Source organism: Phalacrocorax carbo, chromosome 8 (assembly GCF_963921805.1).
Source record: "Phalacrocorax carbo chromosome 8, bPhaCar2.1, whole genome shotgun sequence".
NCBI lineage: Eukaryota > Metazoa > Chordata > Aves > Suliformes > Phalacrocoracidae > Phalacrocorax > Phalacrocorax carbo.
The window spans coordinates 42,457,573-42,744,099 of record NC_087520.1 but is presented as its reverse complement, the minus strand read 5'-3'; the positions used below and the strand labels follow the sequence as shown (position 1 = coordinate 42,744,099).

At 44.2% G+C, this 286,527-nt stretch overlaps 7 protein-coding genes and 2 long non-coding RNA genes across 27 annotated transcripts; 4 read left to right on the top strand and 5 right to left on the bottom strand.

The window, feature by feature from the left end:
• Positions 1 to 1,600: 1,600 nt before the first annotated feature.
• On the bottom strand, positions 1,601 to 14,602 carry LOC135314806 (uncharacterized). 2 transcript variants are annotated; one of them, XM_064459691.1, is made up of 12 exons: positions 14,421 to 14,577; positions 14,154 to 14,370; positions 11,969 to 12,103; positions 10,631 to 10,755; positions 10,265 to 10,333; positions 9,665 to 9,778; positions 8,753 to 8,868; positions 6,411 to 6,466; positions 4,872 to 4,924; positions 4,140 to 4,267; positions 3,461 to 3,617; positions 1,601 to 2,115 (listed from the first exon to the last, which is right to left on the bottom strand). In XM_064459691.1, the coding sequence occupies exons 2-12, from the start codon at positions 14,358 to 14,360 to the stop codon at positions 2,013 to 2,015; spliced, it is 1,263 nt and encodes a 420-aa protein (XP_064315761.1). In that variant the 5' UTR covers positions 14,361 to 14,370; positions 14,421 to 14,577; the 3' UTR covers positions 1,601 to 2,012. The 2 variants fall into 2 exon arrangements, with proteins under 2 accessions (XP_064315761.1, XP_064315760.1); XM_064459690.1 differs by lacking the exon at positions 1,601 to 2,115 and having other exon boundaries at positions 3,504 to 3,617; positions 3,983 to 4,267; positions 14,154 to 14,602.
• A 264-nt stretch (positions 14,603 to 14,866) lies between these two features.
• LOC135314807 (uncharacterized) lies at positions 14,867 to 19,530 on the top strand. Of its 6 annotated transcripts, none has more exons than XR_010374304.1 (3): positions 14,867 to 14,958; positions 15,483 to 18,484; positions 19,216 to 19,530. It is a non-coding gene; the product is annotated as an uncharacterized LOC135314807 (long non-coding RNA). The 6 variants fall into 6 exon arrangements; XR_010374306.1 differs by lacking the exon at positions 14,867 to 14,958 and having other exon boundaries at positions 15,229 to 15,613; positions 15,727 to 18,484; XR_010374303.1 differs by lacking the exon at positions 14,867 to 14,958 and having other exon boundaries at positions 15,230 to 15,613; positions 16,458 to 18,484.
• An 874-nt stretch (positions 19,531 to 20,404) lies between these two features.
• ZDHHC7 (zinc finger DHHC-type palmitoyltransferase 7) lies at positions 20,405 to 43,369 on the top strand. 2 transcript variants are annotated; one of them, XM_064459688.1, is made up of 8 exons: positions 20,405 to 20,600; positions 27,029 to 27,112; positions 29,801 to 30,123; positions 32,931 to 33,055; positions 38,091 to 38,187; positions 38,666 to 38,747; positions 39,956 to 40,086; positions 41,139 to 43,369. In XM_064459688.1, the coding sequence occupies exons 3-8, from the start codon at positions 29,818 to 29,820 to the stop codon at positions 41,313 to 41,315; spliced, it is 918 nt and encodes a 305-aa protein (XP_064315758.1). In that variant the 5' UTR covers positions 20,405 to 20,600; positions 27,029 to 27,112; positions 29,801 to 29,817; the 3' UTR covers positions 41,316 to 43,369. The 2 variants fall into 2 exon arrangements, with proteins under 2 accessions (XP_064315758.1, XP_064315759.1); XM_064459689.1 differs by lacking the exon at positions 20,405 to 20,600 and adding an exon at positions 21,173 to 21,192.
• A 2,135-nt stretch (positions 43,370 to 45,504) lies between these two features.
• Positions 45,505 to 70,992, bottom strand: LOC104049870 (hepatocyte nuclear factor 4-beta). Of its 2 annotated transcripts, none has more exons than XM_009510638.2 (10): positions 70,783 to 70,992; positions 64,081 to 64,252; positions 62,093 to 62,187; positions 54,330 to 54,436; positions 53,093 to 53,248; positions 52,467 to 52,554; positions 51,524 to 51,676; positions 49,242 to 49,478; positions 48,496 to 48,609; positions 45,505 to 47,471 (listed from the first exon to the last, which is right to left on the bottom strand). In XM_009510638.2, exons 1-10 carry the CDS (start codon positions 70,895 to 70,897, stop codon positions 47,335 to 47,337), a joined length of 1,374 nt encoding a protein of 457 aa, XP_009508933.1. In that variant the 5' UTR covers positions 70,898 to 70,992; the 3' UTR covers positions 45,505 to 47,334. The 2 variants fall into 2 exon arrangements, with proteins under 2 accessions (XP_009508933.1, XP_064315757.1); XM_064459687.1 differs by having other exon boundaries at positions 45,505 to 47,260; positions 70,783 to 70,991.
• LOC135314805 (uncharacterized) lies at positions 56,219 to 59,885 on the top strand. Of its 2 annotated transcripts, none has more exons than XR_010374300.1 (3): positions 56,219 to 56,340; positions 56,639 to 56,813; positions 57,827 to 59,885. It is a non-coding gene; the product is annotated as an uncharacterized LOC135314805 (long non-coding RNA). The 2 variants fall into 2 exon arrangements; XR_010374301.1 differs by lacking the exon at positions 57,827 to 59,885 and adding an exon at positions 57,380 to 57,714.
• A 68,963-nt stretch (positions 70,993 to 139,955) lies between the features above and the next one.
• CRISPLD2 (cysteine rich secretory protein LCCL domain containing 2) lies at positions 139,956 to 171,458 on the bottom strand. Of its 3 annotated transcripts, none has more exons than XM_064459685.1 (16): positions 171,411 to 171,458; positions 170,455 to 170,501; positions 166,122 to 166,441; positions 160,682 to 160,800; positions 158,532 to 158,664; positions 158,291 to 158,406; positions 156,173 to 156,273; positions 155,079 to 155,228; positions 154,154 to 154,214; positions 153,483 to 153,549; positions 152,362 to 152,492; positions 152,170 to 152,213; positions 150,973 to 151,045; positions 150,222 to 150,297; positions 145,375 to 145,508; positions 139,956 to 143,379 (listed from the first exon to the last, which is right to left on the bottom strand). In XM_064459685.1, exons 3-16 carry the CDS (start codon positions 166,362 to 166,364, stop codon positions 143,325 to 143,327), a joined length of 1,503 nt encoding a protein of 500 aa, XP_064315755.1. In that variant the 5' UTR covers positions 166,365 to 166,441; positions 170,455 to 170,501; positions 171,411 to 171,458; the 3' UTR covers positions 139,956 to 143,324. The 3 variants fall into 3 exon arrangements, with proteins under 3 accessions (XP_064315755.1, XP_064315754.1, XP_064315753.1); XM_064459684.1 differs by lacking the exon at positions 171,411 to 171,458 and adding an exon at positions 170,619 to 170,763; XM_064459683.1 differs by lacking the exon at positions 171,411 to 171,458 and having other exon boundaries at positions 170,455 to 170,763.
• A 7,113-nt stretch (positions 171,459 to 178,571) lies between these two features.
• USP10 (ubiquitin specific peptidase 10) lies at positions 178,572 to 235,242 on the bottom strand. 4 transcript variants are annotated; one of them, XM_064459679.1, is made up of 14 exons: positions 235,098 to 235,242; positions 214,124 to 214,192; positions 210,921 to 210,966; positions 205,115 to 206,140; positions 199,223 to 199,314; positions 197,555 to 197,664; positions 197,040 to 197,095; positions 195,518 to 195,621; positions 194,647 to 194,746; positions 193,156 to 193,336; positions 189,350 to 189,515; positions 184,143 to 184,287; positions 182,792 to 182,857; positions 178,572 to 179,668 (listed from the first exon to the last, which is right to left on the bottom strand). In XM_064459679.1, the coding sequence occupies exons 1-14, from the start codon at positions 235,116 to 235,118 to the stop codon at positions 179,481 to 179,483; spliced, it is 2,370 nt and encodes a 789-aa protein (XP_064315749.1). In that variant the 5' UTR covers positions 235,119 to 235,242; the 3' UTR covers positions 178,572 to 179,480. The 4 variants fall into 4 exon arrangements, with proteins under 4 accessions (XP_064315749.1, XP_064315750.1, XP_064315751.1 ...); XM_064459680.1 differs by lacking the exon at positions 235,098 to 235,242 and adding an exon at positions 221,055 to 221,078; XM_064459681.1 differs by lacking the exon at positions 182,792 to 182,857.
• A 5,454-nt stretch (positions 235,243 to 240,696) lies between these two features.
• On the bottom strand, positions 240,697 to 261,651 carry KLHL36 (kelch like family member 36). Of its 4 annotated transcripts, none has more exons than XM_064459672.1 (5): positions 261,062 to 261,651; positions 256,551 to 256,632; positions 251,599 to 252,672; positions 250,604 to 250,761; positions 240,697 to 244,146 (listed from the first exon to the last, which is right to left on the bottom strand). In XM_064459672.1, exons 2-5 carry the CDS (start codon positions 256,608 to 256,610, stop codon positions 243,591 to 243,593), a joined length of 1,848 nt encoding a protein of 615 aa, XP_064315742.1. In that variant the 5' UTR covers positions 256,611 to 256,632; positions 261,062 to 261,651; the 3' UTR covers positions 240,697 to 243,590. The 4 variants fall into 4 exon arrangements, with proteins under 4 accessions (XP_064315742.1, XP_064315744.1, XP_064315743.1 ...); XM_064459674.1 differs by having other exon boundaries at positions 256,551 to 256,629; XM_064459673.1 differs by lacking the exon at positions 261,062 to 261,651 and adding an exon at positions 256,912 to 257,626.
• COTL1 (coactosin like F-actin binding protein 1) lies at positions 261,285 to 283,199 on the top strand. 2 transcript variants are annotated; one of them, XM_064459676.1, is made up of 4 exons: positions 261,285 to 261,749; positions 261,990 to 262,120; positions 272,000 to 272,157; positions 281,821 to 283,199. In XM_064459676.1, exons 1-4 carry the CDS (start codon positions 261,673 to 261,675, stop codon positions 281,929 to 281,931), a joined length of 477 nt encoding a protein of 158 aa, XP_064315746.1. In that variant the 5' UTR covers positions 261,285 to 261,672; the 3' UTR covers positions 281,932 to 283,199. The 2 variants fall into 2 exon arrangements, with proteins under 2 accessions (XP_064315746.1, XP_064315748.1); XM_064459678.1 differs by having other exon boundaries at positions 261,297 to 261,749; positions 262,038 to 262,120.
• The last annotated feature ends 3,328 nt before the right edge of the window (positions 283,200 to 286,527 follow it).

Below are 286,527 nucleotides of genomic sequence, written 5' to 3'. Positions count from 1 at the left end.
CGACACCTTCCTTGATGGGATGGATTTTTAACTTTTGACCTGGACAGGGAATTGTTTACAGCAATTTCTCTATCATTCCAGAGTAATTATTAACAATTTTTCTCATTATTTGCATTCTCTGACACCTCCAAAGATTTTGCCTGATTATGTCCCTGTATCCCTTCTTCTAAATGTTAATGTTTTAGTCTTCAGGGAAAAAAATAAAAAAACAAAATGGAGATGACAAAAAATCCACAGAAAAAAGGAACAGAAGTTGCTGAGAACACAGCAAAACAAGCCACATTCTTAGTAGGAACAAAGTGTGATGTAGAACATAGCTATTTTTCTGACCTTTCTAAAATTACCTATTTGACTGATTTCTTATGTGTAAAACGAGGCATAAGGCCTTCCCTTCTGCCAAAGTACCATTGTCTCGAGTAATTTAGAAGCTCCCTGTTTCAGTGCATTGAGACTTCCAGCGCACAGACAGATTTAAGACATCCTTAAATTTGTGCAAGACTCACAAGAATGCGTTTCTTAATGCCACTGTAACTAAAGAAGTATTTATAGGAGAAGCCTGGCTAAAATCCAGAGCTCTGAATCAACAACTAGCCCAAAAGCAATGCAATTCTAAGTCTGCTTCGCACGTACGGCTGATGGTTCGGGGTGCAAGGAGGGGCACGGCCCTTGCACCACCAACCTGTGCGTTCGGTGGGGTACAGCTCACGGGCACAAACGCAGATCGGGGACAATGTTATAAACTGGGGAGTGTGACTCTCTCTACCCTACTACACAGCTGCAGAAGAGACGGCTGATAAAATCAGCCTGTTGCATTGTATCAGCCTGTTGCTTACATCATCCCAGGCTTAGTTCAGTAACGCATCCCAGATTTGAACACGCAGTCGTTGCCATAAGATATGTAGGCTGGATATTCTTACATTCATACACCCATTCTGCACATGATGCTGTTATAGTAATAGGTGTAAGGACTATCTCAGAAAGGAGAAAGTCTTTAAAGTCTATTAAAATCTCCTCCAGTGTCAACCCAGGCAGAGATTATAAACATATATATGCACCCAGATTTCACTACTTTCATAAATGGGGTGGAGGTAATATTATATCCTTACGATGCTCCCAGCAGCTGCACAGCATTGCTGCCTGGTACAAAGAATGAGGCATCTTTCCTTAACTTCTTCTGTCCAGATCCTCCTCGTAATGATTTTTTCTCGACACAGCACAAGTATGTTTAATTTTCAGTGCTTAATGGCAAGATGTGTCTAGGTAGGGAATACACTGTAGGTTACCTTGGGCCAGCAGCTATCGGTGACTAATATGGATGTTGTGATTAATATGGCATCTAAATTCAAGTGAATGATGAGAAATTCAGAACGTCTTCTAAATCGGACTACCAGACCCTGGCTTTCCTTCAGACAAGGGAAAAATATGTTTGTATCACTTATTTCATTGGCCATTAATGCTATTCCTAGAGGACACCTAGAGGACACGTGCTCTCCCCTACTTCCTCCAGTTGAGCTCTCATACAGTTACAGGCAAGACTACCAAATCAATATAGTTTCCTGTAATAGCTTTTTCCCGTGTTTTAATGACTATAACAACCAGATGGTTCAGAAAGAGAGCTTTTATTTCAAAAACAAATCCGAAAGAACAGAGGAACTGCTAAATTGGGTCAGGGATCCACATAGCCCAGCGTCCTGGTCTTCACGGTGGAGAGCGGCTGGCAGTTTAGGAAAAATACCGAAAGACAGCGTAGAGCGACCCCTCCTAGTGCACTCCTCCTGCAACCAGCTGTCCAGAGGTCTCCTTTAAATTGCCTCCAGACCACCATGATTAGTGACCACTAAGAGCTGCACAACTAAAATATACCTCAGTTCCCTCCAAATCCTTTTATACCCTCGACCTCTGCAGCATCCTGTGATGAGTTCCACACTCAAAACTCTGCATTTTGTGGGGAATAATGGGGTTTTTTTGAAAGCTGCCGCTTGCTAACGTCGCTGGGACAAGCCTGCAGATGCTCACGGGGGAGAGCCGTCAGTCGCAGGGCGCCAGGAGGAAAGGTCGGTCCCTTCGGCTTTTGAACCAAGCTGCAAATTCGGAACCAGCTGGGAGGCTTCGTCCCTGCAAGAAGAGCAGCGATGCGGAGTTGGCGCTGTGCGGCGAGGGGGAAGAACCAGACACCCACCCTTCAGTTTCTAACGTGGTTTTGATTTGGAAGCAGGTACGAGATGGGAGCCTACGGGGATTTTCTTAGCATTGCCACATTAATCCTTCCTGGGTGGATCTAGAAACGTCCAGGACTGTCCGGACTTGCAGAGGGTGCCTTGTTTGGCAGGAAAGTCTTTGGTGGAGACTTTCTGTGCTGGGTCATTTCCTCCACCATGCAGGTTTTGACAGCCAGTGACGGGAGGGGAGCAGGTACCTGGCAGCAGCTACAGGCCAAGGCTTTCAAGTTCAACCAGCGGGCGTTTGGGAATTTAGTGGCCTATTTTATGTACTTTAAATGTGTCTGGTTTTCAGAAGAACCTGCGCTCTCAGTCTTCTGAAAGTCATCTATGGCATTTCTTCTGACAGCCAAGAATTAGTGTCTATTTTTAAAAGCAAACTAAATGTAAACAACCAAACTTGCCTTTTTTTCATGAGAGGAAAGGGAAAAGGCTCCAGTAAAAGTCTGTCATGATCATGTTGTGGGAGAAACAGCACTTCACTGGGAAGCCCGTATTTTGTTGATCTAATCCTTTCCCCGAGAAGCGGCGTTCCTGTACTGAGTTTCTGAACATTTGTCTCTCCTGTGCTCTAGTCTGACAAATACTTGGGCGAGCAGATTTCGCTCTGTAAACAGTTGCCTGCTGTTTGGGGTAGAGGTCTCATTGTTTTTATAATGCGACAGACTGCCTAAATCATAGACTCATAGAATGCCCTGAGCTGGAAGGGACCCACGAGGACCATCGAGCCCAGCCCCCGTCCCTGCACAGGACACCCCAAATTCACACCGTGTCTCTGAGGGCCTTGTCCAAGTGCTTCTGGAACATCGCCAGGCTGGTGCCGTGATGCCTCCCTGGGGAGCCTGTTCCAGGGCTCCACCACCCTCTGGGGGAGGAGCCTTTTCCTAATACCCAGCCTAACCCTCCCCTGGCACAGTTTCCAGAATGGACCATCCACCAACTCATAAACCTATATGGACATCTGTATAAAAATCCTGCATAAACCTATGTAACAAACAACTGAACAAGTGCCTGTGGCTTGTCTGCAGGTACGAAGTGCTTGCACAATCATTGTTTTTCAAATAATATACATCATGTTTGTCAATTTAATAAACACATTAAGCATTAAATGAACAACATTTCTTTACATCAGATTAAAAAATCTGTAGATTTATACTTCAAATATCTATGGAGCCCTAGCCACACAGGCCAATATAGGAGGATGGAAATTCTTTACCTCTTTTTGCCCGTCATTGTTTTACCTGTAATAAAATTCAACCAAGCCCCAGCCTTGCGTTAACGCGTTCAGTCGGAAACCTGCAATGCACTCGTGGAAAACGCCTCTTCCAGTCAGGCCGTTATACACCATGGGGCAGGCCTGCTTATCCAGCGATGCAGAAACATCAAAGTACTTGCCACCTTTGGTAAGAGTAAACCGAGAAGAATGTCTCCCACCTTCAGTAGTAATTTATCTCAAAAAATCCCAAAATCTATTATTTTTGCATATGGTGTCTTCTTACACTTTTCTAAAGGGCAATAGTTTTCCTGTCTGCTTTGTACATTAAGTTTTGATCAAGCCGTATTTCAAGAGCGGCCGAATCCACCTCAAAACATATGTTTTGACACCCCAAAAGTGAAAAATCACATAACTTATCTGGATTAAAATAAGCAACACCCACCACAAATAGAAACTGTAACTCTCCCTCCGACAGAGCTGCCCGTGGCCCTGGCCCTGCAGCGGGCACACACCGTTACACCGACGACGCGCTACACGCATGACTTACGCGCAGAAGTAAATTTCTCAGGGTGTAAGATGATGCCTTTCGCTTTCAGGTTTTCTCCAAGGATCACATGGAATTTCACTGAATAGTCTTTCCTCCGCTAAATGAACTGCATGCCAAAACGCTGAAGGCAGATATAGGCGGGCGACGTTTAGCTTACCGGCAGTGAAACTGACTCCATATTCATCCTTGATAACACCGTCATCAGCCATCTCAGCCAGCGAGGCGTTGGACCACTCAATGCCAGCCTTCCTCCCATCGGGGAAAAAGACATAACCTACAGTGAGGCTGAAGGGGAAAGGAATGGAGCAGAATTAAAGTCCAACCAAAGCTCAAATGGACCAGCACATTGGCCTTGCAGGGAAGCTCAGCGCTGAGCATGGCTTTCATCCCCGGAGAGCAGCAGGAATCAAAAAGTAAAGGTTCTATTGTGGGATATTGCAAACGCTGAGCGGGGGAAGCCGTGCATCCAGGGAAGGCGACGAGGCTGGCAGGATGGACTGTGGTGGGCACGTGGGACAGGCAGGTCACAGGCACAGAGTGCCAGTCAGCAAAGCAGGGCTCCCTGCGTAATGCCCCGCCGCAGGCAGACACACCTTCTTAAATAGCTGGAAGTCCTCAATTTGTACCTTAAATCATCTAGGCGGCAAGACAGGCAGCTGCCTCACCCAAGCAGTAATTGAATGGGAAGGAAGCAATTGAAGGTAAAAGCTGACCTTGTGACTAACTGCAAATGGAAAATTGGGTGGAGGGAGTGGAGAGCAAGAGGGTGTGGATGGAAATTGGGCTACGCAAGTTCAAAGCAAGAATGTGCATAAAGGCATCCTGCAGAGCAACTTCTGCCACCTTTAAGACGTATATTTTAGCAGCGTAAATTCCCTTGGTTACTTACTTAGTTGTGGTGGCTGGCATATTAATAACTGTTAAATGTGCTGCAGTCCCATCCTGTAAGAGTGCAATAAAGAAAAAGCAGTCTAATTTGTGTGGACCCGTTTGTGCGGATCATACGCTGACTTGACCAAGAAACCACTGGCTATAACTCAGTTATGCAGTGTGCGATGACTTTATACTTTTTAATCTTCTCAACACATCTTCCATGAAAATCTGGCTGCAAATAAGAGTCCAAAAATATAAACCAGACACATGGAGGACAAATTAAGGATATTAAGGACAACAGAAAGTCCAGAGCAAGCAGACATAAGAGGAGGAGGGAAAGAATACATGCAGAGATGTCAGCTAGACATGTTCAAAACTGATGGGCCACCTATGAAGGTTGGCCCTGCTGTGACCAGACACCTCTTCTAACCTATATTATTCTATGCCTAAGAGCAGCATATGGGGAAAATGTTAAATAGGAAGGAACTGGAATCTCATGTTTTTATTCATTTCTCTTCCATCCTTGAGTCTGAATCCCTTCATGCTCCACTTGGGCTGCTCTGAGGCAAATATAAGCCTACACTGTGATGTTACATATGTACAGACAACTCAGGGTATGAGGACTCCAAACTTCAATCAGTGATAAACTTGAATTCCTTCTTAACAGTCAGTTGGCTTTTAATTAGGGGAGGAAAAGCCACAGCTATTTTGAATCCTGAATAACTATGAAGAAAAGGGAGAGGTTACTACCGGACTATACATATCACAGTGCAAAAGCAGAGTCTTATGAAAAGGAACACAGGCATATGTTAAATCTTGGCAGCTACTGGATCTGCACGTATGCAGGATTTTCCAGGGTGTGTTTTTGTGCTGCCCAGCTTTACCTGGGAAAAGAATTTTTATTCTGCGTTCAGTCTTAACTCCTGCAATGCTGCCTATAACAGAATTTAGATTTCTTTACACCTGTGTTGGCAAAGGAAACGCGTTTTCAGGAGCATCTGTTCGGGTTGCACGCCAGCTTGCAATGCCAGCATTCAGCACTTCCCCACGCTGTGCGCTCCCAGCAGCCACAGCACAGACACTCCTTTGGCGCAGCCACAAGGGCAAAGCAGAGATTAGAGCTGAGCCCTGACAGAAATATTTGCTGACTGCTGTCATGAAGGCTTAGGATGCCTTCAAACACCTCGGCCTCTCAATTAGTGTGAATGAGCACTGCATCAGCTCCTCAGAGCACTGGGTATCTGCGGCAGCTGAGAATCTGTCCTGTAAAGCAGCCTATCTATTTTAGTTCCTAAAAAAGGTGAAACAAACAGTTTCAAGTTACCAAAACAATTTTTGGTTCAACTAGTGTAGCAAAATCTCAGTTTTTACACACATGGCTCTGCTTTTGCGAGCTGCTTCCAACATTGATATGTGCTAATGATGGCAACAGTTAGCACTTCTGATTGCACCCTGTGGATGCTCCCCATGCCTTATTTCTGGATATTTAAATATGAGGTGTTCGGAACACCTCCATTTTCATGGTTAAGTAGCATATTGGCATGTTAATACCTACCTCAAAGCGTGCCAGAATCATGACATACCGGTAAATCTCAGACCAGTTCCTGATACCTGCAAAACAGAACAAAATCACCCAAATAAAGTTAACCATTGTGGGAAAAGATGAAATAATGGTACCTGACTTGACATTGAGTAAAGAAATTCTCCAGTAATTGATAACAGGCTAAACATGCCCCCAAAACAATAATGGGATTGTTCCTCTTTTTCCACCAGTTCAAGGCCTAATGGAAAGGGAAGCAGAGTAAAATGTCACGTCACGCTGACACCGGGTCTACATACTGGCCAAATCCAGGAAAACGTCACAAAACATTTTAACAGCTCCAAATGTGTCAATGCCTTTGCAGCAGCTTACGAGACACGAATGGACCAAATTCTCCCCATCACGAACCTCCGCACTCATCTGGCCCAGCTGTGAGCTTATACCCCATCTCTCCCTTAAATAGGAATATTGCTGCCTTGAGGAGCATCAGCCTTTAATGAGGTGGAGAGAGGAAGGTGGGATTTGTGGTTCAGGGAGGCTTCATGCCTACTTAGAATCATTTACGTTGGAAAAGACCTCTAGAATCATCAAGTCCAACCCCCAACCCAACACCCCCAGGCCTCCTAAACTGTGCCCTGAAGTGTCACATCTATATCTTTTTTGAACACCCCCAGGGATGGTGACTCCCCCACCTCTCTGGGCAGCCTGTGCCAGGGCCTGACCACTCTTGCAGTGAAGAGATTTTCCCTAATACCCAATCTAAACCTCCCCTGAGGCAGCTTGAAGCAGTTTCCTCTCATTCTATCACTAGTGACTCAGGAGAAGAGAGCTGAAGACACAGGAACAAAATATGAGTCAAAACTCAGGTCTACTCTGGTACCTTTGATGGATAACAAGGATAAAAGGAGCTCTTTGCTCAGACAGGCTCCCAGCACTTGGGTAGCTAAGGAAGTGTGGGTTGGATGAGTGGACAGTGAGGTGGACAGAGAAGTGGCTGAACAACAGAGCTCAGAGGGTCGTGATCAACAGGGCAGTCTCTGTTGGAGGCCTGTAACTAGCGGCATTCCCCAGGGGTCTGTGCTGGGTCCAGTCCTGTTTAATATCAATGACCTGGATGATGGGACAGAGCGTAACCTCAGCAAGTTTGCTGATGATCCCAAGCTGGGAGGAGCGGCTGATACACCAGAAGGCTGTGCTGCCATCCAGCGAGTCCTGGACAGGCTGGAGAGCTGGGCCCAGGGGAACCTCAGGGAATTCAGCAAGAGCCAGTGCAAGGTCCTGCCCCTGGGGAGGAACAACCCCCCGCACCAGCACAGGCTGGGGGGGACCTGCTGGTGAGCGGCTCTGCTGAGAGGCCCTGGGGGTGCTGGGGGGCAGCGAGGTGACCCTGAGCCAGCACCGGGCCCTTGGGGCCAAGGGGGCCAGCGGTGCCCTGGGGGGCATGGAAAGGAGCGTGGCCAGCAGGGCGAGGGAGGTTCTCCTCCCCCTCTGCTCTGCCCCAGTGAGGCCACAGCTGCGGGGCTGCGGCCAGTTCTGGGCCCCCCAGTGCAAGAAGGGCAGGGAGCTGCTGGAGCAAGGCCAGCGCAGAGCTGCCAAGGGGATCAGGGGCTGGAGCATCTCCCTTGGGAGGAAAGGCTGAGACCTGGGTCTGTTCAGCCTGGAGAGGAGAAGGCTGAGGGGGATCTCATCAGTGCTTATAAATACCTGAAGGGCGGGTGTCAGGAGGATGGGGCCGGGCTCTTTTCAGTGGTGCCCAACACCAGGCCAAGGGGCACCGGGCACAAGCTGGAACTCGGGAAGTTCCCCCTGAACATGAGGACAAACCCCTTCCCTGTGCGGGTGCCAGAGCAGGGGCACAGGCTGCCCAGAGAGGCTGTGGGGTCCCTTCCCTGGAGACATTCACCCCCCGCCTGGACGCGGTCCTGTGCCCCTGCTTTGGGGGTGCCTGCTCAGGCAGGGGGTGGGACGGGATGAGCTCCAGAGGGCCCTTCCAGCCCCTGCCATTCTGTGATCTGCGATTCTGTGAAAGGCAAACTCTTTGGTCCTCAGCCCCTCTGCCAGGGTCCCTCAGGTTTAGGGGCTGTAAGAGCAAGAGGGAGTGATCCCAGGACTGGGAGTGTCTTAGGAACAAGCTGTCACGTTTCTTCTTCATTTAGAAACTGTAACTGCAAGGCCTCGATTCAGGACATTATGACATGTGAAGCTTAGCCATAAGAAAGGTATTTCCTCTGAAATGCCTTAACTTCATTCCCAGTCATGGAATTAGTTATTTTTAAAGAATCTTTAGTCCCACTGCCCTCCCAGTACCATCTCTAGTGAAGGCAGCCAAGCATGTGGGTTGTTTCTGGTGCTGTTACCATAAGAGTGGCTCCGAACGCCTTTGAGGGAAAGTTCAGTTTTCTCATGATTTTCTATTTCAATTTCTCCAACAGACTGACCCCACTGCTCATGTCGGAAATGTTGTTCCCTTTGCCTGGGAGAAAGAAAAGAGTGAATCAGCACAAACAAAGTCAACAAGGCAAAATCAAGGCATCCCCAATGCCAACCTGACAGACTTACGTCCTGAAATGAACAGCTTTCAGAGCATCTAGATCATGGCTACGCTGGATTTTACACATTAGCAAACACCTATACATTTCCCAGTTATTGCTACATAAAGTCTACGAGACACCTGAGAATGAAACAGCAGCAAATTCCCACCCTGACAGACTATGAAAATGCCCTTTGTTTGAAAAAAAAGCTGTACTACCAAACAGATGCTGCTTAGAAGTCAGCAGGTATCACTATTGATATACATGTTTTCTGCCTGTATTAAACAACACGCTATTGATGCTCATATTTTGTTCCTGTAGTTTCAGCTCTTTAAAGCTTGTATAGTAATTAACAGACCCACTTTAGCCCTCCTTTTATATGATTATATCCTACCTTTGCTTAGATATACCTGCACCATTGGTTTTGGAAGAGGCCTAAATCAGGTTGTTAGCAATGAAAAAGAAATATTCCTAATGCTCAAGGTTTTACAGACCAAAACTGTGGGCACATCCCTCCACCCACATATCAGGAAGACCCCATCCATGTGCAGGATCCTCCTTAGAGGTTGCCAGATCTGGTGTGGTAGTGAAACCAGGAGACACCTGAGAGGAGCCATGTCCTTTATTAGCTCACTTCAAATTAATACCACCTTCTAAAATCACCTAAAACAACACATGACAGACCCTGAACAGATCTATAGAAAAATTACTGTTAACCCCTGAAGAAATTAATCTCACTTTTTGACCCTCTGGAAGAACTCGATGGTCCAAGGTTCCTGGGCAAAAGCGTGTGCAAATGTGCTGGGGTGACTGTCGACACTAAAGTTAAAGACTTCTGTGAAGTTCTCCCAACTAGGAAAAGAGGGGGAAACATAAAAGACATTATTAGCTTCTGGGTGATACGCGGCCAAGTTGTGCTCCTGCTACTCTGGCAGTCTTTGTATTTTACCATTACTGGATAATTCTGATTTTTGTAACTTTCAGTACGTTACTACTTTTCAAGGAAGCAAAGAAAAGGAAACTGGGAAGAGCAACAACAGCCTGCGAGAGTCAACGGATTACCTAGGAAGGGAAGCTGGCAGGGCAGAGCCGCAGAGAAAGCAAGCTGCTGTCTCTTGTGCAGCCTATTCAGAGGTACAAATGCAGCATTACTCCAGAAACACTGTGCTATTTTAACAGCAAGTGATCTTTTTATCAGACAAAGTCCATAAACGGAAAGCGAAAGCAGAGGCAGGGGCTTCTTGTGTTACTTCGTGCAAATGACCCTTTGAAAACAGTAACCACATCTCTAACCATGAACTCACTGTACAGCCCAAAGCAAAACCGAAATGCTCTTACTGGATAGAGAATTTAACGGGTACAAGTTCGCCTTCCTCCTCACTCCACTGCTGTCGGTAGGGTCCTTTTCTGTAAGGCAAAGCACTACAATTTTGTATCACTGCTAAAGAAACGTGTTTGGAAGTGGATGCAATAGGAGACACTGCAGAATGACACTATCGTGTGTTAAGGTAGAATAGTAACGCTGCATTACAACCCTACACTGGGTGCAGATATTACTAGCTGTATTTTCATTCCATAAAAATCAACACGTGCTATTGCTACCAAATAGCTTTTGGTTCAAGCCAGTTAAATATATTTCCAGACTGTGTTCAAAAAGCCTTGTTCTTAAGCGTAGACAAATGAAACTAGAGAGTGCTGCAATACCTGAGTAATCCGTCGAAGCTTATTCTCCAGCGTGCTTGGGGCTCTACGTACTCAACAGTGAGCCCTCCTCCACTCCAAATCTCTTCTGATTCATCACTCACCATCATGTTTGGATGTTGTGGGTGCTAAAAAGGTGTTTAAGGAAAACATCTTTTAAATTTCATTTTGGGGATGTAACGTGGGTGAATTCCTGCTCTGGTGGTCCCTCTGCAGAAGGAACATTTGGTTGAACTGACTTTTCAGTTCTACCTGCTTCTGTTAATCGGATTATTAGAGAAGGAAAATTGCATCTAAAGCACCTGAGTTTTAAGATAATACATCATTGCTTCAGATAATACAACTGAGTTACTTGTGTGAACGGAGGTCACTACAAGAGCTCAGCTCCTTACACCGGTGACTGTCAAGTTTACAGCCAAGCTCACGCAGGGCTTTGGGGGTAAATTTATTTTTAGGCTGAATTTGATGAACCTCTGAAATTATTTAAATTTCTAGTGCATGCAAACTCTTTGAAAAATATGTCTTATTGCCTACAGCTGCCAGCTTTCTAACACAGAGCTTATGCCTGTTGCTGTGGGGAAGGATCTAAGAAGCTCCTGAACTTGGCTACACGCAAAGTAGCACCATTATACTAAATATTACTAGAAAACCAAATAATTCACATCAGTCTTCTCTGTTCTGGTTTTCTGCAAATAGAACATCTCCTGCTTTTGCTGGTCGTGACTGCTTAGCAAAACAACTTTGTGAACATAAAGACAGTTGAGTGCAAAAGGATTTATGTCAGCTCTCTCCTCCTTTCCTACCTAGTCAGCTCTTAAGAAAAAAGAAAATCCACAGGCAAAATATATGGTTAATATCATCTTCCCTTCAGCAAGAATGAAGCAGATGTACATATAACTATCGAAAAGTTTTCCTTTCTCTTTGCAAAGAGGCAATTCCACAATGTTTTTTATAGCATTCACTCATTAAAAAAAGGGGGGAAAAAATCAAGAATAACCATATGGCATAACTTATTAACCACAGGCTCACACGATCAGAAAGACTGAATGCTCAAATCCTTCCTGGGAGACTGACTGAGACATTTTTCAGAAAAAAAATGCTACGTTTTGTGCACATTATGAGAAAAAAGGAATGAGTGTCAGACACCTACTGAAAAAATTAGACATAACCAGTGATCCGGCCTACCAGTTCTACCACTGTCTTCAACCACAGCAGTCTTCCTGTTAGGAAATTCAAGTAAGGAAGGTGCAGAGAACATTCATTCTGGCTTGGGATGCTAACACAGGTTCAAGGTAGGAGTTAAGCACTGCTCTTGAACGTCATCCCACCTCCACCACTTACTTCAAACTCTCCTATTCCATCCACCCTCAGGAAGAGCCACATCTCACAGACCCCATTAGGACGTTTGGCAAGACGAGTGATGACAAAGGTCTTGGTGGTCTCCGCAAAGCCGGTGAAGTAAACGGAATCAAGCGCCTAGGGAAAGGGAAAGGGGTTTCAGCTCCAGCTGGAGGCAGGAAAGGAGGAGAAGGTGAGTAATTCTTTGTTTTCCATAGGTTTCTTCTCAGGAAAGAAATTTTAGTTTCACTTTTAATCTTTAACAGCAGGCACCCCAGCAAACAGCCAGAGTTTTGCTAGCGGCACCAAAGCCTCATTCACAAGAGAGGACGGTCCACGTGCTCGGAGAACATTTAGTTAACCTGGCATACAACGCTCACATCATTCACTGCCACAAAAGTGTTTTCCCTTTCTTGTTTGCCCATTTCCTCGTCAGGGCAGACACAGAAAGCAGCGACGAGGCAGATGAGAGGCAGTTTTAGAGAGGAGGCGTAATTATTGCACGATAGCCACAGACAAGGTAAACTATTTTCCTGAATTAAGATGATTATTTTGCAACGAGAAGCTCCCTTGAGCAAAATCCTTATGAAATGTGTCCTCAAAAAGAGTGTCTGCAAGAAGAAATTTGAGCCACAGACATGCTGTTTCCCCACCTACCTCCAAATTACATGTAGAACAACTTATACTTAGGGGAAACATAGAATTAAAAAGGAAAAAGGAAGAGAAAGAAAGAAAGTCATAGGAAACCCAGCACTTCACTAACATGGTCAGCAGCTGGGCCGGTATAGGGCCAGTTAACGTCTCAAGTTTCAAAACCTGTTAGGCACCGAAGTCCACAACTTCAGATTCAGGCCTATCTTTTCACGTATTTATGCAGAACTCGCTCAAAGTGAAGCTTTAAAAGCTGGAGCGTGGAAATTAAGTTTACGTGTGCATTTTTTTTTTTTGGCACGGACAAAGTTCTGCTTTTGAAAAACTATTCACGTAAAATGCAAAAAAAACACCTAAAATCAGATTATTGTTGTCCTTGTGCACACGGATAAAGGAGGAGTCTGGAAATACACACAGAGCGAGCCTATTGGATGCCGACGCAAAAATTCAGAGACGTGATTTCTGGAAGTATTTTCCAGATCTGTTTTTAGACCTCCCTTGTAAGTGTTGTTTCAGTGCTGCTGCCTGAGGGAGCAGAGAGGAAATCACAGACCACCCTGGACGTCAGTTTGATTTGGAAGATGGTGTCACTTTTGCCCTATCAGATTTGGTCGAGATTGGCAAAACGCTTTAAAATGCTACAAGAGCAGCTTAATTAGCAGAAAGTAAAAGCTAGAGAAAACAGCTTTTTTTTTTTTTAAAGGCTAAGCAGAATCCTCAATGCATTTCTTAAATAACGTGACTTCAGGATTCCCAGAAGGCTCCAGGAAATGTTAGCAAGAAGTTGATTTTTCACAGAAATTACTTAGGATCCAAAATCTCAGCCAAATCTTGATTATACAAGATAAAACAGAGGGAAATCCTGTCTCAGCCTTTCTACCTCCCCCTCTCACCACAAAATACAGCAAACCCCACCCAAATCTCCCCGTCAGGCACAGTATTTTGGTACGTGAACACAGGTTGTAGATAGAGGGTTTATAATTTCTTAAGCAGACAAGTACACCTGGAAAACTAGACTCAGTTCACCAAGGGTGCGAAAATAAACGGCTTCTGTGTCCCATAGTGCATCTGCTTTTTCCCACCGATATCAGCTGGTCTGTTTGAGACAAACCTTTTCCCTGCAAGGGGCAGCCAAAGCGACATCCCCACCCTGCCTTCCCTGGGATGTGTTTGGGGGGGAAGAATGGGGGCCCCGAGGGGTCAGGCGGTGGGGGGGTGCCACGCACCAGCATGCAGGGGATGGGGGTTCCTGAGGGATGCGGGTCCCAGGGGGATGCAAGGTGCTGCCTTGCTGGGAGAGGTGCAGATCCCTGGAAGTGGTGGGGGTCCACGGGGGTCCAAGGGGAATGGGTGTTGTGGGGCCCAGGGGATGGGGGTTCCAGGGATTGGGGGGTGGGGGGAATGCGGTCCCAGGGGTGCCCGGGGGGCAGGGAGATGGGGGTGCCAAGGATGGGGGAGGCAGGGGTGCCAGGGAAGGGGGTGTCACGGAAGGGGGTCCCAGGATTTGGGGGTGCCGGGGCGGCGGCGGGACACTCACGTGGGGGTCGGGGCGGAGCGGGCGCGGCCGCCGTGGCTCGGCGGGAGCTCCGCCGGCCGCCCGCTGCCTCCAGGCGCCGAGGAAGAGCAGGAGGCAGCCCAGGGCCCAGCGCTTCAGCGGCGCCCAGGCGCCGGGGGGGGCCGCCCGCCGCCCCCCGAGCAGCGCCAGCAGCGCCGCCGCCCCCAGCAGCGCCAGCAGCCCCAGCATCGCGGCGGGGCGCGGGGCGGTGCGGAGCGGAGCAATGGGCGCGGGGCGGGGCGCGGGGCGGTGCGGAGCGGAGCAATGGGCGCGGAGCGGGGCGCGGGGCGGGGCGGAGCAATGGGCGCGGAGCAATGGGCGCGGGGCGGTGCGGAGCGGGGCAATGGGCGCGGAGCGGGGCGCGGAGCGGTGCGGAGCGGAGCAATGGGCGCGGGGCGGGGCGCGGAGCGGGGCGCGGAGCGGGGCGCGGGGCGGTGCGGAGCGCAGCAATGGGCGCGGGGCGGGGCGCGGGGCGGTGCGGAGCGCAGCAATGGGCGCGGGGCGGGGCGCGGAGCGGTGCGGAGCGCAGCAATGGGCGCGGAGCGGGGCGCGGGGCGGGGCGGAGCAATGGGCGCGGAGCGGGGCGGAGCGGGGCAATGGGCGCGGAGCGGGGCGCGGGGCGCGGTGCGGAGCGGAGCAATGGGCGCGGAGCAATGGGCGCGGGGCGCGGTGCGGAGCGGAGCGGAGCAATGGGCGCGGAGCGGGGCGGGGCGGAGCAATGGGCGCGGAGCAATGGGCGCGGGGCGGTGCGGAGCGGGGCAATGGGCGCGGAGCGGGGCGCGGGGCGGTGCGGAGCGGAGCAATGGGCGCGGAGCAATGGGCGCGGGGCGGTGCGGAGCGGAGCAATGGGCGCGGAGCGGGGCGGGGCGGAGCAATGGGCGCGGAGCAATGGGCGCGGGGCGGTGCGGAGCGGAGCAATGGGCGCGGAGCGGGGCGGGGCGGAGCAATGGGCGCGGAGCAATGGGCGCGGGGCGGTGCGGAGCGGAGCAATGGGCGCGGGGCGGTGCGGAGCGGGGCAATGGGCGCGGAGCGGTGCGGAGCAATGGGCGCGGGGCGGTGCGGAGCGGAGCAATGGGCGCGGGGCGGTGCGGAGCGGGGCAATGGGCGCGGAGCGGGGCGCGGGGCGCGGCGCTGGCTCCGGCCGCCGCCAAACCCCGCCTCGGGGCCGCTCAACCCGGTGGCCCGGCGGCGGTCATTTCCGTGAGGGGCTTGTCCCGGCTGTCGACGCGCTGAGGTCACTCTGGGAAGTTGCATTTGCACCTTTTATTTTTTTTTTTAATTTAATTTTATTTATTTATTTTTTCTCCCTAGAAACGGGATCTCAGCGCGCGTGTCGCCCAGCTGCGTGGAAGCGCTCAAAGGGAAGTTCGAGCGCTTCCCCTGAAGAGGCAGAGCCAAATCTCTAGGAAATCCTGCGGGTTAAGTGTTGTGGTGCGGGAGAGGTGGGTTTTGTGGTCTCCCGCCCCCCACCGGGGCTAGCGAGGGGTATGAGGGCAACACCAGCCGCTCTGCCCCGGGGATGAAGGTTGGGGATGTTCCCGGCTCTTTGATTCAGACCGCAGTTCCTACTCTGGATTTCTGTTTTATGAGGGTCTCAGCGTAAGTGGGTTCCCGCTGCCAGCTCCAGCCAAGAGGCAGGGAAAAGGCTTTGCAGCCCGCTTCATGCAAGGCACCAGAAAATCCCAGCGGGCATCCCTTCTGCGTCTCTTGGAGGCACCGTTTCTAGAAGCCATATTTTTGAAGGCTTTTGGCCAGCTGCACAATACATCTTTCTATTTCTTTTGCAATTAGCAAGCGTTCGGCCTCTTTTCCCTATGCTAGAATAAACCCAGCCTCTCAGGAGTGGTTACAGTGCAGCTGATCTCACTTTGGAGAAAGACGGGGCTCTTGGAACCCATGCTTTCTGTTATTTTCTGAGTGTTTTGACACCCTGTTAGCTCTACAGACTTCTCAGTGGACTTCCTGATCCTTGAAAAAGCATTTATTGTACATTTTTATGCCTCGTCTCAATTGTCCCTCAATTTGGTTATAATGCCACCTCTGCTGTGGTTTGTGCTTAACACATCAGTGCTTACGGTTCTTTCGATTTTCTTCTCCGAACGCAACTTGGTTTTAATAACCTCCTTGGCTCTGCTGCTTCTTTTTGCCCTTTATCTAGTCTTTTCTGACACTGATGTGCACTTACTCTGCCGCTATGATCACGTTTCTATCTACCCTTCAAAAGCCTTTAGTGTCTTAGATGTTCCTGTTACCTTCTTCTTCAAAAGCTTCCATATTTTTACACAGTTCCCCTGTTCTGAGAACGGGCACAACTGTTCTGTATTGCCTTATTGCGATGGACCACAAAAGTAGAGGGGCAGGAACTGAAAAGCAGAAGGCACCAGAGATGAAGACAATGAGGTGCAGGACTTTATTTCTGTACATCGCCATTGCTTCAGTTAATATTCAAGGGGTATGTCTTAAAGTTAACCACACAGACTAGGCAGAGAGCCAGAGAAATAATAAGGTTATTTTCTTGCTTCAGATCGTGTTGTGGAGGGACTGAAAACAGTCTAAGCATAGGAGGTGTGCCACGAAGTTATCACCCTGCCCCTGCAGCACGGGAGATAACGGTCCAGTACAGAGGAAGGCTGCAAAGGGAATGGATTATGAAAAGCAGCTTTTATTTTTAGTTAAAATTTAAACACAGTATTGACACAAAGCAATACTCAATGGGGAAAAATCTACCCAAACGACAAACCTTGGGGACTTTACAAACATGCACAGAATTGAACCCTCGGCAGCACCAGTCAGCTTGAGTCGTGCGGCCCTGTGGCAAACGACGTGTTCTTGTAAACTCTTCCTTTTTTCCTAATGCAGCCCATGAGCGGCTTTACTGCACTTTGCCAAAGGGTTGGAGTCCTTACACCGACCATTTGAACTTCAGTGTTTGCATTTCTGAGGGGACGATAAACGGGGCATGAATATTTCATACGTTCCCCTGATAGGTGAAATATTTTAAAACTCCCATAGTCAAAACAGCGCATCGGTTAAGGCATTGTGGCTGTCCCCATGGAATCTGTAACAGAGATAAGCTCCGTTCCTTCCTACGAGGACAGGAAGCATGGAAACAATTTGCTTCGTGCACCATTATGTTTCAACATTTCTTAGGTAATTTGTTTGAGGACTTGCAGTTATCTCTGGCAAACAATTTACCTTGGCAATATTGTTTTCTGTGGAAATGGGTTCCAAACCTGCAGGACTTGCAGAAGAACCAAAGTCCTGACATGCCTGGTAATGTTTTCAGCACGGCAAAACCAATGCGAGGCATATTAAAACAAGTCTAGGATGTGCTCCACGCGCTTAGCAAAAACGTGGGGAAGAAAATATTAAACTGATTTGTTTGTTTTGAAGTTCAGGAGGAAATGAGGAACCTGTGACTGATGCATGGCGCTGAACGTACGGAGAACAAAAGCCGAATTTCAATATCTCTGGTTAGCATAAATTTGCTAACTTGCTCTTAAGCATCTTCAATGTTGACCATCGAGCTTCTCATTGCGTAGTGAACACTTTAAACAGCACTGCCTCTTTTAAATCCAGCTGCCTGGCAAAGGAAGTTGGTATGTTAGGACTATATTCCATCAGAAAATATACTCCGACACCCTCAGAAATCAAGGGCCTGCAAAATTAAGTGTAGCTCTGCGGTCCAAACTGGTTCTCAAGATCTTTGAGTGCGGACTGTATTTGCTGTACAAAGCTCTCTGGTCTCTCTAGCAGCGTCTGAGCAGAAATCAAAGGCAAGAGAACAAAACCAAAAATGCATCACGGCCTCTCCTCCTCAGAGAGCTGCAAATGCAAATGGATTTTCAGAACAACACCCAGAAATAACGGCTAGGCTCACACTGGTAGTGTGAGACCCAGACATGCCTGAACTTCAAGAACATTCAGATCCAGGCGAGAAGTTCCTGGTTTCAGCCTATACTTGTTACATGTCATTATGTGTGATGTTTCTTTAAAAAATTGTCCAATAACTGCCTTGTCTATGCACCTTTTCTCCCTGCATTTGCACCTGGAGGAACGCCGTTCACCCATGTCACGTGGCCAGTATGACTAACGCTATTTTAGGCCGCCCCTGGGGCTGCAGAAATAAGTGATGCACCATCCACTGGGCAAACGCACTAGTTACGCTGCGGTGACAAGCCATTAAACATCAGTTCTCCCAAAATCGATTGCAAAACTTCCACTGAATTAGATGCTCTTTCTGATAAAGCATGCATGGGAACTGCTGAAGTATACAGCCTCCTGGGCGTGACAACATGCAGAGTCCTGTCTAGGTAATACTGTTAGAAAAAACCAAAACAAACAACACAGTACCTACGCTTTTTGTACTTCGGGGTAAGCGTGAGGTATTGGCGATCCTGCGATAAAAGCGCAAGGCAGGCAGTGTGTTTCAGTTTTCTCAAGGTTAAGCTCGCCATAATCAGCACTGCGCCCCACATAAGCATGTACCCAAGAAAAAAGCTTTTCTTCATTTCACTTTTATTCCTGGATGGGGTTGTTCAGCCTGGGGAAGAGAAGGCTGCGGGGAGATCTTATTGCAGCCTTTCAGTGCTTAAAGGGGTCTATAGGAAGGATGGGGGCGACCACTTGAGCAAGGCCTGTGTGACAGGACAAGGGGTGATGGTTTTAAACTAAAGGAGGGTAGATTTAGACTGGATATTAGGAAAAAAATTGTTTACAATGAGGGTGGTGAGACCCTGGCCCAGGTTGCCCAGAGAGGTGGGAGATGCCCCATCCCTGGAAACATCCAGGGTCAGGCTCTGAGCAACCTGGTCTGGTTGAAGATGTCCCTGCTCACTGCAGGGGGTCAGACTGGATGTCCTTTAAATGTCCCTTCCAACGCAAACCATTCTGTGATTCTACGGTTAAGGGAAAACATGGAGGGAGAAGGAAGTTTTGGAAAAAGATCAGCCTCTATGACTTTGTGTCTACGGATGTTTACATACTTTCATTTGAATAGCAGAGAGCTTGGCATGAGACCAGCATATTTCTTCTTTTCTTGTAGTGTGTGAAACCCAGCTGCCAGGAAATAGAATACTACGGACAAAAGCAAGCTGTTCTGAAGTCCCTAATATTTCAGCACAGAAGCAAAGGGAAACACAAAAAGTAAAGCAGAAACACACACAAACACTGGGCAGCTGCATTTCATTGCACTTATAGGCAGATACAACCCCTCATGCGCTTGCTGCCCGTGTCCCACTAGATGGTGTTCATGCTACAAGAAAAAACAGGATGCAGAAGCGTGCCCGAGCTGTCAGAATTGGTTTGTCACCCTTCAGCTTTTTTGTGTGTTTTAAATGTATCAACAGCTCTCACACTGCATGGTTTGCTATTTTGCGTGTCATTTTTAAAGCTACTGGGTATATATATTTCTTAACAGGCAGTAGGAAATTCTGAAGGATTGTCGTGATATTTCCATATAAAACAATTTGTCCGATGTAACTACCAATGTAAAAGCCTGGGTTCACCAAATTTAGGAAACAGCCACAGAAGAGGCTCTTGAATTAGTATCATAGAATTATTAAGGCTGGAAAAGACCTGTAGGATCATCAAACGCAGCCCCCAACCCAACACCCCCAGGTCTCCTAAACCATGCCCCGAGGCATCACATCTACATGGTTTTGAACACCCCCAGGGATGGTGACTCCCCCACCTCTCTGGGCAGCCTGTGCCAGTGCCCGACCACTCTTGCAGTAAAGACATTTTTTCCTAATATCCAATATAGGTGCCAAACCCCCTCCTGAGAGTCCCTGAAGTAACAAGGGACTGTAATGAAGTATCACCACAAAAACGTGGGTAGACATACAGCAAAACCCCTTCCCGGAAGAACTGAAGTAAACCCCACTGCATCTCTATCACCTCAGAAGCTTACAAATCCAAATTTAGCCTCAAATCGTGATTCTTTAAAAATCTGAGGGGGGAAACGCCCAGCTGGTGAGACGGGGGGGGGGGGGGGAGCGGTTACGGGACGAGGCGCGCCCCCGCCCCGGGCCCTCGAGCGCGCCGGTGCTCCGCGCGGTACACGGCCCCACGCATGCGCAGTGCCGGTCCGTCCCCCAGACGGGCGGCCGCCGCCAAGGGCGTCCCGCCCAGGCTGCGCATGCGCACAGCCGGCAGCGTGTGCCCGCCCCTTCGTGTGCGCCTGCGCAGCTCGCGCGGGGTCCAGCCCCGTCCGGCGCGGCGCCTGCGCGGTGCGAGGCGCCCGTCTTCCGCCTTGCCCTTCCCGCTTCCGGGAGTGCTCGGCTCGGCGGAGCGCCCGGCCGCGGGCACGGTGGCGGCGGCGGCGGCGGTCCAGCGGCGGGGGCTAGGGCTTGGCCCCGGCTCGCCCCACCGCGCCGCCGGCACGGCGCCAGTCGCAGCTCTGAGGGTAGCGGGGCTGCCGCTGCTGAGGTAAATCCACCCCCAGTCCCTCCCCGGGCCACCTTCCCCTCACGGAGCCGGTTCTCCTCAGGGAGCCTGACGCCGATTTCCCCTGGCCCGGCCGCCGCGGGCCTTCCTTGCGCTCGCCCTGGCCCTGGCAGGAGGCCCGGTGAAGCCCCGGCGAAGGACGAGCGGGGACCAGGCTCCTCTCCGGGGGCAGGTGGGGCTGAGGGCTGGGTGTCCCGTCGGTCTCCGTCCCTGCCGCTCTTCGGTGTCTGCTCTTAGTGGGGCTGTTCTAGGTCTTGGCTGTGCTCTTGCCTCTTTTCGGGTTATTTAAAAAAACCCCAACAAACTAGAAATCATCTGTCAGCAGCCATGGAAACAAGTGCACGGAAGCGTCCCTGTGCGCCGGCACGGTTGTGCTGCAGAGCCTGGGAGGCTGAAATGGGAGGGAGCAGCAACCATTTGACACACAACGCCTTTCAGTAATGTCCTAGCACTCGCTCTGGGGAGCTTTGCTGGTTTACGTGGTGCTAGTTTTCTGTATTTCCAGGGGGGGAAGAACAGCACTCGCAGGAAGTGGAGATGCAGATAGTTCACGCTCTGAAAAATAAGAGGACGGGTTCGTACAGCATGGCACGTATGCGACCGGTGCCGTCAAAAAAGGATTGGGAAATCGTTGGTCGTTTTCTATACTACATATACAGATGTAGAATGGTATTGGGATGCTGATTTACAGTGATGTAACTGTTCGCTTTGCTGAAGACATAATTAGGTTGAAGTCGCTGTGGCTGTTCGCATTAACAGACTTAAATTAGATCTTTTGAAGTGGATACTCTCAGACTTTGAAAATTTACAGATAAAATAGAGCTGTACTGATTCATTAGTAGATGAAACTGATGTAAAATTTTAGCGGTTTTAGATTGGATTTAAGTAGCTGAAAGCTCTTTGTGGCTGAAGGAAATTGTTAATACTTTTCAGCTCTAAAATGTCCTTGGTTTTGTTCTAAAGCAGTATATTTTGTATTGTATATATCTGATGGGTTTCTTTTTTTATGCCTTTTGTGAAGACATAACTTTTAAGGGAAGTAAATTGGTAGAATTCTGTAGCAGTTGAAAGGCTGAAGATGAAGACTATAGAGGAAATGTGAAGCTTTACATGTGTCTGATGTGAGGAACCATTGAAACAAAGGCTTTAACACTCCTTTAATCGATATTGAAAATTGCTGGTGAAAATAGCTCAGCTTTGATCTATGACATTACTTTTTGGAACCTGGAAGGAAGAATCCCATGTGGATACGGCTATAATAACTGACAGAAAAATGTTCCTGCCAGCCTGATATCACAGTGCAATCAGTAAATGTGATACCCAAGCTATCTTTAACTGACTGTGAGGATATAGCCTATATCAATGAACTTAAAATTTAGAATTAGAAACTTATACTTTAAAGTAGAACGTGATTCATCCAATTGCTGTTGGCAAGTGTGTAAAACTTTCCATTTCCACCTAACAATACGGATATTAGTTTAAGCATCTAGCTCTCTGGAGTCTAATCTGAATTTGAGTTTGTGGCCCTGTTCCAAAAGAGGTAAGGTGCAAAGCCCAGCCATAGGCTGTGTTCGTGTCCTTTTCCAAAGTAAAGGTTGTTCTTTAATCCAGGAGTGTTCTGGCCTTGCTGTTGTAGCTCAGCAAACGTTTCATGTAGCGGATAGTGTGTGTCTTTGCTGGGCACCAAAGTCTTGTGAAATGTATTTTCTTTGACTTCCACATCTGTGGGGGAGAAAAATCTGTTATTGAAAAGATACCTGGCTGAACATCTTGGATGTTATTTTTGTGCTTACGGAAAAGTGATTTGCTATCACAAATCTGTTGGGTTTATTGCTGATAGCAAAGTTCTGTCATACTTTTTATAAACAAGTGTTCTGAAGGCAAGCATTGGGTTTTTTCCTTTCATTTTGCATAAATTCTTTTACCCTGAATTCTCATTGCTTGGTTTTGAGGGTGTTTATAAAGATGATACCAGCATAAAGACATAAGTAATTTTGTCCAGCTTCCCAGTAAGATATCCATACTTAATGCTTAAGTACTACTTCTAAATACTCTCAGAAGAAGGATATATAGAAGAAACATATCTCCTTTTCAGAGCTGAAAAGAAACAATTCCAGTGTCTTCCAATGGCCTGGCACTTGCTGTTTAGTAAGAGGCTGGCATAGGAGCTTAAAACTTGACTGTGCTACATACGTACTTACTGAAGATCGTCTCTTGAATTTGTTACCTATTGTCTGTATGTAAAAAGCATCAAATGAGTTACATGTTTCCAATGTAAAGCTTCACTGTGTGCCTGTGGTAGAGCAGACATGGGTCAGTAAAAAGAAGGGCTACAAGGCATAAACAGGAAATTTATGAGATAAATGTGGTACAAAATATACTGTTAGAGCAGACGCAACAAGGATTTAGAGAGACGATGGGCTATGTCACTAAGGGTATGGGGTAGATTTGGGGATAAGTTAATAATAACGCTGTGGGATTATATCGTGGGTTGCCATCAGAAGCTGTTTCAGCTGCTGTTTTCCAGAGCTGCATGCACTGCGCTACATACGCCCCAGACTGTGATTACAAAGAGATGTGCTCAGTTTCAACAGATAGCAAAAGCTGAGTCTGTCAGGGCTAAATTGGGACTGTAGTTGAGGGACTGGTTCTTCTGAGTACCTGCTACTCTAGCAGCTCTTACACGTGTTCCAGTTGCTAAGAAAGTTCAGCCTTTAAGCCTTAGTACCTAGCAGAGTTTCCTTGTACAGAGCTAGGCTGCTGCTGGGGCTGAGCTGAAGGGTTTTCAGCACAATTACCGGTTGATGCAGTTATTGGAGTAGCTTAATTTGCTGTGAGGTTGTTTGCTAGACCAGTCACTGAGAAGAAGTTAAAATGAGCCACAGTTTACTTATTAAATCGCTTTGCCATTTGGATTGCCTGTATCTGTGATACAAAGCAGGTTATTCATGTAAATTAGGCGTGAATATGTCTAGACATTATCTGGTGGATATTTATCTGTCAGCAGTGAATGGTCCAAATTGCCCATGGAATGGGATGCAGTAGCAGGTTTGCCCACTTGGTTTTCTTAAAATTTTTGCAGTTACTGAAGTTAATGTTTACACTGTAACCTTTTAATGAGACTACAGTCCGATCATTTTGATTTGCCATTGATGCTGTGTTTTCTAGGTAGGGATTAAATCCATTTTATGTAAGTGCTGCAGGATTGTTATTCTAGGGTGCAATACCTGGTAGTGTCCCTATAACTATTGACTTATCAGTACGCCGTCAGAGATTTTGAAATAAAAGCATTCTCTTTACTGTAACTGAAATATACGGAATCTTAGGAACTGTCCATTGTATAGCTTGAATGAAAAAGGGACCAAAAAATACATAGGCTTTGACAGCTGATGGATTTTTAGACTGTACATAAACTCTTATCTGTATACCTGTTTAAAAAATATTTTTTAAAATTCTGTTTTTTCCTACAACAATGTTTTTTGTTTCAAAAAAAGAAAAAAGGCAGGGAAAGGAACTATGCTTAACCCTGAAGTGCCCTTTGTTATTATTTAATTGACAGCACAGGCGCCTCATGATACAATGGTTGTATTGTATCATTCATCTCCCGATGTCCTTGGTAACCTTCTTCCAGTAAACTTCGAGAAGGGAGATTTGCTGATGCAGTGGATCTTCTTTAGCCCCAGCAGAAAACTGAAAACATCTTAGGCACAGTCATTTTACAAGACCATCTTTCCAGTGATGATGAGTTTGTAATGTAACTTCTTCAAAGTATTTTTTTTATTCTGATAATATATCAGCATTTTGGGCCTACATTTCATTAACAACGAGGTGACGGTCAGATGAGACATTCTCAAGCTGCGAATTTCAAATAACACCTAAGAGTAGAACTGCATTGGATTAGGTTTAATATCATCAACTGTGCAAACGGATGCCATTTTACATGAAACAGAGAATAATTTAGTTTTACCTTCTAATGCTAAAGATTTTTAAACAGTCAAATTAAAAACCATTGCTGGGCATATTAGAGATTAAAGTGCATGCTTTGTCCTGGAGGCTCGTGCTTTAAGCATGCATCAAAGACTCAATGTAAATTTAGTTAGGACAGGCATTGAGCATCTCGCTGGGGGTGCTCTTCATAAAGTCTAAGTGCTTTTCAAACATTGATCCTCTTCCCTTTGAAGGGGACCAAGGTGGGGGATAATGGTGTAGGCAGCTGGCGAGGAGAACAACATACAGGAGCAGGGGAGATGGAAGGGGTGGGAGAAATCACATGAGAATGACTAAATCTATTACTTTTGCAAGAGCTGAACTGTGGTGGCACTTCCACGTACACCAGTAACTGATGAGGCTACAATAAACACTGAAATCTTGCACGAAATTGCATTTAGGATTAGGGAACTGACTGAACAAATCAAGTCCCTGTCTTGTGAATGAATTCTCTTTTAACAATTTCAAATGATTACCCTGACTTTAATATTTTACCTGCAGAGGTTTAGTGTGTCGTCTTCTATTGCTTGACATCTGCAACTCAGAGAATGGGTGGGTGACATTGCAAATGAATGTGATACACTCAGTCTGTCTTCTTGGGTGTTTCTACGTAGCTTCCACAAAATGCCATGTCAGTGACAACTTAATGATTGTGGATTTCACAATATTGTGAAAACTTGTTTAACAAAAGTATAAAAGCATATTTATAAAGAAAAACAGAAGGCAATCAGTAGCTTCATGCAGTTACATGTGCATAATAAGCATTTGCATTACCTTTTAGGCTTGCAATAGAATATATGAGGTGGTTTGAATAAGACAACAGGCTTCTCATTTTCAGGGGAAGTCTGCATTGGTGTAATTCCCCTAGAGCTGGGAAAATTTGCAGATTAAGAATTCCATCAGTAATGTTGTATTTGGAGTATTTTCTAGTAACAAGCCAGTTTCAGAAGCTTTCCTTTAGAAGTAAGTGGCTTCATATTTTTCTATAGCTGTTAAATATCAGAATCCTTACATTATTCTCAAAATATATGAATTTAAATTAACCTTCCAAATAAAAGGGAAGCTTCCATGTCACAAAGCTTATTTTAAATACTAGAAAATCAAACAACTGAAGAAATAAACCTAGGTACTTCTTTAGCCAACTTTAATCAGACATTAATTTGAAAATCCTACTCCAAGCTAGTCATTTTATTCTGTACTGTATAAAACAAAGCAAGAAAATCTTCCTTGATCACATACTGGGGGTTTAGTTGCCGGGCAGACGTTAGTGTTTGCAGCAGTAGGACTGGGTGAGAGGACAGCAGTGCCAGCCAATGTTGTGTAGAACAGGGGTCCCAACTCAGTTTGCCAGAAACCAGAGCAGCAGGGCTTTCTGTGCAGCGTGCATTGGTCGCTAACTTTTCCAGACAGAAATTCAGGCCCACACATCTTTGGTTCTCTTCCTCACATAGAAATCTAACTCAAGGATTTGTGCTGCAGTCCTGCTCCAAGTGCCGTGTGGTGATTTCCAAAAGCTCACTGCTAAAATTTTCAAGCTTTGAAGTACCTGATTTTCTAAATAAAATAAGTTTCTCCCCCTCCTCTTTCCTTATGAAAAAGGAAATCTACGCTTTTAAAGCTACAGATGCTTTCTCACTTTGCACAGTCTGCATTGGATTTGGGTATTACGTCCTTGTGAAAAAGGAAGGAATGTGATTCAAGATCATGGAATGTTTGTACTGTAAAATTAAACATGGTTAGAACGGCTTACGCTGGCATTTCAGTCCTTAGTGATTTGTATATCAGAAGTTGCACGGTAATTGTTTGCCTCTGTGGTGGAATTCTAGCAAGGAGAACTTTCTAAGTGCATATTCCCTTTGGATAGTTGTAGGCCATTTTCTTTTATATACAGATTCTGGAATGAGTAGCTTCTTTATTTTAAATTGGCCATGGCTTGGTCTAATAATTAGAGTTAAAGCAATTTTTTTTTGTCTTACCTTACAATTATAAAAATAGTGGTAGACATGCATGCTTGTTATTAATAACCTGCTACCAAAAACCTTGCTGTAAGCTCTGAAGAAGATCAAGTAAGATATATTATTTTTTGCATACTCTCTCTCTTACTCATATAGGAGTGGCAAACAGGAAGAAGTAGTAGGTCTTTGGATACATTAGTTTGTAATGCTAAAATCTGGATATCCAACACTCTTAAAAAACAAAGAACGAGACAGATAATGTTACTTGAAACACTGCTTAGAGTTCTTTAGTTTGTTATTTGACAGCTTAATCTAAAAGTTTTTTCCTCTCGATCAGAAGCTTGTTTCCTGTAAGTACATGCAGCGTATTTCAAAGTACAACTGTCTGTGTATTTTTTGTGCTTAACACTATTTTCCTGATGAAGCAAGGGTGCTTTACTAACCAGTTTGTTGATGATGTCTTTTCAGATTACATCACATATGACTATGTGAGTAGCCTAGGATAGCCCAAAGGAAGGACATGATGTTAGAATAACGCAAAACATTTGCGAGGTATGTGGGGTTTTTCCTATTGTGCTAAAAAACTTCTTGGTCATCTTTAATACAGGTAAAAAAATGAATACAGTAATTTTATGCCATTTCATTTGTATGCTAAAGGAGTTGCTTGCAGAACTGTTTATTTCTTCTTCTGAGGTATTGCACCTGAGCTGAAAGGAATTTCAAATTTGTGTTCTATAGGAAGTTTCAGGATTGGGAGGTTGGTTTTGGTTCATTGATTCCTCTCAAACACTTCGAAACATCTATGCAGCAGGAGGTCTTGAAGGAGCGGGGTTTCTAAACAGGCCTGGGTGGGCGGGGTGGGGGAGATGTTTGAAAAGATGTTCCAAATTACTTATGTATTGACTTTTTTAAACAAGAAGGAAAAATCGGGTGGGGAAGGGAAAAAGTAGTACTTTTGCCATTGTGAATTCGGTTGAAATTATTCTAAATTTGAGTTAACAAAACCAGAATTTGCCAGTGAAAAAATATTTTGACAGAATACTGACATGTGAATGCACTGTATTTGACTGCTCCTGACGTACAGTCACTTATCTCTTTGGAAGAAGTTTGGCTCTTTGGAGCATTTGTTGGTTATTTTGTGCGTGTGATAACTTTGCTTGGCTCTCAACTCTTCATACGCTTCAAGGCTTAGTTGAAAGTTTATTGTACATACTTTTTTGTGGGCTGGTTGTTTTTTTTTTGAGAGAGAAAAAGTTAGACAATAACATTTCTTAAAAGTTTTATATGCCCATTTTTGATTAAATAATAGCTGGTTTGCTTAGTTATCTTCATGTTCCAGCTGCGAATTATGTAGGCTTTATGAAACTTGACGTTTCTTTTAGAAGTCTTGTCCACAAGGTGTGGTTGATGTCCCAAAGTGCTGTTGGAATGAATTGGCTTGGATTGTAGTTTTAACTGTAAACATTTAGAAAGATTAGAATAACTTAAAGTGGCTGAAAAGAGAGCCTTATCTAGGTTAAGTTAAACTTGATTTGCTTTTAAGGGAGGTGACGATTATTCTTGTCTATGGTATTTTTCTGGTATGTGACTACCTTCATCCATGGCTTAGTATTTGCATTCTGGTAAGAGGGGAGACTTCAGTGTAAAAAAAACCAAACTAAAAAACTTTAACGGGTGATTAGAAAACACCGTGTAATTACTAGAAATTGTAATTTTGCATTGTTAGCGACTAAATCCAAGCACCAGAGCTGTATTTCAGTTTGTTTCACAACCAGAGAATGTAGCCCACACTTAACTGTGTCCTATAAGTATCTCAGCTAGCTATTTTAACTGTTGCTCTGGGATTTCTACACTGCAGTCTGCATGTACTTGTTTTCATTTCTAGTCTCTTGGATTATTCCTGCCTAGTTCTAGCATTAAGGCTTAAGAATCAGAAAGAGTTACTGGGCAGAATATGTTTATCTGATTCCTAGTAGATAGGACTGAGAGGTTTTATTAAAGGGTTCAGAAATACATAGCTTTATCTGCAAACGACCTCAGTTGTGAGTCTCTTACCTGGTAATGGTCACTTTGACCATTTTAAACTAACAAAGTGATCCTGTGTTCAGGGTCTCAAGATGTAAACGGATGCGCCGTAATTCCTACCAGTCATATATAGGCTACCATTAATAAGGGAGAAAAACAGACTTCTGTGTGACTATCATCAGTCAATATAATGCTTTCAGGTTTCACAGACATGGCTTTTAATAGCATGAATCAATATGAATTTTAGAACAGAGTATGCTTTTAAAGTAGCAGACTATTCTTGATGCATAATGTTTAAGCTTTAATTTGTCTCCTGTTTGTTGATGGCGCTTCAGTTCTGCCATTCTGTGTCTTCGCTTGTTAGAGAAGTCTGGAAAATAATTCTGGTTTCATGAAAACTATTAAGGTTTCAAGTCTTGTTTTTTTGTTCCACATTGGAACAGCAACAAAGCCCTAAAAGAGTTTTCATTAAATCAAATAAATTTGTGTTCTTTGAAAATCTGGTTCATGTAATCCATTGCCATGCTAATTTAACCACCACTGTTTGTTTCCCTTAAGTTTGGTCTGATCTGAGACTGCTTTGTAAGTTATCTGATATATCTGTGTAACAGGTTTGGGTTTATTTCAACACAATAGCACTTTTGTCCACAAATTTAGCTGCTTTCTAACTTGCTCTGTATTTTGTTGTGAACGATGTACTAGGACAGCTTTATTTCCATTCTGTTTTTTCTTTCTGCTCTTCCCTGGGTTGCTGGAGCAGTATGAAAAGTCAACAGTCTGGTGCCATAATTTGCTGTTTTCTGAGACACATGAGCTATAATGTAATGAAGACTTTGCCATTCTAGTTTGAGATAAAAAAGGTTGCATTTTTATAGCAAAAGGGGAAGAATGGTTTATGGGCACAGCAAGGTGAAAATGAAACCATTCTAAGATCCCTTTGTCAAGCATTGAAGTTACATGATTTAAAAAAAAAATTATGGGATTATAAAAGTCAGTAAATGGCTTACAAAGTTGTTGATGAAACTTTGTAAATTAGTATCTTTTGATTACAGAAATATTTCACACTTATGTTGTCATAGATTTGTTCAGGTTTTGATAAAAAAACCTCAGTAACCTATTTTGAACTTGGATATGTTTTATCTTACCGAAATAAAAAGCGAGTGCCACCTGTATTTCCATTTCCTCACACATAATAATGGTGTCTGCTTCCTGCAGGGCAAGGCCAGAAAATCATGCAGTCATCAGGGCACAGATTCCGTGATGTTGAGCACCACCCGCTTCTTGCTGAAAATGACAGCTACGATTCCTCTTCCTCAGAGGCCGACATGGCAGAGAGGGTTTGGTTCATCCGAGATGGCTGTGGTATGGTCTGTGCTATAATGACGTGGCTTCTGGTTGTCTATGCAGACTTCGTAGTGACTTTTGTCATGTTGCTGCCTTCCAAAGACTTTTGGTACTCTGTGATCAACGGTGTTCTCTTTAACTGCTTGGCAGTACTAGCTTTGTCATCGCATCTGAGAACTATGCTAACTGATCCAGTAAGTATGCGATCGCTCCTTGACATTGAGTTGTTCTCTCCTGTAGCTCGTCATCTGCAGAGAAATTTGGAGAAGTGGCCTCAGTCTCCTCCTGCAAGGAAAAGTAGTGTTAGATGCAGAACCCTCAAGCTGAAGGGATGGTATCTGTACTTATCCTGTTGTTCTGTTAATGAATCCATAAATAATTGTTGACCTCAGGAGCTGGCAGTATAAAATTAATTTATAAGGGAGAGGTAGGCTTATGAGATACAGTTTATTCCTTAAATATTAACCCAGTTTCTGAAGAAGCTAATAAAGCTTTAGTCACCTCTGTCCTAATTTGTCTTACTTTTTTTTGCCAGATATATTTCCAAAACTTCATAAGATGTTGTAGCTTCATCCTGTTGTATCATTTGACAGGGCACACGAGAGAACTTTTAGAGGTAGACATGCTGAAAAACCTCAGTCACGTATTGACATAAAGTAAGAACTACTACCTAACTCACGCATTATTGCGTTTAGGGGTTCAGGGTCAGTGGGAACGGAGATTTAAGCTCAACGCACGTTAGAGCGTAGGTATAAGAGGTCTTGAAAGTACTAATTTCTTAGGACTTTCACTCTGCAATTCAAGAGTCAGAGATGAAATTGTTTCTTTTGTACTAAAATCTATTATTCTGTTTAGGGAATAAATCTGGGGAGAGAGGGTTGAGGGGAAAACCATCTGCTTTCTGCAACTTTTTGAGACAGTAACAGTGTATGTAGAAGTTATGGGAGTGTTCAGAAAAACAGTAGGGTGTTGTAGTTCATGGTTTTCTACATCTTTGATTTACTTCTGAGCCCACACCCAGTGATGAAATGTTACGACTTCTACAGACTGCGACAGCTAAGAAAGTTAATGGTTTAAGGATAGATTGCTTAAAATTATGTCCTGGTAAAACTGTGTGTCTTGCTAGACCTGTGTTGTTCTTCATGGATAAAACATGATAGAAATTGAGATGAAATTCCTACCTTTTTCTCTCCACTCCTTTCCTGCTGACTCCCAGAATGGAGGATACGACTGTGTGATAGAAACTGAGATTGAAGGAAAAAAGCAATAAACTGCCTCAAATCATATGTGAATTAAATTTACTGTTATAACTATAAAAATAGATTTTTTTCATTGGAAGAAATTGGTGACCATCTGAGACTGTGAAAGATGTTTTTGAGATAGAGCATATTTTTATCAGCAACATGCTGAAAGAGTGGCCTGAAGTTATCATCCTCGGTGTACAGGTGAACATGAGATGTGTTTTGTTCCAGGTAAATTTATGCTTATAAGATAAATTTGTGCTTTAGGAGTTCCCTCTGAGATAATTCACCATTTTTACACCAAAGTATTAACTTCACTGAGAACATGCATATTGCAAAGAACACTTCGGCAATACAGCATGTGCGTTCAAGAAACTCTCTCAGTTCGTATGCCAGCAAAGGCCAGCTGGCTCAAGCTTGAAGCACCACTTAGCCAGAGATTTCAGCTGGGGCAGAACCTGGCCTGTGTCTCGGGCAGTGCAAACACAAGATTGTCATTCCAGGCAATAGGCAACAAAAACTTTCTGCCCAAGTAGAGGGATGTTTTGCAATTCAATCTGAAGTGCCTGCTAGTTTGGGAATTCTGTCCCAAAAACTGCCTTCTCATGTCTGTGTAAAGTGATGATGTTGCCAGTGGGCTTTTTTTTTTGTTGTTTTTTGAATGAGAAATAGAGTGTTGCAGATGATCCCAGCCAACCTGAAGAAGGTTATCCCTGTGTGAAGGAAGTGTTGGCCTGGAGGAGGCGGTATGGAAAGGCCGTTGTGCTTTCATTTCGCATCACGGTTTATTTCACGATCGCTTCCTGTCACAGATAAGCCTTTACCTCTCTAAATAAGCAAGGTGACAGTGGTACTTTCTGTTATTTTCTTCTTCCTAATCCAAAGTTAGATTCCGATCTCGTGAGGCTTTAGATTAATATTGTTACTGGAAGACATGATCCTGCCTACTATTTCTGTCCGTTCATCATCTTCCTTACTGTGTTGAAACAGCTGCTAACGCAGCTCTGTGGTGAACAGCTCAGAGGACTAATCACTAAAAAATAATTTCTTTTCCTGATGGCTTATTTTTCTTCTGGATCAGTTCCTTCAGCTGCTCACCGTGTAGCTACACAAACTTTCACAGTAGCAGAAGGCAGCAGAGGATATGAGATGTAGAATAAAGAAGCCAGTAGTGCTTGATGGTGACAGTGTCGAAGCTAAAAGCTTAAGTGTAAAGGAAAAAAAGAATGATTGTTCTCAAGAACTCGTGTACATGGGGCAGATGGCTAAATCGTGGATTCAGAGCATCAAAATAACATCTTTCAAGTAGTTGTTGCTGATTTAGCTTTTGTGGATGGCTTGGCCTAATAATCAAACATCACAACAATTAACATATGCTGCTCTAAGAAAGCACGTCTGTCTGAGTAGTGGTGCTCGTTCAGAGTAACTTCTCGGCAGATATTGACCTGTAGTGCTTGTATCTGCACGTAAAGATGTGTCTTCCCCTTCATGTTATGTATGCTGGTGACAGCAGATTGTATCAAAATTATGCTAATACTTGGCCATAGATGGGTCTTGCTGAAATGAAGCTGAATTTGTGGTCAAACAGAGGTAATTTATGCATTTGGAAATGATTCTGGCTTATGGCAGACTAGGTTTGAGTAAATGAACTTATTTCAGCAATTATCCTGAGATTACTGGTATGAAGTCTAGCAAATGTATTTTTAAACACTCTCATACCATCTAAGAAGCTTTCTCTCCTTTAATTGAAATGATTTCAGGGGGCTGTACCCAAAGGAAATGCCACTAAAGAATACATGGATAATTTGCAACTGAAACCAGGAGAAGTGATCTACAAATGTCCAAAGTGCTGTAGTATCAAACCTGAACGTGCACACCACTGCAGGTATGCCATAGTTTTCTTTAAAGCAGTTATGCATATTGAGTCTTGGAATAATGCTCCTGGTATTTATGCGTTGATTTTTTTCCCCCACAAATTTCTTTTGGTATCCAGTAAACTTTCAAATTCATACATTGCAGAGTATTTTATAAATATAATATACTGTGGCCAAAAATGAATGTGGATGAGGGGAAAGAAGCAAAAAACTCGAGGTTTTAAAAATATTCATACTCTGGTGTCTTAAATACTTTTTGATCTGTGAATGTTTTTTCCTGTGCATCATTCTAATTCTTGTGCCATACTGTTGATAATGCAGGGCAAAGGGAAGAACCTCCAGGAAATTTCTGATAGAAGCTGATTTAAGAAATGACTCCTGCAATCTTAAATGAAGAAAATACAGATTAATTTAAAACTATCGCTTTAATTTGTGTATTCGTCTCTTCGTAGTGCATCATTTGAAGCTATATGTGAATTGGCAGATTATTTTCCCAAAGTTGTAAGTGTAATTGGTTAAATGCACTTCTGCCTCTTGAAGATTTGTTTTAATAAGTACAGGAGTGGTTATAATTTGAACTTAACATGCTATGGAAGAGATAGTAGAAGTATCCATTATTATTTCTCTATCTTTTGAGTTTTCAGGCACGGTGGATATGCGTTTGTAATGTTTGTTGTGTGAGAGCTGAAAGCAGATACGCCTGCATAATTAAGACTTACATAAATATGTAAATGATCCTGGTGGCGCTCGCTAGGTGCGAGGAGTGATGTGTGTTGAATTGTGTGGCGTATTAGATTTAAGTCTCCGAGTTAGTGCCCGTCAAAAGAACAGAGTGAAGTCTTGTCAGGACTCTCAAATTACTCTGTAAATTTGTGGTTTCTAAATTAAATGTCTCCATGTATGTCACTTATCTGTGTGAAAGTTACGGCTGAGAAGCTATTTCCATTATAAATACTCTGCCTTGGCACTGAGATCTTGTTCTTCTCTCAGATGTGAGTGGGTTTTGGTATCTGGAGTGTGAAGGGGAAAGTTTCGTGTATAAATAGTCAAGTATAGAATTATCTTCAGTTAGTTTATCTGTGGTGTAGGTTGTCTTCAGCAGGGATGCAGGTACCAGGGCTGCCTTCATGTGCAATGAGTTTGGTTCTGGCTGCTTTATTAGCTCTACTAGAGTGTTAAATGAACACAGCTGTACCGATTGCTCAGTGGGCCTGGGAGTGGAAGCAGTGCAGCTGCTTTCCTGTGGCAGAATATAAGATGTTAATCTCTGGGGATCCAAAACAGCTTTGGGCAGTCGGTTCAGATATCCTGGCATTGTGTTCATGGGATGTGCTAAATGGACACCGGAGAGCCTCTGCTGAGTGAGTGTAGGTTGGATCTTGCTAATTTTCTCATCTCAGATTTAGGCTGGCTCCTACAGAGACTTTGCAGGTATCTTTGTAAAGTGTTTCCAACATCTTTGGTCCCGGTAGGATTTACTGATTTGGAAGTAGCCCCAAATGAAGGCATCTTATGTTGAACTCTACATACAAGTAAAGAAGCTGGAGTATTGGGAGAGCCTAGAGCTGCAGCTCTGTGCCCTCTGGAGTCTCCTGGGTACATCTGGGCCATCATCCTCAGCAAGCACTGTATTATCTTGGGCGGTCCAGTAGCATGTGGTCCAAGATAAGGTGTTATTGATTGGAAAAATTGTTTCTTTGTGGAAGAATAATAAAAATAAGCTAGGTAGAGACTTGGAATCCATTGTTTATAGTACGAATTTTGAGTGGCATTTATTGTTAAGGCAGGACAAGAATGGGTATTGTCCACAGCGAAGGAAATCTGTAATGCTTTCAGAGGGTTTGTTTTAACTAACCACTGGTTCAGGGACCTACCTTTGCACATCTCGTGAATTGTTTTGCTTTTCTACGTCTTGGTAAAATACGCTGTGGGATGTTCCACATAAGGGCAAAGGATGCGTTTTAATGCTTGCACGGTACGTAACTGGCTTCACAGGGCATCTGAAAGAGAAAGCCGGAGCCTTGAAACTGTATCTGCTACCCTTTTGTAAGCCTGCTGTCACGCTTTTCTCGGCAGTTGGGTATCTGCTTTAATTGCCTTTGTTTTTGTTACTAGTACGATACATTCTACTGGCAGCTGCTCTTAAATTCTTAAGTAAAACAAAGGATTTTTCTGTAATTTTTGGACTGTTGAATACATACTGCATAGACCAGCTACCAGAATCTGATTCTTTGCCATAGGTTTAGCACTGCAGAAGTGTACCAAATAGAAAAAAGGTTTGATTATGCTGCCAACATTTTTTTGGCTTACAAACCTCTTCCAAGGACATTAAAAGGATGGTCTAGTCCCAAGCAGTCAAAGTGGCAATTTGCTGATAGAAGAGACGTGAAAATGGAAATTGAAGTTGGTTCCTGTTGGGAAATAGTTACGCTCAAAGCCACAGTGCATGTTATGAGTAGTAAATTATTAACAGAAGAGGCTCTTATGATGTAGTTATGAAAATTGTTGTGCAACACTGCAGCAGAAGTTCTTTTGAGGAAGAAAAATATTTCATAATACTCATTAGTGGTGGGAAAGAAAACAAGAAACCTTTATTTGCAGCTAAATATCTAGCCTCAGTGAAATACATTAAACGGAGATTTTACTAAGCAGTTAACATTTTCAGCATACGAAGAGGCTTATCCTGAGCAAATACTGTTTCATTTTCACTGAAGGAGCACAGCTGTCATTGTTTCTAGCCTATTCTGAGTGCCTGCGTTTGTGTGTGGGGAGCTGTTACTCAAAATCAAGTCACTGAGACGTTTGCATCAGTCTTGCCGTGAATGTCTGTTATCCAGACCAATTTCTCTTAAGCCATTAGCTGTGTCTGAATGTTATCTTTGGCATTCAAAACTGTAACTGCACCTGCAGTTGCCTGAGTGCATTCAGCAGCAGTGCCAAGCTGGATCAGACCTTCCTTTGTCCACAGCTCCTTGTTCTCGCTACCATATTGCTCCTTCCTCTTGCGTAGGCGTGAGTGTTCCCGCACAGTGAAACGACCCAGGTTGCAGCTAATGGAGTGACTTTTCCAAACTCTTTCTGCGGGAACATCTGTGCTTGGACGAGAGAGAGAACAGGATACAAGTGACGGGGGTAGGAGGAAGGCAGGACCGCTGGTTTCAGCACTGCTGCGAGTTTGTTGGCTGGAAGTGTTGGTTGAATCGTGGTGTGCGATTAGAAACGAAGGCAGGGTTCCAGACATCTGATGTCTTGGAGAGCTCTGCGTGGGCTTGTGAGAAGTACTGAATGAGCAAAAGTATGTCCTGCCCACCTCACATCTTCCAGTGTTTGGATTGATTGAGTCTGGATATGATTTTACTCAGTACTTCACATTAATACTCTTTTTAGAGTGACACTATATATTCTGTGTTACGTTAGGAGGCTTGCATGGTTGTGGAGATTGGCGTTAGGTCACCTTCCCACAGAGCTCGGGAAATTAATGAGAGGCTGAACTTACAGGCAGCAGGCTGTGAAATGAAAACCTTTTGGAGAGCCTTCTGAATGCCTTCTCTTGAATGGTACCTCCTTCTTCTGCACCAGAGAATGGTTGCGGTGTTTAGTGATGGGATTGGGATTTTTATGTGTAACTGCCAGTAGTTGAAAAGTAATTTGCATCAGAAGATGAATCTCCTTTCTGGATGAATGTCCATTAAACAAGAGGCAGTGGGAGTCTAGGGGTTTGGGTATGGTAGCTCAGGGCAAAGGGAGCTTCAGAGGAGCCGCGAGAGATTTGGGGTTCTCTCATATAACCTGCACAGGAGGGTGTTCTGCCTCTGGCTGAATTACCTTGTAATCATGCGTATGAGATGACTTAAAAATTATTTTATGCCTTGGAGCATTGATTCTTCCCTGCCCTCACTCCCCACCCCTTTCTTCACTCTAGTGACAATTGTCTGGCTTTACTTCGTGGCTTGTCACTGCAGCACTCACAGATACCATAAATAAATAGGCATGCATTAAAACGAAAGGATTTTGAATAACAGTGCCTGCATTTTTTTAGGCTTATTTGGCTTTGTAACCGCTGAAATGAAAATGCTTAATATTTTGGATGTTCTGCAGGCAGATGTGGAACGTTTTGAATGTGTGGGCATCTTAAGCACAAAGCTAGGGAAATGAAATATCAGCATTATTTAAACTATTGATTTACAGAAGTAGTTCAACATATGTTGCAACTGTTGTGTTTCTCTTGTATAACTCTTCATGTTTGGCTGCAGGTGGACCGGAATTTAAGAGAAATGAGCCCTCTGGTGCTGTATGGCTTCACAGATGTAAAATGGACTTACTGAAATATTTGACTTTTCTTTCTGGAAAAAACCTTGACTCAAAACTGGGCAGAAACGAAGCAATTAATTGCAATACTAGCAAAGAACAGTAGTGTTTAAATAGTCATCAACAAAATACACAAAGAATGCGTGCTGTTTATGGTTTCAGTATTTTTGGTTTATGTTGAGGAAGCGAGGTGTGACTTTGTAACTTGTTCTTTAGCTGAGGTTTTGATTGCTTGTGTTTAGAATTGTATGGCCAGTTGAAAACTTGGAGATGTGAATTTCTTCCCCCCCCCCGCCATCCTGGATTTACAAACGCAATTGACAACTTGAAAGTCTGTAAACTTGAAATAATTACTTTGTCTAAAAAAGCTTCTCCAGGAGGGAAGGGCTTTTTTAATACTGAATCTAGAAAGAACTGAAGCATTGCTCATTCAGTGCCACAGGTGTCTAAAACAAGTTACTGTATTCGCCTGATGTGTTTGGCCACGCAGTGATTCTCATATTAATACTTTTTTTCTTACATGAGGAAGATCTTATCTACACAGTCAGTTTTGTAGCAACCAAAAGCTGAGTTATAAGTGAGCAAATAGTTTCTTTAAAGAAATGCAGATAAAATCACTGTTTGTAGTTTGTCAAAAAGGATTTCAGCACATCATCTTAGGACCACTGGATACCCTTGTTTCTACGTTAAAATATGAAGTATTTTTTGTCAACAGATGTCTCTTTTCCTTTCCTTTAGTATTTGCAAACGATGTATTCGAAAGATGGATCACCACTGCCCGTGGGTGAATAATTGTGTGGGGGAGAAAAATCAGAGATTTTTTGTTCTGTTTACGGTAAGTGAAAATCAGCAGCAGCTTGATCTCAGTATGAACCTACCTTGATTATAACAGTTTGGGTTGTGCTTATTAGTGACTGATGTCTTAACACAAAATATTTGTGCCCTTGTTTTTTGGTGGTTTTTTTTTCCCTTCTATGCACGATACTCTCCAAGCAGGAAGATATTTCTACTTATACTCATTTTAATCTATTTTGTAAAGTGCTGTTATTTTAAACTATCTTAATTTTGCTGTGTTTTTTATAGTAACAATTAGTGAAATGGCGCTGTGATTTAGGGAGCTAATCCTTAAACTTTCATTGTTGCCCACGTTTTTAGATTCAAGCTTAATTAGAATTTGTTTTTACATCACTGTATTGAATTAAAAATTGAAATAAGGAAGTCTGTTCGCTGTGCAGTGGTGAAGGCTGGCTGAGAGGAATGTCTGGTTTACTACCTGGCAGCAGTCAAAAGTAAGCGCTCTCTCTTATTTCCAGATGTATATAGCCCTAATTTCAGCTCATGCGCTCATACTATGTGGGTTTCAGTTTTTCTCCTGTGTCCGAGGGCAGTGGACTGGTAAGCAAACATTAACTTTCACTCTCATAATCTAGCAGGTATTAAGGGGAGGTCGTAGCGTTCCAGCTATTTCAGTGCCATGTATGAAATATTACAGGAGTTTGATCTTTTTGAAGTGAGGTCCTGGAAATGTTTCATACCTGTTTGCCCATTTGTATGTGTCTTTTCTACCCCCACCCCCTTAGTCATTCACTGTAAGAGCTGTGGCTGTCAAGGGCATTCTCACTCCCTTTCTGTTTAGTAAAAAATGAAAAAATCACCACCTCTAACAGGAAGGAAACGATAGCTGGTCCTCAGACCACCTCAGCACTATATTACCTGAGGCTGCCAGCTGGGCTTTGCATGCCACACCACAGTTCTGTGAACATCAGCTGAAACTTAAACAAATTTCTCCCTCATTCTGTTACTGAACCCAGCTCTGGGGCTGCTGTAGAAAATAAATTTCCTAAACTGTCCCAGTTGTTTGTTTAAGGCTCTGACTTGCATTTCTTAATGTTCCAGTGTGCCAGAGCTTGTTCTGATCGTGTGCTTTTCCTGGTTCCTGAAGCGAACATGGCTGTGTTTTGCTGAATATTCCATTAAATGGATGGAATCTTAGTCCTCTTTTTACTTGAAACATTCTGCTTCCTGTACACTATTCCATTTCTTCTTTGTTTAACTATAATGGAGTTAGTCGGTTGATCAGAGGATCTCCAGAGATGTGACTTTAAGTGTCAGTCAGAACCTGAATGCTTTGTGTGGTGAATTAAAAAAAAATAAAAATAAAGCAATCGCAGCAAAATGGAACATCTGGATTAACTAGCCAGCCAGAGCTGACAGCGGTCGCGGTTTTTATAGTGTTTGTCATGCGTGAAACTTCAAGCTGCTCTCATCTTTATATATGTGCAGTTATGAGTACTTAAATCGTCTCGTGGGCAAACGTTTATTTGATACCCTTGAAATATTGAGGCAGGATGGCAGTAATGCGCTACCATTTATAGGAAGCCAAAAGTGTTACTTCCTTAAAATTCTTCATTTCCTTGGGCAGCAAATGAAGCTGCTGCAGTGCTAGAAACTAGAAGTTTGTTATAATTGTGAAATGTTGTTTCAAGTGTCAGATATTCAGCTTTTATTGCTGTTTGTTGGAGAGCTGTTGTCTCAGTATGAACATGGTCTATAGATTATTTTTTTTAAAATTGTTTTATAACTACCTATTGTCGTTTTCACAGAATGCAGTGACTTTTCCCCACCTGTAACTGTGATCCTGATGATCTTCTTGTGCCTTGAGGGTTTTCTGTTTCTCACTTTCACTGCAGTCATGTTTGGCACCCAAATCCACTCAATATGCAATGATGAAACGGTAAAGACTTCTACTTGTGTGTGCTGTAACAATTACTTGAGGAAGATGTGATTAGATATTGTTTTATTTGCATGAGGGGAGGCTCTTACTTTGAAGAAAACCCCGAATCTGAAACAGCTCATCATTTTTATTTCCTACGGTTGGAAGGACCGAGGTGCTTCCATGGGGTTTGCTTTGAACAGAAGTTCTCGCATTATTTGCTTTTTCTGACATAAATTGTAGAATAAGGTTTTTCAGTTACAAAGATGGCACAGCTCTGATTTCAGTTTGGACTTGCACTTCTCAGATATCGCAAACTCATGATATACGTCCTGAGAAATGTCTGCTTTTCTCAGGTTTACACTTAAACTATCTTGTATCAACGCGTCATACTCCCCTCTACTTTGATACGCCTTATTAGAGTATAACCATAGTTTGGGCTTCTGGCTCCCTTGCCCTTAGATCTGCAGTGTTAAGCCTTGAGAGGATGTTTTGTGACGGATAATTGACGGGAAGCATAAGGAGTTTGAATCCTGGGGCTGTTCAGAGTTTTCTCATGTGAGGCCGTTTAAAAGTATACTTCTGTACTGAAACATTACCGTGAAAAAGAAGTGGTGTATGTCCAGCCGCCTTCAGTGGAAAGTACAAAAAACAATCGTCAGAATAATGCATTTGGGAGAGTACGCCTAGCTTCAGTAATTGCTTCTTGGAAGCCCTACTGTCTGGATTCATTAACTGAGTAAACAACTTCCCGTGCATATTGCTTGCAGATCTTCTGCTGTCACATGAGCTTTTCTGGTCATTTTGTCCCTTAGTTTGAGGGGGGAAGAGGTAGAGGCAGACCAACTTTCCTGTATACGTTTTATGTTCCAGGCCTCGTGCCCAGTACCCACAGGGCTAAATCAGCCATTCGTATTTCTCCCTTACTAAATAAATAACAGGAAGAAACTAACCAGCTCACTAGCTATAAATTAAAAGAATGCGAAATAGTCATCAGGTTTGATAATTGCTATTAGACTTCACTAAACTTCGGACTTAACAGCGCAGCACTGCATGTCTGTCTGTGTGTACAGGAGATTGAGAGACTGAAGAGTGAAAAGCCGACGTGGGAGCGAAGACTGCGTTGGGAAGGAATGAAATCTGTTTTTGGGGGTCAGCCGTCACTCCTGTGGATCAATCCTTTTGCAGGCTTTCAAATCAGGCGACTTCTACTGAGAGCAAAGAAAGGAGGACCTGAGTTTTCTGTTTGAGTCTAATTATGCTGGAACTTGCGAGAATACTATATAATATTTATTTGGGGCCAGAGAAGGCTGTCTACATATAATCTGTGACCAGGTGAAACTGATATCAGACATTTGCTTGTAGCAAGCAGAGTTTTATACGTTTATCGTCACAGACATCTCATTAACTTTCAGAGACGCGAACTGAATCTATTACGGTCTTCACAGCAAGATAACAAAGGAAAAGCACGTGGTCACACTAAAGAAGCCAAATGTCATGCTACTGTAATTTATTTTATGAGATTAATTATCCATTTTTGTTAAACCCTTTTTATTTGATAAATGTTTGGGGAATTACCTGTGTGTTTTTATAAAAAGTATATACTTAGGTGCAGTTGTCAATCATAAGGAGGAGCATTATAGTGAAAGTTGATCTCAAATGAGACCTAGCCTTCTAAATCCAGTTTTCAGGGAATAGTGGTTCTTTCAGTTTTACTTTATATTTCAGCTTGTCCTAACAAACAGAGCTGTACTCTTGTGTCCCACTTCAGGCACACATTCCTCATATGCAAGTGATTCAAAGGACTGGTGCGCGCACCAGCGCAACCCGTCAGAGGCACTGTTACACCCCTGCCAAATGTCTTCCCAGGCTCACAAAAGCATGTCTTGTGTTTTGGCAGTATTAATCTCATATGGCATTTAGGTAAGTTCTAAATCTTCAGTAAACAACACTTGCAACTGACGGCTGCGGGCCAGTGTCTGCCCTCAGATAGGCGTCTCCGGTTCGTAACACATTGCTTCTAGGGGAACGTAAGTGTAGGTGTTTGAGGAGCGTGTCTAGTCCTCCGTGCAGGGGTAAGTGGGACCAGTGACTGTATCCTCCTGCGTGAGATTAAAATGAATGTACTGCAGGTTGGGGTTAATTGACTGAAACCAGTTGTCTTTGTAAGGTCTTGCTCTGCCCCGTTTTTTGATTGTACTGACTTTTCATAGAAGGAAAGCTGTTAACGATCCCTTGAGCAAAGACAGAGAAATGAGGGAGGCTACCTTCTTCTCAAGTACAACAGGTCTTAAATGTAGAAGGATCTGCAATAGAAGGAATTATTTTGAATTTAGCCATTTTCCAACCAAAACTACATTCAAGAAATGAGAGCAATACAGATCTAGAACTGCTTTATGTGGGCCTGACAAACAGCAGTAGTGCTAAGAAATGTTTATAAATCTGCAAGTAATGAAATTCAGCTAAAAGTGGATTCTTTAAAAATTATATTTAGACTATTTTTTGTATTGTTAATCTGTTCTATAAATTACTGACGATATAAAGGATAAAGCAGGAGCCTTGATGCATAGCTTGAAATCGTGCCTAGAAAGTAAATAGCTCCCTGTTCTGGGACTTGCCTTAAAATTGTCCTGTTCTTGCTTTTGCTTTGCCAGTAGCACTGATGATCTGTCCCACCTCAAGCAGTTCAACGCGCTGAAGAATCTTGCGTTATAAAGTTTACGTGCTACAGAAGCTATACTTTCTTTTCCTCAGCGACCTGCTTCTCCATTTCTTTGTAACTGTTTGTGGCATCTCGATTCCAGCTTCATCAGGTTTGATACCATTGGGTGGGTGAAATTACTAAGGGATCCATTTATTACTTATGGCCCTGCGAACAAAACTGTGCAATACTAGGTAATACGTTCCCTTTGCTTGGGGGAGGTGGTGTGTGACGCCGGGCAATTTTGGGGTGGACGCATCCGATGAAATTGCGGTCAAATGAACAAAACTACGTCTCGTGTAACTGAGGGGAAAGTTGGAAGTTCCACAAGATCCTTGCTGCATATTCAGTTGCACATCGTAAAGAATTGGTGGGAGGGGGAAGAAAACGTGTCTGGCTTTGTCATGAGGCTCTTAATGTGTATATTGTTTAATAAAAATCTCCTGGTGAAAATCAGAAAATATCACTTCAAGCGGTTGAACCCTGTGACTTAGCAAGTGTGTGTGTGTGTGAAATCAGGTTTACTTGGCTTTTCAAACCCTTGTTACGTTGTAATTTTTTTAATGTTAAAAAAAATAAAGTAATGAAGTCTTAGTTGATTAACTTCTGCTCTATGTGTTGCTTTTCTTTGCACGTATACGTGCATATTTGCATATATTTAGATTACAGCCACTCAGGGTAATGGTCTCCCATCCTTCGGCTTGTAATTTATATGTACAGGTATGTCAGGTAACAGATGATGCTGCTCCAAATTAAAGACGCTGCTCTGCTTAGGGTTTTAAGCTTTGGTAACTGCTTAGCTGTCCCTAGGCATTTCCTTGTGTGCATCCTCTGTGTAACTGCCTCTCTCGTCGGTACCAGTTTGTCTAAGGCAAGTGGGAAAACACGGGGTGAATGCTTCCTATTTGAAAACTCACGGGGCACCTGGGGCTCTGCACCTGTGTCTAATACAGGCGTGGGCCCCCTGGTTTCTCTGACAGACGTTGACTTTTCCCGCTAGTTCAGTAGCTTCGGATACAAAGACAGCCAATTACGCAGCCTGGAAAGCGGCAGTTCGGAGCTGTCAGCAGAACGACCGACTCGACAAGGGTGAGGAGGGTCAAGGTTTGCAAAGGCAGTAGAGGGTGGAGAGACGGGAAGCCGTTTATTTCCCATTCGCAGCAATTCTAAAAAATGCTTTGGTGCCTTCCCTGGGTATAATATCACGCTTTTGTACGCTGCCCTTTCGGTGGAGAAAATAGCTCCAAGTACATTCATATAAATTTTGTGCCGCTGCTTCTTGTACTTCGGAGCGGGTTAATGATTTGACTGTATTTGTATGCCACCACAGTCGGGCTGCGCTGTGTTTACATATATTTTAGGGAAGAGCTTGTTTATTCTCCACATGGAACAGCCGTCTCTGCAGATGGATCCTGCTAATTTATCTCCTTTTTATTGTCTTAATTCCTAGTGGTAATGTCAGGTTTCACAAACCCTTTCTGAAGTCTTAGACGGCAGCAGTGAGAAGCGAGGGTTCGTTTATGGACTGCCTTATGCCTACCCTGTGCAGAAGTGTTGTGTTTCCATGATTACTCTCGCTTCTTTCTATTGGCACTGTGTTGATATGTGAATGTATTCAATGCTGTTGGAGAAAGAAGGTGGCAAAAGAGGTGGTGAAATACAGAAATTGGGCTGTAAAATGATCCTGAACCTGTTAATAACACTAAAATGAAATGCACCGGCATATACAGAGTTCTGTATATTCGAGAGTTCTGTATATTGAAGAGGAATAACGATTCCTCCGAAGAGAGTAACAGTTCAATTCGCGCCGTATATTTCGTGGTTGAACAGGGATTGGTGCTTCTTGATTGATAAGACAGTTACATTTTTTTTGCTTGTGTCACTTTTTTTTGTGTTCTGAATTTCTTCATGGAGAAATACTATCGTTCAGTTCCTGCAGTATTTCCTGACCGTATTGCAGTGGCGTGTACGAACTCGCACGTACGAAGTAGAGCTCTGGAAAACGGCCAGCGTGCATCCCAGCAGTCACGGCCTTAGTTTCTAAATAACGTAAGTGTAACTTTGCACCTCTGAAATCTCTCTGCAGTTTCTCTTCGTGCTGTAGTGCGGGATAAATTTAAAATAAGGCCTGGATTAAATGTTGATAAAGCCAAATATTATAATTAGCAAGGAGATGGAGAACTTAGAGAAAGAGGTAAGTCTCCATTACCTGAGATGCACGATTCACGTTGTCCTGACAGAGCAGGCGGCATCTTAGCAGACAACAGAAATACTTCTGAATGATGGCTTGGAACCTCTTTCGCTAACAAAATCATGATTCCGAAAAAATAGTCACTTCCGCGGTATGTTCACAGAAGAACTTTGGCTTAATTTAGACTGAGGTTTGACACAGGGAAGCCGGAAAGGGATTTTTGCTCTGAGTCTATTCTGGCCCTTAATCCAGGCCCCTTGTAAGGCAGTGAATTGATCTTGCTGTAAACCTTCACCCCACTAGCTGAACACTGCGGGGCGAGTCTGATAGCTGCTTGTTCCTGGACAGTTTTATGCTGTCAGGTTACACTTTAGCTTGTTGATTACATCAGTCTCCAGTGAAAGCTGGCCTTTGCAGCCATAGAGGATTCTTTTTTATGAAAAATAAATCCCTACAGTTAAAATCCCTCAGGTATTTGTGTAGGAGAAATCAATAGAGAAACTGGAGAACTTGGTTTTGAATTAAAGAAAAAGGTGAACTATCCATATGAAATACGAGAATATGGAATTTATTTCCCTCATAGATTTATTTTCTTACCATTAATGAGTATAAATGTACATTTAATTTCTGGAAAAGTATTGTAATCTACATGAGGGAGGAACTGGAAGCAATGTTGGGTAAGTGCAGTTGCATCTGTCTCGCGGCAGGAATGCTTGCGGTGGAACCTGGTTTCCACAAATAGCTGCTTGAAATCAAAGTTATCAGCATATAATGTCAGATCAAATTCATCACAGACGGTAGAAAAATAAAACATTGTGATCCTAGGTGAAATTCAACCCAGCCTTGGATGGTTTTCACATCTCTCTTGTGCTGTAGAATGGCAACTCTAAGATATCTCCCCAGCGAAAGAAAGGTAGCCGGGAGACAAAGTGCTCCCCTGTTGATGAAGGTTCGGGTGCCCTCCCCAGCTCCTCTGTCGGTCAGTAAGGTGGTATTTCCGTGGTGGTCTCTGCCCGGGGATCTCAAAGTGCTTCATGAGCGTTCGTGAAATAAGCCTCACAAAGCTGTCATCTCGTTTTTGCCAGGAAGAGGGATGCACCTGGGCTGGGAGATCTGCGCGATGTGTCAGGCCTGAGACTTGTCCGTCGCGCCCTTCAGTCCGGCCGCCCGTCACCCCCCAGGGGCTGCCCGAGGGCGGTCGTTGGGCTTTTACGCAGAGGAGCGTAAGTTTTGTAGCAGCCCAGCAGCCTGCTTTGTAATGAGGTTTGATTTATGCAGAATAAACGCCGTACCACAGGGGCGGCGCGTCAGGAGAAGTTTGAGGTTGTGTAGTCGTCTACTGGGGTCATTTAAAACACTTGTCACGTGGTTAGTGGTCGGTCACTTAGTGCTGATTAAGTTTTACATCAAGTGCAGCAGCAACAGGAGACCTGCCTCTCCCTTTTTTTGCTGATTTAGAGCTTTGAAGTTCAGGTTGCAGGCATCACAAGGATACATGAAACTACAGCAAAATCATACCTGTGTACTGGGGAAAAGGGGGGTTTGGGCATTTTTAAGGCTGTTGCTTCTTCCCAATACGTTTGCGGAAGATACAAAGCAGTGATTTGGTAAGTCAGCAGCTGCTTGAGCTTCCTGCCAGTCGTGGGTGTTACCTGAGCCAGCAGCCTCGGCCTGAGGCAGAGGTCCTTGCCGCCATCGTGGAGCTGCGTTAGGTGTGCACACAAAGTAGGGGATGTATCAAACAACTCACAGCTGGACTCTAGATATACTAAAAATTATGGAAAATAACGAAATGTTGGCATTCCTGATCACAATAACGGACCAGCATCAAATGTTGGCTGGTCTGTGTGGCACAAGAAACATCTGTGTGGAATAAGAAAGCGTTGGGGCTAGTAAGGGTTATGAAGATGTTCTTCCTAAAGCTTAACATGCGGCAGGAGAAGTGGGAGTGTAATTAGATTGTGAATGGGGATAGACCTTTCCGTACTGACATGCCGTACTCATCGATTACCAGGAGCTGTGTAAGGCATTTGGTTTTATGAAGATAGCGGCCGAAGGCTTTAAAAGGGTCGTGATCACACGGAGCTCGGTGATAACGAACGCAGTCAGAAGCTTTGCTCCAAAGAGCTTACAGTCCTGGTCCTGCTGAGAAGAGCATTAACCCCAGTCACTTGTGAAATAAGTGGTGGGAAGACCCGTGGTGAGGCTCCTGCTGCGGTCTGGTACCTGGTGCTTGACTCACGGATGGGAAAGAGCACGACCGCCAGATCCGGCTACAGGCAGGGCGCTGCTGTGCTTTGCCTCTGCAAAGAGAAAGGGTCCGTTTCACTTTCAGCATGGTTTCCACATTGCTCCCAGCTTCTCCTTCCACCTCTCCCTATAAAATCTCCTGCTTGGGTATCACTGCCTGAGGTAAGAGCTGCGGTACAGCATTGGGTCCTGTGCTAGAGCCTAGTTTATAGTCTTCACTGCCTGTGCTTGTAGAAGGAGATGGAAGGGATGTTTCAGGAGATGCTGTAGGAGAGAAAAGAAACAGAATTAACATGGACCTGGATGCTGTTCAGTAGAGCAGTGTCCAAATAAAACCAGCAAACCGTCCTATGAACCAAGGAGCAGGAGCTTGGGGGATGGGGCAGGGGGATCTATCCCAAATTCAGGCATGTTCAGGCGTATTCTTCCTTCCTGGATTGTGATGAGGCACAGGGTCGACTGAGAGGCACGGACCAGCTCTTCTCAGTGTTTTGCGCTTGGGAAATACCCCCAGCTGCTTTTTAATCCTTCCTCTCCTCGTCGGAGGAGAGCTCAACCTGCTGGCCGCTACACTTCATCTCTCTCATCTTCCTTACTGCAAGGTGGCTTAAAAAGAAAAAGAAAGCTAAAATACGTGATGCCAACATTTATATGGCCGAGAAATAGTGAAATATGATTGAAGAGGTAGATGATTCTAACTGGCAGGAGACTGTGCGTGCAAGACATTGTGATTATATGGCAGCGGTGGTTAAACTGCAACTCGTGTTCTACTATTATTATTTTTTTTTAATAGCATGGTCTGTTTGCTACTACAGTGGATAAATGCCTTAACAAATAGCCACTGCCTGGCAGCAGTGCCCAGAGTGGTTGAAGACAGTCTTGTATTCAGGTCATACTGTGTTCTGGTTGATGGCAACCAAGATGCTTTACTCGGGGAGGCTCTCGCCACTAATAACTGTGTGTGCTGCTTTGTGGGATTCCCCAGCGCTGCCTACGTTCGTAGAAACACACTGCCACCAATCTTGATTTACTTTTTTTAATCTTGTGATGTTAAGTAGCGTCTCAAAATCCCTCTGGATCATGCTATTACATGGAAGTCTAAGCTTTTCTTTTGGAAGCACATTTCCGGACTTCAGAGTTAAGAATTCAGCGATGGGGCCTGTGAGATCTGATTCAAGTGTAGAGCTTAATAACATAAATAAACCTAAAGGTCTTTTTTTCTTAACTGCTTCTTTTATCCAGTCCCCTTTGTTATGCTGACACAGAGAGTGTAGAAATGGACACGTACGGTTTGGAGCGGTGTGAATCACTGAGCTCATGTTGCTTGGGAGGACGTGTCCTGGCAGTGGTTCCAGGTTGAGGTTGGGAGGTCCTGACTGGTACTGGAGGTCAATGGTGGTTCCTGCAGTGGAAGTGGGAGAAGACATCATTCTTTGCATAGTTACTGAGAAGCCAGATGCTCTGGGCTGAGTCTTTTTTTTTTTTTTCCAGAGAACATGGGGGACCTCTGTGGGTGGGGTTTAATGTCCTGGCTCGTCTTTGCTTCCTGCCTGCCCCGCTGTCCTCTTTGCTCTCAGCCTTCTCACTGTCTAGGGCAACCTCCTGGGACAGCTGAGGTTTCAGCTAATAACTGACTGCATGGTTCATCTGTCTCTCTGTGTATCCCAATTACTGCTCTTATCAGGGTTTCCCACAGAGTTATAACTTTTCCATATTGCTAACAAAAAAAAACCAAAATTGCTTCAGTTTGGTAGATTGCCTAAAACTTGAGCTCCCGGCTGTTGTGAAGCACCACAAATTGTCCCTGGGTCAGATTTTCAGCAATGGGCTGGAAAGAAATGCCTTGGGGATTGAACTGGAGTGAGAAGCATCCATGTTCAAGCCGCAATTCAACCTGAGCCTTCACCTCTCTCCTCCCAAGACCAAGTTCTCTCTACCACACCTCCTCCAGAGAAGTTCTCTCTACCACACGTCTTCCCTATAATGCTTTTGAAATAAAACAACTTTGCTGTCCGTTCTTAGCAGGGTTCATACCTCCCAGCAGCATCTCCTGCAGCAAGCTGTCGATCCTGGCCACGCCAAAGAGCTTCACGAACTGGACTTGCTCTATCATCTGCCAGGTGATGCTCTGCAGCGGGGGCAGCAGGAGGAGGATGTCGCTGAACCGGCCTCGGGAGTCATACTGGCGATCGTTGATGTAGTCCTCCAGGTTGACTTGGACCTGGAAGCGCATGTTCTTCACCTTCCCGGGCTCGCTCAGGCCTTTGCAGTCTGGGAGGGGAAAAAAATGAGGTTAATTGCTGGCTTCTGTAACGAGAAAGCGTTGCCCTGGCAGTTGGGCTCTATAGAGGGAAAAAGATGAGATGCTGGTGATCCTCCGACAGTCACCTCTCAGAGTCTCCAAGCTTATCTGGCATTGCACAGCATTGGGCTGCCACTATTTCATATCTCATATGGAATAGGAAATCAGTAAGGGGAATTTGATGGGAAACTAACAAAATAAGAGCTCGCTTCAGATGGATATGTCTGGCTACTGCCATTAGTGAAGAGGAAGCATTTAGAAGTTGAACCATATTTGTCCTTCCAAGGAACTGGTCTGGAATTTCCCCTGAAAACTTATAGGACCCAAGGGAATGTCAGGGAGATGTGCCAGGGGAGGGTTAGGCTGGGCATTAGGGAAAGGTCCTTCCCCCCGAGGGTGGTGGAGCCCTGGCACAGACTCCCCAGGGAGGCATCACGGCACCAGCCTGGCGATATTCCAGAAGCACTTGGACAAGGCCCTCAGAGACACGGTGTGAATTTGGGGTGTCCTGTGCAGGGACGGGGGCTGGGCTCAGTGAGCCTTGCGGGTCCCTTCCAGCTCAGGGCATTCTGTGATTCTAAGAACTTTGAGTCCCAACTACTGCCACTAAATCCACGCAGGTTTAGTGCCTGTCTGTTGCAAATACACCACTGCAGCATCAGATTCTTGGCTTGATTTCCTGTCTTTGACCTGTGGTCAGTCCATTTTTCATGGCCCACTGGTCCAGTTTTGCTTAATCATCAATTAAATGTGCATTCTGGGTAGGCTGAAGTGCCGGGATTTACAGCTTTCCACTCCAGCCTCTCCTGCTACCTAAAACTGAGGTTTCTGGCTCATTGGGCTGTTATCTTCACCATCTACAAAGAATCCACAAGCACCACGTTTTAAAGATGGGCATGCCAAGAGATCAGACAAAGTGGTTAACAAGTTGTTGTATGTCAGTGTGTAACTCCATAGACACGCCTGCTTCTTAGCATGAATGAATTTCACTTCTGCAGAGCTTCACGCTTTTTCATTTTAGATGCAATTGCAGTGCCTCACTGTCACGATGATCTGAAGTTTCGCTGAGATACTGATCAGCTGAGAAGGTAATTTGTCAGACTGAATTTAATAACGTGAGCCTTACTGAGATCTGCAGCAGGCTCTTTGGCGAGCCAGAGTTCATGATGTATTTAAAACTCCTGTATCTTGATTTCAGATCAGTGAACACAGCAAAAATGTAAGATGCTCTAATTTCTCCATGCTAATAGATGACAAAGACAAAAGGGCATTGTTGTGGACTTGGGATCGTTCCCCCAGCTCTCCTCCAAGCTACAAGGCAATACACGCTGCAGGGACCCGAGCGTTGTACCGAGGGGGTTTGTGCGTGAGCTGTAGGCAGGGGGAAACGGGAGTGTTTGGGGGGAACCTGGGCTGAGACAGAAACCCCCATGTTTGTGGAAGGAGAATACAGCAAATGGTCAAAACAAGCTTATGTTTGCCCCTGTGTGTTTCCCTGTTCTCCATCCTGTATGGTTGGGCCCTGCCCTTGGGTGGTACCGACGGCCAGCGAGATCCATTAGCAGACACCCTTGATATTTCTGGGTACTCTGAACAGCCCAGCTCTCTGTGGTTTTTAATGCTGCTTTCTGAACGCTGATGGATGCTCTACACTGCTGCTCAGTTGACTCACTTCGCTTATGCATAATTCACTATAGGCCTATATGTCCTTAATAGTCATCATCTTCGTTTCAGACTGATGGGCTTTCCTGAAGCCAAGCTACAGAAGCAGCAAAACTCCCCTAAGGTCTGCAGTGTCTTGCACGTCGGTCTGACTGGAGTAATTTCTTGCTAAATACTTAAGTGTTCAGGAATAGGCCGCTTCTAACATGTCCTTACAGCACTACTAAGTATGGCTCATTACAGCAGAGGCAGGGGGAAATGTAGAGCTGCTTCCAGGGGGGGTTTCTGGTTATTGGAGAGCCCTCAACTCCTTTTCAAGCCCCATGCTTGGCAATCAGGAAAGGAAGCTTACCTGGATCAAAGAAGATGATGGCTTTAAGGCAAGCATACTCATTGTCATCAATCTGGATGTCCCGCAAGGGCTTCACCAACTCGTCCAAGATTCTGGTGGCCACGCGAGCAATTTCCAGTTCTGGGCAGTGCATTGGGATGATGAAGTCATTCCCTGACAGAGAAATTCGCTGTCAGATTTTTGTTCTAGCTCTGAGGACACCGTCTCACCCAGAAGTTTCCCCAAGGCATGTTGCCAGATGGTCCCCGTGCCCACGTGCGGTAGATTTCCAGCGTGCAGCTTCATACTTCAATTTGCGATTAAGAAGCAAGCCATGGATCTCGTTCTTTGGTCCTTAATTATCTTGTCTGCACATGTCGGTACACCCACACTCTACACAAAGCCTGCTCCGTGTTCTGCTCTGGTTTACCCCCGTTATACCTAGCATCTGTTTGCAAGTGGCGTCGCGTCTTTATTTTCGGTGTGTTATTTTTTCAAACAAAGTTCTCCCTCCCTCTTTTCTTTAACTTGTGGCTTTCAAGGTCAGGATTCTGATTTTTTCCAAGAATAATCCCACCTGTGTTTTTGGTGGCAGAGAGCTACATAAAAAGGAAATACCCATTTGCACTATAATTTTTAATGGACCTTTAAGCACCGGTACCCAAATACCTCATTGCCCGTGTCCTGGCAATTCCAGTTACAAAAACAAGGCGAAGCAGTTTGAGATGCCATGTACGTATTGGGGGTTTTCTCATGCACACTTTCAAAGGAAACTGTTGTAAAAGTCCCACTGAATTTGCTCGCTCCTTTTTATGCTTCTCCAGAGACCTCCTCAAGCACTTCGTCTCAAGCCAGGTGAGCAGACCGTGCCCGGGAGCGCAGAGAGGATTTCAGGCAGGCAGGGGACTTGGCAATGAGTCGGGTGTGCAAATTATAAAAGCAGGAGTGTATTTCACTACTTTACCTAATAGCAGAAAATCGGTGTATGGTATGGATCGCTTGGCTACCCCGAGGAGCAGGTGTTCCCCCGCGTGGGCTCTGAGCAAGGCAACCTGGAGATGGCACAGATGAAAAATAATATTACATTTGAAATGCAGCGACCAGAACAGTGAGCTGTTGCTGTTTAGATTAAGCCAAATTTGGTGTTTGTTTAGATAGCGCAGATCTACAGATAAAGTGCTATTAAGAGCTAGAAATTATTAGTATATCTTCACTTTTCAGCAGTGCTACATCCATGGCAAGCTAAATAAACAGTTGTTTTCAGCTGTAAGAGCAAAGAGGGCCTTGAGTAATTTGAGTTCTTAGGAAGTAAATGGCTTTTATATTCAACTATCAGGTATCAATAAAGGGAAAACAGTCTATTTTGACTGGGTCCTTGTGCAGACTGGAGTGACCGACTCTATTATATTTTGGGGGACTTTGGCTACTCGACTTATCGATCCGTTGTCCTTCATTATTCTTTCTCCCCTGCTAGTTTGCTGCTCTGCATAGGGTGATCTATACGTTAATGTCATTCTCCTGTTGAAAGGTATGGTTGGGAATTCCTGTCGAAGGCAAGGGGTTTGCAGGGAAGAGGCATTTGCATTTTACCTGGTCGTCAAGCGGAAGCTCACAAAATGCCGGGATGTATTTTGCCCATTCAACCAGCACCAGAAGCTGCTGTTTCATGGATTCGCACACGTCGTTGATGGTCGCAACCTTCTTCATAGCAATGTCCATGTTGTGCACGGGACTCAGCGATGAATACTGAAAGAGAAGCAGCCTGGTTGCATTGGGATAGATCCGTGCTGTTTTGTCATCCTCGACAGCAGCGATTCACTGATAACATGGGGACCCTTCACAGACGTTGACCTCATCGAGCCGTCGGCAAGACCTTTGCCGTTGTTGCTCGCGTATCTGCTCAGCGGCGTGTACTGCCCAATGTGCAGCCTCCACGAGGTGGTGCTCAGTCCCAACAGACACCCCTCCCTCCTCTGCCTCCTTTCCCACTCTCCAGGCTGGCTCGGGACAAAATCTGATTAATGTTCCTGTTCCTAGCAGTAGCCAGCAGCACCGGGTCCCAGCTTCCCACCAATCACCTAACCAACCAAATGCATGAAATGCATCCAGCCCTCCTCCCCCAGGGAGCTGTCTGGGACAAAAACCACCCCTTTCAGTCTCTAAAAATCTGGTGGAGAGAGGGAAATTTTTGAAAAGGAAGTGGGTGCATCGCTGCGTGTAATATGCAACATCTGGACAGTATGTTTCAGTGGAGAAAGGATATTTGCATAAGAATTTAAAGGATGGGCAGGGTGAAATTCATTGTGGTACATGAAATAAGAAAGCAATCAGCGTTAGTTGAAGCCCAGTGATTTTATTAGCCTTATTTTTCTCCCCTAAAATTGTTTCCCTGGTAAAGTTACAAGAAAAGATATAATCGACCATGACGGGAACATTACGTTCCACGCAGGACAGAGCGTGCAGCAAGGAGAGAGAAACTTCTGCGTGAAATTCAGTGAGATTTTAGGGATGCAGCAACAATTTAGGCTGGAGGCAGAGGGAACCTGGAGTCTGCAACATATCTCAGCCCTTGGAATTTCAGCTTTGAGTCTCACACACCAAAGGCTTCGTCTGCTCCTTTCTGGGCAGGTAGTCTTGATAATGCACCAAGGATTTTTACTGCCTGCTTTTGGATCTCTCTAATGCGTTTTCTTCCCTGTGGCTTTGTGCAAGAGCCATCCAAGGGCAGAAAAAGATGCAGCCCTGGTTGGTTTAGCGAGCTCGTAACCCGATATAGGATAGCTGAAGGCCACATACTCATGCGGAGGGCTGTCACCGCATGCCGTACCTGCTGCGCCATGGCCTCCGCCTGAGTGAGCACGCTGATGGAGAGGGAGCCGTTGTCCTCGTAGCTGCTCCTGCGAATGCTGATCCTGTCGCGCTCGTTCTGCACGGCTGAAACGAGAGTGAGGAGTGGTCGTGTTAGCAAGAAACTTCCCACGCAGCCGACGGCTGCTGTTACCTGTGGTCCCGAAACGGGCGTGGATGGAGCTTTAGTGCCCGCAAGACCCTCTGACCTTGCTGGATGATGGAGTAGGATTAAACAGGCACTGGGGAGAGGGAAAGACCACCAGTGAGGGAGAAGCACAGGAGCAACAGAGGGAGGGTAGATAAGGCCATTTGGCAGCCAGAGCAACCCCTGCGGGACTTTAGCTGGTCCCACTGGGTTTGATGCAGCTCAGGGGGAGCTTGGGGATTTGATGTCGAGCCTTTTCACTTGGCAATGCACCCACACTGCTGGAGTCCTGGCCTCCGACACCCTTTTTGCCGTCATATCCTCTAATTCCACCTCAAGGCTGCCTTGAAGTGTCCCCTGCCCCTGAGGCATCGCAGGTGGTGGTCCCCAGGGGACATCTCCACCACTTACGGGGAGCAGGAAGAGTCACCTCGTTACGGAAGCTCCAAAGAAAGCAAGCTGAAATTCACTGATCCCACCTTAAAACCATTCCCTCGGCCTTGCCCTTCACAGTGCTGATCTCAATGAGCCCGTAACCCGGACGGCAATGCCTGCACGCAGCTTTGGGAGCACACCAAGCTGGGGTTTGCCTCCAGCTCTGCTGGCACCCTGTGCAAATCACTGCCGCAGATCAGCTCAGGGTGTCCCGAGCTGTTAATAACAGTGATACAGTGCTCCTTGGACACGCCATAGTGACCGCCGCAGAGTGACGATCAGCCCTGGGCTTTTTGCAAACTAAAAGGTACAGCCGTGCCATGGTGAGATAGAAAGAAAAATACTCATTTATTGAGGTCTATTCCACTCTTTAAACCATCCTTTCCCCAGAAACACAAGCCACGTGTAGCCCCATGCTCTGTCAACCCTCCATGTCGAACATAAGGGATTTATTGCGTTTCAGTAGCTTTATTTTTGCAACACAGGCTCCAAGAACCGACTCACCTCCACTGCAGCCATCAAGTAAAACAGCAGCAGAGGAAAAAGCTGAATTTAGGCGTAAGGCAACCTTGTTTTCAGCATTAGTTTCTCCCCTGAGCCTTATTGCCTCCCTCTGGCAGTAAACAAGCCCACATGGGGCTGGAGGAAGGAGCCCGAATGCAGACTCAGCGTTTTCCTGCTAGGTCATATGTCTTGGCCATGTAAAGCTCGGGGAAGGCAATTAGCAGGTCCTTAAAGCAGAAGGAGCAGGAAGGTTTAGCATGTGGTGATAATGCAGCACATCCTTCCTCCTTCACACAGCAATTGCAGGCTCCTTTTGGTTCTATTTAGTTTTTATTTAAGGGGAATGACTCAGACGTAGCTGTCAAAGCACTGTTTCACTCTGTGCTTTAACCCCTTGGATGTGACACAGTGCGGTTTTGTCTCAAAAGCGGCCACTGGAGAAGATTTTTCCAGCAACGATTTTTTGCAGAGTCAGCAAAATCATTTTGCCGTCACTCTTCTGAGACTTTGCCTCGCCGCTGGGCCCTGCTTTAGAGCAAGCGTCATTCTTTGCACGGGGCACGTTTCTCTGAATTCAGGCAAAGAATGTGGGCACCGTTTCATGCACAGGGTGGGAAGGAGGGGGCTTTTTTGTCAGCTCCGCTCCAACCACTGACCTGTTTTCCTAACCAGCCTCTGATGAGGGGCCAAAAAAGTGAAAGGGCAACAGTGACAAAAATCAATATCTCCTGTTATCGGTGGGAGTGTAGTATTTATTTACCAGGATTTGGGGCTCAGCCTTGCTGTCAGTCAGGACCCGCTCGCTGCTGAGCTGGGTGTGCTTGGGGGGGCTCTGCTGGGGTCCGGCCACCAAAGCCATTTGCACCTTGGAGGCAGCCTCTCCCAAATGCCTGCAAGGGGCTGGGTGCGTACAGCGATTTGTAAAAGATGCATCACCCTTACATATTCCTGAAGCCTTTTCAGGCTATGGGTACTAAGTAGAAGCAATCGGACATCAATTTAGAGAGCAAACAAGTACAAGTACTGGGATGCACAGCGGGCCTACCCTAGACAGCAGCATACGTTACCCTACCCATGCGGGGGGTGATGGAAAAGGCTGTTCAGCTGGGGTCCCCCACCAGTCTGAAGCTGGAAGATGTGAAGGTGTGAAGATTAATCTTCACAACAGATTAACCCTTCCTGGCTTTTTTTTGGTACACCAGAAAGACAAGCAGCAGCATCCAGCACCGAGTAGAAACAAGCCCGCATAAATCCATGTCATCACTGATGTCCTTGGGAAGTCCCCACCCAACCTGCTGTGCCTGGTTTCCTATCAGATGTTCCCTCACGGAGATCTCTGGGTGTGTTGGGGCTCTTGTTGCCCACTGGCAAGAAAAGGTACGAATTTTGCCTTTCCAGCTGAGTTACGCATCTTATTTTGCGGAAATACCCAGGCAGAGCTGGCCCTAGTCCCTAGTCCCCGATGACAGACTCCTTTAAGAGCCCTCAGCCTGTTTTCTTCCCAGCTCCTTTTATGGCACATATTTCAGTGCTTCGCTCACACTCTGATAAGCTCAGTCTTCCAAGTGTAAGTGGATGGTACAGACCGACTTTCTCAAGGTGATTTGGGTGTTATCGCTGAAAGTACCCAAGATGTGATGGAATTAGATACAAAAGGGAGTTAATGTTTTACCTGCCACAAAAATTACTCTGTGGTAATTATATTGCTATATTTATTGTGCCTGTAAAAGGGAAGGGATAGGTCAGTCGTGGTGAGGCATCGGGGTGTGCTGGTGCTGAGGGTGCTCGGGCTCAGGTGTGATCTTGGCTTTGCAGTCAATAAAACTCACAAACTTGTAGGAAGGACTAAAATCCCGGTGCTGGATCCCACTCTCTCCCAGGGACTACTGTTCCCAGTATATGCCTGGCAAAAGCTTTGCTCACCCATTTCTTTTTTCCTCTAGCCCTGTCCTCTGCGCAGCGCTCCAGTTCCCAAAGCCAATAAACACTGGGAAGGGCCGCCGCAGCCTCGCACGAGGCACGTCCGTGGGAGCGAGCCCCCCCGACGCTGCCGGCCGGGGACAGCGTGTCCCCAAACCGCCATCTCCCCCAGGGAAAGGGGCGAGATGGTGCCTGTCTCTCCCTCTGGGGAACTGTCCAGAGCTACGACATGTCCTGAGTGTGGGAAGCAGATGGAAAACATATTCTCCATCTGATATAGAGGAGCTGTCGGAGGGGTTTTGCTATTCAGAGCAAGCCTGGCCCTTTTGCCACGGGCGCACCAGGGGTGCCGGCAGCCTGGCAGGCTGCAGAGCGCGCGTGGCAGGTCTTGAGCAAACAGCGGCGTGTTTGTGGGATTGCAACAAACCCGTGTTTCCCAAACAATTTGTCCTTGCTGCCTTGCCACATAGGTACAGAGCCTGTGATGAGGAACCTCCAGGGAGTCCAATACATACGGGCACGGGCATTGACTGGACGGGGAGAGCAGCACACCAGTAACTTTCCATCGTAACTGCAGAGGTTAAAGCCCTGCCTGCATGGCAGTTACCTTTTCCATTATTATTCCACTAAAAAACAACCCTGTTTAACACCAATGAAGTTGGAAATGTATTAATAAATGCCATAAAGAGAGAGCAGGAGGAGGGAGGTGCGAGTGCCCCACCACAGTGCCAGCGTTCCCCGGCGCTCACAGTGTTTCTGTCTCCAGATTTACCCCTTCTGCTGTCTGATTAATTTATATGCACAAATAATTCTTCTTCCCCAAGCTACCTCTGATTTTGTAGGTGTGGTATATTTTGTTTGCAAATAATTCCCAATGGTACTTGCACATTTACTCATTTTACGGGCTTCTGGCCTGATTTATGACTATCACAAAGTGGGGAAGATCCTTCAACTTGTTCATCCATTCTTGCAACAAGCTGCAGTCTCAGCCTTCTAAAAGCTGGCAGAAGAGATGTACAAACAGAGGGTATGAAACAAGATAGAGGTCCTGTGAAACAGTAAAAAACCCTGTCCTATAAACCTGTCCAATTTAACAAAAATAAACAAAAAATAGCCTCAAATCTTCCCACAGTGTTGTGGCTCTAAGTGATACAATAATTCTTTTTAGTTCTGCGTAAAACTAAAGGAGTTCATGTACATTCATAAATTACTTCAAAGGGGATGAGAGGTTAAATATTAACCCCTCTTTTTTTCGCCAGCAAACTGAGCCCTGACAGTGCAGTGCTGGCATTTCAAAAGGCTTCCAAGTTTTCAGATGCTCAACTCCATGCAAGTAGATGACCTGGCTCACTTCAAAAATCACACCCTGATAATTTAGTCAAGGTTAAACATGATCTCAGTGAGATACTAAAAATAGTATCTTGCTGTTTCCTTTGGATGTTTAAGTATCTGGTGCACTCCTCACTCGCTGATGCTGTGGTGACCAAAAACCTGTCCGGTAGCATCGTGCAAAACAATAGAAATTGAACCTTCTCCTGTGCAAGTAGAGAAAATCAGGGAGAACGGGCAGAAAATCCCCAAAACACCCAGACCACCCTGCAGTACAGTCCCAGCCTTAACAGAAAAGCAAGGATAAAGGAACGAACCTCCGGTAAAAATCTTATATCCTGATCATAGTGGCAGTTCGGGAGACGAGAAGGGGGTTGCGTTCAAGCAAGCCTTTTCCTCTCCCCTCATCCTGACGTTAATGTTTTTTTTACTTGTAATTATTGATACCAGAAATGTAATTGGGATAGGAGTGTTTCTGAATGAGCTAATTTCTAGGAAATCTGGGGACTGGACTTTCCACAAGGCTCAGGTCTTGGCCCTTTCTTGCTCTCGCTGGTGCCATCTCGATCTCGCTGGATTCCATCTCAATGCTCAAGCCTGGAGATGCTGGGCTCATGTGTGGGACCGTCCTGGTCCTTTCCGAAAGCAGGATCACATTCCCAGCGTACAAACACGACAATCTAACAGACCCTACTGATATTTTCTCAACAGCCTCTGCCCAGCTGCCCCAAGCCCATAGTGACCCTATAGCCCATGTTATATATATATATAGCACCGTGCTCCCGGGACCAGCAGTGCTGAGGCCCTCAGCCCTGCCCCAACGGACAGCCGGTGTAAAGCTCGGGTATTTGCATCATGTGGCTTTTTTTAAGGCAGAAATTTCCCTTCTACCAGGCCAGATAATACAGCGCCTCTCAACCTCTTATGCGCTGGAGTCATTTCCAATGGGGGAAAAAGAGAGAAAGAAATATCCAAGTGTGTCATGTCACATCTTACAACACAGGAATATTGGAAAAAAAAAAAAAAATCCCCCTGGATGCAAAATTCCAGTTTATCAGTTAGTTTTGCTGGGGAACAGCAAGTTTTCTGATATTGTGTACGCACCCATGGAGCAGTGGGGCAGTGGGGCGCTGGCAGTGGGGACTGTGGGAGGGTGCCACAACCCTGCTAACCCCACCCCAGGTGTATCGTCACAGACAGGCTGGGAAAAGGATTGTTTCCAGCTTCTTCCCCTCTACTGTGAATAAACAACGCTCTTACCACACCCTGGAAAGTCTGACTGCTGTTGTATGGGCTGGCTGAGAAGCGGTGCGCCAGAGAGGGAGCGTGTCAAACTCCTGCGTGCCAGTGCTGGGACAACAGGACGCCTCGACTGTGGATGTCACAGCTGTGGCCTCCCAACATGAATCAGCGCATGCCGCCGAAAAATTATGCGCCAACCTTTGTATCACCCCCACGCTGCTCTATCCCAGGACACACGTTCTCTTTTTCCCTAATGCTTCACAATACTGTTTAATATTAATCTAGAACCACCCTAAAGCAAATAACTCTGTTCTTTTTGTGCACACAATTGTGCAAGAAAATTTCTTTCACAGTCCTGCACACATGCTTTGAATATAGCTCTGGTCAGCTAAACTACTTTCTGCACAGCAGTTGCTCAAGGTGCTTTAAAAACCTCCCTTACCGAGCACATGAGCAGCTTGTGAGCACACAGCCTGACTCTGCACCCATAAAAACGTTTCAAAGAATGTGACTATGTGGAACCTGAGTCATCTTCCATTGGGCCGCAATCAATAATGAAGGCATGAGCCAAGTCTTTACAACTTTTACCATAAAACCAATAAAAATCATGCTTCGGCTCAAAGAATGGAGCTGATAACCAGATTTCAGCCTTACCAAGCTGTGGAGCTTGCGGCATTGGCAATTGGCTCCATCCCCATCTAGAACTGACCATATATGCTTCAGTTTGGTCTTGATTACTTTGAGGCTATTTTTTTCCCGTCTGCTGTATTTGCTCCATTTCTCCTAAATTAAACCAGCAGGCATTTTTGCTACAGCCATGACCTACACCAAATTGCAAGACACCCTCGTTCTCCAGGAAAACATATGGTCAGAAGGTTGGAAAGATTTTTTTTCATCACCGGTGAAATCTTATGAATTACCAGAAATCAGTGACAAATTTCCCCTTGGTTTCAGTGGGACCATGATTTCACCCATTGGGTAAGAGGCGTTTAGCTCGGTGGTATGGAAAGAAATTTTCAGTTTCCTTTCTAGCTCCCCCACTCTTTAGCTGCCGGTGGGTTGGAAAACAGCACAAATAAAGGTGAGGAGTGCTGACGCCGTCACCCAGCTACCTGTGCATCAGGGCGATGACCCATCTGCTGTGGGCTGGGCCCCCACTTTGCTAAGCACTCAGCGTACAAAGACGGTCTCTGCCCAGAAAGCTTGGAGTAAGTAAAATAGTATCATCCGTGCTCTCGCACTATGCAAACACCGAATGATCAGAGATCAGAAACGCTATGGTAGATCCCAAGCTTTCCCAGGGAAGCTGGCAGTAAGGAGTTAAGGCATAGGTTAACAGAAGTCGGTTTTCTCTTGCTTACCATTAGGCGCTGTAGCACTTAGTATTTCCTTCAGTGCATTGGAAGGGCACTTCCCAATGGTCACTGGTACCCAAATGCTCTACAGTGCTCCGCTTCCCTCTTAATACAGCCAATGTGAAGTGCAATAAAAGGCATCAGCCAATACTGGATTGGCCCTTCAGTACTGGTGCTAACTGTGCCTCCATGGTCGTGCTATGCCCACCACGAGGGCAGCGCTACCGAAGGGTTTGACTCTGACTCAGGTCCCAGCTCAGGGGGCACAGAGGCCATCTGCCTCTGGGAGCACTGCCTGTGTGCCCCGTGCCACAGAGGAGCCTCTCCCGCACCATAAGGCATCGCGTTCAGGCTGTACTTTGCCCTGAGGGGTGCACCAAGCCACATGAGCATCAGCCAAGTCAACTGCTAAATGCTACTCTGCAGTAGTCTGTTGGTCTTTGTGAGACTAAAGACAGCAGGTCCTCACTGAGACTGTCTCAGCTGGGATTAGGAGTCACACTAACAGGTACGTAGCAAGAGAATTTCTGTTGGGGAAAAAATTAGAGGCTCATTTAACCCTGAAGAAGCCCACCTCTTTCCCAGTATAAAAATATCCTAAAGAGAACAGCCTCCCAGTTACAGTACTCTAATTGAAATTCCCATCTGATAAGGTAGGAAATGGGGCTTTCAGATTCAAGAAACCTCTCACTGTGACACACGAGCATCATCTCCCTGGGCCAGGGCTGCTGCTGCTCTCCATCATGCTCTGCAGTGGGAGTAAGGCCAGAGCCAGCAGCAGGCAGTTTTGAGATGTCTCTTTGCACCTACCTTCTTTCTTCATGCCGGCTCTGAAGCACTTCTTGAGCCTGCAGTACCTGCACTGGTTCCTCTTGTCTTTGTCTATCACACACTGTCGGCTGAACCTGGGAGGAGATGGGACATAAAACCTGGAGCAACAAGCCTGGCGTCTGCACCCAGCTCACCTCGAGCAGCCCCAAATACAGACCTTGCTGAGCCACGCATTGCCTGAACTCAGTGAAGGACCAAAGGTTTGCAAGAAACGGATTGAATCAATGTTGGCTTGGCCCAGTTCCTCATCTTCCCCGCCACCGTCCCTGCCAGCTGGGAACGCAGCAACTTCAGACCACCCACCCTGCGAGGACTGCAATGGTTTTGGCCGTGGAAGTGTGACTGTGACTCAAGTCGTGCCGGTGCCTGGCAGCGTAGGAACTCCCTCTCCCACTTTCAGACAGTTATTGGGTGTTCGGCGTCGGGACTCATTTGATCCCGTCTGTTAACACTGTCCTGCTTTGTGTAGGATAATTACACTACGGACCACAAGCAATTTTGTGTCTTCAGCCTAGTTTTGAGGCACGTGGTCTCCTAATTCCTATTCATTTCAAGGGGGGTTTTAGGAACCTGTGTGCTGTTCAAGGGGTGGCCCACGTAGACTTGGCAGCTCTTGGCATGGTGGGTGAAGCGGTGGAAGAGGAATCTGCCACGCAGAGGGGAGTTGGCGTGGGTTGCTCTGGGACCATCATCAAGCTGTAAAAGCTGAGGCACTTTCCCAGACTGCTAAAAAGCCAAAGGTACAAAGGCCCAAAGAGTTTCCAAGGAATTCACGGCTGCGATAAACAACCGAGCTCCAAGTTGGGCTAAATACAGCACAGCTCACCAAATAAGGATTTGCAGACAAGCGAGCGTTTGCCATTTACTTGGCTTCGATGCTGTGGATCTTCCCCGAGCTGCCAAATATCACAGAGATTCATGGATTCCTGGGGAGGGGCAACAGCTCTGCTCCCAGGAGGCTGATAGCTGGAATTTCAAAGAAATCAGTAGTAGCTGTTGCCTCCTCCTGCAGGGATCCCTCGGTTCCTGGGGTGGGCACTGTGCGGGTGGACTCTGCTGTCACCCCGAGTGTCTTTCATGGCTGATGTGTCCTGGAGTGATAAGGTCCCCAGGAGCATTTTGAGCAAAGAGGGTGAGTCACGTTGCAAAAATTTGGAATGCCCTTAAAGGAGGAAAAGCTCTGGAACAGAAAGGAGACTTCCAGGTTTTAATTAGAGATGAAGCCTTGAGTGTATTTGGGGGTTTTTCCCCCTTCTTCCTGTGCTAAAATAAACACCGTTTTTCTAAGGTTAACCAAGATAGCTGCTATATAATTTATGGCCTCCTCCTGGTAAAAAAATTCTCTCAAATGTATACCTGTGAGCCAAAGTGGACATGAATCATTGCTGGTCCACTCTAGGTTCTCAGAATTATTATAAAATCATCAGTGATATGTCAGCGTACATAGTTTAATGTATTTCAAAACAGAAATGGAGAAGCTGTGGGGGAGGTGGAGGCTTTGGAGGTGACAAGTTCTTGGATGCTTGTTGCTTCTTACTGGGAAAATACAGAAAGGCTGTGTTAGAGATGAAATCTCTGGAGCTTTGGTCTTTTGCCACCTTGGCTTTCCCTTGCTGGGCTGTGACGAGGTCACGGTGTCACTCCACACCCAGAAGCTGTACCTACATGCTATACACACCAGTCAAACCTCAGGTCTATAAGTTTGTCTGTGGGGAAAGCAGTGACAGTGAACTCGCAAAATGGAATGCTCGGTGTCACAAAAGGTGTCAGGGCCCAAGACGAGATAGGACTTCGCTTACTCCTTAGCTCCCTGTCTTCCAGCCAGAAAATAAACTGCATTATTGCTGTTAGCATTCATGGCATGGTAATTCAGCATTTGGGATAGGGGCCCCTTTGTACAACCTGGTCTCTACCCTAGATTATTTATAGCGTCAATAAATTGTATCTGTTGCAGAAGAGGCAAGTACCTGCAGGAATAGACATGGTTCTTGCGGACGCTCCTCCTGAAGAAGCCTTTGCAGCCGTCGCAGCTGGACGCCCCATAGTGCTTGCCAGTTGCCCGGTCCCCGCAGATGGAGCAGAGGGAGCTGATGCCGTTGGTGAGCAGGTTGGTGTTTGTTGATTCGGCTGCGATGGCCTCTGCGGGCAGAGAACAGAGACCGTTAGACCCCTCTGTGATGGAAACCAGAATCAGCTGCAGCAGGTTGCTTTTTTTAAGCAAAGCACAGTCTGACCCAGCTGCACACGCACATGTGCACACGTAGTATGTGCCTCCAGGTTGATGGTCATGCTCTTCCCAACCTCAGCTGTGAGTAGCTCAGTTGCTTTGCTTCTGGTGTGGGTGTTTTCCTTTGCTTCAGTGAACAGAGGGGTTTCAAGCTGCGGAACCCAACATGCTCGTGCAAACTTAACAACTACCACTACTTTTCTTGACAGATGCAGAGAAACCTTACATGGATGTGAGACATACGCTTTTGAGGGATGGGGAGCCACCTCCCCAGTTAGACACCTGGAGAACATGGTTCAAAGCTGGTGCCCACAGAAGGCAGTAGAAAGACCATCATTAACTTGAATAAGCAAAAGCAGAGAGGAGACAGCAGAGACAGGAAGGATGAACTACTTCATGCACATGATGGAGCTGCTGGAGACAAAAGGTGCTCTTGAGAGCTCCTCTGCAGCTGGAAGACAGGGACAGCAGCTCCCACAGGGGTCACTTTAGTTCTAAGTCTGGTTCCTGCTCTGAATTGCCCTCTGAAGAGGCTCATTTCATTCCACTGGAAAGCAATGGAGGGGTGCAGGAAGATCGACCTTCTAAATTAGGGACCTAAAATTAGGTCATATGAATGCCCTCTGTCATGTCCTCTGTCTGCACCCACTCATTTGGGGCAGGAATAGCTCTGCCCCTGCCTGGCCTGTGTATACACTGCTGAAAACGCCCCTTTAAACTTTTCCCTTGGCCTTAACCACCAGACTCGCTGCCCTCTTAATCCTCCTAATTTGAGGCACAGCTTGGGGAAGAAAAAAAAAAAAAGAAAATAAAAAAAAAAGAAAATAAAAAAAGAGACACTTGAGAAGATGCAGATGACAGTGTTTACATCTCGCCAGGAGGAGGAATGTTTGTGGAGTCTGTCCTGACCTGGGCACTCGCTGCAGGATGGTTTTATGCATTTATCGCACCTTTGGGAGCATGTTCTTCGCACCAGGGGAGCCGATCTCCTGCTACGGTGACCTCGGCAAAGCCTCTGGGACAAGAGGCATCCTGCCTCGCAGAGAGACGGGCGGTGATGGGGAAAGCTCCGCTGCTGTTGTATTGAGCTATGACAAATCTTAGAGAAAATGACTCAAAGGGGAGGAATTGGGTCTGAGCTGGACAGCCTAGAGAAAGCCTTCTAATGCATAATACATAAAAATAGCTTTGGGTAATCCACACACAACGTGCATATATAAAGAGAGAGAGCGCGAGCTATTTTTGTATGTGACTACACATAAGAAATTTATAGTGAAAATATTTGCTATGCAATGAAAATTGTAATCAAAAGCCCCCCCCCCAAGCCAATAAAGATTTAGTATTTAAAAAACTGGAAAGTTTTTTAGCTAAGGCTAAGACTAAGACATTTTTAGCTAACACTTCACAAATGCAAAGGTCAGGCTTCCTTTCACCCCTGCAAAAAAACCCTTTTGATCTATATTTTACCTTCTAACATATGGATGAATAAATAAGTAGGTTGTAGCAAGATGGGAGCCACATGACAAGAAAGACGCACAGCATCAAAATCATTCTTAGGTCACAATGACAGGAATTGGGATTTACCTGTTCCCAAAATCCGTGTAAGATGCTCCCAGCTCCGACATTTGTCAGTAAGTTGCACTTGGGTCTTTTGGGAACATCGTCTGCGTCAGAGGTGCTTAATGGTAATTTACATTGATTTTTATATTTTTTTTTACATTAATTCTTTGTTTCATTTTGATTTATAACTCAGTGTTAAATGAGCTGAGAATAGAATATTCCAAGGGTAACTGTACTGCTAAACATTCGTGCATCTGTTGCTCCATCTATTTTTTTTAAAGGAACGTATGATCATAAACAAATGCGCTGAGTGTGCTGGATTCCATTTAAAAAGAATTGCGCAACAAAAATAAAGATAAGAAGGCCAATTTTCTCTTCGATCCGCTCATGCTTTCTCTACTGACTTCAGAGGAATTAAGCCGAGGTCCTACACTTTGGGTCTCCAACAGACCTTCATCTCAGCTGAGCCTGGGCTGCAAAAAGTTCCTGATTCTGGAAAGCATTTACTTACCAGAGAAGACTTTTTTCCCTCATGCGAGTAGGACATGTGAGGAGCTGCTTGCTGATATAAGGAAGAAATTAATAATCTGGCCTTAAACCAAGTATTACTGGAGGAAGGACCATCAGCACCGAGCATGCGAGGGCCCATGGAAGCTAGCAACCCAAATTTTGCCCTCACTTGCGCCCGTGAAAACACAGACAAGCCCACGGGCTACAGCTGAGTTGGGTGGCTCTTTGTTAGGGCAGATACATCGCTAAAAGTTCAGTCCCTGTTAGGTAGCCACGTGCCCTTTTCAGCTTGTTTGAACGTGAACAGAAATTTTAAAAAGCTAAGGAAAACCAAAGCCCTAAGCCAGTACGCACATGTTAATTACGATGATAAATTTTAATTACAAAATCCTGTCACCAGCTAATGATGAGTGCCAAATGAGAAATAGCTCAGAGAAGAACAAAGGCACAACTGATATTGCATGCATCAGAAGGCTTTTGATGCGGCTTTCAAACCTACCCAGTATTTGGGGAATGTCTGGGCTGATCGCTGCTAGGAAAGGCAGAGGAAAGCCAGGGTCCCTGCCAGCACAGTCGCCTGCCTGTGAAATCAGCTGAAAACTGTAGACCGATTACTTCAGCCCTGCCTGACACAAGGCGATAACCTACTCAGAGCTTCATTTAACGTGCTGTGCCTCTCCAGAAGGGTTGCTAACTGGAGCTCAGCACCGCACTGAGATGGGCTCGAGGGCTGCTAGGATGGATCTGGTCAGAGCCCAGCTGGCTGACAACAACTGAAGCGTGCTCACAACTACCCACACCACCCTGGAGAGAGATGCTCAGAGACGTGTATTGGTTATAGAGGCTCATCACTGAGGTATAATGGAGAGCTCCTAAGCCGTGCTGCAGGGCCTCTGAAATTTCTCGGAGAGATGCAACTGATGACGGTCTCCAAGAGGAGACCATAACTCATCTCAACCTTGTGTGGGTCCCAGGCTGAAGTGAAGACCTGTGATTGCGGCCAGACTCCTCACTAGGACCATCCAGGACATTTACTGGCAGAAAAATCTGCAGCTTCAACCATCTTTCTTAAATTACACATAAGCAGCATGCAGATTAGGAACTACAGCCTCCCTAATGCCGATGAGAGTATCCCAGTGGCTTCACCAGCTTTGGGGGCATCCAAGCTCACAACTGGAATGCATACAAGTTCCTGTTACCTACTGCCTCTGTATGTAAGTCATTACCTAACCAGGGTTGAAATGAAGATGACAAGTTTTACAGTAGTAAGAAATGACAGTGAGACTGGTCTCAGTGAAGGCGCTGCTGGGGAACGGCGTCTGGCTTCCATTCAGAGCTAGAGCTCTGCACAATACCTGACCACTGCAGACCTCTTTTCTGCTCTTCTTTTCAGTTATGTTAATGGCTACATCTTTTCTAGATGCGCACAGTATGAGAGAATTACTTTGCAATACTTTCCAGAATGGTTTTTGCTTTTACCTACCCAGAAATCCAAGCCAGTCTTGGTGCACATAATTTGCAGCTAAAAAAATCCCCAAGTTACGTGTGTTGAACGTAAAGAGAGCATAAATGCGGGTTTAGGGCATGCACACGCAGTCAGGCTTAGTGGCCAAAGCCAGCATTGCGAAACCTGTGCATACATACATAGGTCTGGATGGGGTCTGGCACTGAAGCCCTGGCCATGTGCAGGTCAGCTGCTTTCTACATCAGCTTTTAGCAAATAGAGGGAGAGTTTTTGAGATATAAAGCATAGGCTTGACCTAGTGTTCCCAAATCCTACAGTAACACCGATGAAGAGGCCAGCCAGAGAGGCCAGAGCTCCTTGCAAGCACGTGTGCAGTTTGAGGGATGATCGGGCACCGTGAAAATATCTTTGATGGCTTTTTCATGGCCTGAATTGGGTCCGACTGCAGCAGGGCTGGGAATGGTGTTTTTCCAGCATTGTGCCAAAGTCCCAAGCACCCGCGTGGTGTTTGAGTGCTGAGATGGGAAATGGAGCATCACCGTGGGAGAAAGTGTTCGCCGACACTCGGCTGAAGAATTACTACAATATTTCAATAATGCTTCATATTTTAAGTGAAATGACGACTCTGACAAGAGCATGAGGAAATGGGTATTTAACAGCACATAAAACCCAAGTGAGAATATGGCTTGTAATGGCAGCCAAGGTAAAGGAACCAAGTTTGCACAGAATGGGAAAATTTCTGCCGTTACAACACATGTAAGGGAAAGACAGGATTCGCATTGACTTTTGTTCATTTCCTTTGCTGTTCTTTCTATTTAAAACAAACAACTTCTTTACACTCCTCCTCCCCTCCCAAAATGGATTTTATTATTTATTTTGAATTAGTCTTAAAATACTTGGCAAATTATGGGCTGCTTAAAGGTGGAAAATTCAAAATATATATCTAGGCAAATTTCAAAACTATAGCAGCAGCTTCTTGAAGCAAAAAGCTCAGCACCAGAAGTGCTTCACATCGTTAATCAACCCAAAATGTCGATGAAAGGATATTCTGAAGGAGGAAACGGTTTTAAGGAAGCATGACGTTATTTGAAAATAATTTTCACTTCAAAAATTGTTCAGAATGTAAGAAAAAGTCCTGAGTCCATTGAAATAAATATTGTCCCCCTTCCCATTTGTGTATATAGAGGGCAAAACTGCCATTAGATTTAGTAGGGGAAATAATACAGAATAGTCTTGCACAGTGGGAAAGATATGGCTTAAAACAATGCAGTATATTTTTAAAAAAATACCTAAAATGAGATTATGCCTTGATTCTAACAACTTTGAAAATATTTCTGAAACTACAGAGTATCTGTGTGAACTGTTATTTTGGGTTACCTGTGGGAACTGAACTCAGCTGGTGAGCAATATATTTCCATGCATGGACTTTTCAGGTCTTTTTTGAAGTTATTTTTACAAACGGTAGAAGAGGACACTTACCCAAGACAAACAAGCTAATTTCAAAACAGCTAGTTCCTGAGAGAACCGGTTACTCATTAACAGCTAGACAAATAACGCAATACCGATCTAGGTAAACTTCAGAAAAAAACTCAACCTGTCAGTTCCACAGCATGAAACGACAGAGAGCCCCAAACAGGTTTTGGTAGTTAATTTGCAAAATTATCCTCAATTTTGAGGAAATTTGTACCACTCTGAAAATTTAAAAGTATCTTGTTGTTCAGCAGCAAGTGACAGAGAGAAACATCTGTGTTAAATAACATTTCTGGAGTAGGAAGTCAGATGGAAACCTTTCTGCAAAAATAAGAAATAAGATCCTGTGTATCTGGAGCTGGCAAAAAAAAATAATATTGAAAATCTTTTATTTAGGGACAGGCAGAGCTTTTCTTGAAGTCAACTTTAAAGTCAAGTTTCTTTGGGCATTTTAACTCTACTCGTCTCCTGACATTCCCCCATGTCCCACAGTTATAAGTCTAATCGTTTTATATTGTAGGCGATAGCCCTACTGAAACTCTGATTTCTTTTGATGAGACAGCTAATGAGCAAACGTGAAATCCTGAAAATCCCATCTCAATTTCACTAAGCATCTTAACAAATTAAATGAAATGCTGCCGAAAGTCTCCAAAGACATTGCTAATGGTGGAATCTCATTCAGTTACGCGGCTGGTTTCATGCTATATGACTGAAATGGCCTTTATTTTTCACACAGTGAACAGTTAATGCCACAGAATAGCGTTCGCTTCATGTCAGAGTACTTTTGACTACTCAAAACCTAAATATCACACAAGACACTTTATTTCTGTGAACAAAGCGGAAGTCTGCATATAAACACATCTTGCAGCCAAGGTCTTTGCGTGCTGTAAAAGGTTTTGAGCCATCTTGGTAGCCAGAAAAAAATATAAGGCAGGTAATGATTTGGATATTGCTTCTCCAACTAAGGTCCTAGGAACAAGTTAAAGTGGACACACGGTGTATTTTCTGTGTAACAGACCAATGCCATTTGAGGCGGCATTTTTTTCCAAGGATTAAATATGAACCTGAGTCACGTATGGGAATGAAACAGACATTTTAAAGAAGAAATACTGATAATAACTCCTCTCATAAGTCATACAGGGGGACAAAGCTACGGCGTGCCACGAAGAGCTCTGCCAAGATTTGCAGTACCTTGCGGGCCCTTCAGGACATGATGCTCAGCCACCGAGGAAAAGAATAACTCAAAATAGGACCCGCAAGTGAGGGGGCCCCATTTCAGCCCAAACGTAACTGCAGATGCAACAGAAGTTGACAGGTCAGCTGCTTAAATACCCTTTCCACCCTTTGCCCCACACCTCCTACCTGCCTTTCCTAGGTGCTCAGCTTCATAACAAAGATAGTGGAAGTTATTCAAGAGGAAGCGAACAGAAATCTCACCAGTGTTATTGGGGAGCACCCGAAGGTTGTCAAATTCCAGCATGGTATAAGAGGAGTCCAAGGAGTCAACATAATCTGGCATATCCATGTCCATGATGGACTGACAAAGCTTCATTATTACTTGTCAACAGCAAGGGAAGCGGCAAAAAACAGCCCTGCTGTCAATCACGGCCAAGGCTTCCTCTGCAAAGAGAGACACCCCAGCCCTTCCGATGACAAATCATTACCCAGCTCTGGCCACAGTCCCCTCCCCGTGCCAGGAGAGAAGGGGCGAAGCCATTCCCTCTTGCACACACAGTCCCCTCCCTTCCCAGGGTGCATCTGGGCCTGATAATATGATGTAGATAAGGCCTAGGCTCAAACGACTTGGATTGCATCTTTGGGTCAATACAGCCCGTTTTATGGCCGTTCCTGCGCAAACATTTTGAAAAGGGCTGCGGGGAGGCATTTGCGCACACGAGCTGCCCTTCCAGGGCAAAGGGGTGGTCGTGTCAAATAGTGCCCGTGCCGATGTCACCTTGCTCGGCTGCCAGCACCGGGGAAAAGACCAAATGATGTCACTCGAAGCTGGTGAAGACAATGAGCCCGTGTCACCAAGACCATCAAGACTGGTCAGCTTTGAGAACCAGAGGCATTGCCATGAGGCACCAACAGTGCTGCCCAGCGATCACACCTTGCGTTACTGCTGCAAGGGAAGAATGAGGCTTCGTGACAGCCACCGCATGGTTTCACCCTGCCCCGTAGGCAGGGGGGTGAATTCTCCCACCCACCGCCACCTGCATCTTCTCCCTCCTGACTGCAGGCAGCCCCAGTCTCCCAGAGCTCCCACTGAGAAAGAGCTCGGCTGTGGCTGCGAGTTGTTAGGGCAGAAGGTTTCAAGCAATGGCAAATGATGAAAATGGAAAAGGCTGGAAGTAACCAGGCAGAATCCCTTGCAGATGTGTGGTGTTGCATTTCACGCTGACCCACACCTCGCTTTTCTGGGAAAGGCCCGTATTATGGAAGTAAAATTCCAGTTTTCCCCACAGGACTGTGGTTTTTTGGGTTTTTGGTTTGTTCTTTTTTTTTTTAATTTACTGAATTCTGCACAGAAGTTCTTCCCCTGTTAAGACTCATGACCTGTACTGCAAAAGACTGGAAATAAAACACAGCCGTGCAAAGCAATACAGCTTGAAGTGTTAGGTGTACTCCTGGTTTCATCTTTCAGATGACTTCCCTGATATTACAGTTCCCTCTCCAGTGATGCTGTTTTGTGTCAGAGGGTCTTTCCTTTCCATGAGCTGTTCTGTGAGATCTAGTTCAACATCCTGTTGAATCTGGAGGAAAAGAAGAGTCTTGAGAAATAGTGAGATGTGTTGCCAGAAAAGGAGCCTTGGCCAAATGAAGAGGATTGCCAGACTGCCTGAACTCTCACTGAACCGAGGAGCAGGGCGGCCCCATGTATCCTACCGAACTCCAAATAGCAAGAAATATGCCAAAACGGAGGTTTGAAATATCTTACATATACTTATTTTGATTTTATCCCCATTTTACTTTTTTTTTTTTTTTTAATGTATTTTTCCATATCCTGGGGCCTTCCGGTGGACATTGCAATAGGTTAACTACAGATAAGCTTTTCCCCTATAATGATTGGGTGCAGGAACACCTAGCTTTATTTTCTTATCATTTCTGGGGCATAAAATAATTTCATGTGCCATAGATATTTTTTTTCCTTCTTTCCTTTTTTAAGAACACGTTGTAACTAGTGGTGCACAAATGACTCCTTGGTTAGATAAGACGTTATGTTTTTATCCTTGGACTATGACCCCAGGCTTTCAGTAATGCCAGCATCAGCTAAGTTAGCATCTGATTAGTCGTTCTTGCCTCTTACTCAATGTCAGTCCTGATTATGCCTATTAATATGGCACATTTTTTTGAACTGAACTATGGGCACGACCCTGCCTGATTCTCAGCCCTCTGCCGCTATTGCAGCTAAGAGTTCTCAGTTTTCTACAAATCCGGGGGGAGTTGTAGGGGTTTCTCACTGTTAAAATAGTCATATTGGCATTCACCGTGCGTGCTTTTGGGCAATTGTGACCCAGTGAGAAGACATTTGGGCACCTGCCTTGATATTGACAGGCATTGGCTTTAGAGATCCCTCAATGGTCTCGATTTCTCAGTCCAAAGTGAAGGTTAAGACTTATTTCCAAAGAAATCTGGGCAGTGAGGATGTGCTTAGACATTATTTCATCCTGGGAATGAGAAAAGGTTATAGAGTAAATTTCATAGTTCAGGACCAGATTTCAACATCCTATCCATATTGATAATCAGGACTGACTTGTTATGGAAGGTGGTGGTGGAGTGATACTACATGGCATTTCTATTTCAAACAGATGTCAGCACCCTGTTCCAAACCACTCCAGCACAAAAGCATCCCTGAAGAGTACCAGAACTTTGCTGAGGGCTGAACTGTTTTTTCTTTTTCCTTTTCCTGCTTTCTTACATCATTTTCTGAGTCACAGCTGCAATTCAACTGTGATTTATTCAAGGCTGGGTCTGAGTTTTATTAATGTCTGGAGAAATGTAGCTCACTTTGAGGTACCCTCACATCTGCTCAGCACTGTTCATTATCGCAATGAAGTGGACGCCTGTCCCAGCTGAGAACTAGAAAACCTCTAGCTGGTTTCTTCATTACCTTACAATGATTTAACCTGACAGAGTGGACCAGTTGGGAGCTAGGGAGAGATCTCTCTCTAGTTGACCTCAGGCAAACGTTAGACATACAAACCTGCTCCTGGAACCCCACTTGATGGGGGAAACAGGCAGGTGGGAGAGGGCTGGTGTTTGGCTCTCAGTGCTTTGGCATCACCCTGAAGGATAGCAAGCCTGCAGACCTTTGCTCTTCTCGCCAGCATCTCCCAGGCTGTCCAGAGGACATGCATCATCCTCAGTTGGTCTCTGGTAGAAACGTGATGAGCACACAAGAGGCACGTTGTGAACAGGAGAAATCTCAACTCCTTCACAGAGCAGGGCAACAGTAAGGAAAGATTTGAAGGTAGAGGGTTGTGGGGTTGATCAACACCTCTCCTCTGAAACACTCTTCCCGGGACTCGAGCTCCCCATGGGACACAGACATGGCAGCTCTTGAGGAAATATTTCAGCTACATCTTTGTGTGTCTGTGAGCTGTGTGCAGGGGCTCTGTCCTTCCCTGCAACGTACCAGTGTTGAGGAGAGCCTACCAGGTCAAACAAGGGCTACTACATTGAATGAATGATGCTCTGGGAGAAACTCCTAGCTTCTAGGGTGAGAGGAGACCTGGTGGGACCCAAGCCAGGCTCTGATCTTTCTCCACCGCTCATTTCTAACCTTTGCTCAGTACAGAGAAAAGACGGGGCTGCTCAGGTCCTTGAATAAGCCAAGTGCTGACCACTAGTAAAGGTAACTCCAATATGATTCAGAAACATTAACCACAGTAAGTAGATCTATGGGTTTGAAGATCTTTCACCAGAACAGATCAGCAAAGTAAAAAAACCACTTGCCTGTACCATATTGTTCCCTTTTCTCACCCAGAGGAGGAGGAGGAGGATGTGTGGGGAGCCTGTGCTCAGCACAGATGCCCTTGTTGCTGGGGCTGTGAGGCAGGAGCAGCCACCCAGATGTGGGCCACAGGAGAAACCCTATGGCAACAGCAGCAAATATTTCCCCCGGGGTTGCTACGTCCTGCACTCCAGTCTTAGCAAGCAGACTTACAAGCGCATAGGAGCTTCTATGTAAGAGCACTCACTCTGGGCTGCAGATTTGATGCTTGCATAGGTGAGTTGACCACAGTGCATTGCATGCAGAGATAACTGCATTTTTTTGCAAAGCAAGGGGATGGGACTGGCGGCATCTGTCCTTTCCTTAGGTGCTCAGGCACTGAATCACCTGCACAGGCATCTTAGGTGTATGGGTAACCAAAGGCAAAGCTGGACGCTATAACAGAGTCTTCCCAGGCTGCAAACTGATATCAATCCTCCTCCGTATGTATATAAGCTTCTTTTTAATATGTTTTCCATTTATTCCTTTTTTGACTCAGTGAGGCTGGGTATAGCTGGTGGGTGCAGGGCAAAAGGGAGAAGGGAGGAAATCCCAGAGTTATGCTCAATAAAAATAGTATGAATGTTCAAACATAGTGCTCTGGGAAGGAATCAACATGGTCCTCATATGTACTGCACAGAGAACAGGCTCTGATGAACACATGGTCCCAGTAAGACAACATGCTTATTCCTAGAAATAAAATTCACATGCCTTTGGGAATACTTGTTAGGCAAGATGAAGTGCAGAAAAGATAAGACCTCTCTGATTAATTAGGAGAGAACACAAAGTACCGCGAGCACGCCATCAGAAGCAACATTTCCTTGGCTAGGTAAGTGGTGGGAGAAGATGCTTGCAAGCTATGGCAGCTGCACATCCATCTCTGGATGGAAAGTAACTCTGTGCTGCAAATGGGGAGAGGTCTCTGAGGCAGTAAAACCTAACAAAAGACATGTTGCTATGCAAAACGGTGAGGCGGACTTGAGCTACTAACTGTATTTTTGGCACAGAATTTTTCTTCTTTTATTCTTAGAAGCACATTTAAAAGCCCTACCACTGTTTTGAAGATTTTCTTCATCTGAAATGCAGCAATAATCCCCGCAAGTTCAGAAAAGAGTATAATCAGTGAGCGTAAATCCACCACTGTTCAGGTGGTTCTCAGGTACCAGAAGCAACGGTAGCCATAAAATTACCTATCTGGGGAGACTGTCTAGATAAAAACAATAATTGAAAGACAGAAGCCAGTAAGGCCTTTTTTCTGGGCAACATATAATTAGAAACAGTATGCTCCTGAGATTATAAGCAGTGTGAAATCGTATCATTAGCATATAATTACAATGGTAGACGTGACAAATTTATGTAGACCAGATGTCTGTTAAATCATTTCCCTCCTTTCATGGGTGCAGTTTCTTACAGTATATGTCACTGGATGATGTTTGTGGTACAGTTCACAGCAAAATCTCTCTTTTCTTTTTCAGGTATTTCTTATTAAAATGAACATTGCGTTTCCACAGCGCTGTGACTTTCACAGTACAGTGAGGGGCTGCTTGTTCTTCCAGCTGTTATCTCCCGAAAGCATTCTGTCTGTGTATTCATAAAATAAAAATAGTTCAAGAACTTTCTTGGGTAGCCATCTTTCTGTTTTTCAAAAAAATGTCAGGCCAGTTAATTTGCTGTGTTTTAAACTCACTGTATGTTTAAAGAGCAGGACAGTCACGCAGGTGCCTACTAGGAGAGTCAATGTCATGGGAGCCTAAGCTGAAGGTCACAGGACTGATCATGGAAGATGCTGCCGAGCTTTAAGGCTGACATTCATCCTGTGGTGCCGGGCAACAGCCATATGGGCGACCATCAGGTCCAGCCTCGTGCACTCTCTGAACAGGTGGAAACCCAACAGAAGCTAATTACTCCATCAGTGAAATCAAAGCTGAACAATTCATTTCTTCGAGTGCTGTGAAAGAGGTATGTGAACAAGGAAGGGGAAATGAGATCTGGCTCCAGTCTTACCCCTTGATCACTTCTTGACAATCTCCAAAAGGCACCTCCACCCCCAGCTAATACCATTCCCATTAAAGCTAATGTCAACTGCAAAGAATCAACCCGTCACCCCAAAAAAAGAGTTAGCCAAAACCCTCAACACATCTTGGGCTTGGCTTGGTGGCAGTTTTGTGTTTCATTCCCTGCTGGAAACACATCCTTCAGTAGCTGTGCCTCAAAGACCTCCAGGTACGACAGAGATCCTTTAGAGTCCAAACCCACCAAATCTGGGGTTGTTTAGAGATACACCAAATTTCTGGAGTAGTCATGAGTCACACCGTGAGGTGCTGAACTAAATCTGGGTAAGGGAATAGGCTTTTCTCTGCAATGACTTGACAGCATCTCCAGCAGGGATGGCATTAACCATACAGCCTTCTTCAAGTCCCTGTGATGGACAATGACGTGATGGACATGTGATGACATCACTCATCGTACAGGGGGATGGAGAGGAGAAAAGCAAAAATCAGGACTTTTACCTCCCTTCTCTAGATAAAACGTATTTTCCTTTACTGCTGCCAAACACATTCATTTATCATTTACTCATTTTGTGTTCATATCAATGAGATTCAATCTTCCATAACAACCCTTTGGGGAAAATAGAAAGGTAAGAAAGCTCCAATCACTATGCTGAAAAAATTCCTTTAGGATGATTTAAAAAAAAAACCACCAAAAACCTTTTTCTACCAGGTTAGAATTGCAAATTCTGGCCTTTACAAATTGTCAAGCACAAATCACACAAAGACCCTATTGCCGGCAATGACTTCAGGTTGGTTAATTAATTAAATTTCCGGTTATTTTACTGACGTACTGACTGTTCAGCACAGATGAAACCTGAATTGCATTTGGGGAATAAATCTAAGATGTTTTACATTCTTCTGATGACCAAAGGTTGACCTGATGTCTTGTTCTTTCTGAGTTAATATAACTTTCATTCTTGGCTACAGTATGTTTTGCCAAGGCCCAGATTTCTGAAGAATTAAGTGCTCATTTAGGTTCCTAAAAACTAAACAGCCTGAATTTCAGATCTTTTGAGAAACAGGAGCTCCCACTGGGAAGAACAACTGGATTTGCAAAGATATCTTCATGTATCCGCAGGTTGTTTTTGAAATAAATCCCCTTTTTTGGACACCTGAGCAAAACCTCATTTCCCAGTCTACATGGGGTCTCCTGGAGTCTGATACCCTTGGCAAACCTCTCCCTTGCTGGCAAATGCCTCATAGCAAACACCTGATGCCTGCAAGCACCAGTTTGAATTTATTTTCTTGTTTTCCATAAGCAGGAGTAAGTTCTCAGAAAGAGGAAATGCCTGCAATATTTTTGTAGCAGCACATTTTTCCTCACATCAACAAATACCTCAATCACTGGGTATTCCTTGGGGATATTTCAGAGGACTTCTTGTTGCTTTTCCTTTCTTGAAAGGGATCAGCGATCAACACTTGAAATAACTATGAAAAACAGGGAACAAACTTCACTAAATACTTTTTGGGGAGAAGAATATTTGTTGGTTTCAAAATGATTTCTTGTTTGTAATTGAACTTTGAAAGTCACAGAAGGAGGAAGGGAAATTAAAATATTTAGTAATGAACAAAACGAAAAGTACCGGAAGGACAGAAATAAAACATTTTGGTTCTTATTTTTGTTTGCAAGCATCAGTCATGGTACCGGCTTCTGACTTAAATTTTAGACCCTTGGCAATTTGCTTTCTGATCAGTTCATGTGGCTGAGATTTCAAAAGTCATAATCAGCTTTATTTTACCTTCTATAACTAAGAGGAATGTTATGTCGCATGCAGCAAAACTGACAAATTAAGGGAACCACACATTGTGCCTGAAAAGATAAGAATTTCAGAATAGATTGTATCTGACAGCATCAACTCATGAAAGCATTAACACGTTTGTGAAACTCCAGCTCACTCAGCAAAATTAACATGTAACTTATTTCAGTGAACTTATTTTCGTGTCTCACAGGTGAGACTTTTCTCAGTGTTTCACTCTCTGGCAGAGAAATGCTCTATTTCCACCCATTTCCTACAAAGATGACATCCACTTCTGTCCACATGAGTCTTTCCTAGGCCGGGCTTACATGGGAAAATCCAGACTCAAATAATCTCAAGAGTTGGGGCCGAGCTCTGCTCTGTCTTAGACCAATCAACCCAAACTCCTCCAAACTGTCAACATATTCAACACCGAACAGCACGCAGAAAACACCCATTGGAGCATGCTATCCGGAGAGCCAAAACGTGTGAAGAAAACCAAAAGGAGAAGTACCCAAACTTCCAGTGCTTCCCTCATTCACTGTCATCATTGCCCCTGGGATGAGGTGTTCCCCCCACTCTAGTCCAGATTTATGGCAGTCAGAGAAACAGGGGTTGCAGCAGACTGCCTGCTCCACGTCACTGTCTACCGCACCGAGCAACTCAGTTCTCCTGATTTTCACCGTGCACTAAAGCTTCATGTCTGGATGGAAACATCAGTACCTCTGCAGCCACTAAGGAAGAAATGGTATGTCATAGAAATGCACCATGTAGGTTGGGAAACACCTTTAAGATCACTGAGTCCAACCATAAACCCAGCACTGCCAAGTCTACCGCTAAACCACGTCCCTAAGCACCACATCTACGTGTCTTCCAAATACCTCCAGGGAGGGCTCAACCACTTTCCTAGGCAGCCTGTTCCAATGCTTGATAACCCTTTCAGTGAAAAATTTTTTCCTAATATCCAATCTAAACCTCCCCTGGTGCAACTTGAAGCAGTTTTCTCTCATCCTATGTCCAGGGGGTGATTCATCCCAGACTAAGACAGGTCTCCAAGGGACAGGGATGAACTGCAAAGCCATGCCAGTCTCTCTAAACAGAGTGCATGGGGAGCATAGGTGATTTACACTCAGCCTGCAAATTTTTTTTTTGGAGGGTGAAGTCACATAAGATTAATTCCACCTGCCAACAGCAAAAATGACACACAGAGCATCAAGAATTAGGCTGGATTCCTTGGCCGTGGGTGACGTCAACCTCTGACTAAGGCAAATACCCCAGCTTGAACAGGGGCTGGCAGCGGGAGAGAAGAGAGGAGCCAGGGAGAGGGGAGCAACATTACCTCACCGGCTGCTGCTTGGAGTGGCCATGGCACCCATCTGGAGCACTCTGCTGCCTGTGGGCAAGTTTTTTTGGCTTTTCTTGCTGAAAACGGCATGCCATTAGTCAGGAGTAACCAACCTTGAGAAGAGTATTTGCTATGACTCCCGTCCCCCCTGCGAACGACATTCCTGCCCGTTCGAGCTTTTTCGGTTGCAGTGTTGACACTTCTTCAGATCTGTCATTAGCTCAGCTGAAGAGAAAACAGAAACGCTATTCAAGACCCAGATCTAATGTGGGAGGTTAGGAGTGCAAATTCTCACTTCGTACTGAAAGCACGATGAGTGTTTTATGTTGCTGTTGTTCTTTCTATTTTAGGGGCTGCCCTTATTATTTTATAAGCTCTTTGCTATCATATAAAGCACCCTTTTTAAGGTATTCTTCTATAAAAGTCATGCTCATGTATCTTAACAGATAATCTCTCACACTTCCAAAAATTAACCCAGGACTTAGATTTTGGCTTGTATCTTACAAGTTCCTAGTTGTGGGTGTAAAAGCATTTACCTTTTTTCCTTTATTTTCTTTCGTATTTTAAGATTTCTGTAGTGGAATCTAGATCCAGCTTTACCACCATGAGGATTCAAATTGCACCAAAATCCACCTTTACCGGTTGTAAGATTTTGATTTCACTCCCCTCTATATCTTCACATTATATTTTCAGCACATGAGATAAACATCAACAGATTTTGGCTCAGTTCCAGAGAAGCATCAAGAATGAGTTGACCTTTGGCTGTGATTATCTGAATCATCATGTGTTGCAGTAAACAGAGGAGCTGAAAGCAAGTTTCCTACCAGGGAAATCATGCAGCATTTTGTCGGGTAGTTTTGGTTTCTGTTCTTGTCCCCTAGATTTTCTAGCTTTGTCATTCTTCAGGGAAGTTAATAGTTCGTGACAAATGTGGAGTTCCTCCAAACTACTCCTTCCAGTGTTGTCTTCTAAGTAAACTAAGTGCAAATATAAAAAGCTTGGAAAGGATAGAAGACACAGCACTGAGAAAAAACCAAACAACAAAACAAACCAACAAACCAGGCCAAGTCCACTTTAGCTGCAATAATCCATGATACATTTGCACATCTGATCTTGCAGCTTTTGCACGTGCACAAAGGTCTTGTTGGAGCTTGGCACCAGGGTAAGAAGGAAAGACCTTCAACCAACTTGTGTGGAGTGCTCTGGAGAAAAACGTTCCATTTGCTCAAGGGACTGGCAAGCCAAAACAGGCACAAACCTAAAGAAATATTAAATATTTTTTTTAAGTGATGGATTATCTAAAATGGCTATCATATTGAAATTAATGAGGTTTGGGGGACTATATCTATAAGTCTTAATGGATAACATAAAAGGGATAACCTAAAAAGAAAAAAGAGATAATCAATAGGAAAAAGTAGTTTCATCTACAAAACTGAAGCACAGAAGCAGCCCCTATTTTATCCATTTTTAAAACAGGAGGTGAGAAAACCCAGTAGTTCCTAGGAATCACTGCCTCTCTCTGCTCCACAGCTACACATCCAGAAGAAGTCATTATAAACCATCCATCTCAGCTAGACATTGAAAGGTAGAAAATGAGTATCATCAGGAAATATTGAATCCAGCACTGTCATTCTGTAGCTTAGCCTATGGTTCCTTCACGAACCAAAGCTCTGAGTAACATCAATGGCACTCCATGCTCTGTGAACGCGGGAAAGAAGTGCTGGTGCTGGTTGGGGTGCCTATTTGTACCCTTACCGTATACTCCAGGGTATCTATCATCTCTAACAAGCTACCAGTCCTACATCCCATGGGGACTTTCCCTTTTTTCTTATTTCTTGCAGGCATATCTTTTAAAAATGCCTTAATAATCATGAAGAAATATGATATAACAGAGTGATGCAACAATGTCCGTAAAGCAAGAAGCTGTTGTTCATCAAAATAAATGAATACCAGATGCATCTTATTCAACTCCTGGAGTTTCAGGATGACTGCATTCATCTATAGGTGGGTATGTATGTTCTGCGTCCCTCATCCAAACTGAGACACTATTTTAAAAGTATTTGGGGCAAATTCAGACAGATTTTTTTCTTTCTAAAAGATAGTCCCACAAAAAAGTGGTAAGCAGACGTATTGACGTGTTGGAAAGATGCTTTTTATGACTTTAAATTGGAGAAATTATTGTAAACATCAAGCTATATTTTCCAAATAACATCCATTTTTGAACACTTCAGTCTCTTCTGGACTGCCTTACTCATAATTGCTGCTCTCCTAGACTAGTGGGTATAGTAAAAGAAAGTGACTGTTTACTGAGTGACAAATACAAACATATACAAAACTCCTGTTTTCACAGATGTTTTCAGGAAGCTATAATCCCTGATAAATCTTTGCAGACCACTAAGATGAATAATATTTGTGGATGCATTTTTGAGGCCACCAAACTGGAGAGGTATTTGTGGCTGCGGGCTTTACCACTCACATGGAAAAGTATGTTTTCCTTATATCCATCATATAGGCTGCATTTTTCACATCTGCCTTTAATTAGACCGATTTAATATCTTAAAGAGTACATGACATCAAATGAATCATTTAGAAATTGGAGTTAACCAGCACAGTCCTCTTTTCTTTTTTTTTCATTCTTGAGTAGCCACGGTGTCAAAATTCCCTCAAAGCGGAGTTTTTTAGCAAATCTTCTGAACCCAAATGTATAGTAGACATCACCGTCTCAGGGACACATCTGATATGCATTGTTATGCCATATATCAATTTACATAACCAGTATAATTGAACCAGTCCTTTTATTAGGGAGCAGCACTGAAATTGGGAGAGTTTTGCAGGTCATAAGCTGATCCACTTCAGTAAGACTATATGGCTTTGAAAAGTATTAGGATCTAGCCTAAATCCAATCCAAAGGGACACACGCCAGCTGGCAAGTTGCACAAAAATCTTCATTTTTATCAAAATGACCTTGTGGCTCTGAACCAAGTTTCTCCATCATCTACTTATCAGCCCCACGCCAATCCTCTGACAAGCAAGATCCTTCCTAACCTGGAGACTCGAGCCCGTTCAGAGGTACGTATTTACCTTAACGTGTCCAACAGCTTTGGGAGGCAGTTTGAGAGGAGAGCGACAAAGGAGGAAGCTCATCTCTGTTCTTCACAGGCCTATTTGGAAAGGGATTTTTAAAATTATTATTGCAATGAATATGACCACAACGATTTAGGCTGAATGAAATATGGAAGATCCCGCAGCACCCTCCGGCCAGTTCTCTGACTCAAAAACGATCTTTTGCAAGCTTCCAGATGCCAAAGGCATACTCAGCCTGAACCGCTGCATCATTATTTGCCTTCGCCCAAGAGTAACAGGGGGGCAAAAGCTTAATTCTCACAACAAACTTCAATTTCTGAACACCAACAATGTTTTGGAAAATGTCTCTGTCAATGCTGCAGTCCGTGCTGCTAAAGAGTGAAACAGAAAAAAAACCCCAATTTTTCTGCTTTCCCTTATCCCCAGTCCCCAGCTTTGGTCGTGCATTCACTCATTTCAGTGAAAATTTCCTAGAAAGCTCGGTGCTTGCTTACCTTGCTGGTCAGGGCAGCGACACTTCAGTTGTTGGTGGTTCTGCTTGTGCAACAGTCATCCCAGGGGGGAAAAGCCCACCAGCCTTGCAGAAGCAGTGTCACTGTTTTACGTGCTGTAAATCACGGGGAGAAAACGAAAGGGAAAAAAAAGGCAGTGGCGTTTACAACATATTTTGAAAGAGGAGGGAGAGAATATACACCACGTTATAGTACTAGGATTTTGTAGTGTTTTGAGAATTAGCAACTAGGTTGCATATATGTGTGTGTACTATGTGTTTATATATTGCATATAATATGTATAATATGTATAGATATTGTGTATAATATATATAATGTGTATATTATACACGTCTCTGAATATACACATGGGATATAAAAGTCATCTTTCCCAACCTCGCTTTACCTACTAGCTTATCTGATGGCCCAGAGCAGAAGGGACGGGGAAGGACCCCTCTTGCCTTGTCCTGGGTTTACTGCCTGGCCACCAAACTCAGCAACAAGCTGGCACACCCATCATTACATTTTCCATCTAACCTGCGTCGATCCTCCCTCTGAAGGTTACATAAAATTGTGAAAGAGTGAAGGAAAAATTTAACAGAGGAAAAAGTGATTAAAGACAAATTAAAGGTCTTTATCAGCTCTAATAATAATTACTTTCAGGCACCCATGCATAGGGAGAAGGTGGGGCGGCATCTGTGCTAACAGACGATCTGGGGGGGCACAGCTACAGTGCAGTACCAGATGACACACTTAAACTCCCAGTACTATGACTATTTTACCACTGCCATATGGAATAACCTCATCTCTGTCCTCCTGTTTGTTTGGTTTTTGTCCCCAGATATTCCAGTGGGGAAGAGGGAAGCCAGCCTTAAATCCTGGCGGAGCTCTCAAACCCAAGCTTCATTTCTGATTTGTTATGTTTAGAGCATAACACGGGTTTGTTATTCTGTGGTCCCTTGCTGAAATAGGTCAGTGTGGCCTCCCCAGTTAAAAGCTGCCTGCCAATTATGCTTTGCTCCAGGCCAAAATCCTGCATAAAAACACCAGTGAAGTATTAGCAAAGGGAAAAGGCTCTTTATTGCTCTTATTTGTATTACAGCAGCTCTTAGGGGATGGATGCTTCTGCACCAGGTGCCGTTCAGAAAGGCAGTAAGAAACAGTCCCTGCTGATAACAAAGTGGACAAGAGGTAGGAAGGAAAACTGAAGAGTGAAAACAGAGGCCAGACCTGCTCAGTCCCAGACGCACGTCTTTGCCACCGCATCATGCCGCTGCGTTGTGAGATGCACCTGAATTCGGAACTCGCAGCGCTGGAAAGAGTTTAACCATGCATCTAACCATCTTCATTTAAGGAGGCACCAGGGAGCTGATCACAGCACTGATTACTTTATGCAAAAGAAGGGAAACCATGGCAATTACTGAAAATTATTTAGCAATCTCTTACAAGCCAAGACACTGTCCGTGAACCTACATAGAGTGAAACACCATCATCATGGACTGAAATCAGCCCACTTTGGCCAGAACTTCATTGGTGTATATAGAAGGTACATATAAAAGTCTATAACTGTCACTCTAGGACCCTGTTTTCCCAATTTTATAAAACAGATCATTTCATCCTTCTCCAGGACATCTCCAGCACCTCTGCTTGCTTCCAGCTAGGACTTTCTAACTTACGTTGGCCCCCATGAATAACCAGCCTGACAGCAGTAAGCATCTTACACTCCATGGTTGCAACAGTCTGTTTATGCACATAGTTGTTTTGCCCATTGTTCTCCTCAGAAGAATATGCTAATTACATTCACTAATTACATTCAGTTTGTTTCCCCAGGAGAGCTGACAGAAACACATCCAAAAAGCATATTTCCCTAGGCAATAGCCTGCTTTAATAAGTTCTTATTGCACTGGAAATATTTGTATTTTAATCTGTAAAACAAAGTTAGACAAAAAGATTTCTAATATTGCTTAAGCACTTCATGCCAAGCAACAATTTAATTCTACTTTAAATTAAAGAAAGAGTGTGAGTCATTACTTTTTGTCATACTAAAGGGGGTTGGATACATTTCTTCACCGAATTGAGTTATTCCAGTTGCATCCTGGCATATCCAATAGGCGAGTTTAATTCAAAGTATTAAGAAACCAACCAACATTTGCTGTATGCACACTAGATGACACCCTGATATGCGTTGCTAAACCACACACTTCTGCTCAAATGCATTTAATCTTTTTACAGAAATTTACTCTAATCCCTGCTTGAAAAACAAACCCCAAACAAGAGCAGTAACGATCAGGGGCTTTCAGAGACACCGATGCTTACTCAGCCAAGACCACAAGTTGGGTAAATTAAATAATGACATCCACACCTTCAGGAATAATTTTTATGTCTGTGTGCTGTTGGCAATCAGATCCCTATACATCGCGATAATCTATAGACAGTGAGAGTCAGGCTGCTGGCTAGTCTTCCACCGGTGAGAGGCTACTAAAACTGGAGGGAAAAGCATTCTCTTTACTAAATGCATGTAAATCTATACCAGCTCTGTTGAAACCAGCTCACCTAATGCAGGGTTATTCTGTATTTTCCATAGTTTTGAACAGATCCCACACAATTAAATCCATTCAGAGCATAAATAAGTCATGTTTGAAATAATGCATGACACAGGCACAAAAGAGCATGCAACACGTAGCGTTTACACGTAATTTGCTACCAGTTTTCACTAGCAAAAGGGCCCTCATCGTCAGCCTCGGACACCCTGAAGCACTGCTGAGCACGGTCTCCTTTCCTGGCGCAAACAGAGACTTCACAACACATTGCACACCAGATATTAGTTTGACCTGGCTAATTTAACAGAATCCACTTAAAGCAACTTGATCAAACAGGAAAAGGTTGATCTGATGCTCAGACTTGCCTCTTACTCAAGATGGCAGCAGAGATATTATGAGTCACTTAGCAGAGCTGGTTCCTGGATTTATTTTCTGCACCTCTAATAGGGCTGTGCTCGAGTCATTGGAAACAGATTCATTTTGGATTGGAACAAGGCAGAATCTAATAGAAAATAAAACAAGAGAGTCAGGAGATGTTTCCGGATGTTACTTACTGTGCCCTGTTGCTCCTGGCCATCTCCACTTCTTTCCACAGAGGAACACATGATGTTTGCACAGCCTATTAGAGAAATGACTTGTCTCCAGGTTGCAATATCAGGGAGACAAACTGGAGGAGTATCCTGGAAAAGAAGAAATGGTTGATGTGAAACAGATGTTTTCCTTTAATTGCTTATTGCAGATGCAGCCCAGTAACTAATCCACCTGCTATATTCCTGTAGGGATAATACTCACCCCTCGATCCCAGCCAACTGCATTTATGTTTTCCGTGCCTCGTTATACCCATCTCCGCTTTGCCCAACAATACGCGCCAAAGTGCTGCACAAGTGCAAAGCTTTTATAAACAGCTACATCTTTCTGCACCCCTATGTAGAGTTAGGAAGCTTTTCCCAGTTCTCCTCATGTCATCATTCAAAAGTAAAGCCTCTCATGCATCTCCTCCCCTAAAGCATTGCACCCGGTGGACCTTTCGGTTCATAAAGCTTCCAAAAAAACTGGAAGGGTCCCTAATCACAGGTGAAGTAGCAGTAAATACAGGCATTTTCAGTGTGGTTACTTATATACATAGATTCATATGGCAAGTAGGGTTTTCCAGAGGATGTAGAGATATTAATTGAACTTAACAGCGTGTGTGAGAGCAGAGCTTACATGTCACAGCAGTAAATAGGGCACAGTTCATGTCTGAAATCCCTGTTTCTTCTAACACTTTCATCATAAGAACTGATCAGGAAGAGACAGTGAAGATTTCTGAACACCAAGGCTGATTTTTATTTTGTTCATATGTTGCTATTCCAAAACACATTTAGCACAGAGCAACGGCCAATGTTTACCTATCATTTTCCCCATCCGCTTCAACACTTGTACTCAATGATGCTGGTCAGTGAGGACAGAAGCACTTGGTAGGGAGTTCTGCTTGTGCTTAACAAGTAATTAACAGTTAAAACCAGCTAACTGAATCAAGAACAACACACAAACTTCAAGGGATCTCTGCCTGTCACCTACACTGAGCCACTCCTGGGAGCAGAAGCAGCTCTTGTCTCTGACACGACGGTGGCACTAGCTGTCCTACTCACTGCCAAGGAGATGTGGGTTTGGTGGAGTGGCTGGCAGGCAAGCGGCGGGAGCTGAGAAATTGTCATTGACTGGACTTGATAGGACTGGAAAAAGAACGTGACCTGAGGTACAAGCTTTGTTATGGTCCTCATTAACACAGCCTTCATCTTTTCTTCTTTTCAAGGGAGCTACTTATTTCTGTGCCTCAGGCGAGAGCCAGAGCCAGCTGGAGATAATTTAGTCCTACTTCACTAATGTCGATGTCTCTGGATTTAATATTGGCTTTTCTGGAATCCTACAATGACTCTTTAGCTTGGCGAGGTGTCTCAGGTAGTTATCCTGAGCATAATATTTTGTTAACCAACCAGCTGCAGATCTATTTCAAATACGAAACAGGAATCTGGTCATCCAGGACTAACAAACCTCCTCAAGCTCTTCCACTGCTTGATGTTCAGCAGCCCCCAGCTCTGGGGAACATCTTCAAAAGCCTTTCAGCGAGCAGCTTAACTAAAGCCTGCTGGAGAAACACACAAAAGCAAAACGAAGTCTTCAGAGAGAAAATCCAGTGGCTGGAGAGAAGGGTGGATGCTGCTGGGAACGGCAGAGAGGGAGCTGCAGAGAGCAGGGGCGTGTGTTGAGCTCTATCAACAGAGGTCACCATGGACTTTGCTCAGCAGAAGCAACATCCAGATTCAGCCGGCCCAAAACCCACTGCTGTCCCCATGCCTCATGTTCCCCAGCGTCCCTGGGGGCCTGTGAATACCTGATTCAAAGGTCCTAAGCAATGGCCTAAGGAGAAGCTGGGAGAGAGCCCAGATACAGCAAGTCTTAAGAAGAACAAACAATAAAAAGCCGAGGCACATCACGACAGCCTTTGTTCACACTGTCATGCCTGGGGACAGGCATGAAACCACGTGTCAAAATCCCTGCCAAACTAGAAAACCAGAGTGGGATTAAAAAATGTCCCGTGCAGAACAGCTCAGGTGATATTTTACCTGCACTCTTGCTCATTGGCACTATCCAGGGATGGTACCAGCCTTGTGTTGCCCGCTGTTATTCCTCACGTGCAGGGTAATTTGGTACAGAAGGACATCAGTGATGGAAAGGGGATACTAAGTGTATCCTCATCAGTGTTATCCAGACCATCCGTGTTATCAGAGGACCAGGACAAAGGAGGAGCATGCAGAGACATGGTGATTCAGAGCCCGTAGAAACCAAGCCCCTGTAAGCTTACAGTAGCTTTAGCTTCACCTAGCAGCATCTAGACTTCCCTCAAACGTGTCAGCAGAAGAGCAAAACCAAATTTAAAATATCTTTTTGATTTCATTTCAAGCAATTCGGCTCCAGTTTGGTGCTTGACTTACAGGTCTGGTGAGAAATGTTGCTGTGATATGTATCACAAATTGAGATTTTTTTATTCAAGCTCCTCAAAGTCTCATCTTTTATATCAGTAGCTGTTATTACAGCCACTTATGCAGGTAACTGCAGTCCCATTACTTGCCAGTGGTGTGGAAAAGCCCTGGACATAAGCCAGCAGTTTTGATGTCTGCAGTAACTGCACTCAACCTTCTCTTTCATGAGGAAAAATTAGCTACAAGACTTGAGGCAAAAGGAATAAAACCGATATGAAAACCTACCTAATCGAATTAAATAAAAGTAACCTTTCAGGCTACCTGTTCTGTGAATAACCTTATCTTCATACTTACTGACCATTTGACAGAAGTCTAAATTATCCCAAATTTTATCAGAATAAATCAACCAAACAAAAAAAATGCCTTCTAAAAAGGAAGACATTCTTAATAGCCATCTGGAATACATTATTCCTTTCCAAGTAGCATTGTTAATACTGAAAGTGTTGTAATAATATCCTTTTCTAATGTGGTTCTGCTGTGGCTCCATCCATAATAAAACTAGTCGATGCCAAAGAATCTACTTAGTATGACAAGATCCCCAAAACCTGGATTATTTGTGTAAGAGTCTACTTTGACATTCTGAGTTTCATGGTTCAATGAAATTTCTCATAATATTTTTTAAAAGACACCAAAGAATGAGCATCATCTAATCTGGAGAAACGCTTTTGCTGAGCCATACACCCTCCAAATTCTTCTAAATCCTAAACCCCACTAAGGACAAATGGAGACTGAAAATGAGGAAAACCTTCCCTGTTTCCTGTCTTTCAAAGCCTAAAATAACCATACATTTTTATTTTATTGAGTATTTGGCCAGCTCTGCAGTATGACTGCGTTCAAAGTTTACCTGGATACTACAGGAAAAAAATAACCATAATATAAGTTACTCTCTGAATTAATATCACTTAAAGCACAACACCTTTACACCAAGATACTCAGAAAAGTGTAATAATATTGAGGGCTCAAACAGAGGCAGCTGAAGCAAAACTACCCAGCAGAAAGAACTGAACACTCACCATTTTTAAGCTCAAGGAAATCATAGTGGCCTGCCAGGTTCCCAAATAAAGGTATTTCTACCACATTAATGACGGTCAGTGCTGGGAAGGTGTATTTTTTTCCTAAAAAACCACCTCCACTTCTGCCTCCATGCGGATGTTTATTTGTAGCAATGTCTCATTTCCCAGCACTGTTCCATCTCAATCCTTAAAGAAGTGATCAGGGCTGGAGAGGTGGGTACTGTGAAACCCACTTCCCTAGGAAATTCGGCTTATTATGATGAAAGCTCCATGGACTTTCTTGCAGCCAGGTTTTCACCTTATTTTTTCACTCTCCTTTTGCCCATGTGCCAACGCATTATCTGACCCTGGCCTACTTATATAATATCAGTTTATCTAGCTGGACACATTCACGATTATGCAAAAAATGGTTAGCCTTTGTAAAAGCTTTTCAGAGCTTTGTGATGAAAAAAAAAAGGAGGGATTGCAAAAAAAACCCAAACCCGATCATCATAACAGAGCCTGTTAGATGCTGGGGATTACCAGTTCCAGCTGTTCTATCAACCAAACACTTCCAAGCAATGTAGCCCACAGCAGCAAATCTCAATGAAAAGCTGCTCAAAAAAGGGAGTGAGAAGAGTCAGAGCCATTTCAGAACTTCTTTGAAGTCTTAGTGTTCACCATCGGTCTGCTCTTCCCCGAGGTCCCTCTGCTGTGCTTCATCCCAAATGCCATCCCCTTGCAGAGAATTAAAGAGCCCTGGGTGCAACTTCGCATTGTTGCTTGCCCACACTGAGAAACGAAGCCCATGATTTGCAAGAAGCCACAATACCAGCAAGAAAATTTTGTCCATGCGGTTGTTGGCAACTGCTGGGACAAAATATGGCTTGAAGTCATAACAGGACCTGGGGTCCCCTCCCTCCGCCCCTGCCACCCTTGCTGAGATCCAGCTGTGAGCCTTTCTTCTTGTTTTCTTTATTCTCTCTGTTGCCTGATAGTAGAGGTCCTGCCAATCTACAATTAGAAACAAGAGAGCTGCGGCTTTGTGCTTTGACTGCCCAGAGATAGGGCAGTAATTTATCTAGCCAACATGCCAAGGACTTGCCAACAACGTCAAAGCGAGTTTGTTATAAATGATTCTTCTTGGGGCATTTCCTTCACTTGCTGATGGAGGAAAAGCAAAGAAAAAAATGACAAAGAGCCCCGCTCCTTTTCTTTGGACAACTGTGATTTATTATAGGCCAACCGAGGAGGATTCCAAAAACATTACTCCTATAAGGGAAGGTAACTCAATCTCCAGCAAAAATAAACAGCCATGTTTAAATAAACCTTCTGAGAATTGTTACTGCTCTTTTCCCCAGAAGTTGAGGGAGCATTTCTTTCCTCTGATAATGTCCTACTCCACAAGATGCTGATAAGTGCCAGCTCTGAAGACCCAGGGACCTCCTCTGGTTTGAGTGGCCTGGTAAGTCATCAAAGGATAAAAGGCAGACAACAAAGGGGAAAACTAAAGTGTTATGAGCTGCAGTTCAAGTGTCTGACAGATGTTGGTTTGCTGCTTATGGGCACTGCCTTTCTGCACTGGAGCAGAGGTTCACCCAGCTCGGTGCCCAAGCTCCTACCCAGCTAATGGTGGGGTCGGGAAGGGAAGGTGTGCAAGGTCTTTCCCTGATACACCCTCCCAGAGGCCAGTGGTCAGTGGTTTAGGGATTTCCCACAGCTCTTCCATGAATCCTGGAGTCAATAAATCACACTAACATTGAGGCCACATACTCTGCTAGCATCTGAGGACTTCACGGCAGTGAATTATGTCCCTCAGGGAAGCCTTGGGAGAAAAGCTGAAGCCAATGAAATAGAAATACTAATACAAGTCTCTCATTTCACTGATGCAGAGGACTTAAGCCCACTTTCAAAGTGCACGTAACAGAGGTAACAGCAAGGTCTACACGATAACCTTCCTCACTCACTCAGGAAGCTGGGCACCTTCTTTTAACTCTCCCCACAACCAAGAGACAAGCATCTGTTTCTGCCCATTGGAGCATCACATAATTTTCTGGGCTCTGGGTTCTTCTGGGTGACACCATGTAAGAAGAAAACAAGCTTCACTAGGCCAGAAAAAGAGCATTAGCAAGAGCACAGCTGCAGAGTATCAGCTGGGGCGCTCACTGGGGAGATAGGTGTCCTCATGTCAGGCACCACTCCCACGACTCTGTTTCGTATTGCTCCTTAGTCAAAATTCACAAAAGGAAAGGAAATATCCACATTTTCTTTTCTCTGTGGAAGGTTAGTTCTTCAATCATGGCTGCAGAGACACACCTCACAGTCTGGTCTCCAGCTCCCTTGATATAAGCCTTTTCAAGGTATTGGGGTCCCCAGAGACTTTAGAGCTTTTAGCAATACTAAGACAACCAGTGTCAACCACCTTCCCGTGGCTCAGAGGACAGGATCTGGCTCCTCTGTATTGAGGCCTCCAGACCTTCTTCTCTCCCCTGTGAGAAAACGGGAGAGAGAAGGTTAAATGCCACCCTCTTTCCTCCTGTCCTGCTTTGGCACCATGGGGACAAATTGTTCAACACAACCAATACCAAATGGATTAATAAGAGTTTGAAAATCAACGCAGATGTTCAAGAGAAGTCAGCTCATGGGCATCCAGCCCAGTGGAGCTTACAGAGGAATGGCACCTACCTGTCAGTAAAGACTGCCCTCTGATACTTAGGTCATGCTTTTTCTTCTTATCATGCACACATAATGCCAGCCCCTGACCCCATGAGGTGTGGAGAGCCCCAGTGAATTGCCATGTTCCTCAACACCCCTTGAACACCCCACTGTGATTTATTGCCTTGACTGTGATCTGGTTTGCAAGGCACATCTTGTGACTCCTCTCTTACTGGCCTTGCGCTTTGCTTTGCTTGCTTTTCTCTGAACCGTTTTTTCATGAGTGTGAGCTATTAGGAAAACACACTGGAGTAATGTGAATCCCATTCCCCCTGCCGAGATAAGATGTAATTAATGATACAAGGCAAATTAGTCATATAGTTGCTTGGGATTATTATTGTTCTCTTAGATGCTATGAACTTGTTACCTAGACTCAGGGCAGATTTTTCCTTGTTAAGCTTACTGTGCTTTACACAGTTTATTCCTTCACAGTTCATCAGCAAGAGAAAGGTAATTACAGCAGCCCTTTTTACTGCACTTAAAAAACTAATAGGATAAAGGATTGGGGAGAAAAACAGCAGGTCCTCTCTTTATGGATTTCTGTGACGATGAAAATGTCGGCAAGAATAATTTTCTCATGAATTAATAGTGAGCTGAGCTCCTCTGGTCAGCTGAGAACCAGGCTAAAGATCAGAGGTGCCTCACACATAACTTCAGGCAAATCAGGCGGGGTTAAATCCCCTGACAAGCCGAGGCAGACGGGACATCCTATGGTGCAAAGCAGACCACTGCTGCCAAAGCTTCTTTTCCAGTCTGTGGAGACAGCAAGAGACCTTGGCCCAGGCTCCAAAATAGCTGGCATGGGAATCAGGGAGCTGCTGGCCAAGGGCAAATGCCGACAGAAGTATGCCATCGGCCACAGCTCTCATGGGGAATTGGGTGCTCCGGCTGCTGGCTCCCAGTCTCACTGTGACAATCTCCACGGTTGGATAAGTGCCCTGAGGCAGACGACTCAGCCGAATCACGGTCCTCACCTAAGCATTCACTGAGATCTGTTGTTAGAGGACTCACCTGTGAGGCATGAGACATCTCCCTCCTCCCTGGGCCAAGAATCACTTCCGTATCTGATGCTGTGTGCCGGATCCCGGGTGACAGCCCTTGTCTCTGCTTTGGCCGGCCAGTGCAGTCATGCTGACGGTCATCTTCTGGCTCAGCACACACCAAAGTCTTCACGACTGAGTTGGTGACTACAAAAGCTTTGGGAACACCCTCTCCTTGTAGCCAGATACATCTGGAGAAGAGAGGCCAAATGGAGGAGGACCCAAATGCTTCATGGAGGAGTGCCCACAGTCCAAGGATGGGGATGAGGAGAGATGGACATCTCTATTTCTGCTTCCACCTCTCTTGAGGGCAGCGGTAGTCAGTTTGCCCAGAGACGCCAGTGGGCAGGGTCCCAGAAGGGGATATCCTGATGGCTCAGGATCCTCATTGTGGAAATGGAGATGTCAGTGGACTTTCAGGGACTTTCTGACCAGGCAGCAGCCAAAGGGGGGAGATGAAGGATCTATACTTTGGACTGAGACATGCTGAGCTAAGCCACAATCAAGCAACTGTTTCCTTTTGTTGCTTCAGCCCTCAGTGCCTAAATCATCTGCTTATGAGATCTAGCTCACATTCCACACCCCTGCGAGGCAGAGAGGCAACACCTGAAACCCTCTGCAGTGCTCCTAAACCACACAGGCTGGATACAAAACCCTGCAGGAAAGCTCCATTTCAAAATATTTTGCAGTGAAAGTAAAATACTTCGGCATGAAAGTACAACGTGTTCTTCGAAGGACATTCTTGTAAGTACATGTTGCTGTGATATTTTTGTATCTTTTTCCAGATTGATTAAGAATGTGTTTATTTTTATTTTAAATAAAATCTGCAGAATGGTTAGAAAGGCCCCTTCTGAGTTATGCCCTCTTGCTTCGCAGTCTGGGCACCCTTGGTGGTTTCTAAGACCATTGTGAATTGTCTCATACTATCTAATGGAGCTTCAAAAAAACCCACTTGAAACGAACCCAGAAACCATCATCACAAACTGACAGAGTATTTTAAGAGTGCAACTCAAATATCTTTCAGAGATAGATAAATCACTGAGCTACAGGGCTTTTGTTTTTTTCACAGGATAGGTAGCTTTATTCCCCCAAAGACAGAACGCTAATGCTTTTGATCCCAGTTCTCTCTGGTAGTCTTTCAAGTTTCCGTCATTTGGCAACCTAGCAAGGATTAAGAGACTTCCTGAAGTCCTCCTCCTCTCTGAAAAGGAGCACATGGCTGGTGTACCCTTTTTTAGTTGTAATATTTGGGCATGCAATCAATTGAGATGTCTTACCTGTTTTCCTTTTGGTGTGACTTCTTATACTTTGCCTGCTGCACTAATCTGATCCAATACAGTGCTGATGGAACAGACCTGGAGCAGGGAGGACTTTAGCCTGGCAGTTAGTGTCCTCTCCCCATATCAGTTCCCTGCTCCTAAGCCCTTCTCTGTGAACACACAGCATGAAGCTCCTAACAGGGAGAACAAAACAGAAGAACAAAACCATACATCTACATGGTAACAGATTTATGGTTTTGATGGATTGGTTAAAACATGGAGCACATCCAGATTACTGTGAAGAGTTGGTGCCTCCTTAACAGTTCTGGTTCAGAAAGTATCACTTACCCTGGGCCTTTTTGGACATATCACCACGGAAAAAGTGGATGGAAATCCACTGATTAAAAAGCGTACCTCCGCAACACTGAAAGATACCAGCCAGCCATAAAATGGCTGTAAATCATTATTTCAGTCCTGATCACCCTAGTGGCCATGATACAGTTGTGACACTCTTACATCTCTGATCCTTGGCATCTTTTATGACTTTATCTCAGATGTTCCCAGTATCTGAATAATCAGCATGTTCTCCTATAACATCAGGAAATTGAAGCCATTTTGCTTGAAGAAACCAGCATTTCCCACCAGCCAGGCTTTGCAGCATCATGATAAAAGCACCCACCACAGGAAAGGCAGAGGTGTGGGTTTTGTCCCTCTGCCAATAAATGCTTCATACAAAGTATGTGAGTGCTTATTTGAGCAAAGGCTCAAATGGCATCTTCTTCCAAATGGGGGCCTTTACCTCTGCATTCCCACCTCCTCTAGCTCACCCTTTGGGGGTGCTCTGAGGTGGTCTACCAAGTAATCTCTACAGGTAAGACAGCCTTCTCTTATGATCCTATTACTAAGTTTAAATCTTCCAGCTCCTCAATACTGCCATATTTTAAGCAATTTTAAGGTCCCAGGCACAGGTATGTAGCTGTTTAAGAACATTTACTGGTGGAAAGATAGACTTCTTTGGCAGCTGAGCATGGGTTTTGAAGCTGCGAAGTTTAGTTAAGCCACTTCAGGAGTGGTAAGATAGGACTAAGTCTTCTGCCCCAGCCTAAAGGAACTTGGCTGACAGCCCCTGGGCAGCAGACAGAAAAACAGGGAGCTCAACATATCTCCCACACTTGGCTGAAGGCTTTGGTGCAAGGAAAGACAAACTCCCCATTGACCTCACTGAGCCTGTGCACTCTCCACATCATGAACAAGAGCATTAAAGTCTCAGAAAACTACAGACCTGTCTGCCCTTGAGGGGGTGATTTTTTTCTGTTTAGTTTGACTGCCCTAAAACTTGGGAGTGCAACTGCTGTTTCAAACTGGTAATTACTTGGCAACTAAATAAACTACGGCATTGTTGGACCCTGAAAAGCTAGACTACCATCTAAGCTTTCAATGTATAATTTATTCTTGCTTTCTGGAGAAAGCCCCCAAACTTGAAATAAAACAGAAGGGAGAGTCAGCACCAGGAGAAAGTGCAAGCTAAGTCTATTTTTTATTTTTTATTTTTAGCTGCTGCGTTATGGGCAAGAAGCCAAGAGCAAATTATTCAACAAACGTTAAACAATGTTACGCTTTTGGTGTCTCAATGAAATGGTTTTCAGATGGATAGATATAAAATAATCCCACATCAAACTATAATCAAGACATGCGACATGCTGGTTTTAACCATTTATGCCATGCCTGCTCTCAGGTATGGTCCGAGAGAGGCAGATACGGAGGAAGGTGGAAAGGAGGATAAGTCGTCTAGGCAAAATCCACTCCCAGTTCATCCAGTTCATTATTATCACCTGCACCTTGCCACTCGGTGATACTTTTTCAGGATACCTCAAGCAACATCCCCAAAAGGTTGCTACTGACAGAGGCATCCTCTTGTAAAGCCTGCCACCAAAAAGCTGTGAAACAAACAGGTTTTCCAGCAAGATCAGAAGCTGTGTTGGGCAGGAAGATGCTGCAGATGCGACCTGCTGTGCTGAAGATAAGACCTGAAGCTCAGGGAAGTAAACTGCACTTGGATGCAACCAACAGAGATTGACACTGCCATTGCTCCTCTTGTTGAAGGATCATCAGACAAGAGTATTCCCGGAGGTCACACCAGGTCTTTGGCCAATCCAAAACTCAGCTAACCAGGGTTTGACAGAGCAGCAACAGGGAGAGACAACATTGTTAACTGCAAGACCAAGCCTCTATTCATTTCATGATGAAAAAACAACAGACACTGTAAGCGCGTAGAAGGTCATGACTAACATTTTGTGAAGTTAAAAATCAGCTTTCATGGTCGCCATGAAAAAGGCACCAGTGGTCTTCTGTTTGTACTTTTACTGTAATTATATAAACAAGAAAGACTGGCTGGAAGTGTTAGGCTCCAGAACACTATGTTTAGAAACAAGAAAAAAATGACCCACCCATAAAACACTGCGGAGTCTCTTTTTTTTCTGGTAGGATTTTAAAACATATTGTGGACAATGAACATGGTTGATGGAATTGATGCATCTGCTTCTTGACCTGTTACACTGAAAGGCTACTTTAAAAAGATCTGAGTCTTTTTAATCCCTTTCATTCTTTCCCAATATTAACAAAGACCTATAAATTACAAATAACCGATTTTTCAGCTGAAGCGCAGAATATGAAAGGAACATATTCATCCAATGATATGTTGCAGGTCAGATCATTCGGGCAGGTTAAATGTCTCCAAAACCTTCCACTTCCAAAGTCAGATTTCTGTATTTGCGAAGGTTTTTTGTTCCTTTAGCCATGACCAATAAAATGACCTGGACCTGGACCTGCTGTTGTGGAGGAACTGATTCAGAAAAGGGATGTGAATTCCAGCAAATATGAATGGAAGAGGAAAATCCCCGTCCCTCCCATCTGCAGGAGTCGAAAGCCAAGCTCTGCCTATTCCAGATCATCCATTTCAACACTTCTAGGAAACAAGTTACCCATAAAGTTAGGCAGGACACTCAGATGCTCACTTCCATCCTGAAAAACAAACAATGACAAGAAGGAATGTCTTGCCTTGCCTTTCCTGAAATCTGAATCGCTGTTAACAGGCCCTGTCGAACAACAAAACCACAATCACATCACACATAGCATCTCTGGCTTCAGCAGAAGGAAGAAGCACAGGAAACCTGTGATTTCTGTCTCCAGAGAGGTGCCTACATCTAACCTTCTCCTGCCAGCCACGGGAGACACCATAATTCATGTTCTCTACCGCAGCCCTTTTAGGAGCAAAGGAGGATGCATCTCCAAAACTTCTGCCTTCCAGGAATGAAAACATGAAACGAGATTTATTCAGGAGTTTCTTCCAGGGATGGCAAAAAGAAGCAGAGTTGGAAAGGAGTGAGCATTCCCCATAGGTGAGGTCCCTTCTGCAAGGTCCAGCATAACACATGTCAGTGTTATCCTAGTAGCAGATCTTGCATTGAATATTTCCTTTTAGCAATGAAATTGAAGGCTCAGATCTGAGCTCTTACCTCCGTGCTAGCTTGAATGCCAGAATAAAAACTAAGCTCTATACCTGCTCTTTATTTTTTCAGATATGAATGTGAAATATGAACATTTGAAATTGCAACCAAAATGCTGACCTTGGTCTGTAGGTACCCTTTCCTCTTTCAGGTGTAAGAAAAAAAAAGTAATCTCCCTAAAAAATGTTCCATTGTCCTAACCGTGCTTAAAGATTATCTAGCAGACTACCTCCCTTCCCTTATTCTGGAATTTTGTCCTATGCCGCTGTTGAGCATGTCCTAGGGCCTGTCAAAGGTTGTTCTGCTCCAGCTGACATGGTCTCATTGCAGTTTCGTGGCTTGCGTGCTGCACAGGGGGTGTGCCCTCCTTGGTTAGTCCATGTCCTCCGGCTGGCGGGTCTCCACCCCGTGACATGAGATAGAGTTACCAGCGGGGACATCTTCTAGCCTGGGCATTTCTCTACCATGAATAACCAGGTAGTAGAGGTGCTTCTTTGAGTTAAGAAGCTTTTTGGAGCACAGGCTGCCTCTTCTTACTATGGCCAAAATGAGCCCAGGTCTCAGCAATCTTCTAACCACTATAGGCACGCAACGCAGTACATCCTTCATGATATTTAACCTCCTCCGTGGGACGGCAGGAGACAGGAACAGGAGGACCACAGTGGGTGTGCAGGAAGACCGAAAGTGACCTACAGCACTCCTGTTATGGGTGTTTATTACTTTCCCAATACGATAAAGCTGAGATCAGTCCCTTTCATGCCAGCACTACTGAACTGTTATTGTTTCCTGCATGTGGAGGTGGAAATGTCATATTTTAGCCCTGATTTGCTTTTTTCTTATTTTGTGGTTTCCATGTGCTAAAACTGACTAAGAGGAGTAATGCATCCTCTGTAATGGTGAGCAGCAGCTGCTTTCATGTGATCTCACAGCCCATTAAGCAATGCCAGGCTTGAAGGTGTTATTGGAGGAAGCATTTTTATTGCCAGGACTTCTCGTGTCTCGGGTTGAGGCACCAGAGCAGATTGTTACCACTGCTCAGAGCAACAGCAAAAACCTCCTCACAGCTATTTAGACCAAAACTGGCAGAGTTTCATGTTAAAATGGATTTGTGCACATTTATGATTTACATGGGATTTTATCACAGCATGCAAGTCTTGGTTTTCTGCCCTGGTGCAGAGAATTCAAACCCAAACACACATCTCTTCCTGTCTACTTCATCTTTCTGGAGCCAACATTGGCACAAACAACTCGCTTCCAGTACTTTCCTTACCAGACCAGCAACTTATACTCCTTTTTTTAAAACCAACTGGCTTTGGTTTTCATTACAGTAAGGGCTGATTTGCCTGGCACTCACCGCTCTTCACTTCACAAGGGCATGAGGCCAGCAACGACATACAGCAATAGCAAGATTCACCAAAAAAGGTCCGTGCAGAAACTAACTGCCTGTGATAAGATTTCAAACCTCAGCACCTAAGTTGTTCTCCTGTAATACATGGGAGTGGTTCAATGAATCTGAGAAATACCACGTAAAGGAGGGCTGGAAGACAAAGGCCCTGATGCAGTGAAAAAACTTGAGCAAGGGTGACATCATAATGACATTAGTAGCTATTATCATTTCATCAGTAATTTTACTAGGGAGATGCTTTCTACTTCTTGTCATGACAGACGCAAAAGGTAGGCTTAAATTTATCTGCTTTCAGATACAAACATCTCTAAAATGGCAAGACCTTCAAGGATGCAAGAGGTATCCTATTTACACATATTATGTGCCTAGAGAATGATCCACATCCATACCCTTACATAAGCAATTACACAGTATCTGGCCAGCCAAACACCAGCTAGCCTGATAGCAGCACACCTTTACTCTCCCTTATGAGCCTGGTGGAGCTACGGAAAGAATGAATTGGCCCAAATAATTTCACTCTTTCTTAACTGAGGCCATGTTTAATAAAAAAATTGTCATAAAACCTTCAGATTTCCTAAAACTTAAACCGTTCCCTGAACTGCTTGATATAGAAAAGATCAGATAAAAGAAGAAGAGTGTGTTAGTGTAAATCAAGATGCCAGTTAAACTTGCAGTGGGGACCAGCCTGCACAGCAACAATGGGAAAAAACCAAGGGCTCCACAGTGCAGCCACTGTTGTCCTGATATAAAGTGAAATCTTTTGATGGCGCGGAAAAACTTGAGCGACTAAAGACCTTTCTTGTAAACTTACGGCCCAGTTAGAGGAAATCCAGGGAGACGAGACAGCTCTTCTTGACAGAAAACCTAGGAACTAGTAAAATCGCAGCAGAAATTACCAGACTTTCAAAGTCATATCATGTAATTTAAAACATCTGTTCAGATACTGAGCAGGGGAAAATCTTCCATAAGAAATAGATCAGGAACTTCTTCTAATTCCCTGCTTTTTAGAAATCTCCAAGGAAGGGATTTTCCTATTATTCTTAGTTTTTAAAGTATGATATTCTCATAAAAAGCTAGAGTATTTTATCTAGGCACTTATTTTTCTCCAAATAATTATTTAAAAAAAAAAAAATTAAGGGAAGAAAGTGATAGACCTGATTTCTAGCTTTTTTAGTTCCTTTAGTCTTCCTGGGAAGATATTGCGGAGTGGTTTACATCCTCTTTAGCATCTTCTTCTAGAAAGACAAGAAAATAAATAAACAATCTGTCTTTCAGGGTTTCCTTTAAACAAAAACAGAAATAACTCCACTTTGCCCTCTACTTTTGCCAAAGTACTTCAGAAACACAAGGCTTCCTACAAACTGAGATGAAGTGCTAACGGCAGAAATAAATAGAAGTGTGTTTATTACACTGTAAACATAAATCAAACAACGATCCAGTGGTTGCTAAAGTGTCACTAGTGACGGGCGAGCCTGAGGCCAGCAGCAGCCTCCGTTGGCTGATGCCTAGCACGCAGTACGGCATGCGTGGCGCGACGCGAGGGCCTGGAGTCGTGACCCGCGTGGTGTTGCACGGTGTATCCTCGAGCTGGGGCACGAGCGTTTTGAGGGACACACAGGCAGGTCCTTACAGGAGGCTCCGGAAGGTGTCAGTGCGATCGATGCATCCCCCATCACTGCTCAAACTGGGCTTTCTGCCAGCACATAGCTGAGGTCTAACCGTTTAAACTACAGGAATTTCTCTCGGTCCAGCCAGCAGAACTCAAATGTTCCTTTTTTTTTTTTTTTTGTCTGGAATTTCTCAATAAAATCTTTGCAATGACAGAATGTCTATGGGAAAAAAAAGTTGTGCCTGTCCCTGCCAGGACCGAGCAGCTACCACGGTTGTGAGGGCATCTGCATCTTCTCACTCTCCTCTGTCTCTGTACATCCCCATTTGCGTCCCCTCCCGCTGCAGTGGGGACACATGCAATTCCTTTCCCCCTGGGCTGGAATTACCTATGGCAACTCTCCATCGCTTTCCAGAGCCAGCAGGTTTAGGAGTGTATGGATGCCATTCTTTCAGGAGCCAGAGGTCAGGGATACAAAAATCTAAGATCACTTTTAATCCAAGGAGTTTTAAATGAAAGTCTCACTTCTGCAGCTAGATAAATTAGAATTTCTTAGGGAACAGGACAGGTCATCACTATGATCCCTTTTGGAAGCCAGGCTAGAGACACAATGGCTGTTTGCTGAGGTGCAGCCTCTTCCCATCCTCTGCAGTTTCCCTGAAATAACTCCAGCCAAGCAGTAATTCATGGTTCTTGACTAAGCTATAGAAAAATCTCCTGGGAATCTAGGAGATAAATGGCCTTTGGTTTTCCATAAATAGAAGCGATGGAAACAGAGCATTTATGTTGCCTTAGGCACTGCCAGAAGGGTTTGCAGCTTCTCTGTAAATCTGTAGGATTATATTTCTCTGTGCCTAAAAACATATTTACACAGGGAACAACAAGCTCTGTGGAAATGGCGTCTTTTTATACTGACAAACCACTGGAAAATCAAGGCACAGTCCTTGATAGACTTTTGGACCACACCGAAAAATAGAACTTAGGAAAGCATGAAGAAGCTTGAATTGACATCAGGAACGGTGAAAACCTCTGGCTTTGTTAGCAAGTGTCTTTCAAAAGCAGCTCCTTGTAACTGTGTCCACCCTCCTGCAGCCCACCACTCAGGTCGCCTCCATTTGCCCCCTGTGGGAATCTGGTGCCGAAAGGAGAGATATTAGATCCGACCTAACTCTTCTCTTGTCATTTTTATCTTTCTGGGTAATACTCAGATTCTTCCAGCTAGGTAGGCTGTTGAAGCAAGGTTAGGTCTATTAAATACAGCCGCCCTTGTAGTTGTTTACATGGTGGGATTGCTATTGCATGAGTAACATCTTGCCCTTGTTGCTACAGCCTTACGCTCCCTTTTAAATCCACTGTTTGGATTATAGGCATAACGGGTGATTTCCTTGAATTGCAGCGTCCTTTCTGTACGCAGAGTAAGTATTGGGGTGTGATTAGTATTAGGTCTGGTAGACCATCTGAAGGTCAGTGCGTACAATGTGTAACAGCAGCAGTGCTCGCTTTTGATCCGGTGCTCACGGCGTTTCACAGGCCAGCCACACCAGATGAGCAAGCGCTGCGTGAAAACTGACCTGCGGCGACACCTGCCACCTCTGCAGGTGGTGACACGGAAAGGAGGACCCCGTGCAGGCAGCAGCAGACCTATGGTGCCATCTCCCTTGGTCCTTTCCCAGCAGTTGCAGTTCTGCAAAGGATACAAAAGGTAATAAATCGGGTCCTTCTAGTGCAGAAGCTAAAACAGAGAGCTCTAGGAGTAAAAAGTAAATAGCTGCAGTTTGTCGGTTCTCAGCACTGATTCATGCATACACCCTGGATGTACATCAAATCCTCCACTGGAAAAGCTGTGTTAGTCATTGTTTCCAGAAAAATAGATCTTGCAGCAGACACCACAATGTACCTCTTTCCTTCTGCAGTTACTCATGCCATCATTACTTACAGCCTTCATTGGCTTATTTGAAAAATTCAAACATGAGATTAATTATATCGGTCATTAATTACCCTGATCCTGGACAGAACTCCCATATACAAAGCAAAGGCTACAGAATCTCGTCTGATATGATTGAAGGGGGTCTGTGGCTTCTTTATGGGGTCACACATCTCTCCCCAAGGAAAGGGGTCAATCTGCCTCCATGAGAGGAAAAAAAATACTTGGCATGAGGACAGGAAACACTCCGGGTTTTCTTTTTATGTCACATCCCTCTCTCTGAGGACATTCCTCCTCTTCCAAGGGCAGGGCTGGCAGTGGTTTGCTTCCAGGTTTCGGCCATAATCCCTCTTTGAACAAGCTGCCATTGCCCTTCACCAGGACTATTCTTCCTGACACTGGTAACATTTATTTGTCATGGCTGAGGAAAAGAAGTGAGCTGAACCACACATATATCCATTTCTAAGAAAGGCTTTTAAAACTCTCCAAGATGCTTTCCTCTAAGTGTTCATATGTATTATCTGAACAGCTGCCAGACCACCAGCCATGAGGCACTATCAAGTGTAAAAACCTTTTGTTATTTCATATATTCCTCCAGTTGGAAATAATCAAATATTGCTAGCACTCTGTGGAAAAGCAGCCTTGAAACATTAGTGACGTATTAAGAAAGAAATAGGACTTTCATCACTTAGTAATAGACAAGATCATCTTTACATCTGTCATTTCTGCCACTTTTCCTGGAACACCATGGAAAAAACCAAATTCAAATTTATCTTAGCTGGACTAGGCCTCAACACCACCTTTGCTTCCCTTACTGCTGGACTTGACTAATAGTTTTTCTATAAATACAGGAAACAGAAAAGATGAGAAATGTAAAGATTTTCACAAATTCTAAATGTTGTGGATCATATGAGCCCTTGGACCTTGATAAACATGCACAGAGTTACTATTGCTATGACAAAAGCATTACCAGAACACCATCTCTGCAGGGAAGTAGACACTGCAAAGGCCATCATTTTATAAATACCTGCCTTTTTCTGTAATCCTTTATTTGCTTCCACTTGCATACGTTTTGCAGACATAGTTTACTGGTTCCTCTGCGTGCCTCAGCAGCTGCAGTCATAACAGCTCCCATTCTAGAGCCTCTGTTTTTGGCTAGCAAAGTGTGACAGACTCAGCAAAATCAGTAGCACAAAAGGCAGGTCTCTCATGAATATCGCATCCTTGTCCAGCGCAGGACATTGCCGATTCAAGACTGCATTTGCATTTTCAGCTCACGCATTTGCTGTGGAGAGACTTCTTGGGTGAGCCTCAATACATTTGGGCTTATAGTTGGTTCTAGCTGGTTGGGGAGTTGACCATTATTTTTTGCAAAGGAATAATGCCAAGAAAACATCTGATGGTGATGGGCAGCTGCATAACAGAGGGCTGAGGAACACAAGATTCTTCTGTCCTTAAGCCATCCCTTCTTTAAAAATGCAAAATATTAAAAGTCACGGTTTCTCTAAATGTGCTCTTCCATTGAGCAGAAAGTATCATCCGCTGCTTTCATTCTTGGTGATCTAATCCAGATTAAGTCAATGATATCAAAGACTGCCAAAATGTAGCCCCCTTCTTCAGCCTGAAGAATTTACAGCTTAAGCTATATTAGGCAAAAAAACCCCTCCAAGAAAATTAACAAGACAGATCAGGTATGCACCACTTCCTGGGGAGAAAATGAGAAGATTTCTAGAGATGGCATGAACAGCAGATTTGAAGACGAGGAGAACATACAAGGTATTACAGCTGTTAGGGAAATGAACTGAAAACTTTTCTTCCCGCTGTGGAGGAGGTTGGACCTTTATCGAAAAACACAGAAATGAAAACAAAGAGCCTTTTGTTTTCAAGCTATGTCAAAAGCACTTTCACTGGTTTTGACAACCTTTTGAGGGAAAGGTTTTGACAAATCCCATGCTCAGCCTAACGAAGAGGGACGAGAGAGCAAAGGAGAGCAGAGAGGCCAGGGTACAACAAAGCCATTGATGGGGGCAGCAGCGAGGAACTGCAGAGAGGCAGCACCGGGAGGAGTTAGCAATGAGGTCAATGAGACGGGTGACCCACAGCCTGTTTTTTCCAAAGATTATTTTTCTCTTTGGAGTTTGGAAATCATCTTAAATCCTCTCTTTTTTTTTTTTTTGCATTTTAACAGGTGAGTGGCCGAAGGGTCCCCACGGCATCTCTCCCAGCCACTCCAACAGCCTACGCAGCAAATAATCCTTTGATACAACAGCCCAAGCTCACACACACACAAAAATGCAGCATGCCACAGGAAAATGAAAAGCAGAAGAAGAATAGCTAAGTGCTTGCTTCCTTGAGACATGGAGATGTTAAGGTCTAAAACCCACCTTTGGGGGAAGCCAAGCAGGTTTCTCTTTGCTGCTGACAGCCCCATCACTAAAGCAACGTGGGGACTGCAGGGGACGCTACCTGTTCCTAGCTGCAGTGAGTCTCACGGGTTTGATGCAAGGTAGTGAGCGGATGGACAGGCAGCGTTTTGGCCTGTCCTGGCCTTCAGAAAGGCCAGGTTTAAAGAAATAAAGAACAGAAGATAGGCCATTTCTGGGGGTGGAGCGTGGATGTGAGATAAATCAGTGCTGCCTAAAGAAAAATCCTTAAGCTGCATTGTGTGTTGCTTTTTAGTTCATAAAAAAAAACCATGCTGCACATGAGGAATTTTTTCTTAGCTCTGCTTCAAGAATGGGCAGGCAACAGCTTTAAAGAAGTCTCTGTTGTTTTTATAGAAAGGAAATATTTTAACAAGCTGTTCTGTCTTTGAACGAGGGCTATTCCCTGCGTCCCTGGGCATCTGATACCCAGAGCAAAACTGAAGCATGTGGGACTGGAAAACAAGTAGACAAACAGCCGCCGCCTCCCTGCAGCATGCCAGCTGCAAACGGGAGCTGCTCAAATGGACTTTCTTCTTGTCAAACACAGTGTAAATCTCTGCTCCTGAAACAGCTCCCTGAAAACCGGCTGTTCCTAGCCCTGCCAGCCGGGCTCTGCAGCAAGATGGGCTGGAGGGTGGCTCTGTGGGAGCAGGGAGCATCACCACCACGGACCAGGGCTGCTGGCTTCAGGTGCATTGGGCATATGATTGCCAACCCATTTGCAATGTCCCTTCATTTCTGCTACCTCCCAGCACGCTCCCGGCTTGGAAAACAAGAACAGCCCCCAGCATAAACTAGGTGCCTTCCCATGCCAGGAACATTTTCCACCTCACTGACAACATCAGGTAAAATTCTGCTGGAGTCTAGGCAGTCTCCCTCCAGCACCATCTTCTGAAGGGCTGATGGACCCGTCGGGGGATTAATTATCCCAGCAGGTCTCAGCAATATGTCTGTCTCTCCCCTTGCATGAAGGATGGGAGGCGGATTATTCTGCTCCCAGGCTGTAACACATTCCCACTGGATGGCCTGCCCGGATGATCAGGGCATCATCCCTCCCTCCCTCTGGTTCAGCCACTCATTTCCTTGTGCTGTGGGTACAGCCGCCACCCTTGCAACACCCCAAAGAGGTGCTTATTTCCCTTGAGGGATTAACAGCCTAAATTTCCACACTCGAGGGCAAGCTGGCAAAAAAGCCACATCCTGCGTGAGTCAGGTGCAAGAGCGCATGTGAAAAGTACAGTGGCCTTGTGGTTACATCAAGCTGTGATGTGATATCCTGGGCAGATTCATCCTGCTTCTGCATGTCCCTTGTTTAATAATATGCCAAAGGGTAACCCTGTCCTAGCAGCCTTAGTCAGACCTTGTAAGCTCTTGAGGGTTTTGGCAATGAATATAAATATACTTGTGTTTAGTCAGAAATAAATACAAATAAACATGGTGTTTTGCTTACTGTTTCTGGCTTTAACACATGTAAGACTTGTGGGTGGTACAGCGTGGTGCAAGGATGGTGATGGGACCATCCTATGGGACCCGTCAAAGGCAAAGCTTCAGCCAGAACATTTGGGCAAAATCCGTACTTGTCTCCAAGCCACAGCATTTATTCAAAGCCCAGTGTAAAGGTATTTTTCTTTCCAACAGCCCACAATTTGTGCTAGGTTATCGTTGGCTACCCTGTATTTGTAGATATTTTCACATCTGTTAGCCTGTCAAGAGCAACATTGTTCTCTCTCTTCTCTGTTTCTGTAGGTGGGATTGTTTTGGAAGGGACACCTTGTAGGTTAAACAGGCTTCATCTTGCCCTTTAATCATGTAAAAATTCAGGTGGCCAACACAACAGAGATAGATAGATAGATAGATAGATAGATAGATAGATAGATAGATAGATAGATAGATAGATAGATAGATAGATAGATAGATAGATATAAAAGAAAGATCCAGTTCTAGTTTTGGAATTTCCAGGGATACCAGCCCTTGTTTATTACCACCTATCTGTAGAGTCAAAACACTCCTGTCAATTTTCACCATTTGACCAAAAGCAGTTCAAAAATGGCAAGAGCAAATGCACTTGGACTGCAACATGGCTTAATTTTAACCAGCAGGAGTTGCAGGGGAAAAAAAAAGAAAGAAAAAGAACTTGTTGACATGAAGCATGTGGGGTCACTCATCTAGCATTGTGTAAGAGCTATAAATCTGCCTGGAAATGAGGCATGAAATGCATCATAAAAAGTATATAATCAAAACTATAAGCTCTGTTTAAAATTTATAGTAGGTAACTTATGGAGATCATTACATGTCTGAACTTTAAATCAAATGCTCTTCAGCTGTTTATTTCTGCAAGCTTTTGTATAAAACTTTCTCGTATTTCCCTTTACTTGAAACAAGTCTAAGCATTAAAAAAGCCATACTGCTTTCTATAAACTCAGCAGTGTAACCTGAAAGACAACCCAAACCTGCCACAGAAAGTGAGTTATAGTAGAAAGTATCACTGGTTTAGACTTTGGGGAAAAAAGTCATTCAATAACGTAAAAGAGAATTCATTCTCTCCCACAATGATTTTGTTGACTCAACTAATGCATTTCTCCATTTTTCTTATTACTTTAAGATGTTCTTCTGACCTCCATACCCCCACTATAATTATCTTGTTGGCATTAGTTTCTCTCTCTTCCTCTCCCAAAAGTCTACTATTGTACTTCTGTGAACAGATGAAAACCAGATGGGGAGGACAGGGAGGAGATACCGAGGTTTGGGCTATCTACCTGAATTTTGCTGTGCCTGGTGAGTATGGGTAAGCATTATCAAAATTAAATCGTTAAATTACTCTCTAAAAGCTAATAGAAATCTTTCTTTCAGTTTCACTATTGTGCCAAGAGAGTGGGAGTCCTGATCCTTCCAAATTACATGGGGCCAGAGTTTTATCTCATTTAAACTTCTCTGCACCACAAACGAGCCAACAAATTGCCCAGCACAAGCATACAGGAGCTCTTGGTCTGCAATAATTTGTCAAGAAAAGGCCACAGCAAGCAATGCAGGAAAGATTCTCCTACTCATAGAAGAAACACAATATAAGAGCAATTTCTAAAACAAACCAAAGGCTCATCTTTTTCTGCCGACATCTCTTGTAGCTGGACTTCTTGATATTTGTCTAGTAATCCTTGAATGAGTAAGAAGAGAAGCACAGCCCTTTCACCCACTGCATGGAGAGGTTCGTGGCAGGTATATCTGTACAGTTATGAAACTTTCTTCTAAATGCTATTTGTAATCTGTCTGGGATGCGCTTTGCCTTTCCCTGTTGTTTGGCACTCTGGGAGAAAGCATTGTGCAATCTTTCATGCGCAGTTACAGTTCTGCCAGTTATAGTGGAAAAGTTTTAGCAAGGAAAAGTTCCAAACACACTCTTAAAAAATTAATTTCAGGATTTTGCTCAGGCTAGAAAAAGCTGATGTGCCCTAGATTTCAGTGCACCAAAGCAGACTCCTGACACCTTCATCCATTCTTCCTGTGACTGTTTCACCATGTGTTTCCTTGCAGTGGTTACCCTCTGTTTGCCTTCGCTCCCCAGAAGACTATGAGTGAAGTCTGGTTTTGGCTGAGTATGAGTATTTGTGTCAGCCCTGGTGTGGCCAGCAGGGGCCGGGCAGGGATGGGGCCCCTGTGCTCGGCCCTGGGGAGGCCCCACCTCAAGTGCTGGGCTCAGGTTTGGGCCCCTCGGGACAAGAAGGGCCTGGAGGGGCTGGAGCGTGTCCAGAGAAGGGCAGTGGGGCTGGGGCAGGGTCTGGAGCACAAGTGTGCTGGGGGGCGGCTGGGGGGGCTGGGGGGGTTTAGCCTGGAGAAGAGGGGGCTGAGGGGAGCCCTTCTCGCTCTCTGCAGCTGCCTGAGAGGGGCTGGAGTGAGGGGGGGGCTGGTCTCTGCTCCCAAGTCACCAGGGACAGGGCAAGAGGGAACGGCCTCAAGCTGCGTCAGGGGAGGTTTAGGTTGGATATTGGGAAAAATTTCTTCACCAAAAGGGTTGTCAAGTATTGGAACAGGCTGCCCAGGGAAGTGGTTGAGTCACCATCCCTGGAGATATTTAAAAGACATGTAGATGTGGTGCTTACAGACATGGTTTAGTGGTGGACTTGGCAGTGCTAGGTTAACAGTTGCATTTGGTGAGCTTAATGGTCTTTTCAAACTTAAATGTCTCTATGACTCTATGATTCTATTTTTTCACTTTGACAGCTGATTTGTAGCTTGCAGCCTGATGTTATCTTAGCAAAGAGCTTATGGCCCCATTACCATCGTATGGTAGTATCTTCCAAGCAAACAGAAACACTTTCTGTCATCTAGTCATCATGCCAGAGTCAGGTTTGCAAGCCAAAGAGCAATGCAGGAGCATAAAAACTGTGAGTAAGCTAATTCAGCAGCCGAAAATAAATACCCATTTGAGTTGGACACCCTAAAAGCTGCCAAAGCCTGACCTGTTATGAGCATGTGACGTATGAAATAACTTCTGCTGAGTATCCCAGATTCAGCCGGACCCTGCTGCCACTGCCGCCACTGCCAGTCCAGACGACATCTAGGATTAATGAGAGATCCAATAAGTAGAGCAGAAATTTGGAATTGATAGATGGGTAGTAAGTCTTTTGCAACCCCTGAGTAAAGAGGGGGTGTGTAGCTGTGGTGACTCAGGAACTCTGTGACCCCAGGAATCACAGGCTGGTGCCCAAGGTCTCTCCTGGACAAGGGGAAGAGGACCAGATGCTACCTTCATCCTTTGCTCAGCTGCACTGATGGGCTTCTCAGTCTGGATACAGAGGTAAGGACTTCTCAACCTTCATCCACCTCCAGCTACACATGGGAGAAACCGAAGCAGTTTCCCAGGGACCCTTCTTCCCACAGCAGTGGAAAAACCTGGACAGAGGAGAAACAAACAGCCCTGTGATGCCTTCCTTGGTAAAAAGGTTACCCTCAGTCAGGCCCTAGCAAGAAGCTGGCACGATCACCCAGAGCAATAAAAAGATTTGCTTGCAAAGCCCAGGAAATACTAGAATAAAATGAGTGTAAAACATGGAAGAAAAGCACAGGAGCACAGACAGAAGGCAGAGTCAGGGGAAAAAAACCCAGCTACCATATAGCCAAGTATATGGTCTATATTTCTTCTTTTACAGACGTATTATATTATTCGCTGCTATCTGCACGTCACACCCTATCTCTGGCTCTCCACAGATTTACACAATGGATTTTCTCCCCCTTGGTGACACAGTGTTTTGGCATTTGGACCAGCAGGGCAACAAATATTGATCTCTCTGGAGCGACTCTTGATTCCAGCACACAATGTCCTGTGCTGCAGTCCAAGGCTCCGGCTGTCTCTTCTGCTCCACTTTATCACTGATTCACTGATGTCTTGGCTGCAACATCTGCTTTTTTTTTCTTTTCCTTTTTGTACTTTTGCCTATTTCTTTCTTTTTTTTCATCAAGCTTTCCTCTAGAAATTTGTTGAAATGGATAACCACTCTGCCGTAGCGTCAGCTGGAATAGCGTTGGACATGGAACTGAGATTTATAGGAGCTGAATGCTCAGACAGTTGTTTGGGATGGAAAATATTCACCTTCAGAGTCTGACAGTTGATTTTAAGCAAACCTTTCTATCTAATCTATTTATATGAACCTTCTCACTGCAGCACCTTTACATGTAAATCTTGTAGATGCGTCCACCAACACATACCGCACGAGGAGCTGCAGAGGTTAGCAGCTAGAGTAAGGAGTTTGGCCTTGAACTCTCTGCTCTGCTGCCACCACTGTCCACATCCCCCCAGTGCCTCAGTTTCCCTGTAAGGTCCTTGAATGCGCTCTAGGCTGGATTTTGCCGGGTTCTACCACTTCTACAAGCATTTGATCTGCTCAGGGGGAAACCTAGCTAAAATGCGTGAGGTGCTTCAGCACTTTACATCCAGATTTTCAAACGGCTCGAGATCCAAAATATTTTTCAGGTGCCCCAATGAGAACAAAGCCTTTTCAGCCCAGCCCATCCTCACCCTTCACAGTCATAAAGCCCCAGTGGCTGAGGCACAGGGACTGTCTCTGGGCGCTTCATCTGCAGTGAACACAAGGGAGCAAACCCACTGGAGAAAAAAGGGGAGCAAGAGGCTTCCACTGTCATCAGTTCTCATGTCCTTTCCAGGTACTCTGGGACCTCTGGCATGTCAGTGTAGCCCCAGGTCCTGGGAACAAATTAGTTGACACTTACTGTTTTGATTTGTTTTTTTTTTTCTTTGCGAAGTATCTTCCTTGGCTTTAAAAGAAAAGCACGAAAGAAGGGAAACTAAGAGGTGCCCAGGGAGAAGACAGTATCTAGTAAGAACATAAAACTTATTAGATTTTAAAAATGCATTAGTTTTTAAACTTTTCATTTGGGGGCTGGTACTGCTCTTGTTACACTTAAAGGTAGAATCGACAGGCTCAGAAAATTCAGAGTAGAGGCAGAAGGATCAATGGCTTCAGCTCTTTTCTCCCAAAACAGTGTTGCAAAGCTTGGCTGCCTTTTTACTCCTTCTTTCTGAACCCAAAGCACCTGTGGTCACTTCAGCAAGTCTGAGCTGGGTCAGACAGGACATTCGCAGGGGAAGAGCCCTGCACCGGTCACAGAGGAGAAGAGTTTAAGCAAACAGAAGTCATTGCTTTGCTGCAAATGGGCAGGGCTGCAACCGTGTGTCGCAAGGGCTGGAGGGGCTGTCGCTTTTCTGCCCCCACTCCGCAGCGTGCAGGTCCTACTGCGTGATGCAGCGCACTGGGAGCAGGAGGGATCCTGGTTTTGGGTGAGGAATGCCTTGGGGAAGCTCACTGCAGGGCTTTGAAGGAAAGTCTCATGTTTGCAATTCCCTTTGCATGAAATAAAAAGCTTTAAGACTGACTCTGGCCTGAGCTTGACTCTTTGCCTGTGGAAAACATAACAGTATGTAATGTTCCTCATGCCAGTGGATAGCCCAATAACTATTTTAATTACTGTTTATGGTAACTGAATCGCAGTAGAGAATTCAATAGCACATTTTTAGGTTCTTAACTCATAGTCAATACATTCCTCCTCCGTATCCTGGGTAGGATGCTGTATTCAGGACTATACTGGTTCAGAGGTGCTTAAAGCAGTTCTGTCTAAGGGTAGTCATACCACACTTGCCCAGTCCCAAGCAAATTTTACCCAAGATTCTCCCAACCAATTTTGGTTAGTTTGAAGGGCTGATGGGACCAGAAGCACCTTGCAACTCGGAGCCTTTTTGACGAGCCCACAAAAAGCAACCACAGTGTTCTAACAACCAGTTGAAGATCAGCAGAAAAATTATTTTAGAAGGATCATGGAAAGCATGACAGCTTTATAAAACTAAGGCGATTACATAAAGCTCTGGTGGAGCTGGTGAAAAGGAGCTGTGAGGCAGAGCTACTGCACTGTCCTACTGCAATCAACAGTCAAAACGTGCACAGACATAGCCATGATTGACAGGTTGGTGATTGACATGCAGCAAACAAAGGACTAGGCATTAACCCCCCTCTCTTTTCCTACCACTCATGCTTCTGACTAGATTCACGCTTTCTGGTTTTAATATTGTCACCCCTCATTTTAATTTAATCAGAGCCAGCTTAGTGCAAACTGTCCACCTGTTCCCCTCAAACTGCAGTGAAGGTCCATTAATAACCAAAACACAGGACACATATAAGCTTTCCAGCCATGAAACGAAAGCCTAGGAAATACTTTGATACCGTTGTCCTGGGGAACACTGATTTTCATTTCTGTTCATTTCTCTAACATCTGGTACGCGTTGCTGGGGAATGATGCTCCATTCAGCCTTGGACGCCTTCCACCCTGTGGATCCAGTAACAGAGTCAAGACACCTGTACCTAAAACCAAAATCATCCAAGTCTGATCGGATATGCTGCCTGAGAGATATTATTCTTTTCAGATGAGAGGTAACTATTAGGCCCTGGCTATACTGGAAAGACAACATTGTATTTCTTGCAAGGACTGGGATATTCATTTCTGGCACAACTCAGAGTCAGGACATTTTTGCTCTCCTAAAACTCCCCCACCCTGAGTTTACAGTTGGTGGTATTAACTTTATTCCCCCACCAAAAAACACAAACTCCACTTCTGTTGCCTTGCCAGTATCGTCTGGCTCTACAGCCCCAACCCAGGGTTACAATGGTGAAGGAATGTGCTGCAATGCTGTGTCTTGCCAAGCCTGAGGTAGGGTTATTCTGGCCTCTCCAGGCCTTCAGAAATGGCCATACTTTGCTACCTACCCTGCTTTCCTGATGAAGGCAGCTCCGCAGCGGGCAGGAGGCCACAAGCCCCCTTAGATGTGCTGCCAAGAAGGGGATACATGCTGCGCCTCAGCTGCTGGGATGATAGCACTGATCTCTGGAGAAGGCAGGGTGGCACTGACAGATCAGTCTGTGCACTGGCACAGCTAAAAAAAAAAAAAAAAAGCGTATTTTTGAGGTTATTCTGGGAGTCACCCCGAGCTCTCTGCTCACCATAGCCCCAACAGTGGCTGTTGCTGTGATGTGAAGACTAAAGAAGAGAGACAGCAGTGACAGCTCAGGTCACAGAGTAGCCGTGATGGAGGAGCTTTGGCCACAGTCCTAGACAGGTGGGATCATGAGCTGATACTGCCAAAGCGGTATATTTTACTGATGCAATATTATCACAGCATAAATAATGGTGCAAATAGAAAACAGCTTCATTTATAATGGTCAAAAGCGACACTCAATCTCAGTCTGCCTCCAAATAAAACTTCTCGATGCCATTGCTCAGATATGCACTCTCCACCGCAGGCTTTGTCTAATGAGCAAGAGGGCAGACTCAGATAAATACCGGTTATGCCAAGCTCACAAAGCGTGGCTTTCCAGTCCGGGGGTTGGACCACCCGAGCCAAAAGGCAAAAATTGTCTCAGGTAGATCTGAATGCCTAGAGGCACTGAGCAAACAGCTCTGCAAGAGCCGAGCTCAGTAGACGGAGCTATTTATCATAGGCAGGGGCCAGAAACAAATGAATTGACCTGTAAAACCAAACACTTCTGCGGCTGTGATTGAAAGCATGCAGGATATTCCTGTTTCAGGATCCGACACAATGGCTGTGTCTAGCCGGACATGCCTTTAAGTGATTGAACTCAAGCTCTGTCTGGGCAAGGCGTCAAACTCCACAAATCGCTATCCAAGCCTCACACCTGATGGCACTTTGAGCCAGTCCAGACAATAATCTGGCGTTTACGTTCCACTTCTTCAACCCCCTCCATCCCCACCACCAGCTGCCAGCCAGCCTGCCTGCCGAAGTTCAGAGAGAGCAGGGGAGATCAAACGCAAGCGGACCGTTTCAAAAAGCAAAGAAGCCCTGTGAAAAATCAGGCTTCTGGCATCAGTGCGGATCTTAGACTGAGGAGGTGCGAAACCATGCGGCCGGCAAGCACCTCCAAGCACCGGCTGCTAGAACCACAGCACCACGGAGCGACGTGGGTTCAAAGGGGCCTCTGGTAAGACCAAGCCCCTGCTGAAAACAGGGTTAACTTCTAAATTGTATCAGGCCTTGTCCAGCCAAGCTTTGAAAAATCTCCAAAAATGGGGACTTCACAGCCTCTCTAAGATTTTGTTCCACCTCTCGTTGCTGACTTTTGTATGGACACAGCATCATCAGTTCCTGCTGGTTTTTATTCCCACTAGGCATTACATTACAAAGAAGCATCAGCCACTGTTCCTAGGGGGCAGAATTAACTAAAATTTGAAGTGAGGCCTTTACGGATGGACTCAAACTACTCAGAATTCAAGAATATGTTACTTTTGTCATGGGGATATTTTTTGGAGGTTCCTTCTCCAATGTTGCTGAAGTGCCAGGATTGCCATCGTCTTGGCGGTAATGCATAAAGTCTGCAAACGGGCTGAACTGTCGCTGCATTTAACCCAGGCTCAGGACTTCAAGATGAAGGGAGGAAAACACAATTTCCTTGTTGTCCCTTTCACCTCAGATATAAAGGAAAAACTGAAGTCTTGATTCAGAAAACAAAAATGTAAATAAAATCTGCACCTAAGCAAAAGTTGCTCCTGAGCAACCTGCTCTTGGTGACCGTGCTTTCAGCAGAGATTCCCTCCAACCTCAAATATTCTGCTTGATTTTAGTGGACCTTAAAGTAATTCCTCGTGTTGATTTGAATATAATTGTATTTAAATATGCATTTATGTGCATGCCTAAAACGCAGCATTAATGGGTAGCTTGTTGGTAAAGCCATGGACTAAAACCGAGAAATTTTTGACAATTTGATTTTATGTAACTGCGAGTCCGGTCTGGAAATGAACGCAGTTGCTTTGACATTTTTCTGCATGAGCTCCCCAACTCCTACGTTCCCCAGTGTGGCTGTACGGATTTCATGGGAGCAATGATGATTTACGCTCTCTGAGGCGCTGACCCCACTTTGTTACGCCCATACTCATATTGTCTCCTTATCAAGCCACATGCTGCCTTTACTTAATTTATTGCACTGACCTCTGAAACCGTGGAACTCCTCTGGATTCTTTCTAAAGCCTTCAGACAGATGACATTCAACAGGAAAACAAAAAGAGCCAAAGAGAAGGAAAAACACCCTTCTCTCAGAGGAAGAATAGCCTGTAATATTATATACGTGGCTTCCAATTTTTGGCAATAGCAAGCCCACAGCTTGCATATTCTAATGTCATTTTGACAGTAATTCTGCTGCCTGAGGTGCACTTCGAACGAGCCAGCCTTGGTGTCCTGACACAGGGAGTTTCCAGAGGAAAATATTGCCTGTTTTATCCTCAACAAAAGAAGGCCCTTAAAATGTATAACACCTTAAGTCTGGATATCAAGTGCTGGGAAGGGATGGAGGCTGAGGGAAGGGTAAGCTCAACATGGATATGGATTAAAAAAAGGACAGAGGACGGGGAAGCATAAATGCACATGCTGCACAGGCAGCGTTACTGCACTGGGGGGCATGATCTGCCCTGTTCTCTGCTCCAAATGTCCCACCAGTCCCACATTTAAGTAAATTGGAGACAAAAAATTGTGAACATTTCCAAAGCACAACTCCTTCTGCAGCTCAGCTCGTGCTAGAGAATGATTTAGTTAGAGAAGAGATGGGAAGTAGGTAGGTCGCAACCTGAAGTTGAAGTCTTCTCAGTCTTCTGAAAACTGTTAGAAGGACCACAAGGCAACCGCCTTCTCCTGAAGATAATCAAGTCCTATAACTATGACAAAAAAACTGGGAATAACGCTGGCAACAGAACAGACAGTCTCTTCCTGGGGACAAAAGCCAGAACACACTGATTTATGGCAAGAGGAGGGAATTTATATTTTTTTTTTAACCAAGACAATCTGAATCGTTGTAGAACTTGAAAATAAAGACCAGATCCCATGTCCTTGCTCAGTTTAATTGCAGTCACTTCAACGGGATTTTGTTTGAACAAGGTTGCCCGATGTTATGTCTACTCTGAAAAGAAAAAAAATGTGGTTTTTTTTCAGTTTGGTCAACCCCAATGAGCTAGCCCGGGTTAAAATAGAGGTAAAAAGACTACAAGAACACAAGAACATATGGACTGGTTCAGATCAAAGGTCCTTATAGGCTCAGGGAGGAACATATGAGCATGGGAAGCTGTGACTAATTCCGATACTATATTCAGCCCTTAGAAACCCACAGCTTTAGAAATGTTTGAAGTCAGAGGTCCCAAACGATGGACACGTATAAGAGCCTCTCATGGGCCCATGCTTTATGGCACAGCTCAGCCTTCACAATATCCCACAGACATGAGCTCCTCAGTCGGGTAATGGATGGTGGAACAAATTACTGTGTCTCAGTTGATTTAAACCTACTGTGTGGGCACCCCAGCTTCTTCAGTTATGAGTAACAGCCAAGAGGTGATTTAGGCTTCAGGTTGGGGTTGAATTCAAATTGCTGAACTGAGTGAGAGCCTATGCTGTTTTTCCTTCTTTCTTTAAACCTTATTTTCATTAGCGTTATAATAAATATGAGTTGGTTTACTGGATTTAAAAATATTTTTTCTGCTTGTGTATGTGTATAAACATACCTTAACTTGAAACAGAATCAGGATGTAGTTATGAAGCAAGCCAAGGATCCAAACATACTCTAGGCTTAAGGAAAGCCCATGCTCCAAGCTCCATTTTGTGCCTGAAATCAGGAAAACACCCCAGAAATATCTGAGATTGCTGAGAACAGTTTCCTAGTCTATGGTGTATTAGTCTACCTGGTGTTTATTTTAGCTGAGTCTACCTGACTGCAGCAAGGATGGATGGCTGATTTTATTTTTTTTTCCTAAGGCTTCAATCCAAGTAGCATACAAGCCCTCATTTTTCTTTCTTTGTTTTTTTTTTCTTTTCCTAATGTTTTTGGCAAATAATTTCCTTCTCTGGCTTCTTACACCATATTTTGTATATGAAGGCTAAGGACATGCCTGGCTACACGAAGGGGTCACCATCCGGGTTACAGATTAGGAAATAGTACAGTTTGTCAACATTTGGCCCTGACAACCTTTTAAAATATAAATACAGATGGTTTTATTTAAAAGAGAAAAAGTTCAGATTCTACTAAAGGTTGAAACTTGCTTTCTTTCCAATCTCATTTTTTTCCCTGAATGTTTGGTACATTGTGTTCCATTGTTATCAAGTTTAATTGCCTTTATATAATAAAATAGAAATTGAGAGTCCTTGGGTTTTGTGGTTTATTCCAGAAATCCCTAGCCCAAATTGAGTAGAATTCATATATATCAAGTATTTCTGGGAATATATTCCCACGTTAGGAAGGAAAGCAAGCCCAAGTAGAATAAAGAGGATAACTCATGTAACTGATACATCTGTGAACCAGATAATTAATTCCCTTCATTCAGTGTTTGACACTGAACTGCTGAGGCTGAACCGCTCTTTGCAGGAGCTCTGATCCTGTATAAGTTGCACAATACTCAAATGCAGCTCACATTTTAGCAGTTCTTGCTCAGGTAGAGATTTCTACCCCAGAAAATAGAAACTGAAGCCTTTACAGTCCAGCTCTGCAACATATCTCTCGGCAACAAAGTTCACAGGCTGGCAGTGGGGTCCCGAATTACCAAAGAAAATTGCACAATAAATTTTTCATAACAAGAACAAACTCTCCACCAAATGCCTATAATTCAGGCCAACATAATACATGTTGATAACTTAATATATGGCTTTCATCAAATGATGTGATCCAGAGCTTGAACTTCGAGAAATCTGTCTAACGTGCATCTCAGGACTGTCACCTTCAGTGACCTTTTGGATGCTACTTTAAAAATATCTTATCACGCAAACTTCATGCCCCAGGGCTAATAATCCAATAAACCTGCATCTTGTTATTGCTTCCTGTTTTGCTGAAGCTTTTCATCTCTCTCTCCCCTAACAAAAGCAAAGGGATTGATTTGCTATGTGAAGCATAGAGTAGACGATAGCCCTGGGCTGAATAAAGTAAAAATAGTGCTATTGCTCAAAAAAGGGGCACACTGAGAAATACACAGAAATACAAGAGGTCTGGGTTAAGACCACTGTTTCTATCAAGAGAGGTGAAAAAATCTGGCATTCCTTAGCAAAGAGCTAGATAAAGTTTACAGCAGGACACCAGCAAGCGTGGAGCAGAAACAAGGTTTTGGAGGTTTATTTCCCTGAGAATCTTACTGCGACTCTGCATGTCGTCTGTCTAAGCTAACACGGGTAAATATGGTGGAGACAAAACCCCTTGAACGTGAATGGGAAACTAATTTAAACTTCCTGCTCAATTTTATCAGTTCAGAGTCAGGTCTTTGGGCCAGACCCATGAATCTGTTCTAGGTAGTATTTGTGCTCAGGATGTGGATGAAGAAACAAAGAGTCAACTTGCAAAGGCTGAGGTTATATCACAGTAGGAAGGTTTGCAAGAGATTTACCAGCAGAGATTAAATTCCAAATTTTCTTGGAAAACTGGCAAAATGGGCCCAAATGATCAAATTCCATGAAGATGAGAGCAAAGGATTGCACTTAGAAAGGAGAAACCAAGTGTGAATGGGAACTGGTGGCAGGGGCCATACTTGGGTGTGAAGAACCCCGGGGTCAAGATGGAGCTGCAGACCGAATGAGTCGGTAGGACTCGAGTTGCTTGAGATAAAGCCAACCTCGTGCAGAGCTGCAGTAATGTGAGTGCTCCAGGGTTACTCCGTCCTGCTCTGTGCTGCCGGCTCTCAAACTCAACCATCACCTTCGTTCATGAATGGGGAAGGTGATGAGAATAAACTTGAAAGAAGACAGAAGAGAACAGCTGGGGGAAAATAAAAAGACTTTGGAAAATACAGTGTATGAACAAGAATTTAATTTGTCTAAACTAGAAAAGTAGCAACAGGAGATGAGCAATGTGTGTTCACAGCTAGGCACAAAAAGATCGTTATCAAGAAAACAGCAACCAGCAGCTCTCCAAGACTGCTGCGAGGAGCACACGAAGATACTGGTTTTATTTGCAAGAAAGAGTACTGAGGTTGGGCAGCACAAAACATTGCAGATCCTAAGGGTGGCCGGGGACAGGCTCAGTAGTGACAGATATCCTTCCTCAAGATATCCAACCTCAAGAGCAACATGGTCCATTTTGCCATGAGGACGCTGGTTTTTTCAAGGCAATGTTTGCACTGAGCCCATAACAACCGTGATACCTGTCCCCTGGGACCAGTAGCTGAAGGAGCAGTGAGTTACACGTTGAGTTTTCGGTCATGAGCATGCAATGTTGGTTACCGTTATGCAGGACGCATCGTCCAAACGCATCAAGCAGCACAAAGCATGAGCAACAATTCCTGGTCAGATTTTGATTAAAATGCAGTTTTGATTCTGCTTAGGATTTTGAGATATTCATCTTCAAGAAAATTAAAAGTGGATCAGAAGGGGGAAGAGACAGAACTTATAACCCTACAGCTCGGAGCCGGAACGTCAAAAGCAAAACCTTGTGTTTGTGTTTCCTGTTAATGCACGAAGAAACTTCAGGGTTTGCAATTCAGCTGTGACTGCGTGATCAAGTCTGGAAACAGCTATTTATTTTTAAAAAAGTATACAGGACTAGAAGCCCCACGTGGTGCAACAAACACTGAAAGGCAGCGCGACAGGGCTGCAGCACCCAGTGGGAACAGTGCGAGCAGCAGTGCTGGGTGGAGGAGCCAGGTCATTGTCCGAGCCAATAGTGAACATCGCCTTTTCCTTCACGCACTACCCTGCAGCGCATCTTGCTAATGCATTTCAGGAACACAGCGACACTAGGGTAATATTTGCACCCTTGCTAACTGAACGGAGTCAAAACATATCACCGAGGCAAGAGCTGAAACTCCCCTGCAGCCCCACTAGTGACCTCACCGACCTCCAACGCTTCCTTTGCACAAGCTGCAAATGTCACCCAAAAATGGTCATTTTTTTTTTACCCCCTGCTGTGCCTGCGCTTTGCAGAAGCAAAATTCTTGCAACACCTGCGCTCTTGCAGTGCCAGGCAAACCTCAGGGGACATACCAAGCTCCCAGCATAGGAAGAGCTCCTCTTTCCTAAATACGATGCAAATAATCAAGGTTTGACTATATGACGTTTGATCCCATTGGGCAATGTTTCCCGAAGCAATCTATCCCCCGATCCAGATGGGAGGTGTTGTAAAAGCTGACAGGGGTTGCAGCTAGCAAATTATACCGGAGATTTAAGAGATTGTAGAAAATATTCCCGAAGCTTTCAACGCCAAGTGCAGCTGCAGCACAGAAGGCAAACAGGAAGTTGGTCGCACTGATAGAGGAATGTAATAAAATTGAAAAGATTTGGTTATTATTGTATGAGGAAATGATAAGATCTTGTGCAGAGTATGGTTTGGTCAAGAAATGATACGGCAAATAAATTATAACAGTTCTTAAGGCATAAGACAGGAGAAACATTCAGGACAATGGGCTTATTCTCATTTCTAACAGCCTCTGGTCGATGGACCAGCTATAACGTTCAAGAGAACGATGTTTTGTGTCTGTTTGCTTTGTCCAGCTGCCAAATGTGAAAAAACACTTTCAAGTAAACTCTCAAAAATTTTTGCATCCTCTGTCAGCACAGCTCTGCAGCCACACACCCGGCCTCATCAATGCTGCCAGAGCCTGCTCCAGTGTCCAGCACCTCTACTCTGAGAAGACTCCATTGCAATGCTACCACAAATAGTCCCAAGGACAACCTCAAAAAATAAATAAAAGGAAGAAGCTGCCTCCTACCATAAGGTAACGCTCAGGGTCACCTCTGGTGATGTGACCTCAGACAACTCTGGTTTTCATTTGCAGATGTCGTGCAAGGGACTGTACTCCAAAGATCTCTGATGCAGAAAACCACGGCCAGCTTGGACTTCATCCTGAGCTACGTTTCACGCTTTGCCACATGTAACCCAAATATTTTGCAAACATTACTTCAGCAGCTCACCAATGAAAGGGAGAAAAAGAACAAAACAGAACAGTTACTAAATCAAGCAAATGACATACAGCTGATTAATGAAAGAGATGACTACTACACCGTTGGCCTTCTGTGAGGTCAAAACCAGAATGCATTTGTTGATATACCTTCAAAAATAGATGTAGCAGGAAGAACACATGCACTCACGTTCATAAAAATACAGCTTTAGATAGATATTATATTTGCTGGGACACCCACACATGATGATTTGTCAACCACGGCTCTGAAAAATTTTCATAGAAACACATACTTAAACCCATACATCCATAATAAAGGCGGGACAGCTGTTGGATTTGGTTACTGAGAGCGAGCAGTTATGATGGCACTTGGAGACAGCAAATCCCACTTTTTCAGATGGGATGACAGGACCTGGAGGGGCTTGTGGGATCCCTGCAAACCCCATATCTCCCTTGGTGCTTCTCACACAGCCAGCTACAATAACATAACCTCACTGGTGGCTGCCCTTAACAGCAGTTTAAACTGCCTTAACCTCCTTGCTAAGGAGCTGACCTCTTTAGGACAAGTCTTGAGGTGGCTTGTGAAAAATGAGAGATCCCATCTAAGGTTATGAGCTGTGCTGCTTCTCTGGTCTCTCAACCATCAGTAGAAGACCCTTGGGGTCCCTGGAGATGTCTGACTTTCTCCAGGGATGTAGAGGCAGCCCAGATGCTCAGCATAGGCCACTTGACTCTCATTAGGTACTAGAAGGTATGTATGACCTCGTGGATCCCCAGCCAGGCCACCAAGCCATAGCAAGGCCAGTTACAACGCTGCCCTGGAGTCTTTGGTAATAACTGCTTCTGCTCTTGAGTTTGCTTCAGGGAGGAGAGTAAGTCACCAGACTGTGCTCTTCTCACTGTTAATGGGCATTTTTATAAAAGGTTTGGTGGTTGAGCGAAACCCCTGGAGTTCGAGAAATTGTTTAAAACTTGGTGTCTACCAAAGCTTGAATGGGTGATGAATGCCAGATTTTAGATCCCTTATTTCACCGGGGAACACGTGACAATAATCCATGGAAACCAGTGGAAATTATCATATATATCATCTATTGTTGTCTAATGCTTAGTGGTGTTGTAATCTGGCCAAGCATAGGAGCAAGCTTCATCCTTCTCCATTTAACCTAAGCACAACTACCTCTTTTTCTTTCTCCTCTGTATTTCGGTACCTGTTCAGATGACAAAAATCGTAAAAGAAAAAGAAAAAAACAAGCCAAAACCAAACCCCAGAGGCATATGTAGAGACACAGGGTTTTCTCAAAACCTCAGTAGGTTTTTCTCTTACTTCTACTTGTTCTGAGTTTCACATATCAGCTCTGGTTCTTCTGGAGTATACCGTGATCGCTTTACACATTCTCACAGTAGCAGAGATTTTACACAAACAGCTTGTGTTTTCCAATATCTTCAAGAAAAGAACAAGGAGAAAACTATCTGTTTGTTGATTTTGAAAGCATCCCTTGTATTCTAGTTTTGCAAAAGACCAGGCCAAATTTCTGCCGGAGAAGAATTCAGCAAATGGGAGAGATTTGAAGGAAACTTGAAAGTGGTAGAACAGAGAAGGAAAATAAATTAAGACAAATTATTTTAGTCTATTTTTTTCACCTCTTAAGTCTTTTAATTGAGTATTACCTGACTGTAGACATAGACACAGGTAATTTTTGTTAAAGCATTTAGCTGTTTATCTTTTCTGCTCTGTATGCCGTGATATTTCTGGCCAGAAAAAGGCTATATATCAAATTCATAACTTTCTACTCATTTCTTAATAAAAATCAGCTAATTGCATCATCTCCTCTCCCTGCCAAATGGAGGCTGTCGTTTTATTTGGCCTACTCCAACTTGTTTTCTGTAGAAGTCATGATATTTCTGGATGTTTCTTCCTCATTTGAGAAAATAAACTTTGCAAAATGGAATAAGTCTTCCACAAACACAAGCTGATTTGGACCTGAAAAATGCTGTGTTCAGACTAGGACATTTCTACTGAGGCCAGTGGAATTATTACTCAGTGTTTGCCAGTGGTACATTAAAATAAAAAAAAAGTACATGTTTAAATTCTGTCTAAATCTCAACTTATACTACATTGGGCTTCAATGTAGTGCTTCAATACTTCCATGAAGAAGTTGAGCAAATCAAATGGAAATCTTTGCCGACTCAGTAGATCTTATCTTGCAGCCTCTCCAAATGAATTGGTGCAACCGCGATCATACTTTAGAACAGAACATCCAAATTTGGCTAAATGGCTTCTGAGATTACACAATCTGTTTACCTCTTCCACACAAAAAACACATGAAATATTTTGTGTTTTGTCTTTTACCCTTCCAACTAGCAGAAAACTCTGTGCCTTTCTGCATCTCAATGCTTCTGCAGAGAAGATAAGGTAATCTTAGAGGATGGGGTTTGCCTTGTACAGCCTTCAGCTATCCCTGAATGTTGCTGCTTGAAGGAGCACAAAGCACTGCTCAAAGACAGGGTCTCGCACAGGCCTTCAGAAGCACACACATATTACCTGGATGTGTAGCTTCTCCTCCTGGCTTTGCAGACCCTCAGCTCACTACCAGAAATAGAACCATTGCAACCCAGTGGTACACCTCCCTGTCAGTAACCATCAACCCTGACAAACATGTCTTTAGTTTGTCGTGCTTGATCTCTCTCATGTTGGCTTTTTTCCCTAATGACTGGCTCTAATGCCGACACCTACCTCACACGAAACATGGCCGGCATGGGGATTCAAGAGCCTTTAGAAACCTCTGAGGAAGTAAATGAAGTCAGGTTTGCGGGGAGGCATCATAGCTTCATTAGACCAAGTAAGACGAAGTGGACAAGTGGCAAACTCTAACACAGTGCTTCAGCTACAGCCACACAGGAATACTCTGCCTTCCTTACACCCCATCTCTGGTGGCTTTTTGGAGAAGGAGGAGTCTCTTGCAGTGTGTACATACAGTATCTCCAACTCCCTTTGTGATTAAAGCATTGGTGGCCTTATATGTAATGACACCATTAATACAACATAATTATCGCTCACCAGACTCTCAAGCGCTACTGCACATTTGTAGTTGATGAGTATTTTTTCTGGGAGGCCTTCCCATGATTGAAGCCTTCTGCAACTCCTATGTGAAATAACACGAGATGGTGGCCATGCCTCCCCTGCAAGGCACCGAGCGTCTTTATTCAATTACCCGCAATTACTTTGAATAATGTGGTCCTGCTTTTTCCTTCAGGAAAATCTGGTCTGCAAACAGGAACCCTTTGATGCTCATGGGCTGCAATGGCTCTGAGGCTGTCAATGTCAAAGTGTAAACAAGAAGAGACTCACCCGTCCCACCACAGTGCCCTCTCTGCCGACACTGCCCTCAAAGACACTTTCTTTGGGCTATGCGCTTCCCTCGGTTGTGCAGCCTGGAAGAGAAGCTGAGTTACTCACACAAGGGCTGGGTGGCAGAGGAAGGCACCACCTCCCTCCCCCACTATAGAGCTGATGGCAGCCCTATATGAACCTCACTATAATTAAATGGGGTAGCTGCTGGGATAAAGATAAGAGGCCATACATCAGTGAATTCTGTCTGGTAGTTTCTCTTACCACCTCCCATTGTATTAGCTGCCTCTCTGTGCTTGCATCCTGAACCTCCTATTCCTAGCCTGAACTTTCCTATCCCACCACTGAAGGGGGAGCAGGATGAGCAAATCCTCAGCATGGGCTGAGTGGGGCTAGGCTGCTTTCGCCCTTAGTACTGCCCTCAGGACCTCCACGCGGACCTGGATGGTTCCCACCAGGCGCAGAGCTGCAGTCCACGCTGGGGCATCCTCTCCGTGTCTATGCCTTTGGTTCCCAGCCCTCGTGGCTGCATCCTGCATCCTCACGAGCAAAGCGAAGGACGCTTCCTTAACACTTCAGCAGTAGGATCTAAGTTTTCAGGCCCTGCTCCTGGGACAGGCTTTCTCCTGCAAGAAGATAAGAAAGAATATCAAGAATGCAAACGCCACTCGGCACTTCCAGTGGTACTGAAAGTACCCACCTTTGGTATAAAGCCTTTCCTTTCTAACTCAGACACTGAGAGGTTGAAAAGTATTTGCTTCTGGGAGTTTAGGATGATTTTCTAAGGAAATGACAAATCAAATACTGCAAATGCAGTGAAGGTTGGCACTGGGATTGTGTAGGTGTTTGGCTGCCTCTCCAAATGGGGGGGAGCCCCCACCATTCTGGGGGGACCAGCCCCTTCCACCTCCCTCCAACTCCAGTTTCAGCTAACTCCAATAACATGACCCATACTATATGCTCTGGTTGTTCTTCCAAATTACAGTCTGCTTGCAGATATTCTTAAATTTGACTCCTGTTGATTGGTAGTGTCCAAAAGCTTATTCTGAGTTGGAGGAGCCAAGCACCCCTGGCAGGCCAGCATGGTCAGTTCACCTCCACAGGCACCTCCACCACTTCCAGCCAGTGGAGTGTCCCAGCACCAACCTGTTTGTGCTGCATACTAGCAACAGGATTTGGCCCGAAAGTTTAAAGCAAAGCAGAACTCTGTGCGGATGCCCAGAGTCACGAAAAGCACAAATCGTTTGCCTTGGCCTGCTGAAACGTTGGCCGTGTTGTATAATTGTACCTTTGCACACCAGTTTCCAAGAAAAAAAAAAAGTAACTATGCACATTTTATTGCTGAGGTCAGGTTCCTGTCTTCCCAGTCCTGTTTCTCATTCTCTAATCAAATCATTACTCTTAATATGACTAGTTCCTAAGAGCCTGTTTTGCCATAAAGCACTTTAACCTTCGAATCTTATTTACTATGACCTTAATTGAAGGGTTTATTCAGACTTAGTCTATAAACTGTTTTGTGTAATCAGCCAATAACTCGAGATCAGAAGCAAGCCCTGGGCCCAGAAATCAGCTGTGCCAAGGCCAGCCACTCTGAAGGTGACCTTAAGCTGGGTTGAAATAACACTCTTTGGAAGTGTAGAACAATACGGTAAGCTACAGCACATTTAAAGTAAACCATCTCAGCTACAGCAAGACCAAAAAGTCTTTCATGAGGATGTAAGGCTAACCTAGAATAAGTTGGGTCTGGGCCACCTCACTTTCAGATCTAATTTTTCAGGTTATCTCATGGGGAAGCCAAGGAGAATCCCACCTCTGTGCCCCACTTGGGAAAGGGACCAAGTATCAGGCATGCACTCAGAAATTCTCCCGGTGAAAAGGCATGAGCTGGTAAATCAGAGCTTTTCTGTCATCATTTCGTGCTGCTGGGAGCAACATAGCAGCATACTCATCATAAGAGTATCTTAGTCAAGGCCACTGCAGTGTGTCTGAAGGTACCCCAGTCCTCCCTATACATCTTAAGCTATTGGTTTGTTATACAAGATGCTTTTTGCTGAATTTAATAAGAAAGAAACCAGATGAAGTCTCTTGTGCAAGTGGCTTTATAAGGTTGCTGTGTCTTTTTACAGATCACACACTGGTTCCCGTACGGAAAGACGGCCTACTTAGCACGAAGCATTCAGCATCATGAACAGTCATGTCTTTACAGGCACAGCTTGAAATTTGCATGGCTTACTTTATTAAAAAGAAAAAAAAAACCAACATGTGCCCAAACTTTCATGTTTTCTGGAGACATTTTGATTTTTAAACTATTTGGGTATCCTAAAACAAGGAAAATGCTTGACAAAGGGCTGCTTGTTGAAAGCATTACTTGTTTCATATTTCAAAGAGAAAATTGAAAACACTTTTGAAGGGTGTAGCTATTTACCAGTCAAGTGTTTTTATAAACAAAATAATATAAAACATATCCTCTTTGTTGTTTAATATCTTTCAGTGTATCACCATGTAGAGAACAGAAAAGAAGATAAAATCGCGTGTATTTCCAAGGAGCCTTGCAATAGATAAAAAGCGTGAAGGACAATAATGTGGCAGCAATGTGTTTTAGCTTTATACACACAGACATGAGACAGGTATCAATTTTCCATCAGGAAAGCCGAAGAGAGTCTCCTATGACATCTACCTGCAATTCCAGTCGGGCACATCAGGAAAAGTGAAGAAACCTGAAGGCCAAGGGAAGACTTGAGTTCATCCAATGGCCAAATGCATGTAGGAAATACTTGAACTTCTTTGACAACCTCTTGACAGAAATTCACCTCGAGAAAACAGATTAGTAACAACAAAGTCAAGTTCTCCATTAAATTATTCTTATTAAACATTGTTTCCCATTTTATTTAGAGATGTTATGCTCATTGTAATTGCTCTACTCGCACCATTTTACCCACAAAGGACCTTGAGACTATGGAAAAGATATTCGTGTACAAAGCCTGAAACACATTTCTTGCAGATGGGTTTCCAACAGTGAAAGCATGGGGAGGGTATTTGTTCTTTCTCCTGGGGTGGAGAGGCTGTGACAGTGCTTAAGAGACTGCATGCTGAAGAAGTGAAGGAGCTGGTTTGTTTTAAAAAGAGACAGAACCAAATGGCTTTCTATCATTTCACGTTTGTAGAAGAGCTGAATTTATCCTGTGCTTCATCTAACCGTTTAATCACATTTCTGATCTTTGTAAAGCAAGCAAAAGCCTAGAAATAACATTATAGTAAGTGAGGAGTGATGCATTTGCTGACGCTGGCCTTTTACCTCTGAGGAGCAAGCAGTCAGTTAGAAGAAATGCCATGTGAAGTTTATTTCTGTTTCCAGGCCCATGTGATTCCCTGGGAGAGGGCAGCTCTGCCTGAATCCATGCAGCCTTTCCAACCGTAACAGGAAACCACCGTCAGCAACGGCATAATTCATGGCTAAGACTTGCAAGCCCCACCAGGTAGTGTTCTGAACCTTAGACAGTGATGAGATTGCTTTTAGTCTAACTGCCCCAGAATATGAGGTTGGGTTTAGCACGCGTGACATATATATATCTTACTCTGTTAGCCGCAACAGCGTATGGTTTTTTAGGCTGTAAACACCTGCGGCCAAAATGGGAAGGAGGTCCATCAGCTGCAGTGAGGTTGTGCTAATTTACCCCACCTCAGATACTGATGAGGGTTTACTGTGCCTTGAAAAACAGAGTGGCCCATTCAAACCCTGAACAAGTCATTTACAGCTGCAGTCTCGTGGATAACTTACAGGCAAGAGCACAGTCTGAGCCACGTATCAAGTGCTGGAAATCCAAAGTGGGATACCAGGTTTTTTTCGTTAGGGAAAAGGAATTTCTGAGATTAAACTTTCCTTTAAGATTCTCATTCGTTTGGCTAAGAAGTTGAAATAGGATTACAAATTGTATTTCCCAGCTACCTGGGACCAGTTATACAGATTCTCCAAGACACCAAAACAGATGAAAATATTTATTGCAAGGCAGAGAAATTGTGCCTAATAAGGATATACTTCTACCAAAATCAGAAACACCCCAATATAGTAATTGTCAGAGTATAACACAAGACTTCTCTCTCCTATTGTTTGAATCTACACCACGCAATGTCAGCAGTCAGGGTGGCACACCTACAGGACAGGTTGGAGGGATTTTCTATAAACCAAAGAGCAACCATGGTAACTGCCCACCAGCTTTCCAGAGCATGGAAGAAGTGTTTCAAGCAACGTGTGACTTTCTTTAGTATTTAGATTGGGTATGTTCTCATCTTCCCAGGAGAGAACTAAAATTTTCCAGAGAAAAAGTCAACTCCTTACTTAAAATGCCACAAAATTCAGATGTCAGAAGTTCAACTTTCCCACCAACAAAGTTTTGATCAGAAAATGGCCACGCCTTAGACCCACATTGCTAAAGCAGGCACTAAAGTTCTCCAAATGACTCATGCATCTCTGTTCCATGCTATACAAGCTACTGCATGCTCTGCTGTCCATTGACAAAAATCCAGTTGCTTTCTCAAGGCAAATAATCCATAAAGGAGAGCGAGAGTTATGTTTATCTGCTCTATGATCAAAAGAATGACCAGAGTTACCAGGTTTTTTGGAGAAGTACCAGGCAATCTTCATTCCAAAAATAAATCTCAGCTCGATAGTAGTGGACATTGTGTCAAAGAGGACAAGACAGGGGCAAAGGAGAGTACGAGACCGGTAGAGTGAAATGTGCACTATGGAACTGTTTGTTGTTTGTATCCTTTGATGACCACTGATGGGAAGTTTTAGTTGGAAATCATCCACACAAGGGACTTGAGTGTCCAGCATGGCGGTTTGGGTGTATTGCTAGCAGTGGGCTTTCTGAGCAAGCAATACCTATTTCTTTCCTGAAGCCGTGAGTCAGGCTGTGTACAGAGATCCAACATGAGTAAAAGCGCAATGAAGGAAAATCTAGTAAGCGTCAAAATGTGGCTGCCTTTTCTATGTCTCAGGACATGGCCCTAGTTTCTTTGGCTCAAAAAGCTCACGGTTTGAGACTTAAACCATTAAGATTGGTTCCTCTGGGTGAACAAGGATTTGAGCAGCTTTTGCTTTTATTGTGATGAGGCACAAACACTGGAAACCTTGAATCAGCCAAATAGGGCTACAAACAATGTAATAATGTCTTTGACGTTATTGGAAAGATGTTTCACATCTGCCTTCCTTACTTCTGGAAGAGAATAACTGGCCTCATTAATAAGGAGACAAGCAACCTTTCTTCTTCCCAGCCCTCCTGTCCAGAATCCATATCTCACTGACCCAGAACAATACAGGATCCTGCTGACAGGCAGTACTTGGAGGCTGATTTCAACTCCTGGCCCATTTCCCATGGCGCTTCATGAAGACCTCCGTGTCTGCTCTGGATACAGTCAAGAACTGCAGTAGTTATGTCACACTCCCTCGAGTCTTTCTTGCTTTTTCTCATATATATGTCATCGAAATATAGTCTCTCTTCTTAAAAGTTCGTTTTATTCCCTCCTGTCTTGTTATTAGCTACCCAATACAAAGAAAACTACACCCATGTCCTTAGAGCACTAACTCTAAACCCTGCTACAATGACAAGTTTGTGGACAACTGTCCCAGCTGGTGTGAGGAGGAAGAGTGATTGAATGTCTAAGAGGATGCAACCAACTGTCAGACTCACCACAGTAATATCCTGTTCCCTGAAGTCAAGACATACTTGGAAACATCCTTCCTGCTTTTGCTGTGCATCACAGGTCATCTCTCACAATACCTTGATTCTGGATTTGCAATAGTAAATCCTTTTCCCGTTCCATAACTCCCTCTCCCACCACAAAGCAGGCTACGACACCAAAAGCTCATGCTGCGCTGTGCGATGGGGTTGTGGTGTAAGGCGTGACGCCACCTCATCATCCGCTGACTCACTTGTGCAAGGGTTGGTGTCCAAGCCACCCCATTGCCAGCAGACAAATGGGGCTTAATGAGGGGCGATTATTTTCAAGAAGAGGTACTACCGTGCCCAGAGGGGACCGGTCTGTGCAAGACATCCTGTTCAAATACCAAATGATGCAACGCCCCAACGTTGCTCCACATCAGCCCACCAACACTCTGCAGTTATTTTAACAATAGGCCTAAAGCAGACCTCAATAAAATAAATGAGGAAATGAGCATCAAGATAGTTGCAATTTAGTAAGCAGCAGTTACAAAACAGAGCCTCACGTACACGTGAATCAGAGCAGAGCAGTTTGCAGAGTAGGACTTACGCAGCTGCAGTTCAAGCCTCTGGGCTTCCTATGGCACTGAACTGCCTCTTTTTTGCCATACAATATCCTCCAACAAACTGTGAGGACCACTCATGACCCTTTAATTAGAAAACTCGTTGGCGAGCCTGTGTTACAGACCCCGCCCCATAGCCCTGTGGATAGCCACAGGAGACTCTGCCCATACCTTTTTCTTAATGCCAGCTGTAACAGCACAGCCATCAACAACCAGAGGCATGATTTGATTCCATTTCCTGTCCTGCTGCTTCCATGGTAGAAATCACTTACCCTGTAAAGATGCCACCACTCCAGAAAACCTTCATTTTCCTGCCTGGCTGGTTTAGAGCCTCTAATACAGATCATGGGGCTCTCTAAATGCACGGCAGCCCGGCTGTGCTGCACAGCCTGTGGAGGGGCGGTGGTGTGCTTCATGCAGAAAATGTGGCTCTGTGCCTGCATTTCCCCATGAATGCAAATTCATACAGAGCTGGGGTACATTTACAAGCCTGGAGCAGGCAAACATGGGGCAGAAGCGTAATGACTAGCTCAGGCCCTGGCTTAATGGTTCCTTAAATGAGATTCTGACAGCATTTTGTGAGCCTTTCCTTTAGAGAGGGGATCTGTGTCTTTGCGCCCTTTGCAACACTGGGGTCCTGTCCCAGTCAAAAGAGATGTTGAAATCTACAGGAATTTTCAGTACGCTCATTAAAGATTAATCAGCCGTTCATTTTTGCTTCCTCTTCTAATAGTTTTCTTGCCACCCTGCTCTCCCAGGAAGGACTTCCCCCACCATTACTGTGACGGTGTGCTCCGAGCCCAGCTTGTGCCCACAAATTTCTGCCTCTGTGCCCCTCCATGCTCACGCAGCCCTGCCGGACCCCCTCTGCCACCGGGGAAGGGAGAGGGAATGCAAAGCAGGGGTGCGTGTGCATGTCCCAGGGGTCTCCAGTCTGCTTTTAAGTAAAGGGAGAGATCACAGACTAGACTGGTCGGCAGCTGATAATAAGAAGGGACAGGAGAGCTCGGCACAAAGTGGAGCTTTGATGAGAAATTCACATCCGCCAAAATTACTGCGCCCAGAGGGCTGGTAGGTAAAAGGTGTGGTGGGAGTAGGATTTCCCTCTGTTTTGTACATCCCCAGCTGTGGGAAGGACTCCTTTACCCATTTACCACAACTGAGATGCTCCTCTTGGTGCAGCCTATCAAGACACAAAGCCTCCCCGCACCCCAGCAAGGGAGCAGACCGGCGCGCCCCAACGCATCGGTGTTTAAACTGGGTCTACAAGTGGAGCAGTTACAAGGGACGATCCACTTGCTAGTGATCAAGCACAAAACTAACGATATCTGTCATTGGTGTAACAGCACAAGCTGGGCTTTTGTCCAGGCTTGTAATCCTCTGAGCCTTCCAGGTTGCGTCTGCTATTTGACTAGCTGATTTAGCTGTTCCACTTCATTGTCTCTGAGGAAGGCCCACAGGGAAGCCATCGACATGAAGAGGTAGAAACAACTGCCGTGTTGTCTGTCTACCCACCGAGCTGGAAAGCGCCCATTAATTTCCGGAAAGCCCAAACGTTAGCTCAAGAAAAGCTGGGCTGCTTGTGGCTGTCCTTTCCTAGTGAGAAACTTCTTTTACACTACATTTAGCTGAAGAGAAGCGTATCGTGGTCTGGTATCTCACAGATTTTCCTGGAAGAAGGCAGAGCTGATAGCGGTACCCTTCCACGTGCTTTCAGGGGAAGGGAGAAACGTGCCCTCGGCATTTTTTGAGAATTTCAGCATCCTGTGAGCTCTTTCAGTAGAAACTGTCTGGAGCACATGTGGAAGACATGGACTTACCTCCTACACCCCTGAGACCCTCAGGCTAAGAGGAAGGAGAAAACTAGCCCTATGTGTACTTGCTGGCATCTCTGTGCCAAAACAGCTCTCAGCTCAGTAACAAGTATTTTCCCTAGAGCCACAGTGTGTCTTTTTTCTTTGCATTGGCCCAGATCCAGGGTCAGAGAGCAGAACTTGAAGAGGAGCATCCATTCCCCGTTCCCGGAAAGAGACCTCCACCTGCGCGGCCATGCGGGACCAAAATCTACCAGTGAGAGGTGCAGACCTTCAAGCTAATGTGTGTGCTAATTAATGAATCAGCTGCTGAGAGTGAAAAGCTCTCACACAGTCCTTGCAAAGCTGGGGTTTGGCTTAAAGGAGCTGAGGAACAGGAACCAAAAATAATTTGGGACCACCTAAGTGGCAGCAGGCTCCCCATCGCCGCACTGGGCCAGCCTTGGCAGGATGGGCTGCAGTACCAGGGCAGAGCATCATGAAATTAGGCACCGATGATGAAACTAAGTCTTTCATAACTGGCTGAATAAAATGCTTTTCTTTTGGGGAGGAAGAGGAAAATGTGTTTGTGGTGGTTCAAAGCGTCGGGATCATGTCACAGCCTGACTTCCACTCACCTCTCTGTTTTTTGGGGACTGGCTTTGATTCAACATCCAAGGCAAAAAATGCCCTCAGATTTGATAACAATAAGGCGTTAGGCTCCAGTTTGAACCATCGTCATAGCCCCTTGCTCTTCACTCCTCCTTTTGCTCCATTCCTCTCAGAAAAGCCATTCTCCTTTCCAGTTCTGCCTGGAATTTCTATTTTCTTTTTTTAGTTGACACACTTTTTCATTTTCAACAAAAATGTTGCTCCCTTCTTCACCCAGACAACGCCTCAGTCTCCACCATAAGCCAGCACATGCCAGTTATACACCATGGGAAACTAAAAAAAAAAATCTAATTAAAATTTTGCATTAATGATTTTCAGTGCCAACAAACTTTGAAGCACTCCTGCTTTCAAACACTAAAAGAAATGTCCAAAATAACTGCAATTTCACTTCTTACAACTCTGATTTTTTAATTATTTTTTTTAATTTTGATCAACAAAACCACTTTTCACTTAAAACTGCCTCACTAGAAAAATGAAGGGTGGCTCCCGCTCCATTTTATTCCTTAATGCGACAAAAGAGCTTTAGGGGATTGGGTGGTTGCACAAACTTTGCATGAATGTGGTTGGTTTGGGGTTGAATTTTTTTCCACCCAGAGGTCTGTCTGGCAATGAAAAAAAAAACAACCCTCATTTATCTGCAGTTTGCAAGTATGGAGTCAAACCCTCTGATTCCCCCGGAGTGCCCCGCTACTGACCCCCGGCCTCCCTGCTTGGGTCCCTCCCAGGCAAGCTGCTCCCCTCATGGGACTTCGACACCAATCAGCTTCGCTGACCCGAGGCCTCGGAGCAGCTCCAAGTCTGCAGCTCAGACGTGAAGGGTTGGCACATGCAAGACAAAAAAAAAAAAGAGAGGAACACATACCCAATTCTGTAATATTGCACGTAAAAAAGACCTGCCTTACAGATCCTGTTAATATTTCGGTTCCCAATGTATGAATTATTAATATTTAGTATCTGTGACTCACTAATATTTACCTTAGGAAGTATTTTTATAAAGTTTGACTGGTTTTCTCGATGTAGGAGCTAATGGAGGCTCCTGTTGTTAACAGCCAGGGAGCCCTCCCTGAACAAACTTTTCTGGTCACTGTTTAAACTGGGCTGCTGGGCTCTTTTATGGCCCTGAACCTCTAACGCCGAACGCTGGGGCTGGCAGGGATCGCTGCCGATGGCTCTGCTGAGACGCAGCTAATTTTAAATCTGGATCTCAAGGCAAAGGAAAAACCTCTCTTTTACTGGCAAAACTGTCACAGTTGAACGCTGTGTTCAGATTACGGGAAGAGGCTGCACACACAATCCCTTTTTTGGGTACTTGGCATTAATTTTATCTGAAGTCATGGATTATATAAGAGAAGCGCAGAGGCCTCACACAAGTTTCTCCTGCGTCAGCGTGGGACACCCAGGGGGGCCGGGGACCCCCTCTGCACCGAGCCCTCGCCATCGGGCTGGGCTGTGCACGTGGCTGAGGGACCAGGGCTTAACCACTTCCAGTAACGCTCCTCAGAAGAGGATCACAAGCTTTCTCTGTGCTGTCCATGATGTCAACTAGAGTTGGCTTTTAAAGTCCTTTTCTTGGTCTAGACTAGAGAGAGTTTTGAGCTCACCAAAACTCCAGAGTTCTCATAATTTTATTGCTCTCGTTAAATTGGTTGGTGGCCAAAGAAATTCACATTCAGTGCTTTGGGCTTACAAAAATCATTGTTTTCTGATAAAGAAGCTGTTCCCCAGAAAAGCACTGACCAGCAGTAGGCTACTTAGCTCCCTGCATCTGTTTTACTGTCGCGGTTTAAGACAGCTTAACTTCACTCGTGTATTTGGAAAGCCGAACACAGCCTGCTGAGCTGTCTGGCTGCCCTCAGATGCCTGAAATTCTTTCATGACTCTGCAGATGAGAAAATTTCCATGGTCTCCATCTTCCCACCAAAAGTCTGTCCTCAGATGGTGCTACATGCCTGGCACTGGTACGAGATGCCTCCTTCACATTTCAGCGGTTCGTGCTGCTCTCCAACAGCCAACACTCAGTTTGCATTACTCTGCTCAGTGACACCCCTACAGGGGTGCCCTAAATCACCCCTTGCCAGCATTTCAGGTCAGCATTTTCCTAGGGTAGTCCCCGGTACTTTACCTCACACGTGGCACGAGGTCCACGGGTCCATCTGCAATCCCACGTCAGGGTCCCACAGGACTCATTTGTCTGCCAAAAGACCTACAGGAAAAATAAATCTGAACAACAAACAGTTAGGAGAGCAATGACTAGTTTTCGTTATCTCAATCCATACTAGCATGACGCTGCACGCCTTTACCTAGGCCGTTTCTACTCAAGGTCTCTATCTGCATCACCCATGGGGCAATTCCAGTCCATGACTGTGCACCACCCTGGTCGAAATAGATTATATCCCTTCCTATATGATTTCATATTTCCTTTAGCTTTGAAAATTATAGAAATTACAGTTGGGAAGGCCATTTTCTAGTCCCTCCTCCACTCAAAGCAGGATTAACAGTAGCTATCTTATTCTTAGGACCTGACAGACAGCATTTTCTTAAAAACCTTGAATGATGGCCTGAAAAGACCACGCAGAGCATCAGTTCCAGCCAGAGCCTTTCCTGATGGCCAGTCTCAACGTTTCCTACTACAGTTTAAGCCCTTTACTTCTCAGCGGAGCCCCTTTGGACACGAAGAACAAATGCCCTCTCTCCCCATACAGTATCCTTACACACTTCAAGCATTCTCCCCCCGTCCTTTGTTATCCTTGGCGATCCTTCCTCCTTTCTCAGGGGTCGTTTTAGCTCTCAGGCCATTCTCTCTGCTCCCTCCTGGACTTCCCACAGTTGGTTGCGTACTTTTTGGGCAATAGTGTACAGCACACAGACATCGTACTGCGCTAGAGGCCTCAACAGCGCAAAGAAAAGCTGGAAGTTTTGCCTCATGTCTTGCAGACCATGTCCCTCTTTCCACAGCTTATATGACATTTACCTCCTTGGCAATAGCATGATGCTTTTGACTCTTTTTTTATCTCGGTTGGGTTGAGTTATTGCCCTACTGGCTGGTCTCTGTCTTTTATTATTCCTTGTATTCCTCCCTTCCAAGTGCTGGCTTGTTTTTGCAAACTGTTTCTCCAACTTTTAGAGTGATTTTTGGTTTCAGGCCTTACCTTTCACCACACTCTCAGTCCTTCTCAGCCCTGTGCCATCCACCCCAGTGCAGATTTAGTAAGCAAATTCTCTGTTCCACCACACAGATTAATTAAATTACTGGTCGGAATCAGGCTGAAATTTTGCCTGCAGACGACAGTTTTCCATAGATTTAAACAGATGAAAGAAAAGCAATACCAGCTGTGAACCACTGAGACTTACCCTCCAGACAGACACAGTTACTGATCCAGATTTGGAGCCCCCTTGCATTCGCCTAAACCATGTTTTGATAACAAGCACATCAAGTGAGATGGTATTAAAAACCCCCCTACAGTCAATCTATTAGGTTTTACTCTTTTCTTCCATCTCACAAAGCCTGTTCAGCTGGTACAGAAGGAAATTTGACTGCTTTTAAGGTTTGTTTCTGACAAACTTGTCCTCTGGCCCCTTGGCATCGTTCATAGATGGCATTTTCTTAGCTTCCGCAAGTGCAAAAGATGGAAGTGCAGAAACAAGCCTTGAAGCAGCTACTGAAATGAAAATTTGAGGATATCAGTGTCAAGCACTTCTCAGGACAGTGTCTATGTTGGCAGGTCCTCTCTCGGGGTCACGGTCGCCCACAGCCCCTAAAACAGAGGAGCTCCTAACCTGGGAGAATCAACGCTTGTAAGGCATTCTGAAGCACTGAATTTACGTTGCAAGCCTGTGCTCCCTTCCTCTGCTTTCAGCTATAACATTGCACCTGAGCCTCCTGACTTTTAGGCGACTATAAATATCCTTCTGTTCCGTTTGACACTTAATAGCTCTATGATGTGCTCAGCTATGTAGCAGATGATGAGGGACACTGCATATAGCCCTTGCCTGCTCGCACGGTCCGAAGGGTGAGGAGCAAACACTGCAGAGAAGAGTACTGCATAAGGGAGACCTTGTCTGTTGATTTAACTCCATAACCCTATTTTAACCACTGTCAACAAGATATAAGGGTGGTTTCTATTTACACTGAGGCTTCTTTACACTGCTCTGTCCACACCCTAAAGTGGCATAAATGTCTTCTAAGTGCCTTAAAGTAGGTCCTTAGTATAAATGAGAACCAACCCCATCGTTTGAAAAATGGCTTTGAAAACGTTGCCCGGGTGCATCCTATAAATGAATGTGGGTTTTTGGATGAACACCCATCCCGAGGTATGCCCATGCTATACATAGCCTCTGATGAGCTCAGCAGGGGATGAGGAGCAGGCAGCAGAAGGCAACAAGACATTTCTCCTGAAACAGCGAGCCAGGAGAGCCCTGGAGGCTGCTGATCCTGGAGGATTACCAGCAAAGTGGGAAAGCAGGGTTATCAGGTCTGCTCTTTTTGTAGACTGCTACCCTCACTCGGATCCACACAGGTTTCTCTTTCCTTTCCACTTTGCTTACATTCAGCCTTCCAGTTTTTATGTCCTCTCCACTAAAGCATGAACCTGAGTCCCAACACCAGCTTGGAAAAAAATAAGATCATTACATTTTGCTCCTCCCTCTTTGCGCGTTGCTTTAAGCTTTCACGTACCTGATTTGCACAGCCGCGGTACGGGAAGGCGACACAGCTTGGTCCGCAGCGTGGCTCTCACGCAGCAGTCCTGATAACACCATTTTATTTTGTTGACAAGCACAGGGTAAAGCACATGGCTCAAGCAGGAGGCGACAGCAGTCAGCAAAACCGGAGTCAGCATCAAAGGGATGGAAGCTCACAAAAAGGGCAGGAATATCAGCCTTAGATTTTGGATGTTATGCTGTTTGCCTCCCTATGCCAACCCAGACCTAAATTTTGTGATGGTATTTTGGGGAGTTTTGTAGGAAATCAACCAAGTCCTACAGTCAATAGGATGATCTAAGCATCCTCAGCATGACCGTGAGCACGAGTCTGAATACCCTTCTCCGCTTTTAAGCTCATGAAAATCTTCCCCAATATTTGCAGTCTTGTAGCAGTGAAAGTCAAGGAGAGCAAGTTCAAACAGGCAGTTTGTAACTGCAGAGCATGCAATAGCCATGAAACTTTCCTCCTGCAGAAATCAGCAGCAGCTCAATAACGGTGTCAGTCCTCGGTTTGGGTTTTACCGTTAAATACCCTACAACCATAACTGTATCAGGCCAGCCTTGGAGTAATGCAATCATCTCTGTATTTTATGTTGATGTTGTCGTATATGTAATGGAAAACAAAATTTCATGGCTTTCTTGTCAATCAGGACTCCCTCCCATGGCTCAGTCCACATTTTTGGTCAAAAGCCATATGGTGCTCATTGCCTGGAGGCCGAGTTGTAAACCTCCTTGTCAAGTCGCTCCTTTAAACAAGATGGTGTTGAATTACCATGAAACAACTTGGTTTGATTTGTGGTGCTGTCAGCAAGTCCAAGCTTGGAGAAAATTTTGAGGGGAATTAAAGAAGAAAAAATCTGTATACTTTTCCCTTCCAAAAAAAAAAAAAAGGGTACATTTAACACCAGCCTAGTCAGGTGGGGAGGAGTTAATCTCAGTTGTATTTTGCAACACTACTTCATTAAACACTGTTTCCAACTCATTAACCTACTTCAGACAGACACGGGTTTTCCCTTGCTCTCAGGATGCTTCGGGAAAGGACACATCTTATTCTTGAAGGGGCAAAGGTTGACTTTTAATGCCTGGGTACTGGGTAGTTTTATTTATTTGTTTGTGGAACAGACTCTGCACATCCTGATCTCACTTGGGCTCTCCAGGGGATACTCTAGTCCCCAGGAGTAATCCCAAATAGCTCTTCTAAATTCAACCCCAGCTCTGGCTGATCATTAAAGACAAGGGAAGCATTCATTCTGGGAAGGTTTTATTTCACAAATAATTCAGGAATCAAAAGAAATGGAGGGGGGGAGACACTTTACAATTCTGTATTTAGATAAAAACTATAGTTTATAAACAAACACACAGCCCCTTGAAAAACATGCAAAGGTACACAAAAAAAAAAATTTACAAGAAACTTTTATACATAGGAAGTAAAATACATCATTTTTCATAGAAAAAAAAGCAACTCTATGAACTGGCCCTAAATATTTAGACTGCACAACCGACCAGCTGGAGACTCCTCACCCAACTGTCGGCTGAACGTCTTAAAATGAAGAAATTAATGGAGCCAACGGACCCAACAGCACACCGGCAGCTGGGGAAGCGCCGCCCTTCAGCTTTTGTGCTGGCTGTGTTTTCTGGAGATTCGGCTGTGCCGAGCCAGATGGTCTGCAATGGCAGCGTCTGCACTGGCAGTCTTGGTTTCAAAGATGTATTTATTGGAAAAGAACAACCAGGCAGTATCGGCTTTGCCAGGGGTTTAACCAGACGCTTCAGCAAGGCTACATCTGGGTGCTTCAAGTTGGCACATGCTTACTAATGGGGTCTAAGGAAGAACGGATCTGGTGATATAAAGACGTGCTGCATCTTTAAGAGGCATTGAAATATATTAGGCTGAGAAATGTTTTGGTATCAGAAATAAAATCAGTAAATATTTGGCTAAAAACTGGTACTGTCCCACCTGTATATGAATAGCTAGCACACACGATTGCAAGTAATTGATATATCATGACTGCCTTGGAGGACCTGATCACCCCTAATTCTGGTGGAGGTATGTTTAAATTAATAGCACCCAGGACCTCGAATAATATTTGTTTAGTAAAGTCACAATTTCTCTTTTGTACAACAAATATAAAAATAAACAGATACAGACTTAAATTAACATCAGTTTCTAAAAATCCAAACCAGTTGGCTGAAGATAAAAATATGCAATTGTAACTTGAATTAAGCATTTTAGGATATTTCTGTTGGAACAATAATTCTTCCCTCGCCCCCTTTTCATCAGGTAGATACATCCCAAGCTGTTTGGATTTTTATGTGCTCGCAATAATCCCCTGGAGTTTTCTCCAAGAGCCCTCGCGTTTCTTTCCATCATTTTACAGCATACGCGATTGTCATGGACAGCATATTAGAGGTGGGATCATCCGTTAGCATCGAGGCGTTTTATGTGCAGTCCCATACCTGACTGCATCTCTCGCACTCTCCAATTCAATAAATTGCACTGTGACTACCCTTTGGCCCACGATGGTCATCGATTCATGCTGCAGCATTTAATGGGCTTGAACCAGACCACGTATAGCATAATTATTCACAGTGGGCAGAAACAGGGAAGCCTTATCTCACTGCCAAGGTCTCAAACGCTTCCAACCAACAGCTTTTCTAAGATACGTTCCAGCTGTTTTTACCTAGTAAGAAAAAAAATACTTATAGTTTTCCTATCTGAAGCAAATACTGTACACCTTGGAGGACGATACTATATAAACAATGATGACACAGAGTCATTTCTCTCCGTCCACCCCAAAGGTAGGTTTGCTGTGCAGCACTTCTGGAGACCACGCAAAGCACCTCTAATTTCATATTTTACAAAAGGTCTCTTACCAGATTCAGATTTCACAGAGAAAGAAACCCCATTCATGAGACAAACTGAGTGATAAAAAGTCATTTTCGTGCTGATTTCATGGTGTTTACAGAATTAAAGAAGTGCTTAATCATTATAAATCTTTTTTTTTTTTGGTCTGTGTTTTGAAACAGCTTGAAGAGATGGCTTTTATATCTGTCTAGATTAAACCAAACATAGCCTGAGCATAAAAGCAGCTATGAGACATCTGCCAAATAGAGGGAAATATTTTCCCATTTGTTACACAATTCTACAATCAAATTATTGAGCAGAAGGACTCTGCAGTTACAAGAACTGAAGAACTGAAGTTTACGTTGCCTTCTCATGAGTAATGAAGTTACTGCATCAAAAGACAACCCGATTTGTGTTTAGGCCAATTCTAAAAATTCATTTCCAATATAAAGCAGAGAATACCCTTCTGTCTTAAAGAGCAGGTCACGCTAGGCTCTTCTCTTGGCTTTGAAATGCATTTGGATGCATGTTGAGACATAAATAATGAAATATTAAACAACATCGTTACAACACCTATGGGTTTTACAAAACATACCGTCCTGGATGACAAATGCTCATGGGTAAAGCGTTTACACTGAAAGTTGAGATTGTTGGTGTCACAAAATGAACAGGAAAAATTCCTCTCCCCCGATTTATGCCATAGCTTTTGTCTCAGAACTGCACACATCACATGGAGCTTCACGAAGGTGAAGTGAACATGCTTCCTATGGATGCAACCATTCCTAGCAGAAATAAGGTTAACTTTATCACTACTTAGCTACTACAGATAAAACAACCAGCACTGCTGTATAAAACAATACACTGCATGTAACTGAAATTCTATTTGAAATGGTGTGTAGTATAGGATGAGATGTGCCAGCACAGGAGCCCCGATACACTGACTGCTCATAGGTCGACAGACTTGCAAAATACCTGCGAATGTTTGACCAGCAAACACTAAACCTGCTCTTTGGATTATCTGGTGGCCTCATTTTCTTCAGCGAGGATCTCTGCCACCATTTCATGCCCTACTCCAGTCCCCAAGAAACCTTGATGTCCAGCTGACAGGAACGTCCTCTCCCCAGACGTGACACCATCGTACAACGTGGCCTAGCGCGATGCCCCAGCAGCCGTACACAGCAGCGCTGATGCATGCCACCTTGTTGGGAAAATACCAAATTTGCTCTCCTTCCGCACAGAAAACATCAAACATGCACAAAACCACTCTATCAAAGCCCAGCCTCTCCTCAAAAGATGCAACTTTTAAAACAGATTCTCATTTCAAAGGGTCCAGCGCCTGGACAGTCGCTCACTTCTGAGTCTGCTCAGCAGTGCGCATCCTCGCGCCCATCGCAGTAGATGCTTCACCCCCTAAAAACGCCACCCAGGGCCAGGCCGAGATCCCTACGTCTGTGGTACACTGAGCCACCGCCGTTCTGTGTAGCACACCTCTCGTAAATTGAAAGTTAGAACAGTTTATCATTGCTGAATGCCCCTACAGAAACAGAAACACGAAAAGATAACAACGCTGAACGGGTGCGATGAGATGCGAACAGCTGAGTCAGAACCTGGTGTCTTTTTTTTTTTTTTTTTCTCTTTTCTTTTTTTTTTAAAATCCCTGAAAGAGATCGGCAAGGAGGGTACGGTCAGAGCTGATGCCGTCAGAGGAGCCTTCCTGTCTCTGGAGATCAACAGAGCGCTCTCCCAAAGAAACCTGCACCTTCCCTGGGAATTTACTGCTTCACAGCAAAAATTCGGAAAGCGTTGCCATCTGAAGGGTTCTTCAAGCTGGAGGGAAAAAAATAAAGAAAAAAAAAAAAACCATATAATGAACCGAACGCAGGCACTGCAGGACCCAAAGTGTGACAGGCTACAGGTAACTCTGAATTTCTTTGGGGTGCACGCTGACTCTGTGCTGATGTGGTCCCACCAGAAACAGGCAAAAGAGAAAGGATAAAATCAAGAGGAGGCAAAAATCAACGAGTCCACTTTTATTTTACCACTTTCCATCCAAATCTACAGTGCTAGTGCCAACAAAAGGAGCTGGGAAGCAAAAGCCTCTCTTACAGTACTAGCTTTTATCCAAGGAACACTGTGCTCCCTTATGCAGGGATTCAGGCATAAAGAGGAACATGTTTTCCTAAAAACAGTTGTCAAATAGGCTGGCAGGTTCCCAGGGCCTGTCTGGCCCCTCTCCTGGTGCTGGCAATGGCAGTAGCCGGCTCAGCTCACATTAAAAGACAATAAGTATGTATATTCATTTTCGGTCTGCAGAGGTGCCCCCAACAGCTCGGACTCCAGGCTGCTGGGGGTGGCTGTGTGCATGGGGGAAAGGGGTCTCTTCTGTTCCCAGCCCTTATTCCTTCGGCCCTGCTGGGCTGCAAAACCTCAGGAAAAAGGCAAAAGTTCACATTCCCGCAAAATAAACATTCCAACGGGGGTAAAGGCCCGGTAAATCTCAAAGGCAACCCTTTCCAGTACCTGTCTGGGTACGTATCTTTACCAAAGGTTATTTCCAGTGTCCTAAAGGTTTTCACCCTCATCTTTGAAAAGATATTTCACTGTCTAGTGAATCTCACAGCATGAAGGTCCTCCTTACTGCCAAGTGTAAATAACACTTTCCAAACCTTCATACTCATCCCTGCTGCGAGAACGTCTTTGGTTTCCCTCACCTCCCAGATCAGCACCTGGTGCTCATATTGCATGTCACTGCTAGCAGTAGAGTTTATTCTTAGTTAGGGCAGAGTTTGCCATCCAAGTAATGGGTTGTCTGTTAGTATAAAAGATGAGCAAAAGCAAGACAGAAATAGAAGAAAACTCATAGGAACAGGAGGTTTGTCACCTAAATCCAATCTACCGAATTGCAAATCACAGAACTGCAAAATGCTGACCCTGACAGGTCTATACGAAAGAAGCCCATGTTTAATGCCTATCGATTTCCTGGCTTAGTCTATTTTTATTTTCTGAGTTGCTCTATGGCACTCTGGGATATCCATTATTAGAATAAAAACAGGAAACTTTTTTAATTTCTTATGATAATTATAAAAGATGAACTACATAGAACAGACAGGACCACGTTAGCAGTGACCAAAATCCCCCAGAATAGTGGGAAATTCTGTTTGAAAATCAATACCATCACCACAATATCTGAAAAAAATACATCACAGACTGAAACAGAAGTTTCAAAATTAGAAAGGGCCGAAGGAGCCACGACTCAATCATTGCGATCATCTGGAGGTGCAGGATTTTGGAAGCACTGATTTGCGATTGTACACCGAAACCAGCAAGGTTAGGTCAAAAGAAACTACAAAATAATACACGGTTGGTAATCCCGTCTTTAAAACCTGTTTGATCTTCTCTCTGTATGTTAATTTACTCATGCTTCTTTCAGAGAGAACAGAAGAAATCAGTTAACAAACACACCCCACACCCCAGAATTTAAAGGAAAATCCCATTCTAAGCCCCAAAGCATGGGCCAGGCTGAAAGCTGTGAAATACCTGTGCTGCTTTTTCAGTGTGATAAACACATAGAGCAAAATGCATTAATACGGACTCATACTGTAATAAAATAAAACAAGGCCTAACAAATATTTCATTCCTTTCACCCAATCGGGAAAGCAGCTACTGACAGCACACTCATTTGTTTGCACCCCGAAATTCAGTGACACCGTTAAGCCACGTATTTCCAATCCACCAGCCCTTCTGGCTGATACCTGCTGACTTTGACATAGAGTTGAACACACGGTTGGATATAAGAGAAAAGTACAAAGAGAAGAATCCCACCTCTCAGACTGGACTCCGTTCTTTAAGGAGCCAACATAACTTTTCTTCTTTTCTACAGGCATCACGTCCACAAAACCACCTGTTTCATCTGGAATGACTCCTGCGTGCACTGCAGTTTTGCAGATACTGGAGCTCTGAAAAATATTGAATTATTTTGACTTACAAACTGTCTATATTTTATAGCTGGAGATTTACCCTCTCCATTAGCAACAAGGAAAACCAGGGAATAAAAAAAGATGAGTGGAATGAAAGAGCTATGAAACAATTCTGTCCTTCTTATGGACAGACTAGGGATAAGAGATGCCATGGAACTGATCTTGCAGGTCATAAGCCCCAGCAGCAACTGCGAAAGCAAAAGGTCTGGAAGGAGATCTACCACCACCGCAGAGGACAAGCAGCCTTTCCACCACTCCCTTCCGTGGCGGAGCTGCTCCTGGGAGATTATCCAGAGCCAAAGCTGAACTGAGGACAACTTTCCAGCCAGCGCCTCTTGGGTCTGCACCAGAGAAACTGCTGCAGTGAAACGCTTGCTAGTGACCAGCCACCTCAGCAAAGTTTATTCACCCAGCAGCTTGAAAGGCAGACCCTTTTCCTGAATTAAGGTGAGTGACCACCAACTATCCAGTTTACATCCTTCTTTCTGGGAAAAGCAGAAGGACTGCGCCCATCGAGTGGCGTAGTTTTTGGACAGGCATCGCCCCGTAAGACAACACCGAGTACGGAGGGAGATTAGCATTTCTGAAAAGACTAAGGCTTCCCTACTGCACACCGCGCCGTTACCCTGCTCTCCAAGATGTGCAGAGTCAGAAGAGCTGCAGGAACACAAAACACTAACAACTGATGACTAAGCTCCGAAAGCATCCAGAAAAGAGAGCAAAAGAAGAGAAGGCTTAGGCGTAGTATAAACTTGGCTGCCAACCCTCTAGAGGATGTACATACAGCAAGCTGGAATAATAAAAAGCAAAAACTAGCTTTGCCCAAGGGAACTGCAGCAGGTAAAAATCCCAACCCGGTAAACTCCCTGATCGCTAAAAAATCAAAACTACCACAAAACCAGTGCCAAGGGCCAGCGTTGCCGTCACATATGTACAATACAGACCGTGCTGTTTCATTCTTGCAGCCATATATGGCAGGTTTGCTTTGTCTCCTATATATTTATCACTTTGGATGGCCTATCTCTTGGCAGCTCTCTGACTTTGGAGTGCCAATTTGGTATTTTGCTTCTATATATGGTCAAGGGAGCAAGGGAACGTTGTGTTTGGAAGATATCCTGTGAATTCACCCTAATATGTGGTGGGAAATCTGTAAAGCTAAAATTGGCTCATAAAATTAAACCGTCCTGAATCAATTTGCAACACTGTCCACTGGGAGACATCCGAAACGATGTTCTTTTCAAGGCATTCCTGGTTTTTTCCAGGACTTGCTGTTCTGCCGCTTACTCAAAGCTTGGACCAACAGGCTTTTTAGTGCTTTACCCCAAACCTCCCCTTATCACTGTTGGATTACAGCCCTCTCACATCCCAGGCCGGGCTCTGCTTTGATGAATGGATTGCAGAGCGTTTGGAAGATGAGGCATTACAAGAATAAGGCCTTCCCCTCAAATCCAGACATGCAACAGCTGCAGGGACAACGCAACGGCTTCCCACGGTGTAGCCCCTTGGGATGCTCTGAGAGCATTTGCAGACAAAGTGGACGCTGAGGCCTACCCCATAAAGTGACAATACTTTTTATCATGGGCTATTAGCAATAGCCTGGGACTATGAGTTTGATCATCCATCATTTCCTCATTAGTGGGACCGGTTTAACCATTAAGTGCGTATCTCCTGAGAGCTGAGCCACCCAACTTGGTTTGCTCTGGTGATAAAAGTCAGCCTCGTTATGTAGGTGATCTATCCTCCTCCAAGGAACTACTGCACAGCTGTGGGTAAAAGACCTTATCTCAAGAGCAGAGAATCGTTTTCTCTTGAAGAGAGAAAATGTTAGCTCGATAGGGCTCCTGAGCAGGGATGGGGATGGGTTTCCCTTGAAGTCTTATGTCACACTAGAAGTCCGAGTGACAAATGACAGTGTCTTGTGAAACTTAAAAGCTCTTTTACAGCCTTGATAAAGACCCTCAGGTGTTCGCACAGCTCCAGCATCACCCAGAACTGGTCCTGTCCACACCAGCAACACCTGAGTTTTATTTCCTAGGCACAATCACATGCTCATAGATTTTTAATGTAATTTTTTTTCCAATTATTTTTCCCCCCAGTTACACGGCAGCATAAAGAACTTTGCTGCAATGTGCCACCAGGGAAAAGAGGCAACGAATTTTCTGTTCCCCAGCCAGCTGCTTCTCACTACTAATTTCAGCACTGGAAGGCTGTTGGATACGTTCCCCCCACGTGCTGCTTCCATCTGCAAACCCTGCATGCAGCCAGCTAGCCTTTCTCACCAAAAAGTAATTCTAGTCACTGGAAAGACCTGGCATTTGGGCATGAACCTCTCCCATAGCATATTTTCTTGCATTTTGTCCATTTACCCCAAATTTTAAGGCTCTTTTACGCCCCTGTTCCACAGTATTACTAATTTCACCATGGACAATTTCCTGCACTGCTTTTTAAAGCAAAGTCTGCCAATATCTCTTTGTGCTTTAAGCCACCAGGTCTAACCCGGAGATAATCTTATAGCCACACAATCCAAGATAATCTTATAATGATGAGGGAAAATAAACCAATCAGAATGCATTTAAAGCGGGTAGAAATCCCTTAACACAAACCGAGCTAGTGGCACTTACCACCCCTGAATAAAATCAGACTTATCTCATAAAAGCTGCCAATCCTTCATGTCACAGCTTTGCTCTTCATGGCAAAACAAACTTTCACATGCCGTCCTGGGACGATGTAAATGCAAACGCTATCTCGGGCCAAAAGCACAGCGAAGCAGGTTGGTACCCAGGCTAGCCAAGCATTTTTGTTATCACAGCTTGGACTATCAAATCCTTACCTGCCAGAGCATTTAGCAAATGGATGCTTTGGAGAAGGTGCTAAAAGGCCAGTGGGCACTGCAGGGAGTGCAGACTGGAAACAGGGCAAGGCGCTTCTTTTTTCTTTTAGATAACTTATTTAAGACCACACAGTTGCAGCACAAGTCCCCCCAGGGCCATGAAGGTGCCACTCTAGCCGTGAAGGCAAAGGGCCCTCCTTAGAAGGGCAGCACTTGTCTCATCCAGCTTATTCTCCACTTTAATCACTCCTTGGCCGCAGGCTCGGGTTAATTCACAGCATCCCCTCCCGGCGGGCACCCTGCACAGCTCCCTGGGAGAAGCCTTTGCCCCAGCTCTCCCTGCACGGCACGCGTGATTCTCCTGTCAGCTTTCCAGCCCGAGCATTGCCCAGCATCAATACCTCTCCCTTTGCAGCACGTTTCACAGCCTCCTCACGCTCCTTTTTCTCAGCTGGTTTCACCTGCTTTGCTACCAGTCTCACACTCTCATAAAAACCTAATTGCTTTCCCTATTACAATTCGTACAGTAGTCCAGACAAAGGTTCACCAAACCCTCTAGCAAGTGGCCACATACTTTTCCCGCCCCCCCCCTATTTTATTTTCCTCCCAAATCACAGTCCGTGCCCCCATTTATGAAACAATACCCAGGGGGTATGGTAGGAAATGGAGCTTGAGATTGATTAAAGGCCACTAATCCTTTTGCGTCAGTACAAATCAGGAAACAACGCCAGCGTGGGATGCTGGGCCTCGCCTAATACCCTTGTAATCGCAGGCCCTGTTCGGGGGTAATCTGAGGTACTTTTGTCCTCAGTAAAAGAGAGAAAACTTTTTCCCATATCCTGCAGGTCAGAGCATGCACAGGGGCAGGTACTGCAGGGTGGCAGCTGCCCGATGAATTTGCATGTGAGCTAGTCTAGGCTAACCTGTTTGTGCAGCTCTACCTTGAAAAAAAACGGGTCTTGAGTAAAATAAAAAAACAGGGGGTTTGAAAAATTGCTTTCACAACAGCTTGCCCCAAATTAATGGAGGATTTCTGCAGGATGTTTTTTCTCTGGAGTCTGCAAATGTCCACACCAGCCCCGAGCTGGGGGTCCATGATCTGCTGACTGCTTCCCCCAGGCTTTCAGAAAGCACATTGCTATAGGCTACACACTGGCCAGGGAGCTGGCGTTTCTAAAGACAATCTCCAACAGGGGGAAAAAAAAAAGAAAAAAGAGACATCCACAAATGGAAAAACATTGAAACCCAGTTTTTAGAGGCCTAATATTAAGAGATTTTCAAAAAATGACTCTTTGCCTAGTTTTAGCATCAAGTCTCTACTCATCCCCATGAGCAGAGTTTAGAAAAACAAACCAATAAAACCAACTCGCATGCTTTCTTTCCACTGCTCTGTGCTGCATCCCCACTGCTCAAAAACGCTGTTCGGCTCCCGGAAAGAGGAAGACAGGGAGGGGGAACAAAATCTATTTTTGCTAACTGCATAATGTGATGGCATATCATCAAATCCCTTTGGTGCTCGTCTGTAGATCCCAAAACACTTTGCAAAGGCAGATAAGCGCTACTGTCATTTCACAGCCGTCACCCCTAAGGCACGGGGCGGTTCAGTGACCTGCCCAAGTCCATAAGAGTAAGTCAGTGCCGGAGCGCGTAAGGGCTCCCCAAGCCCATTGACCCCAGCCCAGCGTGGCAGCTGGTGCACTTTTCTGGTGCTGCTTCTTCCTTCATCCCCACCTACCCCATCCCCGCATTGTAATGATCACAGAGAGAGTTTGATTGCCTTCCCTAAATCGCCGAGTATGACCCCAGCTCTGCGATACGGATGTTGTGACAGAGGGGGTCATCAGGAAAAGGGGCGTACTCACGTCTGCATACACGTTTGTGCCGAACACCGGCGCCCAGTACGATGGCTCGTCTTTACAGTGGGCTGGACAATAAATCCTAGAAAACAATTTATTCATACTTATTCTCTATAAGGCTCAACAGGAAAGCAAGCTGCATTCTTGGGAGATTTCAAGTGCCTGCATCTGGTCTGCAGGTGGCAACAGTGAATTTAATTATTTGTTCCCCTCAGATGACATTTGGTAGTTGCTGCAGAACTGCAAATAGAAGGGTTTAGACCAGTGAAACAGGGATTGGTCTTTTTTGACATTTTCAAAGGGGAGCACCTATATATTTGCACAACGCTGCGCAGGTACTTGTTTGCGTGTGTTTGTGCCCCCCCTGTCCTGCCACGACTTGCACCTGCGCAAGTTCTTCCATGTTTTAAGGTGGAAAGGAAAACCACATCCAAAGACCAGCAAGTGCAGGAGAATACAGACAGCATGCGGAGTTGCACGCTCATACATCGGGGTGCGCTGAGACGGGATCGCGTAGCCTGACTTACACGTTACTGAAGCCATCCATGGATGGACATGAATTTTCTATCGTGATGCCAAGAAAAGCACAGTGGCCGAAGGAAACGTTATATTCCCAACCCCTTCTTCCAGTTCATCTGGTATAATCAGCTCCATTCCTGCTAGCCCTCAGATTTGGGGACCTCAGCATCCTCCACCCTCAGAGCAGAGCGGGCTTAAGCTGAACATAAGCAGGCTCATGCTCGTGGCACGCAGTTACCTTGGGCAATGGGTGGCCGGCTTTTTGAACTGGCACAGCTCAGCTACTGTAGCATAGCAATCCAGCGTCTGTGCTGCGGAAATAAATATGGAAAGGCAAATTACTAGACCTAATAGCTCGGGCAGCTGCAGAAAACACAAGTCACAGCCACGCAACGCATCTGGTGAAACCCGCGTCCAGCTGAGGGCACCAGGAGGAAGGCCGCTCGCTCCTTTACCAGCGGCATGCACCCAGGAGAGGGCTAACCAGCTCTCCAGCAGAAATCCTACTACCATACTACAAGGTGGCCTTAAAAAGGTCACAGCTTTCAAAAGAGAAAAGCAGCTGACCCACAAGACAGTGTATTTTTGCTGCAGCTCCAGACATGGGGAGGTTGAGATCAGATATTAGGAAAAATGTCCTCACTGCCAGAGTGGTCGGGCACTGGCACAGGCTGCCCAGAGAGGTGGGGGAGTCACCGTCCCTGGGGGGTTTCAAAAACCATGCAGACATGGCACTTGGGGCCATGGTTTAGGAGGCCTTGGTGGGTGGGGTTGATGGTTGGACTTGTTGATCCTAGAGGTCTTTTCCAACCTTAATGATTCTATGGAGTCCAAATAACCTAACACCTATAGTTTTCCCTGAAACTGGCTCAAGTGGATCTAATCAAATGATGATTACCTGTAGGAGGAAGAATTATTCAAAGACATTCAGAAAGTGGGAACCATTTAAAAAGTAGAACTCCGCAGTATTTATCTTTATGCTCATCATAAATATAATGAATCTCCATATAAACTAATTTCATATGTATTATGTGTTTCATTATATTACTGCACTATCAGGATTTATTCAGTGTTCACACTAGACTGAGGCTTTCATACAAATACGGCTCATCTTCCATCACCTTACTATCAGCAGCTTGTGACACTGCAGCTGATGTTTGCACCCGACCATGATCCATCACCAGGAGATGCTGCTGGAAATGGCCCGTTATCACCTTTTTCTGTACCTTCCTCCGAGATACCCACAGAAAAATGAGGTGGTTGATGGTGGAATTGCCCATAACGGGTGATGGATCGCCATGCTAGGGTTTAGCTGTGGTACTGAACCATTTGACATGACCACTTAAAACAACACTGAGCACTGTAAGGAACGATGTTTTCAAGTATCCCATAAAACTCTAGCAACAATGGTTTCATCTCAGCTTTTAAAACTTACTTGTGACTTTGGAAACCATGAATGCATTTGAAGGCTTACTTTTCCTGCAAAACAAGCAAACAAAAACATTTATTAAAAAAATAAGCATACTATAATTACTTGACTCACTATGTCTACATATGAGTAACAAAGATGACTGAACATCGGCTTATATTTAAAGCAAATACAAAACCTTTTTAATGAAGGCAGTACCTAAAAGACTCCACACCGTTCCTGGTAGACTTCACAAAAGTCAGCGTCCTCCCCATCCTCGTGATATCAACCAGTCCCCCCTTATTGTCCAGGATGCCGTAATGAATTGCAGCACGACATATGCTTGATGACTGACAAGAGTACAAACACAAACAGTATGTGAAATAAATCTCATCCACGGAGCAACGCTGACCAGCCGCTGTGCAAAAAACGAAGAAGAAATGAAACCACCACCAAAGGGCCAAATGGAAAATAAGCTGAGTGCACTCCTTTGGAATCTGGTTGTTAAATCTTACTGTCCCAACACAGCCTTATTTTATATTATAAGATTATTATTATTGTTGTTGTTATTATTATTATTATTTTAAGCACTGCCTGGTTGAATGGCAAGCTTCTTTAAAAATAACAAAACCTTACATTTATATAAAATTTAGAAGAAAAAACAGCATTGGAAATTAACGACCAGTATGAAACATTTCCAGTTCTCAAAATATTCAAAGCCAAAATATTTCTGCTTAAACCACCTGGAGGAGGCGGCTGTCTGCAATCTCAGAAGCTGCAGGGCAAAGATGTATCATGGGCGATGCAGTCATGCACCAACAGTCAGAATGGGGAAAGCAAACAGGCTTTCACACAAACACCCTTTTATCTTCAATTTTTCATCACCCCAAAAGTAGTTTTGATGGGAAAACGGTGCCATACTTAATTTATAAATAATCTTGTTAAGTCAAGTTCCAGCAAATCAGCCCAAGATTTTATTTAGTTACGACATTTAACAGTGTTTTTCATGTAAAGTTTCTGTTTGGCATGGCAGCTGCCCACATTAAAGAAGACATCTTTGCAAAAGCTGTCTATTGATCCCCATCCCTCGCTTTCCAGGGGTTTCATCGCACATTAAGGGCATTCATGACAAAATCAAGTCTGGAATCACTTCGCCTGCTTCTTTTTTTCATCACTAAGTTGAGGAAAATACAGATAATCTTGTACTAGCACCATTTTACAGCACCACAACTGGAGAATACGAAAAGCCAAATTACACTAGAATTGTTGGCATTTCCCATTTCTGTTATTACCGCTAGCTCCCCACAAATTACATCGACGAGCTATTAAAAGGTACTTACACTCTCATAATAAAATGTTCCAAAGATCTTTCCCTTACTGTACAAGCAGCCAGCTGGGCACAAATACCTAGTAAAGATATATATCTTTGAGGGTGGCAAAAAAACAATTCAACAAAAACAGACTTTGACTCTATTTCATTTAATAGTCATTCCATTCATTTCACGTAACTCTTCCATTTAAAAACAAGATTGCAAAATAGCTACTTTTTAAAACAGTTCCTCCACCCTCCTTAAAAGCCCGACCAATATTTAGATTCTGTGGATTTGGTTTTTCTCCAAGTGATAAACTGTCCCGTTCTTTGCAGAAACCTTAACCAGAAGTTCTTGACTGGCTGGGAAGGGACAAGCCATGAATTATTGGTCTGGCTTGGACAGCGGTGGAATGCTTGAAAAAGGTTCAAAAATGACTCTGCCAAATTTTATTAAACAGTTTTGGACACCTGGAACTGTGGGGCATCATGGCTGAGTAAAATAAACTGAGTCACCTTATTGCTAGGCTTGGCTGAAGGCTTTGTGTTAAGAGAAATTAAGGCTCTAAAAAAAAAAACCACAGATCTACCTGGATAGTCACAAAAAGTACATAGTATAGCCTATCCCATGTGTGCAAGAACCGGACAATTTTTAGGCCACCTTTTCCCACAGCACCCCGAGAGGTATCAATAAAACACTACCTGTTGCATGTTGAGCCTCTGCATTTGTCTCTCATCTTGGTTTCACAGGTAATGGCTTGTGCTGGGGAGGAAAAAAAGAAAATAAGTATTTCAAAAACGAAAGAGACTGCCCCAGCCCGCTCTCGAGCTACGGAGACGAGGAACCACCGTGTGTCTTTCCTGGAGGTCGTTGGCGCAGCGAGATAAAAATCTTATCACAGACCAACCAGCCTGGAGCAGTTCGTGCCTCTTTAGCCGTTCACCTGAGACAGGTGTCTTTGGAAATATTAGCAAGGAAGAAACATCTGACAGCTAGAGGCTTTGATTTACAGCCTGAGGTCTGCAGCCAGAGCTCTCATTCTCCATTTAATTACAGACTCTCGAGATGCTGGTAGATAAACTTGAAAAGGATGCGTTGGCTTGCCTCACCTTGTTTTCGCAATAAGTCTCTTTTAATTAACAGCGATTAGAAGACAACTGAGGAAGTACTACCAGCTCCACAAATAGCTTCAGAAATCTTCCCAAGCAAGAAATAAAAAGGAAACAAATTTAAAAAATAAAAACCCAAAAGCTGCAAAGGAGTTTACCCAGATTTACTGCTGAGTGTAGGGTATTTCAACTGGGAAATAAACCCAATATTTCCTAAAGCGATTACTGATCTGGGGACCTTTGGTTCGTCAGTAGTTCCTTGAGATGTCTTCAAAGAACAAATAACCATTGCAGATTGATGTGCGGAAGGCACGAGTGGCTTTTGAAAGCTTTGCTCCCCACTTCTGGCAGACGTCTGCTATAATTAACAGCAAGTTTTCACACAGATTACCTCCCCCTCCACTCAAGCATCCTCCCACTTATATTTTTCCCCAAGCCCCCTCATCGCTTTCCACACCTTTTCCCATAGAGGTGCTTTAAAACTTATAGGAAATGAAAAAGAAAGAGGCTGTCTTACTCATGTAGGAGTCCGGGATGGGTTTCATGGGCTTGCTGGGCTTGCTTTTGGGAGGGTAGAATGGCACTGGCTTTTGCTCTGCCGCCTGTGAAATCTCCACTTCGTTAATCTCATCCGTCTCAGGGATGACGGGATCTTCGTAACGGTAATCTTGGTAGAAGAGGGGATTAAAAATAATTACAGTGTTCGCTTTGATGGGGAAGTCAGACAGGTTCATCATTCTGAGAGAGGCAATTTAGTTGGACGAGGATCTGCTTTTAAATAGTTGGAAACTCAAAAATGTCTGCTAAAGGCAGCGCAGGGCTATTGCCAGGGCAGGTGCAGCACCAGGAGGGGAGATCTGCTCCTCTCCTGCTCCCCTGCACACGAAGCGGCGTTTAGACCACCTTATAACAAAGGCTTGAAATGATCCCCACTAACTAGTGAAAAAAAAATATGCTATTTCTTCTTTCCCATACAGCTCTTTCTCTCTGGAGGAAAACACAAATTCGCTGAAAGGCAAATACGCGCTTGCACACGCAAGAAGAGGGGCTGAGTATTTCTTTCAGGAAAAAACGGTCCACGATCCCCTCCTCTCCTCCAGAAAACACGAATCACTATATTCATTTTGTAGCCATGAAACCGAGGTGGGGAGAGGGAAACGCTCTGTCCCCGGCCCCTGAAGGAGCGGGGCAGCCGGCCAAGCTCTGCCCACCCACATCGCCTCCAGTAAGCGCTGGAGAACATTCCCTTCCCAAACAAACCCTGCGAGGACGGGATCGCTCCTGCCCGCAGCCTGCCAGCGCTCAAAATCCCGCTGGAGCTCCCGAGCCAAACCCGTGGAAGCTCAGAGCAGCTCCCCCCCCCCCATCCAAGCACTCGCTCTCAATTTCGCCGGGGAAAATGTGCCGAATCCAAGCTCTAGATTTTAAACAGTTCAGGGCTTTTCGGTTTCAGCGGCAGCCACTGATTTACCACGTGCTGGGATGTTGAAATATTAAGGATGGCTAATTAAAAGGTGCATAAAGCTGCTTCTAATTAAAAGTTTCCAGGCATAAGTTTGCTCCAGCCTTTTCCCCAGCCCAGGAGGGTGCCCCAAACCCCCCACCACGCACCTTTGTAGCAGAGGTTGTTCTGGCAGCCTCCTCCATAGCTCGGCGGGCACTCGGAGCAGGGGCGGCCGGTCTTGTATGGGGCTTCTCCGATCCAGTTGCCCCTGCAAGCACAGGAGCAATGCACACCCATCAGGCACCCAAACGCCCCCCCAAGCCCCTGAGGCTGCCTGGCACTAAGGGAGTGGGGAAAATGGGTGTTTCTGCTGTTCTTATCCTTGGATAAGGGAGTGTAAATGGGGAAAAGATGGCCTGTCCCCACATTTTTCTGTCCCCGTGCTGCCTGTCGTCCTCCAGCAACAGCTCAGCGGGCTCAGGGGCTGCCTGCTTGCTGCCTCCCCTTTGCCCGACGCTTGCCTTCATCTCTCTTGTTCATCAGAGCCACAAGTCTCCCACCGTTTTCTGCAACACCCCCAGGCAGCTGCACGGGCCAGGTTGGAGCACAGCTCCTACCATTTAAAAGCTGCTCCATTTTCCATCCGGAACCATTTCCAGAAAGAAAAACACCAGAAATACGTGGACCCTCACACCAGATCATCTGGGAAACAGAGCAGCGCTTCGCACTCTCTCCTCACCCAACCTGGCATCCTCACGTCCCCAGTTTTGCCTCTGAGGATGTAGAAACTTCACCCTGGCCCAGAGCAACTAAGCAAAGACTAAACAACCAGCCCAGGAAAGCCCCTTGTAAGAAAAATGTTCCTCCTCACTTCACCTCCAAGGTGACATTTTTAGGGGTTTACTTAGATAAACGGCACGCAGTATCGCTTTCCCATTAAACTCCAATAGAAATACCGTGATGTTATGTAAACAGAAGTAAATCAATGGAGTACTGCACTTTCTTTAAGAAACTACCCAAAAACAAAACCCCTTTTTGGCACTCTGTTCTGCAGACTTTAGGGGCTGAGAAGGTCGAAGGAGCCGGACTTCAGCCCATGGCTACGAACCCTTTGGTTATTGCTCTTTCAGCTGTCTCCACCTATAAGGCTAGATGAGGACAATGCACGCTGATGCCAGGGAGAAAAGATTAAGCAGAAACTGCAAAAATAGAGTGTTTTTCCATTCAGCAGCCCCGAATGGATGACGTGCAAATAGCCCAGACCGCTGCGGGAGCTCCACGGGAGACCGTGCGATCCCATATGAGGAGCAGGTTATTAAATCCCACCAAACCAGAAGCATAACAACATCCTCAGTAGGTAACACGGGGAGAGGGGCTTAGACAACCCACCCACAGGGCTCTGCCTGGATCGTGCTATGAGCTGCTGGCTCTGTATCCGCACATCTTATTTCTCTGCGTTATTCTGCCCTGTGATCTCCAGAAGGCAGATGCTCTCCAAGCCACTCCATTTGTATGTAGCGATTTCCCTATTTCATTTTGCTGTTAAGATTTAAATCGCCAAGGACAGAATGGGACTGTTTCTCCTATTAAACGTTAAAGCAGAAAATATTAATTGTCATTGCCAGGGAGGAAACTTCTCCTGGCTGTAGTAGTCAAGAAATGTGATTTTCATTTTGAAATTTAATCAAACCATCAAGTTAACGCCATCAGTCAAGATTTAGCTATTTCACTCTTTTTTTTTTTTTAAGCCACGGGGAGCTCACTGGGTCTGGGATTTATCTCTTCACAGCTCCTTGCTGTGGCCCCCAGCTCGCTCTGCTTCCACCAGCGACCGCTGCAGGGCTGGCTTTTCACGAAGCAGTGGTGTGTTTAAACCAGCAGATTTTACAGGGAGGGGGTGAAAATGTGTCATGATACGGCAGCCTACCTGGCCGCCGGAGCAGCGCTGAGCGGCGTTAACCACCACCCGCTCCCCTCCCACCCTCGAAGCAGGAGGGAGAGCGCAAGCCTCGCTTGGCAGCGCACGCCAGCTCCGTCCTGGCCATCTCCTGCTCCTCCTTCCCGTGGCAGGAACATCAAAGCTCCAGCCTGGCCCCGGCCCCTCATTCAGTTTTCCAGGCAACGCTCAGAAGTCTTGAACCAGCTCTGTGCTGCCGTCTAAAGAGAAAATTTAAAGCCACAACCACCAGTCTAGACTGCCTGAAATCTCTTCCCCAGACCCTGGGCTAGTTAAGCAACCTGCCAGTTTTAGGAAAGCTGGAGAGAGCCCAGCTCATCTGCCTTACTTTGGCGAGTAGTTGCACACCAGGTAGACGGCGTTCTCCCAGATTTCTCCCCAGACGTTCATCTGCTTGCAGACGTTCACGGCACAGCCAATCTTGTTCGTCGTGGCCCAGACTATCTGCAAGTGCAACGTAGTCGTGGAAAATAAGCAAAACTACCCCTCTGCGGGCACACGCTGCAGTGCCAGCTGGGACACGGGGGGATGCAGAGAGTATAGACGCAGAAGCCCTCCGTCTCCTTTACCTGCGTGTAATGCGTGCACATGGAGCCGGTGCACTTCTCGGGGCACCACGGGTTGCACTCATGAGGATACGGGTACGTGTAATCCTTAACTTCATCGTACCAAGACTGGACATGGAAAGCTGGAGACCGGTACCTGGAGGAGCAAAGAGCGGTCACAGCTGAAATCACCAAGGTCTGGTAGAAGTTTTCAAGAAGTACCTGGAGCCTCCTGCCATATTGTAAGCTCACATTTTTTAAATACAAGGTTTGCTAATTTTATATAAAAGTTTCTGAAGTTTCATTCATTGAGAACGCGTTGCTTAAAGAACCCGGTAACGTGGTTTAACAAAGAGAAAAAAACTCACTGAAAACATTAAAGACAATTTTTTTCCCTAAGATTCCCCGTCCGGTCTGACTTTCTGTATTATTTATAGGTTTGACACACTCTTCAAGTGCCACTGACCTGAAATGTCCTCCTGACTTTTCCGCACAACTACAAAAAACTTCTAGTTTGGCGGAAAGTTGTATTTTGAAAGTAAACAGAAGTTAAGGTTTGCCAAACATCTTAAACCAAAAGCCATCGTGTACCTATTTTACCACCGGGCAATTTGCTAAATCTGGAAGTACGCTAGCCGTTAGCACTGTAAGGCCTTTGAAAGCGAGTGGGCTTTTTCACGCTCACATCACACCAAGGGCTGGTGCAGAACAGTTGGTGCAGCGCACACGTACCCCACCTTTTACTGCAGCTATCCCCCTCTGCACCGCGTCCCCTCGTGCGCTGCACGTACGCTGTGCGAGCTACGCACCAGACGTTGCAGCTGTGGCAGCGCTGACGCTGCTCGGGCGGTTTGGGGGAACACAAGTGGTGTCAAAGCTACCCGCGGGGCTCACTTGCGTTTTGCACGCAGCGAGCAAACAGAGCAATCTGCAAATTCTGTATCAAAGCCGAGCGGTGCTTCAAACCCACGGCTTTTTATTGCTTTCAACAGCTCACACGAAGCAAGCGGCCAGAAATACAAATGATATCATTACCAACTGGAGTTTGTTCTTTCAGCCAACTCTTCATTAAAAGTCAGTCATTAGAAGTATTTTAAAAACGTTAATCTCATGATGTCATTGAGTGAATACTTTCCGAATCCTATTTTACCGGAGAGGAAATTGAGGCAATCAAGTTATGGCCCATTCCTGAAAAAACTGAGATAAATCTGATTTCTTTTTCCTCTCAGTGACTGCAAAGGGAGGGAGACCGGATCTGCCTCCATCAGTAACCCATGGCCATCTCGAAGGCTTGTAGGAGAGCCAAGAACAGCCCGATCTTTCAACTTTGTTTCCAATGGATTAACCACTCTACTTTCCAATCATTATTTAACTCTGCCAACAAAAACTGGCCCGATTTTTGTATCGGGCCAATTTCACACCAGCAAATTTCCATTGCTTTCGACCAACTTCTACCTGATTTACAACAAGCATAGCTGCATTTCCACTCATTAGGGCTCCTAAGCATGTACAAAGCAAGCTTAACCTATATCAGGCTTAATGACAGGGGCTTAACAGTAAACAAATTTCACCCTTAGGCGGAGAGGCAAATCCATTTGGAAGCCTAACTTCAGCTTTTCTAACAACTCTGGGTTAAAAACCTTCCCCAGGAAGTGAAAAATAATAAAAAAAAATCTGCAGGTTGGTTTCAGTAAAGATAAATTAGGAGCTGGATAAATATTTATGGGAAATGCAGCAAGAAATAATGGAAAAGTTTACAGCAATGAATTCTGAAATCGCAGCTGAGTCCAGACATTGCTCCTGAGAAACTTCAGCTTTCAGGTGGTTCTCAGCATGGTGCCAGAGCCCCCCCAAAACAGCAGAGCAAGGGTTATGGCTTCTGTAGCTGTTCTCTTTAAGGAGTAAGAGTGGCCTCAGGCTCACTACAGCTGCAGTACCCGGAGATACAGCTGATCGGAGTCACCCACATTAACGTCGGTTTGCTGGGAGCAGTCAGCTGAAGATGTTATCGCTGTAACCGTTTCACTGCAGCAATACCAGTTAGCGATCCTCACCTTTTCTCCTGTCTCCCCAGTGCTCTACTAAGCATCAACACGGCAAATCTTTCCAACTGGCTCTAAAGGGGGATCCATCAATTGCTCTCTGCAATGAACCCGTAGCACCCCGACTCTTACCTGCCCCAGTGAACCGCCAAGTTCTGTCCAATTGACCTGATGAGGGCACTAGGCCCATGGTCCCAGATGCACTCCTGAGCCCAAGCATGGGCTGATCTTTCCAGCTCATCATCCCAGGTCTGCAGGGTGTGGGGAGAGAAAAGAACAGGTCAATCTGTCATCTCAGGCTTAGTAGATCAAGAGACTCAACCAACAGCAATTAGAGGAGAGGGACTAAATTACAGCTCACCCCTGGTGTCTGTCCTTGTAATGCCAGCACATTTTAATGACGTGCCCTGACCTAAAAGCAAGTTTCTCGGGATGTCCCCCTGCCATGGAAATGCAGGGCATTAGAGGGTCTATTATTTTTCCTGCTTGATGTCATGCTGCTTAGGAGATACTTTGCAGAAAACAGATGCGGTAAGACCTGAAGAACCCATCTAGACTATCCACCCTAAAACACAAAACTTTCTTTGCAGGTGTTTTTCTAATCTGTTTTACAAAAAAACCCAAAAAATCAAGGACAGAGATCGCAGTGCTTCCTTGTGACACCTATTTCTGAGATCTGCAAAACTTCTAACACCCGGTCAGTGCTCTGACGTAGCTGCAGCGTGATTTTCCATCCATGCCCTTAATACCAGGACTTTTCCTGGCTTTCCCATCAAGGGGCACTCCAACAGTGGACGTGCTCCTGCCCTTCACTACCGACACAGGTGGAGATTTTTGGCCCAACAGCCTGAGCAAGGCGTGCGGGTCTGAGCCTCCCAGTCCCATCTCCCCTTCTCCTTCCAGACTAACGGCTGAGCCCGCCGATGGATCCAGCCAAATTTAACAGAGGTGGCAAAGTCGCAGAGCTGTTGAGCTAATATCACTCTCACTGACACAGGCATCAGGTTAGAAGTGACAAACCCCATCAATGCTCCTGCTGAGGGAAGGACGTTGGTGTGAGACCAGTCCTCATAGAATATCACCCAGCTGTAAGCCAAACGAGAGCTCAAACATGTTACAAAGGTAAATAGGAAAGCAGGCTTCATTGCCTCCGCTGCCCAGGAGGTGTATTTGTTTTAAAGGCCAGAATTGCTGGACCCAGTAGACAGTGCCCTGAATTCATTGTGTAATTACTGACAGCTGGTCTATTCAGAACAGTCCTTAGAGGATAATTCATTGGGATTAAAATATTACCGCACATTCCTACAAATAAAACCAAAGAGAAGAGAGGTTTTGTAATGCGTCTCCAGCCCATTCACGTGCCAGCTCAAGATTATGTCCTCTTTGGACATTTACCATCACAACCAGCTGGTCTTTCCAAGTCCTGTCTTCTCCAGAAGAAAAGCAACTTCTGATCTCAAACATATCAAAGGACCTGTCAGAGCCTGTTTGGAGGACTGGAGGGCATTTAGGCTCTCAAACACATTTAAAAAAACATCAAGTGCTCATTTCGAGTAAGTAGCTGAGCACAGTCTCGGGCAGTTATAACTGGGATGGGGAGGGACCGCATGTCCCTGGCTAAGACGACAGGAAAATGCAGTGTCTCCTGGAACTTGGTGTGTCTACACTATCTTCGTAAGGCAAACATGAGCTCATCTAACTGAGCTAACAGCCCAGACCTCCGAGAACAGCTTATCATTAAGCATGCTCAGCAACCCGAATTCCAACAACATCCCAGAGCTGCTCTGACCTCATCAGCTTGGCTTTGAACTGACCGGTGGCCGAGAAAATTCATGTCAGCCTGCAAAACCCCGTGCAGACACAACTCTGACAGAGGGAATGAAACCATTTTCCGTCTCAGCCCTCCAGCTCCTTGAAGGTATATGGGATCTGACCCACCACACACGTTTCCAAACCTCTGTTCAGGCAGAATATTGCAATTGTGCCTAGACACACAACTTCTTGTGGTCTCCCACTTTCTGCACCAGGCAATGACCAGCCACAATTCACCTTCCCATCCAACACATAAGCCACAGAAGCTCTCCCAAGACGTTATGCGCTGCTAGTACTTCAGACTTCCTAGCAGAGCATGATTCCCTGCAGCCTCAAAGGCAGAAGCATTCCAAATCTCTTAATTTAATGCAGAGACGTTATAAGCAATAGGCCATTAAATGGAAATTGATGTGAACATATGCATTGCATCTTCCTTTGATGCCTACGGACAAAATAAATGAACTTGGACAAAAGATATTCAACAGGCAATTGGGAATGAGCTATGTCTTTACATGGCTTTGTGCTTGATGAGTAGACAAGCTCATTTCTGCGGGCATCAGATTACAAAGCCATCCCATTTAAATTAGAGCAGTTATTTGCCTCTTGCTTCTCAGACGTGAATGCGGTCAGGAGGCTAGAATTATTTCAGACCAATAAACATATCCAAAAAATGAGATTTCAGACTTTCCCAGCTATGCTTGCAACAAGTCTTTATGCCAATATTCAAAGCAGTATCTAGGAAGACTGCTGAAGCCAGAGGGGCAGTGTACATCTATGCTCAGTTTCCCTCTCAAGCAGAGACTGAGAAGCCTTTGGTTATGTGCGATTCCAAGTGATTTAGCACACGGACTTTCTTTTTTACTCCTGCAAATTTGTAATGGCCTTTCAAAGCACAGTATTCACCGTACATGTTAGATACATGCACGGCATACACACACTATACTACACTTTGTAGGTTCAGATTTAATAAGAACTTACTCCACAAAGAGTCCATTTACTCAGCCTAACTGGTTTGTAAACCTAGCCCTGGACACATGAGTTGCAGTGATCCGGTTACTCACTCTTCTTTCTCCCCAGCTTAGACCTTCTGCAATACTGACAATTTACTTTTAAAAGTGGTGTGACAGTCCAGGACTGACAGGTCCTGGCAGAAGCTTGGACATGCTTTGCTAACCCACACAGAAATACTATCCTGTCTGGACAAGGAAAGTCACCACCCTACAGTTTAGAGGAAGGATGGATACCCTATACAGGAAAGCAAGCTATTTTCCTTCCAGCAATCTGTACTGAGAACAATTTTGTTTTATCCAGCTGTCTTTCAGGTCTCCGCAAGAGGAAAGATTTCTGCCTTTCATGACTGCTGAAAACCATCTGACTAAGCCATCTTAAAAGGTCAAGATGTCTTAGGAACTATTACGTCCTTTTTACTCCGAGTTCATTAACGAGGCGTGTATTTTGGTCCTGGCACCCATCCACTGCTGTGACCGCTGTTATAGAGTCCCAAACACACAGTGGAAGTGTCAATCGTAAAGCTGTTATAGGCGTCAAGGTAATGCTGTGTTTGACCAACTTAGGAAGACGTACACTGCTCACTCATTTTCCATTAACACTGAATACTTGTGCTAGCTTTCAATTAATTATACAAACCCAGCAGCAGAACCGTTTCTTCCTTCTTTTCTTCAGTCCACGTCACCTTTATCCCTTATACATATATATATAATTCTTTTGATCTCCAGATAAGTCATGGGACTCACTGTGTTATTGCTTTCTTATTAACAGCCTCCACTGGCTAAAGTTCATCCTGTGGTAGGTAAATGTGTCCCTTTCCTGGAATACATTAGCTCCCCTTGCCGCTTTTAGATAAGTCGGATACGGAGCTAGGAGAAAGGACTTTCACAAGGCAGTGTTTGGAGGTTGATGGGCAAGAACAAGTTCTACCTACTTATCCACAAATTAGCACCACACGTCACCTGTGATGCACCACACAGGCATCAAAGGAAGAGAGGAAAGTTTATCTACGGTACTGAAGACAGACCATCCTCTTAAACGAGTCCAAATGAGAAATGTCCTATGCAGAACAAAGGATTAAAGTGAAATTCACATTCAGAATATAGCCAGCATTTCCAAGTAATGTTGGGTAAACACGAATACATGAAAGGCTGATTATAGCCTGTCCAAGTAGCACCATCTCATACTCAGCTTCTTTCTTCACAGCATATAAGGCCCTTTCATTTACCCTCAATCGCCCATAAAAACCACTAGAAAAGCACACTGAGCAAAGGCAAACATAAAAGCGTAACCACGCTGCAAGCGTAAACAGCGGTCGGCCCGTGGACAGTCCGCAACGGCCGCCCTCTCAGATCCTCAGAGCCAACCAAAACACATTTGGCTTTCTCATGCTTTGTGTTTACTTTCTGGAAATTAACCAAGTCACCTCTTCCCCGGCAGTACCTTGCCGGCAGCCTGCAGGATAGCGTGAGAGCCCGCTGGGAGAGATACAAAGCACCGGTTCTTAGAAAGGCGTGCGATTTCTGACAAAAGCGGGACGAAAGACCAGCGGTGTGAATGCTAACGAGGACCAGCTGATGGACAGGTGACCTTCCCTACTGTCCTCTGCTCTCCCTTCTCTTTTTCTCTTCCCTGCAGTCACAAAAGGCAGGGTTTTCCATTTGCAGTGCTCATTTCAGCACAGCTGGCAAACAATTTTGTATTACATTTAGTGTGCTATTTCTTTTACCCTTTTAAACACGGTCTTAACAAATCATTAATCATTTAATCTGTCAGCAGGAGCACATAGTTGAAGTCAGGCTAGTTTCGGACATAACGATATTTGCACAGTGGGAAAAGGCACACGCGCACACAAAAATTATTTGCCTACATCATTTTCTGGCCCCACAATATTTTGATGGCCTGTCAAAAATAGCTCAAAGTAGGGTCTCTGGCATCAGGTGAAAAAAACCTATTCATCTGAATTGTTGATGGCAAAGCCCTATTTCATACTCATACTTTTAACTTCTCCCTCTGAAGTGGGAGAATACATTGACCAAACTTTTACTTTGGTTTCTTGAACTAGGAAAAGCCAATTGCACTGGCCCATCCACCCGTGAACTCCCAAAGTCTTTCCAGCCATTGAAACTCTTTGCAGATGGAACCACGTTTCTCAAGCCCTGTTTCTCCAAGGCACTGAGCAGATTCCCAGCAGCTTTATGGATGCTTGGCTCACACCAATAACCTCTGGTGATCGGCGCATGGCAGAAGGGCAGATGCTACCTCCAGCTTTGGGCAGTAGCTGATGGCAATCCAAAGACCATCCGAGGTTCCTCTGAGCAGACCGTGGTGTCCCGAAACACCAGTCAAAATGGTCTAAAAGCTTCCACAGCAAGAACGTGGGTTTAAACACTAGGGAAAATGTGATGCTTTTATGACATTAAGGTAATGGAAGAACCTGCTGAGGCAGGCTGTGGAATTGCCATCACTGGAGATGCGTCCAGGGCTGGGCCAGATGCTACTTTATGAATAATGGAACCAGTCCTGAAACTATGCAGCGGATGGACTCGATGACCCATTAGTGGCCCTTTCCAACCAAAACAGTCCAATGATCTAAACCATCATTCTCTCCAGCATGAAACTGCTCCAGGAAACCTCTTGAGAAAATCTTACTTCAGAGGAAATTTGCTACACCTCTTGCACCATAAGGAAAATTACAATAAAATAAAATAATAAAGTAATACTACAGTTAGGTATCAGGATCTAGACTCACCATGTATTCCATATTAGAGGCCACTGGGTACACCTGACCTCTCAGTTTATTGTGGAGCATCAATATCTCCTGTCTGTCTGAGAATAAAATAGCTCTCTTGGATCTGGAGTGAGTTTCCCCATCCTGATATTTACTCAAAATGCTCTCCAGGTGACTTGAGTTGGGCAAGATAAAGCATTCGGCTGCCTTTGTCAGGAGCAGTACACATCCAAGAGGGAGGATCCAAGGCAGGACAGGATTCATGCCTCCTCCTCTCCAGCCAGCAGAAGCGGAGACGAAGATGACTGTAGGTTTTCTTGCAGAGACTCCTGTGGCTCAGCCTGGATTTTGGGGAGAAGCAGACAGTCAGAGCAGTGCCAGAGAAGCTCTCAGTGCATATGGCCCATGCTGAGGAAGCCACACAACCCAGATTTTTTACTTGAAAAAGGGTGATGCCGACACTCTAAGCAATTATCATTCACCGCAGCGACAGGAAGACCCCAACGCCACCACCGTAAGTTGTACTGGGAGCGAGCATTAGCCAGGCAGCACTCGGGCACGGCGGCGGATGCCTTCTCCACCAAAGATGCCAGGGGTGCAGGTGTCGCCCAGCAGCGCCCAGCAGCTCTGAATAATCCCAGCTCCATCCCTTCACAGGCGGGAAAGGGAGGCATTCAAAGCTCTTCGCCCAAAGACCAGCCATTACAGTAGAGAACGGATATGAATAAAAGGGAAAGTAAAATTCCCAGCGAGCCAGATTGCAGAGGTCAGACATCAGCAAGAGCTATTTCGGAGGCCCCGCTCTGCCAATAGACTCCAGCAGAGCAGCTGCCAGACTCCGTGAAAGCGGCTGTTTATGTGAAATGTCACCGTAACGTCGAACAACCAAAATCCCTGCTGGCGAATGACGCACCGAGGTGTTCTCACTGACGCATCGCTTTACGGCGGGCGGGAGCGTGGCCAGCGATATGAATTATGGCAGATCGGGAGAGGAGCCAGAGCTCTCACCCTCCCCCCGCCAGAAGATTAGGTGTTCCCACGCATGCTCGGTCGCCATCAGCACCAAGGGCTTGGAGAGATGGTCTCAGTTTGGTCTTTAAGGGGTTTGAATGGCTTCATTTAATCCCCATCCCCTCCCTTGCTCCATGGTGCTCCCATTCCACCTGCCATTTCCAAACCCCTCCTCCCTTCCTCTCCCCCCACCCCAACTTCCCTGTCTAATGAGACTTGTGTGTCTTGGCTGGTTTTATTTAGATCATGAGCTGTTCAGGAAAGGAAATATGTGCTGCTGCATGGCTCTGCAGCACCTAGTGCTCTTTAGGTGGGATCCAAGAGCCACCAGAGCAGAATCTATCCATCGGGGGCAATTAACATCCGTACGGGTGGTGCAAGCACAGCATACTCTCTCCTTGAGGCTAAATTTTGGGAGAAAGCTTCCCCATCCCCATCTTCAATGCTAGGTGAGGACCTAGTTTTGTCAGCATGGTTAAAAGACATGCTGAAAGCGTTCTTACGCAGCGTCAGGAAATAAACCCCAGATTAGAAGGAATTCTTCGAGAAGTTTCAGCCCAGCGACACGGGATTTGGACATACTGGGTCCGGATGAGTTGGAAACCATCCAAGGCAGGGAAGCGCCTTCCAGCTGGAAAATCTATGCTCGTGCATGAAGTCCCAAACCCCTGTTCCCCACACCCAGCCCAACAGCATCGGCAGAGGACAGTGGCAAGCACAAGGTACTGTGCATGGGTGGGGACCCCCAAAAAACTCTGAGGCCGTTGAGAAACGCTGAAAATACGTTGGCTGTCTACACAAAAGAAACAAAGTCCCTTTTTGAGGCTTCTTACTTGTACTGTATTAAGGCAGATGAAAACCAGCTGCCCTCAGCCTCTCTCCAGGCAGAGCATTAAGCCTTCGCCTTGGTAGAACAATGCAGGAATAGAATTTGCTCAGTTTAGGTAATGGCTTCTCATTATTTCCTGCTCTGCAGAGCAAGTCGAACACACTCGCCTTGTCCCCAGCTCCAGGCACACCTGAAAGACAGGACGTTCGGTGGCACTGGGACAAATATCGCTTTAACCTCATCCTCTTCGCAGCCCTTTGTTGGCATTTGCTCCCCCCGCGCCAAGCAGCAGCCCAACCTTCTAACCCAGCTACAGAAGGGTAGGGAAAGCAAAACGAGCTGTTGCTTTTGTAGACTGTCTGACCCAAATTCAGGGAACAATTCCTACTTTGAGGCACTTCCCGAAGAGTTTAAAAATAGATGCTCTGCCACAGCCGTTTACAATGTGGCCATTTAGCACAAGCAATTTTAACTGCAGCTTGCCCTGTAGGTAGAGCAGGCAGGAACAGACAGCTAATATACGCTGCAGTTGTACCCCGTCATTTGGCCGGGTGCCCTTTGCTAAATAGGAGCCCGTATCCACCACCCATTTAAGGCAAACACTGAACTTACAGAAAGGGCAGCTTGAAAAAAATCAGCTGTAACATCTGAAAGCCCAGAGGAGCTGCCCTGCTCACGGCTACGCAACGAAGCCAGCGCGTCTGGTTTCGTGCCCCAGCCAAAACCTTGCAACAGATGGTGCATTATTCCTCGGGATGTTCTTCCCTGTATCCCATTTGCGAGCAAAGGGATACTAGCACCTCTCTAAAATTAGGTCAATTTGGCACTATCTTCTTTTTCACTTGGGGTGTGCAGGTTCCCCCCGCTCTGCTTTGGCTCGAGGTGGAGAGCACTAAGCATCGAAAAGAAGGATGAAGTGACCAGAGAGGGACAGGGAGCAATGAGCTCCCTGGCCAGATAAATTAAAAGCAGCAGATAGGTGCTCACGCATCAGAAAGCCCTCATCGATTCCAGATGTCTATACGTTTGCCTCGCAACGTCCTCGTGCCCAGGCGCAGCGAAACGCTCGGACGTGTTAAGGCTCAGCCAGCCCAGGTGCCCTGCAGAGCTGCATCAGGGACTCCTCATCGGGGAAGACCGAAATCAGACTGCCTTTGAGCTGGGATTTGACATTATTCAGAAAAAATTATCATCTGACAGTCAGCTGAGGAAGTCTCTGCTGTTGTTTTCAAGGATTCAAGAGGGGCATTAGCACAGCCGCTCCTGAAACACATCAGGCCCTTGATACTGGTGCCAGGTAAACATCTGGGAGCAATCAGAAACGAGTGAGTCAGCAGAAACAGACTCCTTAATGTGCTGTAAAGCCTGTCCAAACTGGGGACAAAGAGGAGGCCTTCTTCTGGGGTCTGAGGAAGCTAAAAAGCAGCACCGGACTTTGGAAAAGGTTATTTTTAGAAAGCTATTTCCCCAGCTAATGGATGGTGTCTGCATTTCACAGAAAGCAGAAGAGTTGGTAGCGTTTGAAGCCTGGCTTGCAGCGCTGCCTGCTAAAGCCACATGCAGGCTGGCTTCTGTAATTCATTATGTCCTCACTTCACCTTATTCCTTAAGGCTATTGATCTTTAACTGCCTCCCTGGTAAAGTATACGAGTGGCTGTCCACTTCTTGGTTAGGGTTGACATTTGCAGCTAAAACATCCCAGGACCTGCAGAGTTATACATGGAACAAGCTGACGAGGTGGGAAAATGAAAGAGTGGGGGACACCAGCAAAGCATCTAAACCAGCAAAGCAAAAGAGACTTAGCCTGGGATCAGCTTTTAACCTGTGTAAAGAAATCCAGTGATAAAGCCACAACATACTTAATGCATTAAACCCCCGGTCATCTGTTTAACCAAGAAGTACACATTTCAAGCTTTGAAGAATTATGCTGGCTTCAAAAGAAAAGCAGGATGACAAATCCCTTGACACAGGACATAACATTGGCTGCAAGGAACACACTGAGCATTCAGCATCTTCAAGGCCACAACATCTGGTTCTTCCATTACAATCCACTCCCACAGAACTGAAGTGGGTGAGTTTCTACCCAAAACCACATGGAAAACCCACTGGTAACAGACACAACATGTGGCGACACCGTGAAATTCCTCTTAGACAGGGCTTGAGAGCAGAGCTGCATAAGCACAGGCTTCCTGGAACAGACTAGAGGTGCCCATGGGTTGCCAGCTCTTAGAGACCGCTACAGCATCCCTTAGATATTTTCTATTTGTATAGAAATCCACGCCTGTACTTGCAAACTCCTCCCATTCACTCAAGATTAGTGTTTATTAATCTTGCATTAACCTCTGCAAAGCGTACATAAGGGAAGCTCAGACAGTATTGTGCTCTTTTATACCAGGCAGGCAACTTTCTGGAGAAGTTACTAAAATCGTGCCTACTTAAACAGAGACATTTCTCGCACATGCCCCCACCCCCCAAAACCACGTTTCAGAAGCAGGGACCGAAGCTTACGCTTACCTCGCCGGGTACTTCCAAGTCCCCAGGAAATCGTAGCTCCTCCAAGCCTGCTTGTGAAAAATAAATTATATATCTGAAATATTTAAACTAGGAGGAAGGGGGAAAGGGTGAAATAAGCCTTAGGAGGTGCGAGGAATGCAAGGTCTCGGCTCAGCAGCTCGTACCAACTGCAGTCTCACAGAGCTCCCCAGTGGTATTTATGCTCTCCAGGCAAAGAGGACAACCCTGGATCATCCTGTTTGGCAGCAGGCCTGTAGTAATAACGAAAAGGGGGGGGGGAAACCACGAAAAGGAGGCAGGAGCAAGGAGCAGAGGGGTGTCGCTTGGGACCTCAGCAGTTTGGAGATAGTCATTGGGGCGCAGCAAATTAGGACCATCCTCCCAAAGGCTGTAACACAACACCCAGGGAGGGGGAGAGGAGGAGGAGGAGTGCAGCCGGATGATGATATAAAAGGCTTTGCTTTCGCCTGCAGTTTGCTTTCAGGCAGAGCTCGCAGCCCGGTGGGTTCCTGGGGGCATGGGAGCATCCTCCCTGCCACCAAGGGGGGCCGCGACACCTCGGTGAGGGGCTCCGGTGATGAGGGAGGAAGGGGGAATTCAAGAAAATGTGGGTTTTTTCGAGGGACTAAAGCCAGCTGTCTTATTTCCCGCTCCCCACGGGAAATCCCACAGCGTGTCCTGGTGCTCCAGGGCTGAGACAGCTCCGCCGGAGCCGCGGGGTCCCCAGGTCTGGCAGCAGGGCTGAGCTGGGTCCAGCGCCGGGCACACCCTATGGCAGTCCCCTTTTTTCCCCAGAGCTGGGTGTTCGGCCGGGAAACGGGGGATTTCTCACCCTCTGCGGTCTGTTCACAAAGCTGACATTCCCCACACACCCCCACGGTTCAGCCCTGCTGCTCCAGCGCGACAGTGAGAGTTACAGAGAATAAGGAAAATAAAAAGTTAGTGGAACATCTCACCTCTTGTGCCGCGCAGCTGATGCCCAAAGAGCCCCAACACTGACCTGGCATCAAACTCCGTGCCTGCGCTTGCAATTCTACGTACAACTGCTGAAACGCGATTTCATTCACTTTGGAAGGAAATGATTGAGCAAAAGACAAGCTGGAAGTTCCTTCCTTTTATTACATAAACAAAGAGCAAAAAACAAACAGGTACCACAAGCAGCAACACGAGGGTATTACAGCACCTCCGCTGCGGTGCCGAGTGCCCGGATGAGCAGGTCTGGGCATCACCACCCACGGGAGCTCCTTGGGGTCCCCATCCGGCAGCGATGCTGGCTCAGCACGTCTCCTGGCACGTACCCAGGATGACCCAGCCCCAGCCCAGGGTAATCCCCTGCAGAGAGGGCACCAGCAACAGCCCAGTACAGAAGCACCCATCTCCTGGCTTTGGCATATCCAAGCAAAGCAGCTACGATTTTTTTCCAAATCCACTGTCTATAGTCCTCTCTCCAAACTCCCTGGGGGGGGAAAAAAAAAAGTCCTTCCATTCTTCTAAACAGTCAATATTTATTTCTTTGAGAAAACCACCAACCGCTGTTACTTACTGTTTACAAGAAGGGAGATTACAAGATACTCAGCAGCTGAGCAGCTTGTTTAAACCCCAGCAGCGCTCAAAAAGCAGAATGACATTTATCAAATTTGTTCAACAGCGCGTGAGCAGAGCGGCAAGTATTGGCAGCTGATAGAGCAACTCCACTGAGCAAAGACGACAAGCCCTCTGAAGTCAGCTCCAAGATATCTCTGCTGATTTAATCTCTTTCACCATTTTCCTGAGAATTTTTCGAGAAGCAGCAGATCCTCATCACCTGGGGTGTATCTTCAGCACCATTTCTGGTCTGCGTCTTTTTAACTGAGTCATAGCTGGGACGTGGGGGAGCCCGTCCTCACCAGTCAGTCCCAGTCCTGCAGCCCAGTATGGCCACGACACCCTTTCTGGCTGCTCTTCCCCACTGGCCACGTTCTCCCAGCTGTATTTACAAAAAGTTTCTATTTACTTCAAAGCAAACTGTGTATGTGAACCGACAACGTATGGTCCAGCGTTTGGACCTGGCAATTCTCCCTTGCTAAGAGCGATTCAGTGTCATTTGGGCAGCTCGCTCCCAAAAAGGCTCCGATGCTGCCACCGACGCGGGCGATTCGAAGACCACTCAGACCTGGGTTGACAGGAGGCTCTGCACTGCTTTACTTTAAAATCACTGTATGCTCCTCTTCCCCCCGCCCTCCCCCTTGCTCCTCTGATTCACTCCGGATCAATGACTCTGCTCTATTTGCAGAAGGTTTATTTCATCAGCTGAAAGATGCTGCAGCAGCCCCTGGTTTCCTAATTTCCCTGAGTAACGAGGGCCAACAGCAATGAACCATTGGGCTCCCACACAGGCTGCCACCCCGAAACCACGCAGCTCCACAGCCCTGAGTCACGGCCCTCAAAGTGCTGTTCACTCCAATTACCAGAAAGTTGAATTAACTCATTTTAAAATCCCAAATACCCTCATACAAATGATGACCAGCACTCAGAGCAATTCAGTATTTTGTAATCTCCGCAGATGTTCCTATGGGAAATAAATCCCTGTGGGACGGTTTGGGCTGTCTGACTTCTCCATCAACCCCGCCGCTTTACAAAGATTTTATTTTTTAATTTCTTTTTTAATATACACTGGTACGGTTTCACTGCGCCAGTCGTTCACGGTGCACGGCCGTGCTTAAGGATGAGCACGGCCCGGAACGAGGCTTTTTATGCACCTCAATTTGTCCTGAGTCAGCAGTTTCAGGTCATACATTTGACCAAAGCCAAAACAATCAGAAGTTAGTTTTAATCATTCAGCGCTATTACCGCCTTGATTATAACGTCTCCATTTCATATGTGGTAAAAGCCACATAAAGCAGGCTGCATATATAAGTATATATTAGGAGAGAAGGCTTTTAATGTAATAGCCAATGAATGGGAAGAAACACAGCTTTCACTATGCCCTCCTAATTGAACACGCAGACAGCACGTCTTGATTTTCAGCTTCAGCTAAATTCCCCTTCATTTCCTACTCAAGTAGTCGCTCCGTAGCGACAGCACCGAATGTCGGTGAAGGCAGAGCGAGGAACGGAGCGGGAGGCTCAAAGCCGTAGTGCCAACTCCTGTTACCGCCTGGTTTTGACGCCCGCTCCGGAACAGCGGGAGTACAAGGGGAATAACGGGGATGAAGCAAAGCCGGTGGCAATAGGAAACGCGCAGAAACTTGGCTGTATTCATGCACGGTGAGAGCGTAACGGAGAGGACCAGCAGCCCCTGAGCTACTCCCAACGGGCTCAGCCACGCTCACGTTTGGGAGAATCGCATCCTCAGCTTCGCTGCCTCCTTGTATTTCCCCTCCCGACGGGGCTTTGCCTCTACTGGAGGATGATGCAGTGGGATAGAGGTGGCCAAGGAACCCCCGCTCACCCGTCCTGCCCTCCTGCAGGGACGAGATGGAGACGCCCCGCTCTCTTGACCATTACATGGAGGCTGCTCCAGCAGATGAATTAATAGCGTGGGGATCGCCAATCACCGGAGCAAAAGCCAGGCATTTACAGATTCACTTCCAAACACAACTAATATTTGGCACTGTGACCCTCTATTTATTCTCTCTTGCTGCTCTACTGTTTTGGGGCAGCCTGGACCGTGACCACCCAGGTTCATCTGCAGCTTCTTTTCCTCCCTCTCATAATTAAGAACATTTCCCCCAACGTTTAATCTGCTGATGATATGCAAGAAAAAAAAACAAACAAGAAACTCCCCCACAAAACTTCCCCAAAGCCTCTGCTGTTTTTTCAGTGCCCAGGTATAAAAAAAAAATGAGGTCAGTAAGACGAGGTAAATAGGCACACAAGCAGCAATTTCAGATATTAACTGCTGAATGTCGGAGGCGCTGCTGACCACGCTAAGCACAAGCGAAACGCCAGCTGGAAACTACAAACCCCCTCGCCTTGTTATGGCAGCTCACCACATCTCCTCGTTACATCTGCAGCGAGAGATGCTGAAACGCGCTTTTAAGAGCAAAGTAACCGGTACAGAGCTGCAGACCGAAACGGTTCAGAAATACTAACCCAACAGTGGGTTTTGGAGATGTCACCCCAAAGGGAGGTGGCGGCTCGCAATCACAAGCTTCGCAGCCGTTACATCTGGTTATTTACTAACAGAAATTCTTTCCAAATTCCTTTGGGTCATTCGAAATAGCCTGGAATAAACACCCCAGAGTCGCACGAATCCCCGAACAACGTGGGAACAGCCACTGCGTGTCACAGGCGTGCTCTTCGTCCCTGGTCAAAACAGGGGAGATTCAGAGTACGTTTGTGCGGACGAAGCCCTTGCCGGCAGCCCGGGAGCTCTCTGAAGTCCGGGCGGCAGCTCTGGAGCCGTAACACCATGCAACTCACGCGTGCTGCCACTGCCCTCTGCTGCAGCGCGTCCCCGGCCCAGCCCGCCTCGGCCGCGGCATCGTCTTGGGGCGATATTGTGGAAAACAGCCCAGTTTCTTAATTAAAAAACACCCGACTTCCCCCCACCCCCAAATACCTTGTGCCTTTGATCACCCTTCTCCCCCACGCCATCAAACCAAGCCCCACGCAGCCCTGGCTTACGGCGCAAGGTTTTTCCAACAGCCTTTTGGACTCGCACACCCCAAGTTTTGAAAACTTTTAGGTCTTTTATAAAAACCATTTCTCAAAACCCAGGTTAAGCATCAGTAAACGACCACGTAAATGTAACGGTGTACGGGGGGGGTCGTGGTGATGGGCGGGGTGTTTTGGGTGTTGTGGTTTTTTTTTCTTTTGCATAATCACTTACAGCCGAAGCAAATAATCAAAAGGCTGCAAAATCCTTGTTTTGCAACAAAGGGGGTTTAACATAGAAAATAAAAATTGTGGTTATGTGCTCACATCAGACTCTTGCCACATACTTTTTACTTTTTTCTCCCTTTGAGTAATAGACTGCAAAAGACGGATTTTAGCAACAAGTGCATTTGTAATATCCTTAGTGAAAAAAATAAAAAAAATTAATACCATCTGAACAACTCCCATTTCATACCAAGAGAGGATTTCAACACTTGCTTTTTAAACCGGCAATTACTCATTGCCGTTTCTTTAAAATAATTAATAACACTTGTAACCTGCTCACGTCAAGTGAAATGTAGAACTGAACATGCAGACTCGGTGCAGCAGGAACTCTGCTGATAGTCTTCTCCAATCCTGACAATTTTTATCACGCCTCTACATGTCTTTTAGGAACAGGAAAGGTCTAGGTTATATACCATAACTTGAGTCCTGCTATAAATTCATTTCCTATTCTCCTACCCCACAGGGTAACGCACAGGACGTAGGAAAAGCCCTTGGGGCTTCCACAGCTGCAAGGGAACGCAGAACCGTACGTCTCAACAGTAAAAAAATACCAAATAGGATGTTCTTAGGACCAAGTTTCTATTAGGTAAAACCGTATTAAGTGATTAAACTGTAATTTAAATACTGTAATACTAATCTATCGCATATGCAGCGACGCTAAGCAAACCTCAGCAGAAGCGCAAGCACGGCTATATGAAATACTGTTAAAGTCTCATTAATTGTACACCAGTTCTTTCTGTCTCATCCTACTCTTCAAATTCTTCCTCTCCTCTTCAACTTTCCCCGTTTTAAGCTATTTCGGCTGTGCTGGACTCCACTCGGAACCGCTCATCGCGAACGGGGGTCGCTCCAGATCGAACACCGTCATTTCTGAAGCGGGGGAGTCACCTATAACCGAGAAGACTCGTTCCGTTATTCACGGGAAGACTGAGACGGACGCAGCGTTTCCTTTCCAGAAGATAACAAAATGCAAGGCTTCAGAGGGCAAAAAGCTGAGCTTCATCTCGGCGCATGTCCCCAAGTCCTGGGAGGGTCTTGCAGGGCCGCTTGCAAACAGCAACCGCCCCCCAAAATAAGATTTTATTATACCTGTATTTCAAATACACCTGTATTACAAACCCATCCGCAACTGGGGAAGACATCGGTAAACTGCGAAGGCTTTTCGCTAGGAAATCCCTCACCGTTAAGAGTCCAATTTGTCTCTACGAACCGTACCTGAGGTCCTACCTGCAATTTTGGGGTAACACGGGTTCAAACTCACCAGCCACCCATCTTTTCCAGTCAAAACCGAAGTTAATTGCAAGGAAGCTGGTATCAAGCCATGTATTAATCACTCATCACCTGCAGTTTTATCTGGTAAGCTTACATTATCAGAAATGTACCCTTTCACAGCGCACTGGAGCTACAGGTAAATATTCAACACAGCCACAAGGAAAAAAAAAGATTTCTGCAGCACAGAAAACTGTTTCAACCAGAGTGCAGAAACAGGACGTGAATAATAACCAGTACAAACCAGTAATTTCCAAATCTTGTTTCTTTCTTCTTTGGAACAACCCCCCCCGCTCTCCCCAGATTTCAAATTCAAAGCGGAACCAGTGTCTCACACCAGGACTGGCTCCGGGGTAATCCCCATCATGGGCGGCCCTGCACTGGGAAACCCCGGCCGCCGGCAGCCCCCTGGCACGCTGCCTCGGCAGCCCTGGCTTCGGGGCACCGTGCCCGGCGAGCAGCCAGGGGCTGAGGTTTTCCCTGCAACTGGTCAAAACCAAAACAAGTTTTGGACAGAAAACGGTTTGGGAGTCGGTGGAATGTCACTGAAATCAAGAAGTGTCTCAGCCACAATTTTCAGATCAGGAAATATTAAGATTTACCGATCAATGACAAAAATCCCTATACGTTTGGATATCCAAAACTGACAGAGCACCAGAACATTTTCTCAGCATCAGGACTGCAGTGGCGATACGACGTTAACGCTGCCTAATAATTCAAGAACGAAACTGAAGATCATCCCCGAGGATCACTCAACTTCGAGCAGAGAGAACAGCCTCGCCCCAGCCACGGGGCCGGCGCTCCCGCTCGCTGCCGGAGCCCGGGCAGCGCAGCCCTTCCTTACGAGCAACAACCTCGCCAGGAGTGAGTCACTGGCAGGAAACCCCCAAGTTCTCCACCATCCCATGAGAGGGTAGAAGTGTCAGAGGGCAAATCAGCAGGGCTTTCTGCAGAAGGTTTTTAATCCACCACAATGAAATTGTGCAAACTGCGGCCATGGTTTCACACCTCCAGCTCCAACTCGCTCCAGGAAGCGGCCGGGAACGACCTTCCCGTCTTCTGGAAAGTGACTAATTGCTGCTGGACTCGGGCAGGAATCACAGAAGGGAAGCCCGCGCCAATGGGCACGTGCCGAAACCTACGGCACTTCCCGGCCGCTCGCTTCTCTTGCGACAGCCAACACCGCTTGTCACCGAAGACCCGCGCCCACCTCCCGGACAGACAGGCCGTTTAAGCTAAAGGAAACCAGCAGTTTGAAGAAACGCTAGAGGAATTTATTGGAACACGGTACCTGTAAAATTAATGCAGCTAATTTTACTTCCATAGATTTGCAGAAAATAACGTTTTTTCCTATATGTACCTTAAAAAAAGCGAACAGTGCTTGGGTCAGGGTATACGCAGCGCAACCTCTCATAGACACTCTGTGCTAAAACGAGCCCTGTTTCACGGCCACAATCCTCACACTCCTGCAATGGTGCACCAGGCACAAACACCATCATCCAGTTAAGGATTAATCAATATATGTATTTTTATCATCTTCAGCATCAGGGAAGGCAACAGGAACCTGATCAAGGAAATACTTTTACCAGAGTGTTCAATGGAAATGTCAGCTGGCCGAAGAGGAGAATACGTTAGTCAGAGGCCAACACCACAGCATGTACCTCAAAACCGTGCAGGGCTCTCACGGAGGATGCAGGTCCCTCGCCTGGCCGAGGGGCTCAGCCCTGGGACCGCCGCGGCCCGCGGGCAGGCGCCGTTCCTGTTCCCGCCTGACTGCTCGCCTCTCCCCGCAGAGGGCGGCTCCACCGCAAGGCCGGACGGGAGCATTTCTCAAGTTACAAGAAGTTGTAAAAGAAAAAATATCACCTACCCTTCGTTGGAGGAAGGCTATCTACGCCTTGTAAAAGCGCTACACAGCGACTTCTCGAGTTTCCAAGGGTAGAATTTACACGTGAGGAAAAAACAAAACCCACGCGCACACACACCTTAAACCAACTTTGTGACTTTTATTGATGGGCGACGACTTTATACTTCTAGATATCACTAAACTGTGTACAGTTAGGAACTCAACATTATAGGAGAGCAGACAGCAAAATTAAACAAAGCAGACTTAAAGAAATATCAATCTTAATTATTTTGCCCATTTTTTAAATTTCATGTACACAGAAGCATAAATGCAGTTTGAAATTTCTTAATAGCAATAAAGTTACAATCACCCATCTATATAGACTAACATCTTAACTCCAAATATTTGATCTGCAATGTGTACTTAAGCAGTTTCTTGTCGCACAATTATTAAAATGTGTCTTCCTATTAGGAACCAGCAACTCTGCATCGTGTACGTTTGTACGTTTTTTGAAGCACGTAGGACCGTTTCTGTCTCATACACATCGGCTCATATTTTACCACTTATCAAAAACTATTGGGGAAGCAGAGAGCGCTTTATTTTTTTTTATATTTTTTTTTTAATTTTTTTTTACTTAAGTAAAGATAAAACATTTTCACAGAAATCTACAAGTTCTGTTGCTGGTGCAGGGTTTTCTTCTACTACGCAATTAGAAAGTGGGAATCAAATGCAAATCCCCTTTTATTATCTTAGGATTCAGCATTAACTCAGATCATTTTTTTTTCTGATTCACAACACTGAGTCTTTCAACCAAGTGACTTCATTCTGCAAAGTCAAAAGTCAACACAAACTATGTTGTGCACAAACCCAAGGTAGTTTCCTTTATCACTCTATCCCATAGTTGCTAGGGAAAAAAGGAAAAAAAAAAAAAAGAAAAAAAGAAAAAAGATTCACTCAAAAGAGCATTTACAGGAGGAAAAAAAAAGTTAGTGATAGTTGGCGTTCTACAAAGCAGGTATCTTGCACACACAGCGTAAAAGGGAAAAGTTTCACAGCAGGTCAACTCGGCGGTAGTACAGGAGGTAGGCTGTGCGTTCTGCAGACGGCTTCACCACCTGGTACTGATTTATCACTTTGACTGCCTGGTCATCGATGCGTAACCAGCCATTGAGACCAATTTGGAAGACGTCTGTAGTGTAATGGCCACCAGTTGCGCTGTTTCCGTGATGATAGACAACTGCAAAGAGAAATTTGTGATGCGCATATACACACATAAATATCCACTGAAAAAGTAAATCAAGGGAAAGAGTCACATAATGCTTTTTTCATAGCATACTTGTGGTTTTACAGATGGTATCACAGAATCATTAAGGTTGGAAAAGACCTCTAGGATCATCAAGACCAACCATCAACCCAACACCCCCAGGTCTCCTAAACCATGCCCTGAAGTGCCACGTCTACATGTTTTTTGAACCCCCCCAGGGACGGTGACTCCCCCACCTCTCTGGGCAGCCTGTGCCAGGGCCTGACCATTCTGGCAGTGAAGACATTTTCCCTCATCTCCAACCTAAACCTCCCCTGACGCAGCTTGAGGCCGTTTACTCTCGTCCTGTCACTGGTGACTTGGGAGCAGAGACCAGCCCCCCCCTCACTCCAGCCCCTCTCAGGCAGCTGCAGAGAGCGAGAAGGGCTCCCCTCAGCCCCCTCTTCTCCAGGCTAAACCCCAGCCCCCTCAGCCGCCCCCCAGCACACTTGTGCTCCAGACCCTGCCCCAGCCCCGCTGCCCTTCTCTGGACACGCTCCAGCCCCTCAAGGCCCTTCTTGTCCCGAGGGGCCCAAACCTGAGCCCAGCACTCGAGGTGGGGCCTCCCCAGGGCCGAGCACAGGGGCCCCATCCCTGCCCGGCTCCTGCTGGCCACACCAGTGCTGACACAAGCCCGGGGGCTGGTGGCCTCCTTGGCCACCCGGGCACTGCTGGCTCATGCCCAGCCGGCTGTCAGCCAGCACCCCCAGGGCCTTCTCCACCAGGCACTTCCCAGCCCCTCTGCCCCAGGCCTGGGGCGCTGCCTGGGGTTGGTGTGACCCAAGGGCAGGACCCGGCACTTGGCCTTGTTGGACCTCATAAAACTGGCCTCAGCCCATGGATCCAGCCTGTCCGGGTCCCTCTGCAGAGCCCTCCTGCCCTCGAGCAAATCAACACTCCCGCCCAACTTGGTGTCATCTGCAATACAGATCATCTGTATTAATTGGCTCAGGCAAGAATCTTTAAAGTGTTCAGTGCTTGCTTGGTCATATTTGATGCTATGTAATATTAGTAATGTTTCCTCAGCATGACAAATCTCATTATTCTAAAAGGAAGTTTATGTAAATTCAGAATCAAAAACACCAAATTGCTTTTTGCAGCTTCCTAGAGGGCAGTCTGGGAAGGATTTCCCTCAAAGGCCATCGCAAGAGCACAGCACACCCTTCAGAGCTTCCAATAGGTACTGCCACGCTTCGCAAGGTATTCTAAAGCTATACATTCACTCTGTCTGCTGATGGCAACAGTGTTTTATTGAAACTATTTGTGTGGGGGAAAAAAAAAGAAAATCAGGTATAACTAGGTAGTAGTCTATAGAAAAAAAACCAGGCAAGGCTTTTCAAACAGCATTGATTACAAATGTAAGCAGTTATTCCCCCTCTAACCATTCGTTTTGTCTTAATTTTATTCTGAAAATAGGATCTATTGAAGTGCCAATCTATACGTTTCACATTTATTAGTTCATGGTAACCTCCTTAATAAAATCGAACACCTCTGATTAACTGCTAATGCTGCTACTTCCAAGACAGAATCAAACTGGCTTCTATCCCCAATTATCTCCCTTGTCAGAAGCGTTCTGCAGGCAATATGTCTCAGCTCACCTTGCACAAATCAAACCCAAAGCTTAACGCTGAGCTCTCAGTGCTAGGTGCGGCAACGGCCTCCAAATGGAAGAGATCTTTTATGGATGGAATTCTAAGGATGCACGTACGAAACTGCCTTTAGCTCCTAGGCACGTGAGAGCCCATAACGTATGCTTCACAAGATCAGATAAAGAGCTGAACGAATTGCCGTAACTGACACAGGAGCAGAAGTATATAATTATGGAATTGTTTACTCTCTTTTAGACTAGAGTCACACTTCTATGAAAATAAACATTCTAGAATAATGTAAGCAAAGCAAAAAGGCAGAATATACTAATCTATATGTTTTGGGGAAATTAGGAAACAGATCTTTTTACAGTAACTTAAACTTGTATTATTGATGTCCTAAAATTGTTACATAATTAGGCAAATCCTTATCTGAAACTTAATTCTTCAAAAGCTTGCTTTAGTAATTTAAAATTCATCCACCAAGCTCAGTTTCTGTGGATGAGAAGTCCTAGGCTGGCAGAAGACTGGAGTATTGTACTTTTCCATAGAAGGAGTTAGAAAAAAATTACGGCAGTCACACATTTTCTTCAAGCCACCTTAAATACTCCGTCTAAACTTGCCCCATGAAAACCACTACCAATAAAGAAAAATTTACACTGCCAGAAACAGTCCTGAATTTCCACAAGAGACAGGTATGTTGTTTCCTTCTGTAACCTCAGCGGTCACAAAACTGGATCCAAACCACCAAGTCACACAAGGCCACCAGTACGGGCACAGATTTGGTGACGCAGAAGTTAAGACCTCCGGTTCTCCCATTTCTTATGTTCTCCTGACGCCAAGACAAATAAGCAGGTGCAAATCATAAACTGTGTAGGAGTTTTAAACTTCAGGAAATTCATTACTGCCCAGAGACCTTTCGTTCCGTATTAAAACGCTCCTTCCGAATTCTTACGTGAGCTTCCAATCTTAACTACCAATTCAGGTATTTCCTATACATTGCAGACGCTCTTAAAAACATCGCTTCCTCACACAAAAATCATCTACTCCAAGTTAAACTTTTCCACCTACAATATGCTACTCATACCTTGCCAGCAATACTCATCTTGAGGGTTCAAAGGGATGCAAAGCCAGCATTGAAACATGATTCTGAGAACACGTGGTGTATTTTAGGCATAGTTATATTACAGCTGTATTTCAGCTTCTGCTGATATTTTGCAGGGTGGGTCAGAGAACTGTTTTTGCACAAAGCTGGGTCAATGTGATATATAAATACAGATATAACAATATATGCATGCATGTAAATATGCAAAAAACCCCACTAAATACAAGAATTGGACACCCACAAGCTACTTCAGCATAATTTTAAAGAAATTATTTTATCTAAGCCAGGAAACTCCAGTGTTTCTAGCGTTCTACATGCAGAATTTGTATTTGCAATACAGGGACTAGAGGCATATAGAGTAAATACCTGCAAAGAGCCGGTAGGTTCTTTGGCCTTTAAAAATTTTACTTTTCACACCAGGAGATAGTAGCTCTGGAGGAGGGAAAAAAAGTCACAAAGGCAATAGTTAGCAAGCTTAGAAATTCAAATTTCAAAGGGATCAATTCTTTCTAAGAGAAACCAACACTTCCATAAAGGAGAAAGTTTTAATTAGAATGTCTTCTGCAGCCTTTAAAGAATGGTTCTGATAGCTGGTAATCAAGGGAATGAATTTTGAGGTTTGTTGAACACTAACATTTATGGTAGGCTCAAAAAGACCATAAAACAAAACAAAAAGACCCCCCAAAACAACAACAAACAACAACCTGAAGAATTAGAGGGCAAAAGATCGGACTACTCATTTTTTCCCTTTCATTCCTGCTGTCAGACAATGACAAAATCCATCTCAGATTACAAGTCATACTACGACCATTTTTGTTAGTCAAGGTAAACTGAACTAGTTCTACAAATATCCATTCTTTAAAGAATTTTTAAAATAAAATATTAAGTAAAACAAAAGGGTACTGTCCGACCAAGTACACATCTCACTTGAGATATGAATAATCACTAATTTTATTTATTTTTTTTCCTATTTGAACTCCTGGCTGGCTAACAGCCAATTTGTCAGATCAAAACAAAATGCATTTAATTTTGCTTCAGACGCTGGATTATATGCAAGCTCTCACACTTTATAAAATCAGTGTCTCTTAAAATATTTGTTAAAGAACTTTGTTTTTTAACCTCTGAACTACGGCTTACTTGTCTGCCTCCAGGCTGCATTTTCTATAAAATGTCCAGTTTCCTTTCAATAGCCACTGTTATTACAATAATTTGCCACTTCTGTGAATGAGATTTGTGGCAAAAGTATCTATTACTTAGCAACAGCCGTGTGTAGGGACATGCCCCTCATTCAGCAGGATCACTTCCGATATTTGTCCGTAGCAGTCTATATAACCTTCCTCCTTAAATCTGCAGGAACCTCTTATTTGGCCAACCCAAAGTCTAGGATGAGGCAAAGGTTCTAAGATCTTTCAGCATAATGTTCTTTGCAAAATGAATGCCCAAATTCATACACAGGCAACATCAGGGTTGGCAAAACTGAATCCAGAAACCGAAATATATTCTTTTTATGAAGGGGGAAGAAAAAAAAACCAAAACACCACACACAAAGAAAAAAGAAGCATACAAGACACTCATCCAAATTACTAAGTTTCCAGACAACAATGGAGAAATCTTGTGCACAAAGCTGGGAGCAAAGAAAACAAACACAGATACCCCTAGGAAACACAACATTATCTTTTCCTGAGAGAGGGGGAAATTCTGTTAAAAAAATCTTTACCTTTACTAATTTCCAGATCAACAGGATACTCAATATTCTTGATAAGCTTCTGGCATCCACCAGTTTTCTCATATACAAACCGCTTGAGGTGTAAAACAAGAACGGGGGGGAGTTCTTCCAATGTCACTCTTCGGCTGATCTCCACCTATCACAGACATAGAACAAAGATGAAGAAAACCTAATTTTTTTGTTAACTGCTCAAAATTACTCCCTTTAAAAGAGGAATGAGTAGTTAATTTTAAATACTCTAGCAGAAAACACACAGATTTTTAAAATTAGTATTAATTTATGGTAAACACTGCAGTTTATGACTTAAAGCACAAACTGTTGTCTTTAAGGAGAACCCCAATACTCTTTAGTAGAAGCTAACATGTTGAATGTCTGTGCTCATTCTAGGTACTGCAGTACTAAAAGCACCTTGCCAGAGATTCCCCAGGAGAAACTCCTCATGAAAGTTGAGTCATTAGTAATATTTAGCAAGCTATTATACTCTAATCAGAGGTCAGTAACTTATACCACATGCTGCTGAATTTGGAGAACTCTGAACTGTAGAAGACAAAGTATCACACCTCAGTACCTGAGGCAAAAATTTTATTTTCTAAAAGCTATTTTCATTTCTAAAAGCTGATGCCTTGTTACAAAAAGCTAAATAGAAGGAAAAACAAGAACTAATCCAAATCACTTCTTAATTTTCAACAGGGAAATTAACTACAATAAAAGAAGACTCTCTATAAAGCAAAGGGAAACTACTAAAATAAAAGATTTTGGTGTAAACACCTAAATCCACGTTTATCTTGAGAAATTTCATTGAACACTGCAGAACTACTGATTTAAATGCAAAAGCAACTACTCTGCTAAAAGGTTTGAATGCTGTGTCGCTTTCAAGACTGCCCTGAGCGCACCTCGCCATTCCCTGCTGAAGTACTAGTTTCTACGACAGACTTCTCCAGTTTAACCTGGCACTACCTTTATTCCCCCCTTCTCATCAAAAGAATCCTAAAACACTGTTGAAAAAACACGTTCTCACAATGGGGTATCATTAAAATGAAGACCCATTCACAGCAGGGACGACAATGGTTAATATAGTAAGAGATTAGTACTGCAACAGTTAAAAAAAATATTTTCCATTAACCAGAAGATATTTATCACTCAAGAAGTTCCTTGAAAAACAAAGTGAGCTGTTATGTGGGTTATGTAAAAGTGATTTTGCCATCACGATCAGCTGTAACAGAAGTGATCAGCAATTAAAGACTTCTCGTTTAAAAACAAAAAGTATGCTGGGTTCTTGAAAAAGGTTCTGAAGAAAACAGAGAGAAAAATGAGTTACAACCTCACTGTTCTCTACTAAATCTTTTTTTTTTTTCAATAGTTATAACCAAATAATCCACAAAGTTACTGTCTGAAAACCTAAAGTTGGACTCAGAATTACAGAACAAAAATGTTTTGCCTTCCCAGAAATTATGACAGAAAACCCCCAAATCTCAAAAAATCTGCTTTAGGCTTTTTTTTAATTGAGAAGAATCTCTTTATTTTAAATCATCAGCATATTATTTTTCAATACAGGGCCCAAGCTCTGCTAGAATCTATGAAGAGTAGAATAGAAACTCATGGGGAAAAACTGTTACCTTTTTCCAAGCTTGAAAAGTAAAACCTCTTATGACGCTGAAGCAAGCAGATTTTGTAGGGTACTTGACTTCCTCATGGATCTGAGCTGATCTAATTTACAAGAAGTAATTCTACATTTAAAACAGAAATAGTCTCTACAAACTGTAAAGTTTCACCTGCATCTTACCGGTTCAACCCATCAAACCCCTGCAACAGTGGCAGCTTCACTGAGAACTGAGAGGTGTTTTGGGTTTGTTTTTTGTTTGTTTTTAAACCAGCAAGCCAAACCCTGTCTTTTTCCATTCAGCAAGTGCCTAATGGTGCTCATCTCCTCAATACCCTCGAAATACCATGCAGAGTAAGAAGTTAGAAGGCAAAGTCTGAAAGGGAAGATGGCAAGAAGTTCACACAATTCTTTGATGAACTCAGGAGAACATGCACATCCCATGCATCTCAGCATGAGCTTCTGCCTTTAGGAAGCAAAGAGGTTTTATAAAGAGGAAAAAAAATATATACTTGATTCACCCTGTTACTGTTATCTCAAGATTTTCCTGTATTGAGTCTTCTAACCTCAAATCTGAAGCCTTTGAGTATTGTGCAAAAAGAACTTAACAGCTCCCAGCCCAGACCAGGAATGGATGATGCTGAAGAGCGTCACTGCAGCGGTTTAAGCAGCTGCTGTTCTCCACCGTCAGTAACTGGGCTGGCACATGGAAACAGATGCCAGCACCTCAGCTGCACGGCTCCATACTAGCTTAAATCACAGATCAAAGCAGTTTTGTGTTATGGTGCCAGACTGAAGAGCAGCAGCTGAGGAACAGGCGCATGTTCTGCTGTCCCGACTGTGAAGGGGCCCTGATTTCTGGCAGCAACATTAGCAGCTGGAAGTACCACAAATGTTTGTTTAGTGAATGTGAGTCAGAGTCCCAAGAAAATACTTCTAAGATCCTCAAGGAGCAGTTTGAGAACTCCAGGGGATGTGAAGACTCCTTTTAAGGAGTATGTGGAAGGTAACCTGGAAAAGTAAATAAGGTAAAGCTAGTTTGTTACTCAAGAGTCTTCACTTTTGTTAGAAAACATGAGCAGGTCTGCAAATAGAAATAAGAGACTGAAAAGAGAATCACTTCAAGTAAGGATAAAAATTAAGCCCTTTGAAAAAAACAACCAAACATACTGACTGTTGATGTCTTCAAGAGTTAACAAACTGATCTGCAAGACCAGAAGGAACTAAAACAACTTTCTTCAAATGCTAGCAAGTGAAAATGCGTCAGAAACAGCGAGAGAAGGCCACTCCATTTTAAATACCTGTTTGCTTTACAAATGCCTAATTATTTTAAACACTGCATGAAAATCTGATTTCCTGTTTATACACACATACATTCAAAATCAGCTCAAAGTGATTAAAAAACAAACTTTTAAGAGAAATCATCCACATATATTTGGAAGATTACTCTTTTCATATCAATTGCTTATGCCCACAACTTGTAAATAATACTATCCACATTAAAACAATCAGAAGACAGTAATATTTTTTCCTAATAAATAATTTTTAGCTTCATCAGTAGTCCTGAGTTCCCCTTCTGTAAAGTGGAGATGAAGTACTTCTTTGCAACACATTTTGAAAATTACTATCTGCAAAGTCCTACGCTTGTTCTACAGTCAATGTGTTCAGTGTTTTCACTACAATTTTAATACAAGAACAGCTATTTCAATTTGAATTTCTTATGAAAAAAGATCTAAACGGCATTATGAATGCTTGTATTTCCATTGAGACTCTAAAATATAAGCCAGACCAAACCTCCAGCACCTAATTTGAACACCCATTTCTTCCAAAGCCCATAATTGAACACTGCGTTGTCAGGAAAGTAGTTAAAACCATCTGCAGTAAAAACCAAAAAATGACTGACTAGCAAAACCAAATCTCTGTGGCAAATGATGATGAGCTTGCATTGCAAATGTTTCTTTCACATGGAAGACAACTGGGGAAATAAACGTTCTCTTACGCTCCTACTGTGTATGCAAGGCAGAGAAATTTCAGCTATCCATCTTTAGCTTTTCAAAGAAAACGCTCCATCCTTTCTTTATGTAACAGTATTCTCATTTGGAGTATTTAGAAATATTACAGAGATGAACGTCAGAGACATCATCTACAACTCAAGAGCCTCTTTCCATCCTGGCCTGCTGAAAGAAGTTATGAGCGGTGTAGGCAAAACTTCCACCTGAGCAATCCACGCACACCAGAGATCTTCGTTACTAAAGCACACCATAAGAAGCACGGCGATGTCTTAGTAGGGAAGAAGTTTCATTTATTACCCTGCATCACAAGTTCTCAGACTGTAACGCCAAAGGCATGCTTTTCTTCCTGTGAAGTGTTTTTCTATTGCAATTATTACTATTATGTATTGTACTATTTGAAAAATAAGATTAAAAAAATTGCACAGCTGCATGAGAATACAGAATAAAATCTCCTGGTACTCAAAGTGACAAAAAATCACAGGGCCTGGAGATCTCAGAGGTCCTCTACTCCCTCCCCTCTGAATCAATTAAAGATTTGTATAAATCCTGACTGGTGTTTTCTGCAACCTGCTCTTAAAGCAGACAGGTAACACCTAGTCTAGGTCCTATTCCTATTCACTGTTGGACTATCACTGAGAAAAATCAGTCTTTCCCTTTTCAGAGCAGCTTTGACATATTAACTTTTACATTTGGTTCCATCTCTCCACTTCCATGTTTTTTTTTTTCTTGATGCTGAACAGCTCCTCCCCCTCATTCGTTCCCTTTACATCACAGCTTTTATACTGCCCTTCGTTTTGATTGCTCTTTTCCACATATTCTCCCAACTGTGAAGAACATTTTTCTTGAACTGATGACCTAAACCTGAATGTAGTATTACTGACAAGTTGGGATTTTAGGGCTGTGTACAGCAAACCAGTCAACTACACAGTGCCAAGGACACTGAATGGAGGCATTACTGGCTGTTGAAAGATTTCAGATTATTAATCCATAGAGAAAGACAGTGATCATCAGAAGTTTTAGTGAGGTTCTAGATGGACTTCTGCCAAGCCTACCACCAGTATTTTAGTTTTTGATTTGTAAGTGAAATGTGTAAATCAAAACCCATCAAGGGCAGCCACACAGACAACCATGCAAGTGCTCTGCTGCAAGAGTTTTCTTCTTCAACCTAGAGCGTGCTTTCAAATGCTGCTCTGAGGAGCTCCTCCTTTACTAACAACACCTGGCAACCCCAGGAATCAGTAGGCTAAGATCAGCTAAAAGCTATTTTACTCATAATGGTACGTGTTATTACCAGAGCTCGCCCTGTTAATTTAATACACACTCCAGTAAAATCTCTAACCCATTCCTACACCAACCCAGAAAACACACCAATTTACAGGCTTAGTCTTGTTTAAGAGTTAGTTCCCTTCCTTTCAGTGCATGTGTTCAAGTGCAGTTTGTTTTACTACTGCAGGACACTTTGAAAAGGTTAGTACCTATTTTGTTAACATAAGTAGTAGTGTTCAAGCAACTATTTGTAAAGCAAGAGCTGTGTAAAAACCCTGTTAAAAGGTTCAGTATTTGACTGTAAAAAGGGGTCAACACACCTCTTGCTTGGTTTTTGTGGTATAACCCTGGACAGACTCTCTTGCCACCAGACTTTCCAACGCATCCTGAACTGTGCGTATCTTGTCTGACTGGATATCCAGTTGCAGGGTGAAGAAAGGTTGCAGTGTAGCAGACTCCTTAGAACTCTGCTGGTAAACAACAGATCTACAGAAAGAAAAAAGTTAAAATGTAATACAGCACAGTAATTTTCAACAATATAGAACCTTCCGGTAAGAACGGTTTGAAGCCAACTTTAGTAACTCGATTTATAATTAATCCAAAAAAACCCTCACACAAATGCAAAGGTCAAGCCTAAGTTCCAACAACCTGAATCCACTTTACTGCCATTTAAATGATTTTCGCATCCACTTCGAGTATACCGAATGGGATTATATTTGAATGGGTTTATTTATGCAAGGACTAAAACAGTTACTGGGTAAGCATCAACAGTTTAAAGCAAAATAGTGACATTTTTGATGATGCCTTTATTCATGTTAGAGTTTTGAAATTATGTTTTCCAACAGATCTTTGGAAGTGTAAAGTAGTAGTGCTTATCTAACCGTATGTTTTACTATAAAAACGACAACTGATTCCAGATTACCCAATAAAAGTACACAAACTTTTTAGTCACTTCACTAAGACCAATTTCACAGTGATTTAAAATTGTTTGCTTAAATCTTGCCATAGAAAATATAAACTATGCTCCATCAAGGACCAGCATTTCCTTTTCCTCCCATCGTTTTTTGCATCCAGGCTTCGCCCATGTACTCCTTTGTACATAAATTGGAGTCTTTCGGAAAACTGGCAGGAGTAATGACCTAGGACATGAGAACATGTTTCCTGTGTTTTGGGTTTATTTTTTTCTTTGAAGTGTTTTCAGTTGCAGTCTTTAAGTAGCCAGACTTGGTGATCATTGTTTTGTGCAACAAGACAGTACACTCCTCGGCCACAGCGCCACTGCACTAAGTGGGCTCTTCCTGATTTTTGTTTTTCTTAAACTTCGTTGAAAACTTAAAACCAAACATAGCTCAATTTTTTTTATTATTTTGAAAGCAGTGCTTACATTAAAAAGCCCCAGCTGCTACAAAAATGTGGTTTTATACAACCAAAGAAATAATTCATTTCTTATATTGTTATGCTTGTTATAGTACCTTACAAAGCTTGAAAGTAGTAAGATAATTAACATTTCTCTAATCCCCGTAAGCGTGCTGAAATTTCTCCAGGTCACGTATGAAACGTTAACATACAGATTTAATGCCTGTACTGCAAACTCGTATCAAAAGAGCCCCTTTGACTCAGGCAAAGCCTTGAAGCACCAACAGAAAGCCAATGCATCTTTATATTGGCAAATATATCTCCTTCAGAGGAAAGGGAGCGTGTGAAAAACAGTAGCATCTTTATTTCAGTTGAACACTTCCTCCTTGGCTATATTTAAGGACAAAACCTTCAACACATGGCAAGCACGATGTTTCAACAAACAAACCCTCCACTGTGCAAGCCTTCCTGCTTTTGGATACACTTCCCAAACCTCTTTTAAGCTAACCATTATTTAGTGCAATAATCGACAGAAAAACGCTAGCAGCTCCCACTGCTTTCAAGTCCTTGTATTAAAGATTTAATTAATTTGGATAATATTCTGAAAATATAACATTAAGGATTTTTTTAATTATTAGAAATTAAATCGTAACATTTCTTCAAAACATTTTCCTCAAAAAAGATATGCAGAAATTGATTTGATAGCAAAACCTTTGCCGGACTAGATTTTCTCTAACAATATCAATTATTAGAATAATTACAAATTTCAATTTGTCACAGGAAAATGGATCATTTTCCATGAATAATTACTCTTGGGTACTGTAAAAACGCTACAGTAAGAATTCCTCAGGAAAACAGGCACTGCCCATTGCTGTAGTTTAAGCAGGGTAGCAAAGTAATTGATGTATTTTCTTTTAAAAATAAAAGTTGTTTGAAGGGAAAAGTTGGTACTACTTATGGAAATATTTAGCAGACTTCTAACTGGCTTGTGAGCTAGCTTGCACAATAAATATTTGAAATTCACACAAGCTGGAAGTCAAAAGGGGCTCCTGCACATGAACAAACCAGATCCTGATAGAACTGGCTGTCTTCATAATTACACATTTAAGTCTCACATTGCTTGAGGAAGACTTTTTGGTTTGTTTTGGGTTTGTTTTTTTTTTTTTAATTTATTTATTTTTTTTTAAAGCAATTATGCCGAAATGGGCATTTAATAGTCAATTAAAGCCTTGAGAGGACAGCTTAAAGTTTCCTAAGCCAAAAAGATGCCAGCTCAAACCATGTTTTCCTAGCATCTTTTTCCATTTGAGTTTTCCAATTTCTGACGCTTTCTTTTAGTGGAATTCTACTGGCAATTGTGTATTCAATCCTTCCTATCTCCACCCTCAGCCTTGGAGGATGAAGCTTTCCAACATCACAACATGGGATACTGTTTCTGTGGTAAATTGTGTGACCTGGTTTGGAGGCTAAACAAAGTGGGTGTGGTGACAGCAGACAACAGATGTCAGACTGGACCCTGTGGCTCTGTTGCTCAGTACAAGTTTTTGTCCTTTTTCAGCATTACCTTTGCTTTATGTCATTTTCTGTGGACATCTACAGAAGACAGCATTCTCTTGGTATTTTTAAAAACCGATGGAATCACGTACAGATCTAAACAATTCTGACCATGATAAATATGCTAAGGATATTAACAATACCTTGGGTATGTGAACATTACCATTTACACGGAATTTCATCAATACGTACAAACATCTGTCTGCCAATTTCTATGGAAAATATCATTTTATTTGCCAGCTGTCTGACTCAAATCCCAGAAGAATAATTTCAGTGCATTTCACAGGCAGAAGGCACTAGCCCACAGTATTCACACTTCTAGACTGAATACCTGGCAACACAGGGAGCCAAACACTAGCAATTAAGTGTCTGTCTCCAATTTAAAAATAATTCTTCAAGCCTAGCATTTTTGTTTTGGAATATGTTTTTAGCAAGTGTTTACCTTGCTTTCATTTTAAATTATACATTCCTCCAAACAAGTCATGAGGCTTCCTTTCCAAAAAAATATTCTTTCAGTATCTACTTTCTGCCTTCATCGGGTATCAGACCTGAATGTAAGTCATGTCCCACATTCTTCTCATTCCTGCAACATCTTGCAGTAATTTATATTTTCCAAGCTTCTTTGGCCTTTAACATTTTATTTATCATCTATTACATATAACTTTCCTACTTCTGGGAAGCATAAGTGTCTGAACAACCAAAAGCCTGCAATTTTTAATTTTATTTCATTCTTAGTTTACTGACCAGATTTAACTCTCAGTAAATCTCACTATCCCTTATTTACAAAAAGAGTCAAGACTTCTCAGAGGTCACAAAAATTAGGTAGCTCTGAAGTTCTTTGGGACTCTTAGACGTTAATATACAAAGCATACACATTTCAAATTCCTCTACATGCAGTTCAGGGCTTTTGTTCTCTGAACAATCTGCTCTCTTAAGACACTTCACAAGATTCAGACTCAACAATAAGTCACAGAATCGCCTGATCGTTGATCAATCTCTTTGATCATTCTGGTCCATCTTCTGAAGCCTCTCTTGCATAAAAAATGCTTTATGGTAGGATGTTCACCCCTCCCAGCCTGAACAAGCTGTGTAACAGTCTCTCCTATCCAACCACCCAACAGCAGTAAAAAATGCAGAAAGCAAAGCAGAGGAAAAGGTTATCTGTAGAGGCAAAGCAGTCTAGGGTCTCAACAACTTTTATGAAAAAGGACTATACCTTATATGACCACCAAAAATATCAGTAATTGGAGTCTGAACAAAGTCAGCCTGTCGAGTGACCGATGATTTGTTGCGAGGTCCCACTTGCTCCCATTCATCCTCACTGCCTTCCCCTTGCTCATCTTGCTCCTCTTCTTCATGAACAGGCTGAGCCTCAGGGCCATTGGACACCGAGAGTTCTTCAAGTGAAGAAGAAAAAAAATGTGTTTGAATCTTTACAAATAAAACATGTATACAGATAAAGAATTTGAAAGGAAAAAAACCACAATACTAATAATTTTCAGAAAATAAAATATTTTCATAGATTTGATAAAGTAAATGAGGACAAGTATATTCCAGGCTCACTCATAGCTGGACACATCCAGGTATGAACAGAAAGCAGCTCACTGATGAGATGCTTTTTTGCTAGAAAACAGATGTCGTTTTCCAGCAAAGTTTGATATATTTTTAGTAGTAAATTTATGCGGTAGAGAATTAGAAAGTGAAGTGTTAGTCTGGAAATATAATTATGCCATTATTAAATACAACGCCTTTTCTGCACAGGTATTTTAGAGGGAACCCAAGGCTTAGCAAATATTTTCTTTGCGAGTGCCAAACTCAGGAGGCTATAAACCGCACAGAGCTAAAGAACAAAATAGGGAATGATCATTTTATATCATTAAAAATTTACCCTACTGAAGAGAAATTGGATAACTAGTGATCTTAATTCTATACTTGGCTAATATTTAGCTAAGACTAGTGGTGTTTTGTTTCATTTTTCATAGGGGACCCAAACATAAAACCACTGTAAAATGAAATAGGTTTTCAGTCTGCATACAAATTCTAACACTTCTTCCAAAGAAAATTTTTCTCCAACAATAAATTATTTTAAAATTCTTATTGACAATATGTTCTGTTTTATATTAGATATATATTAGCCATTAGTCCAGAAGTTTCCACTCCAAAAAAGAGATCTTAATCAGCAGTGGTTTAAAGATCAGTGAAAAAACACACTGATTTTTAAACTACCACGGAGAGAGCCAAAGCCCCAACGAATAACTGATGTTGCAGGTGCTATGAATGGGGAACACAGCTATGCTTAAGACAAGGCTAGTCAACTTGAGTTAGCCTCAAACAGTGCTCAGTTGATCTCAGTAAAATTTGTAATACAGAAATTTGTTGTTTAGGAGGACCAGGTATATGACATGATTATTGTCATTCAGAGCATTTACAGAATTATCATGCTTTTCCAAATACCCCGGAACACCTCAGACCATTTGTAAATTGGACAGAATGGACTGATTTTATCCTTTGGACAGATTTTAACAAACGATTTTTTGTAAATGTCTGAGTCCCCTAAAATATGGCATTATATCCCTTTCTCAACATCTACTCCAAACACTTCTCTGTATTACAGAATCATCATTAAAAAAATGAGAATATCTGAAAGAAATTAAGTTTGCTACACAAAAAAAAAACCCAAACCCAACAACAACAAACATCCACTAACTTTCATTATGTGGAGAGAGAAGTTTCTTTAGGGTCAGCATTTCTTCGTGTAGTCCATTGAGGATAAACCCCAAGTATTCTTCAGCATCCTCTTGCCTGCCCTGAATAAAATGGGGTTTTTTTCCCATTATTACATGGCATTTTTGTGTTTTCATTTTAAAAGAAGGTTCATGTCACTGAACATCGAGCTTTCTCCTATTAATTTAGCTAATTTACCAGCTACTCAGTCTATGATGTAAAGTCAAATACAGTTCAAATTTTGCTATAACTACCCCTCATTTTTACTCAGTTCAAAGAGAACCTATACATTAATTAGCAACCTGCCATAAACAGCAAGTACACACATAAGCTTGACCTGAATACAAGAATTTCTGCATTCTTAATACAAATTTAATTTAACAGGTGAGTTGGCAATACTATTTGTTTGGTATTCCTTTTAAAAGCAGTATTAAGAGTTGGTGTCAAACCAAGGCCAAATCAAAAGATAGTTTGAACCATTATCTTTTCTTTAAATTGAAACTAAACCTGAGAGTATTTTGCAGTCTCTGTGAACCTTCAGCCATTCCGAACTGAATCCCAAGCAGAAACAAACTACTCATTTCTTAAACACAAATCAATAGGTATCTTCGTTATAAAAGATGTTCCGTTCCAATTGTAATTTTTTCATTATTCTGACATAAACTTCCAAACTTATAATTAACAACCTCCTATAGTTTAAGTCCCAAAACAGTCTCGCTCCATTACAATGAACTATCAACTAGTTGATTTCAGTAATATTTAGGCACAGAACCTGGTGTATGGCTTTGCATTGTTTTAATGACAGTGACTGCCTCACAATGCCATTACAAAAGTAAAAAATATGCAGGTCACACCTTTTCTGACAGACTTGACTTTATAACTGTCAAAAGTCTATAAATGTATGTAGGTTCAAAGGCAGCTCCTGGTCGGATGTCTCTCACAATTTTATCACCTAAAGCTGCAAGGCAAAGGGAAGTACATATCAATAACAATACACAGAAATTTTTCTACAATACACCTTAACATTTTCTTCACACATCACTAGATTCTACAATCCAAAATTATTTTTGTATTAATAGTTTTATTACAGTTTTAGTGACTCAAGCTCAGAAATCATATGATATGACTCTTACCTGGAAATGTTTTTTTTTAACAACACCTTACATCACCCCACACAGCCTTAAGGATGGTCTGGAAAAGTTAGTACTCTCTTTATAGTCACCACTCTGAATATTAACAAGAATATCCACAGCCACCATAAAAAGGACAATTCTGGTTCTATTTAAATTTTTGTACTTGTTTTGTATTCAAAGATTTCCTTAAATCTTTTATATAATTATAATTCTAATAGATCACATTTCCTCACTGCACAAAAAACCCAAAACTCAACCAAGATACAGACTGACAGAATGTTCAACCTAATGGCAACGCAAGGTCTCAGCAACTATATTTGAAAACTACACAATGGAATGAAATGACCTAGAAGTATAATAAGTTGCATAAGACAGTAAGATTTGTTTTACAGAAACAAAACTTAAGCAGCAAACCACAGAAATGTCTGAACTGTTTGGAAATCACTGGAACAACCAGCTCCTCTTGATATTTTCTTATAATGTTACATAAACACATTCCTGAAACTGGTTTTTATTTCTATAAATTTGTAATACAACAGATGTGGTCTAGAGATTAAAAAAAAGGAACCTACAAGATAATTTATTTGCATTTAAAAAAAATATTCTGTTCCTCACTACATAATCATCATTGATCCTAAACACGTATTAGCAGGAATCATATGCTTCTGAAGTTTTCACACTGATATATAGGATGGGGAGGAATTAAAAGCCATGATAACATGCCTGCAGGCAATCTCTACCTGTTCGACGGGCCTGTTATGGCCCCATTTTGTTCCAAATTAATGTGAGTATTTAAGGAAGAATGATAGAATTGTGCAAGTTGATAAACCGAACAGCTAGAAATACGTAAGGAAAGAAGTGGAGTAAAATACAGCGAGTATCAAATTATTTTGTTAGAAAGAGCATGTTCTTAGAAAACATCTGAACAATTCAGCTAGCCTTCAACAAAAACTATTTTTATTGCACTTGTACATTTGGTCTACCAAATGGAAGAAAATAAATAAAAAGGTGCAACACCTCTGACTTCTTGACATGAATCGCCAATAAGGAAAGGCATAACACTGACAGAAAAACAACAGCAAAGTTTTTTTTAAGCTATCAAGAAACCCCAAAAGCCCAAGGAGCCATGAAGGGGATCAAGCACCATTACTTAAAGGTCTTAAGCGCATCACACAATGCAGATCCTTACCCCAAAGCCTTCTTATCATGATTTTAAGACTCTTCTCCCCCTATTCCTACTCACCTTGTTTTGCTTTAGGAGGTACAGGCATATTAGTGAACTCATTCATTAAACGAACACTGAAACAGAACGGAAGGAACAACTAGACATGAGCAGCAAGTTTAGACTTAGAAGGACAAATAATACAATCAGATCCTTGTCATTATTGGCTGCCAAAAAAGAAAAAAACCATAGAATATCATAATGAAGTTTGAGTAAAGTTCAGACAAAAATTAACCAGATCATTGTTCATGAAACCAAGGTGTTAGGTTAGTTCTTGCAGGTCTCACTGATCATTTTTGCATATTAAGCATCTCTTAAAACCGATATTCCTCAGGCAACAGGAAGTATCTTCCTTGACTAGCCAAGCAATCGGAAAATACCAAGTTCATTATAAAAGCCACATGTCACCAAAAAAAGGCACAAAAAGTCTTCTGGAGACAGAGCAACTTTCAACAATTGCAGTAAACAATCATTTGTTAGATACTTCTGAATGAGCTTAGTCAGATCACAGGTTTTATTTTTAACAAGCTACTTACAAACTGTCTATCATTGGTGTTGAGGTACACGGCCGCTGGGATTTTGAATACATTGGAATGGACTTCATTAAATGATACATTGGAGGGCAAGCGACCAACGCTTGCAGGGTCTATGCAGTGGCATTAAGGAAATATTCAGAAAATGTAATCTGCCTATTAACCAAATGTTCAATTATATTTAATAATTATATGCAAAACAAAGCTAACTTATGTAGACTAGTCCAATAACTAAACTGGAACAGATGGATGGACTTTTATCACAACATTAACTAGTAAGGTACAGAAGTTATACTAAAAAAAACCCGCCATCTCAGAACATGCAGTGATTTCACTGACATTTTAATAATGTCCAAAACTTTAACTAAAGCGGAAGGAAACATTTAGTCTAGGAGCAGGAGAGGGGAAAAAAAGAGAAAACTTTCATAGGAAAGACTTATAAAATTAACAATTTAAAAATTGGCAAGTTATAACATGTTTTCTGAAAAGAATGGAAGAAGCTAGCTGACAGCCTTCAAGTTAAAGGTGATGATCCACCCCTGTTCCAAACCAAAAACAAAACTGCTGTGATGTGAAGCATTCCGCAGTGTAAAGAAGAGTTTGGAGCAACCAGTGAAACTACAGTGTGTGTTGGGAGAAAATGCTTTAATAACATCAAAATCCATGTTACTTGGCAAGAACAGTGGACACAGGAAATATATTAGAAGACTGGAGGGCAAGGAAAAAAGGCAGCAATCTCAACAGCTAGAGAGATATATTAACTCGATCCCTACAGCATGCAAAGACTGAGTAACAAATTCCCACGTAACATTTTAAGAATGAAAAAATGGGGGCTAACACATACAACCAGATGAGTGCAGAACTAGTTATACAAGACAAAAGCTGAAGTTCAAAGCACAATTGCTGGTCTGGAAATACGTTATTAGGCTCTGCAATGATCAGTCTTGAAATTGGTCTTTAACTGCCAGAGGAAAATATTAAGTATCCTAATTGTCACTTGCAGTAAGCCATTGCTAACATAGGAGATATGGATTTATCAGTTGAAAAATTATTATTAATAAAACTATCATAATACAGCATTGAAGAAGGAATATTTCTGTTACCCAGGATAAAAGTTATTTTTGGAGGGGAATACAATTCTAATACATCAAGAGCAAGCTAATCTTCCATCCCGTTGTAAAAGGATTATTCTAAACACTGCATTTACACAGATGATATGACAGCAACAGCCTGATCAACAGAAAACCCAACGATCCACTTACCAAAATATCAGAACACCACCTAAGGGTAAGAATAGTTACTTCAAGCACAAAAGAGTAATAACCACTTAAGTTGATGCACAAAGAGACATGAGTAAACTTAACTAGGAATTACGAGAAGGTGTTCAGTCTTGAGAAAGTTACAGTTCTGAAATACTTTGGAGGAGGTAACAGAGCCAAAATGCAAACAGGATTGTGCAGCCAACTGCAGGGGAACCCTGGACATGAGGTTCAATGATCCAAACTACCCTGGGATTTCTAGATGCTACCCTTAACATTTTAACCACAGTAGTAGGATATGGGAAGACGAACTTTTATGAAATACTTACCAGAATAATCCAGAAAAACTTTTGACAGATATAATATACAAATTTTAACCTAAGTGTATTAATTTTTTCCAAGGTAAGGATACAGCATTGATGTAGCACCAGTTTCCTTTGTTGATCAGCCCTCGCGGTTGCAAAGACACTGGTTTATGTATTAGTCTTACATTTTCCAGTATTTCTGCAGAATGAGAAACAGTAAATTGAGCGTCAATAAAACAGACATGCTAGCCATCAAAACAAGTATCTGTTGATGCATTACAAAATAATGCACATCAATTAACGAGATTCCCAAAAACTTCCGCAAAGATCTTTCGCTCCATGTAAACACTGCTCATATTTCAAATCAGATGTGTTTCTTCAACTGAAGAATCTGGGTCAGGAGGATGCTGGTACAAAAACTTATTGTCATTTCAAAACTGGGGAAACCTATTTCTTTTTATTTTACTAAAATTAGATACTTTTATTTATAGAGATAGATATATAAATTCCCATCTGCTATAATTAATCCCTTGCCACCAATTTTACACAGTATTTCCCAAATTACTCTGCTTTGAAGAGAGATGAAGCCGATGTCTCAGTTTACTAGTTTCAACATACACTATCTTACAACAAAAATATCTTAGTGCAGACTGACATTAACATGGTCTTCTGAAGAGTATGTTTTATTTACTGCTTTAAGACTCCCAAAATCTACAAGGTAACAGGCTTACATAACATAATGCCCACTGCTTTCCTGCTTTCAAAAGCTTCCGCAATGGCCCAAGTTTAAAAATTAGAAACCACTGCACATAAATAAGTCTGTTTCAGTTGTGAAACTGAGAGCAATGGGGCAAGTTTTTCCAGGAAGCCTGACCTGTTATTTAGGTACCTAAATAAAAACTGTTTAAGGAAAACATTGCATCCAGTATATTTTAAATTTGCAAAATAAGGACAAGAGGTGTATAAGACAATCAAAATGCAAACAAACACGGCAATTGTCTACCAATGGGGTTATTTATTTTTATAATTGTGAGGGCCTCTAAAGGCCTCAGATGCTACACTGCATAAACGTAAGAATTTGACCTCTTCACTCTAACAGCTATGTGAACAGACAAGAGAACATGACAGTGGTGCAAAAGCAGAGGCAAAGCTCTAAGCAAGCAGGGAGGTGGCAGAACCGCAAAAAAATCCACGTCCCTCTACTTCCAAACTATCTCTTCACCTAAAGATCATATTTCCTGCTGGCACCACCAGTTCTAACCAAATAAAAACATGCCAAAATACATAGGTGATACTTAGGATCAGTCCCCTATCACATGAAGAACCTGACACTGGAAAGGGCAGACAGCAAGAAGATGTAAAATGGAAGCCGTAGCACCTAGCACAGATGCAGATGAAAATCCTTCTGTGAATGTTGGAATATATTTGTTACTAAATTACTAACGCTCTTCAGAATACACTGTTAATGCAGCAAAGTCTGAAACAGGTTTGCACACATACAATCTTGCTGTGAACGTAACTAAACACTGTTGAAAATTAGGATTAAAATAATGAAAGAAGTATTTAATGTTTATCAACAGCTTTTTATGTTAAGTATATTCTTCCTCATTTTTGTATCATACTAAAAAATATTATTTGGACCGTTAGCATCCTCTTGTGGTCATAAAACTGCTTTGTAAACAACGTCTAGAGTAATTACAGTGAGTTTTGTTTCTCTTAACATAAAGGATTATTTTTGTATACAGCAATTACATTTAATACCACATTTTTATCCACATCTAACATTTACACAATAACTAAGAGAACTTTTACAAAAGTATCAGAAGGAAAATACACTTGCAACCATAAGAAAACTTTGTTAAAATTTCAAAACCTGTTATAAAGTACACGGCACTAAGCAGGAAGACTTCACATTCCCTTTGGTGAATAATGAATTGTGAAACAAGGCCTTGATTTGAAAGCATAAGCTAGAACAATATTATCATGTTCAGAAATTTCTGTTGGTAAACAGAAAATATTTTGCTAAAGTTAATTCACTAGGTGTGTTATTACAAATACCTGTCAAGTTTATAAAAGCCTGAAATTTCCTAATCCATGCAAGTCCAAAGTTTAACGAAAGAGAAACCACGTGGATATGGTCTCCACCTGAGAAGATACACACGGTACAAGGCAGCACTTTAATGCTTGCTTAAGACCATTACTTGGCAAATATTACGTCACTCAGGCCTTTCTTCAAATCTGGACAATGATAAAAAGTGCCAGACAACACCGATGGACAAGCCTTCACGCAATCAGTTTCTGCAAGAATGCAGTTTGATAGTAAAACAGACTAAATTTCTGAAGTTGTTTATAAAAACCCCCAAACCTTGCATGCCTTCGTTCCACAACTAGTTGCTCTAGTGCTTACCCAGCTTTAGAAATACGAAAAAAGTCTTTTACTGCGTAACACTGAAACACCTTGTTACAAACTAAACTAATTCTTGTCTTGTTCACTAGTCTCGGGTGAGCAGTGAATCACCGTCTCCTGTATGAATTTGTTTTACATATCTGAAGTTACATCCACGATCACTCCAACATTCTCATCTGAGACAAAGTAACCCACATTTTCCATTTTTGCCAAAAGAGCATAGTTTTCAAATCTTACTTGTTTTCTCTGCTGCACTATTACATCTTCCTTAAGAAGTAATGCCCAAAGACCGGCATTTTCATCAAGTCCTCAACAGCAGTAACAGAATCGTAGTTATGTCCCATCTTTCCCAGGCAAACTGCTATTAACACACACTGAATATAAAATGTCTTCTTCAGCTTTAAGGACACTTATCAACTCCCTAGAGCTTCCAGATCCTTTTATTCTCTAATACTATTACCAACCATTTGTTCTTCATACCACATAATTGCATTTGATTTCTGTTCTAGTGTATCATTCCATACTTGCATTTACTGGATTCCCCACCTTCTAATTTAAAATCATTCCAGATTTAGTCAGATCTTAAATGTTTGTATTCGTCATCTGAAATTCTACCTGCTGTAAACAAATTTTACATGCACTGTTAATTCTATCATCCACAATGAAAACACAGTTCAGAATCTTTTTAAGTTATCCCATTAAAGTTTTCCCTGAAGTTACCAAGAACAGCTGAAAGACTACTCAGAGGATAGCCAGTTTTCCAATCACTTATTTCCCTAGCTTACTTAGAACACTACATAAGGCATTATTAACTATCCTCAGGTTATGCATCTGAGGGCAGTAACTGTGAAACACAGCAAGTGAAGCCTGAAAGGCATATTTTTTACAGATATGGACCATTTATAGCCTTACTATCCCTTAGAAATGAATTATTAAAATATTTCTCCTAGCATCTAAGTTAGGCTAAGGTGTATAATTAGTACAGTTGTCCCTTTCTGAATATGCAAGTGCCATACCTGTACTTCTCTACCATTCCGATGTTAGCTGCCTGAGTTTTGCCAAACAAACATCAATGGTTCATACTTTGCTTCTGAAGTTCCTTTACCTTGCTCATTCGTGTTGCCGGTAAAGCTTTTCTCACACACCTTAGCCACTTGCTAAAATTAACTCCTCAGTATTTTTTCTCATCAAGGCTAACACGAAATTTGTCTGTCTGGTTTTTTTATTCTCTAGTCCTGATCGTCATCTCCTTATCTTTGGTAGCTTTCATTTACATTTGAGGACTAAGAAACCACAGACCGTTGCAGGTTGAGTCAAGTAGCATTAAACTATCTTCAGGGTGCCTATGAATCGTTAACCTCCCTTGTAACAGCTGGTGAAATTAAGGCACAAATCAGCAATTTGTCCCTGGAAAAGTATCTTATCTTCTTGTGCCCTGAGCACATGTTCGAAATAAAAACTGTCCAGAAGGGCCTCAGAGCTCTGACATTAAGTCAGAAGACGTGCTAATTTTGCTTGCTAAACTCGAGATACTGTAGGTCTAGATTTTACCCGTGTTTACTACTCTGTATCAGTTGTGGTCAAAAATTCATTCCCCATTGGCATGAGTTGAAATTGTTGAATTTCCAGCAAATCAAACAACAGGCTCCCAACTCAGCCACAAAGAAAACACGGAACACCACCAGCAGCTAACTCTGGGAAACATGCAGGATTGCTCTATACCTTTATACAGTGACTTTAACCTGGGCAGGAGGTCTGAAATGATTTGTGTACGGAACAGAGCAAATGATCTGTCTGGAAATTATACACTGAAACTCATCTAACATATTTCTGAGTGTGGGTGTACAAACAAAGCACTAATGTACCTACTTCCCAAACAGGACAGAGAACATTTTAAAAAACGACAATGAAAAAAGTCGCCTTTTCCCCCAGAGCAAAGCACTTGTATCATGGCATTCAGACCTTCAAGTAAACGTTTCATACCAAAATCAGTAGCATCTGAATTACAGAAATTGCAGCAATATAATTCCTACATAAATCAGCTGCCATGAGAAGATTAATTCCTTTTCACTGGAAAAGGATCTATATTCAGATTATTCCTCTGCAAAAACAGCTAGCCAATAGTGAAGGTGCAGAAGGAAACCGTGTAAAAATTATATAGCTACTTTAATACATTAAAGACAAAATAAAAGCTCTGCTCCCACCTGGTGGCAAAAAATAGTACAGAAACAGTAAAAGTCTACAAAGTTAATAAAGCTGAAACAACTTGGACAAGGCAAAAACCTTTTTTCATCTACGGCAAGCGGTTCTAGCTTTACGGTTGTCACAAAACAGTTTCAAGGTAAAATTCATTACCAAATGATAGCTTAAGATTTTAAGAGTACAACATACTCCGCATGTATGTGCTCGTACAAACCATAATCACCTGCTTATACACATTTTTAAACATGGTCAACTGCCTTTGTGACACCTAAGTGAAAAATACACAGAAACACAAGTTATTCTGACAGCTTTCCTCTCAACGGACAATTTTAAGTAATGAAACCATTATTAAGGAGGGAATGAGGGACAGGCCTATACTTCTGGGTGCTCTGAATAGAAATCTCCAGGACTGCTTCTTGTTAGAGCAGAAAACTTTGACTCGAAGCTGCCAGACATAAAATGCCACTGTATTTGCAAGTTAGCTTGTAGCATGAACAGCAGGATTTTGCACCAGCCTTTGTACATACAGACCATTTCACGGATTCAAAATAACAACTTTTTGTTCGAACACTTATAAGTCAGTGACACAAAATGCAACCAACTGGGTATTTTTCTTCATATTTTCTGACTGAATCTGCAAAAACAATCCCATGCACATTCTAGCATTTCATATTGGAACGACAAATATGACAGAACCAACGGTCAAAGCCTTTATATCATGTATGGCCTTTCCTGATGTATCCTCTGGGCAGTTTCTTATGGTTATTCTTGAACAGGCAATATCTAGCATTGTTTCTGAATAACATAATATTGTTTTTAATGGTTAAGGGTAGTTCTTCAAATTTTGAGAGAGAGATCTCTCAAATAGCAAATCAACAATATAAAAACTATTTCCTGAATTAGAATTTCTGAAACAGGATCTCTTTAGACATTACACTTAAGCTAGTGCAAGTTTCCAGGAATTGCAGCTACTTTGGCACAAATACATCAATATTCTCCTCCTCTTGTAATGGAATGCATTACAAGATCATAAATACTGGATAACACGCCATTTTCGGAATAAACTTTTCTAACATGTTCTTGCTACTAGAGTAGCACACAGAATGCAGCCAACCTATTTAAAAATCACAGATCACTTAAACATATTGTTTGACAAGTAGCAATAGCTTTACTGCATCTGGGATAATGACATGTTACTGTCTCATCGGAGTGTCTACTCAGGAGGATACAAAACTAGCTTATTTAAATTGCATCTCAGAGCAGCGTTTGAACAGTCATCTTATTAAGAACATTAACAGAGGAATCTTCTCTATCCATATCGCATGCTCCTGTTTACAAGCAGAGTTAATACCCTTCCAGTGTAACATCCACTCGTGTGTATTAACAATACCTGCAATCTTTATGGCTACAGGATCCTCTGAAACTGGAACAGGTCCCTCTTTGACTTCAACCTGTTTTTCAGGGACCAGAGTAGATGTGGCAGGAGGGGTATACTTAGTCTCAACATAGACCACAGATGTGGAAGCAGAGGGCTTGGAATTGTGAAAAAGACTAGCCCACGATTTTGCAGGCTGATTAACAGGGACTGATCCTGCAACCGGGACTGTTGCCTCAGTAGTAGGTGAAGCTTCCTCAGGCTTAGCTTGGTCTGAGTCAGAGCTTTCCACAGTGTGCAATTCTACCCCATTGGCAGCTGTGTCCTCACCAGAGGATTCAAGTGTCTGTCCATTAGTAACGCCAAGATTTTCAGTAGTATCAGTACCAGCATAAGACTGTACAACAGCTGTCCTTAAAGGGCTATCTCTGCCAGTCTCTGAGGGGATGCAAAACTGTTCAGAATTAGTAACACGGCATACCTCAGGCTGCCCTGCAGTCCTGGTATTGTCTAGTGCGCTAGAAACAGAATCATCAGAGACAGCTTCATTAATGAAGTCCACAGAATTGTCCGGGCTGTTGCAAGTCCTTGGTGTGGCCAGGCAGTGAATGTCTCCTGTCAGTTCCGTATCCTCCGTGCTTAGACTGTTTAGTCCCGATGAATTTGCGTGGCCATTTACAAGAGCTTCCGTGGGAGCAATGCCGTCACTGACATCTTCCAAGTAACTGTAGTATCCAGGCGGTCTTTTTTTCTTCTTTTTACGCTCCCTTTGTCCAAGGCCTCCAGACAAGCCATCATTTTCAGCGTTAGAACCGCTGTCCAAAGCAAGGGTTGGATCAGTGAACTGGCAGTCAATGGAGTTGTAGTTTGTTTCACTGAGACTATCATCAGGGGCTTTCTGAGCAGGTGCACAACTGAGAATGAATTCTGGAGCCTGAGGATTCAGGGTACTCGAAATACTGTAGTCAGTGTTATTTAGTACAGATGACTGTGTCTCAATAACTTCATTAACACCAAATTCAATTCTCTGATACTCTTCCCCTGGACAAGAGAAAGCAAATCGGAGTTAGTGAATGACATCTAATCAAAAACCTACAAAATCTAGAAAAAAACCCCATATTTTCCTGCAACTCAGAAAAACTACACTCCCTCAAACTAAAATAATTCTTGTTCTCTATCTCCAACATGAAAGCCATTTCAAAACATAATTTACCTAAAGACCACAGAGTGTGATTCAGGTTTTCTTAAACAGAGTATGAATCACAGCATAGTTCCTGCAAATAATATCTATTAAATTCACCTATTAAGAAAAACTATAAAAGCCCAATGACTTTAGCACTATTCGGCATAAATTACTGGATAATTATGTACAAAATATGGTGCAATCTTTAACTCCACACTACTACTGAAGCCAGCCTCCCACTGACAATTACAAAATCCAAGCCTTTACCTGTTTAACTTTTTTAAATAATTCCCACACACGGGGTTTGGGTTTTGGGGGGTTTGTTTGGTTTGGTTTTCCTGGTGGGTAAAGATTTATCATAATCCTTAATAAACAAAAAAATATTCTCTTAATTGTACATAAACACTGCAATTACAGCTTTTGAAACTTGAGCTCATTAATATCTTATCACAGTTGAATTTACTACTATATGAGAATATATTTGACTATATGATTTTATGACAGGAAACAACAGATGCATCTCAACATATGTCAGTGTTTAACTTGCACATATAAGGAGTACAGAAAAAAATCTGTGAACAGGATTGGGTTGGGGTTTTTTGTTGGTCTGGGTTTTGTTCGTATTTATTTATTTATTATTTCCCCTGGAACTTGGACATGCTCTCTACAGAAACAGTAAGAAATGTTCTCATGGCAGGCTGCAGTACCACAAAATATTGCCAGTCACAAAGTACTGCCATTTCATGGAACTTATTTTTATAATGCATGCGTGCTAACTCTTAACACTGAATACTTCAGTTACAGCTACCTCCCTAACTATCAGATAAAGAGATAATGAAACTAAGTCTCAGGAATGTTAAAGATAAGCTCACATTTTAGTACATAAAAGATTTTTAGGTCTTTCTATGATATTTATGCTACTGTTTCAAAGACATTAATTTTAATATCTTTGTTTCCTCGAAGATATGGGACTAAAAACCACATTTCAAATCTTTAGGACTGTTGCTACATACCAAACACCACCAAGATACTATTTCCAAAGGAATGTAAGTGGATACACCACTAAACTTTAAAGATTTTGTGCAGCTTCCGTTATGTATGACACATCAACAATTGCATATTTTCAAATATACCACACTCATTGAAAATGAGATTGGTTTTTGTTGTTTTATTAAAAAAAAAAACCACACAATAAAAAGCAAGCAACAGTTCCTAAGGGAAAAGAGTCACTCGCACACCTAAGGAAATAATCCTGTGGGAGGCCAGACTAGTAGAGGACGTTTTGATATGTAACTGTCAACATTACTGTTTTGAAACTCTCCAAATACTTTCTAGAAAAGTCCACTGATGAAAATTTTGGCTTTAAAAAACTGAACGAAACAAGTATATATACTCTTTAATATCAAATGAAGAGTAGCAAACATTCAGTGTGTGTTGAGGTCTGACTTTCACATGCAATACCAACATATTACGAATTAATGAACAAAGATACATAATACAGATGTTAATTGCTTTTCTGCTTTGATCTATTAACCTAACTAAATCAGAAGTAAGCAAGTTTCACATATCAATCTTGCTGCCCGTCAGACTAAAGGAAACTTTAAAAAAAAAAAGAAGAAAAAAAAACCTCTCCTTACTCATCTGATTTCTCTAAATCATGTTAACAAGAGGCTGAATTTCAAATTTCCTGCACCTCTCTGCTACAGCCATGAGAAAACATTTCATAACACCATGTCTGTCAATCCACCATTCACCAACTACTTCTGCAATCACTGACGAGCTATCACCAACCAGAAAGGAGGGTTTAAGTTTCTTTTTTAAAAACCCAGCAGCTGAAGTGCAGGGAGGTGAAAAGCTGCCGCCTGCTACCCACTAAAGAGGGAAGGGCTGGGAGATCTCAGGCATCACCTAACTGTTCAGCAGCAACACGAACTGGCTATCAGTGCGATATAGTGGCTGACCTGGCAGTGACAGCACACAGCTTGAAACCAGCCACGGCTTCATTTGCTTGCCAACGCAGGGCATGGGTTTTAAGGGATATGGGACACAAATCCACAACAAAACTGTTCCTCATTAGTTCATCTACTTATGGAGCAACTTGTTAGTTCAAGCGCGAACCAAAAGCTAGCTCATTACTGTTTGCAACAGTAAAAAGCACAAGCAACAACTGGTAACACCTAATATTCCTCCAACCACAATAAGAATGAATTATTTGGCACCTTTCAAATCCCTACCAATTCAAAATCATCTGGGACTTCTGTTTCTCTTCCAAAATCCCCATTAAAAAAAATAACTGCTTCAAAACAAAGAACGTAGCTTCCCTTTGTGGGCAAGTTAAGTCTACCACAGCCAAAAGTGAAAGCTCTCAGTTCCACACTCCTGTTCTGCTCCACTACTCCAGCAAGCTCCCAGCACTTGTGTTAATGAAAGCTAACCTAGCAAAAATAACATAATCCAAGCCAGTATTTCTTTTTCTGTTTTGGTAGACTTATCAGCTTACTGTACGCTAGACAATCACAAGACCAACTCGGAGCAAGCGGGGAGCAGAACACACAACATATCCCTTACAGTTATGGCACAATGGTAACGTAGCTGAAGGTGCAACACGAACATCATAGGCTAAAATCTTGCCAAGAGCATAACTGTTATTCTAGCATTTGACATACGAATTAGGAAGTTACAGCTGAAGAATTAGACTTTACACCTTACAGCAGGATTAGAATAATAAATACCAGCAGCTATTGTATAGTTAGTCTATGGGATGACTGGCAGAAGCTCATTTGCCGTAAGATTGTGTCAGGTTCCTTTGAAAAAATGAGAGGGAGGTGATTTTTTCTGTTTGTTTTGACTTTCCACTTTGCTTCTGGGCATCTTTGTTTCAATCTAGTCCACAGTGCTATTTCTGAATGGACTGAAACGGATATTAGCTGTCATGAACAACATGACACGCATATTGAAACAAGTATCAACAGATGCTCCAAGGACAAAGCCTACATACAATAACAAAAGCTGTGAATAAATAGCACTAATTGGTATGAACAGTTTTGCATATTAGAGCTTCAGCCGTGATTTGATTATGCCTAGTAAGTATTAACAGATCTTCTAATTCTGTAATAAAGTTAAACATTGAAGATAAGTATAGGAAAAAAAAATCAGACTCCGGGGGGGTGACAACATGGTCAGTGTGTGTCATCTCATTATAATTATAAATATTCTGCATAAGCACAGCATTCCATTTAGTTTCCACAGCTTCTTATGCAGCCATCACAGTGATAATATGCATGCACAGTACAGTGCAAGCTCGTTAAAGACATTTTTCAGGCAAAACCTAATTTGCTGTCATTACCTAATCTCAGGGCTGGGAGGGGTTCACTCAGGGTCTAGGAATGATCTGAAAAACATTTGTACAAACCATCTTTCTGTATGGCTTGTGAACATTAAAAGCTCAGTCTTAAAGAACAGAACTTAAATCCATAGTTTGACAAAGGAATATATCACTGGACGCCCCTGTCATCAACAGCAGACAATTCGTATCATATGGTCCTTTTAATGAACTTTTCAAACTCCTACTTAAAACTGGCCTTGTATTAAATAAAGTTTCTAAATTTTCCAAAATATTGTGCACCTGCTTTCAGACGGGACCTGTTGACCTTCTTTATGACTATCTATCTTATTTACCTTTAAATACAAGGCCAAAGTTGCTAAGCATAATGATCAGGTGTTCTTAAACATCAATATGTGCATTTTAGTCCTCTTAAGTACTTTTGAGAAATGTCCAGTCAGACACTTGTATTATTCTGAAGGAGATCTGGACGTCAATTTTATCATTCTCATATACATCTGCGTAAGTCTCAGCTTCCTCGCTCTCCCCTGGTTCAGGGAAAAAAAAAGACAAATACTAATTTACCTGCTGCTTACAATATTGAGAAAGTTCAGTTTAAACTATACAGAGTAATGATCACATGGCAACTCCTATTTAACTGCAACTTAATATAAACTATGAAGTAAGGCCAGGTTGTAAGGCATACGGGTTGAGACAGAGTAGACCTGTGAATGCCGCAGCTTTAAAAGGGGAACTCTGTAATGCGTTTTTACACCAAGCATCATACTTTCACCCCCCCCCCAAAAAATAAAAAAGGATTTTCCAGAAAAATAGCTGAGCCAGACAGAAACAAGAGTCAAAGGGAACACTGAACAAAGCACTGCTTACAGAGCTGTCTTCAGGTTACAACTGCCAGAAAATACTCGGGCTATGGCTCCTACAGGAGGGCCAGCTGAATGCCACAGTAGTTACTTATTTCTTCAGTACAAGTTCTCTAGCAAGCTTCAGCCCCACATTTTACAGCTACATCCTACAGTATTTCAGCAAGACATTAAGACTGTGTGGTAGCACAGTCAAGGAGGAGTAAGTGTGTCCATCCTAATCAGGTGAAGTACTTTCAACTACTCTCATGGATCTCATTCAATAAAGGTGTTTAAAAACAACTGACCTGCTACATATATGCATATATACCCGCTGAATGAGCTCTAAAGATCAAATTTAAAGAGAGTTTGTAGTAAATCTATGGCAAGTGTCACAACAATTAAATTTAAAAAAAAAAAAAAGGGATGTTGATTTCTTACCATCATGAAACTCACCTGTGGACTTAATACCACATGAAACTGTTTCATTGTACGGGGGGAGCTGTACAAAAAAGAAATGAAACTTATTTAAAGATAAACCAAATCTATTAACATTTGATATCAGTTTCATTTGAAAAATCTGAATCCTTAAAAAACAACATCATTTTTAAGGTTTGATTTTCTGAGAGTATGCCTTGAACTCGTGCTTCTATATTTATCAAATCCCACACCGTAGCTTCAAGTGTCCTTGCAGATTACCACAATTACTGAAAGATAATCTTTATCTTGGTTACACACCACAGGCTCATCAACTTCTCAAGCAATTCACCTCACAGCATCAGGATCTTCCTTCACCAACAGTAACTCACCACGATTTTAAAATGAGGAACATATCCTCTTTTTAGACAAGAGCTGAAGATAGACCAAATTACCTGTGAAAGGATGAAACACAGTTTTTCACAGACAATAGTCACACCTAAACCTTTTGACTCTCAACCTGGTTCAGCTATAGTGCTGCCCTTGAAAAGTTTCAGCTAAGGTATATTTTTAATCACATTTAACAAAAACAAAAAATTTTTTATCATCAGCCTAAGCATAATGTAACCACAGCATATCGTTTCTACCTGGATTGTAAAGATGTCTAGTATAAAACACTGGCACCTTTTTATGGAGTCATTAGTGGATAGAAACCCTCCTCTTGTGTGTAACCGCAGGTGGGCAATTTCTAATCCCAACTTGCCTGCCCCCAAACTCCCCCAAGCAGCTGATAACCTCCTCCCATGCCTGCACGAACTGGCAGCCATTGCTACATGGCAGTCCAGCAGCTCCCCGGAGAACAGCTGAACTGTTTCTGCAGTGGGACATAAAACTTTAGAATAGCATTTTAAAATTGCACTGTATTCTCAAATATTGATTATAATGGTGTAGCAAATATCAAAGACTTCTCCATTGAAGTCTTCAGTTCTCGAAAGCTATGGATACTTACATATTGCCTTCTTAAAGCACTGTAGACAACAGTGCATTGGAAGCAGCAAGAAAAATATTCCTAAAATTCCATTATCAAAAAAGTGCATAAAAAGAACACACACTGTAAAATCCATTTATAAACCATAATACATCTTAATACATCAACTTTCCAGGTCAAAAATGAGAATCGATGGGTCAGAAAGAGGCTAACTTTATCTTTTTATCTATAGATATTTATATATATTTATGTATCTTTAAAATATCATATTAATATTGAACACAGATTCAATATAATTTTATAGTTAGAACTAAAGAAGTTACTCTAAAAGTTTACAGTCAACAGTTTACAATAAAACTTGTATTTCTTGTTTTTCTCCTGTTCCAAAGGGCCTAAGAAAATACAAAGTAAAAAGGAAAATGAAAAACACACACACAAAAAGAGTCCATCTATGGGCCCCCTACATATTTAGGTAATCAACAGCACCTTTGCGAAGTAGAGATTTCTTAGCTGACCTGTTTCATACAACTGGGTCATCAGAATCATCTCAGTCAGGAGGTTTCTGATAGAACGTGTATTAAAAATGCCATGTAAAAAGACACATTCTAGACAACTTTTAGCTTTAACCAGTCATTGCCTCAGTCCACCCTTCAGTCTATAGGTAAGGGACTTCAGAAGGACACCAGCATCAACAGGTGCTGGGCCTCCCAGAGCTGGCACTGCCCCCAGCAGAATGCATGTCGAACACCACTGCAGGATTACAACCTCGATCTTGCCCTTCTTGAACTTCATCCTATTTTTTTCAGACAACTTTTCTCTGAAGTATCTCCACAGTGTAAAACTAATAAGCATAATTTTTATTTCATCATCCAGATAATTAAAACATTGAACTGAACCAGATCAAGGACAAACTTAAGGAACATTGTTCAACACAGTTTTTTATTCTGATAGCTAACCAGTAAGTGGTACACTTGAGACAGTTATAGAATGAAGTAAGACTGGTTCAAATGCTGTAGGTTCACGTTTCCTCAATATACTTTACGAGAATAGCTTTATAGAAGTCAAGATATGACATTTTCATCTTCCACAATGTAGTAAACATTGGAATAGCTGATGTAGGACACTTCAGGTGACACTACACAGGATGCAAATGTCATACTGCTGCTACTGTATTTAATGGTGTGGAAACAGCAATATAATCAGAAGAAGCCTGTATTACCTGAAGATCTATTCTGCATTACTTCCCACCTACCAGAGAAGATACAAAGCTATCCCTAAAGGCAGGTAGAAGCTATCTTTTTCTTTCTAAACATCCCCACCTCCCACGCCACCCCACTTTTATTGTTTAGCAATATACTCTACTAATTATACTTGGAAAATTCATTTACAAGAAATTAAGTCATATTGGTTGTCTGATGTGTAAAATGCAACAAAAGGACTTCCCCATCCCCAGCTGAACTGTTCATCTCCTTCATGTTGACGGGGGAGGACAGAAGCAGGATTTAAATGTTTGAATAGAAATATTTGGAGGAAAACCAGAACTTGACATAGAGGAAAATTATTTTTCAAGTCTGGAGATTAGGACAATGGCATAATACTTCTCCCTACACAGGAAAATGGTTTCTTCACTCTCTACCAAGAACTACAGAGAGTAAGAGTCTACAGTACTATCTGTAGTATGTTACACACTCAAACACACACAGACAACTGTTTCCACTCTCTGGTTCTCACTGCCACCGTAATTAGTTCATTATTGATCCATTTCTCAGGCCTCGCGCAGCCTCCTTTGTAAGCATAGCTTTGATGGTTAGCAGTGCTCCACCTGTCAAAAAACATTAAAAATCCGTGTGCTTCAAAAGGCTCGCGAGATTTAGAAGCCTACCTTGCTTACAAGCAAGAACACTGCTGAAAAAAAATTTCCTCTATATCCACCTCTAAAAAATAAAAATTAAAAAATACACCAAAGCAATGGTAGTAGGGCTGGATAACTCACTTGTAACAGCCTATCGCTACAATGGCTGCTATGCCAGCTCTGAAAGATGACAAGGAGGAGGTGGAGGAGTTTATTTCTTATTTCTAAAAATTGACTTAACATCCACATACATAGAGAAGAATCCTGTTCAATATCTTCACTTTGTAAACTAGCAAACTAAGAGAATGATAAAAAAAAATCCTTGTGTTTTTATATTTCAAATATACAGAGAGATGTAGCTTTAAAATGTTATTTCAAAAAGAGATTTAAAGTAGATCTTACCTCAACAGAGCATCGTGGAGTCACAAAGAACTGATTAAATTCATCAGGGCTGAACTCCCCAAAAATATACTAAAAATAAAAGAGAAGGATGTTTGTTAAGGAAGGGTTTATTTTCAATATAATTAATACATTCATGGTAAAATGTATTAAAATACTGGCATTCAAGGAGACCTGTGTGTTGGGAGCTAGAAACTCACCTGTTTGCATCCCAACTCTCATCTTAATTCCTTCCCAAGTCTTTAGCAAAGTACTTTTAGCTCTAAAAAGGTATACAGTGCATTTTCCTTCAAATTCCCACTAGAGGTAATCACAGCACAAACTGCAGCTCATCCCATGACTGGTTTTAAACCAACACATAGGGTGAGAAGTTGCATCAGTTAAGCCCCAGACACAAGCTGGTTTACCTTCTGAAACGCCACAGATACCTACCCTTCACAACAGAAAAAAACAAGAATTACTTTTCCAGGGTTCTGCTACACTAACAAGTTACACGAAACTAATGGTACCACTACCCGAGCGCACAAGCACGGAACTGGAACTGCCTAGGTGTAGAAAAATACACAAGATCTAAACATCACCCAGTTTGGTACAGCTGCTCTTAGGAATTTTGTTACCCCTGTGCCTGAAACTCTGCAAAACAAACCTAAGATGAAACATCTTTGCCCTATGTTATCCTCCTGCACCCTTTTATATATTCTGCGTCTGTATTTTTATGGAAAAAGTAAGTACCTAACAAGACCACAAAAAACAGCCCACACTAAAATGAGAGCTTGTATTTAGTTTACAGAAAATGAAACATTTCCAGTAAAAAGCCTGATGTGTTGGCACCTCATAGTACCTGGAAGTTTCTACAACCTTCCACCACCAGCTGTAGTCAGCTGAATAGTACCTGAACATTCAGGACAGCAGAGGGATACTGGGACAGACAGAAGCTGAACTAGGAATTTAATACACTGACAATAGACAAAAGGGCTAGAAAATATCACTAACACCACATTCTTGGCATACGGAAGGATATTAACAGTTACTAGTCAAAAATATTATGGCTATGGATAAAAGCAGGTCTGTTTGGTCCCGTGCTTACAGCTTGCCACTCATCTTCAGCATACTCTGATGGTCATTTAAGACAATTCCTTGCTATCCTCCACCCTTCCATCAGAAAACCGGGGCAGACACCAGCTTTTTCATCAGTGTCAAGTCTTGCGCATGGTAAATCCTTAGCTTGACTGTATGAAGATACAACTAATTAAATTGGGAGTTGAACCATAGAAAAAAGTTCAAAATTTTAAATTTCATCTCTAGTGAAGTATAGGCTGTTGGCACAAACTGTACAGTAACTCAATCACAGTGGAGTTTTTTTAGACTTTAGGTGGTTTATTCCAATAAAACTCATGTACTTGCTGTTTGCATAACTCACAGCCGTCTACATTCATAAATTTCAAAGATTAAGTTTAAGCTAAATTCCACAGCAATTACAAAATGTAGCCTTCTTACACAAAAAGTGAGTTATATCACTTTTCTGTGTGGAAGGAGTTTAACCATTTTAATGCCCTTTGGTGTTTTTAAACAAAGACTACTATCATCTGGTTTAGTCAACAAACAATTCTAACAGTCAAAACAAATGAACATCTGTGATACAAACGAAGCACAGTGAAACAGCCAATGCTTTAAATAATCTTCACATAATGAACTGCTAATTACCGAGACAATGCAACACCTAAACAGATCAGGATCCCTAAACTGTACTTGCATGAATGGCTTCACAGTTCTTAGCACAGGGCCTAAACTCGGCTTGTGCTCTCAATATAAGCAAGTCATTTTTATTCAGTAACTTACCAGCTAGAATTTATCATATTCCAGAAACATGCCTACAAAACCCACTTGCTGATTCATAACTAAATTATGTTTTAGGATATATTTTTGATGCAGTCATGCAATAAAACCAATAATCTCAACTATAGACTATTAAAAGTTCTGTAAATTCAACCCTACTTCCTCCATGTACTAGCTCAGTCTTCTCATTTACCAACGTTTTTAACCAAGGTATCACAGGCCTGAGATACTTCTTTCTGAGCAAAAGCAAGTGCTACTTTTTAATTAGGGAACACAAGACAAGTTAAACACAATGATCATTCATACTAGCTTAATGGAACTGGTTTACTATACAATGATGTATTCACATGGGGAAATGTTATGCCTGTGCAAATGTTTCTTCATATTTTAAAATAGGACATTAAAAATTTACAAATAACTAACCCCAAAACTAATCCTGGTCAGACTACAGCGCAAAAAAACCCCATCCTGCTTGGGCCTGAAGAAACCAGAATTTTATTTCATCTTATGACGCTTTATTTAACAATGCTTTATACCTGCAAACACAAGGTAAACCAGTTAAAAGATCCCCGCAGAATAAACTGAGAAAAATGCTGTTTCAAAATAAACTTCTTAGGCCATGACTGATGACATTTAGCCTACCCAACTTAACTGCCCATCCTGTCCACTGCCTCCCAAGTCAGCCTCGTCTCTCAAGGAACGGATTTCTGCAAGCTGCACACACAGCACCCTGTGCTAGCACAACAGAATTTTCTACCCTTTTTAAGGCAACACTACATGCTGACATGAATAAGAAGCAAGATATTACATCACTTGGAAAGTATAATAATCTCTATAGAAAAGGATGTGGGGGGCAGCTGGGAAGCCATTGCATTTTAAGCAACTGGAAGTGCTAGCTCCATGCCTGCTGTTGGTCCATCCTACACCCCAATGAATCAGTGTGCCTGCCGCTATACAAATCATCTCTGTGTAAGAACACGCTTGTTCTAGCTGTGAAACAGCTTCAGGAAGACATCACTTCAGTACTTACTCTGAACCATTAATTCAAATTTAAAAGGTTTTTTCCTGCAACTGAAATGCCTAAGGAGTAAGCATTTTCAAGCAAGAGAGCACTGGTTTTTTTATAAAAGCAATACACCATGGCAAGAAATAATCTCATAAGCAGTAGGAGCTTTTGGAGACCTAGCTTGTACACTCTAAGTTATTCCACATAATTTCAAAAGCCTGAGTTAGCTTTTTTCCAAACTGACAAATAAAATCAAATACTTGGAACAGTCAAACAAAAGTTTAATTAAATTATTTACACAACTCCCACACATGCTACAAGCAGCATTAGTTTACCCCACACTCTGCAAACAACATTTAAAACGCAGCAGAGATACACTAGCATGTGTTAGAACTTTGCCAAAGCTGTTTCAGATTATTTCAATTCCAATTTTAATATCTCCAGGTGTGCATTTGCGTAAGAAACAGACATACCTATTAGGACTGCATCAAAATTATTCCTTTAAAGGCCAAACTCAAATCTGCCTGGTGATGTTTCAAACTCCAAACTTGTGTGTACTTCACAGCACTCTGAAGTCCCAATCGCAGGTAACAGATTGGGACGCCACCACACAAGCTCTAAGGCAAAAGCAGGTTTCAGATGCAGACTGCTTATGGTCGGCCCTAACACAGGCGAGAGACTGAGATTTGCCTGGAGGTAAGCTGCTTGTCATGCCAACCGTTACCGGCCTGTCAGTGCATCAAGAGCCTTTTACTGTACAGTAACTACCACTGCACAGTTACCTGAGCAAAGGACGAGCACAATTGCCATGACAATGCATACGAACAGACAGCTCAATTGGCCTAGTTAGCAAAACCTATGCCTATACCATCAAAAATATAAAAACTATGTATGGCACCATACAAACCCAAAATATGAAAAAATATTACCAGTGAAAAGTTGAAGCTTAATTCCTCAGAGCTCTACACAAATTTAATTTTAAGGAAGAAAAAAAAAAAATCACACTTTCTCCAAGCAAAAATACTGTTTAGCATTCAATTACATATTTCAAAAATTAATGTTGATTCATATCCTCAGACAAAAAATAGCATCTGCTTGAAAAGCATGCTAAATAGTAGTCAATGGCTAAGCAGTAACTCACAGGGTAGAGCAGGAATGATGCTTAGAGAAGAGTCTCCAGGCTTATGCTGGCACTGGAATTGGAAGAAAAACTCTAAGAGAATACTGGGGGTAAGTTTTGAAAATTTCCGATTGTAACATTACCCCAAGACTTGCTTTTAAAGATACATAATCCCTAAGAGGCTTAATTCAGAGTCAAATCTGCTCTCCCTCTCTTTCTCAAACCATCTCTGCCACCGACATAGAGGCATTCTGTTCTGGCTCCTGGGAAGGAATCCTCTCTCGCTTTTTCAGGAGCACACATTTCACACTGCATTTCTCCCGCTACTCCCCAGATTATTTAACTCTGCAGAGCAATCATTAACCTTGCATTAAGCGTATTCAAGGATCCCTTAAGATACTTCAGTCTGGAGAGCTTGATTTCTGCCTAGATTAAGAGTAATGTCAAAACAGTATCATATAAATTTTAATGATCTTCCACTTGCAGCTGTGTAAGAAAAACTGATGGAAAATACTAGTCACTGGGGGGAGGCGGGGGGGGTGGGGGTGTGGAGAGGACAAGGCTTTGTGGAATTGGGGTCAGGAATCTACCTCGACCACCTTTCCACTTTCTTGTCAGTGTTCCCAAACCTCTCCTTTGGAATGGAAAAACAAAATAGTAAACCTAAAACATACTGAGGGATCTATTCCATTTTGAAATTCTCAACCGTAACTCAATTTCACCATTTGCGTACAATATGTTAAACATATTAAAATCAACATGATTTTAACTAATGTGAGTAAACACATACTAACATAACAAAATGCCTTTCTTACACTGCCTGATCAGAAAGGGATGTTTTTTCCATCTAGTATCTTTCATACTGAGGTTTTAACAACAAATAGCTTTAAAAAGGAAGTAAGTTATTCACAAGGCTTGCTTTCCACCCTTTTTTACATACTGGTTTCAAGATACCAAGTTCTGAACTTCTGGGAGTTTTCAAGTGTGCCTGCCTCTTGCAGATGCTCACATCTATGAGACCAAGCATGAAAGCAAAGGTAAACAATGCTTAAAAGTGAGACAGCATTAGGTGGGATGATACACAACACAAAGTCTCTCAGATACTGGCACTAACCACAACTAGCACAAATTTAAAAAAAAAAATCAATGCAAAATTAAATATAGTTTGTGCAATTCTAAAATGGTATCTCTTTTCACATGAGGTCACTGGTGGCACGGGTGCTCCAGTTCTTAATGAAACTTTATGTTACCAGTACTACAGATTTAATTTATTTGCCTTATTTCCACCTACCAAGACTTTGCAATTAAAGTTCGGGGACTGATTTCAAAACATTCTCATACAGCTTTAGCGAGTATTCCTCCCCTCACCCCCAAAAAAGTTTGAAAGAACCAGATACAACTGCAGTTCTGAACTCCTTCCTGTGTGACTGAAGAGAGGACATCGACAGACCTGTACCTTTGCCGCCTTCTTGAAGAACTTAGAATTGTGAGACTAGAACATTACACAAATACTCTGCAGATGAGAATTTTTTTAAAAAGTGTATCACATTTGCAATATCTTTTTTTCTATAGTACAAGTTAAGAATACTGAATGAATGAATGAGCCTACTGAAGCTGGTACAGCAGAAAGGACTTTCAGCCTGTGTTTCCAAAAATCACTAGTGAGCTGGTGTCACCAATTTTAGTGTTCAGTCTGCCTTCAACCAAATTGCCCTGCGTTGAGTACCTGCCTCCCAACATTAGTTCTCCTTTAAAAAAAAAATATAAAAACCACCAAAAAAAAAACCCAACCAGCAACCCATGTTAAATACCTCTCTCAGAGCAACACCCCAAACCCTCTTGATTGTCAGTCACTGGTGCTTCCAGTCACAACAAAAATGGAATCAGTTTCTAAGTTAATCTCTAAAATATGATTATAATAGCATACCATATGCCTGCACTTCAGCAGATTTTACACCACTTTGAACAAACCACTTCAGCGATGACATCATCTATACATCTTCAAGATACTAACTGCATCTAGATTGTAACACGAATTACATAAAACCAATTAACCAAATAAATCTACACAAGAAAAACTGTTTCCTACCACACAATGATGGAACTAAGGGTATTTTTATATTTGTACAATAACTCTGATGACCATGACCGACCAATGGCATCTCAACCACAGACAAAAGCAGCAGCAACAGAACTAATCCTGTGAAGGGGGAAAAGGGTTCCCCAAAGACCCCAAAGCATTAAAATGCCTGACCTGCAAGCTCTCCTCACGTTGACTGTTTTGTTGCTGTGCTCTCCTTAACCACTTTAATTTAAAAATAAATAAAAAAATAAAAAAATCAATGCTAATGTTACCCCACCGCCTGTAATGAAATCTCCTCTGGCATTGCAGTCTAGCAACACGAACGCTCTCCTGCCGGAACACAAGGAGGAAGAGTACGTGTTACACAGCTGCTTGTCCTAGAAAAATGGGCAGAAATAGCACTGCTGATGCATCATCATCTTGGCATCACCTGTTCTACAAGAAAGCTAGGAAAATGAAGTGTCAACTTCTGCTTTCAAGAAGCATTAACGTAGCTTTCGTCTAATAACCAACAGCTTCAGATCTTCCAGTCAAATAAGTGTAAGCTGCAAATATTCCCACTTCAACGGCTTTTCTACAAACGAGTTAAAAATACAGCTTTTACTTAATGGTGGCAAGCAATAATTCAACTGTATCTAAGCAGAAGGCCTACCAAGTCAAAACTAGTTCACCTATAAATTGACATTATTAGTTTATGTATACCATAAGCTATACAATCTTGCTCACCGAGTTACTTCCACAAAGCGTACCTATTCTTACAGCTATCAGGATAGGCTGGCGTAGAGGAAGAAAATGAACCATTCAGACTGAAGTCTGTTTTCTGGCAAGGAAAAAAGGGCACATGCATATGACTGCACTTGGCTTTTATTAGCAGAGAAAATGTTCTTACATTAGTCATCCCAGCAGCAAGTAAGGTATTTCTCCATCAGCCTTTACTCCTCTCTTGCTTTGTCAAGGTTTGTCAACTTTTTTTTTTCTGGAAAGTATAGGGAAAGACAATCTTCCCTCAGGTTCTCCTTCCTTTTGAGACTAAAATCCATTAAGTCTTAGTACACAGACAATTATCCATTTTGATACAACGTTTTCTGAACTTCCAAATCCCAAGAAACTTGTTGCTAAAATGCTTATAAGGACACAGACAACAGTGTGTGTTGAAACCCTGAAAACCAGGGTTTGCGTCTTTTTTTCTTTATAGATTCTGAATTTGTAAGCAACAACCCATAATCAGGAGCTAGGAAAGACCACTGGCCATATATTTACAGCTGTATCACATCCTAAATAGTAGTATTTCAGGCAAACCAGTTTCTGAAAAAATCCTGCATTACTATATCATCTTTACGGAAAAATAAAGTCCATTTTTATAAATAAAAATGTATGGAAATAAAGTTGTACTTTAAGGCAGAGCAGTTGCATATTAAAGCTTCTAACAGCTGAAAATGCAACAAATCATGAGCAAACTCTTAGTACAGCTTACGGTACTTTATCACTAGCCTGCAGCTTAAAACTAGAACAGTAATGAACCTACACAGTGCCTGGAGAAAGATCAGCTAGGTAAATGTAGGTCAACTAAGCCCATGAGTCAGTGCAACTCTGCCTGCCCACCATTTAAGCAATCAAAGGCTCAAAAATATAGTGCATGACTACTTTCCTTTTTTTTTTTTTTCTTCCAAGTCAGGGTTTATTGGATGTTATTTCAGAATTCTTACAGCTGAAGAAAGCTAGGCATTTTCCACACATTTTACATGAATTAATCTGAGGGGAATTCATTCCATTATTAAAAAAAAGAGAATGATCATTCTCAAAAGCTCATTTTCTGATCAGGGGAAAAAACAAGTTGCTCGCTAGTATGAAAGCACAAGTTGGTGAAATCTCAGCTGTGGCCACAGCATTACTGGAAGGACAGGTTTAGCGAACAAACGGCCTCTACAGCCTCACACTATCATGGGGGCACAACATGGATCAGAACAGCTTATCCTGAGGATTCTAATTCAAACATTCACAAAAGCAGAGCAGGTTGTACTCTTTCATTATATTAGTTTTCATCAATTACATATTTCAAATAAGAGCAACAAACTGAACAATAACCATACAAAAACTGTCAAAACACCAGACGATGTCTTACACCCAAAGAAATTCTGTTTATGACCTCTCGTCGTTCTATTACCAAAAATGAGGTGCTTCTTGGCATTTTTCCATTACAAACAAACAGCAGCTGCCACAAAGTGCGAGCAGCCCAAGGAAGCTGTCTATAGAGTGCTGGTTGTAGTCAGTAGGGGGGGAAAGGAGGTTGAAGAATAAAGAACAACCCATCATCTTCACAGATACCACTGCATTTGAGTGCGGTGTACCTTCCCCAACCATAAAAAGTCTCTTAGCTTCCGGTCTCCAAATCAGGGCTGCCCCAACAAAAAACCTCTGCTGTTTCACATCTAAAGCTTTCCCCAACTGGTATTTTTCTTCTGTTCCACACAACAACAACAAAAGTACTCCCAAAATAAGCCACGATCTTATTTTGTAAATACTGGTAGTATAAAGCAGATGATGCGATCATAAAGCAATGGCCCAGTGACAAGAGGTTTACATCTACGTTTTATACACCATTTAATTTGCACCCCGTAAGACAGCATCAAGTATTCTTGCTTTACTCTTTTTCAGACAGAAAGAAATACCTTCCTTGGACCTTCCACTGGACCCCACATTAAGAATATACGTTGATCTGTTCTACAAGCAAGAGCTGCAGTGAAGAGCAGTCATTCTGGGACTACTGCAGGGTATCTGGAAAGTGCATTCCAGACAGCAAGCAAGAGGGAAGACAGCTGAATTGTCAGAGCTGACTACATCAAATCTTAGCTCTTTAGAGAGCAAAAGATGGAATTTCTGACACCTTTAAACCAGCAGCTCCACCACAAGCCCACAGAACATCTGCCAGTGATCCAAAGAAGTAATATTTTCCAACTTATTTTCTTGCGATGTTAAATCAAAATAAAAGCCAAACAAAAATACTTTCCTATTCAATTCTCCAAGCAGGCAGTCCTTGCAAATGTCAAAAGAAATACTTCCAAAATGGGTAGATTGGTCCTTCCTCAGTTTTGAACTCAAGAACAGTGGTCGGTAAAATACCTATTGCTCAGCCTCTATCTTTGCACCCTCAAAGAGTGTGAACACACCAGCTTCAAGCTGGTTGCTCATAATTGAGCAAGCACATTTAGTTCAAGCTCCGCAAGCTCTGCTTGCACTGAACTAGTTACCGAGTCTAATGTGCAAATCATGAACTCTTCCTATAACAAAGAACAAAAATAATTAAGACCTGAATTATTCTCATTTATTCTAGCATGATAAGCACTGAGGAGAGAGAAGTTGGAACATGAAGTTACTCAAGAACACAGCCAGTTAAACTACTATTTTATTACAGGTGGGGCAGGCAAAACAATCTCTTACTAATTTTATCTAATACTTCCCAGCAGAAAACCCTTGGTGTTAGCCATTTTTTCCTGACAGACTAAAATCATTAGGGCTGAAACCTCTTGTGCCAGATTCCTGCAGCAGAACAAACTTCTAAGAACACTGCAGTAAAATCAGTTTTGCATCTGGAGAATGCCGCTTTGGCCACATTAAATAGCAAATTGTCTCTGAAAACCTCACAGCAGTCCACCCAAATTCCAGACATGCTATATAAATCAGCATTCTTCTGAAGTTTACAGAATCTTTATTTAGCAGGTATTTTAGCAACCAAGATTTTGAAGGATTGTTTTCTATGAGCTTCTCGCAATTCCTCCAGGTGGAAGAACTGCACATGCACTATCTCTCCTACTATCCGCATAGTTCGTAGTGTGGAAGAGCCAGTACATTCCTACCCCGGCAAGGCAGGATGCTCTGGGCTACCAGAACAAAGACAGGCTTTCCCTGTAATGGCTTCCAGCTAGCAAGCTTCAGAAGTGCTTGGCAGTACCCTGGCAGAGGAAAGCCTTTCTTCTGTCCTTACCATACCTGAATTTACCTCACAGGCAACTTTTATCCTTCAAATCCATGTTTTTAAAACGTAAAATAATACGTATAGAATTGGATCAGATTATTAAAAAGAAAAGAGAGAGGTAGAGCTCTGGGAAGAAAAAGTGCAACAGGACCCTGAGTTTTAAGAAATTAAGCAAGTTTGAATACAAGCACATTTTTAAGTAGTTCAAGGAGACAACAACAGGCTTGATGAGGCCAAAGATGAGGAACAAGAGGTAGAAGAAGAGATGACACAGGATCTGAAGTTAGTGGGAGAGACAGCACAGGAAAAAAAAGGAATGGAAAGAACTGGTCTGTGCCTGCCAGACCACTCTCCTCCCCAAAAGCTAAATTATCACCCAAAATTCTGGAACAGCATAAACCTTCTACTGTTGCCATAACTCTCTAATTGAGTTACAGCAGTATACATGTCAGTTCCTTTAATAATACTCCCTCTCTTGTGAATTGTTCCGTGTGTTTGAATAGCAGATACCCTTTCCACATATGTAAAGGTGCTAACCTTGCAGATACAGCAAGATTCGGGATAGTACCCTATTATTTAAGAAATTACACTAAAAAATATGCTTCTAAACCCAAGTAATTAAAAGCAAACTGCACAAAAATTGAGACTGCTTGTATCTTCATTTGATTCCCACTAGTTTGCATATGTTTGATGTTCTCTCTGCTTATTCACAGAGAATCAGTACAGACCCTTCCCAGGGGACAATTCCACCCTGGGCAGTAAGGAGACTGCGATGCCAGGTGGTCACGGAAGCTGAAAAATACACTGGAAGAGAACGAAAAGTAGGAAAAGAATGGATAGCCTCTGAATAACCATAGCTAAATGTTGTGGAAAACTAAAATCTATCCCTAACAGCACCAGGGCTAGACAAGTCACCCACACAGTGCTTTTCACAAGCAATTACTCAGGGAAGGATTTAAGATGGCTAAGATTAGGTGAGGTAAAAATCAGCTACCTGGACTCCATCCTGACAAGGAATACAGATTAGCACCTTCAGAATGCAGTTCAGCCCACCTACCCAGGTCTGATATGCCTCTTCTGAAGGCCTAACTTCACATCTCAACCCTAAATTTCATTAGTGCTGAATGCTTAGAACTACAGCTGAGTGAGATTTAACCTAGGAAGTTTAGTATTAATATAAATGTGGTGCAAAGTCCTATTAAAACCACATCGGCTGCCAAGAATTAAAAAAGAATGCAAAAGCTAATGATACCCAGAGCCTATACAGGGGTAACCACCCCAGCAAGGCACCACACATTTAGCAGTGACAGTAAGAGAAAACACTGGCTGATCATTAAAAACAAGCACCACCTGCTCCATTCACCAAAGCCACACAGTTTTTACTCGCCTTTTTATCTTGCTGGATTCACAATCCCACCTCTTCTCCTGTGCCAGTTCTGGCACACACTGCACTGATCAATGAGATGATTATACTCAAAATGAGATACAGTGATCCAGATATATTTTTTTTGCACTGGGGGAAGAAGGGGTAAGAGAAGGTGAGGAACCAGCATAAAGCAAAAGATGCAAGTGGCTAGGAGCAAAAAAGAATTAGACTTTCCCCTTTGCGAGTTGTGACGTGCCAAAAATAGGTTATAATCTTAGTGAGAAACGGCCAAAAATAAACCAGAGAACTTGTGAAAAACACCGTGATTGGTAAATGACTCAAGGGGATCACAGAAACAAAACACAACTACCACCACATAATAAAATCTCCTATATTTTAAGCTCTGTAACTGCTTAAGATTCAGAGTAATTCTACAAAGGTTTTTATGCTAGTTTCCCTCTGCAGGAACTCATGCCCCTTACACTACTTCACCACATGACACGCATGTATGCTCCATGTCCCCTGGCAGACAGAAACTGAGGACACCAGCTATTGTTTTGATTCTCAGTATATATGCAGCCAGCCATCTCCTTGGCCAGCCTGACATGGGATAAGTGGCAGGTGGAAACCTGAGAGGATCTGGCACTGCCCGTGACAGCAACTTTGTACTTTGAAGTGGTATGCAAGTTGAAATGAAAATTGGGACACCGCATACATGCCACCTCCTCCTGAGATGGTTTTAGAGCTTAAGTATCTGCAACACAATTTTGTGTAGATGCAAGATAGCTGTTAAAATGAATGCACAGATTAATACGCTTCCGCAACTACAACACAGATAGTAAGCATATTAAACACCCATATTCTTAAATGGCAGCATTAAAAACTGGGTTGGAATATGACAGTAGGTTTACTGTATGAAAACAATGCTGTCAATTTTAAGACCTTTTGGGGTTTTTTTAGGTAGCTCATTTCAAAAGAATAACACTGATGGTGTTACTTGATGTCTTTCTTTATACAAGGTCCTCTGTTAGCAATCAGATTTCCTTTGCACATATCAACAAACAGAACGCAAAACAGCTCTCGAAACACATTTACAATACTGAAGACACTGAAATGCTCCTGCTTTGGGGGGGGGGGGGGGGGGGGAACGGGGAACGGGACTAAACCAGAGTGTACTCTGACATGATATTACTACAAAGCCTGCAGTGCTGTGAGATCAGAGTACACAACCAATAGCTCATGTACCCCCAAACAGCTCATGTACACCCCTCCATCCAGGCAGGAGTTGGAGTCACCACTTCCTCGGCCAGCACATCCAGCCACCTACAAACGGGAATATCGATATTTGGCAGGGGAGACAAACACAACGCAGCTCTGGCTCTTCAGCTTACTCACTGCAAGGACAGAGGCAGGAGCAGCTGCTGTCTGCAGCGTCCCTGCTCACACCCCTCAGCGCCAGCAGCACATCTGCAGCTCCAGCACCTTCTAGCCTCACCCTCATCCATCTACGGTACAAAGGAGCAAGAGCTTTTTAGGGGACCCCACGTAAATACTAGTAAACCACCATCTAATCTGCAATGTTGACAAGGTTGAGCAACATCGATGAAACCACACCCTCATATTTCAGCCTGTGTATTGTGAATTTATCATACTTTCCACTTTCAAACAACACCAATTTAGGCAGTTTTTGAAAGAACATGCTTCTCATGTGGCTGTACATTGCCTCCTTTGGTCCCAAATCCAATTTAAAAATCTTGCAAATCACAAAAACATTTGGTAAACACGATCAGTCACTCATACCATTGCTCAAAATGGCTGTTTTGCAAATAAAACAGAAAATACAAACTGAGCTAAGTTTCAAGTTAGTGATGTCTGCCATTATCAAACAGGACAACCTCTGGCTACTCAGTAAACACACTGGATGTGTTGGACATTCATACTTGGAGCTGACCTTCAAAGATAATAAGCAATTGTTCACTAATTACGAGCCCCTTTTTTTTAAAAAAAGGCTATCATAAAATAAATAAATTTGAAGCACAAACACTTATACAAAATTTGCTATGCAAACCAAACAGCTATAAAATACCTTAGCTCTTAGCTAAGCCCAAAGATTTTTGGCTAGAAAAAAGCTGTGAAGAAATCAAACTATAAAGTCATACTACCATGAAAATACTGTACATGCACATGACATGTAGCTCAGCACACAGTCTAGCCCCTTGCAACCTCTGACTGCCATACCCTCCATTACTAGCAGCAGCCAAAGCAAAGGAAAAGAAAAACCATGCACAACTGCCCTAACGCATCGTTCCAGAGGTGAACACTGATGACAACTTGGCGGAATCTCTATTTTAAGGATGCAATTACACCAAAGCAGAAAACCATAATGACCTTTATGTGACAGTCGTTAGTACTAAGTGTAATACATGTCCATTGCCTTTATCCTCCCCAATTAAGGAAACTCTGAGTCGTTGGCAACGTCTGAAACATCACATGCCAGCATCTGGTATTTACAGTCGTTTTGACTCCAGCAACAAGAGTGACCACCACAATTCAGTGTTCTGTTTGAACAAAGGTGAAGTTCAAAAGACTGAGGACACAAACTTGTTGACATGAGCAAACTCAACAGCTTTATTTCTCCTGCCCGGAAAGCTGACTACTCTTCTTTCACACTTTCATGATTCTGCTGCATTTACATTTTCTGTCACTTCCAATGCCAGGATAATTTTATATATCTCATTCTTGCTTGCTAAGAAAGCATATTAACAGCATAAACCCTTTTTTTGTTATCTTAAGTTCTGATATGGAGCTTTCACTATTCATGATTTGTGGAAACTTAAACTTCTTGTTTAAGGGGCAACAGCCTATGGTCATGGTCACAGTCTTTAGCTGAGAAAAGAAGTATTGGGAATTGCCTAAATAAGTTGTCTTTGACTTTTTTCCAACTTTATATCAATTAAGTACAGTGCTCCACAGAAATTTTCAAACAGTGGCAGCTTTGGTTTTGTATCCCAAAGGCAGCAGAGGAACAGAAACTGAGGTTTTCCATACTTTAACGACATTACAGTACTATTTCTTACTTTCTTGGGTAACAGCTAGCTATTATTAGAGACCATATGATTTAAGCGATAGATTGAAGTAGACGGGAACTGCAGAGAACTTGATTCTTCTCGCAATTCAGCTGTAACTTCTGCTGACTATGACTCTTTTTCTCTCTGCTTTATTTCCCTCTCCTTTTATCATACCTACTCATATTTAAAATGACAAGACTATCCCATATTATGTACTGGTACAGCATCATTTTTAACCAAATACCCTCCTAAGTAGCATGGTCCAAAAACATTATTTGAATACGATTCATCTGACTGCCTCTTGCTACCATTAAAGTAAGCAACTGAACTGTTCCCATTTCCCTCTCCATCCATCGTAATGGTTGCTGCAAGGATCAAAGGGATTATCAATATCTTGCCTCTAACTCCCCCTTTTTCCTGTCAGAGTCATCTCTCTACCTCCCACCTTGTAAAGGTTAGCTTTGAAATAATTTCCCTTTTTAAAACTTACACTCAGCCTGTTTAAATGAGAGCCATGTGCAAGAGGAACTCTCCTCCACCAGACAACCAGGAGCGAGAATACCTGTGGTTTGATACCATGTACAGCATTTCAAGTCTTGATACCTTCACACAATGAAAGCCAGCACATCTAAAGTCACCCTTGTCACCCGATACCTGGTAATCCTACCTGCATTCTAGGAGTTTTCTATGCTAATAACAGGTGATCTTTAACCAACTTAAAACACATATGCATATTTTTGCAATACAGGCTAAAGAACAAACCACATACATGTTCCTGCTGAGAAAGGTATGGGCATATGGCAAAGCTGTTAAGTAGTCATGAAAATAAGAACATTACCACGACACTGTAAGAATCACTACTGGTAACATGCTGCTACCCCACCTACAAAGGAATCCCACTCCAACAAGACAAAACACATTCATGACCAAAGCCTTCACTTCTTTGCATGAATGATATACAATTCCTGTATTTTAAGTTACACTGGTAAATCCATTGCCAGCTTGCAACATTCATGGGGAAAAACGAGGCAGGAAATCTGTGAATCACTACAGCAGGCTATAAATGCTGTATGAAAAACCATGCCTGCTGCACTGAGGGAATACAGCACAGCTATTTCTGCTAGTATGTTCAGTTTGGTTCAAACAAAACAGAGAGAGAGAGAGAGGTCTTTCATACACAGAATTCTTTGAAGAAAACCTCCTTTCTTGTATGTTTTTATAACTATGTTTTCACACAACCTTGAGATACATTATTTTTTTACAGTTTCTTACAGATAGGGCATTTTTCTCTTCCACCTCAAAGCTGAACCCCAATCAGGGTACCTACTTTTTTAACAAAGTAAAAAACTTAAAGCACCCTTAAGTGATTTTCCAGTTTGTGTTAACATTACATTCAGCAGAAGCTGATCCATATCCCTTTCTTTCCTACTATGATTTCAATGCAAATAACACACAATGCTTCTTTTCCATACATGATATGAATTCACGTACAATACTATAAGCAGCACTCCTGCACACTTCTTTCAGTTTGTACAGCACTAAAATTTGCTACTACCATAGGATCTCAAGAAGGCCTTGCTTAATTTTAACACATGCTTTTCCATAAGGTTTATGATTTAAATAAGCTTTACACAAACACTTTGTTAGGGCTACTGTGATTTAAGCTACCTCCTGCCTAACTACAGGTAAAGAGAAACAGATCTTGTACCATGCACCAAAGGTCAAGAAATCTTACGCTGCCAAACAAGGAGGAAAAGTTCTTATGTATTTAAAATATCAAAAACATCTGCAATTAAATTAGGTATTAGAGAGTCAAATACAAAACAAAAAAGACTAATGTACTTCAGAGTTTCACTCTACTAGAGCGTTAATGAATATGTTAACATAAGCGCTAATCTAACAAAATCCTTTAAAGTATTTTAAAAATAATCAGCACAGCACAATTATTGGAAATACTTAAAACATGTAGTCTTGAACACATATGTTACAATTTCATAAAATAAAAATAGGGTTTAGAATCCCAATTTTAACCAGACTACTCCACTATGGAGAGTTCGTGTGTGTATATGTAGACACACACATATACACACACACCCCCCTTTTTTCCACCATGAAGCATAACCCTTTGTTCCATAATCCCCAGTTGCATGTTTAATGATCACACATAAAACACTTCCATCAAAAAGAAAAACCGCAGCTCTAGCATGTTTAATTCTTTGGAAATGAACATCTACATTGCTGAAATGGCATTAGAGTGACAAATGACTATAATCCAATGGCCCAGGGCCAGCAACTTCTATTACAACAGATTTGGCTGTTTTGTACGACACAGCATGTTGCATATATATCCCTAAACAGAAATCAGACTGCTTAGTTTACCTATAAACAAAACCCCACTTAACTTTACAGGTATTTTAACACCTACATGAACGGAAAAAGCAGTGTGCCTAAGCAATTGCCTATAAAAACTGGATTTCTTAATAAGTAAAGGCTGGATCCATTCTAAAAAGTCTCCGAATTACTGCTGTAGTCTAGAATGCACAGAATAAACAGCAGCGATTCACAAAACCTGTACGGTTTATTCCATTATTTGCATGCTGCCATATAGTTCCAAATTTAAGTTCCATGTATGTTTTCCCAGGCTTCCTTTCAAGCTAACCAACCCACATTCACCCACCGCACTCTGCATGGATTCACCGTTCACGTTTTAGAAAGACAAATGATACCTTTTGGCTACCTAAATTCATAGGTTCAGCTGCAGCCTGAATGTCCAAGACCACAGAAACCTAGACCCACTACTCACTCCACTGGCAAAAGGACCAACCCAGCCCCTTACGGGCAATGGAAGTGGGACTCAAAAAGGAAAAAAAAAAAAGGGGGGGGGGCAGGGGAACAAATCCAGTTTCTTCACTCCTTTAAAACCCTGAACAGCAACTGAGCAGGATGGGAGAAGCAGCAGCTACAGCATGATACACTCAAACACCTCTCTCCAGATCCACCCAGGGGCAGCCTTTGCCCAGAGCCACCTTTCGTTTTGTGTTCAGGGTGCCCGCCAGTTTTCAGCGTATTTCAGGAACCTGACAAACCACACTGCGCTCTCTCCAAACACTTCTTTCTGCCTGCAAGGACACTGTACCATTAGACACATCTGCAGGGATGCAAGCAAGCTAGCACAAGAAACACATCCAGCTGCCTAACAACCACTTTTTTTTAAGATTATTTCAGAGACAGATCGATTTCCTAATCAAGATCACCCACAAACATCAGGCAATACACTGGAAAGACAGCACAGAACAAATGCCTACAGAATGCTGCTTTCCCCCCCCCTTCCAGAAACAGCACTGGCTTAAGGGAACATCAAACTACACCCTGCCAGGGAGCAACACTCCAAGCCAGCCATAAAAGAGGTAGTTTGCAGTGCAGTATTTCAGGGAGTCGGATTGCATGCCATGTTGCGAGTTCCAGTTATTCTGGTTGCCAGGCCAGACACAGGCTTGGGTGAGGATGAGCAGCTTATGAGCTTGTTCAGCTTTTTCTGAACTCCAACTCTACTGGCTGTTACTTCAGCTGGCTTTTGGGGCAATACAGTACGTTTAAAATGGCACTGAGTTAATCTGACACCGCAGTAATGGTGAAAGAACAAAACAAGCATAAATGATTCATTCTGCTATGGTATCCTTTCTTTTGCTTAACTTGTTTTCACAAGACTCACAAATGATGCATTTGTATTAATTCTTTCTATGAAAAACAATAGGAAAAGTGGCTAAAACAACTGTTTATACAGTTCCTACAGAGTATTAATCTTTCCAAACAGGGAAACAGTTTTTTAGATGTCTTTTTTCTTTTTTTCCAAGATTTTTAGATGACCTTGCTGACAAATGGTTTCAGCTATATCCAGTGCTAAATCAGCTGAACATCTGTAGTGTCATACAAAACCTGTAGTGATACAACAGGTTTACTTCTAGCTCACCTTAATAAAAAAAAATATTACATTTTTAATATACTCAGAGCACACCCAGAAAACTGACAGCAACACTTAAATATCTCATTAGATGATTATGAAATAATGACATGGAATACAGCAGTACAAACGATCAGCAATATCTAAACTGTGTCACTATATAGTCATGTGCTTGCTGACTAGCTGGCCATCCAAAATTAACACCCCTTTGAAAATACACTATATGGTCATGTTTCAGGAGTCATTTGTTAGAATGTGCAAACTGACTGATGAAATATTTCTGCCCGCTATTACATAAATCCATTAATTGGCAGAAATCTGACTTATGCATTTTAGCTATTTAGAAGAGCATGATTTTCTTGAAGGCTTTTTTTTCCCCCGAGTGACAAAAAAAGTCTCAATTGCAGTACACTCAAATTACAGTCACACGGAGAAACTAAGCACTTTCGCCTAGGACTCTGCATTATGACATGAACATACTGACTAAATAATGTTATTCAATCTTGTGTTCAGAACAGGCAATTTTTATCAGAACTCTCATTTTTCTACTGATCCACAACACTACCATCCTAAAATAAAAAGGGAACACCTACATGTCAAACTGCATCCCTGAACTTATTTTCAGGTTCTCCATCCAAAAAAGTCCAAAACATTGTTTACCTTCAGCAACCTAGCACTGCATTGCTCTAGAATATATATTCACATAAACCCACACAGCATTTAAATAAAACGTTTACATTGGGGGGGGGGGGAACCAAAACACAAAAATAGGCTGTGTTTAATGACACAAAGCAAGCATTAACTGAAAGTTATCTTGCAGATTTGCTTCTGAATTATATACAAATTCAAGCAGCAATCCTCACGAGACCTAAGTATCTATCTTTACCTAGAGAGGAGGTCTATGTATGAGTTACTACTAAAGATGAATTCACAGTCTAGGTTTAATTACAGCTATGCAGTGCGTCACCATAAACTAAATCAGCAGCTCAACTCTTTTTTTTGTTTCAAGGTACACCAACTTAATTATGTACAAACACAAGAACGTCCTTAATTCTTCTAAATCAAGAGAAAAGCAGGAATGCAAAACCCAGTCTTATCAGACTGACCGCATGCACTGCTGACTAGTACTGAGGGGAGGGGAAAGTAGCAAGTAAAACAGCTTCTGAGCTGGACACTGAATCCTTTTGATATGTGTGCCATTCATTCTTAGGGCAGTAAAAGAACGTGCAGAACTAAGTGAGTTTCCTCCACTTTGAAAGAAAAGTTGAAGGATACAAAATTTTAAAACAATTTTAAATTTAAACGAACTCCAGAAACTACAACTGCCCTCGGAACACCCACGTTAGCAAAATCACGTCCGTCCCTCTTTCTCTCAAATAAATCAAGCTGGACAAGAAACGCCATGACAGTTTTCACCGATTACAAACTTTTCCATATGGAAAAATCATTGTCAGTGCCACTGGTGCACAACTTTACTACATGTGTACCTTAACTGCCCTTCAGGAAAAAAAAAAATACAGATTTCAGAATAAAGCATCACCTTGTTTAAACCACTTAAATTTTATGAAAGGTATTTTCCACCACAAAAAAGACACAGCTCTTGACAAAATTATCTTTAACACGATCAAAGTTTTCTAGATTTTATTATTTGATACAAACAAAGCTGTACGAAGTCTTGCAAAAAACCACTTCAGTGCACCACACACCCTACCTGACGTTTTTTGCTTTAAACCATTTTGGGAAAAAAAAAAACTTACAGAAAAGAAATAGTAAAGTTAACTCATTCAATCATTTGCTCTAAGCACACACTAGGAATTGCGCTTTTAACTTCCAGCGAAAAACTACCACGATTGCACGGCTTTTTTTTTTTTTTTTTTCCGTTTTATGGGGGATTTTTTGTTGGTTTGTTTTTTTCTTCTCCGTGCACAAATCTTCCGGCTGGTTTAGTTAGTGAGAGACAGGGAAACTGCACGCGCATCCCCATGCATAGCAATCTTGCAACAGTCAGCCCTTTACACCCCAATGCATTCAGGTTTATTGAGTGTTTAGGCGGGGGGAGGGAGGGGATTAGTTTACAAATCTCCTTATTCCCTTCTCGTTATAGAATCACTTCTGCCTCTCCCCGTCAAAAAAAAAAAAAAAAAGGCAAGCTCAACCTATCGACTCTCTTCCAACCATCCTCTCCTCGCAAAAACTCAGATGAGGGTACCGCACCGACTTCGCCCCGCAAAGGACGCCTGCAGGCCGCCTCCTCCCCTCCGCTCCTTCCCCCTGGCCCAGGCGCGGTGCCACCGGCGCGGCGAAGGGGCGAACCCCGGCGGGCTGGGCTCCTCCGCGGGGCAGGGCCGCCTCCGGGAGCGCGGGAGGCCGCCGTCCCGGCCAGCGGCGCGGCCCCTCCACCACCCCGAGGAGATTCAATGAAGCTGCAGAATCACCCTGGGCCTAGTCCCGGCCACCACGCTCCCCCCCTCGGCGAGCCGCGCTACAGGGCCCGACCGCCCCTCCGAGCCCGTCAGAGGGCCCCGCAGCAGCCCCAGGCCGGCAGCGCGGCGGGCGGCCAGTACCTGGGCGCTGTTCACAGCCATGGCGCTCCGCGTCCGTGGGGAGCTCGGCGTCTCCCGGGCGCCTCACGCCGCTGCCCCCGCCGCCGCCATCTTCTCTCTCACACGCACCAGCCGGGCGGGCAGGCGGCACGCAGTGCGCCTGCGCACAGAGCCGCCGGGGAGGGGCGGGGCGGGGCGGGAGCGCTAATGCGCCTGCGCGCGGGGCTGGCGGCGGCGGCCTGCGGTGGCGGCGCAGGCGCAGTGGCGGCCGCGCCGGGGGCGGGGTGGCCCTGAGGAAGGGGCCCGGCGGCGGGGAGCGGCGGCGCGCTTCCCTGAGGGGGAGCGGGGCGGGGAGGGGGGCGAGGCCGCCAAACACCCTCGCCTTTAGACCCCGGGCGTTGTCTGGGGTGGGGGCGCTGCCGTGAGGCGGGCCCAGGCTGAGGCGCCTCCCGAGCCAGTGGCGGGAGTTTGGTCCCGCACTGCTGGCGCTGCGGCCGTTAGCCCTGGCTTAGTAACCTAGGCAAGCTTATGCGGCCCTGTGCTACCCCCGTGCAGGCGGGATGCAGCTGAAAAAATGCGAGCAGCCAGGCTGCCCCCAAGGAGTTAATGATTTCACCTCAAAATTCTGTGAAAGGCCGCATGCCAAGGGTTACTCCGGCAGGTGAGAGGAAGGCTGCGTGCCAGCGTGTGGGAGAGCGAGGTTGTCCCACATCTGTCCCGAATAAGCAGAGTGGGCATGGGTTCAGCATTTTTATCAGGGAAAAAAAATTTAGTAAGCCAATCTCATGATTTTGAGAGGACTGAGTCATAGCTGAATACTGAAACCCCCAGGCAAGAATCCATTACATTAATTGCTAATTTACTCCATATTTTTTTCCTTAAACACACTACCAAATCCTGCAAAAGTCTGCTTCAGTTGGGAAGTGCTAGAGGAAGCTTAGCGTTACGGTGGGAGTTGAAGAAAAGGAAATAAAATACTTTGTGTCTTTGGCTGTCCAGAGAGGAGGTTTGCTGAAAAGTGGAAAGAAGAATCATCCACCTCTCTAGGATAAGGACGTTTCCCTCCTTTTTAAGGACGTTTTATGAAGTGCAACAGTTAACATGTGCTCATGACAGTAATGGGAAGGAATGACAGTAGATGATTCTCTATATCAGCTTTTAGTTGACACACCCTGCTGCCGCTCCCTTTCTTCTGTTTCTAGCTCTTCTGTCCTAAGGCGCAGAACTAGCAGTGAAAATGGCTGTTGAATATTAAAAGAGAGAAACAAAAAAGGGACACAAATGTATAGACTTTTTGCATACAGCATTTGAAACATCTGAAACCCCCTCTTCCCTCGGGAATCTAATTTACAAGGTAAATAATGGAGTGAAAACCCTTACATAGCTCATCTGGTTGAAGGCAAAATTCCCTTCTGCCCACAATACTGCCTAAGTAAACTGACTGTTTTTGCTGGAAAAGCTGCCCCTTCAAATGGCTGAAAATACAAATGAGCACAGTGCCTCCCGCCTGAAAACCGGTTAATTCAAAGTTAACCGAAGCTGTAGCTGATGGTGAAAACTGACGTGGGCAGAGAGGATGCCACTGCCTCGTAGCTCAGCAACATTTACACCTTCAGTTTTATCCTGTCTAAATACAGTTTCATTGTAAAGTCTGTTAACATTCTACCGCAATATTTTGCAATAATGTAAGTTTTGTAAGTTTTAGTGCAAAGCATGCTTTGTAGAAACTTACCTGCTGCAAAGTTTCCACCTCGGTTCTGTTTTATCATTCCTTTTTTTTGCCATTTTTAATGGCCTGTTACTTCATTACTGCTTACTGCGTTGCCCAAATCAGTTTTATTTTTTTCAGTCTTTTCTGCCAGTGGCCATGAATTATAGCTCCCAAACAACATGTTGTTTTTTTGATGGTAAAAAGTGGTGCTGTATCTTTCTTTCAGAGTTCTTAAGATTCACAGAGTAAAGTAACATAAGCAAAGTTCCTAACAACATGGTACTGACTTAATTTTTTTGTGAATTGATCAACAACAAATTAAGTCCATGGCTATGAAAATAAATGATTGTCTGGCATTAGCTAGTGAGCTGAATAAACTACTCCCAAGTTAGCTGCCTCCCAGTAACTACTGTAATTGCTCTTACCCTACTGTAAATGCAAAGTGCTTGGGAATGGCTCACCCTTCCATACTGTGCTCCTCATGATTTCACTAGATCATAAGACCTGCACTCATGACAGTGCCCAGGAGGTGAAGGATTTACACATCTGACTTTCCCGAAGCAGCCGGCAGGACTCTCGCATCCATTCGTTCAGGGGCAGAAGGGAATATCTTCCTGCAGTGTTGCAAGGCCTGGTTGATCACTGCGGGAGGTTTACTGCTGTCCCTGTGAAGCTTCCTCCGAGTGCTAAGAGCTTTAGGAGCTCTGAAGACTTTTTTCTAGGTACAATAAGGGCTTTGTTAATTCTCCAGTCATTCTGTTAATGAGATTCAACTGTGAAGAAAAAAACCAGTCAGCACTAGACTGTGTTTTGGAGGGACCAAGATGTAGAAAGCTAAGGTGGCTGCTGTGTAGAGAAAAACCAGAAACATTATTTTAAGCAGCAGGAGTCAAGGGACCATAGTGGTACCAGCCTCGTGCCCATAATGGCACAAAAATAGTGTTGGAGTGGAAGCTCCTTTCACTCCATCTGCACCGTTGCCTACCATGAAGTATTTACAAGCAGCAGCCATCTTCCCTGTGTGGATCGCAGGGAGGAGCTTCTGCTCGTGGCTCCTTGTATTTTACGTTTTCAGTAGAAAACCAGCCTCCTGTAGGTCAGTGTCCACAGAGGTGCCATCGGCATCGTCTATCAAATCAGCTGCGCCGGTGCTGCTCCAGCCTCAGGTCCACAGAGACGCCGTGAACGTCGTCAGAGGTAAGTCGAGCTGTTTTCACAGTGGTCCTGGGGGCACAAAAGCTGTTACGTGATGAACCTATGAAGAAGGAACAGATATCACTCCTGAAGGAGGTCCCTTTTGCTGCATGTGGTTATAGTAAAACATAATCGGGTTTTAAAACACCATTGGTTTTTATAACCCTGATTGAGGGCTTCTTCCTTGGTAGAAGTTGCTTATATGTCCTTCTTGTCGAACCTTGTTTTTGGACAGCTGCTTGTGCTGGGTAGTCACTCTTGAGGTTTCCCCAAGTCCCACACTTTGGAGTACCCTGCGTACTGAAACAGGCTTGCAGAGAAAGTGTTGGGCTTTCTGTGTTTGCCCGATTTGCACAGGCCAGCAGCAGGCGTCCCGGAGTTTAGGAAGGGAAGCTGAGCCAGCAGCGGCGCAGGAAGGGTTATGTGGGTAGAAGCAAGGAGCAGAGCAGCAAGAGGACAACAGTAGGAGGTGTTTCATTCCAAAAGTACATTAATGCAAACCTGACTTCAAACTCTGTATTCCTAAAGTTGCTGAAAATTTGTGACAAATTCATTTCATTATTTCATTTGTAGATGTTAAGCTTGGACTAGTTCGAGTTAAGCTGAAACAAATTTGAAGCCCGGACAAGCCTTTAGTAGATCGTGTGAGTGCTTGAGTCAGTATGTTCTGTGTTTCAGTTATCTGTGCAGACCTTTTGGCTGAATCGGTTATGTCTTATTCATCCTTATCTTAAAGACAAGCCTTCTCTCTTCCCATGCAATCATCTATTTTAGTTCTGCACTCTGGAACCCGCAGGTCTCTATCTCACCTTCCTCTCACATTCTGTCACCAAAACTATCATGATAAAAACAAAGGTACATTTTTTTCCAAAGCTATTCTGAGTTCCAGACAGAGCCTATGCGATGCTAAAATAATGCATGTGGTATCAACAAACAGGCTGCTGGGCTGCGTGCCGCTCACCTACTAGCGGAGTTACCAGAAGGCAGAAGGAAACTGGAAGTAGCTGGAACTCGTCTGTGCCCTGACTCGCGCAGCAGCGACAGAACAACTCCGCCTGGGTGGGATGCATCTGCCCCGACCTGGTCCGTAAAACAACCCAGCGCCGTTAAGCTCACAAAGGCATAATTAGCTTCTCGCTCATTTCTACCTTCATGGGAAGAGAACTGAACTATGGCAGAAACTTAAACAAAATAATATCTAAAGTTTGTTGCACTTTTTTTCTGTAGAAACTTCTGACGGGTCAGAGCTTCATTACAACGTATGAGCAAGACAAGAACCACAGTTAGAACCCAGACTTTTTTTTCCTGCAAGCTAAAATGCTTCTGAAAAAGCATACTAAAGGTTGAATTATTTATTTAAATTCTCTAGACGTGAGACACTATCACTTAAGAATACCAAATCCTGAACGGCAGTGTTTGGAAGAAAGCGGTCTGATCTCTGACAGAGAAAGGCAGACACTCAGGCACATTTTTCTCAATTTAAGATTTTGACTTGAGAACAAAAATATTTCCAGCTTCTTTCTCGAGCCTTCAAAACAACTGCATCTCACACTGCGGTGTAATTTTTCCTCAGGGTATCTCAAGGGATTTATGTTATCTAACGTCAGTGTTAGCAGCAGCAGCTCCTCGACGTGCTGATGCCAAGATACAGGCATGGAAGTGTGGGAAGAGAAAACCTGAGGTTATTGGTAGCTGTTTTGTGTCGGGTAAAACAAGCTTTCCTCGGATTTTGGCAATAGGAGCCTTTATAAAAAAAATGAGGTAGAGCAGTAGTTATTTTTCCCCAGGGCAGGAAGAAAGAGCTGTGCTTCCTGACAAGAAGTAAAACGTTTTACAAAGCTTACAGCTGAAGGCAGTGGCATGTACAGGTGCAGGGGCCTGATTCCCTAAGAGCAGAGACCACTAGGATTTGCTTTTTCCCTACCCATCCTAATTACTCGCCAAGAGGGCTGCTTGCAGCACAGAAACCAAAGTAGGAATCCACCCGCCCTTTCATTTCTGCACTTCACTTCCAGCAGACCCATTTCACAAAGCAGTTCAGCACTTAGGAGCTGCACTTACTTTCAAGCATCGTGCGTTATCTACTAATGCTTTCCGAGCGACGATAAGCCACTCTGGGTGTACTATATCCAAAACACAACAGGGCACTCTGCCAGACTCTGCTTTTAGCAATGCTTGCTACCGTGGGCCTCGCAGGTGCAAATGGAAAGCATTTGTTCCTTTAATAGTGGGAAAATGCTTACGGCCACAACAGGTACGATACGCCAGTGACCTCTAACACCGTGAAAGATGTCCCATACTCACCTCTAGCCTCTCTTTTTGAAGGACCAATAAATGGATCGTGAAAAATAAGGCTTGCTTTGATGAGTACTGAGGTTATATTTTGCCTATGCAATTAAGTTTAATGTTATGAAGTCATAATTGCATCTCTCTACTCCCCATTAAATACTATCTTTGAAACCACTATATAAACTGAATTGGGCCTTTTCTCACAGCTGCAACAAATGGGAAAAGTAATTCCTGACACTCTGGTTTGGAATATGATGAAGAAAAGGTGGATTGGCCAAACAAGCTGTATTTCTACTTCATATTTTTACATTTATCTTCTGCATATTAACCTGTTTCCACCATTATCAATGCCACCTGAAAATAATAACAGAATTACTTCTTTCCAATTTATCAAACAGGAAAACCTCAATTAAATCAATACCCAAGTCAGATGGTGATGAACACAATATTCTAAACAGGATTTATTGTTTCCAGCCATTAAATGTAATACATAAACACTTTAAAAGGGGAGTATAGTAACAAGCAACCCATTAACAGAACCAAAGCAAGTCTTGGAAATTTTTGTTCTATACTTACACATGAAAATGTCCCAAAAAGTTAAGTAGTTGTCAGTCAACGTAGCAAGGGTTTCAGATATAAAAAAACCCCAAACAACTCATTAATGAATTTGTCGTAACCAAAATGTTTTGGTCTTTTTTTGTTTTGTTTTTGGTTTTTGTGTTTTTATTTTTATAATTTATTTTTAGGATAAAAAAGAATAACCATTACCTCATGCAGTTTACAAAGGCTTTAAAACAAATCCATTAATGCAAATGAAAGACTAACTCCTGAGGCTTTTTTTTTTTTTTTAACACCAATAAAACCTCAAGGAGTTTCACAAAGTTAATTTCAACTAGTTTTCTAATATCCTTTCTTAGCACTGAAGAAGAAACCTGTAACTTCCTTGCACTCCAGCAATTTATTGTTACCTCTTTCAGTACAAATACATTCTTGTAATATATCTAAGAGTTCTTTAATTTACAAGAGCTTCAAATTAATCTAAGTGCAAAAATGTTTTCTTAGTATTTTCCAATTATTGAGGTAAATAGTTGGGGGAAAAAAAAAAAAAAAAGAAATAAAAAGGAGGGTAGCAGGACATCAACTGTATGTACACCAGATGGGAAAATGAAAGGCAAACCTGAAATGGCGCATAAGGGAGATGTGAAAGAAGGACTGAGGAAGAAATAACAGCAATGATCCACAGTTCCCAGCAGAACTTTAAAGCAAAGCCCTTGAAATCCACTCAGCAGATCCCCACTAGCTGAAAATAAAGCGTGTTTATGAGCACGTCTGGCGAGCTGGACTCTCGGGGAAGAGGCCGTACAATAGTCACAATTAGAGCTGACTGCCTGACAACGCCGGGAATGCGGCCGCTGCTCTGACAGCTGCGTCGCATCCCGACCAACTACACAGAGACTAAAGATCCATCAAATGATGAGCTCCTGGCGGCAACAACAGGGTCACAATTGCAGAGCAGTGGCTTCTATAGTAAATAATATAATACATGGCAAACAAGAGACTAAGTTAGCAAAATGTGTTATAAAAAAGTATAAAAGTTGTTTTTAAAAACTTTCTAAAAATTTCTTCTTTTGCGAAGGAGGAATATTAATCTGTGGCCCGGCATCATTACAATAACTGAAGTGCTTGTATCGGATTGCTGGTGATCGCCTTCCTGCAAATCAGAGGTGCATTTGTGAAATGCCCCAGGGGGAATGCCTGAAAGCTGGCCAGACAGTTGGGGAATTTTAATACCTGCAGCAGAATCAGCTGTGTTTGTAGAGGGTGGACTAACACTTGGGTCGGAAATCTCTTTACTTGGTATGCAGAGGGTGGTGTGACACAGAGGATCTAACAGACGATTTTCAGCTCAGTCCCACTGTCTAGATCCCAAACACGGTCCTGAGTATATTCTGGGTTTCTTCCTTACAAAGCTGGCTCGCCGGGGCAGGTGTTGGGTTGCATGCCTCACGAGCCGTGGCTTCCAGTCCCACACAAACCCTTCGGAAAAGGCTGCGCTTGTGAAAAGACATTTTAACTTAAAAAAAAAAAAAAAAAAAAAAAAAAGAGGAAAGTGTGAGCTATTAGCTCAGGTAAAAAAATCCAAGATGCTCTTCTTCAGGACTACAGAACCCCAATTAATCATCCTCAGTTAATAGGCTTTTTGACAGCAGAAAACTCTAGTACGGGCCCCTGCTCACGCTGGCTGCTAGCTGTGACCGCTGAGAGTTAAATGGAGTGGATCCCAGCTTCTCCAGCCTGGTAGGGCTGGGGAGGGACATCTTGCTTCAAGTTCACCTGAAGGATGCTCCTGCCATTCCTCTCCACCATTACCCTATTCAGCAAACCCCAGCGAACAGTGAGCTCTATCAGTTCCATCTGCTCTGAAGCCCAAGGCAAACTGTTTCCATCCAAATCCTCAAATCTTCTTTCAAGTTCTTCAACAGACTTTTTTTGTCCTCATTCTGGGGCATGCTGTAAAGCCCAAGAAAAAACTTGCTATTGTGTTTAGATACGACAAGTGCCACAACAGGGGATGCAAAAGGCATCTCTCCTTTCCCAGGTTTTAAAGTTCACAACACTATCAGCGCAAGCCCAAGTCAAGCCCATCTGTTCTTTAGCCATGCAGTAAGGCCTTCTTAATATTAAGAGTACAGTGGAGTTATTTGCTCTTCAAGCTGATCTAATCTGCATTCACCAAAAGCAATATTCTCTCTGAATACTCATGTGTTCCAGAAATCTGATACTACCAAGTCAAGAATGTATTGTAAATGGAATTTAACGTTACAAAAATTCAAGATTTCCAACATCAAAGATCCATTTCATTTTTTCTTAGCAGTTGCTTCTGAACTCCTTTGAACTGCTCTGTAACTTCAAACCAGACCCTTACTACTCTGCCCCCCTCTCCCCCGACGTTATCGTCTCAGCCACAGATTCAACCTTATTTGAAAAACGTTGATATAATATAATCTATGTGGAAATGCCATAAACCACAGAAGTAAAAGACTAAGCCTTAATATTCAGGAGAGCAGCATAACCTTTCTTGCTGTATCACCCCTCATACAGTAGGAGGTGTTGTTTGTTTGTTTCTTTTGTCGTTTTTACCTTAAACATGAGCTTAATTCAAAAACCATGTTCAACTGTACATTTTCTGAGGCTTCAGAAGATGCCTTCCCCCCTCCCCCCCATTTAAAAAGAAAGAGAAAGAATCAAGGTTAGATAGAAATGACTAAATGCAAGGTCCGTTTGGAGTCCACCATCGAAGGGTGGTTATCCAGAAGTAGTCATCTTCCTCGATCTTGATGTTTTTTTGTTTTCGTCTTTTTCTTTTTGTCCTCTGTTTTGGGTTTCAACGCACAGACACATGCGGACACACCAGCAATTGCTTTGGGTAAGTCAGTGCCTTTGTACCACTTATTCTTCTCCTTATCATAAACCTGGACTGTTTTGGAGAAGACCGTTTCTTCCCAGCTGTAGCCTCCGAGGATATAAATCTTGCCTTCCCAAACTGCCACCCCTGACTCACTGTTTGCTTGCAACAGAGGAGCAACTCTGGTCCACTGATTACACTGAGGGCTGTACGACTCCACGCTCAGGATGTCGAAACGAGCCATGGTTTCTATGTTGTCATCGCTGCCACCAATGGAGTAGATATTGTCCTGTAAGGTGCACATGCTGTGCCACCCTCGGGCAGTGATCATTGGCCTCTTCTCCTCCCAAACATCTGTGCGGTAATCGTAACACAGCAGGTTTTTTCTATAGGGGCCAATCTGGTAATCGTGGCCTCCTGAAATGTACACAAATTCCTTGTAGACTGTTCCAGCGTGGCCGTAGGTAAACCTAGGACAGGCAAACAAAACCGATCTGACTTAGTACTTTGGATTTTATCAGGATACACAAGCATTCAACAAGGACTGGTACCACAGAAGAAGATAAACAGTAACTAAAGACAGAAGAATCCCTAATCCTGTTAGTTACCCAGTAACTATTCTTATTCACACTGCTTCACCCTGCGCTGCAGAGCGCTAAGGTACGACAATCACTTTTTAAGGCATCCTTTTCATACCTGGTCACTACCGAGCGCTAAGGTATGACAATCACTTTTTAAGGCATCCTCTACAGTGTGTCATACAACAGAAGTAACCCATCCTGCTCTACTTGGCATGGCCTTCACTCCCATTTTCCTGCTCCAGTGCTTGGGTTGGATCAGTCTGAGAGGGCCAGAGAGGAAAAAATCCACATCTCAGCAAGGGTTTCTATGACAGAAAGAGGAAATAATTATGATGCCTGTCAGACTTACCAGTAGCAATTAACGGAGAAAAACCAACAAGAAAACTACTGCTGCCTTCCCCTTCCACAGCTTCAGGATCATGAATCACATTTCTTACCCAGCAGTGTCACAGCCCAGTTTATCTGCAGTCACGATACATGCAGTGTCCTTTTCACGAGCTACCCATCTGCTCTACCACTTCTGCTATACGTGTGATGACTTCTTTGGTCACCCCAAGACAAGGCAACAGACCTCAGTCAATTGTAGCTCAGAGTCCGTGTTTGAAGTAAGACAAAATGAGATGGCAGAACCAACACCATGCATGCTCTCCCACAGGGCAGAGAGAAAACCCCTTTGATCAGCTATAATGACGCCACTACAAACCCGATTCTTGAGGCTGCTCTTAACGTTACACTAGGATAATCCTCACCAAACCCATTCAGCTCTTAGAATTGGAATGCTAAGGCGAGGGACAGCCTCGGCTTCTTTGAACATACCCTTCCTGCACATGCCTTTTTTTCTTTTTTGGGGTGCAGGGAGGTGTCAAAAAAATGTAGCTGCAGCACCAGCCACAGCAAACTGGCTCACACACTGGTACAAAGAGCCCAAACAATTTAATACCCATAGGGCTGCGGAGCAATATGCTCATCCTGCTGCACTCACGAGCCTCTACTACCATCCTTTGTAGTCAAGGGCTCAGGACAACTCAACCTCTATGGCAGACAAACCTACGTTAGCATTACTTTAGCCTGGAATGCTTTTGAACCATGCCTGAACATGCTCAAAACTCAATGGGGATAGAACCTTGAGCTGTTTTTATTTCACATGGTAATAGTTTCTCTCAGCTACACAAATGGTATCATAACTTCTTCCACACACCTAAGTGCCAAGCACTTTTGTGCCAAGGGAAAAGGTGGAATAGAAAAGAAAACCCACATTTACCCTGAAAGCACAACACTTCTGAGAAAAGCTAAAAGATGTTTATTACTCTAGATGCCTACCCAAGCTTCTGATCCCTGACCAGTGTCTGAATCAGATATTTTAACAGGCTCTAGCTACAAGAAACCGAAAAATCCTTGACACACTTGGCAAAAGAATGCTGAGTGACCCGGACGGACCTTTCAACTATAGGGGCCGGAGCACGATCCCCGGAGACCTTACAGAGGTGACTTCGGGACTGCACTGCTCCTTAGCCACTCGGGAAAAAGAAAGAAAAAGAGAGGACTAAGGCATAGTTACGAGACTTTATCCAAAAAGGCAATTCAAAAATTCCATAACTCACAATCTGCCTAACCATGGAAGCATGTAACTCATGCTCGGTGCTTCTGTTTGATGTGAAATATCCTGAGCACATGCACTCCGGCTTTCACACCTGCCACAAATGCTGCTTTACCTGGTTTGTGCTCTTACAGACAAGAACCAGGAGCGTATGTCTCCAGTGGCACCCGGTCTGGTTGCTAGAGATTTTTGCTTCTCTATATGCACAGGAGTGGGTCTTAATGTTATGTGGCTATGGATAGACTACCTATCTGGGAAGTGGGATGGACAACTTGAATTCATCTCCTTTCTCAAAATGCACTAGATTTTAAACCAGGAAGCTTTTTAACCAGGAAGCTACCTGAAGGACGTGCAGCAGACTCCACTGTGGAGGTAGTATCAGATAAGAGATAGTTTGAGGAGTGAGAAGCAGAAGAGTGCAATGACATTGAATCCAACACAAAGCCCAGGGTTATCGTACTGCTGACAGCAGCCACATAACATTCAGCATTTGGGAAAGAAAAAAAAAAGGATTGTAAATTAAGAAAAATTTGAGTGACCTTTGGCAAAGTAGGTTAAATGTTTTCCTACACTAACTGAAAAGTGGAATTCTCCACAGGTAAACAAGCAAGCAATAGCCATTTTCTCTCAAGAGCATGCAAGCAGTCTAACATAGACAGCTACAGAAAAAACACTGATGCATTTCTTTTTGCCTCAATCAATGGGTATGTCTAGCAAGCAGCAATAGCTGCAAGAGTAATTTGAAAGAGGCAATCATATTTGGAGCATTAAATTGACCATCAATTTGTTATTTTTCAATACAGGGAGATTACCCGTTGAAATACGCTAGAGGTGCTTCACTTTGCCTGACTTCTGAAAAGCTCATCTGAAATTGCACATAGCCTGCTTCATATTAATAGAAAGCTGCATGAAATATAATGCACAAATTGAAAACAATCAATAAGAATCCTTTCTGCAAGCCCTGTGGTTAAAGAGGGGCATTTCTAAAAGTCCAGCAGGCCAGGACACTTCAATACAGTGGGTCCAGACATCCCCCAACAGAAAGCAGCAAGCGTTCTGGCAGCGTTGTCTGTAAGAGTGCCCAGAGACAGAGGCATTAAGGAGAAGGATGTTTCTAGTCACAACATCTGCTAGAGCCAGTTGCCAATTTTGAATGACCAGCCAAAACCAGCACACCAAGATACACTGCTGCAAAAATTACAGTTTCTGACACAGTAACACCATTCAGTAAATGCTAGAAATGTACCATTTCTTTTCTTAAACAGAAGAACACTTGGCCTAACTCGATAAAGCTTTGGGAATCCCCTACTCCAGCAGAAGTCCAGGCGAGCTGTGGTTGCTCTGAATCTCAGTGTCCACCTGTTGGCAACCCTGCGAGATTATTCATGACACAACTAGCAGAGCAGATACCATCATTCCTTAACCTGCTCCAACACATTTCCTCATACAACTGCTTTCAGTTGTTCTGCCAAACTTTAACCTAGGGCCACTCCATTAATTTCACTCATGTCTGCGGCAGACTTTTTCATGGTCTATTCAAGATGAGAACACATTGCACCAACTTCTGCTCTGCCAAGCTTGTCAGCCACCGCTGCTCCCTTCCGGGCTAGAAACTATGGCAGCAACTGCTCCCAAAAAGCCTGGGAAAATGGTGAAAAAAAAATATACGACCTTTCCGAAGAATGGGAAACGTATCCCACAGCCAAGGACCCTAATGAGAGTCAGGCAAAATGTACTTGTAGCAAACTTGGACCAGGTCCACCCTTTAGATAGCTTGGCTGAAGTTTTCCACATTAAGCATCTGCCTCAAGAGGCTGTGTTTTCTTCTTCAGTAAGGCAGCATTATTTCAGTCAAAACAGTGCAGCTCCTTCCAAGAAAGTGGTTAGGGAAAACAACGTGTTGTTTTGACCACGCTGTGGTGAGGAGGGGGCGGTGGGAAGAAGAGATAAAAAAGAGTTTGCAAACCTCTTCCTTAGAGGAGCACGACTGTGCCTGCGTACAGCAACACGGACACAGGATTTGGCAGTGGACGGAAGCCATGTGTATGCAAGGACGCAACCACTGCCTTTCTCCTGAAAATCTTCACACACATGGCAAACTCTAACTCTTGGGAAGAAAAAAAAAAAACCCAAACATTTTCTGCATGTTCAGAGCAGAAGCTTTAATAAATATAATCTCTGAGAGTCCAACCCCACACAGCTCAGATCGAACTACGCAAGCCTACACCCCAGAATGACCTCAACATGTGCCTATCACTCCAGGGAACAGTCTTCCAGGCAGCTGCTGGATTAGAGCAGTCAGAAACAACACCAGAGCTGCGGGCAGGGAGCCTGCTTCTGGCGGCCATGCACCCAACAGGACAAAAAACCTGCATGTTTTCTCTTCAGAGGGAAGAGGACAGGAAAACGCAGGAAACAAGGTGGCTATGTTGGGATGTGTTGCCTGATCGGGCAATCAGGAAGCAGAGGATTGGAGCTTCTGATTTGCTCTACGCAAGGAAAGAAGACCTGCTGCTAGAATAGACCTGGGGAAGTTGTTATTTAAGTGAAAACAGTAACTAAAATCAGCTTGAGAAACAAAAGCTGGGAGGAAAACAGGGATCAGATCAAGAGTATGTTGAAGGGAAGACAGGAGGACACAGAAGCAACTGTAGCTAGCATGCTTCCTTCTAGTCTTGAATTTATCACAAAATTATCTCTCCTCCTTCCTCTGCTGTCAGCAAATCCACCTGAAGTACGCCAGGAAAGGCCTGCCCAGATCCTTCCGGGCAGCCACCCACACCTGCCAGAGCCACATCTCTCTGAGCTCAAGCAGCATTCGCTTGTCCCAGCGTTCAGCAAGTTTCTTCCCATCATCCACCTCTGTGCCAATTTTGCCTTTTGCAACCTGCGCAAGGCTCCTTTAACTTTATTCCTTCTGTGCAGAAAAATGGTTGTTGCAAACAATATACTGCCTGATGCAGGAGTTCTCCAACAGGAGAAAGAGGGCTGAGAAGGCAGAAAATTTGAAGGTAGTAAGTGTCCACTAAGATCTAACTAAAGACATATTAATACGCAAGAGAGCAGCTATGTGGAAAAGTGGGAAACTATCTAGCTCGCTACGCAGCTGCACAAAGACCTGAGCTGGCACAGGGCGCAGTGAGCATGGGACGAGGACAGAGCAGGCAGGAAGAGAGGATGCAGAACTATTTTTCTGGGATGCAGCAATCACTTAAAATAGTCACTGTACCAGAGCCTAACCCTGCGGTTCAGCAACCAAGTCAGTGTAAGGGGCGTCTGTCCCGTAAGGGGGACTCTTGCCTAGTCCAAGCAGATCGGCTAGGCAATCTAACAAAAAATCAACACTCCTCGTGTCAAAGTTCACTTCTAAATGCTGCAGCGGCAAAATTCACGAAGCCAACACACACGTAGCAGTAGGAACATGGAGAAAAACCGCCCCTTTTTGGACAGCTTACAGTCTGCAAGCTTCCCCAGGACCACTTATATGCTGGGAAAAAATTATCCATACCGATTCTAAGGCAAGTGTTTTTCTAACAACATACAAGGTAGTCAGGGCACATGTACATTTCTTTGAAAATTTTTTTTTTAAAAAAAGGAAAAAAAAAAGAAAAGATGTGCTACAATTTCTAGGAGATGTTACTGGGATCTCACAGGTCACCCCAATTAACAGAAGGGCTTAGGAACTCTCATACACAGCTTCCCAGGAAAGACTGTGGTGTTTAGCCTCAACTGCTAGATCTGCCTGTGCGAGCAGAAATAAAATGGAAAAAAGCATCCTGCTTCTGAAGAGCGCTCGAGCCCAGCTGTTAGCCTGGATCAGACTCGCATTGCAGCACCTACCCAAAATAGAATTGGGCAACAGGCTTCTGTGCCTTCACTGGCTGCCTGTGGCTCTGCAGCTCTGCAGCTAAGGGAATAAGGGAAGAAAACCCAAACTCTCAAATCAAATTGCAAGTATCTTGTTCATGATGTCACTAGGAAAGCAAGCACCGCTGCTGAAGTTACAGGTTTCAGACACCATGAAAATACCATGCGTGTAGCCAATATTCCTGTATTTTCCATGAATGTGAAGTATTACTAAATCTGAATAGCTGTTTGCAAATGAAATGCTATCGTACCATTCTTACAAAGTCACCACTCAAAACGATGATTCAAAATACCAGCAATGTCCTGTGCTGCTGTTACAAGAGGAGCTGCAGTACTAAAGCCTCTCAAAAGTAAAGCAGCTAAGTTTTAACTCAGACTGAGAGAAAGAAAAGTCACATTTGCTGGGGTTACCTATTTGCAATACAGGTAAATGTGGTTTATCTGCAACAGCCAACCTGAGCAGCCAAACAGAAGCACCTTACAAGGAAAGCAATCACACCAAGGTGACAAAATAAGGCCAAATAAATTATAAAAGCCTTTGATCAAGATCTGAACAGTGCCTCTGAAAAGATCCAACTCCGAGTGACCTCAGGAAAAATATTTTAAGAGTAGTAGAGCGAAATTACGAGAGCTCTCCCTCCATCCTTCAGATGTACCTCAGGACAAAAGTTAAACCCAATCAAGCTGACAGGAGGCACGCTGCCTGGAGGAGAAGGTCGCTCAAACACCAAATGCTGGAATGGTGTGTTACTTGCTGGTGCCGTGTTGGTCATATATCCCCCACCTCCCTTCTAGCGATACCCACTCATGAGCTAAGGTCACACAAGCTCCCTTTACTACCATTCTTCAAACACAGCATAGCTTTCCAAACACTGCTGTTACCTGGGCAAGCCTGCTATATAGGACCAGGAATCCTTCTGAGGACTGTAGGTCTCAACTGAAGAAAGCGCCCCATTTTCATTCCTGCCACCAACAGCTACCAGCATGTCGGTAATAGCTCCCAGGTAGAAATCTACACGGCGTTGTCTCATGGAGGCAACCTGTCAAAAAAAATAACACGCTGACACCTTCAAACATCTGGTAGGCAAGCTGACTTAAGGTACATTCATGTCTGAGCATAGGCTAGTTGCTTCTTCCCATTTATTTAGAAAGGGGAGCTACTGGTTTTGACCGTTATATTCATAAAATACTTCTGGTTTTCTGCAGTAGCATGTTACATACCATTTATTTTCAAAAAAAAAGGGGACAACAGGAAGCATCTAAGAGACAAGTAACTCTATAAATGTTTGTGTTACATGGGCCTCCTTGCAAAACTCTGCAAAAAACGTATATTGGAATCACTCAAAACCACAACGGAACCACACAGGATTGGCTCATGTAGGAACCTGCACTGGCCGCAGGGATCTGCGGCGGGACTGGAAGTGAATAGCTTGTTCTAAGAGACATTTAGCACAGAGACATTTGACAACTGTCAGAGACATTTTCTTTTTACATCAGACCCATTTTTGATTTAGTTGAACGTGCTCCTACTTGAGAAAGACGAACTAAGCAATCACCTCTGTAAGTCCATTCTAGCATTATTCCCAAAAGTAATCTGAAGAGTTGTAGGTGGATGCTGACCAGGAATGTCACACGTGAGATGCCCAAATCCCAAGTTAAGTTGAAAATCTGCCCCAGACTCTTTTGCTGTGTGTGTAACTCAAGCATTCGCACAAAGGATTCAAGCAGCTGCTTTTTCAACTTAAATAACTTGAATTTCCAGTTGCAAGCGTTGTTATGTTGGCTATTCTAATGAGCCCTGTCCTTCCACCAAAAAGAAGAAAAAGCTCTAAACATTAAGGACTTTAAACAGAGAAATAATACAGCTTAAGTCTCACCTTTATCCACTGGTTACAGCGGGGATCATACCTATATAGGAGATTTGAAGCTGCATCCCCTCCATTGTCTCTTGAAAAGCTGCCTCCGGCTATGAAGATGAAGCCTCCCAAGACTGCAACGCAGTGGTGACTTCGTCTGGCTGGCAGAGGGGTTTCTGCTACCCACTGCCCCTTTCTGATGTCCAAGAAGCAGGTATCATCGCTCAGTTCCAGGCACCGTTCGGAAACCTCCCCACCCACAAAGAGGAGCCTCTCCTCGCAGGTCCGCAGGGCTGTGCGTTTGTTCTGCAGCACCGGCTGGGCCGTGACGTTATTATGGTAGTTCACCGCCTCCTCTATAAACCCCTCACAGTTTGCTTCTTTGGGAAGAAGAGAGCAGACAGCAGGCTTGACTCGATGGAGGAGATCGCTTTTAGGTATCAAGGGAAAATGAATGTTATCCAGGACCTGGTAAGCCTCGTTCTCCCTTTCCGGGTACTGGGTAAGCCACTGCAAGGCAGCCTGCAGCAAGTCGTGCTCGCACTCCTGCTGCACGTTGCTGCTGTCCAGGTACTGGCACAACTTCTGCAAGGAAATGTTCTGCAGGAAGTCCGGGGTGAAAGACAGCGTGCCAAAGTTCTGCAAGATGAAAGAATCAATGTAGGAGTCAAGGCGCTTCAGGTTGTAAATAGAGGCTAGCTCTTGCAGGTACAAATAGTTCTCCTCACTGACTTCATTCTCCAGATACTCGCAACAGAAGTCAACCACCTTCCAGATCTGCAGCAGGTGAGCTGTTTCGAGCACATAGTCGATATTGCCTCCATCTAAAGACAGCTCACTGCCATAAAGGAAATCCACCACAGCCTTGAGACCAATATAAGAGGCTCCAAAAAGTTCAACCTCTTTTTGGTGGGCTTCTCGCATACCGATGGTGAACATGGAGTTGAAGTAGTCACTGCAAACAGCGAGGAGGTTCCGATGGGCAGGAACTCTCTGTTCATCCACCACGAGGACAATGTCACAGAAGAGGCCTCGGTGCCTCTGCTCGTTCAGGCTCTGAAGAACTAGACTAGAGTGGTCATCCCACCTGTACACCTGGAATAAACAGCCAGTGTGAGGCAGATGTTATCTTCACCAAGATAAATCTCAGTGTGCACAAAGTCTTTTCCCATTAGGTGTAGGCATGCACAAGAGAGAGCTTACTTGTGTTGCACATTTCAAATAAATTCTGACTTTAAACAGTTGGCAAGCGCAGTACGAGCCCGAGCTCCCCACCTTCACTCTGAAAGGCCTCTGCAGACTTTTACTGCTTCCTACTCCCTTTTTTTTTTTCCCCTTTAATTTACTCCTACCTCCTCCACAATGCTGAATCCAAACCTCCTCCCTGATGATTTATACAGGCACAATTTTCTGAAACTCTTCCACACATTGTCTTCGAGACATCTTGCTGACATTTCCTTTCTTACTTGTCCCCCAAATGACTCCTTACAGAGTTCTTCTCAACTCAGCTACTCGCTAAATATTCGGAGTGGGAGACACACATGCAGCAGCATGCCAAATTTTCATTCAGCCCATGTATTGTTTGGGTTAGTGCTTACTTGACAGCTACCCCCTCTTAAATCTTTTCAGAACTCAGCATTTCTAAGCTCGTTAGGGTAAGGTCCCTCTCTTTCTTTCCATATTATTCCAGGCACACACGCTGCATTCAAAAATATTAGCTGTTTATTCATGTGCAAAGCCACACATGTGGATAACTTATTCCCATAAGACTTCTGCTTCCTTCCAGAAGCCAGGGTAGTTTCTGTTTTAATGAATACGACTAAATATTTTTATTTTCAAGAAAGGGGAAAATGCCCTCAGAACATGTCTGTTAAGTGCCCTCTTGGGATCCCTCTGGTCCAGACATTCTTCCCACCAGCTCTGTACGTGCCACAGGGCTTTTGAGGCAACCAGCGTTCGCCTCTTTCTCACAGACTCACGTTACCAGTCTTAAGAAGAACCAAAATGGAAACGTTTTGTTACCCCTTGAATGTCCTGCAGAACATGTACTGGTCACCCCAGTATGGCAAGCGATGCAGCTTTTAGGACCATCCTTCTGGAGGAATGGAATGCTTGATGGTACAGTCAGTTACCTTGTGATCTCTCTTAATAAAAGCCAGGTTAAGTTAAATGCAAATACATAATTTTAATTACCAAATCCAAAACAGGCAGAGTTGCAGAGCCTGTAAGAACATGTAAGAGAAATGAAAGGAGGTGGAAGGGAAGCACATCTTTGTATTGTGCCTAAGTTAGCTCTGAACAGGTCTGGCTGTAGGACCCAGGGTCTTGCCCAGTTCTACGCCCTCAGGCTGCATTCCCAGAAGGGACACCCTGAAAAGGTGTCTCAGTCCATATCTACATTGCAAACAGTCACGCAGATGACCCGAGGTCTCTTCGAGCCTCTGAGGCATTCAACCTTTCCATCACCAAACTACTGCTTCTCCTAGAAATCCTAACGATCTGTGGCTTTCCTGGTTTCCCAAACAGAAAGCACATGATTATTGCTGGCTGGCTAAGCCATTAATGGGTTGGTTAAATCACAGTGAGACAACCTCTCTACCCACCTGGATGGGAAAGGTTCAAGTCCTCGAGCCAAGCTCCTTCCCCTGCACGCAACCCTCACTCTAGATACGCGCTCTGCATACATAATTTGGTAATTGTGCACGATGAGATAACCAGGATTAACGCACGCAGCTCACCGCTGTCCAGACGTGATGGCGGCCAATCATCCTGAGCTAATACCAGCCTTGGGAGCCTGACCTCCCACGTCTGCCTTTCAGCCGGTGGTATGGCAACAGGCAGACCGCCAAAGATGAGATCCACATTAATAACCAAAAGCGCTGCTCGTAGCCTGATATCCCAGTGGTTTCTCTTCAGTTTTGCTTACGCTCTTCTCTAAACAATGGAGACTAAGCAGCCAAAAAGCCGCCTGTTGGAGTGACTTTGTACATGCAAGTGTGCAGAGTCAAACTGACCTCAGTGAAGAGGCTTCAATAATTATAGGTTTTCTGGACGAAAACTCTTTTAATTTGCCTTATACTCATCGCCTCATCATATCTCTGAACTTAAAAAGGGATTTATGGCATAGGCAACAAAGTAACTTCCACTGAGGAACAAAACTACCAGAGATCTGTAGCAGAAAAGAAAACGGGGGCTTAAGGACTGCCAAGTATTTTATCTTCATTTTCTGAGGTGGAGAGGCGCTGATATCACACAGGAGCCCAAGCAGAGACCAGGGGATGGAGGAGGTGGGAAGAAGAAGAAACATGGCAAAAGACAAACCGCACATTTGTGACAACTACGATAAAGGGAAGAGGATGAACAGACAATAACTAACATCTTACAGCACCCTCTTCTGAATCTGACTCGTGAGGGACAGTTATTGGATTAAACCAAAACCATATCCCCTCTCATCTCTGTAAATTGGCTGATCATTTCTCTCTAATATTCTCTAATACCACCATCGTGCATAACAAGATTACACCGGAATGTAAGATTTGCCAGAGATCCCTATTTACTTAGCTGGCTGTCGAGTCAGCAGCATAATCCTGACCGCAAATGCGCCTGACAACTTGTGCTCCTAAAATCCTTGTTGCCATGTAGAACTGCTGCTACTTCAGAAACCGAGCATAAAATCATTACGTACGCCTCTGGATGGACTCAGAATCTATTAACATATTTCAGCCACTTAGCAAGTTCATTCGTTCAGTGAGCAAATAACAAAAGCTGATAGCTGCACATTTCAAAACCAAGACTAATTTTATACTAAACGCGAACATCTTTCTCAAGCTATTTATATTCTGTAGAACAGCTTTAGCATTATCTAGTAAATCTAAGTTTAGCAGATAGTGGCAGCTGCTGCCTAAGCAAGAAAATAAAACAATGCTGTCAAGTTAATTAATTTTTAATGTGATGAATTATTATTACATTCAGACTAAGCCATTTAAATGGTAGACAGGATCCGCACTCAGGGAAAGATTATATGGGTAGGGATGCATTTAAAAATCAGTCCTATTTTATCAACTGTATTAGAGCAGTATTTTAACTTATTTCGGATTCAAAGATCTAATTTCTTTCAGACTGTTAATGCAGTACCACTGCTCGTCAGTGATGCAAAAGAAAAGGAGATCTGTCTCAAGCAACAGACAGATATGGGCACTGAGAAGTTTTCCTCTTCTAGCTGTTGTTGGCAGTACAAGGTACTTGCCCTGCAGCATCTCTACCTACATACAACCTTGTGCTCCTGCTAGAACAGGAAAGCAGTTTTCACTGGTATGAAACAAAGTGAACATAATAATTACGGCTGATATTAACATCTTATAAATCTTAATTCATCACCCTGATGACCTGCATAAAGAGCTACCTAAGATGGACTTCTGTGGATTCCCAACTAAGCCTATGTATTTGCGCAGACAGGTTCTATACAGAGAAAATTAACTTCACAAACTAAAGAAAACATCTCGAGGTCACTTGAGTAACTACTGTTCGCAGGATCAAGAATCCCGTCTTGTACAAAACAAAGACTAAATCTAAAAAGTAATCCCAGCTTTGCTTCTGTAACTAGCTTGGATTTTATGAGATGGATCAGTATGAAAAATCCCCAGAATAAACACATCGCATTTAATGACTGAATTTTTGGTGTAGAGAAGATACTGTGCTGCGATGATGTGGGTTTCTTTTTTAAGTTATGAGTCACGACGAGCAGATGCCCGTTCGCTGCTGCTGCTGCTGCTTCTCTATTTTTTTTTAAATCACTAGGTAGCAACTTCTACCAAAAATATTTGAGCAGGTAGCCCACTGTTTTCAAACCTCTTTTTAAACGCTGAGAATATTCACATCACTTCAAAACAGTCCATCCAGAGGAGAGCCTTTGCACCCCTTCTTGTTATTTCTGTAACTTGCTTTTTTTGATAGGCAACACAAAACGTACAAACCTTTGAGGATTCACTTATCTTGTGTGGACGGCAGATCCTGGTTTGCCTGGTTCCCTCCATGACAGGCTGAGCCGCTGTACTTCTAGAACAAAAGCAAAGAAAGATGTTAGCAGCACACCAATCCTTTCAGACTGCTAAAACCCATATCGTGCTGAATAAATACCACAATTCAGACCCGCGCATGCTAATCCAGTTTGAAAATGTCTGAGTTAAAAAAAAAAAAAGGATTAATTTTATTTTTTTTTTTTGCTCCCTGACGTCGTTTTCTCGTGTTATTAACGCTTGGTGTGTCAACAAGTCGGGCGCGTGCCAGGGCACACAGACCGGCACATACATTATCGACGATGAGTTATTTACTTACTGCTAGTTCTCGCTACAGCTGCCGGAGGTAAAACCATCTCCTCTCACCGCCGGCAAGGCCAGGTTTCGGAGCCGGGGCCCCTCAGGGGCCGGCGTGACCCGGGCGGCGGGGCTGCGCCTCGGCCCCGCGCAGTTTCCGCGCAGTTTCCGCGCAGCCCCGCCGCGGCAGCTCATCCCCCGCCCGCCGCTGGCCCCTCCTCCGGCAGCTACATAACGGCTGCGCTTTTCCACAGCGCTTATTTACCCGGAAAATTGAAAAGAAAAAAAAAAAAAAAAAAAAAGGGGGGGGGGGAAGTAAAACCCCCCCAAAGCAACGGCAAGCCTCGGGAGGCGGCAGCGGCGCCCGGGGGCAGGGGCCCCGCACCGTTGCAGCCGCAACGTCCCCCGCGGCGGGAGCGAAGGGTGGGCGCAGCGCGGCGTCCCCTCAGGCGGCGGCGGCGGCGGCACCGGCCTCCCCCCGGGGCCCGCCGCGGCTCTGCCGGCCCAGGAAATGCCGGCTGGCGGCAGCGGGAGGGACCGAGGCGGGGCGGGAACCGGGGCCGGGCCGCGGCGGCGCCTCCGCTGACCCCGCCGGCAGCAAATGGCGGCCGGGCCCTCGGCGGGGGCCGCCCGGAGGGCTCGGGGCTCTCCCTGCCGCTGCCGGGCAGGGCCCGCTCGTGGGGTGCGGAGGGCACGGCCTGAGCGCAGAGCCCGGCCGGCACCCGTGGCCGTGCTGCCAAGGGCCCCGCTAGGTCTGTGCCAGAATCACCACAGCGTGACAGGGTGGGAAGGGCCCTCTGGAGCTCACCCCATCCCACCCCTGCCTGAGCAGGCACCCCCGGAGCAGGGGCACAGGGCCGCATCCAGGCGGGGGGTGAATGTCTCCAGGGAAGGGACCCCACAGCCTCCCTGGGCAGCCTGTGCCCCTGCTCTGGCACCCGCACAGGGAAGGGGTTTGTCCTCATGTTCAGGGGGAACTTCCCGAGTTCCAGCTTGTGCCCGTGGCCCCTTGGCCTGGCGTTGGGCACCACTGAAAAGAGCCCGGCCCCATCCTCCTGACACCCGCCCTTCAGATATTTATAAGCATTGATGAGATCCCCCTCAGCCTTCTCTTCTCCAGGCTGAACAAGCCCAGGTCCCTCAGCCTTTCCTCACAAGGGAGATGCTCCAGCCCCCTGAGCATCTCAGCAGCTCTGTGCTGGGCTTGCTCCAGCAGTTCCCTGCCCTTCTTGCACTGGGGGGCCCAGAACTGGACTGCTAGTTCTTGCTACAGCTGCTGGAGGTAAAACCGTCTCCTTTTCGCCGCCAGCATGAGTAGATTTTGGAGGCCAGACCCCTCAGGGGCAGGCGTGACTCGAGCGGCGGGGCTGCGCCTCGGCCCTGCGCAATTTCGGTGTGGAACATTTGGAGCAGACACCTGAGTATTCCAGATGTGGCCTCACTTGGGCAGAGCAGAGGGGGAGCCAGGGGTGTTGGTTACAGCCAGCGCGGGATACTTGGCCGTGTTCTGTAAAGCGGTGATAAACTGTGCAGTGGGGGGGAGTGTGTGCACTGAGGTGCATCGAGGACAGCAGAAGCCAGCAAAAGCGTGCGTGCATCCGAGCTCCGTCCGCTCTCACCGAGGACAGCCCAGCTCGGACACGTGTCCCGCACGGTGACGGGGCAGCAGTCGCTGCCAGAAGATGATATGCACAGCAGGGAAAAGCCAATTTTAAACAGGGGGAGCGTGCCAGGGCTGCCTGGGATGTTAGCACCTTCATACTACCGCAGCAGTCCCCCAGCCCCACGCTGCAGGTGATGCTCCGGTGCTGGGGCAGTAGCATGCGGCCATCTGTGTCTGCTCTTCAGCCACCCCAGAGAAACTGGCGATGATGATGGGTTCCTACTAACCTAATTGATTTTGGAGTCTGAAAAGGAGAAGCATTTTTGCTAGCTTTGGTCTCTCCTGTAGCCCTTGTGACCACAGGGACCCAGGATAAAGACCCTCAATTCCAGGACTGTCTGAGTAAAAAACGTACTCCGCTGACAACCCTAACGCTAACCGTGATCTGTGAATCTGTGAATTTTCACAGCAGCCTCCTCCTGGAAGGGGGTATTATTCTCTCCATTATTTTCTCTGCTCCTGCACAGAAAAGACACAGATGGAGATGCAGGATTGGGGACAGCCATATAAAAAGATCAGAAAAGAAGCAAAAAGGTGTGAGGGCAAAGAGCCACAGGAGCAGTATATTTTAGGAGAGCAGCTAAGCCTCCTGGGGGACCATGGCTGGGCAGAACCATCCTCTTCCTCAGCTCCCTCCACAGATTCTGAGCCCCTTCCCGAACTGCATTAGTACAGTCTGGACAGCTGAAGGTCAGTCCAGATATCCAAGACTTCGTGCTTGCTGGAGACATTTTTTTGAGGAAGTCCCTAAGCGCTCTTTTAAGTCCTTTCACTTTCTCTGTTGTCTGGGCTTCCTCTCCGAGGACTCCCGGGAGATGGACTGCTCTTCCTGCCAGGCTGGTGACATCCTCCTGCACAGGAATAAAAGACCCACGTGTGGAAGGTGGAGGTCTCAAAACCCCCATGTGAAAAGCAAGTCAGAGCTCACCGAAGCCAGAAAAGTAGGTGTTTCCCCCTCTCCAGTTACAGCCTGATGAAACAGAGCACAATGTTTATTCCTCCATGTGTTAAAAGAAAAAAAAAAACAACAACATGAAAATGTGTCAAAGACAAGGAAGAGAAGCAAAGAGAAGAGGTGTGGTCCCACGAGGGAGGGGTGCACTTCTAAGGTTTGAATCTATCACTGGAAAGTGTGAAGCACCACAAAGTCCCTAAAGAATATAATTCAAATGCTCCAGCCACTGGGTCACAGAGACCTAAACGAGGTTGAGGTTTTCTCCTTCTAAGGGAAGTGACATTTCAGTCACCCACCTCTCCCCTAGGAAACCTCAGGAGCTGAGGAACAAGCGTGAGGAGACAAGGACAAGCAGCAGTTGTTCCAGGTATAAACAGCGAGGTAGTGCCAAAGGATGATAAATGCAGACTACGAAAAAAAAAAGATACGAGCAGATAACGGTCAGCATAAAGGCTTTTAAAAAAGAAAAAGTCTTCCTAAAGACAGTTCCAAAAGAAAAATCGATAGAAATTCAGAGCTGTTAACGTGTGATTGTATTACCATCTAGAGCCTGCGATCTCAGAGGTATTGAGCGCGATTCACCCGGATGCCGTGTCCCGCACTTGTACCGACTTGAGAAATACTTCCCTCTTCCCTATGACCTCACCCACGCGGCAGAGCTGCACTGCAGCAGCCCGCCCGTGGCTGGGCCCTGAGCCTACAGGGAACCCCCCGGCAGTCAGCGGCTCTCTGCAAGGAGCTTCGTGCAGGGTTAGGGTTTCAGAGGGTACGGCAGGGAGTGATGTGGCTGACAATTACCGCGTGCTCGGGCGACCTCCTTCCTCGAGATGTCTGGAAACACTGAGTAACTGTATGTGGTAATGAGGTTTCTTACTGTTCGGTTCACAATTACAACCTACTGACGTGAAATAAATGATTAACATCCCACTGCAAACTTGAAAAGAAACAAAATGTGATACTTTTTATCACGGAATGTAGTTTTTTATTAAAATTGCAGTATCTGGCCCCCTACGTTTAGCGTAGAAACCCCCTGACAAGTTTAAGGACTGGTTTTTAAACCTCCGGTCCGTGGGCACAGGAACATCTGGTGACATTTATTTCAAGCCGAGTTCTGCAAAGCAAAGGGCTTGTCTCTGAGGACACAGGACTGAAGTGCAGTCTTACAGACTTTTGCCTAAAACCCACCATTTCTCATCAGCGTATCGACTTGGGTTGGATTTTGTATCTTTAATTCGCAGCGCTGGAAGTGCAGCCCAGCAGGGGGAGATCTCTCCATCCGAATCGGGGTGAAACACAGGCGCAGGCACCCAGATACCGGCTCCCAGGCAGAGGCCCCCCGCACACCCCCCACACCCCCGAAGCAGCAGCGAGCTGTCACGACTCACGGTCACCCCCGCAGACCCCCGGATGGCGGGGGCCCGCTCCCTGGCTCCCACCCGCGGCCGTGCGGGGCGATGCGGGAGCCGCGGGGAGCTCTTCCCGGCTGCCGGCCCGGCCGGGGCGGCCGGCCCAGCCCGCCCGCCAGCCTCCAGCCCCCGCCGGCCCCTCGCCTACCTGCTCCCGGTGCTTCCTCCCGGCTACCTCCCGTGCGCCCGGCCCGGCTCCCGGCCCCGCCGCGCCGGCAGCGGCTGCTCCATCTTGCGCATCGCTTCTCCCTCCTTCCTCCTCCTCCTCCTCCTCCTCCTCCTCCCGCCCGTCAGGGGCTGGAAAAACATCGGGAGAGCGCGGGGGGGGGGGGGGGGGGGGGGCGTGTGTTGGAAAAATACCAGCGGCCGCACGAACCCCTCACGGCGGCGGGCCCTCGGCGCCGGGACGAGCCCCTCGCCCCCCGGCCCGGGCGGCGCCCCGGCTGCGCATCCTCCGGCCGGTGCCCCCCGCCCCGGCGGGGGTTGCGTGTTCCCCCCCGCGGTCCCCCGGTTATTGCATCACCCCCAGCCCCTCGCCGGGCCCGGGGGGGCGGGCGCAGGGGCAGGCCCAGCGCAGGCTCCGAGCCATTGGCAGCCGGCGGCGGGGCGGAGGCGGGCGGCGGGCGGCGGGCGGCGGGCTGGGCACTGCGCGGCGCGGTGCGGAGCGGTGCGGAGCGGAGCGGAGGCGGCGGCAGCAGCACCGGCATCGGCACCGGGCTTCCCCCCCCCCCCGCCCCTTCCCCCGGCCCGGCCGCCCCCATGGCCACCAAAATCGACAAGGAGGCGTGCAGGGAGGCGTACAACCTCGTCAGGGACGATGCCACCGAGGTGAACTGGTAGGTGGCCCCCGGCATCTCCCGGACGGGCACCGGTGCTCCGGGACCCCCATCCCCCCCCCCCCCCCCCGTCCCCTCCCAAAAGGGTGACTGGTACAGACCTTATTCCCCTTCCCCTCTTCCCCCCCCCACCCCTTCCCAAACGACGCTTTTTAACAGTGTTTTCTTCCCCACCGCCTCTTTTCCCTTCCCAAATGCTGTTAAATATGTTATTCGCCTTCCCTTTCCCCCATCCCAAAGGGTGACTTTTAAATGTATTATTCCCCTTCTCTTTTCCCCTTCCCAAAGGGTGACTTTTAAATACAATGGCTCTACAATCGTCCCCGGAGACCAAGGGGTAGACTATGAAACCTTTAAAAGGAAGTGCACAGGTAAGCTCCGTCTCGATGGCGCTGGCACCTTACCGCGCTTCTCGCTGCCCGGTGCGAGGGGGGAGAGGAGAAAACTTGGGTAAATCAGTGCCGGTGCTGCCCCGTGCCTGCCCTGTCCTGCATGGTCGCGTTTCCAGCCGCCACGGAGTGCAACTCACTCAAGTCCGTAGTCCAGCCGCTCCTTTGTCTCACCCTCATGCTTAAGGTCCTTTGGGCTTTTTTCCCCCACTTTGCCTATTTTTTTCATTGCTTCTGGGTTATAAATGAGGTAAAACGCTCGATTAGCAACGGTCCCCTTGTTCAGCGCCGCGGTTTCAAAGCACCGCTGAAGAGCAAAAAAGACTTTTTTTTCTTTTTTTGGTGGCTAAAAAGATGCATTCATACAGATCATCTTCAATGGAATTCTTCTGTAAATTGTACTCATAGCACTAAAGTAACCGCAGTTAGGAGGCTTGCTTGGATTTTCTGAGAACGTGAAACCCGAGAAGAGAATGGTTATGCCGAAGATGGGCTCGAACAATACAGCGCTGAAAACAATCGTATATGTGGCGTTGCACAACCGCCAGGGTTGCGGCTCCGGGTCTAAACGTGGCAGTTGATTGTTTAACTGTCGGTTGTAGGATATTAACAGGAGAAACAAAGCCTGGGGAAAATGAAAATAAATTGAGGAATATTTAACTTCATCTGATCAGAACTTTTGATGTGTTTTACAAAAGCGAGCTTTGATTCTTCTCAAAATGACTTCAAGGGGGGAATTGTATAGCTTTTCCCCCTGTCTGGGCTGCTATTTGACAATGTCACCAAGTGACATGAGAGATGAAGCCTTTGTAACTAACACTGGACTGTAACAAAGCCTTCCTCACTCATCTAGTTACTCTCCAGTCAAGTACTGCAGTTAACCTGTGTTTTTAGAATTATGGATCTGTACAGCGAAGGAGTTGCATATCGAGCAGTCTCTCCCTTCTCAAGGTGGGGCGAGTCCTGGAGGCACTGTGGTCAGAGTCCCACAGCTATTGAATCACTAGTGCCTGTCCAGATTGGCCTGCCAAGTCCTAGGGCTTGGCTGTATTCTACCGAGTTGTAGGGGAGGACTTCAGTAACTCAAATGAGGACAGGGCTGGACTGATATTTATCAGTAAATAAATATCACAGGAGAAAAATATGGTTTAGTCCGTGGAAAGTAGCCACTAAATCAAGAAGGTTTAGTCTGGTCTGCCACAACATTTGCAGTGGGGTCTTACTAGGATTAACAGGGCTACTCGCTTCCAGCTGTTCTTGGGCCCTTTGCAGGGAAAATTCTCAAAACCGAAAAGAACCCTCTTGTAGTTGATGTCAGAGGAGCTGACGCCCTGTAGCACAAGAACCCCTTCCCACCCAGCTCTTCTTGATGGGCAACATAAGGAAAATGTAGTTTCCCTGGCATGCGGGGAAACCCAGGGCTCAGCACTTCAGAAGTTCATGCCAATGTTATTTAAAGGGTTAGTAGTTTTTTTGGGAGGGCAACAGCTTCAGTATCCGGGTGCCATGCTCCCTGTCTGCTCTTGTGGCCAAGATAAGTGAGCATCTCCAGCGCCTCCAGACATCTGAGGCTTGCAGAGGAAGCCCTTCCCCATTTATATTCTCTCCTTGTTTTGAAGGAGTCCATCTCTTAGTTTGAACTGAGTTTTAATGTTTTGTCTGCAACGGTGCCCTCTCCAGAACACTTCCTATCTTCTCTTCTGTCGCAAAGGGAGCACTTTTATTGAGTGGCTGAGCAGGCAGAGGGGCTTTGGCAGAGAGCAGTCACTGGTTGGGCCGGGTAGGGTGCGTGTAACAACTCATGGAGGCACATACTGCACTTTGGAATATGGCCAGTTTTGTTTTCTTGGCGTCGTTTGCATGTGCCAAACTCTCTATTTATAAGCAGGGTATTAAAACTTAAAACAGGGTTTAAGGAAACCTTGTTTTATACCAGCAAAGTGCCAAGCTGGCCCCAATACTGAAGCTTTTTCATGGCAAAAAGGAAATTTTGCATATTTTAAGCGTAAGCTCAGAAATGGAGGAGTTAAATAAAGGGCATCTGTGGGGTAGGCTGTGGCCTATTGTTAGCCATTAATGTGGAGCTAAGTCCTTTATAGCTACCATCTTCCTTCTCTCCCTCTTCCTTCCCACGCACCTGGTATGGGCTGCTCCTCGGCAGAGCAGAGGCAAGAAAGAGGTTATCCTCAAGCCTACCCCTGGAGCACAGCTGCTGGAGGCCTAAGGAACTAGGCAAGTTCAGGTACGGGGTGCTTGGCTAAGTGCTGGAAGGGATCTTCCTCCACCTGTGAATTACGGTGCAGCAGCTGGGGAAGCAAGAGATGCAAGTTTTGGTGCCTCCATCCGTGCAGCAACCCTTCGCCCGGACTGGTAGACGTGGTCAGAAAGCAAGGCTCGTGCCAGCAGTGAAGTTAGAGCTTTCCTTCCCATCTGGAAGAAAGGTACCAGATGTTACTATGAAGTAGAGCTGGCTGGAATAGTTCTACTTGAAACAAAGTCAGTAAGAAAGAGTAGGAAGGGATGGGAAGAGCTGCTAAACATTATTCCTTCCCAATGCTACATCTCTTCCCCCCTGGCCTATACCCCACCTCCTTCTATGTTTTGCTGGAGGGGAGAAAAGCTACTATCAGCTTGAGAAAATGTGATTAAAAGATTAAAAAATGGCATCAGAATAAACTTCCTTCCTTGTTTCAAATTCCTGTTTTGTGAAAAACACTGCCCTGAAAGCCGCAAAGTGCTGCAGCTGCCTCTGGTAGAAGCTGAGTGTAATTTGGCGACTGAAGGTGAGAGCGGGAGCTGGGCTTGAAAACCGCAGTGTGCAAAGTGCCACCAAGCCCCTCCGTCCGAGCTTGCTCGGTTCTACTTTCTGCACCGCCTCTTTCAGTGCCGTTCTGAGTGGCAAACGTCTGTGCCCCCCGCTTTCTTTAATAACCATTCTTATTAAAAGCACCTTGGGCATGCGGTACATATTGCTTCCCTCCAGGGCATGAAATTACAGAGCAGGCGGTGTCAGCGTGTGCTAATTCATGTGGCTCTGAGACCAAGAAGGTGTGTTGTACCAGTTGGGAGGCCTGTGGTGGGTATCCTCCTCCTGCAGTGACGGAGGTTATGAAGGGCTGGAGGGGGTTGTTGGTAGCAGGGTTCTATGTTTGCTTTTTCTTCCCCCCATGCATAACCCTTTTCATGCAGTCCACGGCCCAGCCCGTTACTGGTCCTGCAAGCCTCCCCGGGGAACGAGAGTGGTTGAGGACAAAGGGAAAAAGCAAGAAACTGAAATAGCTGCTTTTAATGGAAGGAACAGCTCAAAAATACCGTGTTGGAAACCAGCTCTCTGCAAACCTCCGGCGATGCTCTGTGGGCTGCCGGTGAATGAACACGCGACAGGCCGAGGTGCTGAGCGCCGGGGGTCCGGAGGCGCGTGAGCCAGGCGCTGCTGCTGCACCCGGTCTGCCGTGTGCGGGTTTCATCCCGCGCTGCTCTACTCTCAGGCGCGCGCTGCACCTCAGACCTACACGTTGCATATCCTGGGGTGGAGGCCTTTTCTTCCCAAGCTCTTTGCTAAGCTTTGTGTACCAGCAGAAAAGTTTAAGGAACTGCATAATCAAACTATCATCCTTTCCCCATCCCACCGTTTGGGGACAGCAATTGCCACTCTTAAAGGAAGAACACATGGTAAGAAAAGCTTCTTCAGTGCCCTTTTGTTCAGGGTCCCAGGGTTATGCTGTAAGCACAGGCTGAACCCTGGACTTCTGCATATCAGTCGCTGTCATGCTGTTGCTGTCAAGGCCTGCGTCAAGCCACAACACGACTCGAACACTTGGGCTGGGAGGTAGTAGACTCCGCTTTAGCCTCAGGCAGTAGTCTGCTCTGTCCTCCAAAGACCAGCCCCAGATGCGTGAACACCTCTCCTCCAGCCTATCCCAAAGTAAAGTCGAGGAGGTTGGTTTCAACCGCTGGCACAGTGAAGTCCTTATACGATGAGGAGGTGGCCGCTGGTGGCACTTCCTCTTGCAGCCCTGCGTAATGACCAGCGTGCTTGACTGAATTGGCCTTTGTCTGACCCAAAGAGTCTGGAGACCAAAGTTGAGGATGCTAATTGCGTCAGGGTCATTAAACACACAGTGTGGGCACCCCCTGTGTCTTCTGGCTAAGGACTGCTTTGGATGGGCTTAACAGCCCAGACTACCTCTGCATTAAACAAGGACTTAATTCATGGCTTTTGATCCATTTTACTTCAGAGTTCCAGCTCTTGCCTCTGCAGATGGCATGGATCCAGACATAGCGTTAATATGGTGTTTAGCAGTACGTGCCATCAGTACACCTCTAACAAAACAGCTGAGCTGGTGGATTTGAAGCCAGAAACACCGACAAGAGTTGAAGGTTATTGTACAGAAGGATGTGAAGGCTCTTGGGGTTCTTTGTTGTTGTTTTTCATTTCAAAGTCTCATAACTGGGCTGGTGATGTTGTTGCTGAGAAGAACAACATACAACTGAGATACTGAACTGAAAGTCAGGCCAAAAACATCCACTTAAACTTTAGTGTGTGTCAGTAATACCTCACTACGCCACCCAGCTTGCCTCAGTTTCTCTATTACGAAGCAGCAGAGCATTGCGTTGTCTCCGTCTGTGGTTTACTTTAAAGAGCGTATTCTGCCATTAAGTAATGGAGAGGTCGGAAGACTGTGCTTCCCCTCCATGCCACATGTGAACAGTTGTTTTTCAGTGCATCTCTGACAAAAGAAATAATGAGCCTTTCATTTGGAAAGCCCCGGTCCAGATAAATAATTGCAGTGACAGCATGAAATGGGATAGTTATTCATGTGTCTGAAAAGATCAGACCAAAACCACACTGTGCATTCGGCATGAGGAAGAACTGAAAACCTTTGGTCTGAAATAAATTCCCTATAAAATAATTTCTGGTTGACATAAAATATTAGGAAGAAAATAGAATTGGCTCCTAAGACAAATGCAATCTCTTTTGGGCTTATGACAATTGCCCTATAAGGCCTGGCCTGCATAGAAAATTTAGGAGCTACGAGTTGAGAGATCACCAAGATTACGTTGGCACCGTGGGTTGTAGGGAAGATTCGTAAAAATGCGCGAGGACATATAATGAGATAGGTGCTTATCTGCATTTGGCTACATCTTAAGTTGCTAAAATGTGCTTTGTAAATCAGCCTCTGACTGCTGTTTTTTTTTTCCCTCTTTAATGTTTGTCTTGTCTGCTTTCTCTTAACATCTATTTAAAGGAAGACCTGGGGCCATGGGTGGCTTACGGGAATTTCTTTGCTCTGTCTTTGCAGCGTTCCCCTGCCCCCGTGCCCTCCCTGCTCGCTCTTGGGAGGGTCAGCTGAGAAGGCATGTGTTTGACAGCGATCTCCTGGCTGCTAGCTGGAGCTGTGGCTTAGACCGTCCCTTGCACCAGAGGCCAGTTTAGGGAATATTCTCATTCATTTTTGTGGGAGTAACAGATCAGGCCGAGTTCTGCACTGAAATAGTAACTCTTCGCGTTCAGTTTAGTTTTGTGATGCTTAATTAAAATGGCATGGCTGTGGGTCTGTGTTTTACCATCCTGTGCTAGGCGTAAGAGCAGGTAAAGAGGAGCGTTGCATCTTTTGCATGCCCTTTGTTTTGGGGCCTTCATGGGACCAGAGAACACCAGACAAGTCAGGGGGAGCTCATCCTCCCCACACACTTGTGTCCCGAGCAGCCTGTACTCGTGTCAGCCCCCCCGGGTTGCACGGGAAAGGTTTGGTGCCCCAGATGCAGGACGCCCTGTGGTTATTATGGTCCTGAGGTCAAACATTTTGTGTTTATCTTAGATGACTTCATGAACATGTCCGCATGGTGCAAGGCAGCGTTGCATCAGAGAGATATGGACACCAGTACGGGGTTAGAGAGGGAAAAAACACTGTAGTAAGAGGTAGGGAAGGTTTTCTGTCCGCACTTCCAGCCAGGGGTGACTGAAGAGATGGAAAATTGACAAATTAATCTAAAATGAATCTGATTGAAACAAACAAAGTAAATCTTCAATGAAATCCGTCGCACGCTGTCAGTAATTCATGGTTGGACAGAACGCAAAAGCAGATCATTCCGTCAGCTGCCTTGCTGTATGTGACCTTGATTTAGCAGGCAGGTGAAGCCGGGAGCGGCGGCCTTATCTTGGCATGTCTCTGGCTTGGCCATTCAGAGCCGTAAGACTAAGAACCGTGAAGCTCTTGACAGCGTATTTCTTCCCTGCAGCTATTATCTTTTACTGATGAGTCAGTGCATTTTAATCTAATGGGGAATTTTTTTAGTACAGCTGAACCAGAGGGTTTGAGTGGATGAAAAAGAGAATACCGTCAAGGAAATCTCTGCAGCTTGGCGTCGAGCTTTGCTGACAGCCAGGGGCAGCTTAATCAGTATATTTGGAAAATCCTGCCTACTGCTAAGTAAGGGGTTTGGAGGAAAACACTAAATGATGCTCATTAAGGCATTAATTGTACTTTTCATTGTTTGTGTAGCCCTATTGTCTTGCTGCACAACCGTAGTTAAAGGAGTAGTGATATTAGTAGGAATTAACGTTGTTAATTTCTGCTGTTTGTAACTTGTGAGATCTTCTCAGGCAAAGCCGCTATTTCCGTTCTATCCAGATCTATTATTTGCTTCTCTCTGCCCTGAAATTCCAGGCTTAGCGACGAGGAAGGTGGTTGCATAGAGCTAGGCAGGATTTCCTCTTTCAGAGGAAATCTACTGTCTCTCTATGATTTGTTGGACCCCACACACACACCCAGCAATTCCTGAAACCACTATAAGTGGTTTTGTGTGAAAAGGGCTGGGGGTGGGGGGTGGTGGATATTAATGCCTTGAGATTTCTAGGGGAGTTGGCACTGAGGGCATTGATGGCTTCCAGCGCAGCGAGATCCTCTGGTAGGGTAGAACCGATTTACTGTGAAAGAGGAAATCTGGGAGTATAAAAGAACTTGTGTTTCGATCCCGTTATTGCTCTGAACGTGCTTCAGACTAATTGTGGAATTGTCCATCGCTCCTGCTCAGGGATTTTGACCTGCAGTAGTTGGAGAGGCACATACCCAGGCTGAACTAGTGCTAAAACTCTCTACATCTGTCCCTGTTGCCCTTTTAGGACAAGAGCCGTGTTAATTGCTAAGGGCTGCAATTCACGTTCCCTCTGGGCTGTATCTGCAGCTGCTGAAATGCTCCTCAGCTACTGCAGGTCACAGACTGGCACGTGAAGTTAAAGCATCACGTATTGGTAGTTTATATTAAATACACTGGGCTGAAAACTGGCAGCTGAAGAGCCTGTTCTGCCTACCGTGGGGATACGACCTCCATGGGGAGGCAGGAGAAGGCGGCAGCTCGGGCGTAACCTTTCAAGCCCCCACAGGTAAACCTGCCCCAGGTAACATCTGCCCAAGAAAGTGACTCAGAGCCCCACATCCAACCTCAATTGCTCATTACACTTACTGGGATTTAGTACGATGAAGTAAGAGTTGCTCATAATCACTGAGTAGCAGGTGATCTAATAGATAAAAGCCCGTGTGGAATTTGCTGGTGTTGGCTCTCTGTGGTGCCACGGCTTTCAGACGGGACAGGAAAGCACTCAAACTCTTCTGCTGAGAAGCAAATCCTGCTGCTGCCCGTGATCTGTGGGTTCAGGTCAAATTAAAGTTCATGCTGACAGATAAATTCCTTCAACCTCCTTTCTATGTCGCTATGAAAAAGCACTGCAGAAAAACTTGGAATTCTTCACATTCATTATGGTTTTGCATTATCTTTATAAGAAAGGGGAATATTCCAAAGCAGTCTTCAGGATCTGTAACAGCCTTTGGTAGAAGGGGCAGGGATGAAAAGCCTACACACTCAAGGTGGAAAGTGATGGGTCCATGGGAAGGGCTGTGACACGGTTACAGTATTGTAGGGGCCAGGACTTGATGACATTAAAGTGCCTTCAGCGCTGTGTTCCCATAGGAACCACAGCATAATTCTTAGCAGAGCGTGGCCTCCTTTACTGTCAGATCTGGGAAAGCAAGGTTTTTTCATAGAACCGTTAATAGTAACGTTAGGGGATTTACTGTCTCTCTTCACCTTGGGTATTTCCTGGTTGTCGGTTCATTTATGGTTCTAATCAATCTTGGGAAGAGGATTTACTGGTAGAAACAGGAGTCTCTCAGTGTGTTTCTTGTACTTAAAAGTAATAGGGTATCTGAGAGAGAAGTTTTGTTTGCCTGCACTGCTGATATACGACTCTCATTCTCCTTCCAAAGATCCATCTGGATATTTTTTTTGAGTAAGATCTCTTCCTCTTTGTTTCAAATTTGAAATCTTTAGAGGCGTTTGTTTTAAACACTGCACTGGGTCACATACCCCCCTACATACATTTTCCGTTTTCCCTAGTAGTCTCCAGTCAGTGGCAAAAAGTACATAGAGAACAAAAGAGGGGGAGCATAGGTGGGGGGGGTTCAGACATAAAAACTTCTAACCTTTTACCAAGGGGAAGTTGTCTTTACTCGCACTTTGGCAAAACAAAGTGTTAACAGAAGCTCTGAGATCTGTCAGCTTTCAGAGAAAATCCCCCTTTTTTTTTGCATTGATTTCTAGCAGCTTATTTTCTGAGGATGAGCAATTTAGGGCTGCTTCGCCGCTGTACCCGGCGCTCCCGGGGCTGTCCTGACCGTTCGCGGAGCGTGCTGTAACGGATCCAGGGACGGGGATGTGGGCAGACGTTGCTACACCTGGAGCCTGCAGGAGCTGAGACAGCAAATAGCTATAAAACATGTTGAACTTGGTCGCAACAAGTGTAACCAGGATTAACATGATTCTTTTCAAACAGCAAGTTTGTTCTCCTGTTTTGAGTCATCTCATTTCATTTACAAGGTCTTGAGTGACCTGCAACAGATGAAGTAGCTATGATTAGGTGTATTCCACGATTGCACAACTGTCCATCTGGTCTGCTTTTCTGCACAATCCTGGTTGAAGGCTCCAGCATCGTGCGTGCCACCGAGGCTGGGGATATGAGTGGATGGTATCACACGCTTTCTAAGCGCCTGTGATCGTGAAGGCGTCCAACTGCCTCGCTTGATGAGTCACCCTGCAATGAAGGAACGAACTCTTTGAGACAAGGAGTTTACAAGGGTTTTTACACATATGGCCAGACTAAATAACTCTAGCATGGTGTGACATAGCAGAAACCAGCTGTGAAACAAAAATCAGAACAGTCTTAAAATCCAAGGCGTTTGGAATGAGTAGAAAAGCACATCTGGGGAAGTCATTGTAGGTTTTTCTTTTGCTCCTTCTCCCCCCACCCCTCCTTGTAAACTCATACCACAAGTGAGCCAGAAAAGTTGCTGAAGGGAACGAGAGGAAAGGATCAGATTTGCACAATGGCCAGTTCCTGGGTATAGGTTATAAAATGTTACCCTAATCCTGCTATCCTGTAAGAAAGGGATGCTGGGAAGTCACTTTCTTCCCTTCTTGACCAGCGACCTGCAGATGCATGATCTGGCTGAATGCCGGGGAGGGGGGTAGCTCTGTGCTCTTGAGCTGCCTGTTGACTGTATTTAGCCATTTCCAGACTCACTAGCTGCACGCTAATGTGGCGCGGGGTGGCCGGCACAGCCAGAGTCCTCCCAATAACTCGGAGCACCCCTGGAAGAGGCAGGCCTAACACTGGCAAAGTGAACCTTGCAAGTGAAGGGCGTGTGATAAGAGACCCTGTTAATCCAGAACGATGCTATTGTAACAGAGGATCAGTGCCTTGATGTGGTCTTTTAAGTTGAGAGCAATAGTCTCACCGCGGCAAATGGCAAGACGGGTGTTTCTGTTTCCAGTCACTTTACCCGTGTTGCTTTGTCTCTCCAGATGATGTTCGATTGTTTGGCTTTGTCCGATTCACGACCGGCGATGCCATGAGCAAGCGAGTCAAGTTTGCCCTCATCACTTGGATTGGAGAGGATGTCAGTGGCCTGCAGAGAGCCAAAACTGGGACCGACAAGACTCTGGTCAAAGAAGTAGTACAGGTAACCTCTTCCTTCTGCTTCTAACCACCAGTTCTCATTGCTTTTAGCTCTACAAACACCAGCAGGGGTAAGAGAGGGGGAAGGATTGGATCATCCTTCAACTTAGTAGTTAATCCTTTAAAAATAAGAGGGTTTCCTATTGCCCGTCTTCCTATTAGAAAGACTTAACATCTGCCCTTTGAGCACTCAGGCATAAAGAAGCACCTTTGAGCTTAAAGCTGGCTAAACTATTTCATGAAGAGAGAATATATGCACTCTCCTCCTTGTCCCCATTAAGATGTTTGCCATCTCCTTCCTCGATGTGGAAATAACATAATATTGAATGGTAGAGAACAAGGCAGTATTAAGTTAAGCAGGTAAAATTAAACAGAAAAACCCACGCCCTTGTTTAAACTTTTCTCTTGAGGTCTTTTATCGCAGCACAATGAATTCATGGACCTAATCAACTAAAGTCTGAAGTCCCTATCAGTACCAATTAACTAACAGCTCTTAATAGCTAACTAGATTTGAATAGTCTTCTGTTTGGCTTTGGGCGTATCAGGGAAAAAGAGAAATGGGCTTAGTACACACCTTGGAAAGGCTTCACTTGGATTTGCCTGCCCCAGCTGAGCTCATCATTTAACTCTGTTGAGGCCTCCCAGGGTACCCTGAGCCAGGCTCGCTCTGCTGGGCTCCAAGCTCAGTCCAAGCGAATGAAAACAAGCCACAGCCACGAGAGAAGTGAATTGTGGAAGGCTGCAAAGAACTGCTGCCGAAAGGATGGCTTCAGTGGAGAAGATGCTAATGTCTAGCATGTTTCCTCTGAAGAATTATTTAAAGCAAGATTAGCTCCTTCAACTAAATCTTGGGCCAGCTCTCCAGTGCCTGAGTAGTGGTCTTTCTTATGTGCTTGGAGAACAGGCTGAGCATTGAAATAATCTCCCTCAGTAACTGTGTTCTTGCTTATGTAAGGAAAATCTCCCAGTAGGACAATATGAAGGGTGAGAATGAAGTCCTCCTCAGTTCATTGGTAGTTTGTGTGATACAGAAGATTATATTTCAATAAGAAGCATGAAGGATATAATAAATTCCTACCCTTCCAGAAGATAAGCACCGGTGCTAAATCCTTCAAAATGACAACTACGCAGAGGGGTCCATTCTGAATAGAAACTTCTGTAACGACACCTGAGAGACAGGAAAGCAAACCTCTGTGCGTGTGAAGCAGCTGAAACTGCGTAATTGTAGCTGAGGATGAAATTATAGAGTACTAATGAATGATTCATAGAGGAGTCACTAAGCCCAAGATTTTTTTTAAAAATATGTTTAGACAGTTGATTCCTGTTGAGTTGAATAGCGCTCCTGAATGCGCTTCTAAGATCTGTCCCTCAGGTCTGTTACATATAATTTACAATTTCACTTGTTTCATCTTTGATTAGTAGTCTATATGAGTTAATAATCTGGTGGAACATTAACCATTCTTGGATGTTGCTTAAAAGCTTTCATATTCCAATTAATCTGTACTAAAATATGAAAGCAATACTTGTGCTTAATACACTTGTATTGAGCAGCCACGTCTATAACCCAGTCCAAAGCATTTCTGAATGTAATGTCGACGGTGATCTCCTTTCCATAAGAAATTACCTTGACAACTGTTTTGAATAGTTCTACGTGTGCAGCTGAATCCCTCTGAGTGGAGTGAGAATTATTTTCTTTTTATGCATGTAACCTTGCAGATAATCTGTCGGAACAAAAAAGGACAAGACAGTCCAACTGAAATTTAGTGGAGGGAATTTATCCCAGAGCTATTTCACTCCTACTAGTTCCCTTGACCTTCAAGTGCATTCCCTGTCACCCCACTGCTTCTGATTTTCACAGAGACTGAGATATGAGCTATACATAGAAAAATACAGTTGGTTGTTTGCTGTAATGGTAAACTACACATCTGACTCAGTGTTGGTTCATCATTTGGAATAAGTAGTGCCCTAAAGCGGGAACTTTTTTTCTTTGCAAACCCTGAAGGGAATCCAGGCTGTCGATGCAGTTTGGCTCGGCAGCGTCAGTCACGTGCACGGCCCGAAGGTGCACCCGGCGTGTGCGACGTGGCCCTCCTTCTGAGGGAGGGTGGCGCAAGGAGGGTTTCCGTACAGCAGGTAGCAGCTTTGATTTTGTGATCTATAGAAGTGATTGGTTGGGATTCCAGAACAACAGCTCTTCAGTCTGAGAAGCCCTCAGTAAAACTTGAAGGGCTCTCACTATCTTGTAATATTTGCAAAAGCTAACTGTGGCTCTTTATTTAAGACCAAAGCTCCAGTGTGAGGGGAGGCCGGCTTTGTATTCTCTGCTACGTTGTAGGTGCATTGATGAGCTACGGTTGAGCTCTGCTCAAAGCTGAGCAAAGGCCAGTAAATGTTGTGCTTCCGCCGAGACACTCAAAGTGAAAGACAGTCAGCTTGAATAGCAAGCAAAACCCACAACGTTGCGACGGTAGAATAAAGAGTGTTCACACATGGTGATTATTAAGGGTGTCCCAGAAGCACCTGCGTACCGAAAACGTAAGGGACATTAACTGTTGAAGAGTAGATTATGGGTTTGTGAACAAAAGGCTGAAATATTATAAAGCAAGGAGAGAAACTGGGTTGCCCTTGCTTTTGTTTTCCTCCCTTGGAAGGGGGAGCAGGTGCTGTGAAATCTAGGGAGGTGGCTTGGGAAGCAGTGCTGATAGTCAGCGGAGGAGGTTGCCAGAAAATCTCTCAGGAAGAAAGGACAATTGATTTTTAGCTGTAATAACTGTAAAATTACGGGGTTGGATCTCATCTGGTGCAAACAGCCATAGTTCTCCTGATCTGTACCAGCTGAGAATCAGGTCTTCTTTCTTATTTGGGACTTATTGCCTCTTTAATGTTATTGGAAAATGGATTTTGCGTTTATTGTATTTATTTTGGATTGCAGAAAAATGCATTTTGCATTTAAGGATCACTCTGTAGCTTTTTTTCACAGCCATTAATTTTCAATGCTTTCCTCTTTACCTCAACTGGAAATCTTGGATCAAGCCTGTGAGCTGGTCCGAGTAGTTCAGCTGAGAGCAGGTTAGAAGTAAGGCCAGGATGGGGAACAAGTATTTACCTCTATCTTATTAAGGGTATAGCTAAGTGCTAATGTGCGGAGACTTTCCTGTGTAAATGAAGACATGGAGTAAGGTGATGCAGTACCCCATCTTTCCTCCTCTGAGCTCCGCCTAGGCCAAGGACAGACCTAGGGGTGGGGGTAGTAGCACACAACCTCCCGTGCTTTGCGGACTGTTGCTTGAGGTGCTCAGGAGTTCATCTCAGGGGTACAGCCTAAACCTAGATCTAGAACGATCCAAACCTAACAGCTGGGGAGCTTTATGAAACAGTAAGCCAGGATGACTTAACCTACAAGGCTGCATCTATTTTGTCGCCGGCAGTAGCGTGTCTTACCTCGTGCACGTGGGTGAAGCGGCGGGTGCTTGCAGTGAGCCGCGCATGCGGCAGACCCGCGCGTTTGCGTCGCCGCACGGCCGCATCGCTGTGCGCCGCTAGCCGTCGGGCCAAGGCTGCACCCAGCTGCCAGCACATACCAGCTGAACGGAAGGGCTTTGGGCAAGTTTTCTACTTGGCTAAAAAGGAGATCATCCAAAGCTGATCTTAAACCCATGGTTTACGTCCCTGGCAGTAAGGATGGTTTTGCCTTTTACCTCCTTTATAAACACAAGCTGAGGCTCATTCGGCCTCAGCACAAATCCATCCAGGAGACTCTCTGTGCTCTGAAGGCTGTTGTTTTGACCTCTTTTATTCCAGAGGCCCAGGAGAAACAGGCCGGTCAGCTTAAGCCCAGAAATCAAGGCTATTGTAAGCTGCTTGTCATGGCTAGGAACGGCTGCCAGCATGAGGTTCAGCGCAGCCATAAAAATTCCTGCAAGGTGAAACCTGGCAGCTGTGGGTTTTAAGTACAGGAGCATCAGGCCTTCCAGTGAACGGCCCCGTTCGCTTTGAGGAGAGAGGCAGAGGGATGATGTTATGGTGCTTTTCTTCTAGCAAGGACAAGGCCAGGCACAGCAGCCGGTGGGGCTGGGAGTGGGAACCCGTGCTGAAGTGGTCTGGTTTCGATGTAAATGCTGAAGAACTGAAAACAGGACTTGGTTTCCCTCTGAGTGTTGCTTCCTCTCTGCGAACTTGTGGCCCTTCGTGACTGAATTTCCCACCAGGAGATTTTAATGCTTCATTAGGCAGCGTGGAGGTCTTTTTCCTGACAGGACTGGATTCCCCTGCAGGGCTGTCTCAGCAAAGGGGCTGCCCAATCTTTGCCAGTTTGTCTTATTTTCCATGAATTTTGATTCTTCTCTGCCTTCTTCAGCACTCCTGCCCCCACAAAGTCATGTGCTCTTTTATTTGCCTAAATCATGTTCAGAGTAAGAGAGCTCTGTTTCTGTAAGCAAATATTTGTGGCATTTTCTTCATTATTATCTTCGGTGAGGAATTTGCCTGGCTTTAGTGATGCCAACAAGTTTATTGAGTTCCTGCTTTGGAGCTCATGGCCAGATCTTTTTTGTTCACCTTTGTCTTTCCCTCTGGATTCCTCACTGCACGGTGCTGGTCCCTCACTTACGGCGTTAGTGTCCCTGGTCTCGGGGCAGACGCAACACGTTTAACTCCATGCATGTGCATTAGGTTTCTCACGTCAGTACACTGGCCTAAACAGAAAATGATTTAATAACTTTGTTAGAGGCAGTCAGAAAATCAAACTCATACGGTAACAGCTATATCATGGTGGCTTTGAGACAGGGTTTCTCAGGAGGGTGAGTAAGATCCTGCTGGGAAGACGAACAGAATTGTTCTTTTTGACTGTTTTTTCCTGTTCTGGTTTACTGTAATGACCATACCAAATGGGTATGGCTTTACAAGAACCTCTAGTCCAAGCCTAGAGAAAGGGGTAACTTTATAAGTAACTTTTCCAGGCCAGAATAAGCAGCTTTTCATCCCCCCACATCTGACACACAGCCCTGTGACTTTTCCAGTGGGATGCAGCACAGATAGGAAGAATTTGCAGATCAGCTGAAATGTAGCTCCCGTTGCCGAGAGATGCGTTTGCCAGAGGTTTGGGCTGGCTTCTCCCAGTGGCTGGAACTGGTCCATGTCAAAATTGGCAAGGAGTAAATTTGAAAAGAGGGTTTTTGCTGATAGCTTGGATTCTGACAGCTGATTGCAGGACCGGGTTTGGTGTAGCCAGAGTAGAGTGGAGGGCAATGGTACTGTATTGCTGTAGGCGCTTGTCACTTTATAGCTCTCCTTGTACTCAAGAGAAGCCCTGCTAGAACATACCTCTGCTGCAGCCACAGGATATGTCCTTTCTTCCCCATGACCCCAGGTCTAGGACTCCATACCGTGCTGGAAAGGAAACACGGGAGATGCCATCTCCTCTGTACTGCATCTGCACTGAAAATAAGATGAGCAGAGGATGGGAGCGAGGACGTTAAGCACAGTGGAACTGAGGATTCTCAATATCCGTGGAGGCTGCTGCAAACCCCAACGTAAACAAAAACAGCAAGAAGCTGCTCAGCTACCTGGCACCGTCCCTAGCTACTAAGAACCCAAGTGCCTGTAGACGATACAAGGATTTTCCTTCTGGCTCCAGGCCTACCCGTGCTGGGATTTATAAGGGCCTCTGCAGACTTTTTTGGTACCGTATCTGCACCAGACAGATTTTTCCCTTGGCCAGCTTAGGGAAATTTTATGGCCTCATATGCTAAACATTGAAGGCCTGGAATAGGAAGAAAATCTACTCCACCCTCTTTTTTTCTCCCCCCATAAAGTTGTCTGGAAGAGAAAGGCTGGACTGAGCTTGCTGTACAGATTTCATGCTTCCCAGGGAGGGATGCAGGCTCACTTTTTGCAGCCTGACCTGCATGGTGGGAGCCCTTTCTCTCTGTAGTGTCACATGAGGTTTGACACAGGGGACTTGACTGCAAAATGGTGACCCTCTGCTCCTCAGGCACAGAGTGAGGCACATGCTAGATAGGTGTATTGAAAAACCATGAGTAAACCTTACTTGAACATTGTATGTTCCATGATTTGAGAGGCAAAGCAAAGAGGCTGTGGTCACTGTTGTGTCACGAGAGTGATAAAGATAAATGGCATTATTGTTTTTGTTATCTGTAGGCTGCTGGTGACTGTGAATACAAAGGCTAGAATTCACTCGCAGGGCTTGCTGCGGTTGTAAAAAGCTTGGGGATGAGGGGAGGAGAAGGGAAAAAGGAAGTGGAGGATGTGAAATGAAGATGCACGTCAGCAAAGCGAGGGCCCAAGCATCAGAGTTATGCGCTGTGCCTTAGGCAGCTATAACCTCTGCAGTTCTCTTGAAAGGCATTAGATATCGGTATGTGTGAGAGAAGAGCAAGCGGGGACTTTCCCCATCCCAGTCTCTTAAGGGCAGAAAGAAAATCAGGTGGCAGAGCAGAGATCTGGCTGAAGCCAGGCGCCAGTTGGCATTGCTGTTACCCACTTGAAGCTAGGACTTTTCCTGCTGCTTTGCAGGAGCCTGTTTGCTACGGTCGGTTATTACTAATTGCAGATGACAGTCATGCCGAATAAGGACCACTGCCTGGTCTAGCTAACATCAGACCCAATTAAATCAGTTGGGAGTAGTTTTACTTTCTGGCAGTTTCAGTGGGGACAAGAAAAAAAGTGAACTCTGGATAAGATGGCCCTTGGCTGAGAAGAGCTGCTGGTGATCATGGGTGCCCAGTCTCCTGCTCTGAGAGCCGGAGTCCCTCCTGTCTTCCTGCCCTGACAACACAGGGGGCGGTTTGAAGTGCCTCTAAAATACTTATATGCCTCCCCTACCTTACGATTTGCGCACTGAACGAAAGCTGACCCCCAAAGAGCTCAAACAGTGAATTTGGAGTGATGAGGGAGGCTATGGCTGAAGAAGGGTCAATCAGGGTACTGAAGTCAAGAGTTCCAGGCAGCAAACTCACCAGCAGCATCTTCTCCCCCTGGGGCCAGGCTTGATGAGACCTTGTGGTGGTAAGAGCCAGTGCGAAGAACCAAAGAAGCCCCTGCCAGCACCTGCCAGCAGAAAGGAATAAAGCAAAGAGTTATTAATAGCGGTGACCCAGATTGCACTCCGAGTGTACAAATCTGGCACAAGAGGTGGCCCAGTCAGCTAAGAGGATATTTAAGAGTGGCTGGGAACATAACCCATCTGGCCACTGCTGGGGGCAGACTGTTCAGACCTAGCAAGGTGTCTCAGTGGCGTTGACATGAAATAGTGGCTGGCACCCACAGATCATCACCCAGGAATCATCTGGGTAACTGTCTAGTTGAGAAGACATTTGAGTAATTATAATTTGTCGTACATATAATTCAGTTCCCTTCCGTTCATGTATGAGTGCGCTTGCAGTTTTAATTTCAGAATCAGCTGAATTCTGCAGGGCATTGAAAGAAACCCTCTCTGCATTTATAAAACACACACACTTTTCATGGAATCCTTCTCGGAAATGATTTTATGGGCCTGTCTCAGTTCTCCCTAAAGTCAGGGCAAAGGCTAGCACTGAAGTCAGATAGTCCTGGATAATCTGCTGCCTGAGTTAAGGAAAATTTGTTAAACGTGTTAGCACGTAGAAAAGAAATTGAAAAGGCTGAGCTCAAAAATCATGTAGGTAGCACACCTCAGTGAGCATCATCTTGAAAATCATTTGTTTGTTCTTAGCGAGAGATGAGCTTTGCAGAGATCTCACACAGATCTGGAAGCAGGACACTTGTGAGCACGACCAAGTCTGATGTCTTGGGCAGTTTGCCTCTTCATTTCCCATCTCAAAAGAGGATTTTTTTTTTCTCTAAACAAACAGTTTCCTTCCAATTTTCCCTGAACTCTGCTAAGATATGGATGAGTGCCTGTAATGTCTGTCTGTCCTCACACCAGAGAAGCCAACCGTTGAAGCATGGAGCAAAATGGTGCTGTGAAGCAGCTGTTATTTTGTAGGACTTTGTCTAGCTGCTGACAAACTAAAGCAGAGCAGACAAGGCTTCTCATGGCTGCTAGAAGCCTTCCCCCCCTCCGCAAGCAACTCTTCCGTAGTGAGGATTTCCTACAGTGTGAAACAGGATCAGCCGCAGCCTGGGAGACTGGCGTGGGGGAGGGAGCTGTTTTGCTCTGCCTCCCATTCCTTCCACCGCATGAAAGAGGTGCTGAGGCTCTTTCAAGCTGAATCCTTCTCCACCCCCTCCATTACTCGACTCTGATCCCAAACTGAGACCCTTGAGACGCTGCCAAATAAAGAGCTCTCCCATGGCTTAGAGTCTGAAACCAATTAGCACCCCCCTCTCCGCGGTTGTGCCGGGGCTGGTCCAGTGCCGGAGAGACCCGGACAAGACGACTGCTTCTCGCTTAAAGCATCGCCTCGTTCTCCCAGGCAGCCTCCGTCACCCTTCGGGGAGCTCGCTGCCCAGGGAGCCAGGCATGGCAGCTGCCCCGAGACATTGCAGTAGGGCTGCTGGGATTTTAATTCTGGGTTGTTTCTTTTTTTTTCTTTTTTTGTCGTCAGTTTGTCCCTGGCCCTGCAGAGTGCAATGAATGCCTGTGTTTTTCATGCTGTCTAAAACCTCTGTGGGTTGGGGGGAAGGGAAAGACACACGCAGTGTTTTCAGTTGTGGTGAGGAAGGGAAGGAAAATGCTAAAGCAAGAAGCAAATGTGCATGTTCGCTGAAATACACATGCACACACATGCATGCCACCCTTGCTAGGAGGCAGGAGGGACAGCCCCCACAACGGAACAAATCCCTGACTGTAGTGACACTGCCGTGACAAGTGCCCTAAAGGCACCCTGGGATCCCATTCGCAGCGATCTGTTCTGAGAAAGGTTTTCTCTGTTCACAGCTTCTCGTCGCAGCCTGCTGCCTAGGGCTTGCCCAGCTCCCCGAAGTTGCAAAGAGCAGTCAAGCAGCTAGGGAGCTGCCCTGCAGTACACCAGTGTATTAATAACGTACGTCCCCAAAGGTCACTTTGGAGGTTAGACCACAGAGCATAGTGGAGCCTATTAACACCACCAGCAGCCTGCCTAGCACAGTATCTTTGTTTTGGCCATGATGCGTGTTAGATAGCTGAGAGGAGGAGTCAGTAAATCTACTGAAGTAGCCTTATTTGGTCCTGGCACCATCTGTGTGTTGCTCAATCTTTAATCGAAGCATCCTCCCGTCAGCTGGTGAGGTACGGTACTGTAGTGTAGCGCTGTTCTTGCTTCGGGAGGAGGGCTCCTAAAAAGGACCAGGGCACAGACGGGATTAGTGACTTGCAGAAGATTATGCTGACGGTTCGTGGCAGTCAGAAGGTCAACAATTCTGAGATTTTTTGTTTTCATACCACTTAGGAAACTTGACCTAACCTAGCCTGTGCATTTATCGCTAGGAAGAGTTGTTGCATAGGGCAGGATCGGGGCTTGCAGCCAGTGACAGTAGAAGTAGAAACATAACATTTCTCCAGGTTAAAAGTCTTGGGTTTTGCCATCACTAGTCTTCTGTCTCATCCACAGCTTTCTATTTATCATCCCTACCACAGCAGATAAGGGTATAGAGCTCATACAACCACGGAAGCTGGATGATGCTTCTTTATTCAGGTACTCGGACGAGTATCCGCTTTTTAAACAGGCTTTTTCTTTATCTCTTGCAGAACTTTGCCAAAGAATTTGTGATCAGTGACCACAAAGAGCTGGATGAAGATTACATCAAGAATGAGCTGAAGAAAGCAGGGGGGGCTAATTATGATGCACAGACTGAGTAAACCCACGAACCTCCTGGCACCATCACCTGGATCTCAAAGGGAGCGGAAAGGCACAACAAATTAACACAACTGAGAGATGAGGCAACTGAAATCCCCAGCTTTCTGTGTGTGCACCTAAGAACTCCCTTCCTTTGCGTACAGCGGACTTTTTTTTTTCCATTCCATCTCATGAAACATCCCTCTCTGGGGTTCTGGTCCCCCCCGTACACCCCCCTTCCCATTTTTTTTACTCATAACTCTGTCCATGTTCTCTCATCTGCGGAATTTAGGTTTGGCTCTGCTTTGCTCCCGTTCAGCATTGTGTTCGTAGAGGCTTGCCATTGTGTCCTTCTTCATATGCATGCGTGTCTGTGTGTTTTAGTTGGGCTCAACCTGGTCTCTGAGGGGAGAAAGTTTTGGAGGAGTTCTGAACATCGATTATTTTCGTTTTTTGTTTAATATGTTCTCACTGATATTCTTGGGAATAATGTTTTTTGCTGTTCTAGGCTCAGATCAACTTGAGTTGACTTCACTCAAACTCTTAATAAATTGTCTAAGCTTAATTGTCCAGCGGAGGTCTTATCTAACAGCTTAAAAAACAAAGCGAACCAACAAAAAAAATTCTTTAACTCTTAATAAATGGGAATAAATTTGCCTTAAACAATGCTTGACAGTTGCTATGCTATGTGCTGCATCTCGACCCCTCCCTCTTAAAAATAAGATCCAACATGATCCAAATGTGGAGGTTTTGTTGTTTTCTGGACGTGTCACGGCACAGTAAAGTGAGGGGCTTAGAAACGGCTGGGCACTTGTTCACTATTTTGTGTACATTGGTCTCTGGGTTTGTATTTGACTTTCCTAATGCTGGGGCTCAGGAGGTGAAACTGAAAAGCATAGATTTTCTTTTTAAATGATGTCTCCAAAAATAGCAGCCGCTGAATCCTAATAGCCTTCTCTGCCCATGCGCCCGCTGGTTTTCTGCAGTTAAACACAACATCTTTGGTTACGTGGGGCCTTCGGGCAGTGAACCACGCTGCAGCAGAGCCCGAGGGATGGAGCAGGGCAGCTCCGTCCCAGTCGGGCCGAAACATTCAACAGCAGAGATAACCCGGGCACAGTTTGTTTGGTACCAAGCTGTTTGTTTGGGGGGCTTCTTTGTATGGCTTTCTTTTTCTTTTCCATCAAAGGTAACTGTCCCCAGAATTATGTGTAGGGGGAAACTGTGATGTACTGGGGCTTGGGAGTCAGCGCTATAAACCCATTACAGAAATAAATGTTTTTCAAGAACAGTTCTCAGCGACTCTGTTGTTCTTTTCCCTTCCCTGCAACAACAAGCCTATATTTAGGAGGTCTCTTAATCCTGGGTGTAAGTCTTTGAGCTCTTGCAATCTTGGGGCTATTAGGAGAATTAAACACTGGCTTAAATGTAAAATGATCTGGGTGCCCACAGCTTTTGTCTGCTTGTCTCTGCTCTGAAAGGCAGAGGTGACCACAGTGCATCTGACACATTTTTTGTTCAGCAGCTCTACATCTAAATTTCCAGTGCCAAAATGTCAAGTGGGAATTGTAATTAGGTCAAAAAGAATTTCACACCCACATAAAATAAATGCAGAGAGGTCAGGAACAGATTTGGGAGCGAGAACGACACTTCCAGAGTGAACTTTTTCAGCTTCCTGCACAGGGTTACATGGGGCGTTACAATTCTGGACTCAACTTATTAACACTTGCCCTGAAAGAAGCGAAATGGTTATTTTTTTGCAGGACTGACAGTAGGAGCAGACATAACTAATGGGAAGAAGCTTTGCAGAGAGCTTGAAATGCTCTGAGGCTTTGCCTTCCCGGTTCAGTGACCACGATAAACTTCTATTTGACACCTTGTGGGGTACTGAGACAACAATCTCAGTCTGGTCTTGAAGCCTGGCATCAGTATCTCAAGAAATTCATCAGCTGTGTTTTGGGGTTTGATGCGAGAAAGAGCTCAGCACAGAGGGAAAACAGCTTTCTCGGCTGCTTGAAGGCATCTCAGCAAGACAAAGCGGAGCAGTTGTGCTGCCTTTGGTGAGCTGGCTCCAGGGATGGCCTCTTTGGTTGCTTTGCTATCCTCAGTCAGCGTATGCCTCCCATAGAGTTTTTTTGTAAAGGCTTTCTAAATCTTTTCTAAATATGCGTCTCCTCTGGGTAACTTCTCCAGGCGTGCCCGTTCCGCGCCCTCCGTGAGAGCCGCTGTTGGCGCCCAGTGCCCTGCACGGTAGTGTTGGGTTGATGGTTGGACTTGATGATCCTAGAGGCCTTTTCCAACCTTAATGATTCCATGATTGTACGATCTGGGGCTCACCCACCAGTGGCAGCTGGACCAGCTGGGAGGGGAGACACAGGGCTTGTCCCTGCCTTGGATCTTCTCCTGACTTCTGCAGTGGTTTGGAGCGAGACTCCAAAGTACTCGTACAAGATAACCATCCCATTTGCCCTTAGTCCAGTTTGCAGAACATGTAAGATCCTGCATTCCCTCTTCGAATGGCCTCTGTGGTGTACTGGCACGCGTGGTCCCATTTTGACCACAGGAATTTCAAGCTTGCAGTCACTAATACAGCAACTGCATGAGCAACATTAGATACACGTGAGAAAAATGAGGAAGAGAAGGAATTGCTAGTTTGTGATAAGACAACAGGACAAATCCTGATGGAAAAAACTAGCCTAATGAATGATACTAATAACAGAGAATTAGTGGGGTTTGGTTTTGTCTCCAGCCTCAATTTCATCTTCTCGGGCAGGCTACCTGGCTATACCATCTTGCTAATGCTCTGAAGAACTGGGTGGGGAAAAAAACCAGGATGTGATGTGCAAAAGCATTGCTGCTGGTCTGCCGCTGGCCTCACTGGAGCACGACCGGGTCGGTTCTGAAAAACCCACTGGGGAGTTCTTGTTTGTACAGTCTTTTTCCTTTAACAGCACTGCCACAGCCAAGTTAATCAACTTGCTTGTTGAACCCTCAGTCGAATATAAGATTATCTTTGTCACAAAGAATGTCTTGGAAACACACCCGGGCCTGACCCCAGCCCAGGCTGACGAACGCACATCCCAGGTGGCTGCCTACGAGTGTTTGGGGCAAAGCGTGTTTCAAGACTTCAGTGCTTCCCTCCCTCTCCACTCATCACTCCTGTAAGAGTAATCTGAATTAGACATTAAACGGCTCTGTTTATAAAATGTTGATTATAATTCAGCATTACCAAATGGTCTTCATTTTCCTCAAGAGAGTGAGGTTATTGGTATTGTGTCCAACCCTTTTGTTTGTAATAGGAGCAGCTCGGCTAGTCACAGGGGCTATACGCGCCTGGGGTATCTCATCATCTGCTCTGCAGGCTGAAACTTATCTCTGGGGTCTGCTGTTCCTTGGCTGGAAAAGTATTTACCCCACAGTGTTTGCATGCGTTATCCCTCCTTGCTAATAATTAAGAATGCAAGAAACAATTGACAAAAATTGAGAAGGAAGGCTGGGACACGAAGAGTAGAAGCGTAAGACCAATTATTTGTGGTGCGGTTGGGATCGCACGCTTGGCATATCACAATAACACAACACAAATTGGAAACTGTCTCTATTTTCAGACTCCAGGCCTCCTCAGTATCATCCTGCGCAGCACATTAGCGTAGCTGAATGTCTGCAAGGGGCTGATACTTTGATCGGATGTATTAGGGGCTCTATTATGCACTGTATTTTGCACCCGGCGTGGTGGAGACAAAGAAGGAATTAAGAATACCTATTTTTTCTGTAATACTTCTCATCAGGAGGTCTCCGAGTGTTTCAGAAATAGTATAAACCGTAAACGTTCCTGGAGCACAATACCCTTGTTTAGGAAAGGGCCTTTTAGCGTGGAATTGAAGCAGAAATAGCAGCCTATGTGTACAGGGCCCCACAGCCCGACCTGGGGAGTCAGCCTCTTAATATATGCACTCCCCACCTTATAAGAGCAATGCTGATAACGCTCCAACCTGGGATTTATGCTAATGACCATATGAGACATAGGTTTTCTTTCTCATTTTGAACGTAATTTTTATACAGCCAGGTGCCCTGTTTTGTGCCCATTTAGTATTCAAAGCCTTTTTTTGCCTTATCAGCCATTTCATCAGGCTTTAAAGAGCTGCTGCGGCACAACGGCCTGCGGGCTGCGTTACAGGAGCCTGCGGCGTCCCTCGCTCCGCAGCCCGGCGGGGGCTTTGCCGTGTGTCGGGGCTCGGGGCCGGGGAGGCTCTGCTCTGCCTCCAACAGAGCGAGGGAGAGCGTGAGCGGTGGCGACAGCACGCTGGGGGCTGTGTCTGGCAAGGAACAGATTGAAACGGTTCAACGGCTGCTTTATATTTGGCGTCGCCGAAGGATTTTCTATTCCTCCACGTTACGAGTGCAGCAGACACCAGGCAGCATCCACGTTTAGCAGGGAAGGAGCAACAGAGCTGAGCAAAATATCCTCCAAAATCTTGATTTATACCGAGAGTCAGACAGGGCAGATGACTTCATTTTAGCAAGCCCAGACTGGGGGGCTTTTATGCAGATGGTAGTAAGGGATGGGGTGAAAGGGTGAACCCCCAAGAGACTTTTAGGAGGCCATGGTCGCCATCCGGGAG

Excerpts from the sequence above, each read along its gene's own strand:
- LOC135314806 (XM_064459691.1), bottom strand. The coding sequence starts at position 14,360 with ATGCTGGGGCTGCTGGCGCTGCTGGGGGCGGCGGCGCTGCTGGCGCTG. Across the intron at positions 12,104-14,153 it reads CGCTCCGCCCCGACCCCCAC|GCGCTTGATTCCGTTTACTT; the intron begins GTGAGTGTCCCG and ends CCCTTTCCCTAG. Across the intron at positions 3,618-4,139 it reads TGGAGTCAGTTTCACTGCCG|GTGGCAAGTACTTTGATGTT; the intron begins GTAAGCTAAACG and ends CTCTTACCAAAG.
- ZDHHC7 (XM_064459688.1), top strand. The coding sequence starts at position 29,818 with ATGCAGTCATCAGGGCACAGATTCCGTGATGTTGAGCACCACCCGCTT. Across the intron at positions 33,056-38,090 it reads GAACGTGCACACCACTGCAG|TATTTGCAAACGATGTATTC; the intron begins GTATGCCATAGT and ends CCTTTCCTTTAG. Across the intron at positions 38,748-39,955 it reads TGTCCGAGGGCAGTGGACTG|AATGCAGTGACTTTTCCCCA; the intron begins GTAAGCAAACAT and ends TCGTTTTCACAG.
- LOC104049870 (XM_009510638.2), bottom strand. The coding sequence starts at position 70,897 with ATGAAGCTTTGTCAGTCCATCATGGACATGGATATGCCAGATTATGTT. Across the intron at positions 62,188-64,080 it reads AACCATGTCTATTCCTGCAG|GTTCAGCCGACAGTGTGTGA; the intron begins GTACTTGCCTCT and ends ATCTCCTCCCAG. Across the intron at positions 54,437-62,092 it reads AGCCGGCATGAAGAAAGAAG|CCGTGCAGAACGAGCGCGAC; the intron begins GTAGGTGCAAAG and ends CTCTCGTTTCAG.
- CRISPLD2 (XM_064459685.1), bottom strand. The coding sequence starts at position 166,364 with ATGAATCCTGTCCTGCCTTGGATCCTCCCTCTTGGATGTGTACTGCTC. Across the intron at positions 158,665-160,681 it reads TTGGCGGTTCACTGGGGCAG|GTACCGGTCTCCAGCTTTCC; the intron begins GTAAGAGTCGGG and ends TTGCTCCTCCAG. Across the intron at positions 145,509-150,221 it reads GCACAAACGTGTATGCAGAC|AGCTCCAGTATCTGCAAAAC; the intron begins GTGAGTACGCCC and ends AATATTTTTCAG.
- USP10 (XM_064459679.1), bottom strand. The coding sequence starts at position 235,118 with ATGGCTGTGAACAGCGCCCAG. Across the intron at positions 197,665-199,222 it reads ACTGGTGCTACATCAATGCT|ACCCTGCAAGCGTTGGTCGC; the intron begins GTATCCTTACCT and ends GCCACTGCATAG. Across the intron at positions 194,747-195,517 it reads AGTCAAGTCTGTCAGAAAAG|GGCAGGCAAGAGGATGCTGA; the intron begins GTGTGACCTGCA and ends CATTTTATTCAG.
- KLHL36 (XM_064459672.1), bottom strand. The coding sequence starts at position 256,610 with ATGGAGGGAACCAGGCAAACCAGGATCTGCCGTCCACACAAGATAAGT. Across the intron at positions 252,673-256,550 it reads AGATAAGTGAATCCTCAAAG|GTGTACAGGTGGGATGACCA; the intron begins GTTTGTACGTTT and ends TGTTTATTCCAG. Across the intron at positions 250,762-251,598 it reads GCTGTAACCAGTGGATAAAG|GTTGCCTCCATGAGACAACG; the intron begins GTGAGACTTAAG and ends TTTTTTTGACAG.
- COTL1 (XM_064459676.1), top strand. The coding sequence starts at position 261,673 with ATGGCCACCAAAATCGACAAGGAGGCGTGCAGGGAGGCGTACAACCTC. Across the intron at positions 261,750-261,989 it reads GATGCCACCGAGGTGAACTG|GGTGACTTTTAAATGTATTA; the intron begins GTAGGTGGCCCC and ends CCCATCCCAAAG. Across the intron at positions 262,121-271,999 it reads CTTTAAAAGGAAGTGCACAG|ATGATGTTCGATTGTTTGGC; the intron begins GTAAGCTCCGTC and ends TTGTCTCTCCAG.